Source organism: Pygocentrus nattereri, chromosome 21, assembly GCF_015220715.1.
Source record: "Pygocentrus nattereri isolate fPygNat1 chromosome 21, fPygNat1.pri, whole genome shotgun sequence".
NCBI lineage: Eukaryota > Metazoa > Chordata > Actinopteri > Characiformes > Serrasalmidae > Pygocentrus > Pygocentrus nattereri.
The window spans coordinates 26,437,790-26,726,147 of record NC_051231.1 but is presented as its reverse complement, the minus strand read 5'-3'; the positions used below and the strand labels follow the sequence as shown (position 1 = coordinate 26,726,147).

Below are 288,358 nucleotides of genomic sequence, written 5' to 3'. Positions count from 1 at the left end.
TTCAATAGAAATCACCTTTGCATGACAAGTGGACACTTGGGAATTTCAGAGGGCCTCTTTGTTGCTGTTTTATACAGCCCTGTAGCCACAGTGGAGCTGCTTTAAGAGTGATCAGTGAATGACCTCTTGGGAATTTTAAGGTGATGCTATCAGGTTGAGAACGGTCAGTGGGACACCTTGGAATGGCCCATTCCCACACTGTCAGTGTTGACTAAGGATCAGGCATTTTAACCACTTTTGCTGTTCGGCTGTAGGGCAGTGTTCATGAGGCTATGTGACACCTACAAAATTCTGACATAAACCCACATAAACATTCATAAAGACACATAAAACATTCATACATACATATATATTGCCCCTCACCTGCCATCTGCTGTTAGCTTTACATCAGATGGGCAACTTGTCTCCTGATAAGTTCCACTTTTGACTTATCAGTCCACAGAATATTATCCTAAAAGTCTTGGGGGCTATCTAGATGTTTTTTAGAAAATGCAGGATGAGCCTTTGTGTTGTTTTTGGTCAGCAGTGGTTTGCACCTTGCAACTCTCCCAAGGAAACCATTTTTGCCCTGTGTCTTTCTCATTGTGAAATCATGTACATTGACCTTAACTGAGGCAAGGGAGGCCTGCAGTTCTTTAGATAATAATAAAAATAATAATAATAATAATAATAACAACAATAATAAGTTCAATTTATATAGCAGCTTTCACAAACCCAAGGACGCTTTACATCATCATCAAAAAAAAATTAAAAAATCATACTACAGAGAAGGAAAAAGGAAGGTTTTAACAGGGATTTGAAGGAAGACAGAGAAGAGCAATTATGAAGAGTGGAAGGTAGAGAATTCCAGAGTTTGGGGGCAGCAGCACTGAAAGATCTGCCACCCATAGTAGAAAGTCTAGTTGATAGTTGAGTAGTAGTTTAGATGCTGGTCTAGGTTCTTTTGTAACCTTCTGGATGAGTTGCCGATTTGCTCTTGGTGAAATTTTGGTAACCTTGGAAGGTTCAGACTGTTCCAATTTTTTTCTGCTTGTGGATATTGGCTCTCACTGTGGTTTGCTCTCATGTGCTGCTTTTTGCTCCTTCTAGCCTGCTTCACATTGCCAGACAGGTTTTATTTAAATGATGTTTAGGTTCAGCAGGTCGGGCAGTAATAATGCCTGGGTGTGGCAAGTGAAACTGAACCAGTAGTCAATTGAATTTGGTGAACTGGTTGTTTTAGTAGCCTAGGGGGCACTTACTTTTTCACACAAGGCCAGGTAGGGCTAAGCAGCATTTTTACAGACCGACCAAAAATAACCAGCAAACAGCATCCTGCGGCAGCATTCTGTGACCGCTGATGAAGGACTAGGGGATGACCAACACAAACTGTATCAAAACAAACAGATGTATTGTCTCTGACTTTACATCTATCAACAAGATAGGTGTGTCTAGAGTGAAAGGTGAGTAGACACAGTGTTTAAAACCTCCAGCAGCAGTGCTGTGTCTTATCTACTCATACCAGCCCCAGATCATTATCCATCTTCCACCAAACTTTACTGTTGGCATGGTAGATAGCACTCTCCTGGTATCTGCCAAACTCAGATTTGTCCATGAGACTGCCAGACAGTGAAGTATGATTCTTCACTCTGGAGGATGTTTCCATTGCTCTAGTCCAGTGGTGGCATGCTTTACACCACTCCAGCCGGCACTCGCACAGCATTGCAAATAGTGATCGCAGGCTTATGTGCAGCTGCTTAGCTGCTAACCCATTTCATGAGGCTCCTGGCTCACAGTTCTGGTGCTGAAGTTGCTTCCAGAGGCAGTATGGAACTCAGTAGTGAGGGATTCAACAGTTGATTTTCACAGGATTACAAACATCAGCGCTCAGTGGCCTCACTCTGAGTTTGTTTGGTGTACCATTTCGTGGCTGAGCTGTTGTTGCTCCTAGATGCTTCTATTTCACAATAATAGCACTTTCAGTTGACCAGGGCAGATTTATCAGAACAGAAATGTCACAAACTGACTTGTGGCAAAGGTGACATCCTGTGACATTTAACATCATTGAGTTCTTAGTTTTGTGTTTTGTTTTGTTTTGTTTTGCCCCCCCCCCCCAAAAAAAAATACTTCCCATGTTTTGAACATTTCATGGTTAATGCAAAATTACTTCAAGTAAAATCTTTTACAAACATTAACGTTTCAGTTGCCAAGGTGTTACAACAGCAACAAAAATTTACTGACAGTATCTTGGTTGACCAAGAACGCCATGACCGATTAGTTGATTCGTGGACTTAACGTGGACAGGCCTAATGTGGAACATGTTACCAACATCTTGACAATCACATACAAGTACAGCACATGGGTTTGTTGCTCCTAGTTGAATGTTGGGTCAATGCAGTCTTTAATTGTTTACTGAAGACAATAATGACACATAGAAACATTTAACCGTTAAGACTTATGAAATTAGCGTTGCTTCTATTCAGAGACACACTGTGTGTCTGTGTGTGGCGCTGCTGTTTGGAGTATTTCTGTGACCCACAGGTAACCTTTCAAGTGTACGATGTATGCAAAATTTGAGCACCCCTGGTCAATTTGTTGAATTTCTATGTAAAAATAATTAACGCAGAGAACACACTTCTTTACATTTTAATGCACAGTTACTGTTATTTACTGTTATTAACAGTTTGGAAAGAAAAAATATATAAAATATGACCTGAGCAAAATTTATGGCACAAAATATTTTATGGGGTTATTGTAAAACTCAGCAAGTGAAAAGAAATTGTGCACTGAAATTTTCTGAAAATGCTGTATTTCCTGTAGCGAATATTTACTTATCTTCACTTAGAAAAGTGACAAAATGAAGCCACAGGCTCTTTTGAGACTGTTAACACAGAGCTTATACCCCATAAACACACAGACACACACACACACACACACACACACACACACACACACACACATACGTGCAGACTCAGAGACTTGCATGCTCCTTTTACCAACTTTTTTTTTTTTGCTCTGACCTATTAACCCAATACACGCAAACATACACAGTGGAACACATGTTTGTTCACACACAATTATGAGCTCTGAGCCATCCAATCTCCATCCACACACACACACACATACACATTCACACACACACACGTCCGCATGTACACACTGGTAGTGTTGGACAGACAGACTGCCTGGCTCTCAGGCTAATTGAGTTGGGTGTGTGGCCCCGTGTAGCCGCAGCGTGACCTCGCTGTAGCCAGGGACGCCACTGAGCTCCGGCTTTGATACATCTGATACGGTTTAAGTGTGGAATGAAGACCTAAGCCTGTTTACATTTGAACTGGATTAACATGGGGGGGACGAGAGAGAGAGAGAGAGAGAAAGAGAGAGAGAGAGAGAGAGAATGAATATTACAGAGTGTTAAAGAGGGAGAGGGTAAGAGAAGTGTGTAAGAGAGAGAGAGACAGAGAGAGAGAGAGAGAGAGAGAGAGAGAGAAAGAGATGAGTAAGCAGGTTGAGCAGATCTGTTTGTTTGTTGATATATGTAATTGAATTGTGTATGGTTTAATTTTGGGAGCCATTGCTGTTCTTCCATTACTGGATCTGAAGCCAGAATTAAAACTTTAAATGAATCTCAAAAAGATAACATAACCTAGCCTGGGGCAAAATGTAACAGATATTTTATGTCCTTAGATAAATTCAAGCACAATGTGCCTCGGCTGACCATCATCAGCAAATTTTGACTTTTTTGTGTTTTTCTAGGAAAAAAGTATCTTTTGTGTGAGTCACCAAATTCATATATATATCATTCATCCCGGTAACACAGCACAGTTTTAAGTAAAGCATATAAACAACTCAAAGTAAGAGCTAGGAGTGACGTACGCCAATCAAGTGCTTAAATGAAAGTAGAGATACCCTTTTTAAAATATTACTGAAAGTTGAAGTGCTCCGTTTATATTTTTACCTGAGTTAAAATACTTGCTTTAACTCCTTAAATGGCCAGGGCCCACCAGCAAACCCAAAGTTTTATTGCAAACGTCTATGTAATAAGCCTGGCATTTTAAGAGTTAAAGGTACTTAAGTATAAAATGTAGTAGAAATGTGAGGTATCCTAAATACTTCCCATCTTATACTTTCCCTTCTATCACTAGTTTAGGAGAAGGAAAAAATCAGTAACACTTTCTTTTTATAAAGCCTGTTTTCATAAGCCATTATAAATGCACTCATAACTCTTTGTAACTATGTAACAATGCTTTGTAGTCATGTTTATAAACTCAAAAAATACTTAATAAGGCTTTAATAACACAAGTGTCACTATTCAGTATAATGCCTTTTAAATGGATAATGACCAGTGCATAATTATAAAGCACCTATAATATATATTAAAACTTGTAAAAACATTATAAACGTTTAAAATCCCATCACAGAGTGCTTCAATTAGAGAAATACATTAGCACATCCTCTACAGAGATTGATATTTTATGTAATTCTTTGTTATAAATAAAGTATTAATACATAAATTGTTATTAAGAAATATGCTGTTAATAAATATGTCATGACTATCCTATACTGCACTATAAACTTTATTTTTGTAATATGAAGTGGAAATATTTCTCTCTAAAAAACACACTATTGCTATGTTCAAAATGTTTTCATAATCATTCATAAATACTACAGGTGCTTTATAATTATGTACAGGTTATAGCCATTTAAGAGGCATTGAAATGGATAGTGATACTTATGTTACAGAATGTTTATAAATCACCAAAGAATTTATTATAGTACATTATAATAGCATTATTAGAATTGAAAGTATGCCCATAAAATGCTACCAAGTTACTAAGAGTAAGCACATTTAACCGTTTGTGAAAATAGCCTTGTTTCCATCCCTTCCACACTGACGGGATACCAACTATGTGATTTAAAAAATACCAGGCAAAATTTTTAATCCTGAAAGTTTTCATTCTACAATCACGGCGATAATAAATAAAGATTGAAAAGCACAAAACAGTTGAAAATTTGCCAGTAAGAGGATGCATGAGCACACTGTCCCCATGTACACTGAGGACAATGGTAAGAGAGGCAAAGAGGAACCCAAAAGTTGTGGCTTTGGAATTGCATAGTTGAATTGAATCTTGAACTTTTTACATTTCACTGTCATATGGCGCCTGCTTGACCAGAAGCTGTTTGGAAGAGTTCCATGAAAGAACAGCAAGCAACAAAATGCAGCACCTGAACATATGCCATTGGCCAACTGCAAATGGAACTGAATGGTGTGATATGGTAAGAAGAGACACAAATTGGTCTTTTACACCATTGGTACATTTGGCAAAAAAAGAAGGAACTGCATACAATGAAAAGCACCAGATTACTGTCAGCAGTGTTGGACAGTAACCAAGTAAATGTAATTCATTACTGTACTTAAGTAGTTTTTTTGTGTATCTGTACTTTACTTACGTATTTCCATTTTGGGTGGATTTTACTTTCACTCCACTACATTTCAAAGTCAAATATCTTACTTTTCACTCCACCACATTTTGAGAAATCTGTTGTTCCTTTTGGGTTTTGTGCGTATAAAAACATAACATGTCAAAACGAAAGAAGTGCAAAACAAGAACACCAATCAGGGCACAGCGGTCACTTTGTTCTGAGCTTGCTTTAACCTGTTGGTCATACCGACCCAGTGCAGCACACGGTTCAACATCAGTGCAGCAGCATAAACATTTGGGAGCACATACGTGAAATTAACTTAACTTTGTGTAACTAGAGCACAATATAGAAATATTTACACATATGCAGTTTGACTGGCATTTTCTTTTTTTCTGAATTCATACAAACACTTTCATTTTATAGTAAATTAGTTTCAGTTAGTTTATGTTTATGAACAGAGACCTACAGATCAATACAGTAAAGGAAAACTTATTGTGATCCTGAGTTTAAAGCAAGTTTTTATTCAACTTGTAACTAATTTACAAAGTAATCTTAAACTGAAACTTTGCTTGCTTGTAAAAGTGATTTCAGAGCCACTCGGTTCTCCCTGATGGAAACTGTTTGCCTTCAGTGTTTTGTGCTTATGATCATTTTAATAGACGTCAGCGTCACTAATTAATGACGTTCTATTAAAAGACTGGTTTACCAAGAGAGACGCTGGAGTATTTTCACCCTTTACCTTGGGTAAAATATCTCTACTTTAACTCAAGTACATGACTTGTGCGCTTTGCCCACCTCTGACTGTCAGTGGCCACTGGTGGATTCCAGTGCAGGCCAGTCAAGTTCTTCCACACCAAAATCACTCATGCATGTCTTTATGGAGCTTGCTTTGTGCACTGGTGCGCAGTCATATTGGAACAGGAAGGGGCCGTCCCCAAACTGTTCCCACAAAATTGGGAGCATGAAATTGTCCAAAATGATCTTGATCTGCTGAATTCCTTTCACTGGAACTAAGGGGCCAAGCCCAATTCCTGAAAAACAACCCAACACCATAATCCCCCCTCCACCAAACTTTACACTTGGCACAATGCAGACAGACAAGTACCGTTCTCCTGGTAACCGCCAAACCCACACTCGTCCATCGGATTGCCAGACTGTGAAGTGTCACTCCAAAGAACACGTCTCCAGTGGCAGCGTTTCACACCATTGCATTCGACGCTTTGCATTGCGCCTGGTGATATAAAGCTTGAATGCAGCTACTCGGCCATGGAAACCCATTCCATGAAGCTCTCTATGCTGTTCTTGAGCTAATCTAATGGGCACATGAAGTTTGGAGGTTTGTAGCGATTGACTCTGCAGAAAGTTGCCGATCTCTTCGCACTATGCACCTCAGCATCCGCTGATCATTTTATGTAGCCTACCACTTCGTAGCTGAGTTACTGTTGTTCCCAATCGCTGCCACTTTGTTAGAATACCACTGACAGTTGACTGTGGAATATTTAGTAGCGAGGATATTTCACTGACTTGTTGCACAGGTAGCATCCTATCATGGTAACACGCTGGAATTCACTGAGCTCCTGAGAGCGACCCATTCTTTCGCTAATGTTTGTAGAAGCAGTCTGCAGGCCTAGGTGCTTGGTTTTATACACCTGTGGCCATGGAAATGATTGGAACACCTGAAGTCAATGATTTGGATGGGTGAGTGAATACTTTTGGCAATATAATGTATTTGGCCATGGGTGGACCTTTCAGCAAGATATTTAGCCTAAATACACATAAATACACACAAGTCCACACTGAAATGGCTACAGGAATACAAACTCAAATTTTGCAATGGGCCTCTAAGTCGTCAGATCTGAACTCATTTGAAAACCTGTGGTGTGTATTGGGGCAGTTGTGGGCTGGAGGTTAGGGAACTGGCCCTGTGACCAGAAGGTTGCCGGTTCAATCCCCAGGGCTGACAGCACATGACTGAGGTGTCCTTGAGCAAGACACCTAACCCCCAATTGCTCCCTGGGCGCTGTGTATAGGGCTGCTCACCGCTCTGGGCAAGTGTGCTCACTGCCCCCTAGTGTGTGTGTATTCACAAGTGTCCACAAGTGGAGACTCACTCATGATAAGGAACTGAAAATGTTCTACATGGAGGAGTCCAAGCTCCTTCAACTTTGTTATGCATTATAGAGCCAGTGGATACTTTATTAAATATCAATAATGGAGGTACTAGTATTTTTCAGATCTCTGTTTTAAAAAAAAAGTTAAACTAAAGAAAACATATTTTGTTTCAGAACAGGGAAGAAATAAAAATAAGCACCTTACCCATTTATTAAAGCCTAAAATATCACTCATTGCATGTGTGGATTATTTAAATTTTTTTTTTCTCATTTTCATTATATGCCAATAATTATGGAGTTTACTGTATTTTATCAGTTTCTCAAAAACTCTTCTACCTTGTTCCACTATTTACAGTGTAATGGAGTACAAAGTATGATATTTTACTTTGAAACATAGTAAAGTGAAAGTAAAGGGGAAAGTAAAAATAAAATACCTGAATGTACATGTACTTCATTGCTGTCCATCACTGATTATTAGTCAAGCCAAAGAATAGCCTCATGGGGTTAGTTTTAACAAGTGTTACAAGTATGCTGCCCAAAGTAGTCCATGGACTATATTTAGGCCTTAAAATAGACTTCTCTACATATTTCTAAGGCTAACTAACCTGTAAAGAAAACTTCTTTTAGATGTACAACTATTTTACTACTGTCAACTTTACATATAAAAACTCAGAAGACATGTTTAGGCTCAGTTGTCATTTTTAAAAGTAAATAAAATATTGGGTAAATTCATTACCTTTTGGACTGGAATGTACAGTTTTAGGCCTAAAACGAGGAGCAAGTTTTAGTTTGCCTCATGACAGTTTCAGGTCACACCTTATTGTTATGGTTTCTTAAAGATAATCTACAGAAACTTCAATTATTAAGTATCTGGTGATACTCAGTTGATTATCAGGTTAGGTTTAGGAGTAGGTTTAGGTTTTGAGCTGAAGTTGTGGTTGGGGTTAGGTTTATGGTTAGAGTTAGATTTAACAGAATCTTATTTACTCAGCATCTTACGTAGACCATCAGATTAAAATGTTACCCAATTTTGTGCATTGTTTTTATGATTTCATATGTAGCGTTTGTGTATATATCATTACTTGGTATTCTTTCTCTTTGTCACTTTTTCTCTTGTCTGTTGATGTGTGTGTGTGTTTGTGTGAGGTTGTATGTGTGTGTGTGTGTACGAGTACACTTCTATTTGTGCCATCCTGGGCTCTAATTCACTGTGTAATGCTGTTTATTATGGGTATCAATGTGCTTTTCTGCATTAGTTAAATGGGCCCCAGCACATTACTGTAATGGAGTGGCTGCATGAAAACACAGAGAAACCTGATCTTCCCCTCTCTCTCTCTTTCTCTCTTTCTCTCTCCCTCTCTCTCCCTCTGTCTCTCTCTCTCTCCTAGCCTAATGATTTGATGTTGCTAATGGCTTCCTAAATTTTCTAAGAAGGGCAGAACCGGTATCGTCTTTGGTTACACTGGCTGGCAGGCAGCCAGAGAAGGAGAGAGAGAAAGACAGAGAGCAGCGTTTGCTTTTTTTCTACATCTTTTTTCCGCGAAAGAGAGGAAAAGTAAAAGACAGAGTTCATTTTCCCTGACGGCGTTTCCAGAAAAAAAAAAAAACTTTTTCAAAAGTCCTATCCTTTAGTCCCTGTTTAAAAAAGGCCATTGTCCTTACTGACCTAATGCCAGTGTGGGTTGAACCATGAGTCGGGCCAAACTGAGAGGGAGCTGTGATCCAAAGGAGCTGACCGATGCTGAGGTGTGACTGCCACGCTGTGTGTTTGACAGGCCGAGACCCAAACACACACACACACACACACACACATGGGCCTGTGATGTGAGCTGCATAATGCCATGTATTGTTGTGATTAGCGTTAGCGCTCTGATTCAACCCTGATGAAAGGGGCCAGGCTGCATGCCAGTTAATACGTACATGAAATGAAAAAGAGAGATTAATCTATGTGTGTGTGTGTGTGTGTGCATGTGTATGTGTCCATGCGCGTGTGTGCGCGTGTTTTGTTCCTCCCGCTTCTGTGAGTTTGTGTGCATTTGGCAAATGGCACCCAGCTCACATGATGGCCTATGGCAACCCCTAACAAACCGTGTAGGCGCCAGCAGGGGGGGAGGAGGGGTGTACTGGGGACTCGGGTGGGGGGGGGGGTCCTACGGGGTGCTGACTGGAGTCACATGACAAGGAAAGTTTCCAGCCAAACTCCCTCCCTTTAGACAATGGAGTATTAATGCTGATGACACATGACCTGAGCCGGGGCGGTGTGTGTGTGTGTGTCCACGAGTGTGAGGCCTCGGCCCTGACGAGATGGAACGATCTGCAGTCTGGGTCAACGGTGCTGTCTGAGTCCCAACCTTTCCCTGGCCTCCCTTACACACACACACACATGTGCGCGCACAGATATGCATACATACACAGTACATGTGTGCAAGATGCCGAAAGTCTATAGTATCAGCAATATTATCGATATTTGGCAAGACTTTGTTTAAAGGCTATCTACAGCCTTTAAAAAGTTGGGATGCTGAGAATGTAAATAAAAACAGAATGCAATAATGTGCAAGTGATTTAAACCCTATATTTAATTGAAAACAGTACAAAAGACAGCATATCAAATGTTGAAAGTAAGGAATTGCATTGTTTTTTGAAAAATATTTGCCCATTTTGAGTTTGATGCCAGTAACACACTTCAAAAAAGGTGTGACGGGGGCAACAAAAGACTGATAAAGTTGTAATGATAAACACCTGGTATTTAATTGGCAACAGTTCAGTAACATGACTAGGTATAAAAAGAGCATCCCAGAGAGGCTAAGTATTTCAGAAGTAAAGATGATTCACCACACCGCTATGAAAGACTGCCTGGGCAAATAGTGCAACAATTTATGAATAAAGTAAAATATAGCAAAGAACTTGGTGATTTCATCATCTACGGTACATAATATCATTAAAAGATTCAGTGAATCCAAAGAAATCTTTGTATACACAGGTCAAGGGCGAAAACCTTGCCAATCACAATGCCAAACCACATTTTGAATGTATTACAGCATGGCTCAATAATGCAAGAGCCTGGGTGCTAAACTGGCCTGCCTGTAGTCTCGACCTGCTACCCATTAAAAACTTTGGGCATATTATGAAACAAAAATTACAACAAAAGAGACCCCAAACAGTTGAGCAGCTGAAATTCTATATCAACCAAGAAAAGGAAAATATTTCACTTTCAAAACGAGAGCGTTTGGTCTCCACAATTTCGAAACACCTAAAAGAAGAGATGATGCAGCACAATGGTGAACATGCCCCCGTCACAACTTTTTTGGAGCATGTTGCTGGCTTCAAATTCAAAATGGGTATATTATAATTTTTCAAAAAACTACACCATTTCTCAGCTTCAATATTTTATATTTTTTCTTTGTACTATTTTCAAATAAGTATAAGGTTTACAAAATTTGCATATCATTGCTTTGTATTATTATCTACGTTTTGCATAGTGTCCCAACTTCTTGGAAACAGGGTTGTACAGGGTAGCACTTCAAAAGCTTCTATTTATAAGCAGCTTGTGCCATTACTCACAAGATGGAGTAAATAAAATACTGTAAATGAAATAAAATTACAGATATTTGTTTCATTTTTAACATTTTATATATATATATATATATATATATATATATATATATATATATATATATATATATATTATGTGCTTATGCACGTTGCATATACATGTATTATGAGGTCCTTATGTAGGTAGACTTTTTAAAATAAATATGTAAAATTACATAAATAAATTACATTACTAATATTTGGTCAGTGTGCAACTGTAAACCCTCAACATTACTTCTTTCTGTTTGTGCTCGCTATCTGGACAGAGCATGCAGAAGCAATAGTAATCCTCAAAAAACAGCTCATAGCTGACTAGCAGTGCTTGTTTTCATATGGTCATGGAAATATTCTTGAATGTTGGAGAACTGGTGCATGAAATATATTGTGACATCGGCCACGCTCCACGTTTCAGACGGGGCTTTATTGGCATGGTATGCAAAGCTATACCATGTACTCCACAATCTCAGCCCCCCACCCAACCCCTCACCCCCTGGGCTGGCTGTAGGTGTCATAGCGAGGGGTTAGTGCTCTACCATTAGGTGGAAATGTATGGCTTAAAGCAGCCTGCTCCCAATGTGTGGTTTTGTGTATTTTGTGTATTGTGCCCTAAATGTTTGTGAAAATAAAAGAGTATTTCTCATGGCAGAAATTTCTCATGACAGAAATAATAGCCTCTCCCATGTCTCCTTCTATATTAACGTGACATGGTAAGGTCATGGACACTGGTAAACAGGTCCTCAAAACGTTCCCTTGATGAACTCAGGTTCGTGCACTGTCATTGGCATTGAGCAATATGCAGTGACTAAGGTCATTTAAATTTCAACAACAACTACAATTCTCAAATGGCAATTCTCTGCATTTCCCAAATTTACACATATTTGCCACATATTTGAAATCCTCTTTTTGACAATAATAAAATCACCTCAAAAAATAACCTCAAAACCTTTAAAAAGGGTTAATAAAATAACCTTGTTATTGTAGAGATTGTAGAAATTATGCACTAAAATCAAATTTACTAAAGTCAAATTTAGTAGATAACCCGTATATAATAAAGTCAGAAACCACATAAGCAAGTCTATTTTAGATTATTTAAGAACTCAGTGTGATTTAAGGGAAGTGTGTGATAATTTAGGCATGCCAAAAGTATTGGTTGGTACACAGTACTACTCCATAGCCATACATGCTATGTTACCCTCATAGCTTTGGTACAAAAGTAAAGAAATTGCACATATCTTGGTTGATCCACTGTATATGAGGTAACGGGTAAGTGCAAATGTGACTATCACTGGCTTTTAAAAGTCTGCTGAAAATTGCTAGAGTTGGGCAGCTCGAACACCACAGTATAAGCACCTTTTTTTAAAAAAAGGAAGGATGAGTAAAGAGGAAGAGAAAAGGAGTCAACATGAGAAGAGTGTGACAGAAGAGAGAGAGAGAGGGAGAAAGAGAACAGAGCGGCCTTTTTGAGCGTGTGGCTCTGGGTCTCACAGGCCTCGCTGGCCTGTCATGTCCAATACTCTCACTCCATTAATCAGAAGAAGGGTGTGAGCTCGCGTCCTAATGTTTACCCTATGCCAGAGTGATCGCTGCCCGCCGGCCACACACACAGGAGGCTGAGGACGTAGTGTGAAATGGGCCTGACACTGCCGTGTGTGTGTGTGTGTGTGTGTGAGTGTTTATGTGCGGGATAGTTGTTACAAGGCCAGGCTGTGTATGAATGAGGGCACAAGGCACAAGATAGAGAAGCAGTATACAGCAACATGCTTTCACAGGTCATCTCGAGATTTTATCTAGTTTAACTTGACGCTTTCCTCCACATTCCCAGATGGCTCTGACCGAATGTTTTGCCTGTGTGTGAACTATTTAATGAAATCTTCATCTGAAGTCTTATCGCACCATCAAAACAGCACCCAAACACCAAGCTTGAACTTTTAGATTGTTTTTTTAGCTTGTCTTGGCCAGATAGGCAGTTGGACTTCCAGGAGTCTTGCAGCCAAAACAGTGTAGCGTTTATGAAACGGTAGCTGTGAGGCCTACTGTAGGCTTACTCTGCAATTTTACCTAAAAGGACCAAGAACACCTGAGTGATGTAAAAGCATATTTGTTTAACTCTTTGAAAGGAGTCATCTAAGGAGGGGCAGCATGACCTAAGCTACCAAGTACATAGAGTACTAGTGTAAGGCGACATCTCAACACAGTTTGATTAAGGCACAAAGTTCGAATGGTGCTAATTAGGGGTATAAGCTTGCATTACTCATCTAGATTAGCCCCACAACTCCAGTGCAAAAAAAAAAAAAGATGCAAACATTGAACATCAAATTTCTCCTTAGTCCAAACATTTTATTTTATTAATTTGTGTAAATTTGACTTCACAGAAGTATCACCTTTTTGTGAAGTACTTTGCTGTGTCTCAACTCTATAAGTTCCATAATTCTATGTGGAATTGTTGAAAGAAATACATTTTACTCTAGTCTGGCTAAGTTTGGATCATTAACAAGAAACCAACCAAGAGAGACTTTCTCTTCTAGCTGTAGAGTTTTTTCTGGGCCCACTGGCCAAGAGACATAACCCAGGTCTTATGACCAAATTAATTTACACTGTGGCTTGGGGGCATTCCTAGACCTGAAGAAACTTTACACTGTGGCTAAGGAGTTTTCCTAGACCTGCCAACTGAGAGACTGTACACTGTGGCTATGTAGTTTTTCTGCACTTATTTGCCAAGAGAATTTACACCATGGCCAAGGAGTTTTTTCTGGACCTGCTGACCAAACGACTTCACATCATGGCTAAGGAGTTTTCTTGCACCAGCTGGCTGAGAGACATTACACTGTAGCTAAGACGTTTTCCTGAACCTGCTGGTGGAGAGACTTTACTGTGTGAGTAAGGAGTTTTCCTGAACCTGCTGGCGGAGAGACTTTACAGTGTGAGTAAGGAGTTTTCCTGAACCTGCTGGCGGAGAGACTTTACAGTGTGAGGAAGGAGTTTTCCTGAACCTGCTGGTGGAGAGACTTTACAGTGTGAGTAAGGAGTTTTCCTGAACCTGCTGGCGGAGAGACTTTACAGTGTGAGGAAGGAGTTTTCCTGAACCTGCTGGCGGAGAGACTTTACAGTGTGAGTAAGGAGTTTTCCTGAACCTGCTGGCGGAGAGACTTTACAGTATGAGTAAGGAGTTTTCCTGAACCTGCTGGCGGAGAGACTTTACAGTAATATTATTATTAGATACTCTGCCCACCTTTGTTAAGAGCTAACTACTGTGGCTTTGATACAGGTTTAATTATACATATTATATGTTGAATGAGCACCTTATCTGGCTTCTTTTGGAGAGGCACTTTAGTTTATTTGAAGCTACCTAAAGTTATTTAGCCATTCTGGCTGAGTAACTTCATTTACAGCATTTGACAGATGCTCTTATCCAGAGCTGCTTACAATTTGATTATTTTACACAGGTAGGCCAAGGTGGTGTTAGGAGTCTTGCCCAAGGACTCTTATTGGTATAGTGTAGGGTGCTTGCCCTGGTGGGGGACTAAACCCAAGTCTACAATGTAAAGGCAGAGGTATTAACCACTACACTATACCAATCACAACACTATACTGACCAAACATAATGACCAATCTGAGGGAACTTCCTGACCAATCTGAATGAACTTCAGTAGAGAGTGTGCAAAGTAAAGAGAATGCTAACAGCAGTTTTCTTCCTATAGTGTGGGGAATAGCCAGACTAACTGAGGAGCTGAATGAGTTTTAGAATTGGTGGAAATGTAAAGCCATAGAATCTTACTCAGCAAGTCCCCACTTTTCCTCGTTCTCCTCTTTTTCTCGCTCCATCTTTCTTGCTTCTCTTGATGACTCCTCTTTCCCCTCTTGCCTGCATTCCTTACAATCTTGTCCTCCTGCCAAGGAAACTAATCAAAAGGACCTCTACTTTTCCTTTGTCTCGCGTTCTCTTTCTCTCTCTCTCCAATCGCCCCCTGAAAGTACAGTCCAGTATGGACTCGCTGTTGTGCGAGCACACTCCTCTGTGACCTCTGTGACTGCTGATGTCATTGCGAGTTGACCCCGGGGCGGCTGTGCTCGTGGCTGCGCAGTAAACCAAGCTTGCTTCCTCTTGTTCGGGAAGCTGTGGTTGTGTAAGGATTTTTTCTCCTTTTATAGAGCATGTTCCATGGCAGATTAATGCTTGATCTGTTAGCACTACCATACAGCCTTGCCTTTTCCATTGATGGGGGGGATGAGGGTAGAATGGGGAGAAATAGTCTAATGGCACTGTGTACTATATTAATAGCCCCATTACAGTGTCCTTTTTGGCTTTAATTTTGCTGTGACATTTGGTATAGTCTGTCACAATGACTTTGCAAGAGTGTTCCAACAGACAAACATAGCCTTCCCAACTTCTGTGTAAATGTGTGAACGTGTGGCTTTCTGCGTAGTTCTCCAAAAAGACAAAGTCTTTGTTTCAGTCCAGCAGTTGAAGCAAATACACACACACTCACAGACACCTTCTAAGCCGCTTCTCCTTCTGGGTTGCTGGAGCCTATCCCAGCTGTCATTGGGCGAAAGGCAGAGTATACCCTGGACAGGTCACCAGTCCATCATACGGCAGACACATTCACTCACACCAAGGGGCAATTTAGCATGTTCAAACGCCTGACTGCAAGTCTTTGGACTGTGGGAGGAAATCCACGCAGACACAGGCAAACTCCACACAGAGAGGCCCGTGGTCGTCTGGCCAGGGATTTAAACCGAGGCCCTCCCTACTGTGAGGCGACAGCGCCACTTTGTCGTGCCCAAAGCATATACAGTGATAATAAAATAAAAATAAATACATAAATAAAAAAATAAGCCATAGTGTATATTCACATCACTTGATCATTACCTATTTCAGAGATGAACCTCTGGTAAATGTTTCTGGATAGTAAAAACAAAAAAAGTCTATTTCTATGCCCTTCAGTTGAATTCAATTTTCATACTTCATCTTGCAACTTTTGCACACATTGTATGCCATTCTTATTATGTCTCATAAGCAGTAGCAGTGTCTATTCATCTGTTCTTAAATGTATCTATTGTTTATCTATTATTTATCTATTGTTGCAAATATGTATACTAACATGACATGAATGTCCTGTATGTTGTGTTGAAGAAGAAGCAAATAAAATGTCACATCAACTGGAGATTCATATTCAGAAATTCGGGAGGATGTTCTTAATTCCAAGTTCAGCATATGAGGTCATTCCAACAAGGCTTCTTACGCCATCAACAGTAATAAAGTACCTCTTCTCTAGTTTTAAATGAGTTTATAATACAAAATTTGTGACACGGTACAAACTGTGAATAAAACAGAATGCAATGATAAGCCAATCATGTAAACTGTTTTCAATTAAAAATGTTTAATTGAAAATAGTACAAAGACAAGATATCAAATACTGAAACGTCTATTGAAAATTAAAAATTGTATTGTTTTTTTTAAATATATATGCCCATTTTGAATTTAATGCCCAGCAAAAAGTAAAAGAAATGTTTAGACAGAACAGCAAAAGACTGATTAAGTTGTGAAATGCACAAATTCAGATCCAGAAACACCGTCTCTGGGCCCAAGCTAACCATCCACATGATGTCTTTTTCAGGTAAGGAGTTGATTATTTCAGCAAGATGATTTAATGTGCCAAACCACATTAAATCACATATTACAATAGTATGGCTCCATAATAAAAGAGTCCGGGTGCTAAGTTGGCCTGCCTGCAGTCCAGATCTGTTGCCCACTGAAAACATTTGGTGGATTATGAAATAAAAATATGACAAAGGAAACCCTGAACAGTTGAGCATCTGAAATCTTATATCAAGCAATATTGCGGAAAATATTTCACTTTCACAGCAATTGGTCTCCTCAGTTCCCACACAGTGATGAACAGCAGGGGTAAACATGCTCACATCTCAACTTTTTTGAAACATGTTGCTGGCATCAATGTCTGTAATATTTTCAGTTAAATTTAATGTTTAAATGATTTGCACATCATTGCATTCTGTTATTTACAATTCGCTCAGCATTCCAACCTTTTTGAAAAAGGAGTTATAGTATTTGTTTTGCAACCCCAATTCCAATGAAGTTGGGACGTTGTGTAAAACATAAATAAAAACAGAATATGATGTTTTGCAAATCCTTTTCAGCCTATATTCAATTGAATACACTACAAAGACACGATATTTAATGTTCAAACGGATAAACTTTATTATTTTTTGCAAATATTCACTCATTTTGAATTTGATGCCTGCAACACGTTCCAAAGTGCCCTGAAACACCGCCAGCTTCTCTGGGCCCGAGCTCATCTGAGATGGACTGACGCAAAGTGGAAAAGTGTCCTGTGGTCTGACGAGTCCACATTTCAAATTGGTTTTGGAAATCATGGACGTCGTGTCCTCCGGGCCAAAGAGGAAAAGGACTGTCCGGATTGTTATCAGTGCAAAGTTCAAAAGCCAGCATCTCTGATGGTGTGGGGGTGTGTTAGTGCCCATGGCATGGGTAACTTGCACATCTGTGAAGGCACCATTAATGCTGAATGGTACATACAGGTTTTGGAGCAACATATGCTGCCATCCAAGCAACATCTTTTTCAGGGACGTCCTGCTTATTTCAGCAAGACAATGGCAAGCCACATTCTGCACGTGTTATGACAGCGTGGCTTCGTAGTAAAAGAGTGCGGGTACTAGACTGGCCTGTCTGCAGTCCAGACCTGTCTCCCATTGAAAATGTGTGGCGCATTATGAAGCACAAAATACGACAACGGAGACCCCGGACTGTTGAGCAACTGAAGATGTACATCAAGCAAGAATGGGAAAGAATTCCACCTTCAAAGCTTCAACAATTAGTGTCCCAAACGCTCATTAAGTGTTGTTAAAAGGAAAGGTGATGTAATACTGTGGTAAACACGCCCCTGTCCCAACTTCTTTGGAACATGTTGAAGGCATCAAATTCAAAATGAGTGAATATTTGCAAAAAACAATAAAGTTGATCTATTTGAACATTAAATATCTTGTTTTTGTAGTGTATTCAATTGAATATAGGTTGAAAAGGATTTGCAAATCATTGTATTCCGTTTTTATTTATGTTTTACACAACGCCCCAACTTCATTGGAATTGGGGTTGTAGACCAATAAACATACATTTTTTGAAGCCAACATTTCTGTAAACATCTGTGTTGACTCGGCAGCTAACAATAACAGCTAAGATAAAGATAACATTATCTACGAAGCTATATTCATTTGCTTATCTTTTGATGTCCCCAAGTTTTAGGCCATGCTCAGAGCACAGAGAGACATTAAATAACCTATAATCATAATGAATACTTCGACATTAATTTTTAAAGGCTACACATTTTTAAAGGCTACGCATAACAGAACCCTAGCTAGCTAGCTAGCTAGCTAGCTAGCTAGCTAGATAGATAGATAGATAGATAGATAGATAGATAGATAGATAGATAGATAGAAGACATATATGGATATAGAAATAGACATAGATGTAGATATAGATCAAAAACACAAGATGATAATTTATCTAACTAGTAATCAAATGTGCTGTATGCAACTTTGTTTCTGAATTAGTTGCAAGAAAGTTTCAGAGTGTAAAGCCAGCTTTAAAAGTAGCTGAATGTAAGTGCAGCTGTAAAAAGCAATCATACTAGCTGAGTCCATATAAGTCAACATCCATTGACATAAGGGAAAAAAGAGTACTAATGAAATGTAACTCAAAAGTGGACAACACAGCAATAGCCTGTTGGATACTCTCCACTTTGTAGCCCATAATTCATGGGTAGATTGCCAAAATATCTTTCCTGCAAACATCTGACTGAGATGAAGATTCCAAAATGTGATTCAGTTTCAAATTAGCATGAGCCTAAATGAAACATTTCAGCAAGCTGAAGGAGATGTTTATCAATCTGCGGTTGGGTTAGTGATCACTTGCAAGTACATTTAACCACCATCTCTTGAACTATAACCGCTGGTGCATGCCATGCTATCTCTTTCCCCCACCTCAGTCATTTCTATCATGTCAGATACTCTGCTGATGGAGTCCCAAACACACACCAGAGGACCCTCCCAGGCCTCGATAAAGCCCTTCTCTGAGCCTGAGCTTCAGCTAGCGTGTCGTGCTGACGAGGACAAACTTTTATCAGTGACAACGATGTTCATGCTGGAAAGAGAGATGATGACAATCTCGCTGATGACAATCTTCCCATGCTCCAGAGCGGTCGCACACACCCATATGTAACACACAAACACGCACAGGAAAACAGTCAAGTCAAGTGCAAACACGTCTGCTTGTTTACTGTTGTTGCTGAATAAATACGCATTTAAGCATGCACATAAGCACACATACTTGCGCTCACGTTCACACATCAGACCTATCTTAAATGGAGTAGATGATCATCTCTGCAAATATTTTGCCTCAGAATGAGAGATTAGAGGTTGAAGGAGATCAGCATATTGCAGGAGAGAGAGAGAGAGATGAAGAGAGAGAGAGTGAGAGAAGACGAGCAAGGAGTGATGTTGAGACACATCGTTTGACTCATCACGTAGTTTTTTGGAGACTGTCATTTCCGACCATTTCGCAGATGCATATCAAATTCTGCAATCTGCCTCAGGGAGATAAGGCCCACTAGATGCTGGAGTTGCAACATCCCACTGAGAGAGCGAAAGAGAGCGCAGACGGGGTTCTCATAGTGATCTCTGCAAGAGATACGGCTCTTCCAGCACCCTCAGCATCACTGATTACCATGCTAATCTCTCAGAGACTGGCGTCTGCCAGGCCTGGACTCAAACGCGCACATTCACATGGCCCTATCGCATGCAGGAGCCGTAACCATGCCATTGGGCTAGCAGAGGATAGGCTTGTGCTGTTTGTATTCGAGCTGAAGGCTACTCGCAGTGAAGGCACAAGCGATGAGACCTTGAGGCGTACACCATGTGCTCCCTTACAATTGCGTGGCCTGGACCAGGAACATAGCTCAGGTTCTTTCATCCTAAAGCCAGTGGGCTTAAGAAGAAATTACTCCAGCTGAGAATGTGTTAACTCATTGTAGCCTTGGGAGGACAATGTTTATGGCTCCTCAGTGTCATGTAGAAATGAGAGAAAAAAATTGGGCCACAATCTTCCCATACTCTCTGACTATTTATCCTGTGTCTACTGATCCAGTTAACAACTTTTACCCTTCATATCCTCGGATCTCCAAACACTGCCAGCTCTCAGAGAAAAATTTGATGTTTATCTTTTTCATAATAATGAAATGAGTTGAGAGCTGGGTGTTTAGATTCAGAGGACAAAATGGTGGCAGATGAGACCATGAGACACAACAAAAAGCAGAGGCATGGGTAAACAAGGCAGGGGATGCCCTCACTTGATCTGCCTCTCGATCTGCATGACTGAAGGGCCAAAGCCATGTCAAATGAGGCCTTGCAGCATGTGCATCATGGCTCCACTGCCAGGCTTTCTAATCTAACCCAGAACCTGATTCCTCAGAGGGACTCTTACACAAGCTACTACAGCCTGAAATATTTGTCCGAACCTGAAGGTTGGGTTCGGATACCACCTCTGAAATCTTTATTGGGCTCAGGTTGGATTTGTTTTTTCGTTTCTCACAGCCGAACATAATTACACAGGAATGTGGAGTTCATTAGGAATGTGGAGTTTCATACAGCTTCTGGTTGGTGGTAGTCAGCTTTGACAGAATTCTGTTGGACCCCAGTCAGGTTCAGACAGAATTTTGACAAGCTGTAGTTGGGTTTGGACAGAATTTTGTTGGGCTGCAGTTCGGTTCAAATTCAAACTTACTGCTGTGGATCATGTCAAATAGGACTTGGGCAGAATGTTTTATGTCGGTTTTCAGGTCTGGGCCAAAATTCCATGCCAGAATTTCTACAACATAACTTAGGAGCTCACTGCAACCAGAACAGAGGTACCCAGATTGAAACAGACTGCTCAAATCTGCCCTGATTTAGGACTAGTGTGTAAGAGACAGCCTATTGTTGATGCCAAGTTCTGTCTGTCTACCTCTCCCTTTATTCTCCTTGCATCACTGAATGAGTGAAACAGTGAGGCCCATCTTTCTCTCTCCAGTGTCCCAGAGGACCCCTATTGCTCTCTGTCTGTCCTGATCACTGCTACCACTGAGGCCTCCCTCACAGAGAAGATCCAGCAACAGACACTGGGTCCGCTCCCTCTCTCTATCTTTTTTTGTCCCCCACCACCCATCACCGGCTGTGGGCCAGCCCGGCCTGGCTTCAGCCTCTCTGGTTACTTGCCTGTGAAAGCCAGTGGGGTGCGGATGGGGAGAGCCCGTCCAGACTTGGGCTCCCCTGAGCCCGCTCTGGCATCCGCACTTGACCCCCTTCGCTCTGTCAATGGGAGGCCAGATGAATGCGGCTGTTTGTGCGCAGACAGCAGGGATGAATTTGTCTGCCTAAGAGAAGAACAGGAAGGCCTGAATACGTTGCCTCCCCGGAGGATGTCATGAATGGCGAGGCTGTCTCAGGTGGGATGGATGAATGGTGGAGAGGCTGCTGAATGTTACCTCTCACAGGTGAGAGTGCTCTCAGTGTTAGCCTCAATATTGGCTCTCTCAGCTGAATACATCTTCAGTGCTAGCTGTGCTGAGCTGAAGAGGCTCAATGGTCGCCAACACTAGCCCACTAGCTCAAGAATATATTAAGTGGGTATGTTTTTCAAAGGACTTGCAGTGATAATATCATCATTACATTATAGAATTTACGAGAGGGCCTGTCATTGTAGGTGTCCTCTCAAAGAAGTTATAAGTTGAAAATTTAGGCTAGACTTGCAATGCTAGCTCTCTCTGATCTCTTTAAAGCTCGCTATCTCTACTATAGCAAAAGGGAAGAGTGTAATACTATCTCCCTCAGCAGACTAGCCTCAAAGCTAAGTCGACATCATGACTCCAAGTTAACTCTCTAAGGTAGGATTAGTAGAAATGCTTTAGTAGAAATTTCTTCTATGGAAATGCCCTATTGCTAGAAAAAAGAGGAGCTAATTAGCGGTAGTAAATGATAGCTTCCTTGCTAGTTCTGAGAGAGGCCTCCCTTCTTGCTCTTAGGTCAGTTCAAGCACTCTCAGGTGAGAGAGAGCTCAATGCTGTGGTCCCAAGTGACAAAGCTGACCTATTTTCTCATGAAGTGGTTAGAGCCGCACCCCTGATACAGCCCTTATGTAGTCTGGAGTAGAGAGAACTAATATAGCAATAATACACATAATATAGCAACGTTTAGTTTGCGTTCAGCAATTCTGCTGTAAAACAACATGTTATATGCATGCAGTCTCACTAAGGGATGCACAATGGTTTTGGAATATTAATGTTAGAAATGTTAGAAAAAAGATGATATAAAATTTCAAAGATGTTTAGATATGGTCAGTATTGTAATGACATATTTAATGTATTCAAGGAAGGGTGAACATATAGGCAGCATTGGGCAACTCAGCTAAAACATATATGTTTAAGCTACTCCATTTTTAATCCAACAGAAGTTAATGCTATATTTTTCTGTAATGCTTATCCAGGTGGTTCACAATTTTTGTATTTTTGAAAATGTTTATGCAAAGTTATCGCCATTGTCCACAAAAAAACAAAACATTTATCTAATTTTTTTCAGTTTTTCATTTTTCTACAGCATTTAAACACAGCAACAGTCCTTTATATTGTCCTTTGAAAAAATACTGTGTTGAATAGATCAAGAGACATGGTCCAAAATGACTTGAAATAACATATTTTTACATTTACTTCTATTAAGAGTTTTGCTTTGTCCTGTATTTCGATGTCAGCGCATTTCTAGTCTCATTCAGCAGCACTTTTGCTATGCAGTACCCAGTCCACTATGTACCGTGGGGTGTAAAAGTCTGAAAACACACAAAAAATATTGGAGTGCTTTTTTTTCTTTTGAACCTTACAAATAATTGACAAATTTTGTGAATTTTTAAAATTTTTGAACAAAGAAGAGAAGTTATGATAAATGAAATGATGATGACATAGTCAAGATATTCAAGATTTAAGACGGTCTTGATCACTATTCAAACTGAAGTAGATTTGTGACTTGTTGAGGCCTTTGAGCCTACCTCCATATTCAGATGATTTCTACTCAAACTGCACAAACTTTTGGAGTGCATGCCTGCTGGAGTGCATGCTGTCACTAAAGCATTATATTATTATGCTAATAATATAATTTGTAATGAACAACTTCCTATAAAATTAGAAACAAATGCAAAACAGAAGCAACACAAAGTGTTTATGAATACTCTCATTAGTCACCAGATTCAAATTCTCCAAACTATTTTCACAATACTGTAGGTCTCGCCCCAATATGAAACCACAAGAAGCAATAAATGTGGCCCATAACCGCCAGTATTCAAGTGAAACCCTTTCTCTCTATTCCCTTTCTCTCTTTCACTTCTCTGCCTCACAGGGACGTTGTCTGAAACGAACAGTCCCGAGAATCATAGAACAGATGTATGATCTATGAATAGCAGAAGCATGACAATTAACTGCAAGATTCACTTGAGCACCTTCCTTTCACCAGTCTGCTCTTTACAGCATGGTTTGATTTTAGGGTCTTAGTTGGCAGCAATAATAATATAGTAGAAGTATTTCCTGCTTGTCGTTTTCACTTCCTGTTTTCTGCGTATATGAGAGTGTGTGTTGTTGGAAAAACATGTGCTCTATTAGCTTCAGGACCAGCTGTGGTGCTATGAGTGTGAAGTGGAGGGAAGAGTGTATTGTAGATATACACTCTGTGAGCCCAAGCTTATTCAGGCCATTTCGTGCAGTTTTAATTGGCTTTGCATCTTTAGTTTGGTTAGCATCAATTAGCTTCAAGTACACCTAAACAGTTCTACTTACAGTCATTTGATATAAGAGCTGTGACCAGTGTGATCCTCCACATGACTCCATGGACACGATTAGCTAAGCAGAACAGCTCCACTGATAGCAGTGTGTGGGTTGCACTGGGGTCCAACCCTGTACATTTGAATTGAGGGGTTTTTTGGTGGGGGTGGGGTGGGGTTGGGGAGCATGTCCTAGCTCACATCCAACGCTATACATCAAAATACGTTCTGTCAGCTCTAGGTTAAACACACACATTCAGAGCTTAGAAAAAAGACTCCATGGTTTATTTGAACAGTCATTAACATATTTTTAAGCTTGTATGTTGCTGGTTTGCAGTGACGTTTTCAGTAAAGAGTCTGAGATTTTGCTGTTTTCTGTTTCTAAAACAAAATTACTTTGGTTTAAGGTATAACGACCAAAAGTATTGAGATATATTTGCTATTTTATGGCTTTGCTTGTATGCTGAAGCAAATTTGGCACTTTATCTCCTTTTTGATTTATGGATAGATCCCATCATCCAAATTTTGGTGCTTAGTACTCATATCGCATATCACAACTTGGCATTAATCGTAATCGAAAGTTTCTGATTTATTAGCTGAATTAAAAATTAAATGAAAACTTTAACTTCATGCATATAGTCGTGTGCAATGGTTCTGGTGCCCCAGTCATATTAAACGTTAAATGTTAAATGTGTGAAAATGTGTGAAAACACATTCTCAGCGGAGGATACTGTACTTTCTAATACACAATTACTGTTTGTTTGCTGAATTAAGTGTATTGGGTAAAAGGTAAAACATAAAATGTGGCCTGAGCAAAAGTTATGACACATTTTATGTTTTCATAGACAATTTATATAAACTGCAGTACCAATTTTCAGAAAATGCCATGTTCCCTACCGAATGTGATCTCATTCTCATATAGAAAATAAGCAAAATATATAATTTGACCTGGGTGTTCAAATGTTTGCACTATTGCATATTGCTCATGCCTCACAAAGTCCATCATAATTACTCATAGCATTTGAGAGACATTTTCTATTTCCATCAGGACCTTTTTCTGAAAAACATTGGTGCAAAGGAAATGTTTAAAAATGCCCCACTGTCCAAATGGACATTGTACTGGTAGGCCCAACACCGGCTGCCACCTTATTCTGGCTTTTAAAACAATGGCTTAATGGAAGGGCAGGAAACTAGGAGGAATAACAGCGGGGATGAAAGTTAGGAGAAGTGTAGCTGCATGGTTTTCCCATGGCCTTGCCCTGCCCTGGTCCTTTAAATGGGGGGCGAAAAGACCGTAATTGGCTTCCTTTAGCCTGTGGTACTGAAAGCTTTTAGGGAAAGTACGTCTGAGTTGCAGATGCACTTGACTGGTTGGTTGGTTTGTGCGTCACTGCGAATGAGTCCGTGTGTTTTTGAGAAAAGTGATTGCAAGAAAATCTACTGTACCTGTAGAATCTGTGACCTCCTACCCAGTGTTCTCGAGCTATTGAGCAGCGCTGCCGTTACTCCACCCCTTGGCTGACATTTCACTACCAAGGGACTGTGCTTCTATGAATTTCTGTGGACCCTGAAAAGAGGAAGTTCAGCTAATAATACCCAGCTAATGCTTTGGGTTGTGTGTGTGTGTGTGTGCATGTATGTGTGCGTCTCAGCTGGCTTAGCTGCTAGCCTTTCAAAGAGCCAAAGAAAGAACCAAGTGAAATCTGCAGTCATTCCAGCATTTATCATCCTCTCTCTCTGATCTCCCCCCACCCCACCCCACCCCACCCCACACTCTCTCTTGCTCTCTCTGTCTCTTGCAAAGTTGGTCTTGGGATGAGTAATATGGCAAAAATACAAGTTATTTCAAAGATATTTCTGATAATCTACTTGCATAAGGAAGGGAAAGTCAAAATGGAGAAGGAGTTTCCAAAACTGAAGTTCAAAGAATTGTTTGTAAAACAGAGAAAGGGGAGTCCTAACAAACGTGCAGGACCTTTTTGACCACCATAACTGTCCCTATCAGTTAAACAGCACTTTCATCTTTGAAAAAAAATCGAGCTCCACTCTTGCTTCAGACCTGAAAAAATCCACAGGTGCTTCTGTCCATCTTTCCACTGTGAGAAGACAACTCAACACTATGAATCTGGAAGGATTTCAAAAAGTCTTCACTCAGAAAAGACAATAGTCAAAAAAGAAGAGAAAGGAGCTGCTGGTGTTGTTCGCAGAAGAATCGACTTACCACTCCGGAGTCCAGACCTCAACATCTCTGAATATGTTTGGGATTACTTGGATTGTGAGAAGCAGAAAATTCAACCAACTTTTAAGACTGAACTTAGGAAAAATATCCCTCCTTCCTGAAAAGAATGGAAGCTGTGATAAAATCAAAGAGTTGACTCTACATACTGAAAAATATGATATTGTATTTAGTTCTTGAGGTTAAGTGTAAGTATCTGTTTTGTTGTTTTTCCCTGAAAAATGATCTTGTACTTGTTTACTGTATTGTATTGTATTGCATTGTACAGCGCAGAGTTCTGTGTTCAACTCTGTTCCTTTTTCTCTGGGTATCTACAGTGACTTTTGTTTCTAGCAGTACCTGAGCTCAGGACTGGGTTTCTCTCTAACCTATTGGTAACTAGCAAAGATACTTTCTCTAGATAGACAAAGCACTTCTTGTAAGGCGCTCTGGATTAGAGCGTCTGCTAAATGCTGTAAATGTACTTAATGGCTGATTTGACTGGAAATTAAATAAATAAAGGGTGGTCACCGGCTTTCGCACAGTACTGTAATTTATTACATTGATGATAAATACCATGATACTGCCCACCTTAAGTTTTAAATGTTATCTGTTTTTATATGTCGTGCTTTGGCAGGGTACATAAACATCTCTTCACAATCAGACCACCATGTCACTAGTACATACATAAATGCTAATTACTTCATCATTTATTAGTTTTATAGTTGTTCAAGAATAATTTATAATGGCTGTCATATCAAAAGCTCATAACTCATCACATTGTTTGAACATTTTAAAGTAAGTGCACCAATGGAAATGATCCTATGTAACTACAAACAAAAAGTTACATTTTAGTACAGATGTTGTTCTTTTCTTCTTATTCCTGAGATAAGAAGCTTTTGTATTAACAGTAAGTCTTAGATTCATAACTAACTAAAAAGCCTGCAGATTACCGTTTGCCAGCAGGTTCCTTGCAAAAATGTTGTGAAAATGAATCTGACACATTGACACTGGAAAACTTGAAACTTTGTACTTTTTACAAAAACCCTGGAGAGGAAATGACCAAGAACGTGCTTTTAGATGTGAGTGAGGTGCTTTAGACTTCAATGAGGACATGCCTCCTTATTTCCTTTGTGGGGGAGCGAAGGGAGATTGAGGGAGAGAGAAAGAGAGGGAGGGCATGTTCCGTTAAAGCAGTTTTCTGGGGTCAGTCGTGTGACCCCAGACGTTGGGAGAGACCTGCGGCTGAACCGCGCTCTTTTTGCCTTTTATCTTTCATCTTGAGCTCCATAACTCCGCTCTGCGCGGAGGAAGGCCCGAGTACCTTTTGATTCTGTTAATTCAATTTAATACATAAACAAATACATGAAGAGAGCGAGAAGGGGGAGAAAGACAGAGAGAGAGAGAAAGGGAGATGAAGGGAGACAGAGGAAGAGGGAAGAGGGAAAGGCAGGGATGAGAGGATGAAAAGAAGAAGAGGAAGAAGAAAAGGAGGCTCATCTCAGTAATGGCCCAATAAAGCGAGGCCCACCATGCTACTACTAAACCTGCGCTCATAAGTCTCAATGCCTTCAGCGCACTATATTACAGAACCATTAAAAGAGCCATCCGACAACTTATTAGTCATAATTTACCCACTTTATTAGGGAGGTAAGATATTGTTATCGTTCAGGAATGTGACTGTTTCTTTTTTAACCCATGCCTCTTCACATTATGCGGCTTTCTTTGTTCCTTTATTTGTGTAAAGGAACCAAGTTTTTCGGTAAATGAGCTTGTTTTCTTTGTTGGTTTACAACAACTTAGCATGTTTTCAAGAAAGCTGATTAGATTTGACCATTTTTACTTTGCAAAATCTGCAAACGCGAACTGACACAACTGGTACCTTGGAAATAATAAGACCTCGCATTTTATCCTCTTGGTGTGATGACAGTACTTATCAGGGCTTAAACCTTTCAGCTGTTAAACCACCTTCAGTAAAGTATCAGTATGCGCTTTTAACAATTGTGTGGAAGAGGGAAAAAACTGTAATTGTGAACAGTTTCATTCCAAAATGCTGTATATCTATTGGGAAAAATTTGAATATAACAAGTTTTTAAAAGAATAATAACTTTTATACAACAGTTAGTTCTAAAGGCACGGTCTGAATGGTTGAGGCACATTCTAGTAGTGGTGTAGCAAATCTGAGACTGAGACTGAAACTACAATACAAATCTCCACAGTCTCATGTACTCTCATCCACCTCACCCCCAACCCCTACCTGCTGCTACCATTGCTGGTGCAGCCTGTTGAGCTCTTATTACATTACTAAAATAACAAAACTCATTTTCACGATTAACACTATGCCACACATAAGTTAAGGCAAACTGTACACTATGTTCTTTAGTGTTCTTCTATTGTTGTTGATTTAATAAAACCCAGAAACAAGATGGGCTGTGAAATGCTTTACAGAGTAGCTGATATTCAGGTTAATCTGGCACAAACTAAAAGTAGCTGAACCTGATATTGCAGCCATTTTATGGTTCTATCTGTAACTGCACAGTAAAGTGCACTCTTAAAAAAAGGTTCTTCAAGGGTTCTTTAGTATAGCAAATGGTTCTATTTAGAGGCATGAGTTCTAGGTAGAACTTTTTCCATATTTAATTGCTCTTTGCGTAGGGAAATGATTCTTCAGATTGAGAGAGAATGTGTTGTATATGATTCTGTGTAGAAACTTTTTGAAGATGGTCCCATATAGCACCAACAATGGTTCTGCTAGTGTTGTTCTACCAGCTTGTAATAATAGAATAGGCTTTGTTTTTTCATAAAATAAATGATCAAAACTACATTTTGTCATGTCAGTCCTGACAAGATAAACAATCAGCAAAAGTAGTTTTAAAATGTCTGTCGTTAAATTTTACTGGACATAATGGTTCTGAAACACGGATCACTGGCACTTAGTCATTAAGATGCCGTCAAAACAGTGCATAACATGGACAGCAAATAAGGCAAAATCAGAAGAGAGTGGCTTCCTTTAACTGGGGCTACTAGTAGGCTTAAAGAATATTGCTGTCTTTGCTTTAAATGATTTTGCCTTATTTTGCTGAATACATGGCAAATATGATATGAACGGTTTAGACTGTTGCACTTTTTACAGCTTGTGTGAGCAGTTCATGTTGTCTAAAAGCCAGTCATTTTTATCTAGCAAAAAAAAAGCACTGAGAGGCTGATGTAGTAAATATGGGTGGTGCCCTTTGTCCAGTCATAAAATCTGGTCATTGGAGATGCTTTGGAGACCAACAAAAAAGCTAGGACTCACTGTCCACTTATGGTCAGATGTTAAAACCAGGTATGGACAAGGCCGAAGACACTTGAACCAAAATATGCCCAAATTATTAGCAAATTTCGGCAAGCTTTTTAATGTAAAGCCCTTAACATGCAGGCTTATTGTCCAGTTATTTAATCACTGTTTAGACCCCTCCTTTAGTGTACATTGCTGTGACCATCAGACTTTTAGCTCAGACCATACAGTAGTATTTGAAAAATGACCATATGAATGTAGGCCCACTTAGAGCAAAAAAGGGTTCTAGAAGTCATGTTTGGTCTTCACACCAGGGAAATCTTTTAGTAACTGGACATTTTAAGGTTGTAAGCCTTTAAAGTTTATTAAGGAGGAGGTTTGAGCAACAGAAGCTGCACTTTCAGATGAGCTTATGCTAAAGCTAACACTGAAGCTATTTGGTTGGGCATATATGCTGAGGAGGACTTGTCTTCAAAGACAAGGACTTTAAGCATACTATAATAAAACAATTTAAATTAGGGCATGAGCATTCTCACATGTGAGCACTGTTTAATCTGACTAATTTATCAAACTAACTACAGCATCTAAGTCATGAAAACTAACTTAGCTAACTGTTTTTTACTTTGTTATATGAAATGTAACCTTAGATACCACAATCAAATCATTGTTACAGTAGCACAGTATATAATAACCCAACCCTGTGATGCCGCAGCCCCCTGTCTTCATCACTCACATTGCATCAGCAGTGGTTCGAAAATAAGCAGTGGCTGGCTTCACATGTCTTGGAGGAAGCAGGTATTAGCCTTCCCTCTCCCATCTTCGTAGCATTGTGTGATAAGAGGAAACCTTGCTATGGGTGGAATTGGCAATTACTAAATTAGATAAAAATACCCAGAAAAAAATACATTTGATGTCTTAGAATGGAAAACATGCTGTCCTACAATTTAAGTACTAAGTTAAAAGAACAAAAGTCTTGCATGAAAAAAATGTTACATATCTTTTAAAGTTAGGACACCAAATGTATGTACAGTGTTTGAGGCTGTGATTGGCTGAGAGACGCATCAGTCACTATTTTGCAGATGGACAGTTCAAAAGGCACGGCGTCCCCAAACTTTTGACACAGGCAGCACACACTACATAAACACACATGCACATTAAGTGCACACTAATAATAGGAATCTTGGGGGGAGATAAATACATGTACACGCACACACACGCGGCACCACGCGAGCACGTCACGGTGCCTTGTCCTCATCGCTGAATAAAGCCACTCTTTCTCCCTCGCCCGTCTCTCTGACGCGGGCAGATCCTTTTATTATTTTGAGGAAGACAGCTCCTTCCCTCCGGAGGGGCCTCATTCGAATCCGGTGGACGTTTCATGCTCTGGGAGCCCAGCCAAACAGAATGACACACACACACACAACTACACTCACACACACACACACACACACACACACACACACACACACACACAAACACCAAAAGAAAACCCAGTGGCGTCCATAGCTACAAAACACAGCAGAGAATCAAAAGAGCGTTACAGTAATGTAGTGTTTAACCAGTCTCCGCCACCACTAAACCTGGGTCAGTAAGGGCACACTCAGCGATGTGAGGAAGACTCTGTTCTGGATAAAGAGCTTGAAAGAGGTGACTAGTTTGATGCCAGTCAGTTGGATCGTCCTTTGTCTTTTGTCTTTACGCTGTGTAAAAATGTCATCATGAGCCATTTGAAATAGTCTGAAACAGCTTTTGGTCTCAGCTCTCGTTACATTAACTTATATTGAAAGTTAAGAATGTTTTCTCTCCTGTAAAGTTACTTTTTGGAGATCCATCAGTGATGATATTCAGCTTTCATCATGACTGGCTAATGTCACTGTAACATTGATGTACGCCACTGCTCCAACTAGATTTCAAACTATTTGTAGGAACATGAAGACATTTTCAATGACAAATGGAGTTCTATGAACTTATAAAGAAGCTGACATCTACAGTGCCTCATATTTGGAACCAGATGACCAAATCTCACTTATTCTAAAGGATTTTTGTGACGACAAATTCCAATGAAAACGAAATTATAGCTTATTATTTATTAACACTTATTATTTTGTTTACCACATCTGAACTTTATATTCCCTAAATACTGTAAACTGTGTTTTACATTTTGGTGTCTGCTGTATGGCATTTCAATCTTCACTGGATGACATATTATTGAATAACAATTATTGATATGACCCCAAACGTTTGAATAGTAGTGTATTTAATATTTGTTAGCAAATAAAAAAAAACAGGAATGCCTCAGTCTTATTAGTAAACCTTGTATTTTATATGTCATCTGAAAACTTTAACATTGTGTTAACATTGCATTAAACATTCTTAACTTTTAAGTCAATGTCAAAAGGTTTTATTCCAAGAAATTTTGGATCATTTCTTATGATCCATTCATCATCAAACGTTGACGCAATTCATAGGGCATCTGGTGATTTCAAATTATGAAGAAAAATGAAGAACAACAAGATTGATGCAAGAGATGCAAGGTTTTGTTCAGACAGCAACAGTGTGATTGGAATATTTTACCCTTCATCTAAAAATGTACTATTTCTGATCCATTTGGCATGATATCAAAGACTGTAATGAATAGAATAGAACAGAATAGAATTGAATCTGTCCATCACCAAATCTCTTAAATGGCGATTCAAATGGTGATTTTCAATGTTCTCTCTGACCATTCACATGATCATAACAGTACGATGTGCCCTGATCAGTCAGTGCCTGTGATGTGCTGCGGTAATGCTGGCAGAAGCGCCCGGGCTGGCCGTTGTTGGTGTGTGGGGTGTGAATGAGACACTGGGGATATGTGTGTAGTGAGAAAGCTGGCAGCGTTGACCCAGGCCTGGCCCCGCTCCTTCCCGCTCCTCCTGGCCTCCCTCATTAGCCGCTGTTCCTCTGGGTTAAATGCTCTCTCGCTCTAAATGAGAGCCAGTTTAAGGGCTGTTTCCTGCAGCCTCAGCTGCAAGCACATCTGGGAGAGAGCGCAGAAAAAGGGTCCAAAACTGCCCCCCACGTGTTTGCTCACGGCTGGCCTGATTGCCTTTCCTTCCTCCCTCTCACTCTGTCTCTCTCTCTCTCTCTCTCTCTCTCTCTCGCTCTCTCTGTCTCTCACTCATTGTCCTTCCTCTCACTCCTCTCTTTGGCTCCAGTAGAATGTACATGGAAGAAAGACTAGGTCAAGTGGAGAAGGGAGGACTCAGGGACAACACATTTGTGTGTGTTTGTGTAGACAAATGGCATTATGATGGCGTGTTCATAGCAGTTTGTGCACATTAGCATGTTGTTTATTTTGTTTGTCAGTTCTAGGAATGAAGCAACTACCCATTCTAATGATTTCCAAGAATGACTGATAATTACATGTTAATTGGCTGTTTCAAATTTCGATAATCATGCCTGTTATACCCTTAGGCTGGCTAAAGTACTGAAGCTATGACACAGTTTGAGCTGCTTGAAACCAACGTGAAACTAAATTGCACTTGAATTGCATAATGTATCGCATCCTCCTGCTTTTAAAAATCAGTTGCAAGCGTCTCAACTTAATGGAGCGAGTTTCATGAAACTACCAATCAAAAGGCGAGTAGCGCGTCACTGTACAAATACCGTCAGCTGGATGACAAGAAAATGAAAGAGAAAATAGTCTTTTGGACGCTTGAACAGAAGATATTCCTAATGACTGTTGTTTTATAAGAAGCACACAAAACTTTATTGAAGCTAGTGTTTCTGTAACCAGCTGGGTTGACTAGCAAACTAGTATGCAAAAGACAGTAAATATGGCATTAAATATTCACATGCGTGTCACGTGTCATGAGAATGACACAATAAAAAATACAAGCTGTTTGATTTGGCTGTATAGTAGAGTAACTGCAAGTGTTTCACGCAACTTTGCTTTGTGTACCTCAAATTGGATGAAAATTAAGTTGCATGCAGGCCTGTTCGTGGATCCACATTTCAGTTTTTCTTATAACTATAGAACTAACATGATCCTAACATGAAAACGACCAAATTGTCCATAGCAGTTAGAAGCATAATGTAACACCGCGATATGACGATGTATTATCATGATAGGTGGCCACATGATGGCAGTAGTCTTTTCTGAGCATATTGTGGATATTGTCATTTAACCCTATGAAACAAGGCACCTCCCTGGCGAGAACTTGGCAATCAAGAGCTCCTTTGTGCACCTCCACATTGGCCAAACACCTCAGCATGTAGCATCCCAGCATTCTGTATCCTGTATCTATCACTGTATAAAAGATGCACAAAGCTTCCTCTAAGGTGTTTTTTTAAGTAAGCATGCTGCGTCATTCAGAGGGCAGTTTGGGTCAGGGAGTGCTTGCTATTGATCTACTTAATTATTGCTTATTATTGATTATTGATTAACCAGAGTAATGACTTATATTTCCTTTCATGTATTTTCCTGTGCAGAATTGTAGTTTGTGAGAAGCTAATAAATATTCACCTTTGTTGAATCACAATCTTAACACATAACATAAATGCAACAGCTTCATTCAGAAAGCACTTGGTTAATGGGGAAGATCAGATAAAAGAGCTGAAAAAAGTTTTTGCGCCAGCCTTAAGGGGTGGAAGAACACTGCTTAATTAGAAAGAGGGCATAATGTCATTCGGTGTATTTACTGTATTGATACTGCTATTAATAGTAAACATTTGTCTGTTCCAAGGCGGCACGGTGGCGTGGTGGGTAGCGCTGTCGCCTCACAGCGAGGAGGGCCTGGGTTCGATTCCCCGGCCGGGCGGCCAGGGTCCTCTCTGTGTGGAGTTTGCATGTTCTCCCCGTGTCTGCGTGGGTTTCCTCCGGGTTCTCCGGTTTCCTCCCACAGTCCAAAGACATGCAGTCAGGCCAATTGGACATGCTAAATTGCCCCTAGGTGTGAGTGAGTGACTGTCTGTGTCTGTCTGTCTGCCCTGCGATGGACTGGCGACCTGTCCAGGGTGTATCCTGCCTTTCGCCCAAAGACTGCTGGGATAGGCTCCAGCATCCCCCCGCGACCCTGACGGAGAAGCGGCTTAGAAAATGGATGGATGGATGGATGGATGGATGTCTGTTCCAACTTATCAAACCTAAGAAAAACTCAGTCTTGTGATACGTATTATGTATCAAGAAAACGTCTGGAAATATCACAATATTTTTCCAAATCGCCCACCCTTAACAGAAGTTAAATGGATAATAGGTCTTAGAAGGCCCATATCTCACATATTAAATGTTTTCCCTGAAATGACCTTTGTGTGGTTTTATGTACCAAAAACAGCCATAATTTATTTTGGCCTGACCATTTTCCAACCTCTGTGTAGCGCCTAGAGCTTAACAGGCTGTTTGTGTTACTGTTCTCTTGAGCCTGATACATGGAAGTAAGTGCTGCTCTGATTGGGTGCCCTGTATCCTGTTATGTCTTTGAAAAAACAGTCAAGGCTGAAACTATCTTTATAACTTCAGTGTGAATGGGCGGGGCTAAAGTGCTGTAGACAGAATATGCTGATATATGTAAATATTCAAAATGGGCTTAGTTTTCATGTATAGACTAGGGGAGTGAATTGTACATTTGGAAGCTTTAACAGTGCTTGCACACTACAGCTTTTTCATTTAAAAAGTCAGTTTTCCATGATATGGGCCCTTAATTTCAATAAATAAATAATAAGCATGTAGTTTAAGGGGTTAAAAAGCCACGGTGGAAGTTAAAAGTAAATATCCTTCTACTACAGTCTCAATGTAAAGCAGACACCAGAGCAGCATGTTTATATAGTTCTAATCTGAAGAGTCAACATTAGTGCTGGTGATAATTTTATATTTGTTTAAATGGTAGTTGTTTGTTTTGGAGACGTTCAATAAAAAGTATGTTAGTGTAATACCTGTGGTGAAATGATTTCAACTGTATTTGTACTTATAAATCTTTTTACTATATACTCTGCAGAAATATTTTGTCGTTCAACATTCAGGTCTATGCGCTAGCCAAATATTTTTTTAATAAAATGAAGCAAAGCAAAAGAACACTTAATCAGCGCCTTTGGCCTTTTTTCTGCTTTTGTGGTATATTGTACTGTATCCATAATACGAAAAACTGTGATCATTTTTTGGTCACTGATAACAAGGTGGGATAAATCGCCCCATTCCTAGTAGATGTGCCTGCGTGTGTAAGAACTCTTAGTGTATGCTGTGTTTGGAGCCTGTTGTCTGGGTCAGAGTGAAGCACCCCAGGGCTGCTAAACTACAAAGCTTCCTTCTTCCCCGAACTCTGCCTCAGTCACAACACACAGCACAAGTAAGGTCCCAACAGCCATAATGCACAGTTCACTGGCCTTAGGACTTATCACACAGTGCTCCACACCTTCCCAGCTGCGATGGAATTCCCTCTATAGAGTTACCAGACATTTTCCAAGTCATGTGTTTCCCAGGACATTTCCATCCTTCAGCTTAATTAAAACTTTTCAGGACATTTTGCGTCTGTCCTGTATTCCAGAGCAACTCATTTGTTTGCGTATTCTATATTGTGCAGAATAATGTGAATTTCCCCGCTGTGGGACTAATAAAGGATTATCTTATCTTATCTTATCTCATCTTATATGCATTGTGCACACAAGCAGTGTACACTGTTTGATTCAGATATATAAATTTACAAATGATTGAATTCGATAACCACGATTTGGTCTTTAAGTGTTACTTTTTGTCAGTATTTTTATGTAAAAAATGATGAACACATTTGTATCATAACTTTCAATGCATGTAATTACCATTCATTTCAACTCTTTGTAATATGGGTAATTTAGGTAATTGACTTGATGAAATGTAGCTAATCCTAGGCCTATATCCTGAACAAATCACAGGCAAGTACGAGGCTGCTAAACTTACAAAGCATTTTAGGATCAAATTATAGCCCAAAAGGATCTTCAGAAAGAGTTTATGTACTTTTTTACGTTTTTAAACTCTGCTAGACATTGTTTCTGTTGTGTCAGAGCAGTAGCCTGTGGGGCCATATGACCATGGTAAAGAAAAGCTGGGCAACCGATGTGTAAAAAAAAAACCCTGTGTAAAAAAAAATGTCCCCACCATCTTCCTCATCCTTCTTTCATATGCTGGACCAAATATTGGGGCATATCTAAAGCTATTAGTTATTAATTAACATTAATGTCAGTAGTAGTGTCTGTGGTTATTGTGTAATACCATGTTTGACTAATCAACATGTAATTATGCTAAATCAGGTGATGAAGAAATCAGTGTGATGAGTGGAACCCATGTTCATGTGAAAATACCACTAACAATAACTGTCAAAGACTTTTAAAAGATATGCTTTATTGTTACTTTTTACTGTGTAACTGTTTATTTGTAAGTATGTTATGTTTACAAGCAAGATAAATAGTTTAAAACTGTTAAAACCACTTTTGCACAGTAGTATATATTGAATTGAACAACTGTGTGTGTGTGTGTGTGTGTGTGTGTGTGTGTGTGTGTGTGTGCGTGTATTCACAACCCAGTGATTAAGCTATTCATTTGCATGAATTGCATGTGCTTCACATCTTGCTATGAGTGGAAATTACTGTTAAATATAAAGCTTCATTTTACATAACATACACAAATATAACAAAGGAGGGGCAAAGATTATTACGTAATAAAACTTTATTTCCTTTATTTGTGTAATGGAAAATGATAAAAACTTACAGTTCAGCAACATCGCCTTGGCTAAGATAAGTCAGTGTTGATTTTTTTGTTTGTTTTTTTTTGTGTTTTTTGTTTGTTTTTTTGTCATTTCTTTCTTTTGATAATAACAATCAAATAATATTTATAATTATAACAATATACCCATATGGTTTTGAGGAGAGCGAAAAAAAAGAAAGTGTGAAAATAAATTATCATAACAATTATAACAATAACGATAATAACAATCAAGCTTTATAAACATCTGTTTTGCTTGCTAGTCGTGTCCATAGAGTCTGTTCAGAGGACGTCATGTCCGTGGAGTGTGTATATCCCAGCATGTAGGCATAGAACAAGCAGTCCATCTATATTCTCTACCTCTCTCTATTCTCTGGTTTAGAGTCCGAGAGCCAGGTCTTCGCAAACCGTGAGCCGTATCCGTTCAGTTTACCAGTGGCAGCGGCTGATGGCACCAGCGCACACACACACACACACACACACACACACACACGCATACACTTACACAGTGACTCGGCTATAACACACATCCTCTCTTTCGGGCAGTACCAAAGTGACTCAGTACAAAATAAAGAAAGGTTAAAAGCATCGGGCATTTCCCCTCAAAACACCACATCTTGTTAAGTCTGTGTCCGTGAGAAGGGAGGGTGGGCTTTTAAACAAGCAAAATGTCCTCTTTACACTCCAGCCCCTCAGCTTTAGGGAGAAACTGCACAAACATGGCTCTTTATGGTCATTTGTGTGGAAACATAACCACGCCTTCTTACGCAGGGGCTGACCAGGATTTTTTCTCCATGTCCTGTAGAGGTACTTGTGATGACCAGGGAGAGTAGGCCAGTGGTCACCAACCCTCCTCCTAGACATCTATTTTCATGCAGGATACACCTCCAACCCAGATCTCACACCCCTAATCCAGATAACCAGGGACTTTTGAAGATATTTGCTGTGTTTGAACGTTGGCCCATAATCATTATTCCCTATGTTGGAAAAATCAGGAAAACTTTATAAAACACTGTTGCACAGAACAGAATTCATGATTCTGATTAAAACGCACAGTTTCGTACACTAACATTATGCAGGTTAGATCATCATTCTATGAAATTGGACACATTCCGTCGCATTTGACATATCATGTTATAGGTATTCTGTGCTCCGTAGGGTACATTGTTGGTACACTACCTTTAGCGGTACATTGTGAGACTGTAAGAGTGCACTGGATGTTTCCCACTGTTTTCCACTACACGGGATATTTTGCAGTACCCTAACTATTCTGGTACACTATGGGATTGTTAGAGTGCACTGGATATTTCCCACCCTATTTTTGGACATCAGTACAAAAACTGATCCCACAGTGTATTATGTAAAGTATATTTTTTGAACAGGGCTGATCATTGGCTGGACCTGTAGCAAGTTAGATGTCCAGGAGTGGTGTTGTGACCACTTAAGTAGGTGAGGAGGGAAGGTGTAGAGGCATTTGTGATGGGACAAGTTGGGATGCACCCTCAGTGAGGCTCAGCCCAGGCAGGAGAGCGGCCGGTGTGGTGCGGGTGGCTGAAGCTGGGATGGATGGGGGTGGGCGTGGGCAGCATGTGGCCGGAGTGGCTGAAAGGCGGCAGGTGGCCCATGTGGGTCATGTGGCCTGCCATGGCCCCAGCAGCGGAGAAGGGTGAGGTTTTGTCGTGCATGCTCTTGGACAGCTCCTCAAAGCCATCGCCCACCCGCTTGCTGCGCTTGGACTTGCTGGACATCTTGCGGTTGCGCGTCTGGATGCCCTCTTTCTTCATGGTCAGCGGTCTGTTGACCTACAAAGAGGTAGTAAGAACAAGGTTAGATTGTATTTCTTTCTACGCCTGGAGGAGGATTCAACACATTGTCAACTGAAGTTTAAGAGGTGCAAAAAATAATAGGGAAAAATAGCAACATTTAATTGCTGCGTTTATTTAGGTGTTTATGTAATTTTATTTTATTTTCAATTACAAAAATAATCATTTAAATTGTACTTCGTGATGCTCATGTTTTTTAAAGGGTGCATTTCGATCATGAATTTAATTATTTAGCTGAACAACCGTCCAGCCATGACCAGGCCTGCTGGGAAAAAAACGGCCTCCCACTTTTCTTTTGGGTGGCCACTTTGTTGCGGTTCGTCTCGCTTGTCCCATCAAGGGCCAGCAATGATTTATTCTCGGGATAAAGTGGCTAATGTGAGCCAAGCCAAGGAGAGAAAGGCGCTGAGTGGCAGTTCTGTCCTTGGGGGCTCTCTTGGGGGTAACGCCCCCGACCCACCCAGACAAAGCTGGACCCGTCAAAAGGCGGAGAACGAGAAACGGTCATGCTGACAGGCGCAGGCGCCCATTTCTACACCCCCAAACCCCCCAGTGCCCCTAAGAGGGTATGAACGTGTCCGCTGGGGCTTCACTTACGTTGTGCAGTTTGTAGTAGAGGCCGCAGGCATTGCACACCGGGTCTCCGTTGCCGTTGCGCCTCCACAGTGTGGTGGTGGTCGTTTGACAGTTCGCGCAGCAGGTGCCCGCGCGCCGCGCCGCAGACTACAAGAGAAGAGACAGGTGACACGTTAATGGGACACTTTAAATACTGAGACACTTTAAATACTCAGATATGGTAGACGTTAGGGGGACAAAAAAACACATTATTCTCCATAAAACTGAGACACGCACCGGTTTTTTTCCCCTCGGGATTTTGAACCAACACGAGCAACAAGTTAATTCAGTGGTGTTTAAAAAGAGCTTGCATTTCTAAACAGTACGAGAATCATGATGGGATGTTTATGTTTTGATTATTTACGTTTAACAACGTTTCGCTTTTGAATAATAGCAATCACTTTGGCTTCAAAACGAGAAAACACGTGAATGAGAAGTTTCTAAAAATACTTAAAAGGTGAATAAAAAAATTACAATAAAAAAAAAAAAATTGTGTATATATATATATATATATATATATATATATATATATATATATACGTATGTGCTGTGTAGGCTGTTTAATAACAAATATAGCTATAGGTGCATATATATATATATATATATATATATATATATATATATATATGTATGTATATATATGTGTATATATATATATATATATATATATGTGTAAACTCGAAAAAGATATTAGGGTCATATACTATAAACAGCAGTATTGTAATGAGTGTTTCACAGACTGTGTTGTCGAGGAATACATTTTCTCCCAAAACAAAAAAGAAGGAAACTGTAACACATATGGATTTGTTTTTGCTCTAATAGGTTGCGTATGTACCATGAAACATCAGCGTGTACATTTGTAAAACATAAATTATTTATAAAAAATAATAGTCATACAAACTATTTTACTTATATATTGGCTTATATATATATAAATAAATCTAAAAATGTATCTTTTTTTTTGGTCTGGGAGAAATTGTATTCCTCGACGACGCGGTCTGTGAAACACTCATTACAATACTGCTGTTTTTAGTAGTTTCAGGCCTGTTCCGTTGATTTCAGACTCTTTTATTCTTATGTCTAACGCCATCTCCATAAGTCGCGGGCCTCCTGCACTCTGGGCTAAATGCTTCAGCCGTGATAAAGATCTGCTGGAGGAGCTGGGGGTGACGAATATTATGGCTGTGCGTGGCTGTGTGTACTCCACAGCACACAGCATTTCCAAACCATCCCACCATCCCCAGATCAGATGAAAGAGAGCGCCGGCTTTAAACACATGAAGTCGCTTCCAGGGAGTCGCCTCGATCGGCCTAACTGAATCTATTCTGTGCATTTAGACGAGCTTAATTCAATTTTCCAATTTGTGCCGTGATTAAGGCGCGGGGGGGAGGGTGCGGGGGGGGGGGGGGGGTGCGCTGCGCCTGCTCAAACGAGCTGCTTCTCTGCTTTACTAAATGCTGCAGTGCTGTTGGAGTGGAAGAGCCCTGAGTTTGTCCTGTTGGGGTGATGCTGTGAGAGAGAGTGTGTGCGTGTCTGTGTGTGTGTCTGTGTGTGTATAGGGGCGGGTGGGGGTAGCTGGGAGGCGGAGGGGGGTAAAGGAGGGGGGGGGGGGGTTCTGTGTCCATTACACATCAATTTTTCACACATAATAAGAAACATTTATAAGCGTACAATGCAATTCCCCCCGCAGCTACGAGCCTTTCGTGTGTTCTGTTCGTTTACAGTTTACATAAGCGCTCCAAATGCGGGTTGAGGGGCTTTGAACAACGGCAAAAAAGAAGAAAAGGAGGAGGAAAAAAATGACCTACGTCTAAAAAACAGGCAGAGAAGAAAAGATATCATATATAATAATATATAATAATATATAATTTAAAAAATCTAAATATAATAACAACAGCAGTAATAGTACAATAATAATAATAATAATAACAATAATAATAATATGAAGAATGTTTGTATTACATTAATGGAGACCTACAAGCCTGCTGGCCTTCGTTAAATTAATATTTTTTTAAGTGTAGACGACAACAAAAACACTCGCATTCCGACGCTGAAGCTCAGCGCCAACCGAGCCCGGACAAACAAGAGCGCGAGCGCATAAATCCATTTATTTTCCAAAATGCCCCTCACCGTCCCCGCCCCTCACACACACACACACACACTCACACACTCACACACGTACACACAACCTGGTCCTGCTGCCGCAGCCGTGTGTGTGTTGTGTGTGTGTGTTGTGCTAATCGCTTTGCAGTAAAGGCGTGTGTGTCAGACGCGCTCCTGCCGGGGCCCAGAGAGAATGCAGTGGGGTTTGTTGGAGACGGAAGCACCCGGGGAGCCTGGCTTCCTTATCGGGCGCGGGCAGATATCCGGATAGGAAACAACTGGACGGCCTTTGAACGCGGAGCTCTGAAAACACTCGAGCCCAAAGCTGCGCCCTGCGCCGCATGGAAAAGCTTATGGAGTTCTCATCTGGAGAACACCACACAAAGCTCACTCACTGGAGACAAAGCTCCCTAACTGCCTCGCTTTTAATAATAATATTAATAATAATAACAACAATAACAATATTATTATTATTATTATTAGTGATGATAATAATAATAATAATAATAATAATAATAATAATAATAATAATAATGGCCTTAGTTGTACATGCAGACACAATTACGGTTATTTTTGGTCTAAACATGGACAAGGAAACAAGGAAAGTCATTTTAAGTATAGCCTGTAATTTTGGCCTTTCACAGCTCACAGAGATTCTTCCCTTGCTGGCAATACACACTAAAATCCCTAAGATGAGAGCATATTGATTCAGAGGCAGAAGGTTCATGCTGTGAAGAGTCTCTGTCCCATAAAGAATCTCTGTCATACAGAGAATCTCTGTCTAATAGAAAATATCTGTCCTGTAAAGAATCTCCATCCTATAGAGACTGTCTGTCATATAGAGAATCTCTGTCCTATAAAGAATCTCCATCCTATAGACTGTCAGTCATATAAAGAATCTCTGTCCTATAAAGAATCTCCATCCTATAGAGACTGTCTGTCATATAGAGAATCTCTGTCCTATAAAGAATCTCCATCCTATAGACAATCTGTCATATAGAGAATCTCTGTCCTATAAAGAATCTCCATCCTATAGACAATCTGTCTTATAGAGAATCTCTGTCCTATAAATAATTTCCATCCTATAGACAATCTGTCATATAGAGATTCTCTGTCCTATAAATAATTTCCATCCTATAGACAATCTGTCTTATAGAGAATCTCTGTCCTTTAAAGAATCTCCATCCTATAGAGAATCTGTCATATAGAGAATCTGTATCCTATAAATTATTTCCGTCTTACAGAGAATCTGTCCTATAAAGAATTTCCATATTATAGAGAATCTGTCATATAGAGAATCTGTCATATAGAGAATCTCTGTCCTATAAAGAATCTCCGTCCTATAGAGAATCTCTGTCCTATAAAGAATCTCCGTCCTATAGAGAATCTCTGTCCTATAGGGAATCTGTCATACAGAGAATCTGCATCCTATAAAGAATCTCTGTTCTATAGATAATGTCATATTGAGAATCTCTATCCTATAAAGAATCTCTGTCCTATAGAGAATCTGTCATATAGAGAATCTCCATCCTATAAAGAATCTCTGTCCTATAGAGAATGTCATATTGAGAATCTCTATCCTATAAAGAATCTCTGTCCTATAGAGAATCTGTCATATAGAGAATCTCAGTCCCATAGATAATCTCAATTGTATATAAACATTATCTGCCATATAGTGAGTCTCTGTCTAATCTCTATAGAGTTACCGTCCATCCAATATAAAGTCTGTGTAAGAAAGAGTTTGTGTCCTGTAGTGAGTCTCTGCCCTACACAGTCACTAGTTAAAGAGCATCTATGTCCTGTAGAAGGTCTCCATCCCATAGTGACACTCTGTCATATAACATCACCAGATAAAGAGAGTCCCTGTCCTATAGAGAGTGTCTGTCCTATACACAGTCTCTGTGCTACAGATTTAATAAAAGAAGTGGCCCTCTGAGCCAGTAGAGGCTAATCAGATGATGGAGAATGATAGAATAATCAACCAGGGATGGACGAAAGAAGTAAAGAGAGGTGAAATGAAGACAAAAGTATGAGCAACACACCAGAGCATGTGCATGGAATGACCAAAGACCTGACAATGATGTAATTCATTTTCAGTCGCTTTATTTCTAGCACTTTAATTATAAACTGTTGCATATTGTCTTATTTATAGGCCACGGATTCCTTTATCTAAACTTAGAAAACCCTAAATCGAATCGTCCTAAAATACTGACTGAATGCGAGGAAGTTTTTGGCATGTTTCTCAAAGACAATGCCATAGTGCGTAACAGCTAACTGGAGAACTGTGGATCACCCAGAGATCAAACTAATGTAGGGAAAGGCTTGCGGACACCACTTCAACAGCTCAGTCTGGTGCGGTTGTCCAGTAAAATGTGCCGTGGTGCTAATTAAGCCAGCATGGGCATTGGTATCAGTGACAGTATCAGGACTAGCAGCAATAATGATAGCAGTAACAATAGCAATAGTAGCAGGATTGAAACAGGCAGTGTAGGGGATCACCGGGGGGTGAGGGCGACAAACAATTCCAGGAAGATCATAGGGAAAATATAACTTTCCTGGAATTGTGCTTATTCTCTCTGCTCCAAGCTTCTATTTAGCCCTCTTTCTCACGTGTGTGTATGTATGTGTGTGTGCATGACAGAGGTTAAGGGTCAAATGAGCTACTTACCAGTCTGCGTTTGGGCTTGATGAGTGGCCGGTTCTGACCATTCATCTTGTGGTACAGGCCGCAGGCGTTGCAGAGGTAGTGGCCCGTTCCATCTCTCCTCCAGAGAGGGGTGGAGGTAGCGCCGCAGTTCACACACTCACGCCCCTCTGTGTAGAATTCAGGTGGGGAAAAACCAAAGAGAAATTTTATATAATTAAGAAGTTCATCTCTCATCAATAAAATAAAATCATACAGATGATTCAATGGCAGCCTCAAGATATAGTGGACCCAGTTGATTTTTACTGTAGTGGAGCAATCTGGTCAGGCAAACTGTCCAAGCTAATTAGTAGATATGTAACCTGACTGCTCCCATTGACAACGCATTAGGATATTCCTCATGATATAAAATATCTCTCTCTAAGAATGACCAGAACAATAGACATCCGTGCTTGGCTGACCCCAGGTTTGTCACTTGCCCCCAGTCGGATCGGCATGGACACGGACACCTCCGTGTAAAATAATCCACCAAAGCATGGCAGAGAAGCAGCAAGGGTTCGTCCAAAACCCAAGAAGCCCATTTAGAAACAGCGTTGCATAATTTAACACCAACATCATAGACACAGTGTAGCTCACACTGCACGTAATGTGTAATATATTTAGACTCAGCCTGTTCAGTATATGTCTATGAGCTGCTCACATTTGGCTTATGATCTTGAATATTAAGCTCTGGCTAAGTCCCGTTTTACAGTGTGCTTCAAAGTTACTATATGCTTTTGGATTTTGTGTTTTTCGGTATTTGTGTTCTTTTATGTACCTAGATGTCAATTTTGGTTTCCATACCCTCCTCACACTCATTTGGGTTTGCCAACATTAATCAATCAAGATTAATCAATCAAGAATGAGTGAATCCTGTAGTATCTTCACTCATTCAAAAAAGCCCTGAACCTGCTGGAAAAGACATGTTTGGCTCAATGTATACCCTCAGTCTCTCCCCAGAGCATCTCCCTATTATTCCCATTCTAATGTGAGGGACTACCTGTCCCACCCAGGCCAGAGAAAGGAATCTGCCCTGGACAATGGAGGCGCTCCTTTTGAAGTGCATGATGTTTAGTAATTCGGCCACACCGCCTCCCTTTTTCTCTGTGTCACCATTCCAGCGAAGCCACAGAAAGCGATATTGGCGTGTTTCAGCTGCACTGTGGTTCCGGGAGCGGCTATGAGGTGCTAAAGCCACAGTGTCATAGGTTTGGACTGGCAGAGGAAGGTTGTCCAAAAACGTCCGAACAGAAAGCCGCATTACGCTGACCCCCTGACACAGCTTTGGTTTGGTTTCACAGAGGTGTGCAGAGTCACCGGTATTGAATTCATTGTTACAGCGTCCTTTCACACCAAGCAGCACTCAACAAGACACTGCTGAACCCAGCTGAGGTTCATTCTGCATTGGTGAATGTAATAGATCTGCAACCATCTTTTATGTTCAAAGATTTCATATCAGTGCTGTCACATATAGAACAAAACAAGACACAAGAATGTAAGAGATTTCCTCCCTTAATCTCGGAACAGTTTTTATAGGTTCCCTTTCTCTTTTTGCGTGTTTGCGAATGCTGTTTTCTGGACCTAATTCTGCCTTCAATACTAGCTGAATGCAGGGTGCTCTTGCCAAGAGGTAAAGAGATTATAGGATTGTCAGCATTTAATGATGATTACATATGTTTCTTTGTAAGGAAGACAGGCTCCTGTGCTGCTTGCGCTGGTGTGATCGCCAGCAGCAGCACAAAGCCTGAAACTGAGCTTCTCCTTCTACGCCACACATGGTCAGATTACGCCTTTCAACAGAACGTATTCAGAAGACTTTACACCGATCACCATTATGACCATCATCACGCTCTTCATAATACTGCTGCTTCCACTTCTACTACTATCCTTACTATTGGCCCACGATTAACAAGACAATGGCGACAACAATGACACCTACAAATGTAACAACATCAATAATAATAATGATAGTAATAATAATAGCGCTATCATAACTACTATTAACAAAAACAAAATAATATTAACAATACCATCCCTCTACTAATACTATAATAATGTACTAATTGTCCTATAGTATTGCTACTATTGCTAATAATCATCAGAAATAGGTATAAACTTTAGCCCTTTGAGTCAGTGTGTCCTTTCAAGCTGGTGAGCATGAGGTTGCTGTGGCCCGGGACGGCGTGTCCCTGTGGAGCTTTGTTAGTGTAGGGGGGGGCTAGTAGGGTGTGATTTGGTGTACAGGATATGGCAGGAGCCAGCTCGTCGTGACTCCTGCAGGATTTTAAACGCAATGGAGCCCCACTTCAGACGAAAACAAGCGTGCAAAACGAAACCTAGAGTGCAAAGAGCATTACGCCTATAAATCACCATCAGAAATGACAGACTTCACCACGAATCCACTGTGGATCGATTTCTGTTAAGCTTTGAATGTGCATCCCAATATTATACTAACCTAGTTTACTAATTCACGCTGTAAAATTGTATCGTTTGGCCTACTTTATATCCTATTCACGCTCAACAGTGATAGTTTGGGCCTATATATTTGACAAATGATTAGGCTGTGTAAACACAACCTGACGCATCGTTATTGACCCCGATTGCTCTTTTTATGTTTGTTAAGCCGCGCTTTAAGTGTCTCTTCTTATCTCTTAACAGCCAATGGCCTTTTTAGGAGGGACTCGTTTCAATGGGACAAGCAGAAGAACCATTCAGGCTTGGGACAGAAGAGCAGCGCCGCAGGGAGAAACTAAAAAAAAAAGTTTCTCAAGCTTATTTAACACAAAACTAACCATGGGAAGCCTACTGGCGTCATATAGAGTGGTTCCTTGAGAAAAGCCTTTCTGGACAAAAATGGAAAACGAACTGTGGTAAGTCTTTTCTCGTTTGCAAGTTGATCACGTGATGTCAGACGAGTACAAATCCTGAAAGACACTTTTTCTCCAATATATGCTCGACCAATCACCACCCTCCAGTAATCAAATCAAATTTCAATGGGTTGACATACTAAATATAGACAGAACATCCAAGCCTACTTCAGCAATTAACATGGAGGTTGGAAAAAATCTGGAAAATACTCTGCAGTTGCCTCCATGTTTTTATACTACACCAAAATCCCCCACTCTCTAGCCGTGCATATTAAATATGAAATAGAAATCATTTTATGAGTACATAGGCGGCCCCCTCCCGTGCACTAAATCATTTATTAACATAAGGCGCGTTTATCAGTAAGAGTTTGTGAGCCTCACCTGAGCTCGAGCGGGTCTTGCTTTTGCATTTGGGCGTGAAGCTGGACGTGGAGCCCCCGAGGAGGCTGCCCGGGTGGAAGAGGCTGGCGCCGTAGTCGTGCGGCGCGGGAAGGGAGTACGCGGGGTAGGTGGGGATGGGGTGGTGGGCAGAGGGCGCAGGGGCGCCCATGGCCAGGCCGCTGCGCAGGGGGCTGCAGCCCTCCATCTTCATACCGTCGGCCAGCGCCACCTGGTACTTGACGGCCTCCTTCTCGTCCATTCTTGTGGCGGAAGCCGTTGGCGACGAGGGCCCCGGGTCAGGGGACGCGTCTTTGGGCGGAGTGGGCGGGAAGTTGTAGAGCGGGTGCGGGCTCGCGTGGCTCGTGGGCGCGGGCGCAGGGACCGGGACTGGGGCAGAGCTGGAGACTGAACCCGAGCTGGAGCCTGAGCCTCCGCCGCCGCTGCACGGGTAGCCCGCGCTGGCCGCGTGCAGGCCGGCTTTGGCGAACGGGCTGACCGCCCAGGCGTTGTGGTGGTGCGCTGCAGAAAGCGCCGCCTTGCCGCTGTCCAGCCACGACAGACCGGGGCTGTGGATGAGGTGCGGCCGGCAGACCGGACTGCCCGCGAGACGAGCTGTTTGATGGGCGGGGGAGGTGGTGGGGGGAGCAGGACACGAGCGGTTAATACATAATCAACACAACTCAGTTGTTAAAACAAGCTAGAAAAAAGCAGGTTTTCACACTGTATAACGCAATGTTAATAAATGTAAATAAAGGCTAATTGATTTTTTAGACGTTGCTTAAAAGAATGGACATTCATACATTTCAGACCAGAAACACTAGAAAGCAAAGAACTTAAACATCGACCTGAAACACTAGAAAGAATAGCCTATACGTTTCAAACAGGACTACGTTGAAAACGTAGAATTAAATACATTTAACACTATAAACGAACAGATTTCAGAACAGAGAGAACTGACCTGCGATTAGATACATTTCAAATGATAAAGATTAGGCAGAGAAGACGTTACACAACAGAAAACAATCACTAGATTTCAGCTGAATAAATAGATTTGAGGTTAGAAGCGACGGACATATTGACAGGAACGTCAAACTGGACGTTCGCCGATAATCTAGAAAGATCTTCTAATCCGACTTTGCTGGCGTTCCTACCTGTTGATTCAGTCCCAGAACAAAACACGCTCGACATTGAATTCAAACCCAAGGCATGTGGTTTTTTTCCCCTTATTGAGGTTTTTTATAGGTTTCTGACAGATTAAAGCAGTTCAGCCTAAAGTCCTGCCAAACGTCCAGCCAACGCCTTCATACTCTCCTCTTTTCGACGCGGTTCTTTCCCAAAAGGTTTCAAGAGCTCCACACCGGCCTTAGCGGTACAGCCGGCCTTAGAAACGATCCATCAGGATTTAGAGACAAAGAGCCGCATATAAAGGCTGCAGGCCGCGGACTCGCGCTCTTCTTCATTTACTTGATGAACTAAGAGCGCTTATCAGTGATTTTTTCGTTTGGATTTGGTATCCGGGAAGTGCCTTGCTCTCTCTCTCTCTCTCTCTCTCTCTCTCTCTCTCTCTCTCTTTCTCCCTGCCCCAAACACAGGGGGAACAAGTGACATGAACTTCCCTTTCCTCTCCGTCCCATTTGCTGGACAGTTTTTTTTTCTTACTCTCTTTCTCTTCTTATCTTTACATTTCAACACGTTTCAAGCGGAGGTGACGGGTAACACCCCCAGCAGCATTTTATAAACACAGTTGACCATTTCACAGGGCATGTGGCAGCTGCGAGTGTGTCAGATTTCCTTCTCTGTAAAACACTTCATTAAAAAATGTTTCCCATAAAAATAAGTAATGAAATTAATAATAATAGAAACCTGAACCGAGGGCCTAAATTACTACTGACTTCACTAAATGACATCACTACAGTAATATTATGTATATCTGGACACACACTGACCAAGCTGACCAAAGAAGAGACGTTCATTACTGTTATGCTTCAAAGCTACTAATTATTTATGCTGCGGTTTTTTTTTTCGACAAATTTTCACCAAATGTTTCAATATTTGTATCAATCTGAAAAGAAGGCTAATATCCGGCAGTACGTTTGGATTTGGGACCCAAGGCATGCGCACATGTAGTGACCCGGGTTTATTTGCACACCCTCACCTTGCTTTCTGAGCAAAAACAAACTCAGTCTCAGGGAAAAATATTACTCTGCTCTGCTTGTTCTTGGAAAAATAAAACGCAACACGACTCATTTATTATTATTATTATTATTATTATTATTATTATTATATGTTGTTGTTGTTGCTGTGAAAGATGCACGTGCAGAATCGCTCTCTCACCGTGAGCTTGGCTGTAGGACACTCTGGCTCTGGAATTGGTGTAGTACGGGTTGCCTTGCGAGTCCAAGTGGTTTAAAAACACGTCCACTTCGTCCGGGGGCAAGAGGGGCGCCATAGGCTCCATGTAGTTGTGCGCGAGGCCGTGATGGTGAGAGTCCGGGTGCTGACCGTTGAGCACGGCGTGATGATGCGCCATCCAACGGGACTGGTCAGCCACCTCCATGACTTGTGAGGAATTTATAAATAAATTACAAAATTTAAACAATTAAACTTTTCAGGATTTTTGACACCCAGCGAGAACTGAGATCATTTATAGTTCCCCGAAAAAGTAGAGCAGGCCCGCTCTGGGTTAGACTAAAAAAAGGGGGAGGAAAAAAAGGATGCAGTGCTTGACAGTCTCCTTTCAGCAAAGTTTGAAGTTGAGCTGAAGTCCTTTTTGCTCTGCACTTCACCTGTAAAACAAGAACAGGTCGCGCTTGAGCTCCTGCGTACCCTTCACACAGACTGAGCAGAGAACAACAATAAATTATAAACAATAATAAACAACAGTAAACCAGGCACCGCGGAAACCGGCTCGTGTCGGCAGTGTTTCATATTAACGCTTTCCAGTTTAAAGCTTTTTAAAACCATTTCGAAGCTGGGGGTCCGCCGAGGTTTACATCGAGACCCCAAAGAAACATCGCACTTACTGCATTCCGCTCCTCCCTTCTCCCGCCTTAGTCCGATTCAGAGAAAGTTAATCCTGTAGTCATTTTTGCAGACGCAGTCGAGGAGCTTCTGCTGTGCCGCGGACTTTTTAAAACGAGCGAGTCTTGAGCGTTTTTTTTTCTGCTTGCTGTGTCGAGCGCTGCGTGTTTAATGAGCTGCGCCTCTCTGCTCCGTCTGAACTGGCGCCAGTGCATTCCATATGACGCGGACGAGTGGGCGGAGCGACAGGCTGGCAGTGACGCGGTGTGTTTTTTTTTGTATGTGTTTTTTTCCCCACCCGTTTTCCGCCCTCCGCACTCAGAACGCAGAGCCCAAAGCCACGCCCTTCGTGCACCGGGATTGGTTCGTGATCGGCCACAGCGGCCCGCGAAAACCAATACCGGCGCGGGTGGGCGGGGCTGGTATGAATACAGGTGGAGGATCAAAAAAATTGCCCCAGCGAAATAAATAACAGCGGTGCTAGTGACCTCCTCCGCGCGAGCCAATGGCAGGCCGCGCTTGTCGCCATTGGCTCGGGTCGAGAGAGAGACAGATAGAGAATGAGAGAAAGAGAGAGAGAGAGAAAGAGAGAGAGATACATCAATCAGCAGGGGCAGTTTTATTGAGATCTACCTTTCTTACAGCTCGCGCTCCGCGTTGGTAACGTCGTTTTCTTTTCTTCTCTCTCTCTCTCTCTCTCTCTCTCTCTCTCTCTCTCTCTCTCTCTCTCTTATGCGTGAGAGTTTGTAGCCTCTGCAGCCCACATTACTGGTTTCCATCGTATTTTGTGAACCTAAATTATCCAGCGCTAATGGATCAGTCTCCTTGATTTATGACACGCAGATTATTAGCCGTGAAATAAAGATTTGTATGATCTGAGTTTGAGTGCTGTGAGCCGCTGAGGAAACAGGGGACACTTTAAGAAGCCCCTGCTTAGGTTATTCCAATTGTAACTCACGCTTAGGCCTTTTTTTAAAACAAGCAAAGAATTATAAACGGATTAAATAAAAGTGTCTCAGTCATTGAAATGACTTTAGAATTTACGGCCTGTCACATGCATGCATGTATATATACACACACTTTTCTATACGAGTCCCACATATATGTAAATAACGCAGTCAGCCTCGCGATCATTATGTGTTTAAAACAACAAACTTTCAACTGTTGATTTTCACACGCGGCCGTAACACAAACAAACCCCAAACCCACAGCCTCCCCAGCTCGTGCATTAAGTGGGGAGGAGCGGCGCTTTATGGCCTTTATGGTGTGTGAAGCAGGGGGCCGGTGTGGCGCGCGCCTAATTGTTTTTAATTAGCAGTCACGACACTCCTCTTGTGAAAACATTGGGCCTTTTTTTGCGCGCGATCTCGAGCGATCAAACGGCCCTTTACATATTAATGGACGGTGTGTGTGCGTCTCTCTCACGGTGGTGCCGACAGGTCGCAGGGCTTTGGCCGAGAGGAGCCGAAGCGCGGATCATTAGCGAGGCTTTGTTACGCCCAGGTATCTCTCGCGCGCTGAAACACGCGGGGTACGAAGACAGAGCGTCGCCAATTAGGCTGATAAGTACAGAGATAAAAAGCTGAGTGCGGGCTTTAATAAGCTGTTACTTCTCTCTACCTTTATACAGCGCAGGTCATAGAGTTTAGCAGAAATGGGTCTAACAGGGAAACGTCCCCCAACTGAGTGACTGTTATCTACAATTAGGGCAGGTCCGTTCACACAGGTAGGCGAAGGTAGTGTTAAGAGTCTTGCCCAAGGACTCTTATTGTTATAGTGTAGGGTGCTTATCCAGTCACCCATCCAATTACCCAAGCACTATACGAACCACTATCTATCTATCTATCTATCTATCTATCTATCTATCTATCTATCTATCTATCTATCTATCTATCTATCTATCTATCTATCTATCTATCTATCTATCTGGCTGTCTGGCTATTTATTTATTTATATTCTTTTGTTTATTCAATTACTTTGGCGCTTTTAAAAGTATCCTACATTAAAAGTCCTGCTTGGGCCTCTAAATACTGCCAGTCATGCTTGTTTCGTGGAACATTAGAGGCCCTTTATTTAAGCAGCCCGGTGTTGTCTTTTCCTTTCTCGGTGCCCTCTGCACGTCTCATTGCTGAGATTGAGCTGCTCACCTGTCCTCAGGTGAGTCCTGCAGGCCAGCGGCGCCGCTCCTCGAGTGCAGCTTCACACCTCCCGCAGCCCCGCGGGCTCTGACACCGTGTACCAGCGATTTGTGTTGATTAATTATTCATTTCAGTCCAGCGCCGCGGCGCTGCTGAGCTCAGCTTAGAGGAGCCCTTAGCTGACTTTCCAGGCTCGAGGAACGCAATTAGCATAAACGGTCCCGCCTGAATATACGTGTTTAAAAAAGATCCAGCAGCGCTGACTCGCTCGGCTTCGGCGTTTGCGTTATGAAGAAGTCGTATCTGTGGGCTTCCGAGATATTTAACCTGCACGCGCACTCTGTCGTTTCGTGGCTCAACCTGTGGCTCTTGTCAAATTGTTTTCAGTGTGTCGTCTAAGAGGCACCGCGTCGCACCCCAAATAAAAAATAAATAAGCAAATAGATAAACTAATATATATATATATATATATATATATATATATATATATATATATATATATATATATATATATATATATATTAATACAGTGATTGACAGGCAATAAGCGGCGCGAGCTCCCAGCCCAGACCAGCCGCCTCGCTGACGCCGCCGCTTGACGTCACTGAAGGAGAGCAAAGGAAGAGAAAAAAGAAATGCAGCGGGGGGAGGGATGGAGTTTGAAAGGTATGCAAGAGTCTTTGGGTTGCTAAGGGCAGAACAGAACGCATTCACCTCCTCAGCTGATTATCTCACATGTTAACTTGTAGCTACTGTTATTTATTTATTTATTTATTTATTTATTTATTTATTTTCAAATGAGTTTGTGGGCCCAAAGAGCTTTACAGTCTATATTAAACTGTATACTGTTTCGTTTAAATGAATTAATATGCCATATGTATTGCTACCCCTGCACTTTATGTCCCTAACACTCACCAACGCTGGAAATCAGCATGCTTTACAACGAAATTTTAAATAAATGTTTTAACTAAAAAATTAAGTTTTCAGAAAAGACATGCGTTTAAATAGCACATTTCTAGCACATATTACTGAGTGGTGCACCACTCCACTTCAGAATGAACAGTTTATTTACATTAAAGTCTATTGGTAGACTTACCTTGAAATCAATTGGTTAATTTGCTTAGAAAAGTGAGGCAATGGGTTTTCTAACTTGCCTCAGTAAACCCAATGTTTACTGAAGTAGATTGTGCTGCATGGCTTTACTGGGTCATTTGTCCAGACTCATATCATTAAGACCAAACTATATGCAGCCAGAGGCCGCATAACAGAGATAACAGCATGTTATGAATCAAGTTTAGGACTAAATAAGGCCAAAGCCACTTCAGTCCGTGTTTCTGAAACAGACTCTTCACCCACTTTCTTTGAGAGTGTGTTCTTTTAACCAGGTGTTAGTTCCCAACAGTAGCAAAAGCTAATAACCATTAGTCTGCAGTAATTAACTTATCATAGCTCAGTGACAATAATAACTAACAGGTTAATGATAACTGTGTTTGGAGGCTGTTAACTTGGCAGCCCTGAATGGTGGTAGACCTGAAGGCCTGTGGGTTCTCCTCCTTAGTTGAACTGGTCAGCATGTGCACAGCCAGCATTGTTGCTAATGGCCCTCTTTAGTCTGATACAGCTTTCCCAGCAGGCCTCTTTGAAGCAGACTTGTGCTAAATGCCTGTGGTAATCAAGCAGGTTGCAATACTGGAAAGTTATTTGGGGGGAGGGGGGGCTGTTGCCAATAATAATAATAATAATAATAATACATATTTAATAATCCAGTATAAAAATACCTGCTATGAATAAAAAATGGACAGTGCAATGCAATTTCCTTCTTTACTTGTGCTTCACCTGGGTAGCTGGTCTTCTAATGTACAGTTTAAAAAATATAAAAATATAAAGACGCCATAAACAGGTCTTTGGGGCCTACTTTAGTTCCCTCAAGAACTTTTCAATTCTTTCAAAAACCATTTTTGTAAAAGAGGTGTGACCTGCTTAAAGTACCTCCACATACATGATGTAATGCAACCCCTCCATCCCCCAGAACTATACGTCTAAGCCAAGAGCTGTTTCAGGAACCTTTATTGTAAATGTCCACATAATGAAGTTCATGCTTGTATGTAATTATCATGTACGTAAAATTGTGTTAGTAGCGATATTAGGGGTCCAATCACAGGTCCAACTGCCCCGCCTACAACGCCGGTAGTAAGGCCACTGATCTCCCATGTTTGCACGGTCGCGCTTCACCAGTTTCACCATCCTCTTACTCCAGAGGAACCGGCTCAGAATAATCGTGCCTCCTTATTGCTTAAATCAGTGGAAGATGGGGGGCAATCGTTCCTATAATTAACAGGTGCCCTCAAATAGGTTTTTGCCTCCCTATGGGTCCAACTGGGGGTGGAGGTTGCCACAGACGGTTTTGTGAAGATAAGCAGACTTGAACGGGGGGTAGTGGGTGGGGGGATAAGGGGGCAATGACACAGAGCAGACTGAAGCAGCATTGTCCTTTACTCACGGGTAATTAGATCGTGACAGAGCACCGGGGGCCAGACCCAGCAAAGTCAACTAGAGCCTCTTCTCCCTCTCCTGGATAACATGCGTGTCTCTCGCTTTGTTTTTTTTTTTCACCCCATGCACGTGCGCGGGTTCAGAAATGGATACATGTGGTTAGCCTGACCGATTTCGGTTGCTGCGTGTGTCTACGGCTTGAAAGCCACTTGAAAGTTTTCTTTGGAGTCAAAAGTGTGACTTTTTTATCAGCAGCAGCGGTCATAAATCTCCATGGTGGTGACAGGACAAGCACGCACACCCCCTCTTCCTTTCTGTTTGACAGCACTTTGGGAAGCTCGTGCTGCTGCTCTAAATGAGTGCAGGTTAATGCCGGGACTGCTCTGGCATCCATACACAGCAAAAAAATCGACTCCTACAGGGCTGGTCTGTGTCCAGCTGGACTTAAATATGACCACGGTGGGTGTTAATTCAGCCCTGGGGATTTTTGCCCATTCAAGCAATTCATCCATTTCGTTTGCAGCGGGAAACATGCAAGTTAATGTGATATTAATCCTAATAGGAAGGACTACGCTGATAGGTTGTATGTTCAGACAGTGAAATGTTATGATTGAAACACTTATAATCTGAAACCTTCGTTATTTACGTTCGCTCCTGTTTTGGTATGAGAAAGCAGGAGTGCGTGTGTTTTCCCAGAATGTTTATATACTGTTGTGTGTTTATTAACAGTGTTTGCCATTGGAGAGAAAGAAGCACCATATCTCCAGACTTGCTGGTCCTAAGAAAAGCAGAGTAAAATAGTGACATTTCCAAATGATTTATCCGTTTAGAATACAACTAGTTACACTATTTGCTTTGCTTATATGTTTTTCTGACGCGTTAAATGGCATTTCCTTTTCTGTTTGACTGCCTATTTTAAGAAGGAATTAAATGTTCGAAACATCACGTCATAGATTAACAATGAATTAACAATATCTGTCATTAATCCAGCATTTCTCAGTAATTCACGCTTCACAGTCTTTTCCACTCAATCCAATTTGAAAATTCGTGCCACAGCAAATGATAATAATTAGACAAAGGAAGAGCGATGAAAATGGCATAACAGTAAATGTATTATTTAGGTATTATTATTATTATTATTATTATTATTAATAATAATAATAATACCGCTAATGATAATAATAATAATGTTATTATTAATGTAAACACGGTGTAAATGACCTCGGTAATCCTCGTAAAATTCGGTTTGCGCATGCACCGTTTAGAATGGCAGTAATATCACAACGCCTCGTTGACTGAAGCGCGCGCCTAATTAGGACAGACAGCACGAAAACATCCTCATTATCCCCAAACAGGCGCCGCTGCCAGACGCCCTGGAAAGCAGCTCGCGCTCTCACACACTCATGCGCGTACACGTTCAGAGCGCGATCCCCTTCTTCTGCCCGTAATACACACTCAGAAAGCGGCTCTTACCCGTGCGGTGCGGTGTGGTCCCGCGTGTCTTGACCGAATTTTCCCGTCGCGTCCGTGTCCGGCTGGATTGGAGCGCGCGCGCAGGTCCTGCAGCCAAGGGAAACACACAGCACACTGACCACAGACTTGGAGAGAGGGTGCTGTGGCCTCTTTAGCCCACTCCTCTCAGTCTCTCTCTCTCTCTCTCTCTCTCTCTCTCTCTCAGCCAATCCTTCTCTCCTGTCGCTCTCCAGCTCTATGGCACGTTCTTCGCAGGACCAAAGCCTTTCGCTTTTCCTGCCCGCTGTAACTGACCGCCGCTGGACACCGCCAACAATTTCGAGCGCATCCGCTGTGAGGGAGGCGTCGCTGGCACCGTCGCGTTACCTCACACCTCATCTGCGCTTTAGCTTTTCCGAATAAAATATTTCAGGGTCTCGCGCACCGCTAGTGGACTTCAGTCACGTGACCCTTCCTTGCAGATGCGTTTCGGCGTGTTTTGAATATGCATGCGCAGCTCTGCATTAGTCAGTCGCCCCTGAGCACTTAATGAATTCTGCCCCTCCTCCTGTTATTGTTATTATTATTTTTAACTCCCTCTCTCTCTTTCTCTCTCAGAAGCACGAGCGCAGGCTAACACCAACTTTTAAAACATGCAAAGCCGCTGCAAATCTCCAGCACGAGACCGTGGCCCGGCCAGGCTCGCGCTTATGCTTGTGCCGCGGCTGCAGGCGCGAGGCAGGCAGGTGCAGTTGGGGGCTAAGTGGAGGGGGGCGTTTTGGGATAAAGACAGGGAGAGAGAGGAAGAAGTGAACTCTGACAGCATTAATTCCGCTTAGAAATACGAGCAATAAAGCAGCTCGCGCTCCCGTTTTTTTGTGGTTGTCAGCGCGCGCCACAGAAACGGAGAGGTGAAGCGCTCCGGCCGCAGGATTTAACGATAAACATCAGAGCGCTTCTGCTTTCGGCCCGCGCGCAGTGCTGAGAGACGAAGAGCGCGAGGCGAGTTTTTCGGACAAACTTTTCCCTCTTTTCCTCTCTGGAGTAACCCCGTTTTAAAGTGCTGTACGTTCATGCAGTCCTTTATTTACGTTATCAGCGCGAGATCCGGGAGATTTATTGGCACTCTGGGCTGAGCATGCAGATCTAAAGAGATCTGATAAGCTGATAAAGATAGTCAGAGTGGGTTCTGATATTACAGGACATCAGGCAGTTGGACACTTTAAGAAACTTGTTTATTCCAGTGGCAGCTGGTGTTTGGCCCTTGTGTGCTCGTTCTGAGTGTGCAAAACGAAATGCTGTAAAAAAAAAAAAAGAAAAAAAAAGAAATAAAACTAACTTGGGGTATATGACTCAAGTGCTTTAAAACACACTATTACCATATACCATATGTCATAATATAACACACTGTTCCACACACTATACAACAGTAACATAAAACACTATCCCATAATGCTATATAACACACTGTCCCATAATACTGTATAACACACTGTCCAAAAATACTACATAACACACTGTCCCATAATACTACATAACACACTGTACAATACAATATACATACTGTACTATAACACATGTACCCATAATACTATATAACACACTGTCCTATAATACTATATAACATGGTCCTATAATACTATATAACACACTGCACCCAATATACTAAATAACTATATGTTTTATAATACTACATAACACACTGTCCAAAAATACTACATAACACACTGTCCAAAAATACTACATAACACACTGTCCCATAATACTGTATAACACACTGTCCAAAAATACTACATAACACACTGTCCCATAATACTATATAACACACTGTCCAAAAATACTACATAACACACTGTCCCATAATACTATATAACAGATTGTCCCATAATACTATATAACACTCTGTCCCATAATACTATATAACAGATTGTCCCATAATACTATATAACACTCTGTCCCATAATACTATATAACACTCTGTCCCATAATACTATATAACAGATTGTCCCATAATACTATATAACACTCTGTCCCATAATACAATGTAACACATTGTCCCATAATACTATATAACACACTGTCCCATTATACAATATAATATACATATTGTACTATAACACAAGGTCCCATAATACTATATAATATGGTCCTATAATACAATATAACACACTGCACCCAATATACTAAATAACACATTGTCCCATAATACTATATGTGTTATAATACTATATAACACACTGTCCAAAAATACTACATAACACACCGCCCCATTATACTATATAAGTATACAGTCCCATAGTAGAATATAGCACACTGTACCATAATACAATATATAACACTGTCCCATAATACAATGCAACACACTGTACCATAATACTATATAACATGGTCCCATAATACAATATAACACAGTTAGTACTCTGTGCAACATTACTATATAACACATTTTAATATACCATAGAAGACACTACACCGTAATACCATGTAACACATTGTCCTATAAGACAATAACACTGTAACATAATAAAATAACATATGGTCCCATAATTTATCACATAGAATGTTGTCCATAATAACATATGCAATATAACACTTCTATAATTTATCATGTAGCATAATCTCCATAATACCATATAACGCACCATACCATGATACTATATAGCACTGTCCCATAATGCCATACAGCACTGTCCTGTAATACCATGTAACATACTGTCCCAAATTGCAGTACAACACACCAGTATATCACATTACATACTTAATACCATGTAACACACTATGCTGTAATACAACAAACACATTTTTCCTGGATACCGTAAAATGCGATGTCCCATAACACTGTCCCCTACGTCATACTGTTCTGATGCATTATAAACCCACATTACAATGTTTTACACTGTTATAATAAGTTACAAAATATATAATACCAAAACACATTACCTTATGGTTCCATATGCAACTGTACTATATCATTTTACTATTACTATCCCTTAAATCACCTTATCATACTGTCCCTTAACACCACTTATAACACAGTGTACCAAACGAGCTGATTGTCCACACATTCCTGAAGCGAGGTCCTTTATACATCTGTATTGTAAATATAATTCAATGACATGTAATAAGCATCTTATTTGCTGTATAGTGTGTGGACTGAATGCCGTGTTTAGAGGGCCATAGCTGAAGCTGTCGCACGGCGGGCTGGACGCAGCAGGCTGAAGCTTTAAATCCTCAGCAGCCTGTAGTGAGTGCTGAAATGCTCTGAATGGATCTCCGTTTCACTGATAGCTGCGTGGCTGTGTGTTAAAGCTTCTTCTTATCAACGCTCCCTGAGATCTGATGACGCAGGTGAAGACGGCATCGCTCAGATCACAAAATCAGAAAAAAAAATTATAATGATCGAATGAAGGTTGGATATCGCGTGAAATAGGTTGACAGCGGAGATCAGCAATGACACCAGCATCATCATCAAAAACAATAATGAAAGTAAGCAGCAACGCCAACTGCTATTAATAATAATACTAATATTTATAATATTTATAATTTATAATAATATTAATAAAAAAGTAACATGATCAGTACAGCAACAGCAAATAATAATAATAACAATAATAATAATAATAATAATAATAATAGTAGTAATGGTGAGAGCGCTGGTGTAGGTGTTGCAGTGTGTGTATTAGTGCGCGCTGTGGTGAATGTGCTGTGATTTAAAGCTGTTATTAGCTGCCTCTTTGTAATGCTAAGCGGAGAGCAGAGCGCAGCGGCCGATCAGCGCGCGATAAGCCTTATCAGCAGAGAGCTCGCATCTCCAGCACATTAAAAACACACACACTTTAGAGTAATAAAGGCGCGCAGCCCGCTGCTCTTTCCCCCTGCCGGACACGCTGACATTTCCATTTCACCATGTCCATCACACGCAGCGCGAGCAGAGAGAGAGAGAGAGAGAGAGGGAATCTAATCTCTGTCTGTTAGCCCAGAACTTCTGACCACACCGAATATAAACACAGCGTTTCTAAAAGTGCTGATGAAAAAGGAGGGCTTATTTAAGTGTGCACGCGCTTAGAGTGCGCGTGGGAGGGTGACGCGGTGATATTACAGTGTTATTTGCTTTTGTTTGTAATCCTTTTATTATTTATTTTAAAAGTGAAACTAAAGTGTGGATCAGGTTCACTGACAGCGGTGTCGCCCCTGATTAGAGGTTTATAAACGGTAATATGAATGATGTAAATCATATAAGCCAGTATTACTGTATTATATGTAATAATATTAATATTATTATTATTATTATTATTAATAATAATAATGTATGTTATTATTATTTTTTATTATTACTATAATGTCCAGTATAAAACATTTGTTTATGAATATATATATATATATATATTTGTCTGTGTTTTATACTGGACAGTGTATATATATATATATATATATATATATATATACACACACACACACACACACACACACACACACATATATATATATATATATATATATATATATATATATATATATATATATATATATATATATATATATATATATAAGGTTAAAATGCATTAACCTAATAATAATAATAGTAATATTTATAATAATAATAATAATAATAATAATAACAATAATAATAATAATAATAATAATAATAATGATAGTGTATATTTTCCGTTTTTTCCTTCATACTTTACTCGCGCTAAAGCTTTTCTCAATAGCCATATCACATCCACTGCTTTTCTCCTTCTCCTTCTTCTTCTTCTTCCTCCTCCTCCTCTCCTCCTCCTCTGCTGCTTATTACCGGCGCTAATATTTCACGGGCGCGGGCCGATCTTTGTTCTTTGTGAAGATAATAAATGGCCTAATCGTTATCAGGCTCACCGCTGGAGGTGTGAGCGCGCGCGCGGGGCTGCAGGCTCCGCAGAGCCGCTGAATAAATTGGTGTTTCTTATCTCTCCCGCCCAGATTATCGGGGCCTTTTTGAAAAGCGCCACAACAAATACATTCAGTGCATCTAATGCATCATTTGGGGGGGAGGGGGAGGGGGGGGGTTGAATCATGAGGGGGGGTGGAGGAGGAGGAGATGGTGCAGGTTGATAGAGACAGATAGGGCCGCAAAAGGGAGAAATATTTACCCATTTAACGCGCCTGTATGAGCTTGTTTTAGAGCCGGGTTATTGCACAGGCCATACACACACTCAGACGCACACACACACACACACACACAGAGACACACATGCGCGCGCTCGCACGCGCTTACCATATGAATGCAGGCCGGTGTGGTTCATATTGATGATGGCTATCTGCGTGATTAGATTGGTAACATGTTGCTGCGCTTGTGAAATGAGTCGAGCTCCTCCAAACACTTGTTCTCTGCGTTTGGCCGCTCACTATCAGCGCAGCGCGCCTCATCTCTCTCTCTCTAACCTGCTCGAGCCAACGAGGACCGAAAAAAGAAAGAAATTAAAAGAGAGTGGTGAATAGTTATTATCGACGGGCAGAAGCGAGCACTTAACCGGTCAAGCGAAAGGCCGCAGCTGCAGAACTTGCGCTCTCGGACTGTATTTCTTAGCACGTTTCACTGTACTTTAGTTTTCTCTGCACTAACATAAACAGTAAAATAAGCAGAACATTCACGTGAATGAAATACCCAGTTGTTTACACTAGAATATCCAGTAACATTCAGCGGTGTATAACGCCAGTGGTCATGTGGTCTTTGGGGAATGAAATTGGGGTAAAAAGGTGAAAAGCATGCAGATTTCACAGTGGAGTGGAGCAGCAGCATCACATGGTTTTATCTGTGTTTTAGGCATGTATACATTCACTTTCTGTGATAAAATGAGGATAAAGCGATTACAAGCGATTGAGTATAGATAGGATATACATATAACAATATAAAACAGAAGAAGAACACCAATGTGCCTGTTGTGACTATTAGCATTAAAAATAGTATTATTAGTAGTAATAGTGTTGCTATAGTGCCTGTTATTACTGTTAGTAGAGCTTGTAGTAATATTAATAGTGTTGCTATTGTGCCTGTTATTACTGTTAGTCGAGTTTGTAGTAATAGTAATAGTGTTGCTATAGTGCCTGTTATTACTGTTAGTTGAGCTTGTAGTAATAGTAATAGTGTTGCTATAGTGTCTGTTATTACTGTTAGTAGAGCTTGTAGTAATATTAATAGTGTTGCTATAGTGCCTGTTATTACTGTTAGTAGAGCTTGTATTAATAGTAATAGTGTTGCTATTGTGCCTGTTATTACTGTTAGTCGAGCTTGTAGTAATATTAATAGTGTTGCTATAGTGCCTGTTATTACTGTTAGTAGAGCTTGTATTAATAGTAATAGTGTTGCTATAGTGCCTGTTATTACTGTTAGTCGAGCTTGTAGTAAAAGTAATAGTGTTGCTATTGTGCCTGTTATTACTGTTAGTAGAGCTTGTAGTAATAGTAATAGTGTTGCTATTGTGCCTGTTATTACTGTTAGTAGAGCTTGTATTAATAGTAATAGTGTTGCTATTGTGCCTGTTATTACTGTTAGTCGAGCTTGTAGTAATATTAATAGTGTTGCTATAGTGCCTGTTATTACTGTTAGTAGAGCTTGTAGTAATAGTAATAGTGTTGCTATAGTGCCTGTTATTACTGTTAGTAGAGCTTGTATTAATAGTAATAGTGTTGCTATTGTGCCTGTTATTACCGTTAGTCGAGCTTGTAGTAATAGTAATAGTGTTGCTATAGTGCCTGTTATTACTGTTAGTCGAGTTTGCAGTAATAGTAATAGTGTTGCTATTGTGCCTGTTATTACTGTTAGTCGAGCTTGTAGTAATAGTAATAGTGTTGCTATAGTGCCTGTTATTACTGTTAGTAGAGCTTGTAGTAATAGTAATAGTGTTGCTATAGTGCCTGTTATTACTGTTAGTAGAGCTTGTATTAATAGTAATAGTGTTGCTATAGTGCCTGTTATTACTGTTAGTCGAGCTTGTAGTAAAAGTAATAGTGTTGCTATTGTGCCTGTTATTACTATTAGTAGAGCTTGTAGTAATAGTAATAGTGTTGCTATTGTGCCTGTTATTACTGTTAGTAGAGCTTGTATTAATAGTAATAGTGTTGCTATTGTGCCTGTTATTACTGTTAGTCGAGCTTGTAGTAATATTAATAGTGTTGCTATAGTGCCTGTTATTACTGTTAGTAGAGCTTGTAGTAATAGTAATAGTGTTGCTATAGTGCCTGTTATTACTGTTAGTAGAGCTTGTATTAATAGTAATAGTGTTGCTATTGTGCCTGTTATTACCGTTAGTCGAGCTTGTAGTAATAGTAATAGTGTTGCTATAGTGCCTGTTATTACTGTTAGTCGAGTTTGCAGTAATAGTAATAGTGTTGCTATTGTGCCTGTTATTACTGTTAGTCGAGTTTGTAGTAATAGTAATAGTTTTGCTATTGTGCCTGTTATTACTGTTAGTCGAGCTTGTAGTAATAGTAATAGTGTTGCTATTGTGCCTGTTATTACTGTTAGTCGAGCTTGTAGTAATAGTAATAGTGTTGCTATAGTGCCTGTTATTACTGTTAGTCGAGTTTGTAGTAATAGTAATAGTTTTGCTATTGTGCCTGTTATTACTGTTAGTAGAGCTTGTAGTAATAGTAATAGTGTTGCTATTGTGCCTGTTATTACTGTTAGTCGAGCTTGTAGTAATAGTAATAGTGTTGTTATTGTGGCTTTTAGTACTGTTCGTGCTAGAATTGTTAGACCTATTGTTGTTGGTATTATTAGCTTTTTAAAGGCTGGTAAAACCACAGCTGCAGCACTACTAGAGCTGTTATCGGTTGTTTTTAATCTCAGTATTAAATTATAGTTGTGCCCCAGCAGTTGCAGTTATCACTGGAAGAACGTCGATGCTGTGACCACGACCTACGCCAGACTGGCTTTGCGGATCCCCGGATGTAGCTCATCAACTCTGTAACGACGCGCTTCATCTGTTGGTCGGGCGTTTTTTGTGGGCTCGTGTTGTTCCTGTATCTCCTTTAGCTGCTTTTCTGGCTGCGCATAAAGCACATCTTTCCTCTAACTGCGCTCAAACGTGTTTCTCTCTCTCTCTCGCTCTGCGTTCAGAAAGAAAGCAGGTTTCCATTAATAATGGCGCAGGTAGCAGAGCGCAGCCCTGAGTGACACTTATGACAAAAAGCGCCTGTTCCAATATACACAAACTCCCGTTTTAATAACGCGCCATCTTCAGCGCTGATCGTCTCCAAGGCGACGGCGATAACAGCGCGAGCGCTTTTCCATATCGGCCCGGACTCTATTATAGCCCGGGATTAGCTCGCTTTCCGAAAAGGTCAAACACAAAGTCATGCAAGCCGGTATTTCCACCCCTGAGTCCGCCCTGCGCATTCACTCGCGCGCACACACATCTATGCGCGCACGCTGCGTCTCCTCGTCCCCTTAATTTCCCTAATTTCTTCGGAGTAATTGCTTTTTGTGCGCACGTCAGGCCTAAAGCGTGTGCATAATCAAAGATGGATGGAGGAGCCCGGCAGTCCTGCGCTGGAGAGAAAGGAAAAAAACACGGCTCGCCTCGTGTGTTGGAGGATGTTGGACGGATGATGAGATGATCGGCTTCATGCTTTGTAATGTAGCGCCCTCTAGTGGACAGTCAGGCCAGAAAATCAATCCACGTTTTAAACAGAAGCCGTGCAATCTCAGCTGAGATAAAACCTGAGTCACACAGGCCTATCAAGTGTGAGTGGCAAAGAGAACGAGAGAGAGGGAGAGAGAGAGAGAGAGAGAGAGAGAAAGGCTGAGTGCATTACATGGATGGAATGTCCCAACTGGGATTCCCGATGGCTGCAAAGGAAGTGTGTTGAGTTCTGGCAGGAAGTGGACGCTGGGAGGGGCAGCGCAGGGTGGGGGTCAGGGATTGTTTCCTGCTGCCTGGTATTCCTCTTAACCGCCTCCAGCTCTGTGGCTCCGTTCTCTAGAAAGGCCCATCCAATCGGGCAGGTGGCATCCTTCTCAGGGATCAAGGGGGGTGGTGGTCATGTCCCTCTCACCTTTTGCAATAACATAAGATCATTTTGCTGGATGGTGGCCAAAATAAAGCACATGCGTTCAACTATAGCTGCAAGTTACATTTCAAAACTCTAATTAAAGCCAAAGTAGTTTGCTTCATGTAGTTATAGCCATTAATGACAAAAAGAAAGAAGACGCCTGACCTGAAATCATTACCAGCACTTCTTAACTGTGTTATTAGGATTGTTGATTTTTTTCTTCTTAATTCATTTTGTCCTTTTTCTTCTTATTTATCATTTTATTTATCATTATCAGGATGCTCTGCTGAGTTATTTATAACAACATGCAAATCAGACTGAGAATTACTACCAAGAAAGACTAAGAGCAACAAATGCTATTGTAATAGCAATATATATGATATTTCTTTAAAAAAAAATTTTGACACATGCAGCAGATATCAAAATGATAAGTAAGTGTAACTGTAGGTGTTTGTAGAAATGTATATTTGAATTGCTGTATGTAAGCTCTTGATGTCCCCCCGCAAAGAAAAAATGCCACTGTAACTAAATTACATTTTAAAACTGAATATATGTGATATTCCCGTTAATAATGTTGTGTTTTAACTTATAAAGCAACAAGTAGTATGTAGGCATAAGCAGTTCTATGTTTGAATTGTGGTATGTAAAGCCACAGCCATGACAAAGCATGTAGAAGGATAGCATAACGCTGCTCTTAGAAGAAAACTTTGTATCTCCATTTTTCAAGTTTTCAGTTTTCAGAGGCCCTGTTGACCTTTACATTGCATGTACATTTGATGATGGATGGACCAAAAGAAACGGCCCAAAATGACTTGGAAAAAAGTCTGGTTCTATTGACTTACATTAAAAGTATATTAGATTTTTTCCTTCTTCTGTAAAGTTATCATTTTGGAGATATAAGCTTTTCTTCTGACAACAGCGATATGTTTAGATAGTTATAATCTAAATAGTAAAGAGCTGAACTGGTAATGTGCTTTTTTGACTACTGAAAAGTCGCATGTGTCACTCATGAAAAATGAACGAATGTCCTCAAGAAAACAGGAATCCCGGAGCATCTCATTGTTATGATATGGAACCTCTACATTCATCAACAAGCCACAGAAAAAAATAGAACAGAACCTTGAACAGATCTTCAAATGTAATGAAATGTCTCTACAAATAAACATCAGAACTGTCCAGGTTGTTTATGAAATTGAAAGGTGCAAAATAACAAGGCAGGACTGGAAAAGCACTGATGTCTTTGCGTTGGTGCTGGTAAAGACTTTTGAGAGAACTTTGGACGGCAAAGAAAATAAACAAACGAATCCTTGACCAAATCAAGCCTCTTCTCTCACTTGAAGCCCAAAAGATGAAGGTAAAAGAAGAAGATGATAGGCTGAATCAAGATAGGTGGATACAATCAAAACCACGAGGAACACGGATAATATGATCCATCTCATCCCTGCTAGGAAACCTCTAACCACTTAAAATGTTTTGAAACAAGAACAAAAAGCAATGATTTTACACCAAAATCCAATTCTGCATAGCAATAGAAATACAACTCTCCCTCGCTCCTCATCCAGCTGGCTGACAAAGTGAAAACAAAATCTCAGTGTTCTATGGAGTATTGCTAGGAATGTTTCTGCACTGTAACAGTGAAGATTCCTAAATAGTACTTGACTTGGACATAAGAAGAAACTATAATTAATATAAAACCTCTACATTATGCAGAGGTTCTTTAAACTTCAAAAAGGTTCTTCACATGTGTACATCCCACTGACAAAAATCATTCACTGAAAAAGCTCTTTTGGGAACCCAAAGTGGATTTCTACTGCACTGCTCCAACAAATTTTCATTTTTACAGTGTACCTTTAAGAAAAAAAGCACTTTTGCCTGGGACGAAAAAGGTCACCAGCCCCTTTACAATCTAGACATCTCCTATAATCTAAAAGCTCTGCAGAAAAATATTCTTTCACACTTTACTGCAGCAGTGAGAAAATCACTTAAACCATCAACCTCCCGAAAAGCATCACCTCAGATCATCACTGCCAAAAACAACATGCTTCACAACCATGCTCCCCCAGAAATACCCCCTAGATCCCAGATCCTTCTCCAGAAACCATCCTTCTGAAACATCTTCCCACACCTCCCCACTTTGCTTGGCCACATCACTCAAAGTGAAGCCAAATTGTGGTCGTCTTTTGCTCCTCATAGCTTTTCAGTCCAGTGACTTTCCAGTGATGTTTGGATCTTCCTTTTGGAACTTAGGATCCGTTTCTTGTGAGATTTGATCACCAGGAAATGCCACTATAATTGGGACAGTGTGGGTGTCCCTGAGGGCCAGTTTGAGAATCACTGATCTACAGTCTACAAAGGCATTGGCAATAGAACGTCACCATGTCAAATGCTAAATGTTGGCTAGTGTATTACGTATTGAACTGCGGACGGAGGAGTAGACTTGCACTTGAGATGATTTGGAGTGACCTAGAACTAGAGTGACCTAGAAAATAGTACAAAGACAATATATGAAATGTTGAAACTGTGATTTTTTTTTGTTTCAAAAAAGTTGTGTTGCATCACCTTTTCTTTTAATAACACTCTGTACATGCTTGGGAACTGAGGAGAGCAAATGCTTTAAGTTTCTCTCATTCTTGCTGAAATACATGCAGAGAATTGTTTGACATTGCCTTGCTGAAATAGGCAAGGTCTTCTCTGAAAAAGACGTCATTTGGATGGCAGCATATGTTGCTCCAAAATCTGCATATATCATTCAGCTTTAATGGTGCCTTCACAGATGTGCAAGTCACCCATGGCATGTGCACTAATGTGTGGTACATACTATCATGGATGCTGGCTTTTGAACAGTGTGCTGATAACAAGCCAGATGTTCCCTCTTCTCTTATGCCCGGAGGATGCAGTCTTCATGATTTCCAAAAAGAATTAGAAATTTTGATTCATCAGACCACAGGAGACTTTTCTACTTCACCATAGTCCATCCTAAATGAGCTCAGGCCCACAGAAGTCAAAGGTGTTTCTGGACCCTGTTTGCATATGGTTTCTTCTTTGCATGGTAGAATTTTAACTTGAATTTGAGGATGTAGTGACAAACTGTTCACAGACAGAAGTGTTCCTGAGCCCATGCAGTGATTCCCACTACAGAGTCATGTTTGGTTTTAATGCAGTGCCACTCAGGGCCTTAAGATCATGGCCAGCCAATATGATGAAATGCCTAAGTTCTTTTGGACGTGAGAAACATTATTCTTGAGTTTGAGCCCATGCAGTCTTTCATAATGTGATGGGCTCCCTACCATCTTTACTTCTGAAAGAGTCAGCTTCTCTGGGATGCTCTTTTTATGATTTTCATGTTACTGACCCATTGCCATTTCTAATTAGTTGTGAGATGTTCCACCAGGTGTTTCTTTTAGCATTATACAGCTTCACCAGCTTTCTGTTACCCCTGTTCCAACTTATTTTTAAACATGTTGGCAAAATTCAAAATGGGCTTTAAAAAAAAAAAAAACAATACAATTTCTCAATTTCAACATGTGATATGTTGTGTTTGTACAATTTTGAATTAAATATAGGATATAACAATTTGCACATCAATGCATTCTTTTTTATTGACATTTTGCACAGCATTCCAACACTGGGCGGAAATGGGGTTGTAGCAGAATGCATTCAAATACTTACAGCAATGTTTCAACATCTAGGAAAAAAACTTCCTAGAAGAGAAGAGACTGTTACTGCAACAAAAGGGGGACAAATGTACAACTCCAATTCCAATGAAGTTGGGACGTGGTGTAAAATAAAGTAAAAATAAAAACAGAATACAATGATTTTCAAATCCTTTTCAACCTACATTCAATTGAATACACTATAAAGACAATATATTTAATGTTCAAACAGATAAACTTTATTGTTTTTTTGCAAATATTCACTCATTTTGAATTTGATGCCTGTAACACGTTCCAAAGAAGTTGGGACAGGGGCAACAGGGAAAGACTGGGAAAGTTGAGGAATGCTAAAAAAAACCCTGTTTGGAACATTCCACAGGTGAAAAGGTTAATTGGAAACAGGTGAGTGTCATGATTGGGTATAAAGGGAGCATCCCTGGAAGGCTCAGTCGTTCACAAGCAAGGATGCGTGAGCAAATAGTCCAACAGTTTAAGAACAACATTTCTCAACGTACAATTGCAGGAATTTAGGGATTTCATCATCTACAGTCCATAATATCATCAAAAGATTCAGAGAATCTGGAGATATATCTGAAAGTAAGCGGCAAGGCAGAAAACCAACATTGAATGCCCGTGACCTTCGATCCCTCAGGTGGTACTGCATTAAAACCCGACATCATTCTATAACGGATTTTACCACATGGGCTCAGGAACACTTCAGAAAACCACTGTCAGTGAACTCAGTTCGTTGCTCCATCTACAAGTGCAAGTTAAAACTCTGCCATGCAAAGCGAAAGCCATATATCAACAACACCCAGAAACGCCGCCGGCTTCTCTGGGCCGAGCTCATCTGAGATGGACTGACGCAAAGTGGAAAAGTGTCCTGTGGTCTGACGAGTTCACATTTCAAATTGGTTTTGGAAATCATGGACGCCGTGTCCCCCGGGCCAAAGAGGAAAAGGACTGTCCGGATTGTTATCAGCACAAAGTTCAAAAGCCAGCATCTCTGATGGTGTGGGGGTGTGTTAGTGCCCATGGCAGGGGTAACCTGCACATCTGTGAAGGCACCATTAATGCTGAAAGGTACATACAGGTTTTGGAGCAACATCTGCTGCCATCCAAGCAGTGTCTTTTTCAGGGACGTCCTGCTTATTTCAGCAAGACAGTGTCAAGCCACATTCTGCACGTGTTACAACAGCGTGGCTTCGTAGTAAAGAGTGCAGGTACTAGACTGGCCTGTCTGCAGTCCAGACCTGTTACCCATTGAAAATGTGTGCTGCATTATGAAGCGCAAAATACGACAACGGAGACCCCGGAATGTAGAGCAACTGAAATTGTACATCAAGCAAGAATGGGAAAGAATTCCACCTTCAAACCTTCAACAATTAGTGTCCTCAGTTGCCAAACGCTTACTGAGTGTTGTTAAAAGGAAAGGTGATGTAACACAGTGGTAAACACGCCCCTGTCCCAACTTCTTTGGAACATGTTGCAGGCATCAAATTCAAAATGAGTGATTGTTTGCAAAAAACAATAAAGTTTATCCGATTGAACATAAAATATCTTGTTTTTGTAGTGTATTCAATTGAATATAGGTTGAAAAGAACTTGCAAATCATTGTATTCTGTTTTTATTTATGTTTTACACAATGTCCCAACTTCATTGGAATTGGAGTTGTACCATTAATACCCTTGATTTCAGAAGAAATGTTGGGCAGCCAGGTGTCTACAGACATTTTGGGACGTAGTATGTATAGTGTAATCAGTATATATCAATTCATTTTCTCATTTAAACCTATTTTATAATTTTTTATTCACACATAAAATTCCACGTTTCCACATAGCCTTCAGAAATACTCACAGATAAGCCGGTTGGAATGTTTAGGAAGAAGACACAATCAGGATTTGACTGCAGGCCAAGAAGCTATTACACTTCCCTTGTGGCAGTGTGAATGGCTATTAAAGTCTACTCTTGCACTTGGCTGGCTGCAGCGAGGTCAGATATTAAAGGATAGAAGGTCAGGCCATCTGGTAGACAGGAGTGGCTATGGGGTAAACAGAAGAGTGACGCAGGAAGTGGCTGTGACAGGAGGCCACTTCCTGCCCATCAAGCAGGCCCCATCAGAGCTATCCTGATCAGAGGCTGTATCGCCTGCCAGCACACCTGGACTCACCTACATATGGCCCTCATGCAGGTGGAGGACCAAATGTTAACTCAAGGATTTTTAGTCAGGTATTAATGTGAAAGGTGAAAAGTACCACAACTTTTCTCACAACTTTCCTCAAATGTGGGTGATCAACTAAAAAGAGCTTGGTGTCCAAAGTTTGCACTGGAACTGATTAGGCTAATGTAGCTAACTGGCAACTACAAGGCTAATTTGTGGCATTAATCCATGCTGAGTTGTTGGGTAATCCCAAATAGACTTACTTTGTGGTTTCTACTCAGCCTACAGTGTAAGCAGCCATCATTACAAAGCTAAAAACAGTAGCAGTCAACTGAATTCAGTTTCTGTGTTTATCCATTTTTATTGATAACAGTTTACATGGGTGCAACTTTGTTCTGAAAAGTGCTGGGGTGGAGGCCAAGTGCCCAGCTCCTTTATCCTTCCTCTACCAAACTTTACTGTTAGCACTATGCATTCCGGTAGGTACTGTTTTTTTGGCATTCGCCAAACCCAGATTCAGGCCATCAGACTGCCAGATAGTGAAGCAACATTCACCAGTCCAGTGAACAGGCTTCCACTGCTCCATAGTGCATTGGTGGAGTGCTTTGTACCACTTCAGCCGGCACTGGGTATTGTGCATGATGAACTTAAGCTTGTTTGCAGCTGCTCTGCCATTAAGTCCCATGTCATGAAGCTTCTTCACAGTTCTTGTACGTTTTTGCTTCCAGAGGCAGTTTGGGACTGTAGCGAGTGATGCAACAGAGGGCAATGTTTACACACATGCATCAGCCCTCAGTGGCCCTGCTATGCGATGCTTTCGCTTCACAATTATGACATTTACAGTTGACCAGGGCAGATCTAGCAGAGCAGAAATTTCACAAACGGACTTGTGGCAAAAGTGGCCAGTGTTTGTCTATGAAGTTTTCTATGACTATGTGCTTGATTTTATAAACATGTTAGCAAAAGTTGTGGCAGAAACATCTGAACTCCGAACTCAACAATTTGTAGGGATGTCCATATACTTTTGGCCATAAAATGCACTTCTCTATTTGTTGCAAAATAAATGCCTATATCTGAGAGTTTGATTTGCAAACTCTTGTTTAATAATCCTGACATATTTTGGCTTCAGTGTGAAGTTTATGTTTTACAAAATTGATAATCACTTGTAGGTAGTTTGACCAGAGGAGGATGGGTCCCCCCTGGTGAGCCTGGTTCCTCCCAAGGTTTCTTCCTCAGTTCTGAGGGAGTTTTTCCTTGCCACTGTTGCCCCTGGCTTGCCCACTGGGGGGTTTCTGTACATTCTTGCAGTTCTCTTGAAACTTTTTCTTTTCTGAAATTCTGTAAAGCTGCTTTGTGACAACATCCGTTGTAAAAAGCACTATACAAATAAATTTGATTTGATTTGATTTGATAATGACCTACTTAGCTGCTAAAATGCTGGTAGCTTCACAGAAATGATGTTAGCAAACTTTACTCAAGTGTAGTTAACGTGACATGCTTCTAGTGTCCTACAGTAGCACGTCACACTAATATTTATCAGAATCATAATCAAATCAAAATTCACAGGAGGCTTTAATTAGAGTGTGTCTATTGTTACCTCAAATCATTTCGGCATCTCTGTGATTGACTGCAATTGACTTGAACACTGTGGTATCCTGTGAGTGTACGCAAATAAAAACGTATCCTGCTTACATTTGTCGCAGGTCTTGTTAGGAGAACTGCATTCAGAAACTGCATCTCAGGACAAAAATCGTAGCATTATTACTGCACACAAAATAACAGACCACAGTGGCTCAAAAAAATGCAAAAGTTTAGGCGCCCCTGGACAAGATTTTCTAAGTGAAAAAGGGAACTAATTCTCTGCAGAGAACACACTTCTGCATACTTTAAACCATAAGTACAGTTTATTTGCTGAAGTTAAGATATTGGAAGGATATTGGGGGGGGGGGTGTAAAATATGGCCAATGTTTACTTCAAAATTGAATGGAATTTGAGGCAAGTTTGTGAAGATTTCAGCATGATGATGCTAACCTAGTGGCAATAAGCTTCCATTGTGTTCTACATTAGCCTGATAGCCCCAGAACAAAACCACAGGAGCATATTATGGCTTATTATTCGGGAATTACTAAAACTAATCTGTATGGTATGAAAGACGGGGGCACAGGTAGAGCTTTTAGAGTGGTATGCCCAGGTAAAACCCAAAGATTTTATTGGGGTGTCACACTGAGAAAGGATAAATAAATAAACAAATAAATAAATAAAGCATCACTTTTTTCAGTGCATAAACTTGAAATAAAAATTTCATACAGACAGGCCATAGAAGTTACTTATTTAGGTTGCATTCACTGTTCAAAACAGCACTGGAAATGGTAACCTACAACACATACATGCGTTCAACTATAAAAAAAAAAAAGAATTAGCCTGATAAATAATAATAGCCTACAAATTTTTGATGACTCATCTTCCATCCATTAGCCTACTTCATAATGGAGTAAATTAGACTATCTCAGCAAGATATGCTAAGTGTTAAATGCACTATCATCATGCTCTCATTACTAACTGCTAACCCTGATGGCAGATTCTCACCATAAAGCGTAACTTGTGCTTTATTAATGTTGCCTTACTTATGATGGCTGACTGTGTTGCATTTCATAATCGTGGTCAGAATGGTAGTCATGCTTCATTCTAGGGTGGTACTGGCCACAACTTGGTTTCACCTCTGATGAAAGAATGGAAGTATGGACTCACCAACAGGATTTAAGAGTTTAAGGGGTTAATGGCATGAGGAAGGATGGATGGAGGGGCCGAAAGGAAAGGAAAGAAAGAGTGAAAGTATGAGTAGACGGGTGTGAGAGGTGTGTGTGTGGAGTTGTGCAGGACGTGTGAAGGAAGAATCTCTTTGTGTGTGTGTGTGTTAAAGTCAGTTACTATCTGAGTTTCCTATCAGTTCTGGAGTGGGGGAAATTGGCTGCCCTGGAAAGCTCAGGGTTAGACTTACGGCCAATGGGAAATGCCCCTGTCACTCTAATCAGTACTAGGAAACGTGTGTGTGTGTGTGTGTGTGTAGTAGTAGTAGTGTGTGTAGTAGAGAAATGAAGAAAAGGGAATATACAGTATTGTGCAAAAGTCAGAGACCGCACCCTCATTTATTTAATGTCCAGTCAAAACTGCCATTAAGTGCAAGTTACCCATTTTCCAGGAGATTTTCTGAGGAGATTAAATATAAAACAGTCCACTTGCAAAATGAAGTGGGAAAGTCAAAGCAAAACAAGTGGAGTTTCCAAAACCAGAGTTCAAAACGCTGTTTAAAGATATAGAGAAAATGCCAGCTGCTAACAACTGTGCAAGAACTGCTAGACCACCAGAACTGTAACCATCAGATAAACAATTCATAAAAGGGAATTCTACCATTTTTTAAAGGTTTCTGCATAATTAAATTGTTTTGATGTAAACAATGTAATTCAGAGTAGTTTGATGTGAAATGCTCGGCTCCAGACAAACTTAGAGTCAAAATAGGTCATTGAAAAGTTGATAGAATTGATAGAAACCAGTGATAAAAACCAGACATTTAATGCCTCTAAAGCTACATCACAAAAAAGTATTACATGATGTCTTGTTTTAAAAGTACTGAAATAAGGCCTGAGACATGCATGGTGTTGTAAGGCAAAATATTACACCACTTTTTTTAAAATCATTACTTTAACGTTATCACCATAACATATAAAACTGGTTCACTGGTCATTTCGGATAGTAAATAAAACAGCTTGTAGTCCGTTGTAGACATTGTGACACCTTTTCAGTGATGGAATGTGAATAATGCAGAAATATTCATCTTTGAGAGAGAAGAGAAAATCAAGCTCCACTCTTCCTTCAGATCTGAAAAAATCCACAAGTGTTTCTGTTCATCTTTCCACTGTGAGAAGACAACTCCACACTATGAACCTGAAAGCCTGTGTAGCTGTTAAGAAGCCCACACTGAGAAAAGGAACCAGACGAGATTGAACCTTGGAAACGAAATAAAGAAGCCAGACCTGAGCAGCACTGAATGTATTTGGCATTACTTGAAATGTGAGAAGTAGAAAATGCAACCAACTTGTAAGAGAACTTTGGAGATGTGGAAAACGATCGCTGTAGATTGGTTTGAATATATATAGAGACGTATCAATGGTCAGAACCAAGATATTATTTGGGCGGTGGATCATGTGATCAGTGGAGTTTTTAAAACCTCAGTGTCTACAGTGGACCTAGAATAGTCCACCAACCAAAATACCCAGCCAACAGCATTCTGTGAGCACTGATGAAGGATTAAATAGAGTGGACAGTGAGTGAACACTCCAGCAGCACTGCTGTGTCTGATCCACTCATACCAGCACAACACACACTAATGTGTGTGTGTGTGTGTGTGTGTGTGTGTGTGTGTGTGTGTGTGTGTGTGTGTGTGTGTGTGTGTGCGCACGCACGCTGGTGGGTTGTTCAGTGTGTGTCCAGGGTGCGGTGGAGAAATACAGGAGGGGAAGTGAGGATATATCCATATGTATGTGTGTGCGTGTGCGTGTGTGTGTGTTTGTCTTGTGTCCTCAAATGGCTAAGGCACAGTATGGTTACTCTGACAGGAAGCTGGATTTGAACTCTATTTAGAGTCATGCTGAGGCGAAGAATAACTCACAGGCATTAAAAAACATTAGGCTGAGATGTGAGCCAGGCTTTCTCCGGAGCTGAGTGCGTGGAGGGGGAGACTCCCTGTGGAAGCCCAGAGCGGAGAGCCTTTGATGGGACGCCATGTGGCACAGATCAGGGGTTTTAGCTGGAGCTCTGGACAGTAACACACTAGATGGAGAACAAGAAGATTGAAGTACATTATCAACACAAACCTTCTTCTCATACACTGAGGAAAGGAAACGCTTTGAGTCCAGTTCATTCCTATGTGAGCGTCTTTGCTCCATGAATAAACAATATTACATCAACGTGTTACACAGTTTCATATATATGTACAGTTCAGTCTATGGAATGTACATGTAATACTCTGCGAATGTCTTAGGCTAATTGGGAGAGGTATATTTAGTGCTATTTTAAGGCAGTAAGCATTTGTTAAAAAAACAAAACAAAACTGATCAATCGTTCATTAAATTGAATTGTGTGATGCTGGTGGAATTCCTGTTTTTTTAATTGTATTGTTCTTTCCAACACACAAACACACACAAACACACACATCTTATTTGTCTTGTCGAAATAAAACCTCTTAACTCCAAAAAGTTCACTTTACAGCAGAAGAGAAAAGCCGTCTTGACGACTAATGAAAGATAAGGGAGACATTATTTATTCCAAGTTATTTGTATTTCTATTGGCCCATTGATCATGAAATTTTGACACAATGTAAAATGTGGCAATTTCCAATTGTGTCAAAAAATGGAAAATGGCAAAAATGAAGATAAGTGATTTTGTCCTGACAGCAATGATATACTCTGTACTTAAGAAAAAACATATTTAAAAAGCCAATTATTTAGGAAGTATTTATTGACTTTAGAAAAAAAAATTAAAATATTAGAATAAATACAAATACGTTGTTCACCACAAGATATCTGGTACAAATGAAAATGGTTTTGACCCATCATTTGTGAGCATTTCAGCTGAAAGTGCCACGAGTGTCAGTGTCAATAGCAGAATTACAGTGGATGATGGCATGTAGCAGTGTAAACATTACTATACTGATAGTGGCGTTTTCTACCTGTGAGTCAGGTAGCCAATGATGCTAGCCACTATTTCATCTTAACACACCCTTTTATCTTAATACACCAATTTATATATCCTTTTTCCTGTGGAATGACTGGCAACACATGGTATTAGTGCTGTTTCTGGAAAGAGTTTGAACAGGTTTCTGCACAAATTCCATATATTGCATAAAAAAATGAAAAGATTATGTGTTTAAAGTGGTAGAAACAGAATGAGTCCCCAGTGTCCTCAGTGTAAATCACATCTGTGACAGTAAAGTAGAATCCAAAGCTGAAAGTCACATGTAAAAGTTTTGGGCGACAGTGGTCAAGTTGCTTGTATTATTACTTGGAATGAATGAAACCCTAACCATCCTCTACAGAGAACACACGTCTACACATTTTAATGCATCATTTCTGTTTGTTTGTTTTTGACCCACTATTTATGAACAGTGAACAAGTGGAATGGGTGGCATTGTTCATTTGTAAATGCTAAAGTTTAGGTGTTGGTATTGGAAAAAAAACATGGCTCTGCACCTCATAGCAGAACTGGAAAGGGGCTTGCATTTGTTGAAATGTTGCCATATTGATTGTGGTGTTTTCTGGCCATGAATGAGGCAGTAATGCTCACAACTGTTTTATCTTAATGTTTTGGATTCACACTGTTGTTTCGCTGATACTTCGGTTTTGTTGTATGTAAACATGTACCCCTGGATTTCAACTGTAACCGTTCAGTGCCTGTGTTCTGAACAAATCAATATCTAATTTATTCTATATCTATATCACCACTGTGTCCAGAGGAAAACAGTTGGAAAAATTGAGCTCTTGGCTGCAATTGACTTACTTTAATTGCTTGCTTTGGGCAGCTCATTTGTAACAATAGCTGTGTTTAAATGAACCCTGCCATGTGTAGGCTGTCTTTTAGCCTGACTAGCTCTCATTCTGAGATTTATATGCTTCAATTCAATTCTTCTTCTAATTCTATTCTATTCTATTCAAGAAGGTGCTATATTACAACCACCAAGATGGTCAAATAACATAGGTGTGATTTCTGTGAGTTATACACACCACTCAATAATCATGACGAAAATGTTAGAATGTTTGTGATACAAAGCAGTCTTTATAGTGAATCACAGGTAATCTCTATCTCTATCTACCTGATATCTCTCTCTCTCTCGCTCTCTCTCTCTCTCTCTCTAAGAAAGAATGTGTCTCTCTGCACTCCGGACTCAATCCTCTGTTTGAAGTTTCAGTGTCAGAGTCTTCCTTCCATCTTTCTGTCTTCCTCCACTCCTCCCTCCATTCCTCCTCCCTCCCTCTGTCTGTCTGACTGTCTGTCTGTCTGTCACTTGCTCCTCTCCGCCCCCTGCAGCTGCATGAGCGGGACACACTGGCTCTTTGTGTCCCGTTGCTGCCGTCCACTCGTCACTGCCTGTCCTGATCACACCTGCCACCTGCACTGCCCCACCCAACCCACCCCACCACCTTTCATCCCTCTCTCTCCCTCTCTATGTCTCTCTCACAGGATGGCCAGCTTTCATCTCTCCCTCTTCAGCTCTCCTTCTCTACGTTTTCAGCTCAGTAAGCTTTAGAAACACTATAACAAAATGCACGTTATTGCACTGCAATGACAGGGTCCAACTTATATAGAGATTTAAAGAGAACAATAAGCAGGTGTCTGCAGTTTTGAGCTTTGAGGCTAATAGTTAATAAATACACATTATAACGGACGGTTACGGTTCTAAAATCTGATTTGCTGAGCCGTGCTTGAAGCCATTGTGAAATCCACAATAAACAAACATCTGTGATGGTCACACAACGACTAAATTTCTTGGTGGAATACTTATTTATGTTGATTATTATTAAGAATGACTTAAATTGTTTTATAAAAATGGTGTATTTTGTCATATTTTATGTTGGCCACCATGTTATAAAATTGTTTTCGAATGTTATCAGAGGTCACTAATAGGCAGACTGCAGTCCGAGTTCAGACCTAGACACTGTCCTATGTGGAGCTGGACCTATAACTGATAAACTATGGAGAATTATTTAATTTCAACAGGGTGGTCCTATTTTAATATTTAATCTATTTCATCTATTTAATCTTTTCTAGCCTTTACGGTTTGGCTTTAGCACCCAGGAAACTCACAGATCAATCGCATGCGTTATTCATATCACACCTGAGACTACTCAGCCAATCAGATCTGTGCATTACGATGAGCACTGAGACTCGAGTGAATGATACACACAGGGGAGGGACAAGGTGAGAGACAGCAGTCAGAGGGGAAAGTGAGTCAGAGGGAAGTTATTTTACCTGCTCTGCTCTAAAAAGAGAAAACTGGCAATAAATGTTGTTGAAATGTTACGGAACTGTATGTTACTTGATTCAACATTCAGCTGTTGACTCTATAAGATGTTTATATGACTACTACGTCAGTAAACAGTATATGGCAATGAATCATGATGCAAGTTAGACATTATGATTTTCCGGACCTCTGCTTAAGGAAATGTTCTCTAACTGGACCTTATTGAATTTTAATTAAAAACCCTTGTTATATATGGTGGCTTAGAGCTACCAATTAGCCTTGTGTAAACCTCATGACTAAACCATCACACACTTGCTTCAAACCATGCTGAGCTGTTAAATAATCTCAACAATACGTGTCTATGTCCATTTTATAACTATCAAATAAATTGTACAGTGTGGTTTTCAGTAAAACGCTGCCTGAGATTGTACAGTAAATCATTCTTTGCATTCTCGCTTCACTTTTTATACTCGGCTATTTCCCTCAGTCTGTCCACCACACCAACCCAGGCCAGATAAAAATACACAAAATATACAGAATATTACAAAACACAAAATGAATGTTAATGCCAACTTTTCAGATGGAAGAAAACAAAAAAGGGAGAAAACTCCTTTGTGGATTTGGCAGATTAACCTTGTGTTGGTACTTTAAAGTCTATAAGGCTTCATGAGGCTTTCATCTCCCTGCCCACTCTCTCCTTCATTCTCTCTCTTTCATTCTCTCCCTCACTTTCTCTCTCTCTGTGCAGTCCCTCTCTCCTGTCCTTCTCTCCTTAATTCTTTTCCTCTCTCTGCCTGCTTTGCCTTTCACTCATCCTCTATCCACTGTCTCTTATTCTCTCTCGTGTATTCTAACCCCTTTCTCTCTCTATCATTCTCTCACTCGTCTTCTATCTTCCTTTCTCTCCACTCTCAGTCCTATTCTCTTACACTGATCTTTCTCTTGCTCTCTTTCTCACTCATCCCCATCCTCATTCTCTGTTTCTCTCTCTCTTACATCCACCCACTGACCTCCTTTCTCTCCCTCTCTTACTCTTTTTCTATCACTAATCCCCTATCCCCCTTTCTCTCTCTCTCTCTCTCTCTCTCATCCCATCCTCATTGTTTCTCTCTATTATTCTCTGACTCATCCCCATCCTTTTGACTCTCTTTCATTCTCTTGCCCTCTCTCTCTCTCTTTCTCTATTTTACTCTTTCTTCCTCGCACATCACATATATGCTTTTCTTTTTATCATATTCTCTCTCTCTATTATTCTCTCAGTCTCTCTCATTCTCTTTCACTCAAGACCTATCCCCCTCTCTCTCTCATTCTCTTTCTCTTATTCTCTCATTCATCACTCAACCCATCCCCCTTTTCTCTCTCTCTCTCTATCACTGTCTCACTTATTCTCTCACTCTGTCATTCTCTCATTCTCTCTTATTCTCTCTCTCATCATCTATCCCCCTTTTCTCCCCATCTCTCTTATTCTCCATCGCACATGCCCCATCCCCCTTTCTATATCTCTACCACTGTCATCCTCTTACTTGTCCCCTCCCACTCTCTCTTTATTCTCTGTCCTCAGTCTTCTCTCTCTCTCTCTCTCTCTCTCTCTCTCTCACACACTCTCTCTCTCTCTCTCTCTCCCTCTCTCTCACGCTCTCTCTCTATCACTCTGGATGTCAGTGTGGAATGGTTGGTGCATGAGGCCGCAGTCACAGAGCCCTTTGTAGTTAGTTTGGTCACTTTTCATAAGCGGAGGGCTGAATTACACCTTCTAAACCCTGCCAGCACTCAGAGGCATGCTGTACTCTGTGTGTGTGTGTGTGCTGAAAGAGAGAGAGAGAGAGAGAGAGAGAGAGAGAGAGAGAGAAAGAGAGAAAGAGAGAGAGAGAAAGAGTGAGAGAGAGAGTGCAGATGCTTGTAAGTCAACCCCAGTAGGGAAAGGAGGAAGAGAAGACAGTTGAGGAGAAAAGAAAAGAAGCGAGGAGAGGGGGGCTGACTCAGGGTGTGGATGTGCAGGGGTCATACAGTGTGTCCAGCTGCGGTCGAATGAGTGATGCGTGTAGGATGGTATGCGGGTTAAGGCCTCTGTTCAGACTGGGTGTTTTTTACTGGACTATTGTAGCGATGTTATTACATTATTAATGATGATTATGACAAATTCCATTTTCATTCAATTCACATTCTGTACTGACAGGTTTGAATCTGCACCGTCTGTTTTAGTTTATTTTACATCTGCTCGAGAAACAACTGTAAAGGCCACAATAATGACAATTAACAGTTTCATTCTCTTTGTCTAATTTGGCTAAATAGCTGCAACCCACACTAGTTGGGTTAGGATTAGGGTTAGGATTAAGGTTTTAAGGTCAGTGTTAGGATTAGGGCCAAGGTGAGAGTTAAAATTAGGTTTTGGTTTGAGGTTAAGGTAAGAGTTAAGATTAGGGCCAGGGTTAGGATTAGGTTTGGGTTGAGGTTAAGTTTAGGGTTAGGATTAGAGCCAAGGTGAGAGTTAGGATTAGGTTTTGGTTTGAGGTTAAGGTAAGAGTTAAGATTAGGGCCAGGGTTAGGATTAGGTTTGGGTTGAGGTTAAGTTTAGGGTTAGGATTAGAGCCAAGGTGAGAGTTAGGATTAGGTTTTGGGTTGAGGTTAAGGTCAGTGTTAAGATTAGGGCCAAGGTGAGAGTTAGGATTAGGTTTTGGTTTGAGGTTAAGGTAAGAGTTAAGATTAGGGCCAGGGTTAGGATTAGGTTTGGGTTGAGGTTAAGTTTAGGGTTAGGATTAGAGCCAAGGTGAGAGTTAGGATTAGGTTTTGGGTTGAGGTTAAGGTCAGTGTTAGGATTAGGGCCAAGGTGAGAGTTAGGATTAGGTTTTGGTTTGAGGTTAAGGTAAGAGTTAAGATTAGGGCCAGGGTTAGGATTAAGGTTTGGGTTGAGGTTAAGGTTAGCGTTAGGATTAGGGCCAAGGTGAGAGTTAGGATTAGGTTTTGGGTTGAGGTTAAGGTCAGTGTTAGGATTAGGGCCAGGATGAGCATTAGTATTAAGTTTTGGGTTGAGGTTAAGGTTAGGGTTAGGATTAGGGCCAAGGTGAGAGTTAGGATTAGGTTTTGGGTTAAGGTTAAGGTCAGTGTTAGGATTAGGGCCAGGATGTGCATTAGTATTAAGTTTTGGGTTGAGGTTAAGATCAGTGTTAGGATTAGGGCCAGGGTTAGGGTTTCATTTCATTACTTAATTTAATTAATGTATCAACAGAACATCTTTAAGATATTTACTTCAGTGTATTCAGATGCTTCACTATTGCTGATATGCTGTTGATGTGTTACTGATAATCTGTTAAGAGTTTATTAATCATCTACAAAGGCTCACTCTTAATAAAGTGTTACCGACCGTTCTATCTCACATTCTGATGCTGACTTTATCCTCACCTTGAACAGTAAGGAATTTATGAAATTGTTCTTGGCTTCTGATACAAGCGTTACCAAAGACAGAGCAGAACAGCCTCAGGTACCTTTAGATCCTGTTGATACCAATCTTAAGCATAAAACTGGAACCCTTAGTACTGGGCCAAAGGAAAAAGCACAGTTCCAGTTTCCTGTTGCCAAAGATTCCTGTTGTTAATATAATAATATTACCTACTCTTGAGAAATATTAGAATATTATAAATAAAGAGGTTTCATTACAAAATGTTGCATCCATTTGTAACACATTTCGAAAGGAATAACACTGAGATATAATAGAAAACATTTCTCTAATAAAGATGGTATTAACCATAATTTAGCACGGATGTTTCTTAAATGTCTCAAGCAACAACATATATCACGATGAAAAGGATGAAATTTCATTTTTTTAAAAGTGGTCTATGCTATAATAGTTTTGGAGTTAAACTCTTCAAAAATTCTATAACTAGTGTCTGGTTGTAAGTTTTCTCAAATCATTGACTTCAAATAAGAAGCTGAAGACTCATTCCTGCCCAACATCCACAAAAGCTTTTGAAAACATTCTTTCAACTACTTTTACTGTTGGAGGCTCTTTGTCTGTCTGTGTGTGTATGTGTGCGCATTTGTGTCCGTTTGTCCGTGTGCATGTGTGTGTGTGATGGAGTGTGGACAGTAAGGGCGGTGGCTCTGTCACCGTGGTGATTTATGAGCGTGCTCAGTTGCGAGGTGCACAGTGCAGGATATTGTTCCCTGACACTGACTGCTCTCTGCAGGCTGTCAGGGAGAGCGTGTGTGTGCGCGCGTGGAGGGCCTGCAGGTGAGCCTCGGGCGGCACAATCAATCAGCAGCAGGGCAGTCCGGCCCGAAAGGCCTGTGGCCGGTCTGCTTTCTTCGCTATTGTAACTTCTCTATCACTAATTAACACCAGCCAGTCTGAGCCCTTGCTTTGTGTTTCAGGCTTCTTAGGCTGCTGGAGCTCTGAGCTTGTGTTTTCATGGGCTGTCATTCAGGAGAAAGTGTGTGCGCGCGACCACATGGTTCTGTCTAACCTGTAACCCCCCCCAACCTCCTCCCCTCTAACACACACACAGACACACACACACACACACACACACACACACACACACCTCTGTCTCTGCATCTCAACTTTCACAGTATACCACGTCAGGATACAGTGCTGCTTGTGGATTCCGGTTTAAACAGAATTTTAGCTCCGGTTTGGTCAACAGCTCAACCGCAGCGCTGGCACAGCACCCTGCAGAACAGCAGGAGAGAGAGAGAGAGAGTGGGGGGGGGGCAGAGAGATGCTTATGGGGGGTTTTATTTATTTATCTCTATTATCTATTTATTTGCTTTTCTTCTTCAGTAGCATCACCACTATTAAAAATCCATTCATTGCTTTGCCAACAGTTGTCAATTCCAATTCATGCCTGTAAAGCCATTTGAAACTAAATAGGATGGAGAGCAACAGAGCGAGAGAGCGAGTGAAGAGAGAAAGAAAAACAGAGCAGAAGGAGAAACAGAGAAGTAGGGGACAGAGAGAGAGAGAGAGAGAGAAACATCCGCAATATCAGACTTCAGCCTCCTCTCTCTTATCAACTTACATGGGTAAATAGTATTAACAGACACATATTGTCACTGTGGGAACCAAACCTTGTGTCTATAAAAAGTAACTTTGCAGGAAAAGGAAAAGACATTTAAGTTAATGTAACACATTTTTATTTAGTAATTTTGAAGTCCATTTCAAACCATATAATAAAAAAATAGGGTTAGGGTTAGTAATAAATAAATCAAAAATGGAGAGCTTTTGTTCCAACAGGGACGATGCGTACAGAGGGTTAAAGCTAACTGAACAAATAAATAGGCCTACATATCTGACACACAATTACCACCAATGACTGTCAAGTATAGGGGCATTTAGCCTTCAGGGTTATTTTGTTTAAATAAACAAGTAACTTAAGAAATGAAAGACAAGCCTGAGGGATACTTCACAAAACTGGATTTCTCATTTGAGCCAGTGTGAACTGTCCAACAGCAATGCTCCAGCCTTCTATTGCCCATAAGACAAACATACACAGCATATTATACCTTTCATAGGATATAGAGGTATTTTGAGTGGTCCTTTTTATATGAAACAAACACTCAACAGACTCAGTAACATGAGGGTTAGGTTTAGGGTTTGGGTTGAGGTTAGGTTTGGGGCCAGGTTTAGGGGAAGGATTAGGTTTTAGGTTGAGGTAAGGTTAGGATTAGGGCCAGGGTTAGGTTTGGGTAAGGTCAGCTAAGGTTAGGTTTTGCGTGATGGAAGTAACATATTAACAACACATCTACTAGTAATGTAAGTAATGTACTGTATCAACAGTACATCTACAAGATGTTCACTTCACTTCATTGCATTCAGATGCTTCACTACTGCTACTTCACTGATATGTTTACATTTACATTTATGGCATTTAGCAGACGCTCTTATCCAGACCGACTTACAATTTGATCATTTTACACAGGTAGGCCAAGGTGGTGTTAGGAGTCTTGCCCAAGGACTCTTATTGGTATAGTGTAGGGTGCTTACCCAGGTGGGGATTGAACCCCAGTCTACAGCATAGAAGGCAGAGGTGTGAACCACTACACTAACCAACCACCGTATGTTGTTCATGTGTTGCTGATAATCTGTTATGGGTTCATTAATCCTCTACAAAGGACCACTCCAAATAACATCTTACTGATATAAACAGAGCAATATCAAGAGTAATATAAGAGAAACTATTTTTGAAAGTGCTAATGGTAGTGCGTCAGCTTGGTGCTAAGATAATATGACAATATGATGGACAAAGGCTACTTATATAAAGGTTTCTCTCTCCATTAAACATTTCAGTGTAATAAAATGTTGAGCTATTACATACTCAAAATGATTTCTATGACTGTATCTACCTCTGACCGTTAACTGAAATATTCTGTTTTATTTTATGTTTGCCTAATTCTCTTAAAAGCTTTCATAAATGCCTTCATAAGATCACAGAGCTCCATGACTTTTCTGCTCATTTCCAGGTGGATGTGGCCGAAGTCATCTGCTTATCTAACCGCTTTGACTGAGTGGCATTTAAACCACAAATCTTTGACAGCCCTGCTAAACCAGTGTAGACCAGAATTGCTGGTCACCAGCAAAACCACCACATGCTGTGCTTCAGTCGCTGCTGTCGGAACAAAACCTCATCTCCAAAACGGTAACTTTCCAGGAGAAGGAAAAGCCTACTTTACTTTTAATGTAAATCAACAGAGCTAGACATTTTTCCAAGTCATTTTGGAACATTTCTATTGGTCCGTTCATCTTGGAATTTACACAACAGTGACAGTGAAAACTGACAAAAATGGAGATATGAGGTTTTGGTCTGACAGCAGTGATATGTTTGCGCTTAAGCACGATTTTATGCTGTCTCTGTTCCACGACTTGGAAAAACCGTGCCATGTTAGAACATGTTTTTCCTACACTACACGTTTTGGAAACTGACAAAATGGAAGCGCGTTCGCTGATTTGAATCGATGGGCAGCTGTCAGTCATGTCATTCTTTCACTGGAGAAGTAGAAATACTCCCACTGTTTGTCCATTTGTGAATCTAAAGCCCTACATATGCCTTGTCAACAAAAGCCATTCTGACTTCATCTCACTTTCTCGGCAGATGTGTGAGAATGAAAGTTTTGCAGAGTTTCCCAGCCTAAACACCCACACTCGGCGCTATTGTGCCTTCTCGACACCCCATGCATCGGCGCTGATGGATATTGTCTCGGTTTCCCTCCAGTGTGTACTTTCAGAATGAACATTGTATGGCACGTACAATATGGCCGCCTTATCGTGGACACGAGAGCAGTGCTTGTTATTTTGGCTCAGGAAACGAGCTAGGCGTGACCCCCAGATGACCTCCAGACCTCAGCCTGGCCTCCTGTCTGCTGCAGGCCCGTCTGCTCTTCGCATTGGGCTCGAAATGTAACTTTAGAGTTGCCTCAGATTTATCTCGCTTTCTTTTAGCTCAGGACTGAAATGGCAGGAGCTGAAGGTGCTCTTTATCACCTTAACTCATTCACGTCCAACAGCTGCATTTAGCGCTTTCTGTGAACGCAGTGGGTTTTATACCTCAAAACTCTTTAAACATGTACTTTTTTCTTCAGTGTTTTAGACAAAGTGCTAATCAAATTGACGGCTTAATCTCCAGAAATTGTTATCTGACCTCAGGCTCCCAATGTGAGCTGTTTTCATCATAATGAAATCTGAATGACAGGGTTAAAGCGAGTAACACGTCATATTCATTTAGCTGAGATTAATATAGTAAAAAACATATACATTTTAAAAGTATACTTTTAATATTTATAATATATATAAAGTATATTATTAATATATAATATAAAAAGTATACAACATAGAGCAGAAGAGATACAATTTAAAAAAAATTAATGAAAATGTCATTAAAATCTCACTTTCAAGCCATTTTTATTCCATTTTCACTTAAAATAATCCTTGGTAACAGGGCTGCAAGTAACAGGTTTATGTAATAAGCTAGCATGTTGATAACAAGCACATCACTTATATAAATAAAAAAAATATAGAAATATATATTCCTTTTCTAACAATAATTGTGGTATCAGGGTTGAATGATCGAGCTTCATGCAGCCAAAGCAGGTTTTTTTTGTGTAAATTGAGAAAATAGAATGAGAATACGGACTTGTCTGAGGATGACATGAATTCCTGTATATCATAAAAAATAAAATGTTCCACATTCACAGGAAAACAGGTTTTGGTAACAAGCACAGAAAATGTAGCACAACGGGTTAAAATGGCCTTTTTTTGTTAGATCAAACAGTATTAGGGGAAAAAAAGCATTCTTTAACACTTAATTGTTTTGGAAATTAACCAACTAATATTTCAATGTGGTGTTACTGGAAGATTTTAACGAATGTTTCATAGAGGAGTTTAAGAGAAGTGAGGTGGGACAGCACCAATGACCATTTTAAAGGTGGATAAAGACATTTAAAGTGCTTTCATGATCATTTAAATGCTGATAATAGTATATTTTTTATGTTAAAGTGAAGATAAGTTCAATTCTTTACAGAAATAACAAAAACAACAGTCACTTTGTTGCTTGTAAAAAGGTAATGGGACATAAACTGAACCCTCTTCATGGAAAGTGCCATTGAGCGCCACAAAACAAGCTGACTCGTCTAACATAGTATCCAATCTATTTTTTTACATAATCCTTATTCTTTTAAACACAAATTAGGATATTCTATTGTTTTGTTAAAAGGTTTCTCATGTGAACAACAGACTGAATATAAGTCACAAGCTCACTTTTTATCTACATGGCACAAATCGATTTGGGCTCAGGCCAGAGAACACAGTAAAATTTAAATATTCATATGGCATTATTGGGTTAATCTGTTTCAACTAACGCAGACCTTGACCGAATCACGCCACAGTTATCAATGTAATCTAGTGCTGGTAAAGTTATCCTTGTACAAATATCAGGCACTCTTTCCAGACAGAACACTATCCTTCTCTTTTGCACGGTGTTTAATTTAGCCCACTCGAAATGACCAGACCCAGATATTCATAGCCATATTTAATGTTCATTTGTGGCTTATAAATTTGCTTCTTCGTACCACCTGATATAGTGAGATTATCCAAATGCATGATCAACTGCAATTGGAATAGAAGCTAGTTGAAATAAAGTGAGGCCTACAGTGGTGAAGGACAGTCTTTGCCCCTAAAAAGGGTAGGCAGCCACCTAGATCCCTCATGAAAATACTAACTATATATACTGTAAACATTTTGGCATGTTCACTCACACCAAAGTTATAAAAAAGTGTTTTAGTGTGAACTGTTTTTGAATGAGGCACAAAACAAGGCAGCCCATCAGAAGAGATTACTGTATTACATATTGTATAACATATTACTGGTAAAAGACTGCCGGTTTAATTTTAGAAGGTCATGTAAAAATAAATTCTTTACCTAAACCCACACAAATGTCAAAACTGTACCTCAAGAAGAAAAATAAAATACAAGAAAAGTACAGAATGTAGGCTGTTTAAATGTACAATAGTATATTCTTATAGCAATCTCAGAATGAGTAATTTTTTTATATATATATATATATATATATATATATATATATATATATATATATATATATATATATAAATAAATAAATATATAAAAATGTGTGTGTGTGTGTGTAACATTTCACCTGACAAGATATTTATTCAGCACAGACATTTGTGCCTCTCAGAAGCCCTTCCTTTAAAAAATGTGCATCCTATGTTTTGCCTGGCGCCCCAGAATCACTAAATTTGCCTCTCACAGTGGTAACCAAGCAATTGCATGATATGATACTCTGATGTGGTAACTGAGTTCAATGACACTTTGGCGCCTCCCTGTGGTGATGGTAAGCAGGCCAGCAGGCCAATGCCGGCCAGATAATGTCACTGAATTCAGTTTTGGCACCAGAGCATTGCGCCCTCCTAACGGTGTTTTGTTTAAGTGTAGTGTCCACAGAAGCTTATCATACAAGTCACTTTTGGCAAAAAGTGTCAGCTGCAGAAATGAGTAATTATAAAAGCAAACAATTCCTCTTACCCAAACTGTAGTCAGTTTTGCAGTGGAGGTACAATGCAAACACAAGTCCATCCATTACTTGTTACTTACATTAGCCTCACAGCCTCAAAACTAAAGAAGCAGACTTCAGACACCAAACATCTTGACTGACTACATTCAGAGGGTGGAACATTCTGTAAATCAGATTTTTCGTTGACCCACTGAAAAATGATAAATTAAGATCCTGCATTTAGAAGAACCTTTAAGACAACAGAAGAAACCACACAGTTTATAACAACACCGCGTTTAATATCAGTTTTGAACTTTTGATACTGGAGGAGGTTGTCAACATTTTTCCATTTCCCTCTGCCCCCACACACAATCTCATGGTAGTGACAGCATATCATTTACAAAAAGTGAAAATCATACAAAAATGTAAGAAAACAATCCAACCAGAAAACATGGGGGAGAAATTTTGATGGTGACGGACCATCCCGCGTCTTCAGATATTCAGTATTTTTGCATTTGTTTCAGGGCAGGGTAAAGATTTTTTTCCCCTGAATAAACTAAGTGCCAAGGAGATAGACAAAAAGGCAAAGAATGTTTGTACAGGTGACAATGTCAGTGGAACGCATTAACCTGCCCTTACCCACGCTAAACCCCACACATGAAAAAAACAGATCAAGTGCACTGGGCATGAAACACTAACAAAACCTGAAAGACTGAAGCCTGCTGCCTTAAAATCAGAAAACCAAAAATCAAAAGTAAATCTCAATGTATGACAAACTGGGTATCTCTAGCACACTTTGAGATGCCCCCCCTCACAGGATAGAAGTTGAAACGGACAGAGCGCACACACTTCAAGGTGGCTGAGTGTGCTCACTTAAATGTGCAAGAAGACTCAACACCGAGTGTGTGCGAGTGTCTGTGTGAAAGGGGTCAGGTCATAGTTGTACTTGGCCTGACTAATGATCAGCACGTAAGTGAATGAGTGGTGTTTTACAGAGCATCAAGGAGGCTGTCAATGCGTGAAATGAGCTCCTGCCTCTTGCCAGCCAGCGTTTTCTCTGATGTAATATAAGTCTCCTTCTTCACCTTCCCGGCCACCAGCCGCTCCGATTCCTGACAGGACTGGTTGACCAGCTCCTTCACCTGGCCATCCAACTTCTGGATCTCCCCCACCTGTAAGAAAAACATCCACAATGCTCAGTTAATGTATCGCTATTTTACCATTATGAGCTGTAAAGTAGGTACATTAAGTTATATGAATTCGATGTAAAACCACTCTGAATGACTTTCATTACATTTTGTAACGGTGTTGGAATTCCACTTCAAAGAAATTGTTTGGGGAAAAAAAATTTTTTATTAGTTTTCCTAATCAGCAAAGTTTTATTCTTTCGTTCTGTATTGGAGCAATGAGATGAATGTAGCCAACAAGCAGAAGACTTGTATTTAAAAATGGACAAAATATATTGCACAGCTAAAAGCAGTTGCAGCAGTCATCTTGAACCCTAGCCCTAACCCACACTTTTGTCAGATTTTATAGACAACAGTGTGCCATACAGTTTCAGAAAGTACATAAGCAAGTCTATACTGTATGAGGAAAGAGTGAGATTTAGGCATGCAGTTTGCAAGACGCTAAATGGTGGGGTATACAGTTCTATTATATGCTAGCTATATTAGTGTCTTGGCTTGAGTGCAAAACTGAAGAAGCAAACTTGAGACACCAAACATGTCTTGGCTAAGACTTTGGGGTAAAGGGAAAACTCTTTTTCGGCTGCTCCCTTTAGGGGTCGCCACAGCGGATCATCTGCCTCCATCTTGCCCTATCCCCTGCCTCCTCTACTTTTACACCAACCATCTCCATGTCCACCTTCACTACATCCATAAATCTTCTCTGAGGTCTACCTCTTCTACCCAGCAGCTCCATTTCCACCATTCTTTGCCCAATATATCCACTATTCCTCCTCAACACATGTCCAAACCATCTCAACCTGGCCTCTCTGGCTTTATCTCCAAACTGCTCCACCTTCACTGTCCCTCTGATCTGCTCATTTCTAATCTTGTCCAGCCTTGTCACTCCCAACGAAAATCTCAGCATCTTCATCTCCGCCACCTCCAGCTCAGCCTCCTGTCTTTTAGACAGAGCCACAGTCTCCAAACCATACATCATAGCAGGACGCACTACTGTCTTGTAAGCCTTCCCTTTCACTCTTGCTGCTATCCTTCTGTCACACATCAGCCCTGACACCCGTCTCCACCCACTCCATCCTGCCTGCACCCTCTTCACCTCTTTTCTACACTGTCCATTGCTCTGGATGGTTGACCCAAGATATTTGAAGTCATCCACCTTTACGACCTCTACTCCTTGCATCTTCACCTTTCCACCTGCCTCCCTCTCATTCACACACATTCTGTCTTGTCTCTACTGACCTGCATTGCTCTCCTCTCCAGTGCAGACCTCCACCTCTCCAGATTCTCTTCCACCTGCTCTCTACTCTCACCACAGATTACTATGTCATCTGCAAACATCATGGTCTATGGAGCCTCCTGCCTGACCTCATCTGTCAACCTGTCCATCACCATTGCAAACAAGGGGCTCAAAGCTGATCCCTGATGTAACCCAACCTTCACCTTGAAACCATTTGTCACTGCAACTGCACACCTCACCACTGTCTCACTATCCTCATACATGTCCTGCACCACCCTAACATACTTTTCAGCTACACCTGACTTCCTCATACAGTACCACAGTTCCTGTCTTGGCACCCCATCATATGCCTTCTCTAGATCCACAAAGACACAATATAGCTCCTTCTGACCTTCTCTGTACTTCTCTACCAACACTCCCAATGCAAAAATTGCATCTGTGGTACTCTTTCTGGGCATGAAACCAAACTGCTGCTCACTGATCTGAACCTCTCACCTTAGCCTTGCTTCAACAACTCTTTCCCATATCTTCATGGTGTGGCTCATCAACTTTATACCTCTGTAGTTACTGCAGCTCTGCACATCACCCTTGTTCTTAAAAATGGGGACCAGTACACTGCTTCTCCACACATCAGGCATCCTCTCACTCTCCAGGATTTTGTTAAACAACCTGGTTAAAAAGTCCACTGCCTTCTCTCCTAAACATCTCCATACCTCCACAGGTCTGTCATCTGGACCAACTGCCTTTCCATTCTTCATCCTTTTTAAAGCTGCCCTCACTTCCACCTTAGTAATTTTCTGCACTTCCTGATCCACTATATCTCCCCCTGTTGTCCTCCTCTCTCTCTCGTTTACCTCATTCATTAGTTCTTCAAAAGTACTCCTTCCAACTACTCAACACTCTGTTCACTCACTAGTACATTTCCCTCTCTATCCTTTATCAGCCTAACCTGCTGTACATCCTTTCCAGCTCTATCTCTCTGTTTAGCCAAACGATACAAGTCCTTTACTCCTTCTTTACTGTCCAGCCTCTCATACAGCTCATCATAGGCCTGAGCCTTTGCCACCATTCTTTTTGCTATGAGACTAGCCTCACAGTACTCCTGCCTACTTCCTTCATCTCTCTGGTTATCCCACTTTTTCTTAGCTGCCTTCTTCTGAATACTCTCCTGGACTTCCTCATTCCACCACCAACTTTTGTTGTCTTCTTTCCTCTGACCAGACGAAACACCCAACACATTTTTGCCAGTTTCTCTCACCACCTTAGCTGTAGTTTCCCAGTCCTCAGGTAGCTCCTCACTGCCCCCAAGGGCCTGTTGCAATTTTTCCCTGAACTGCCTGCAACCATCCTCCTCCTTCAGCTTCCACCATCTAATCTTTGGCTCTGTCTTCACTCTCTTCCTCTTCTTTGTTTCTAATCTCATTCTACAGACAACCACCCTATGCTGCCTTGCTACACTTCCCCCTGGCACTACTTTACAATCTCCAATCTCCTTTAGGTGGCATCTCCTGCTAAGGATATAATCCACCTGTGTGCACCTCCCTCCACTCTTGTAAGTCACCCTGTGTTCTTCCCTCTTCTGAAGATATGTGTTCACCACAGCCATTTCCATTCTCTTTGCAAAATCTACAACCATCTGACCTTCCGCATTTCTGTCTTTCACACCATACATACCCAGCACCTCTTCATCCCCTCTGTTCCCTTCACCAACATGTCCATTGAAGTCTGCACCAATCACTAATCTCTACTCTCTAGGGACACCATCTACCACTTCATCCATCTTACTCCAAAATTCCTCTTTCTCCTCTAACTGACAACCAACCTGTGGTGCACATGAACTGACCACATTCAAAATTACACCATCAACCTCCAACTTCAGGCTCATGATCCTGTCTGACACTCTATTTACATCCACAACACTTTTCACAAGCTGTTCCTTTAGGATTATCCCTACTCCAGTTCTCTTCCTCTCTACACCATGATAGAACAGTTTGAATCCACCTCCAATGTTCCTGGCCTTGCTTCCTTTCCATCTGGTCTCCTGGACAGACAGAATATCTACCTTCCTTCTCTCCATCATGTCTGCAAGCTCTCTGCCTTTACCAGTCATTGTCCCCATGTTCAGAGTCCCTACTCTAACCTCCTCACTCCTGCCTTTCCTTCTCTCTCGCTGCCTTCTAACCTGCCTTCCTCCAATCCTCTTTGATGGTCTTCGACCTACAGTAGTCCAATTTCCACCGGCACCCTGCTGGTCAACAGCACCAGAGGCGGTCGTTGTTAACACGGGCCTCGACCGATCCGGTATGGCAATCATATTTGTGATCTGCATGACAGTTTTGGCACAAGTTTTACGTCGGATGCCCTTCCTGACGCAACCCTCACCATTTATCTGGGCTTGGGACCAGCACCAGATGTACACAAAGTACACCCCTAATGGCTGTTTTTTTTTTTTCGTTATTAATTACATATAATTGTTAGTTCACTCCAACAGCTGTCCTACTCAATAAACTGGTTTCTAAACATCTCAGCTGCTTCATGTCAAAGTCCCATAAGACAATCTACACAACTATTACTAGACAGTCATTCAAAATAAGCAATGCCAGCTTTTTTTTTTTTTTTTTTTGAGTGAGGCGTTCCTTTAAAACTTAACCAAGGAGATTTAAAAATCACTTCTTGCAATTCAAAGAATTGAGCTGGCTGTACCTTCTCAGCCAGATCAGAGCCCTCAGCTTTGAGCCGGGCCTGCAGGGCTGCAATGTCATTGGTGAGAGTGCGATGTTCAGCCTCTAGAGTCTTGCGGCCACTGTTGAGGGCTCCAGTATCACGGGACTGCTTGTAGCGGTTCACCACTTCATCCATTTGCCTGTACAGTCCCAGTCTCTTGTTGACTAGGGTCAGGACCTGCTCTGTGATTGAGGCCACCTTCATCCGCACCTCTGCGGCTGGATCCTGGGAACAGAAGAGGGGAAAAAAAAAAACAAACAACAATGTGAGAGAGGACAGTGCAGATATGCTCTGTCTTTAGTCTTCATGTAGCTTCAGCAACTTTGTACCAAAGGTCAAAAATAGCATGTTTGGAAAAGCGAGTGATGTCTGCAATGTGTTAATCTACAAATGTATCTCTGGCAGATATCTGAAGTTGGCTTTTATCAGAGTAGATAAAGCCTCTACATTTCCTCTATCAGACAGAGATCTGAAGTAAGTTTATATCAGTAGGAGATATATTTGGTATGAGAGGAAACACCACCTGCAGTAGATTTGTATCAAGGAGGACATACGTAGTAGGCATTTATTATAGAAGGTACCACAGTGGTTCTCTGTTCTAGTCCTGAGACCCCATGCACTGTACACTTTGTCTCTTTTTCCAGCTATAACACATTAAGCTTGTTTAAAAAATATGATGAATTCTGTCAGGCATGTTAAGAAAACACAAATGTGTAGCTATGAGGGTCCACAACTGGGAAGGAAATAGTATACAGGGACGCATGATTGACCTACTTACTGACTCATATTTCAGCAGATAATTGTTTTTAAAAATTCTGGATTGGATAGAGGATTAAATTTCACAAAAGTTTCATACCAATTTTTAATAATGCGTTCACTGTATTTCAAAGGAACCGATTTATGCAATGATGGACTACTAGGCCGTTTTACACAAATTACAGGTTTTATGGATCTTAATAGAAGAGAAGTTAACATATTTAGATAGAGTATTTAAATATTTAAGAATATTTAAGAATAACATATTGGAATTTAATACAATAAAAAAAATCAGCAAAAAAGAAATGTGCATTAAAAAGTGTTCACTGAATTTCACTTAGAAGATCTACAAAACATTTGACCAGGGCACCCAAACCTTTGCACATGATTAGTATCTGCTAAGTTTCTACCTTGGTAATGGAGAAGTCAAGGCGCACGTAAATGATGACGGTAAAGAACAGGATGTAGAAAGCTCCAACCACCAGCAAAGGCTCTTGCAGCATCAGAATCTTGTTGAAGGTGTAGTGAACCTGGAATAATGTACAGAAATGAAATGTGGATAAATGCTTGCACATCTAAATCATTATATGATCATGGGGGTTACAACAACAACAACATGCAAAGACTATGAAAAGATAAGACAAGAGCAAAGCAGCATAAAGCTGATAACGTAGTTCCATCATTTTTGTCTAGCTTAATATTTAATACTGAACTACTGAAAAATCTTACCACCATGTCCTGAATGTGCTGCTCCACCAGGTTATTCTTGGTGGCCACCAGCACAGGCCTGCCAAATGTGTCCAGGTAGGTGTAGTGCAGTTGGTCAGGGCTACGGTCAATGACGTATGGAGTGTCCAAATGGACATTCCTGAAGAAAGATTGTGAAACACTGATGTGTAAATAAGACTAATAATGCATAAAACAAACAGATTAATATAGAGTAAATTAATATTGTCTGAGGCAATGCTTTCCCAGTCTACTAACTGGGAGATCAAGAGAGAACTCGAAATACCTGGCTCCCTCCGGAAGAATCACTTTCACAGTCATGTGGTCAATAACTTGGTCATCATAAACATGATCAATGAGTCGCATTTTCAGTGCATACTGATCACCTGTGGAACAAAACTACATTGATTCTCTTTCAAATACTGCACTAAAACTCTGTAAAATGTACAGAAACAATTCCCAAATGTGACAGTATGAACAATAACAAATACAATGATCAAGAGTTAATAGGGACCAGTTAGCACAAGCTTAACGGCATTAGAACTGTTGAATACAAAGTCATTTAAAATTAGTTTTTTGGTTTTCTTTTGTTAAAAGTAAAAGCATTTGGTGGGACGCACCCAAGGTATAGAGATACTCGTAGCTGGGCAGATTGTAGCCAATGATGTAGTGGGTCTTCCAGCCTCCAAAGAGGGGAAAGCGTGGACGGACTTCAACCTCAACGGAATCTTCCAGAACCTGCAGGTGAGAGGTGGAGATGTTGCCGATCTCATCACGATAGTAGACATCTTGGGCAGAGGCAGGGAGGATGGTCTGTGGGTAGAAGAAACATGAGACATTAGTTGTAGAGCACGAAAAGCAATATCAAATCATATCTGGTTTGTGATGGAGAGCAAGGAAAAGTATTGAACATGTATTATTATTGTATTGAAATAGTAAGAGATCAATGGCACAGTTTATGATGCAAGAGCATATCTAATACCATCTGAATTCCAGCTCAGACTAAGTTATTAAACAGAAGGCTGCTATAACCAAATTTTAAAGCGAATACTTTGACCATTTTTATAATGGAAGATCATACCCTGTTCTTATATCACACCTTGAATAAGTGCAATTGTAATTATATACTACAAAATGTGGCAGAAAACCTTGCCAGCATGTAATGATTTAGGCATGCAGTTTGCACAGTACTAATTGGTGGGCTATAAGCTTCCATTACTTTTTTTTTTTTTTTTTAATTAGCCTCATAACTACAATACAAACAAAAAAGCTATTTTTTTTGCCAAACTACTGTTTTAAAATGTTTAGACCTTTGTCTTTGTTTCAGGACTGTCAGCATACCTTGAAGGACTTGACAGATGAGATGCCACTGTCCGACTGTCTCTGGTAATCGTAGCGGGAGAAAGGCCCCTTCAGGTAAGCCCCAGTGTGTCTCAGGTCGATGGTCTCCTCCACAGCGATGTTGCCCCAGTGAGAAACCTCAATGGTGCGGGTGATGCTGCTGATGGTGAGGAAGGGGGCATTGTTCTCATAGTGGATCTTCATTGTGTCCTGCAAGAAACACGGACCACATTGCACAAGTAAGTCTAAGCTACCATAAGGTAATCTTTGAGCTCTAACATTTGGCAGGGTCTCCAGACACAGCAGTTCAAGACTTTGCTTGATCAACCAATGAAGATTTTGTGAGAAAGTGTAGGTTAATCTGCATTCAGAAAAATGGTTTGGCAATTACGGTTGGGCAGTATAACGTTAACAAGGTATGCTGCTGTATTTTTAAGTGTTGTGGCCTTTAAACTTGTGTGTCAAATTTCTATTTCTGAACAGCCAAACATCCCATCCAATTATATTTTAGAGGAGCTGTCTGACTGGCGGTTAGGGAGAATACTGTTGAGTGGCACTGATAGAAAGATGGAAAAATACACTCCTCAGAACAGGTTGCATTTTGGTTTTCACTCTAAATCCAGTCACTCGACTTTTAGCTCTCAGATACCCTGTAACTGAGTGCCATTTTAGGATCAGTTAGCTGGAGCCAAGCTTGTGCTGTATGGCCTGCTAACTAAACTCTTGACAGCTAAGCCAAAACGCTTCAGTTCAGTTCTAGACACCACTGGTTTGATTTAGAATTTCTGTGACTCCGGCACCTGTTACTGGACATTAACTCTCTCAGACATTAGTTTATCATCTACACTTGTGTCAACAGAGCATCAGTTAGCTAGAATCAATCCTATACTGTGGTCTGTAGCCTGTATTAAGTCAGCCAATCAGGCAACAGATTCAAACACCACAGGCGGCCAGAACTGAACACATTCTGTGGTGAGCAGAGCTGTTCCCATGCTAGCTAATATATATATATATATATATATATATATATATATATATATATATATATATATATATATATATATATATATATATATATATATATATATATATATTCTTAAAATGATGATTAAATAATGCTTTGGAAATCATGTACTACGTTCAGTTCTTTGGTGACCAAGCAAACGAAACTTTGCAAACTTGCTTGCAACATGCAACTGTTTTAGTCCTTTAACACCGAGTCATAATCGCAACCAGCTTATCTGTTAAATCATGTCACAGCTACTTCACATTTACCTGGCTGAAGGGAGCTACATCCTTGAACGGACCATACTCAATAACTTCATCATTTTTGCTGGGGTTGCCCAGTTTGGTGTAGCTCTCCACAGTTTTGGAGGCCAGGCGCACACGGGTGCTCTGGCTGCGGGTGGGGTAAGGAGAGTACAGGTAATGGTTCCCCTGGAAAACCACCAGCTGCCTCTCAGCTTGGGTGATGTGAGAGGGGAACGGGCGCAGCACGTGGGTCAGCACCGTCTCAACCTTAACGCGCAGCTTTCCACCTGCTGCAAGAGCAGAGGGCAGCTGCACCTGGAAGAATGTACCACTGCAAGAAGAAGAGAAGGGTGACAGGATCAAATACACTTCTCTGAATCAGTATGACAATCCTGTAATTAAACGAACTGCTCAGCAAAAAATCTAATTTATATAATTACATAAGTTCATCTGACATTAAAGAAGAAAGTAATATGAATATTAGTTAGTTTGCAGCCTCAGTACACAACAGAACAATGTACCACTGCAAGATAACGATATGAGACCTACGGTAAGAAGCACACAGTGATGTGTACATAGCCCAACATACAGAAACAGTCTTAAAATCACAGATTGAAACCTGCTTGTGAAGCAAATTTTTTTCAGGACTCACATAGACTTGTAAACTTAAAACTGGCTAAGATGCTTTCTAAGTGAACTGACAACTTTCCCCCCTTCCTCGAGACATTCCCGTCACCTGCGATGGATGCTCACCTCCGACCATGGACGGCAGTCTCCTTCAACTCCAAAGACTCATCCTCCTCTTCTTCACCTTTCACCTGTGTACGACATGGGACAGATGTTGACTGCCAATGCCATATTCCTGTTTTGCAAATGCGCAGCAGAAACAATGGCCAAACCTGTTACAATCACAATGTCAGTTATACCAGCAAGGACTAATTTGCATGGGCTTTTTTCATTCTTTGGACTAGTGCTTTCCTTCTGCCTAACATACATACACAGTATGTCAAAAGGTTTGTAGATACCTGCTCATCTAACATGAAATCAGTGGTATTAGTAGTGAGCTTGTTCCCCTGCAGTAACAGCCTCTGCTGTCCCTCAAGAGCATCAGTAAGATCAAGTACTGATGCTGGACGACTAGGGCTGGATCACTGGATTGTGGCTGGTACCAGATTTTACAAGAAAGTAGATTTCCAGGACCAGGGTTGTTGATCACTAGAGAATGCAATTCCACAGCAACTTCTACGTTGGGGGTGGGGTTTATACCCCTCTAGTCTACGCTTGACATTGGTCATAGTGACTTTAGGCTTGTGTCTTGTAACTTTTGCCCTGTTATTATTTGGCAGTGGATCATTCTCACCACTGCAGTGACACTCATGTGGTAGTGCGTTAGTGTGTGCTGTGCTGGTCTGAGTGGACCAGACAGCAGTGCTGCTGGAGTTTTTATACACCTCAGTGTCACTGCTGGACTGAGAATAGTCCACCAACCAAAAATATCCAACCAACAGCGTCCTGCGACAACTGATGAAGGACTAGAGGATGACTGCCATAAACTCTGCAGCAACAGATGAGCTACTGCCTCTGACTGTACATCTCCAAGGGGGACCAACAGTGTAGGAGTGTCTAATAGAGTGGACAGTGAGTGGACACAGCGCAACACACACCAACAGACCACCACATCAGTGTTACTGCAGTGCTGAGAACGATCCACCACCCAAATAGTACCTGCTCTGTGGTGGTCCATGGGGGTCCTGACCACTGAAGAACAGGGTAAAAGGGGGCTATAAAGTATGCAGAGAAACAGATGGACTACAGTCTGTAACTGTAGAACTACAAAGTGCAGCTATACAGTAAGTGAAGCTTTAAAAATGGACATTGAGCGTAGAAACAGGGAGGTGGTTTTACTGTTGTGACTGATTTAGTCAACACAATGATTGTCACTGAACTTTGCTTTAGTTCAATGATAACAGAGCAGGCCTGAAAAAGGGACTAAATCCATATATTTACTCAACCACGTTGGTACAGGTTTATTAAAGTGAACATGTAATAAAGAGTAATGTGTCATTTACAGATACAACTGCAGGATGTATGAGAGAACAGACGAAGGTGCCTCCTTTAAGCAGCGCTGACGTGTCCCGCAGCCGCACACAGGCCGGAAGAGCTGTAGAAATGCGCTAACTAGCTAATGCTAACACAAATACTAAAGCATTACATAATATCAATAAACTGACCATTTCCCGTTTTTCCATCCATTCAGCCACGTAAACCCCTATACACCGAATATATTACTCATTCTATGCGTCCCATGCTAAAGAATTCCGCGAGATAACTAGATAGCTAGGTTTGTACAGCATTAGCTAAAGCTAATGCCCATGAATGATGGATGCTAATGCTAACAATACTCTGCCCCAGAATCCGAGCACAGGCCGCCGTTTCGGTCATTAAACATCACACACACTTACATTAACGCTGCTGCACACAGCGCCATTATAAGCGCACTAAGAAACGAGCAAGGCAGCTTCAAGAGTACGAGCCTGAAGTTAGCTTTCTAGTCGAAATGCCCGTTCCACCTTAAACAGTGCAGCGCTTGCATTCCAGCTCCCCAGGCGCACGAACGTAGCTGCTGCACCATTTAAGGTGGGACGGAAAATTCGAGCAGGAAGCTAACTCCAGCCTCGTCCTCCTTGCATGGCCGCCCCTTTCACAAAGCTAAGCTAACTCGCCGAAGCGTTTCTGCTCAGGTGAGCGTTACTCACAGAGGCCCCGACGTAAGCCAGGTGAGGCCCAAGCTCGGGCTCCAGAGCCAGAGTGAAGCTCTGAACAGGAGAGCCGCCCTGGTTCGCCAGCAGGATCTCCGCGGAGATCTTAGCGAGGTGCGTGCTGAGATCCACGGTGCGCTTCACCTCCTCGTTCACCAAACCGTCCGCAGCAGCCGCGCGCAGCAGCCAGCTGACGGCGAGTAAAAGGCAGGGGCAGAAACGCAGAGTAGCTCGTCTTCTCTGCATTGTTCAGCGATGTTGCATTCAAATTTAAACTAAATTCCCGAGTCGTCGGGGTGAATGAATGTGTACGCAGAGGAAGCGCCGCCGCCGCCGCCGCCGCTGGAAGGATGACGCTTCATTCAGTCCCACAGGCAGTGACGCAACGGCAGCATGGCGGGCCCGTCAAATGAAAAAGAGCTGTTCTTATTCTGTTCAGATCTTTAAAGTATGGAAGGTCGTTTTTTAAAAAAAAAAATGCTAACACACACACACATATATATATACACACACACACACACACACCTCAAAAAAAATAAAGGGAACACTCAAATATCACATCCTAGATCTGAATGAATGAAATATTCTCATTGAATACTTTGTTCTGTACAAAGTTGAATGTGCTGACAACAAAAATCACACAAAAATCATCAATGGAAATCAAATTTATTAACCAATGGAGGACTGGATTTGGAGTTACACACAAAATTAAAGTGGAAAAACACACAACAGGCTGATCCAACTTTGATGTAATGTCCTTAAAACTTGTCAAAATGAGGCTCAGTATTGTGTGTGGCCTCCACGTGCCTGTATGACCTCCCTACAATGCCTGGGCATGCTCCTGATGAGGTGGCGGATGGTCTCCTGAGGGATCTCCTCCCAGACCTGGACTAAAGCATCCGCCAACTCCTGGACAGTCTGTGGTGCAACGTGACGTTGGTGGATGGAGCGAGACATGATGTCCCAGATATGCGGATTCAGGTCTGGGGAACGGGCGGGCCAGTCCATAGCTTCAATGCCTTCATCTTGCAGGAACTGCTGACACACTCCAGCCACATGAGGTCTAGCATTGTCCTACATTAGGAGGAACCCAGGGCCAAACGCACCAGCATATGGTCTCACAAGGGGTCTGAGGATCTCATCTCGGTACCTAATGGCAGTCAGGCTACCTCTGGCAAGCACATGGAGGGCTGTGTGGCCCTCCAAAGAAATGCCACCCCACATTACTGACCCACTGCCAAACTGGTCATGCTGAAGGATGTTGCAGGCAGCAGATTGCTCTCCACGGCGTCTCCAGACTCTGTCACATGTGCTCAGTGTGAACCTGCTTTCATCTGATGAGCACAGGCCGCCAGTGGTCAATTCGTCAATCCTGGTGTTCTCTGGCAAATGCCAAGCGTCCTGCACGGACATCTGTGGATGTCAGGCCCTCATACCATCCTCATGGAGTCGGTTTCTAACCGTTTGTGCAGACACATGCACATTTGTGGCCTGCTGGAGGTCATTTTGCAGGGCTCTGGCAGTGCTCCTCCTGTTCCTCCTTGCACAAAGGCGGAGGTAGCGGTCCTGCTGCTGGGTTGTTGCCCTCCTACTGCCTCCTCCACGTTTCCTGGTGTACTGGCCTGTCTCCTGGTAGTGCCTCCAGCCTCTGGACACTACGCTGACGGACACTACGCTGACAGACACAGCAAACCTTCTTGCCACAGCTCGCATTGATGTGCCATCCTGGGTGAGCTGCACTACCTGAGCCACTTGTGTGGGTTGTAGAGTCCGTCTCATGCTACCACGAGTGTGAAAGCACCACCAACATTCATAAGTGACCAAAACATCAGTCAGAAAGCAGAAAGGTACTGAGAAGTGGTCTGTGGTGCCCACCTGCAGAACCACTCCTTTATTGAGTGTGTCTTGCTAATTGCCAATAATTTCCACCTGTTGTCTTTTCCATTTGCACAACAGCTATGAAATCGATTGTCAATCAGTGTTGCTTCCTAAGTGGACAGTTTGATTTCACAGAAGTTTGATTTACTTGGAGTTATATTGTGTTGTTTAAGTGTTCCCTTTATTTTTTTGAGCAATATATATATATATATATATATATATATATATATATATATATATATGTGTGTGTGTGTGTGTGTGTGTGTGTGTGTGTGTGTGTGTGTGTGTGTGTACATACATATGTATGTAAAACATACATTTTTGGCCATTAATTTTGGTCATTTTTGGCCAAATATGTGTGTGTGTGTGTTGTACAATGGAATAATTAGTTCAAGCTGAGGTCCCACAGACAAAAGAAAAAAACCTGTTAAACATAAGTATTCAGACCTTAGATATTTACAAGAATTATGCAATAATGATCCATTTAAACCCAAGACATGAACTGTGATAGATTCAGGGTGCTTTCTGTTGGGTGGTGGCTGTCCTAAACTCTAACCCCAAATTTCAACTTCTGAAAATAATACTTACATTGTTTTTGTTTTTTTTAGATCTTATTTTTTAGCCACAGCCTGCATTTTATAGCAGGGAATAAGACTGCATCCCTGTCTCACGGCCACATGGTGAGGAATTAAATCCCATTGTTTTGAAGTAAAAATGAATTACTTAAACTGCGTTGTGCTTTAATGAACAATGCTATGATTGTATGTGTGTACAGCTGTTCAAAGCAGTGTTTTATAGTCATGTACTGGCTAGCGTTTTTTGAGTTATGATGAAAATGAGCTAAAATTGCCACAACCAAAACAGGCAGTAATTAAACCTTTGGTAAAGTTTTGCTAGTGTTATGATTGTTGTGACAAAATTGAATGTCCAATCATTTGTTTTTAATAAAATAAACATAATTAAGGCATATTTTCACTCATAACAAAAGGATTTTAGTCTAAAGTCCATGGACTGGTATGGCAAGTTTCTTAAATTTCCAAACATGTTTTAGTCTGAAGTGACTTCTTACTATGATTTTACCCCCTAACTTAAGACCAGTGTAATCGTTCACATATTAACTTTTTAGGCTGATTTTGACATTGTAACTTTGATCACATAAAAACTCGAGAATTACTTTGAACGGCAGTTTATTGAAACACTAAGCCAGCAGCAAATGCTATTCGTTCTGAAATGCTTTACAGTTAACCAAAATGAGGAGATATGAAATTCATATGAAAAAATCAAAACATTACTTCAGTGAACATTAGCTGGATTCAAATTGCCCACAGGCTACACTGAACTTTTTTTTTAACTTGCTTTCATTCACCTAACTAACTTCAAGCAACCTTAAGACTAACGGAGAACAGGTAATGAAGGCATCGACAGGTGAAGATTTACAACATTTTATGAAAATGTTTTTTTTTCTATCTTAGAGCAACAGTTAATTACAAACTAAAATGCAAATGCATTCAAAGTGCTATGAAATTCCATGAACACTAACAAAGGCAACAGACTACACTTAACATTTTACAAAATCACACTTTAAAACCCAACACGTGACACATGTATTAGAGACTGAAGAGGAATGGTTAAGATCAGCTGTGTCACACACCAGTCCTTGGAGGCACAGTTTAGTGTTGTCTTCATTTAAAACACTTGATTCAACTCCAATTCAAATCCAGCAAACTGTAAAGCTTTGTGAGTGAAATCAGGGAACTGGAGCAGGGAAAATCGTAACTGCGGGGTGCTGTGGCTCTCACATTACTCACTTTTCATATCTTTACATTAGATGTTTTGAATATTGTAAGTGTGCCGAATGTTCAGAGTGTCTTTCAGCATCAGGTCTCTCAGTCTCCACAGAGCGTCAACCATAGTGGTGTGAGCCCCCTTGCTCTTCAGCCAATGAGAGGGAAGTCTGCTTTCCTGTTCTTTTGTAAGGCGTACGTCTTTCCTACGAGCTGAGAGAAAACAGACACAGCTTTATCAGTTCAGTACCTAAAACTGGGATGCCTACTGACTCAAAACAATCCATCAAGAGCTGCAGTGTTGACAGCTATTTAATCAAACTATATATTGCAACACCTGACTGCATTGATTAAGTTCTATTCAATGTGAAGAAGGTGGCCTTATCAGCAAAATCAGCTGATGTTATGGGAGTAAAACCCCACAGAAGCTGTGCATCTACGGTGTATTCAGATAGTCCTCATAAATTCTGAAAACAGATGTCACCAGACTGTAACTACCAGTTGGTGGTCATTGGAAACTGGTTAAAGTCAACATGATTCTGAGAGCATAGTGTATTTTCTTTCCCCACCATACTCAGAGGGAAACACAATCCATCACAGGGGCAACTGTGGAATGATATCAGTTCATATTATTTATCCCCGTCCTCTGGTGCATGGTTATGTAGTCAAACATCTGAAGATGTTTTAGAAGTGAGCAGAAATCACACTTCATTGGAAGATTACAGGAAAACAAGAATTTTGTCTTTGATATTACATGATAAATATCATGCTTAATATGACCACGGACAAGAATTAACAAGGTAATATAAGGATTTTGATTTCAGATTGATTTTAATTATTACATGAACAATGCATGTAACAACATCTAGAAACATAGCCAATGTCTCTGGGCTCAAGCTCATCTGAATTGGACTGATGCACAGTGGAAAAGTTTAGTCTGGTTTAGTTTGGTCTGACGAGTCAAACCTTAGAGTGTTCATGGAAATATCTCTGGGCCAAAGAAGAAAATGAACATCCAGATTGTTGCCAGCATAAAGTTTAAAAGCCAGGTTCACATCTGTGAAGACAAATGCTGAAAGATATATACACATCTTTGGAGAGGCATATGCTGCCTTCTAGACATCTTTTTCGTCTATGTTTACTTCAATATGACGATACTAAGATATTCTGCATGTGATAAAAGAATAGCTGCATAATCAGAGAGTGTTGGTGCTAGACTGGCCTGCCTGCAGTGCACACCGTTCTCCCAATGGGTCACAAAGGCCCCTACACTACAGGAAAACAAAATTTCTGTCTTTTAAATGATATATAAATTGTGCTTAACATGACCATGGATATTATTAACAAGATGGAAAAAAAAGGTTAATTTTTATTTCAGGTTGATCTGAAGTACCCTGTGAACAGTATATATATATTTAATAATATATATATTGTGAGCACTCACCTGACAGTGTCTGGTCCCATTTGCTGACAGTAGAAGACTCTGAATTCAGTCCTTCTATGTACCTCAGGTAGGTCTCTGAGTGCAGGAGTCTTTGTGGTTTGGGTGGTGGAGCCACAAATATAGGAGTGGACGGCTGCTGGAGAGCAGGCTGCCCCACTTGCCCCTGCCCGGGGTAGGGTGGTGGTGCCTGCTGATTGGGACCCATCACACCCACCTACAGAGGCACACATGTGGCTTAACATAGCGCTGCATTCAAGTACAAGCAGAAGTGGGTGTGTCAGGAACAGAAAGATGCCAAAGTCCCTGGTTTACTGTGTCATCAGTAGCGGGTTTTCTTCTTGTATGCCAGTCCTCTTTTATGCTAATCTCATATATACAATAACTAACAGTTCATACATGACAAACGTCATTCGTATATTGTTGTTGATAACAGTCATGTCTGTCTGAGTCCTGTCTGGACCTTTTAAGTGATGTTTCAGACAAACATCAAATGTTTCAGCTTAACCCAAATGTAGTGAATCCCCTGAGATACATCTGGTGATTTTTTGCTTCTTAGTTTTGCACTGGAGCTATGAGGACAATGCAGCTACACTGATGGGACATACTGATTTCTATAAAAATGGACAAGAGTATGAACAAAATTCATGCTTCATTGTTTTTAGCTATGCAGTGTACTTTTCTCCATTGTTGTATATCACGGTATATAATAATGTGTCAGAAAGAACATAAGCAGGTCTATTTGAGATTACTTGACAATGTTACATGGTTTGAGGTATGTGTTGATTTACAGTACTGTATGTCAAACAAAACGATTTAATTCAATTATTTAAAATCAATTTACTAATTACATGGAAGCTTCAACAACTACATACAATATCAATATATCAGTATTTAGTGTGTCCACACTTTTGCCTTTATTACAGTCTTCTATTCTTTTCAGGAGACTCTCTTTAGTTTTTCAAAGAAATCGGCAAGGATATTCTTCCATGCTTTGTGTGAACAACTCCCAAGTTCAGTCTCAGAAGTTGGTTGCATTACTTCTCATGATCCAAGTAATCCCAAGCACATTTTCTGAAATTAAGGTCTGGGCTCTCTGCAGTTTCAGTGTTCTAGTAAATCTTTACTTCTTTTTGTCTATTTCCTTAGTGTTGATTTGTCTTCTCACAGTGGAAGGATGGACAGTAGCACCTGTGGATTTTGTCACATTGGTAAGCAAGAGTGGAGATTGATTTTCTCCTTTCTATCAAAGATGACAGCTTTAAATGCTGTTTATCTGATGGGACCTGTTTGGTGGTCTACAAGGTCTTGCATCTCTGTTAAGAGCCCCATTTTCTCTGTACCTTTTAATGATTTTTTGAACTTCAGTTTTGGAAACTCTTTCACTTATTTTCCTTTGACTTTCACCTTTCTTATGGACACTGATTATTTAATCTCCTCAAAGATATCCCATGAAAAATGAACAGCTCATGAAAAATTAAGTACTTAAGTATTAAGTACAGCTGGAAATAAAATAAATGTTGAGTGGTGTCTGACTTCAAAGCATTGCTGCTTTGAAGGGCATTAGCAACAGCTGCGTTTCCGTTCTACATTACCTGAGCTCCATACGGGTTTCCTGCAGTTCCAGGAGCCATTCCATTCATACCTGTGAAAGCAGTCGCAGCACACAATGAGAGTACTGACTAAGTTGTGAGTCACTGGATGACCAACGGTCAAGTGATACGCTGAGGCCTTCATATTCTAGTCTGTACTCTTATGTTTAGTGAGAAATGACCACTAGCATATGTACCATAACATGGCAGCTACAGTTAGACTACTAAATGCTTATTCTGTTACTGTTAATAAGAATAAGAATGCTTAGTCTGGCTTAGTTTACTGGATTAAACACCACGGTTTATAATTAGACTGGACTGACAATAAGACAATTAGATAGATTACATTAAAAATGGAGCATCCTCAAATGTGGTGTTACTTCTTTAAAAAAGTGTTTATGAAACAATACCACATCTCTCTTCTTCAATCCAGTTTTCACTGGCGGGTTAGTGCAAGCCCCTGAACCTATGGTACAGGTAGCCCCTCCAGTTTGAGTTAGAGAGGCAGACAGGAAGCAACTGCAGAGGTGGTGGGGGTGGGGGCGGGGGTGGGGGGTCCTTACCCGAGTAAAGCATGCCTGGCAGCCCAGGCATGCCCTGCAGGAGGTGGTGGGGTAAGACAGGCACCCCCATGTGATGTGGCGGCATGCCAGCCATACTAACAATCCCGTCAATGGGACCTGGCCATGGCAGCATGGGTGGCCGGTAGCTACCAATCATGCCTTTTGAAGAGTGAGGGGAGGAAGGATGGCAACACAAGAGATCCATGCATCAGTAAAACATGCAGCTAGCTAGGTGAAATCCATGCACTGAGCTTGAAAAAAGAGAGATAGACAGCTTATTGCGTTGGTACATGACAGAAACATTGTTTATCGAAAATAAGGGTTACATGGACTGTTACAAGTCATGCACATGCAACTGATTAACTTAAAGGAATATGTTATCCAACCTAATCTCTATCAGCCATATCTGCATCATATGGTCAATTACCATGGACAGTATAACTCAAAACAGAAGGCAGTGGGCAGATGCCCACCAGCGTCCACAGCTTCTCAATTTCAAAAACGTTGGGACAGAAAAGCTGTGATTTATAAATCAACTTTGTCTGTATTTAAATGTAAAAATCGGAATATATGCTTATTCTGAAGTCTGTTCCAAAAAAGTTGGGATGAGCAATTTAAGATCAGGCATGTTGTCAAATGCCAGAAAACATCATAAACAGGTGAGGTCATCTGGTATTAAGTAGCATCCAGGAAAGTTCTTTATGAGCAAGCATGGGTTGGGGCTCACCACTCACACAAAAGTATGTCAGCGAATAATACAACAGTTTAGGAGCAACATCCCTGAATGAGTGATTGCAAAGATTTTAGGTATTTCACCACTGCATTAAAAATTAAAAAGGCGTGTTTCCATGATAGATATCACTGCATGGGCTCAAGAATATTTTGAAAAACAGCTGTCAATAAAACCTGTTCATCACTTTATTCAGAAATGAAAGCAAAGACTGTATTATAGACAGATGAATCTTACATCAATAGTCACCAACTGTCCTCCTAGAGATGTACTTTCCTGTGCAGATATTAGTTCCAACTTGGATTAGTTTCATTTAACATGCTGCCTTACTAAACACTAACACATCTGATCCAGCCAATCAGGAACTTCTGGATTAGTTAGTTAGCTGGAGCAGATGTAGCAGATTGTGGGTGGAACTAGACATTGTAGGAAGGTCAATCTCGAGGACCAAGGTTGGTGACCACTGCCATATATCAATGACCAGAAATGCCACTAACTTCGCTGGGCTCAAGTTCATATGAAAAGGAGGTCTGTTCTGTGGTTTGACAAGTCACCATTTCAATGTTTTATGGAAATAGGGGTTGTCATGTTCTCTGGGCCAAAGAAGAAAAGGAATATCCAGACTGTTACCAGCATAAAGCTCAAAAGCCTGCATCTGTCACTGTATGGGTGTGTACTGGTTGTTGCATGGGTAACTTGCACATCCGTGAAGGCATACTGAAAGATATGTACACATTTTAGAGGCACACATGCTGCCTCCTGGACAATGGCTGTTTTGTCTATGCACATTTCAACACGATGAAGCTAAGCCACATTCTGCATGTGATAACAGCATAGCTATGTAATCTGAGAGTGTGAGTGCTAGACTAGCCTGCCTGCAGTCCAGACCTGCCTCCAAATGAAAATGTATGCCACATTATAAAGTGCAAATATCCAGATGAAGGACCTGTGGGGTTGTTCAGCCGACGATGTGTACACAGAAGGATCACAATTTCTTTTTAAAAATTGTGTCTTTAGTCTCTACGTGATTATTAAGTTTTTGTTTAAAGGAACGATGATGTTACACAGTGGTAAATATACTCCTGTCCCTGTTTTCTTTGGCATGTGCTGCAGACATCAAAGTCAGAATGAGAATATATTTTAAGTTAAAGGTAAAAAAAAAAATTAGCATTTCACTTACTGTCCCAACTTTTTTGGAATAAAGTTTGTACTGTCTGTTGTAAAAATTGTCTGTGGTAATAGTCTGTATGGTATAGATGTAGATGAATAAAGAGATTATGTTGAAAAGTACCTGATTATTCCTTTAAAGTGAAAGATTTTAATATCATGATGATAAAACTATGATGCATTCAAATTCATCCTATATTCTTAGGGTGTAAACTATTTTACTATGGATGAATTAGGAAGAATGAAGAATGGCTGGAGAAATAAAGCATATTAGCAGTTAGGCTTCTTATTGCAGCTCTACGTGGCACCGGTGAGGTGTATCCACCGCATCTGAGAGGGGTTACCTGCCATAGGTGTCATGCTGTGGTTAAGCATCCCCATAGGGGTCGGAGGGGGCACCACCCCCATGAGCGCCCCTACTGGGGTACCTGCTCTCGGGGAGTTCTGCTGCTGAGCCGCCCTCTCGCGCTCCTGCTGCTCGGCTACTTTAGCTGCCCGCTCTGGAACAGACAGGTACATACAACACTGACATTGAGTGACCACTGGAATGCTGACAAGGTGGGATTAGATCTATAAATCAAGCGTGAGTGAAGTCAAAACAATGATAAATGCATTCTAAAAGCTGAAAAACCTGAAATTATCAACCAATTGATCAATTAATCAAAAATTTAAAATATAATAAAATTTTTGATTACACCAGTGTGCACTTGTAGGCAGGTAAACATAATATTAACCATTAATATCATGTTTCACCTTTCCCTCCATCCAGCCCCACATATCATCAAGCAAAAACACTCATCTGGCTCAGAGACCCATGTTTCATTCAGAAATACATCATGGTACCAATTTATGGTGACTTTAAAGAAAAAGCATTCTGAACTGCCTGACCTTCATACTCAGCTTTCTTGGCGGACTCCAGGTTTCTCCACTCTGTGCCTACAAGGCGGCTGAGCTCCCCGAAGGAGAAATCTGGGTGCTGGGCCTTGATCACTGCGCGCATCTCACTGCTGAACAGGATGTAGCCACTCATATTGATCTTCCTCTTTGCTCCCTCCTTCTTCGACAGGCCCTTAATGGACTTGGGTGTAGACTGTCAAAGACAAAGTGAAAGATGAGGTGAGGGAAAGCTTTCGTTCAGCCCTGCAGTAACATGGCAGAAGCCTGGTGTCTGGACTGGGCTACCACACATAGCCTTCATAGCCTACCAGTCCCATAGCCTTCAATGGGCAATTTAGACACTTAAAAGCTTCTGCAAGTACTCTTCCACACACACTCCATCTGTTCATTAACCTATTCACATTCTATATACTAATGATGGCAGATTTCCTGACTCTTGCTAAGACTTTACTCACCTGTGTTTGTGGATACTGCATCATGTCCAGGTCACTGCCTAGTGGTGTCTGCATTTGAGGCATGGCTTGGGCATCTGAACCTTCACCATCATCATCACCCAGATCCTCCAGCTCTTCATCCGTCATATCTGCAAACTTGGCCTCCAGCTCTTCAATCTTCTTGTCCAGCAGAGGGGACGGCTCCTTCTGAGGCACTATCAGCTTTCTGGCACAGAAGCAGGAATGTGTAAGTGACAAATCTAACTACTGGACTATGAAGAGATTTCCATTAGCATAACAGCATTAAGATTATTCTAACCATCAGACATACGCTGTGTAAGAAATGTCCCCCTAATGTCTATACTGGCAATCAGGAGCACTATATGGAACAGTATGATAAAGAACTGAATTTGTGAATTCAAGTAAATGACTTTAATTATGGGTATTCCATGTCTGTTACACCCTACAGGGCCACACCCCTCAAGAGTATAATGATGTACCCTTGGAATACCCATAATGCTCTGCTCTATAGCGGATATTATGGTGCATTGTGGGTTTATAAGAGTGCAAAGGATATTCGTCTCATTCTTAGGGTCCAATACAAATGACAGACCACCCAAAAAAGTGCACTATATAGCAAAAGGGTCATTGTTTCTGACAAAGATAATGTGTTCAAATATTTACAGCAAACAATCTTGTTTTTCTGACCTCATAGTGACCTTACATGTTCTATACTTGTTTTAAGTATAAAAAAAATGTTTTAAACTTAGGTGTTTGATACTTATAATACAGGGACAAGACATTTACGGTCTATTTTCTTAATCACTAGTAATTTTCTGAAAAAAAAAACTTGCCTAAAATAATAGATTTCATCCTCAACTACTTTGGCAGACAAGGAAAAGCGTTTCAGGCCTTTGAACTTCTTCATCTGTTTCTCGCTTTCAATGTAGCGACTCTCACACAGCAACACGTCTTCTTCTGGCACTTCGGTTGGACGGCACGACAGGTAGTCTTTAAACGAGGACACTGCACACTTCCCTAAGAAACAGACAAGGGTGGGAAATGGTACTAGAATTAGTGATCAACAAAAAACCACTCACTTCTACTGTCTTTTTTTAAATTAAGATGCTATCTACAGAGTTTTGTATAGAAAAGCAGTACTCAGACTCTACATCTGACTTTCCACTAATATTTCTATGACCACTAAAGACCAAAGTGAGAAGAATTCTACAGATTTTTTACATTTTTCTGCATAATTCAATTGCTGAGATGTAAACAAGGTTGTCCAGAGAGGATTGATGTGAAATGGTTAATGGTAGAGAAACTTACTGATTCAGATTTTGATTACAGTGATGTTGGTAGGAACCAGTAGTCATGATGTCTTCAATGACATCAGTCCAAAGTTGCCATTACTTTTACAATCTAGTGAACCTAAACGTATCTTTTGAGTTTTTATATTTAATGCTGATGATGGAAAAATAGTGGTAAATACAAAATTAGTTATACAATAGTTGTTTTTTTAAAAAATTGTACTATATTTTGCCTCACAACATCAATAACACAATAACTTTTGAAAAGTACATTTTAAGCCCAAATTTTATATTAAAAATATTACATAAAAGGTTTCAAACATCAGGCAGCATATGTAATACCACTCTGTGAGGGAGCTCTTCAGACATCTAGTTCCTATCACCACCATTGTGAACAATTCTGACTTGGTAAATTTTTCTAGAATAATGCGTTTCACAATAAGCCACTCTGAATGACTTAATGACTTATCTATGCAGAATTTTTGAAAAATCTGAATTCCTCTTCAAAATCTCTGGACCTGAAGTGCCGCTAACCTCGACTCAGCACACCAAAACAAGCTGATGGGTCACATCAAGTAGTTTAAAGAAAAATAAATGCTGGACATTGATGTGGTCCCTCTGGACTGGCATCTGAAATGCTTTTACTCTGTTAAACTTCAAATTGGGAAATAATCTAAAGTTTAACTTTCATAAGTCTCAGATGGAGCAGTGAAGGATACCTGTAATGCAGGTCATCGGACAGGACTCCTCCAGGTTGCTGAGGAACACTTCCTTTTTGTAGAACATCTTGGTAGGTTCGTGTTCAGTCTCTTCAGGGTAGATGAAGATTGGCCCGAAAAAGTAGGCAGCCCCATCTCGCACCCACATTTTCTCTATCCTGTTACATCACAGACCAACAAGCGGATCGGCTTATAGCACTGTGTCACCACAGCATCATTACGTAACATTTAACTACTAAAAGAGTCAGAAACAAAGTCTTCTAAGGACCATGCTCTTCTCAAATGAAAGGTCATAGGAGGAGATATGTTGTCCAGAATGTAAGCTCAATAATGAGCCAAGGCAGAAGAACAGAAAGAAAACCATAAACACAGGCTTTAAATAGTGAACCGCAATTGGGTATTACAAATAATTACATAACGTCATTCAGAGTGGTTTGATGTGAAATTGCTCACGGTGGCGAAATTTACTCTCAAATTTCTTCCCAGTGGTAGTGATAGGAACCAGGGGTCACAACGTCTGCAACAAATATAGCAGACCACTTGGACTACTTATAGCAGTCCAAAACTACTTGTCTTCTGGTTTTCATATGCAATATTGAAGATGGTAAAATAGTAGTAAATTTGAAGGTTTCTTGGGAACTATTTTGCTCTTCTGCATGTACTTGTCACCTGTAAGTGAATTTAAAATACATATTTTAAGGCAAAACCTCCCAAAACAATATCTCAGGCATCAGGTGGCATACTCATTAATCATTTCATGTAATAACTCTCTGTAAAGGAGCTTTTAAAGGTGGATGTCTGGTTCCAATCGCCACCGCTGTGAGTAGTTCTGATGTGGTACGTTTCTGTGGAACAACGTATTTTGCATCAATCCACTCTGAATGACTATTTTTACATCTTAACAATTCAGTTATGCATAATCTAAAAAAAAAATCATGGGAATTTCCACAAAAGATGTGCATGATATTGCTGAATGTCATTGCTCTACCTGCCCACTCGGTGGCGCACCAGGCCGTGAGAGCGGATATAGACGCAGTCACCCACTTTCAGCCACATGTCATTGTAGCAGAACTGCTCGTAATACTGGCAGCCTGGCTCGCCATTGCTGACCTCCACAGGAACATCCTCCTTCTCCTGCAGATATGAGGTCATTACATCCCACAGCACAAAATGAGACCCACATTGGCTTCCTGCTGATTTTTTTTTCATATTAAGGCAATTCTTTTGTGTTGTCTGACATTTCTTTGAGGAAACATAACTAGTATAACTTTTATAATGTAAATTAGCTGTGAAAGGAACAGTTCAGTTTACTTAAGATTTAAGATGGTTGCAGCTATTCTTTTTAGCTATTCAACACACTTTTGTCCATTTTTAACCAAGTCTGTGATCATTTTGGCACGCACAGTTTGCGCAACGGCTTCAAGTTTCTATTGTTAGTTACATTAGCTTGGTTGGTCCACTGCAAAACTACAGAAGCAAACGTCTCACATGACATGTTCAGTACTGTGCAGAAGTCAGAGACCATGCTTCATTTACTTAATCCAGTTAAAACAACTATTAAGTAAAAGTTATAAATGTTTAATTGTCAGTTAAATAAGAAAAAACGAGTTTTTCAAAGGAACCTGCAGGGATATTTTTACACACCTCCAGAGTTCAGTTTTAGATGTTCGTGGCATTTTCTGCTTCTCACAATCCAAGTAATCCCCAAAACATTCATTGATGTTCAGGTATGGGCTCTGGGGTGGTCAGTCCTTTGTTCTGAGAACACTGACCGCTTATTTGCAAAATTTCTTCTTTTTTTGTTTATTTCCTTTCTTGAAAGCTACACATCATTTCAGACCCACAGCATTACGTTCTCAGTGGAAGGATGGACAGAAACTTGATTTTTTCAGATCTGAAGCAAGAGTAAAGCTTGATTTTCTCCTCTCTCTCAAAGATGAAAGTTAATAGGTTGTTAATAGGAGTCCCATTCCCCTTCCTTTTGCAGCTGGATGATATTATATCTAATCTCCCCAGACATAATACTTAACGGTATTTGACTAGAAATTAAACAAATAAAGGGTGGTCTTTGACTGATATATCTGTTGCCTCAGTCTCTGACCATTACCTTATCAATAACAGAGGCTACAGTTTTGCTGTCCTCTGTTGGCTCGGTAGGCTTCTCAACCTCTGGCTTAGGAGCAAACATAGAGGCCACCCGGACCACGGGCAATGGAACATCGCGAGGCACAAACTTCACAGAACTCAGAGGCATGGTCCACATCTTGATCTTCTTGAAGGACTTGGTCTTGGCAGAGTAACGTGACTCACAGACAAATACATCTTCAGGTCTGAAGCCCTCAGGGCTGAGCTTGAAATACTCCTGAAACAACAAACCACAAACCAGTAGTGAGAGTAGTGAGAATGTTCAGAGTGACACTCTACTATGGTGGACTGTTCTACAGTGCTTTCAAAGTCCAGTCCAATCAATGCAGAGCAAATACTTAACAAAATTACAGATTCATTTATTAAACTCTACCTTTACCTTAACAAACCTAACTTTACCTTAACAAACATGACAACGCATTTGCCCAGAATTTTGCTGACAGGGACTTTGTTATAGTAGTCACTTTTGAAGACTTCTTTCTCCAAGAATTTACGTGTGGCGAGATGGAAGGTTTCATTGGGTCTGTAGAACCAGCAGCCATAAAGCCATTTCTCCCCTGCAGAAAAAAACACAGACATACTCATTTTTTTCAATTTTGGATCCCAAAGAGCAACTACAGTCAAATTACAGAACAAAAAGGAAAAGAAAAAAAGAAAAAGAAATAGAAAAAAAATATCTAAAAAAAATGGTACTTTGTGTTTTCTTTTACCAGTTTATATCTGAATCAAATTTAGACTAGCACTAGATTAAAGTCACATACCGTAATATCTGCACAAATGAGGGGCGTAGTTTTATACTGATGTGTGGGGATTCAACAAAGCAACTTTGAATTTTTAATATATGTTACTTTTATAATATTCAACGCTTTAATAAAGTAAAAATAGATGTGATCTGGGTCGATGTTAAGGTCTCAAATGCAAAATTAACATTATACTACTGAAGATATGATGACAAAAGTAGATAATTGACCTGCATCCTCTAAAGATATCATTCAAAAAGTTTTGACAAAGTTCTCTCTGAATACTTTTTCAACATGAAACTGATCATTGAGAGCATCCACTCAGGGAAATGAGTCCGAAGCACAACTGACATTAAACATTGTGTTTTGCACATTACATGCAGTTACCTTACCAAATCCCAGAATCCTACATAGTGTAGCTTTAATGTAAGCTAATGTAAGCATTCTCAGGCACTCCTTATTTTTGCTGTACCAAAAAATGTATCAAACTGAGACGCAGCTGTATATCAAATGACAAATGACAAATGAATTTGTCAACGCCTACAAGAGTGCCTGTAAAACTATATTTAAGTATATTTAGGTATCTTGCTAATGCTGGTTAGGTTCTGGTGTTATTTATGATGACTGACATCTACCATGCTATTGGAAATATAGCCAACATTAGTGCTAGTCTAGCAAATCTCACAGGTGTTTAGGTTACAACCCTGACAGAGAGTGAAGAAGGAAGGCATGTCAATACGTTACTGAAATTGGGTTGTTGACATTGCTTCTTCAAAACCAGCTGTACACATGCTGTCTACATAAGCATCATTTTTGAGTTCATTGTGGTGGGTTTGTATTTGCATTTGAATTCAGTGGGTATGCAGGACCGGGATGGAGAAAAACGCCTGCTATCAGTGTAATACCTGTGTCATCCTGCCAGAGGCGCTCTATGCAGACAATGTGGGGCTGTAGGTTTGGCTCGGCGGGCTCTACGTAGACATAGTCTCCTACATGGTACATTCTGTCTTGGAAACTGCAGTCCTGACTGTACGTACGCTGAAGGCCCCCCTGCCAGGAACCCCCAGAAGATTCTTCACTCTTCTCTGCTTCTGCAGTCAGGAAATTTGTCAGGAGGTATGAAAAGATAATAAGGGAGAAATCATTCACAGACTTGGGTTTTATTAGTATATGAGTGGAATTTTATTGAAATAAAGGGAATGCATAGTAGGTCTCCTTAACACCTTAATCTGTCTCTAGTCATATTATCAGTAACTACTATAAATTGCTTACAAACTACAATGACTAACATTTATTAAGTTTGATATATCCTGATTTATTATAAAAGAGATCCTTTAAAAATATGTAACTTAAAATGTTAATTACCAGGATTAGCCCAATTTTAAATTTAACTTCAATTTTAAAGTAGGGGTGCAACGATTATTCGACTTAGTCGACTAAAATCGACGACCAAATTAGTTGGCAACTAATTTAGTAGTCGATTCGTTGGTGACATCATTATGCGTTTTTCTCGCGCTCTCTAGGAATGTTTTGACATTACCGCTCACTGGAGACTTAACAACAGCGCGATGGCAGCCTCACGAAACAAAATCTTCAAAAGTGTGGGAGAATTTCACGCTAAACTCAGAAAAAATGTGATCAGTAGTGCTATTTGTAAAGCCGACCTCCTCCATGCTGGAACATCTGAGAGGAGACATCGACTCAGTGGATGTAGAAGAGTAATCTCGGTAATGTCACGTCCCAAACCGCATACTAGCTCACTGAATAGTGTGTAAAAATATCGCATACACCATTAGTAGTGCACTCATCAGTGCAGTGTGTGAAGTACAGAAGTGTGTGGTTTGGGACATGATGATAATTGTGCTAGCTCCGCCCTATTTCATGTTATAAGATGAGCTGTAACACCTGTTCCAAAATGCAGGTTCTCTTGAATCATTAATGGAGATGGAACAGAGAAGCAGATACATTGTTTACTTTCATCATAACGTTTACACTTTTAAACACTGCATAGTTGTCTTAACGCTGAGGCCACAGGGGCATTCAAATTCAGCGGACTCAGGAGAGCGTTCCCAAACCTTTGTCTGTTCTCCTCTTTAAGGAGGTAGTTCTCCATGAACACGCAGGGTAGCTAGACAAAGGGTTAAATCATTCAAATTGAACTGTTTATAGAGAAGTTTGCCACAATTGTTCGCCGCTTTCCCCTCTGCGCCATCAGAGCGCATCCTCTCTGCTGTGGTGAGTATCTGCTCTCAGAGGACAGCGAGACTCTCACAAGAGCAGAGAGGTGCTGACTTTCCTCTTTCAGTAAAGACCTGAGATTGTAAAATTTAGTTGCAGCAAAGTGTAGACAAACAGCAGACTGCACAGTTTACACTTACATTTTAAATCTAGACAGATTTTTCTATTTACTTGATTAGGAAAGAAAACTGATTTAGTTTTATTATATTTTTTGCTGCTACTTGACACATCCTTGGTTTTAAATTTTGACAGGAAAAATATATTGGAGTTTTTTGTTTATCTTTTGTAGGGAAGTTCATTAAAACAGTGAATTCTTGAATGTTATTCATTTATATCTTTATATGTTATTCTTTGTTAGCAAATGCACAAATGCACCTCAAGCTAAATTTCAGAGCTAATAGCTAAAAAAGTTTTGATAATGCAGTGATGTATAATCCAAATAATCAACTATTCGTTTCAGTAATCGAAAGATTATTCGACTATCCAGTTAATCGTTTGTTGCAGCCCTATTTTAAAGTTAAAACAGATAATTACACAGCTTATAATTTAGTGCTTTAAGTTTTGTTTCATCTGTAAATTTGAATGTAGCTGAACAATTTTCTTTATATATTTTTATATTGTCATACGTATGAATATATATATATATATATATATATGTACTTATATGTGTATGAAATATATATATATATATATATATATATATATATGAAAGAGACCTTCATCCTGACCTGATCTACACAATCAGTGTAATGTTACAACAAAATAAGTCCTAAGATTTTTCAAAATACTGAGGCAAAACTGAAAGCAGATGGTCTACAATATACCTTTTTTCTCTTCCTCCCTCTTGAGCTTATCCTCCTCAAACTCTTTGGGCAACTTCTCTTTCTTCTCCTTCTCCACATCGCTGTGCAGGTGTTTGGAGGTGTAGCTGAGGGCTGGGGTGAGCAGGATTTCACCGTTCTTACACAACTCGTCTCTGATCCTAATGAAGAACTGCTGTAGCTCCACTGCATCCTCAAAGATCTCTGAGTCCGTCCTGCCGCAGAAACAGCAAAGAGAAACAGCCATGTGAACCTTACTTAGTGCTTAAAATGAATGAATGAGCAAATATTGTCTGACTTTTGATCTGTTAACCAAAGACGAAGTTCAAAAGAAAACTAAATTACATACAAAGAGCGCTCATGTACATTACTGTTCAAATGTTTAGAATTACTTATCATATTAATCATGTTTGTTAGTTTATGTACACTATTGCTTTATACTGTGTAGATTTACATGGCCCATTTGTGTGGTTTTATGTTCCAAAAATATTCATGACTTATATCCTACCTCTCTTTATCCATTACAATTAAACAGGCTGCTTTTATTCCTGTGCCTTTCAGACTGATTTATGTAAATTAGCTCTGTTCTGATTGGATACCTTGCACTGTGCCTCATCCAAAAAGCACTCAAGAGCTGAAATACTGGTTAGAACTTTAGCATGAATGGGTGGTACTGAACTGATGTAGGCCGTATAAGTGGAAATAAGTTAATGAGATCTCTCTTGTAACATTGCAAATACAATGAATTCAAAAGGCTGTTTTTGCAGCAAATTTTTCATGGAACGTTTTTGAAACTTGTTTACACATTACATAAAACTCCTCTATTTCAAAAAAAGCAGAGGAAATTCAGTTTTCTAAGATCACTGCCCTTTTATTACTATTACTAATTCTACATATTATTAAAATAATTTTGTTGCTATACAGCTTTCTCAGTAATTTTAGATTATCTATAGCTCTGTTTGTCATTTTGTATTTCTTTTTTTTAATTATGTAATTCCTGGCTTCCTGCTTATTTGAAAGATTTTCATACATTTATCTGTAATCAAACTGGTTCTGTATTGTTGAAAACATTGATTCCAAACTTCTAATTGATTCCAAAATGGTACATTGTCTATATGAATGCCTTTGAACAGTCCTACTCCAAAACTCTTTCAGTTCCCAGCACCTGTAAGTGAATAAATGTGGGTTCTGGTCTGGTGTTACCTATGCATTCGCCTTGCTTTCTCCAGCACTTCAAACATGTGGTCCTGGAAGACATCCAGGCGCTTGTAGCGCCCTTTATCCACGTTGGCCCGTATGATCTCAAAGTTGAGTGGAGGTCTGTCTGGATGTGCCGGGTCCTCTGCTGAAATCTCTGCCAACGAGTCACTATAGCAACGACCCTCATCATCCTGGTGACCCAATACAGACACGAAGAGACTGCGAATCAGGTCCTGGATGAGACGAGGGACGTCTGGCACGTGGGCATCGTCGCCCCCTTCCAAGTCTCTTCTAGTCTCAAGAAGGACCTTATGGAGCACCAGCGCGTCTTTGTAGATGAGCGACTCGGGCTCGTTGTAGGTGCAAGCATTGTTAAACATCATCACCAGGTCTTCCACCAGGGCATCAACATCCTGGTACTTGTTGGCCAGCATGTGGCTTTTGATCCGCTCCATGTCTATGGGCCTCTTGATGGCCACGTAGTAGTCGGGGAGTTCGGCCCGGGACGGCAGGCGGAGGAAGATGGTGCTGAGGCGCCGGCCGCGCTTGTCTGTGTAATTCTTCACCGCCTCATAGAGCTGGTTAAGCTTCTGCTGCAGTGGTGTCAGGTATTTGGACTTCTTAGGGGAGATGCCACTCTTTCCTGTCATTTTAGAGCAAGAAAGTATTAAAGGAATAGATCTGCTATGTACACATTTTTTCTTTTATCCCAAATGTAGTTGATCAGCTAAGACATGTTTGGTGTCTGAAGTTTGCCTTTTTAGTTTTGCACTGGAGCTATGACGGTAATATAGCTAGCAGGCAATAGGAGCCCCCTTTAACCCCTATAATAAGCACCGTGCAAACTGCATACCTGCATACCTAATTCTATTTTTGAATATTTGTCACACTTCACTGTTTCAGATCTTCAAACAAAATTTAATATAAGATAATGACAAAGTAAACACAAAATGCAGGTTTTAAATGATCATTTCATTTACTGAAGGAACGTTATCCAACACCAACTGGGCTTAGTAACTCGTTCAACCAATGAACAATTGTCAGCGGTAAATTGGGACCAGTTAAACTAGATACACCCACACTTGATTACTGTCGGCCCTCTCTAATCTTAAAATCACTTAAATATACCCTTTTCAGCAATGTGACGTTCTCAACAGGCAGCACATGTCTACGCCTATATTATGTGAAAAGGTTAATGAAATGTTTCACTCTGCAAAGGATTAAAAAGCTATTTCTAAGGCTCTGAGACACAGGCAAACCACAGTGAGAGCCATTGTCTCTAAATGGACCTGTCCTGGAACAGAGGTTTATCCCAGAAGTGGTCAGCCTACCGAAATTCCTCCCTGAGCACACTGATGGATTTACCAAATCAAAACAGAATCTAGATTAGCATCTAAGTGGCTATAGGCTTTGTTCACCTCAGATAAGGTCAGTCTTCATTATTCCACCATTAGAATGAGACTGCGCATAAATGGTCTCCATCCAAAAAGACCTTCATAACCCCCAAGTCTTATGCAATAATGTTCTGTAGACTGATGAGTCGAAAGTGGAACTTTCTAGAAGAAACGGGTCCCATTAAGCTGACACAGCATTCCACAATAGGAATATTATACCAATAGTCAAACATGATGGTGGTAGTGTGATGGCATGGAGATGATTTACTGCTTCAGGGCTTGGATGACTTGCCATAATTGATGGAACTATGAATTTTGCTCTCCACCAGAAAGTCCTACAGGAGAATATCCAGTCATCAGTCTGTGAACTGAAGCTTAAGCACAACTGGGTTATGTAACAAGAAAATAATCAGAGGCACAAGAGCAAGTCCACCTCCAAATGACTCAAAAGAAACAAAGCTAAAGTTCTTGAACACATGGTTCCTCACGCTCTCCTTGTCTTACATTCTATTTTGTAAAATGATCTGAAACCATTTAGTGTGGCAAAAAAAAGACATCAGGAGGGGCAAATACATTTTCATGGCACTGAATAAATGGACAGTAGTATGTTGCTAAAAATAGTAGCAGGTTTCTTGAAGCCTAAATTGAAGTTTCATGCTTTTTCATTTCATACTATTTTATATAGATGACGGTAAGTCATTCAGTGCCAAAAATCACATAAGAACATCTATTTAAGATTGCTTAACAATTCCATAAGAAACCTGAACAGCAAACGGTTGCTTGTATCTGTTGATTTGTGGTGCCGTGCAGATAGCTAATAACGTTCTACAATATATCTGGAAGGAAGGAGGTACAGAGTCTATTTTTCCAGTATGCTTGTGAAACAACATACTTATTTTGAGTTTTGGTGAGATAATGTCATCATCGTCTGGTGTAGGCCCAAGTTCTCTCTTTTTGTCCCTCATAATCTTCTCCAGAGTGTTAGCATCATTATACACCTGCAGTCAAACCATCATGTGATCTTGGTATCTTACAGTTCACACAAAGCAGCATACCGTACTGTGCAAAAGTCAGAGATCACCTTTATCACGGTCATTTTCAAGGCAAAATGGCTATTAAGTACAAGTTCATTTTCAGAAGATATTTCTGAGAGCGTTAGATAATCTACTTTCATAAAGGAGTCAAAGAAAAATAAGCTGAAAATATTTGGAGATCAAAAAAGTACTGAAAGATGTAGAGAAAATGGACTCCTAGCTGCTGTGGCAGATCTGGTAGACGAACAAAAACAGTATTTAAAGCTTTTATCTTTGAGAAAGACGAGAAAATCAAGCTCCACTCTTGCTTCAGATCTGAAATCATCCACAGGTGTTTCTGCCCATCCTGTGAGAAGACAACTCTACACTATGAAAAGGTCTGAAAGGATGTGTAGCTGTCAAGAAGCCATTACTCACAAAAGGAAACAGACAACTAAAGAAGATAATGTGCATAAGAGAAAAAATGGACTTCTAAGGCCTGGAGTAAGGTCTCATCGACTGATGGGTCCATATTTGTAAATCAGATTACTTTGACCATGAGAAGCAGAAAATGCAACCAACTTCTAATACTGAACTTTGAAGATGTGGGAAAAATATCCCTTCAGATTAGTTTGAAAAACTGAAAGCAGGTCTCCTGTAAAAAGATGTAACAAGGGCAAATGGAGGATAATTTCACATTATACTTAGTGGTTGAGTCTTCTGTGTAATCTTCTGGAAGTTACATGAATGAAAGGTACTGACTTTAGCACAGTACTGTACTGGGCAATAACAGTTCACACATGTACATCACTGGATAATCTGATGTGTCTAAAGTGATTTCTACTCACTGGCTAGGCAGTGTGCCAGTCACAATTACTACTACTATATCCATCAACTAAACTACCCTTCTCGGTAAAGTGTCCACAAAGAGTGGACACTAGTCAATTTCAGTTACTTTAGCCACCACTGCCTGGTCACTGTCATTACTAACCCACCTGTGAGCCTTCTTCATTGTAGTGTCTTGCATTTCGGAACATGAGCTTCATGTCCTCCAACATGGCATCCTCATTGTGGTATCTGTCTGCGCGGATGTTGTGGTCTATGGTGCGCAGATCCATAGGCTCCAGTATGATCTTATAGTAGTCTGGATAGTCTTTCTTAGATGGTTTAACCATGAATAAGTCACACAGTCTCCGTCCACTGCCTACTTCACGGGCCTCAGTCACAGCCAGGTACAGAGCCTTCATACGATTCTTCTTGGTATTCTTTTTATGACTGTTGGTCATTTAATTGGAAACAAAGTTCTAATAAACAAATATTCTAATAAAGATTCATTGTGAAGCCACATATATTACAGGTCAAAAGTATAGAAGAAAGCAATGATACTCTAACAATATGGTCCTTTACATTTACAAAACAACCTAATTGGTTACGTAAATGTACCAAGGATACACGTCTCAATGTAACTTTCATACTTCAACTTTTGGTGTTGGATTGCAGCGAAATCTGACACCATCTCTAAATCCGATACACTGGTACTTCTAGTAATGACTTTACATAATCACAAAATTCTACTGATTTGTCAAAGGAAATGTAAATAAAATCATTTAGAGAGAATTAAATTGTCTATTGTAGAGATACTTATTGAACGATGTCTTTAGCCATTTTCAGTATAGCCATTTTATTTACTATCCAAAGTAACCAGTAAACCTACAAGTATCTGAGATTTTATGTAATGTTTATAATAGTCGTCAATCTTAAAAATGACAAAAACATAAATAAATGACTTTCCATGAGGTCATTTTTAGAGACATGCTTCAGACATCTGGTTCCGATCACCAACACTGTGAATGATTCTGTGTAAGTTTCTTAAGAACATCACATTTCACATCAAACCACTCCGAACAACTTTGTTCGCATCTAATTGAATTCTGAATACATTTGGGAAAAATTGAGAAATTTCCCCTTCAATTAGGCTGAAAGATTCTACCTCTTGCGCTTGATGCTGCCACTGTCCGACAGAGTAGAGGACAGCATACTGTCTCCGTCCTCTTCTTCTCTCCTCAACAACTCCTTCCTCTTCAGCTGAACAAATGCACACAACCAAAACACAGTGTGCTAATGAAGTATGCTAAAATTAGATTTTAACTGATTGAAAACCAGCTCATTTTTTTCTAACTGAAAAGGTGAGAAAAAATGTGGAATGACAAAATGATGTGAAATAGACTCAAAATCGAGGGAGTTTACCTGGAGAATGTGCTGCAATTTCAGAGCCCGTTTGTAGATGTGGGAGTTGGGGACGTTGTAGCGCTTCGCATTCTCAAACATCAGGTTCAGATCAGAGTCCATCTGTTCTACACTCTCATATTCATTATTCTTCATTTTATCTCTGGAGACAGGAATACAGCAAGGTTATATAAAAAAACAACTGAAAGATTGATGGCCAAATACTGAAGATTGCGATCTGAAGTGTCATGTTTTACACATTTTTCCTATCTGTTATTAAAACATAAAAAGACATTCCAAGAATCATATTTATAATCCCCATAAACAGCAATGGGCCTCATTCACCAACCACTGTTAAGAACAATTCTGCAGTTTAAGAACACATCATGAATCTGACACAGACTTTTACTTAGAATGTTTCTCAAGAACACAATTAAGAAAAACCTTAGGAAGTAATTGGTGAATAAAGCCCAATGTTTGTCTCAGATACTTTATTGAATATGAATAGATTTAAGATTGTGTTCTATGTTATTGTCCAATTTGCTCTTAAACAACATAATGCCTAAGAATCCTTTTTATTATCTGCCTATTATCAAGCCAAGCATGCTGCGGATATAACCCTGCTGTACCGAATCTGCTGTAGAGAGATGGGTTGATTGATCTGCTGGTAGTAGTCAGGGTAGTCCTTTCTAGAGGGCAACTGAAAGAAGGGCTCAGCTATGAGCTGGCCTTGGCTGTTCCTGCCCCCTCGCACAGCCTCGTACATCTGGAAGATGGGGTTGGACATGTCCATATTGGAGTGGATGCTCTCAGCCTCTGATTCACCTTCGTCATAATGCACTGAACCTGGGACATGAAAAGAGGGGCTGTGAATTTGCTAATAATAAATGTTCCAGTGCCACAGTGCAATGGCTGGTTACTTGGTGCATGCTAAATACAGATTTAGACCAATTGTTGATAGTCTGTAACAACAACCAGTGGGGTCAAAGTGTCAATTTAAAACTGCATAGTAACAACTTGTTAGCAAAGCATTGTACCAATCCAATTTCAAAAAAGTTGGGAAAATATTTGAATTGGCAATAAAAATGGAAATCAGTGATTAATACATTTTGTTTGACCTGTACTAAATAGAAAACAAAACAGGTCCTGACAAACCAAAACAAAAAAGTACCTGGTTACACTGGATTTCAGTGAAAAGCATAAAGTGAATCCGGCCAAAGCTTATTAAGATATAATTTGGGCACAAAACAGATGTAAATGCAAGCTGTAAACAGGCTTTCTGATTACAAAGCCATGCTGTTGTAACACATGCAGAATGGTTTTGTCATATTAAAATAACCAATGTCCCTGAAAAAGACGTCATCTAGAAGGCAGCATATGTTGCTCAAAATGCTTATATATATCTCTCTGTATTAATTGGTGCCTTCATAGATGTGCAAGTTACCATGGACACTAACATGCCCCTTACCACGAAAGACCCTGGCTTTTAAATTTTACGCTGGTAGAAACCTGGTCGGTCCTGGATAGTCAATTTAATAATGACTGCTGTCTATTTCTCTTAGCATTTCATATACTATTCCACCTTTTTCAAAACTGACATTTGTATATGGTGCAATGTTTTGCAATTTTACACATGTGTGCCATATTTCCCACCCCTAGTTACAAGTTGGCTCATTTTCATGTTTTTATGCATTAGCTTAATTCTAATTTAAAACCAAAAAGGCAAGATTTCATTGGTTAGCCTTGCATCAACACAAGACCAAATATTACTACATCAGTTTTCTAGGAGTATTTACACTTAATGGATATTATCCTTGTTGTTTGCACGAAACTCACAAAAAACACACTCATTTCAGAACAAATGCAGGTTAGCAAACTTCAATATTTAAAAAAAAAATCGATATGCTATATGTTATTTTTAAAAAGTCAAACACAATCATGCAACAATAAAAGACTTACTTAGACCTAATGGCAGAATGTAGTCACAATACTGTAAATAAATAAATAGGAGATGACCTGTGAGGATGCCGTCTTCATCGCTCTCTGAGCCGTACTGTAAAGCCATGGTGATGGTGGACAGTCTGTCTCCATGAACTGACTTTCTGTTTCTAGTCACACACAGAGAAACAAATGTGATAAACGTATGATATTTATACAAAGCACTGTTTATACAATCATACATACACTGCCAGTCCACATTCAGTATCGGAATTCAGTCCACATTCCCTTTTAATGCTGTGTTATTTGGTCTCCTTTTAGTTCCATGCACTCTATACACTGGCTCCCATACTGTTTCCAACATTCCAAAATTTTTCCAGAACTTCTCAAAAATGTTTGTTCTACACTGCATTTAAATTGTATTGCTAACACAATTGCTAACAATGCAGATCATGGTGACTAGAAACTGTTGAATAATTGGAGAAAATAACAATTTGCTAAAATGATCAATTTAACAAAAAGATGCATATTTCTACAGACATAAATACGCTTAAAGGAATCATTATGAGAAACTGATGCTATGTATTAAAAAACGTGATTTTGATACCTTAATATTATGAAACAATCCTACATTAGTAATTTCTCTGAAGAGACAAAAAAACCTTATTGAATTTAGATATAAATTTATATTTACCAAAATTTTTAGCTATTTTACTGTAATTCATGGCATACACAGGCTGGAAAATTCTAAATTCACTGACTTTTCAGGTTTTCCAAAACTGTACGAAATTTGTATATATGAAGTTCTGCTTATTTGGTTATTTGAGGAACTAATAGTTGTTCTAGTATAGTAGTTCTAATAGTAGAATCACTCTAAAGAACGCTTTTTGGCCCATATACAGGAACAACTAGAGCTCACATGATAAGAGTATGTGGCTGTGGGAACTAACCTGATTCGGATGCTGGATTTAATGGGCTCTGTATGTTCAAGCTCCATCTTTCTCTGGGAAAAGATCTTTTTGATGGTGTTTGCATCCTGTAAGTACATCATGACAGATTATGCTACTTTGTCCAGGGTGTAAAATAATTTATGTACTGATAAAATGGTCATTTCATTATAAATTACCTTGAACACCTGAGAACCAGGCTCGTTGTATGTTTTTGCATTTTTGACTAAGAGGTCAATGTCCTTGGCCATATGATTCACACTTTTATAGTAGCCAATCTATGAGGGGAAAAGAATCCATGTCTCAATAAAAAATAAGGAAATATGTGATACTGAATGTTTTCCCATGTAATGCACATTATAGATACCTGTATCCTTTGAGCAATGGCCTTGAGGTCTATGGGCTCTTTGATAATATCATAATAATCTGGGTATTGCTGTAGAAAAGAGAATGTGAATGTTGAAAACGTGAATATTATGATGTACTATACAGTCTATACATGAGTATTGGAGGTTTCAAAATGTACTGATCTGATTTAACTGCATATTTTTTGGAATGTTTTAATAAAACTCAAAAATATTAAACAATGCGTGCCTAAATAACATTATTCAGCTTTTTGCAAATGTAAATACATAAAAAAAGATGTTTTTCTACTGTCTATATACTGTTGCTTTATAGTCACATCCAGTGTATTTGTACAAAAAATCCTGAATTGTGGAAAAATGAATCATTATTACATTAAATGGTTTTGAGGTCAGAGATTTACATCCCTGATTAGTACCATAACTGTCTCATACTATTTTCGAAGGAAGTCTCTGGAATAGTTCGCTGACAAGTCGTCCGTGTTCAGTGTTGGTCAACACTGTATCCAGCAGCTGCTCTAATACCTCCTTAAGGACGGACACAGACTGAGGAAGAGAACAATACAATAGCCAGCAGTATTAGATTACATTACACTGATTTCTGATGTTTCAGAAAGCTGAATCTAAAAGGTAACATATCTGAGTCTGAAGGGACAGCTTTCGAGAATAATTCTCACCTCATCCTCCATTGAACCTCCAGCATTTTCCTGTGTGTCGTCACCATCGTCGTCGTCATCTTCATAGTCTCCTCGTTGCACAAACTCATTCTTGGTACGAATGTAGAGGTCCCACAACTTACATGCAGCTCGATATTCTGGAGTTTCAGGCTAGATATGAAAGGTAGAGGTGTTTTATTGTAACTCACACCACCTAATCATATAAAGAGGGAAAACAAGTGTTCAAACACTTTTGTTTTTGTTATTTAATACACAAAATAAAACACATATGTCTTTTATCTTTGTACTTATAAATACAAGCAAAAAACATTTGCATTCACAAACAGAAAGAAAGAGCTTTGGGACGTCGAGTGCAACAAATAATAAGCTTTTTGTATCATTGTGGTCCAATTTTGTCTTGGAAAACTGTTCAATTCCTCAAAGGGTGCTTCTGATGGAATCACAATTTCTAAATTCTCCAGATGTTTTAAAATGGATTCGAGTCAGTAGTTTGGCTAGGCCATGCAAGAACATTTATTTTCTTTACTTTCTTTACTATTTATTTTCTCTTTCATTATTTCAGCTGTATGTTTGGGGTCATTGGGCCTCGTTTATCAACCGTTCTTAAGAAGAAATTTCTTCTTAAAGTTTATTTACTCAGTTTCTACAAAGATTCTGACATTCACCATGTTTTCTTATTTGGGATTGACACACACTCATGAGCACAAAGGTGTAAACAATTCTGCTTTTTAAGAACACGTCATGACTTATTTTTAGGACCTTTTTCAAGAATAAATTTAAGAAAAAAACTTACAAAGATATTAGTAAATGAGACCCATTATCTTCTCCCCACATTCAAATTCCTGGGTGATGAGATTGATGTTCCCACCTCCATACTGCACTGTATGATGTTCTTGGGATCATACATGCAACCCTTCTTTCTCCAAACATGACGATCTGAATTACTGCCAAAATGCGTGTCTAAATGCTCATGTGTAAAAGTTAGATACGCATCTCTATGTTTCTTTTTTAACAGAGGAGTTTTGCGTGGGTGTAGGAACACAGATGACAGCAGTGCAGTCTAACCACTGTTCTCAGTCATTTTATGTTGTTCTGCAAACGTTTTTCAAGCAAATGCTGCCTTCAAACAATCTTGCATGGTGCACCGGTCCAGGGACATTCAGTTGTGGTTTCATAAACTTTCCACTTGTATATTATTGAATCAATTGTACTTGCACATGGTTCCTTTAAAGTGTTGTTCATTAATGTTGTCCTTGATATTGTAAAGAGGCTCTTTCACCTTCACTATGATGCTAACTGTTCCATGAAATTTTTCCCAATCAATGGCAACATCTTTCATAATGACACCGGGTGCAACATTCATTCCTAGAATTTGTTTTGTTTATTTTTAAATATATCTTTTTTTTTTTTTTTTACTTTTTTGTCCATATTTGTTCATGTAAAGGTCAAAAGACATTGTGTATGTACATCTGCAGGGAATATATGCACTGGAACTATATTACAAAACAGAAAACAAGTGTCTGAATACTTGTTTCTCCTCATTGTATTTACCCTTGAAAACAGACATATAGAAAATACAGGTTAAATTAAATAAATCCAACAGATACTTTGTTAATAATCATGTTAATAAACATGCAACACCTAATTTATATGCCATCAATGTAACAATGAAATAAGTAAATCTAAAGCACCAACAACATTTAGGTATTCATGTTTTATAGTATTCATTGAATTAAGTAACAAATTCTACATTAAGACAGAATACCTTGTAGTAGGTCTTGGCATTGTTGAAAAGGAGCTGGAAATCAACTGTGAGCTGTTGTACATCATCATATTCCTCCATCTTCAGCTTCTGCTGAATCTTCATCATGTCAATAGGCTGTGATACCACATCATAGTAATCAGGCTGGTTCCTTTAAGGAAGAAAGGGAACACTGAGCAGCTCCTTATGCATGCGCATATATGGTTAATATGAACTGTTTTCAAAATATTCAATAAATATATTTGACTCGGTTTAGATTGCAGTTTCCTAGATTATTAAGTTTGAAACTGAGACAATGATGTAATGTTTCAGTGCAGACAAACATACAACACCTAAAATGTCAAATATGTCCCATGAACATACAACTGGCTAAACAATAAACAAGCATACTTTCCAACAAATAGTTGCAAGGGAGTTGCAGCTCACCTTCTCTTTGGTGCCCTAATGAAGAGTTCACACAGCATCCTGCCCTGGTCATCCTTATAGTCTCTGATTGTGTTGTACAATTCATGACACACTGCAATCTGAGGTGTTAAACGTAGACAAAGGTGGAGAGTCACAGACAGCCAGCAGCTATTTTTAATTAACAAATTTATCCTGAAGTAATCCATATCCTTCGTTTTTCCAGCTTAAACATATCTACGCTGACAAGTGATTCCTGGGCTGTAGGAAGGCTTGGGATAAACCCTATGGGTCAAACACAAGTCCTGTGGGTCAAGCCAGGCCTATTAGGGCTGACACAGCCTAGTGACACTGCAAAATTATTTTTATTTTCTATTCATATTACTTCGTTCCACCCTGAGATGCACTACAGTACTCAGCATGAACTGCAACATAGTGTGCATTCTGAGCCCGTTTCCCAACAACTATCTATGGGTCAGCGGTTACACAGAAAGAAATGATGCCCGACATCTGGTTCAAACAAATAGGCAGTTTAAAATAAAAATACATAAAACAACTGATATTTATTCATCATTCTTTTTGAGTAAGTATTTAAAGCCTATTTTGGTGCTGATGTTTTGGCATATTTTGAATAAACAATGGCCCGTTTGGATCATGGCAAAATGTTGAGTAACAAGTGAAAGTAAAACACAGCAGGCCCACGAATTTGCCTGAATACGGCCCTTTTAGTCATTGAGTTTGACACCCCTGAGTTAAACTGTGCACAGCAGAGGGTTTATACATGCAAGCATTTATAAACACTGGAAAGACTGGCACACACCAGTAAATAGTAAAGTAAATCATAAATAGTAAAGTAATAGTAAATGCCAGTGAATGGTAAAGAAGCTCCCTGTATATCTAAAAAACAGTTCATGCAAAGACTGGCCACTCACTGGATCAACTGTGGGAATGTTTGCAATTCTCCTTCTTTTGCGACTGGTTGAAGGCATTGAGGCTGGCTGGCTGTCCTCAAAGTCTCCACCACTTACACTGCTGGACGGGGAGGTGGCCCTCCTCCGTTTAGATCCCATTGCAGTTCCTAAGAAAAGAAAAGAAAAAAAAAAAATTTTTTAACCAAAAATTTAAATGACAACATTAATGATGGTACATACACTCACTGACCACTCTACCTTGTATCTAGAGTTATTCAGAACCAGCCCATTTTTCAGATCCACTTAACATACAGATGCACTTGGCAGTTTTACAGTTACAGACTGTAGTCCATCAGGACCATCACAGAGGAGGTATGATTTGGGCGGTGAATTACATGACATGGCGGTGGGTTGTTAGTGTGCGTGGCGCTGGTCTGAGTGGATCAGACACAGCAGTACTGCTGGAGTTTTTAAACACCTCAGTGTCACTGCTGGACCGAGAATAGTCCATCTACCAAAAATATCCAGCCAACAGTATCCTGTGACCACTGATGAAGGACTAGAGGATGACCAACACAAACTGTGCAGCAGGAGATCAGCTATCGTCTCTGACTTTACATCTACAAAGTGGACTGACGAGGTAGGAATGTCTAATAGAGCGGCGAGTGAGTGGACACAGTGTTTAAAAACTCCATCAGCACTGCTGTGTCTGATCCTCTCATACCAGCACAACATACACTTACGCGACACCAACGTGTCAGTGTCACTGCAGTGCTGGGAATTATCCACCAAACAACACCTGCTCTCTGGTGGTCCTGACCATTGATTAAAGGGGTGAAGGTGGGATAACAAATTATGCAGAGAATCAAAGCTGAAAACGAGGTAATAAATATAGATACAAGAAGTGTACCTAATAAAGTGCTCATTGAGTGTGAGCACATTAGAATCATAATATATAAATTAGTACTAATTATTAATACATGTTTCTGGGACTTAATATTATTATATTTAAGATATTAGTAGTGTGGTAAATAAACTCCTGATCTTTTTTTTTTTCAGTAATCAGCACCTTAATCCCAGCTTAGCGGCCACAGCAGACCTGATGCCAACTGAGAGGAGGCATTTACTCCCTGTGATAATGATGCTCTCACCTCAGTACTACAGCGATCGCAGTGCAATTTGATGGAAAATGACCAAAACACGTGAAAAAAATCCTGTTTCTGTGAATCATTTCTCGTCTCCACTGTACTCCTTTCACACTCTGCCCTCTATTGTCACAACACCTCTTTGTGAATCAGTGCACAGAAATCAAAGCTCAAGATTCAGTCTGCAAAAAATGCACGTCCGCAATGAGCAGCTGCAGATATATTTCTAACCAGCTCCAGCCTCCACACGTCTGCTTAACCTTTACGGATGCAGGCGAGCACAAAAGGCTGAGACACGGCGCGCTGTCGTGTTAGAGGACGTTGGTGTGATGCTGCTGAAGTGTTGGCTTTGGATGACAGACAGGAGCAGCAGCAGCAGCAGCAGCACCACAAACACAAAGGCGCGCCGGCCGGAGCCTTTAGCCGTAGCCGAGATGCTCGCCTCTTCTCCCGGAGCCTTTCTGCTCCTCAGCCGCCGAGCTAATTATAAACATTTCGGGGGGAAACGTGTGGCATACTGCGTGAGCCTTACCTCGGGTTTCTTTTCAGGCTTCTGTGTCGAGTATGAGGGGAGTAAAACACATTCGGAATAATAGCCTGTGTGAATTTATTAGATGGAGAGAAAAAATTAACCATTTCGGTTCAGTTAACGGAAACGGAAACGAGGAGCTCCTTTCGGCACCATCCACGTGTGTGAGAGCAGCGGCGAGAGAGAGACATGAAGCGCCCGAGTGAGTCCCCCGACTTTAAATATATACTTAGTAATAATAGTAGAGGGAAAGCGTATATACTTTGTCTAATGTACAGTGCATTTCATATCATTAACGTTAATGTTACTGTTAAACCTTATTTTTGGTAGCTAGCCTGGGTAGCTGCGCGTGCACAACACGGCGCAAGCTAACTAGCGTTAGCTGGCTAATGCTGCGTTAACGTGAAGTGATTTTTTCTTTCTTTTTAGAGTTAAAGAAGGCAAGCAAGCGCGTATCCTGCGCGAAACGGTATAAAATCCAGAAAAAGGTACGTACTGTGGACGTAGGACTTAAATAAAACAGGTTAAATGAGCTTTGCTGTTGCTGTTTTGGTGTGAGCTCGGGTTTCAGCGTTGCTAAGTTACGCGTAGTTATTAACTTATATAAATCAGTAATAATAGTGCGCAGCAGTGAATTACAGTGTCCACGTATAACGTGTCTGAAAAATGTCTGAACTGTCTTAGTAAACGTTTTAAAAATGAAGTTGACTGGCAAATATCGTGAACGGGCCAGGCACGTGGTCAGTGAACCAGTTGTGCGAGTGGGTCAGCTGTTTTGCTAAAAGAGCATTTTGATGAAGTTATACCTATCCTGAGTGATAATACTTCCCTTTAAGCATATCTGAAAGGAAAGTTGTGTACTTTTTACTCAGTTAACTTATATATTTTACATGCAGACACATGTTGTAGTTAGAGATGTTATAAATCGGTAATAGTGTATAATAATAAGTCAGAAACTACGTGGGCACAGTATCCTAAAAATGGCTGGATTGTCTGCATTGGAGGAGGAGAAGGCTTTGTCCTTTGTCTCGCTTCTGCGGGGGTTTCTGTGGGGGTCTCTGTGGCTTCTGGGGGGGGGGGTTTCTGCCACAACTGTCCGGAGGACCTTTTAGGCACAAGAGAGAGGTTAAGACTTACGTAATTGCATGTCTGTGTAGTAAAGCATTCAGTTTATGCTTTTGTTTTGATCATAATCTGATCACAGCGTTATCCTGGGTAGGTTTACGTATTTCTTGTTATGTGCAGTCTGTGAAATCAAAATGTGTTCCAATCACTGAAAACACGTTTGAATGCGAGGTGTAAACAAGCTCACTGTAAGTAAAAGTGTTATTCTCTTTTTCTTTTCTTTAAAAACACATTTTAGGTCAAAGAACACCACAAAAAATTGCGGAAAGAGGCAAAGAAAAGTGGAATTAAAAAAAGGACCAAAAAAGACATCGGTGTACCAAACAGTGCTCCTTTTAAAGAGGAGGTCCTAAAAGAAGCCGAGCAGAAAAAACAAGAGGTACCACTGAATGACATGCAGTCCTATTTTTTGCCTTATGAGCTGTTCAGTTACTGACGAAATCTCTTTGTATCTGTGGCGCAGCTTGAAGAGCTGAAGGAAAAAAACAAACTAGCCAAGCAGAAGGAGCGAGCTGAGAAGAGAAAGAAAGGGAAAGAAACAGCTGGTGCAGAAGAGGAGCCCAAAACAAAGAAAGCTAAGAAGGTGAATTAAGCTGAAAACTATGTTTAAGATTCTATGTATGTTTTTTATTGAGTATTTGCCTCTAATGCTGTCTTTGTCTCAGGCCGAAAAGGCAAAGGTTCAGAGGGAAGCGAGGGCAGCTGTTGCCAAGGAGAAGAGCACCAAGGCGTTCAGATGCAGTGAGCTGAAAAAGGTGAAACTCGCTCACAGAAATAAACTGTAATTTAATAGTTCAATTTAAGATTGTTTTCTATGTACGTATATATACTTTCCACCTTACACCAAATGTGCCAAAAGGATAAAAGAAAAAAAAACAACAATAAGAGCAGTTAGAACAAAAATACGGCGGTATAATTATTAGATTTAGCAGTTGTGTCCGTATTGATAAGGGTGTATCCGCACAGACATACTGCACTTGTAGGTCAGAAAGTTGTCCCAAAATGTAGTAGGTAGATTATTTCATTATTTAGCAGAAATTGGTAGTAAACAGACCTGGTTATCTGTCTATCTAATGAATGCTTTAACATAAAGAAGTTCAGATATGTTTTTTTTTTTTTTGCTTGGCTCTGGGAATACGTAGGAAACAACACCCCCTGCTCTTTTGGTTCATTGGGACTCACTTTTACAGACCTCAAAGCAAGTCTTTTGCCTTAAATGTCCTGAAGAATCTATGAGTGAGAAATGCCAGCATGCTAAGCAATGATTGGAGGGCTGTCCCTTTGGTCTCATTACAGTGACACACACACACAGTAAACAATGACATTTCTATATGTTAAAATGCAGCTTAAAATGAATTTGGTAGGCTTGTTCTGACTTAATTGACAGCATAAGCATACTGTTCCACATACATTGAAGAGAAAATTGACTTTATTATCTGGTAACAGATTCCATAATATTTTGGAACCGTTAAGTATGAGTTATGTCCTCAGTGTTGTGTTTTAGTTCCTAGCAGACTGTTTTATTAAACTGGTTTGAAGCCCTGACAGACCAATTTTATGCGATGTCGGAAACCACAGCCTGCTGCAGGTTGATGCTGGTCAAAACTACAGAAAGCAAACTGAGAACATTAGTGATCTTATGTAATATGATATTTGGAAATCCATTGCTTTTTTTGGGTCAGGAAAGTTTTGGCTATGACTGGCTTTGACATTGGAATTTGCTGTATGCGTACTTATACTCCCCAGGTTATTGAAGCTTCTGATGTCATATTGGAAGTTTTGGACGCAAGGGATCCTATGGGTTGCCGCTGTCCTCAACTGGAGGAGGCCGTGTTGAAACATGAGGGGGGGAAAAGACTGTTCTTTGTACTAACAAAGATAGGTATGTGACCCGTGTGCTGTCCTTAATCTCACTGTACTGTCAGGTTTGTTCAGATGTGCCATATGATCAAGAAAAAAGTTGATCTGTTGGCATTAAGATGATTATTTACTGGCTGCGTTTTTCCTTTATTTAGATCTTGTGCCCAGAGACAGTCTGCAGAATTGGCTTGGATATCTTCAAGCAGAATGTCCAACATTTGTCTTCAAATCATCCACACGCCTACAGGATAGAACTGTGGTATGTATAAATTATGTATAGATTATGTATAAATAAATTCTTAGTTTGAGTTTTCAGTGGCACATACATTGACATGTTAAAATTATAACTAAATAAAATGACAAATACAATGAAATTAGAAAGCCCTTCCTTGAATTCAGTCTGTCAGAGCAGGACAAGTACAAAATATGCAACATTTAACTAGGGATGGACATATAAACCAGTTTTGCTTTAGAAATAGCCACATTTTTAATGAATAGTATTTGAAAAGTCCATTGAAAAAAAAAGTCCTATGAAAGAATAATGAAAACACAGAAGGTTTAACATTTCACATGCAACTAGTGTGAGAGCTTATCTGTTCCAGATTGTTCAAATCAGCAATTTATCTTTGTGACTTGTGTGATATAAAAGTAAATAATAGCAGCCTAAAAGTAGCATTTTAAACTAGAGGTTATTTGACATGTTTTCTAATATTTTGAGCACAGCATTGCATCCCTCAACCTCACAGGTTTGACATAATTGAGCAATTGTATCAGTATTGTTTTCATCTATCAATGGGTCTCATTTACCAATATCCTCTCAAGTCTTTTCTTAAATTTGTTCTTGAAAAAGATCCCAAGAAAAATGTAGAATAATATATATTAAAATGTAGTAATCATGGGAGGGATCCACCTGAGACTGCCTTCTTTTTGTTTTGTTTTTTTTATGGCAAAATTGTACCGTATTTTTTTCATCTAAAAAAATCTTGTAATTTCCAAGTTTTTAAAAATGTTTTAAGTGAGTATTAAGTTAAATTTGGTTTTCTTAATAGAGCCATAGTCATCCCTCATTGTAAACTATATGGCTGTCCAGTCTCTGAACAGTGAAATGTTATTTTTTTTGTAAATATTCATGTAGTGGTTGTATACCCTGTTGGATTGTTATAGCTGGAGAAGAAACAGGCTGATGTGAATGGAACAGTCGACCTCAGCAGAGCAGGAGCTTCCTATGGCTGTAATTCTCTGATGCAGACACTTACTGACTTGGCCAGCAAGGGAGATGGAGAGAGTATGCTCAAAATTGGCGTTGTTGGTAAGACGGCTTAATTTAACACATTATGACCACAACCATCGTATGTTATGGATCTTTGCCGAGAGAGCCATAGTGTTGAAATTCACTTAAGTCATAACTCAGATTTTTTTTTTGGCTTTAATTTTACTATTACAAAATCTTTGTGCTTGAATTCAAGCAAATTATCTTGAATTTCTTTAAGTCAATGAAACTCAGATAATTCTGTTTTGTCTGTACAGGTTTTCCTAGTGTGGGAAAGAGCAGTATCATCAACACCCTGAAGGGTAGCAGGGCCTGTATTGCTGGAGTACCACGAGGACTGACCAAGTGAGTTTACTTTAGAACCTTGTTGTTTTTCTACTTCAGAGAAAAATGTTAAGTTTATGCCAGCAAGTCTGCAGATGTGTTCAGTACTACACTTAAGCCAGGTGATGAGTATTCTGTAGCTTTCAGTAACCTGTCATGTTGGTCATAGAACAGAGGAAATTAAGGATGGAATAAGGCAGAGTGGATAAAGACTAGGCAGGTTTAGTTCAGTTAAAATGATCCCTGAGGTGATTGCTCTGTTAGTGCGAGCGAGCAAGAGACAGTGAGAGTGCTGCCATTCAAACACCACTGCGTACCAGATAAGCAGACTGAGACCCTCTGAGCAGGTCTCTGGTCTCTAGGGATGCCCAGTGATCAGAATGATATTGGTATCGACAGATAATTAAAATAATTTTTTTTATCATTATTATACAGGTTAGACTTAGTCTACTACTCTCTGTCTTTTGCATTATTTTATTGTGGATTTTCCAGCATTATATGTGTGCTGATGGTGGAAAAGAGATGCCCCCGATATTAAATGTTTAGTCAGATATAAAGATTAGCGTATATGTAAATTGAAGTATTGAAAAAAAAAGGAACACCAAGTATTGAAAAAAAAGGAACACCAAAATATTTAAATTGCACAAAACTCATGAATTATCTTATGAAGGGGTTGGTTACTGATGTAGTTAATCAGACTGTGCTGGTGTGCATGACTGTAAATGAATGTTATCTCATTTTCTTGGTTCAGTTTTTTACTAAGTCAGGCTGTTATGTACATGCAAACATAGTGACTGGATTTACCATTTTTCTGGCTTTAACTGTGGGTATCTTTGAACAATGATGAGGTGTATTGATCTGACCAAAACCATGGAGTCTGCATTCAATCCAACCCTGAAGTTCAAAGAACCCAGTAGTTACTTGGTCTGAAAACTGTTTAGAAATATATGCCTGGTTCACACACATGATACTGCTTCCCTGTACAGATGTATGCAGGAAGTGCATCTCTCTAAGAAGGTGAAAATGATTGACAGTCCAGCAATAGTGGCAGCTCCATGTAACTCTGGTGTCAATATGGCTTTGAGAAGCCTACAAATAGAAGAAAATGAGAAGAGTCCTCTAGAAGCAGTTAAGACTCTGCTGAGAGAGTGCAACCAGCGGCAGGTGAGTAGAACGAGCAGGACTGCAGTCTTAATTTTTAATTTATTTTGTACGTTTTTATTTTCTTCTGTTTACTCATTTGAAATGTTAATAGCATTGCCCTTCTGTGTGTAGAACGCTGTATTCTTTAAGCTTCACTTTATTAACTGAAGTTTATTTACTAACTGATGTGTCAAATTGTATGCAGCAATGCAAAGCAATGCTTCACAAAAGTTCCGACCATTGCTTTTCATTTGTTTATGAAATCAGTTTTAGCTGGAATTTGACCTGGTCACAATATTCTGTTTGTTGGGATTGTAAGCTTTTGCCTGCATACAGATTCAACCCAGAAGCGCACTCTGGCCTTAACAACAGAAAAGATCTGAGGCATTTGAAAGCTACTGTTTGCATTCAAATCATTTGTATTTAAATAATGAAACAGCTTTTCTGTATATCCCCTTCAGATCATGTTGGAGTACAGTGTCCCAAATTACAGAAATTCTCTGGAGTTTTTGATCTTCTATGCCAAAAAGCGAGGTTTCCTGCAGAAGGGGGCTGTGCCAAACACGGAGCAGGCTGCAGTTACGTTTCTCAATGACTGGACAGGGTAAGTGAAAAAAACACAGAACTCATTAATTAGCTGTGCATAAATTGCACATACATTTCTAAGCATAAATGTGATTTTATCTGTTTTTTTCTTGTGCCTGACAGTTAGCTTACATAAGGACCTACTTCCTTGTGGTAGAAAAGTGTTAACAGTGGAGTGTCACAACGTCATTTTCAATTTAAGCATATTTGACTGAATCGTTGCTGACAGTGGTGCTCACATACACACTGCTGTTAAGTAGTTTGGAATCACTTATGTTAACAATTTATTGTATGTACAATGATAACATAACGACCTATCAAATGTAGATAGAAATCTTGTGAACGAGATAACAAATATAGTAGGGATGCCCTGAAATTGTAGCCACCGAAACAAACAGCCAGAGTTGATTTATTATTATTAGTTTTATTATTATTATTATTATTTTATTATTATTATAATTTTGGTCAAAATCTAACAGTTGACAAATTATTGAGTAATATTAAAAATAAGAAGCAGTGTTTGAAACTAGTATTTCCTTCCACTGGTCAGCCCAGACATGTTCAGATGGTTTGAGCAATAGCAGATAAAGTGTAAGACAAAACAAACCAAACATTGGCCATATGGAATAATTTCATATTTTCTGTGAGGAACATTAGACAAGGGATTTATAATCCGCCTTTTCCCAAGTATTAGGAGGAGATGCAATGCTCGGGAAATCCTCCAATTTGATGCCACTTCAAACACAACATCCTGCTTAATATGCAGAATACAGCAAAACAACAGAACACAGAAACAAAAGTTCCGGCTAGCACACAATGTAATCTGCAGCCAGTTTTTGAAATGCTGAAACAAAATTCATAAACTACATGGCCAGAGTGCACACATCTTTAAAAACTATGGAATTCATGCTGTTGGATGTCCAACATACTGTGTTCATTTTAGGAAGCTTATTTTATATGAAATGTTTTTATTTATTGTCAGCTCAGTTTAATGCTTCTGAGTGCAGATTTTAGGAATAATTGTGTTTTCTTTAATGTAGATTTTAAATGTACGTTTATCCAAAAACACATTTCACAATTTAATGATTAAAAAAAGGTTGCCTGTGAAATTTATCTGAAACCTAATAGGATTTATATGATCAATATAAGACAGATAAGAGCTGATTCAGGTCCCTATTAAATATAAAGTCAGATGATGTTAAAAACACCTCTAACAATTTTATTATTGTAAAGGTCATCTGTATGTTTGTCTCTGCCTCTGTATCTATAGGGCTAAACTGAACTACTATAGCAAAGTACCAGAGAGGCAAAGCCTTCCCCCATACCTCACTGAAGCCATGGTTACAGAGCTGCGGACGGGTCTGGACTTGGACAAAGTGAAGATGGCCAATGAGCATATTATCACACGTATGTTCCCTCTCTATTTTTCATGTAGACTTGTGTTTATCATATTCTCAGAAGGTGAAAAATGTAAAGGCTGCTTAACTGAATAAGTTTTATTATTTAACAACAGATGTTATAGTTTTGTTTGGTTTATCACAGACACTAAAATGAAAATTTTTTTTTGTAGGTATTCGATCCCCATATGCATCCAGCAGCATTCTGTTTAACTCAAAGGGCATGACTGATGGACTTCTGAGTTTCACTGAGGTTCCAGCTGAAACACCTGCCTCTGTAGATGAGGAACAGCAGGAGGAGGACATCATAGAGGAAACAGAGGACGCAAAGCAGATTGAGGACCCTGAGGAGGTAGAGCCCAGATTTCCCTATTACCCATGACTCAACATATGTATCAAGTATTGACTTGTATTAAGATCAAGTTCCAAAACTTTGTTTCTTAGTTTTAGTGTTCTCCTTACACCACTGCTGTATACGTGCTTTGCCGTGGGAAATTAAGACTGGCCCTACACTACACAAGTTTTTTGCCGGATTTTAAGACCAATTTGCCTCTTGCAACAAACTTTCAAAATCTGAAGCGATTTTCCAGGTCGTAAGCTCGATTGGAGGCGACTGATGGTGTGAAATCTTTAGCCCTCTCATATCATCAAACATGTTTGATATTTACAACTCAAAATGTGCGGAAGTCCTGTAGTGTGAGAAGGTCAGAGATTTACTCAATGAGTAATTCAAACAACAGCCAGTCAGAGAATTAGAAGAACAGACAAACAGGTGAAGAGACACGCATACACAACCCTGAACGGTGGAGTGCAGAGACAGCGGACCTGAGTTTAAAACACAGCAGATAAGAGCCATTGTCATATTTATAATGATTGAATGCAGATCTCAAGGCGCTCTGCTTACAATTTCAGCTCAGCTGTCAGTTTGTAGTGAAATCTTGTTCTGGCTCTCACTGTATCAGCACTTCTCAGTCTGCACATAAAAGCACAAACAGCTCCAGTCCAGTAAGTTTTGCTTTGTTTGTGTCATGTGATTTCTGAGGAGATCTGGGAATTCATAGCCCAAACTGGTTGTGTGTGTTATATTCCCTCTTTGCCTTGTCATCTGGTGTCGGCACCCGCACGACAAAAAGACCAATTCTGTGACAAACTGACATAAATTTGTGATACTCTGTTTTAGAAATCTGTTAAGATTTTAAATGTCTTGTACGCCCAGCCTAAAGTGGAATATGAAAACCTTTTTGTTTCTGCTGTTGGAGTTAAAATTTTTGTCTGAACGCTGGTATGTAAACTGTGAAGGGTCAGGCATCACACTTCAAATTTATTTCTTTCCAAAGGCAGAAATGCAACTAGAAGCATATACAAAATATAACCCCCACCAACCCTTATTTATTCTAAGTCGCTGTTAAGTTAATCATAGTTTCTTGTACAGGCGCGTACCACTTGTGGTGGAGCTATGAAATAGAACACTAGAGGTTGTATCTTATCACAAATAACAATCACAGTAATGCACTTCCTGCTGTGTTCTCTTGCTCAAGTATCTGAGATGGAAATCTGTGTGCTGCCACACTCTTAACAGTACAACTGTTGGAGAACTGATCTATTACACCAACAGAGGCTGGAAAACAGCTGATTTCGGTAGAGCAGTTTCCAGGCGACTAGTTATCTTGGCCAGTTCAAAAACCTTTTTAGTCCAAGTTGGTTATTTTATGTTTTGGAAACAGCCCTATGGCTTCAGCCTGCATCTACACCTTGATGGTTACAGCTATGATGAGTCATGATGAGTTCATTGTGTCTCATATGGATTTGATGACATAATAATCCAACTCTGATCTCATCTACTTAACTGATCATGGCCCTGTGGCCACTTCTACATGTGGAGCTTGAAAGGGTGGTCACATTTGCCTGACTTTTTATATGCATTCACTTAAGCTTTTGGTTATCGGTGAACATTAACTTTTATTTTCATTTTTATGGTTGACACTTTTTTAGGCAGAGACTCCTGACACACACACAGTACAGACTCAGAAATCTCAACAGAAAAGCTCACGTAAGTAATTTTCTTATGAACTACAGTTTTGTGACCTGAATTTGCAGCGGGGAATTTTTGCACCTTATAAACCACAAGACAGTATTTAAAAATAATTGTTTATTTTTGTTATGAACATTTCTACTTTTGTTTCTTTGTCAATCACAGGTAAGAGAACGAAAGGAAAGGCCAAGCCTGCGTTCGTCAACATTGATGTGTTGGCTTCACAGCAGAAGAGTGATGATGCTTATGATTTCAACACAGACTTTGTATAAAATGTCTCTCTATTGAGAGAATAGATTTTTGTGCCCGTTTCATTATTGACTGGAACAGGTATTGGTAAAAACATTTTTCTGTCAGTCTGATATGATGTATATATGATACAGATGATTAAAGTGGCAGCCATTTCTGTTTATAGAATGTTTAATTGGTGCCTCTTTTTATGGCTCTAAAGAACCATGAAGTGTGAAGGAACCACCAGTGTTGCAATAAATGACTAAAAAAAAAAACCTAAATATCCAAGTTATTTTTCTTCACTGTTTTTTTTTTCTTCAATATATCTGATATACTCAAATTCCAGTACAGTGAACACAATCGTACAGTTGCACAAAAGTATCTGTCTTTTCTTCTACAACAGAGCCTTACTGCCTCCCTGATTCTGACATCGCATCTTGTCCAAAATGTTGGTGGAGTTTCTAAAACATCCTTTACAGAAAACATGCTGTTTTATTTGTTGAATAATAATATTAAGATCAGCATATAAATAGAACTTGTGCACTTAAGTTTGCAGAAAAATGCCAGATCTAAGTTTGTTCCCTGTAGAAGGTGTGTCAAATTGTTTTCATTAGGAAATCAATGTGAATTTCACACAGGGTAAGATTTTTCCTCAACAACTAGCTTTGTTTTCAGTTTGAACCAATAATTTATTGGGATGTGTAATATTCAGTAAACTATTCATAGTTATGTAATACTCAAGTATAAATTTAAAAATGTTAAACTGAAAATTAATGTCATGACATGCCCATAAAAAGACAGTCCAGCCCTGCTTCCTAGAAAGTTAAAGAAAGTGTTTTTTTTTTTTTTTTTAAATGGGGGGGAAAAAAAAGAAAGTTCTACCAATTTCATTCAACTTTATTCAATGCATAAATACATAATCGCTTCTCTATATACAAATGGGCACGCTGTCCCCAACAACAGAGAAGTAAAATATGTAGTGGGGATGGCTGTTGCTCTGGCATTTAACTTGCTCGTAGGTATGAGCACAACACAAAATGCATGCTTTATACTGTTAAGTAAATCTAAATTAAAGAAAAAATAAGCAACAAATCTGATGCATAACATTGTCAGTGGTTTCATTCCAAGTTTGGAAAGCTATAGAAATAAAAGGCAAAGGTTAGTGTAACAGGTCATGGGGTGGGTGTCGTAACTGCAATCGAGCACAATGTGAGCAGCACAGTGGGTTACAGAAAAAGTGATGCAAGTAAGAAATCCTGGACCTTTTGCTTCATTACACATACTGCACACACTGAGTGCTGAGGTAGCATTTTAGTTTCCAATGAACTGTCCCTCTAAGTACATTCTGTCTTTAGAGTTAGCTGAGCTCTAGTGTAAAAAGGGGGGAAAAAAATGGACACAGTTACAAAATGATATTAAACAGCGTTTTCCAAAGGAATGCCACCCAGAAAAAAGTCATGACTAAGAGGCAGCTATGTTATCCTATTCTTATCTCTCCCTAACTGGGCTTAAAATACTCTGTAGAAATGCAAAATACTGTACAGTAGGCTAGATCTTCAGATGCAACAAAGTAGGTGGTTGTTGCGAACTGCAATAGTTGTGCAAAGTGCCCCTGTAATTTGAATCCAGATTTATTTGTCCCCTGAGTGTCTTCTAATTGGATGAAATTTCCCTGTGGGATCTGGAATGTACCACTTGTCCCAAATGTCAGAGAACGAGGAGGTTCTGCCCCATGGCTTAAAGTGTCCGTTCCAGTGGAGGAGTTTGGCAGCTTTGACGAACTGTGGAGAGTAACGATTTCCAGCTCCAGTGGTTCCTGAAGACAGATTTGAAAAATAAAAGCTTGCAAGCTGTTTGTTGTTCACTTAGAATGGTTGTCTCTACCCTGGTCCTGGAGAGCCACCTTTCCCCTTAGCCTAGCTCCAACCATAATTTGCCACTCCTGCTCCAACAAACAACGTCTTCCCAAGATCCTGATTGGTTGGATCAGATGTATTAGAATTAAGGTAAGGGGCGGAGCAGCTTATTGGATAGAGGTAGGAACTAACCTTTACAGAAAGGTAGCTGTCCAGGACCAGATTTTAGAGATCACTATATTACAATATAAAAGGCAAAACTGATGTTAGATCAGAAAAACAAAACTCAAAATGAGTAAATAGGATGGTATTATTACTCCCCAAGGCTTTGTTCAGACAACTCAAATGCCATGTTTTGGAATATCTAATTAGAGCAAAGTAGATATTCTGCACTTTGAAGTGCAACAAGCAAATATATATATATATATATTTTTTTTTTTTTAATAAAATTACCTGTGAGATTCAAGACTTATGTGAATTTAAATCAGATCTCTGGACTTGACCAGAATAGTTCATATTCACATTTGTAAAGGCCTCATATTTATTGTTAGCGTGAATGCACCTCTGCCCGAAAATGACACTCATTCACAGCTGCTGACTTTGGATGCCTATTTAAACGACAGTAGTAAATTTTCTGTGACGGCACAGATTAAGCAAGTTCCAGATTGTTGCTCAGTGGTTGCTATGAGATCCCAAGTGGGTTCTCTAGGAAGCCAGGTGGTTCATTTTGTGCAGAGGCGTTTCTATGGTATCCCAAACTGTTTCCATGTAACGTTCAACAAGACGGGAGCTAGAAACTGGTTTGCAGAGGAGACGAAGTTTCTGCTTTGAACATTGTAAGGTGACGGTGGGACGGGCGTCCAGCTTATGTGTCTCAGAACACAATGTCTTCCTATCAACCTTTTTAACAAGTACACGAGGAAGTATGTTTTCCTGAGTCTGACATCATTTTAAAGCAATTAAAAAACACAAGCAAACCAACTAAAAATTCAGGTAAGACACTGCTGCTTGTTTCACTCTGACTGGACTCATGTGATGCTCGTTGTCATGGTAACATTTACACTAAGTGGTACTCTGTGCATGTGCGCAATTTTGCATCAGATTACTTGTGAGGATGGAAACAGATTTTCCTTCAGAGTGTCTGATTGCATGCAAAGTTTTTTGCACAGCCAGTGTGGAACTTTTCAATGTTCTTTTGTTTCAGGCTACTGATTTAAATGAGAGAAAATTCTTACCGAGATGCCTGACATGCCACATGGGGTCAATGCTGGAGTGGTGCTTGTAGAATACAATAAGCAGGGGAGGTGTGGTGAAGCTGTCTGCTAGAGTTTTGCTGTAGAGATCTTCCCTAAAAGAACAGATTAGAGACAGAGAATATATAATAAATGCCATCGTTAAGGACTACAAAATTCTAGGTTTGCATGATTTCAATCAAGAAGCTAGCAGTATTACAATTCTCATTTTACAGCAATGCTGAGGTTTACAATTTTATATAGGTGTGTGTGTGTACACACCAACACAACTGGGCACAATTTGGACATGTTCACTGTGAGGTGTACTCACTTGTATTGCCAGATATTTAGACATTAATGGCTGTGTGTTGAGTTCTTTTCAGAGGACAGTAAATCTGTACTGCTATACAAGCTGTACACTGACTACAGTAAGTTCTATCCAAGTTTCATTTCTTAGTGTTGTCCCATGAAAAGACATAAAACATTTACAGAAATGTGAGGGTGTACTCACTTTTGTGAGATACTGTATATACTAAGACAGGCATTCTACATCATTTATATAATGTTCAATGCGTACATCTACGACAGCGTTTTAGGGCCAATGTTAATAAAATTAAAAATGGCAGACTTCGAGAATGAAGTCGTAACAAATAACTAAAAATGTTAGATTCAGGTTAGAATGCCCTTTTAAGTGAGAGGCATAATTTCTTCTGATTTATGCTTCTAAATTTGAATACTTTCCATTGCTGCCCACAATCTAATTCACAATAGTATTTAACTTTGAACATATTCACACTTCAGCCATGTACCGCAGTACACCTACTCACCTGACGTTACGCTCCATCCACTGTTCCAGCTGCCGGGTGATGTTTTGGTGTTTCCATTCAGTTAAGTTTGCCACGATGACTCCAGGATTGAAAGAACATGTGTTTGCTCTCATTCCCAGTTTCTTAATAGCTTCTTTTTTGAAGTCCAGAAAGCCAATATAACTGTTCTGTAATCGAAAAAAGGATATTTGTTTATTGGTTGCATGTACAGTCAAGATGCCTAAAAGCTACAGTACAAGAATGATCAACCTTTTGTACACGTACACATTTTGAAATGTTTATACAGAAAAGACCAGACATGGTTGGTTTTTCACCTTTGTACTCTGTGTTCAATATCCGTTTCCTTGGCAACTGAGTGCTGCATCATCATTAGCTTTCTGGTCAGGGGGACTGATTTGATTCCATTCAAATTCAAATTCATTTGACTGATATTTACCTGGTTTCCTGCTCCTCTAACAATGCCTTTGGAAGATGCAGAGTCGCAGTCCTCTGAAAAAGCAGCTGCATGTCCAGGCTTCAGACTTGTGTCAAAAAGTTCCTGAATGTCTCCTGAAATAGGAAAGTGCATTTCATATTACCTGACAAATGTGGCCACAGTTGGGGGGTTGGGGGGGGATACACTGCATTTTAACCCTGCTGTTCATTTCCAGAAATAGAATGTAAAGTCACAAAAACACTAGTAAAAAATAAATAAATAAAATAATAATAAATTACAGCAATTTTATGATCATCATCACTGAACCTTTACCGTTAATTAGGAGGTTTTGCCTAACGCCTCTGCTGCTGGACTTTATTTATTTATTTTATATATATATATATAAAACATTATTTTACAGTGTATTTAAGGTAAGATTAATCATTGCGGGTGTGCACATTAGGCCTGGGTGATATAAAAATAATTAGCACTATATTTTCTAGTTAAAAAATTGTGATTAATCTGCCCTGGACCAGATTACACATGGACTATAAGCTGCCACAGTGATGGTCCCAGTAAAGTGATCCACTGTTGTAAAATAAGCTTATAGTTGAGCAAGAAATCCTACTTCATTAGACCAAGTAAGCCCCAAACAACAACAGTGGCTCCTACCTTGTACTATAACATCATCGTCCAGGTAAATTGCTTTCTCAGCATCAGGTAAGAACATTGGCATGTAGAATCTAGCAAAGGATAGCTGAAAAAAATAAAACATGCCCAAGATGAAGAATTCATGTTCCCACAACATAATATGCCCAGTATTTCAGAACATTCTTGTTGTAATGTAATTACCGGTTTCACCAAATCTGCCTTTTGGGGATCTTGTGAAATCTTCCCCTCAAGGATCTTGGGCTCAAATGTGATGATTTTATGTTTGATGTCAGTCTTACTCAACCAGGTCCTGGCAAGATATGATCACACATGATACATGCATGAATACAATCTAATTAAAGCAAGTGGTTTTTTTTAATACTAATCTCCATCTGCTGCACGTGTTGCATACCATCGATTAGCACCCATGGTTATTGTATTGCTTCCCTGTACTTTGAACAGATCATAAAACCTGTTAATTCAGAACTCAGTAGAATCCAAAAGGCAGCTGCTGAATTCCATGAATAAACATTTGAACCTATTTAGCACAGAAGTACCACATCTGTGCACGTCTTATGATAAGACAAACATGAGAGAAAAGCACTTCTCACCAAAACTGTTCTTAAAAATTTATCCAACTTCTAAACACTGGAGCAACAGAGTGAAAGTATTCCAGTTACGGTTTTCTAAGATCATGCAGAAGCCTGTAAAAACTCTTTTCTAAGTACAGGAAAACAAAGGTTTTGGTCTCTGGCCAGAGAGCTGGGCAACATGACAATATTTACTGTTATCACAAATAATTACGTCACATACATACATCACATTTACATACAATGCAATGTCAATTACATTGTGGATATCAGCCGTCCCCAACCAATGCTGACCAGCTGCATGATTCGTTACAAAAAGTGCATAATTAGTTTAACTGGAATAAGTGCTGTGTGTGAAATACTGGATAAAAAAAATTGTATTCATAGTTTTTAATTGTATTTATTATTCTCAATGTGGCAATTGCTTGTTCTTATTTGTCTGTTCCAACTCATCAGAAATGTCAGAAAAAAAAATTTAAACACTGTAACATGAGAATTTCTTCAAGTATCATCTTATGTGTTTGCCATATTGCCCTAGTAGTAATCAGCCAGATGCTACATATGTAGCAGACATACAGCAGGTTGGGAACAAAGCTGAAGTGCCAACAATTTGACCATTTTTTGGAATTTCATGTACGTAAGAACACCGTTAACTTGACAATGGAGCACTGACCTTAACTAAAAGTAAACGAGAGACTTCCAGTCAAAATGTCAAATGATTCATTTTAAGAGGGGATCAGATATAAGACAGTCTACTTGTATAAGGAAGCAGAAATTCAAAAGAAAATAACTGAAAAAACAGGATTTCAAAAACTGGAGGTCAAAAAAATGATCAAAAGACACAGACGAAAATGGGACTCCTATCAACTGTACCAGACCTGGTAGACATCCAAACTATCCCCATCAGATAAACAGCATAAAGCCTTCATATTTGAGAAAGAGGAGAAAATCGAGCTCTACTCTTTCTTCAGATCTAAAAAAAAACCACAGATGTTTCTGTTCATCATCCACTGTGATAAGACAACGTTGAGTCCCAAATGATGTCAAGAAGCTGAGAAAAACTGATGTTCTCAAAACAACAAACTGACTACCCCAGAGTGCAGACCTCAGCATCATTAAATCTGTTTGGGATTATTTGGATCGTGAACTGAAAGCAAGTCTCTGAAAATGAACAGAAGCTGTAATAAAGGCAAATGGTAGAAACATTAAATAGTAAAAAAAAAAATTAAATTAAAAATTATATTTAGCTGTTGAGGCTTCTGTGTAATTTTGTGCTCAATATGTTGTTGCTGCCAAAACAAAACCTTGTATCTCCATTTTTGTTGATTTTCAATAGATTTAATAATTTGAAAATGCCTGTTGCCTTTTACACTGTGTGAATTTATGATGAATGGACCAAAAGTTGGACCAATGAAATGGCCTAAAATTACTTTGAAAAACAAAATCTGATTACACTGACTTAAAGCAGGTCTACTGCTTCTCCTGTCTCATCATTTTAGAGATACAAGGTTTTGTTTCACCAGCAGCGATATGCTTTTTTTACCCCCACATGCTGAAAAATAACATGTATTTAATGATTGTTTTGACCGGAACAAGGTGGTCTCTGACTGTTGGACAGTACTGTACATGGCATTTCTGGCCACTGTACCATGTATATGGCTCTTACCTGAGATGCTCCACAGACTCATTCAGAGTCACTATGCTGAAAACCACATTGGCCCTGCTGTTTTGGTTCACGCTGTTCATGGCAGCCACAGCGGCCCCTAGCCTCTCCTCTGCAGCCGTGATGACCACTGGGATCTCCGCTCCAGTCCTGACTTTACGATCCGAGAAGAATCCAGTTTCGAAGGGCAGTATCATACCTGGGGCTACATCTAGAAATGGTAGGCAGACATGAAGATCCATATGACGGTACAACACAAGCAAGCATTTGAGAAAAAGACAAACACACAGAAATAGCCACAGGCGTATTTAACAATAAATAAACAAATAAATAAAGTACCTGAATTGTCCTGTCTTAAGAAATCACTGAGATTCAGCAGATTTCGATGTACAATTATTAAAAAGGCTATTGACAGCAGCACAAGGATGACCACGTTTACTGAAAGAAAAAAAAATACATACCAGGATTAATTTAACAGGGAATTCCTCTCATTTTCAACATTTCTGCATAATTTCATCACTGAGATGTAAACTAATTATTTCAAAGTGATTTGATGTCAGTTGCTGGATTCTAGATTAACTTACTGTTTTCTTTATTGTGGTGGTGATGGGAACCAGGGGTCATGATGTCTACAGTGAAAGTGTTGCCATTTTATTTACTACCCATAACAACCAGTGAAGCTACATGTGTCCAAGTGTAATGGTAATGATGGCAAACAGTGTTAAATGTGGAGGAAAAAGGCCAAAATTACTGTAAAACAACATCTCAGACATCAGGCAACATAGTGGTCATCATTCTGTGTTCCAGATTCCTGTAAAGGAGCTTTTAGAGGCTCTTCAGGTGTCTGGTTCCCATCACCACCACTGGGACCAATTCTGACTCAGTACGTTTCTCTCAAGTGGAGCTTTAAATATCAAACCTCTCTGAATCACTGTGGTTACATCTTTAAGGGAAATTCCACTGATTTTATCAAATTTCCCCATTAACAAATGGTTAGGATGTAAACTGTCATTTAAAGTGGTTTGATGTGAAATTTTCCATTCTAGAGAAACTTCCTAAATCAAAATTGTTCACAGTGGTGCTGATGGGAACCAGACAAACCAGACCCTCTTAAAGCTGCCTCACATAAATCAATTATTACACATAGTGATTATGAATGTGCTGCCTGATGCACTGTTTTCTTATAGTTCTGAGAGAAAGTTTTGGTCAAAAATATTTTTTTTTTGTTTTTTTTATCCATTCATGGTGTAAGTGTACATGCATGGCACTTTGAGGCGAAAACTCTTGAAAGAAATATATATATATATATATATATATATATATATATATATATATATATATATATATATATATATATATATATATATATATATATTTATTTATTTTTTTAAATATTTTACCATCAACATTACACATAAAAATTCAGAAGACACATGAAGCTTCTCTGGTTGTTTTGGTTAGTATATAATATTTTTATACTTGCTTTGTAGATACTCCAATCCCTGGTTCCCATCACCACCCCTATGAAGAACATGCGTCTGTAACGTTTCGCTACAATGAACCACTGCACATCAAATCACTTTGAATGCCATTACAACTCATCCACTGAATTATACATGAACGGGTGGAAGTCTTCTTTAATTCCATTAAATGTGATGTCAATGAAGTGAAATTTGGCAGAGGAGAACAACTAGAAATCTATTACTCACCTCTACGAAGCGTCATTGCCCTCACTGTTTCCCTTCACTTCTCTCAAACTGAATACTTCATCACCTCTGCAGCTGGTCCTGTTCCACAAAAAGGAGAACAAGCAAAACCTGATTTAAAAAGTCAGTGACCAGTCAAACTCTGATCAAAAGTGTGCAACTGTTCACCTAACATTTCTTGGAATCAAAGGTATTCACAGGGAGTTTGGCCCCCATTTTGAGACAAGGGCTCTATGAGAATACAAATGTGAAATACTCTGTGTGTTGATGTTGAATAACAATTCGAAATATATACACGTACCTTTTTGGAAATATCTGCCATTTGTCTGCCAGTATAGTGAGATCAACTCACTTAATAACACTACTTACGGAAAACATGTCTAGAAATAAGTCATATAGGTTAATATTCTTAGAACAATCCCAAAAGAGAGAAAGATTAGCTCTCTCAACCAGATTTAAGATCACTTTACTTGACAAAATGTCATGTTTACAGTGTAGACAGTTACACCAATCAGGAGCCCAGAGCCTCAACTAATTTAAACATGTGCATCCAGTGGCCCCCATTCCTCCTGTTTGCCTAGAGGCCTAAAATCACTAAATCCACACCATGAGTAATAGTTCCTGTTCTTCTGGAAAGGCTTTGTATTGGATGTTGGAACATTGCTGTGAAGATTTGATTGCATTCCGCTACAAGACCATTAGTGAGGCCAGGCACTGATGTTCGATCACTAGCTCTGGATCAGAAACGCCACCACCTCATCCCAAAGGTCTTGGATGGAGCTCCAGAGAGGTCAGCTCCACTGCTCCACAGCTCCACTGCTCCACTGCTCCACAGCCCAGGCGTCGGGCTGACCGTGTGCGGCCGCTATATAGCATGCAGATCTATTAGCAGCGCTTTTCTATGGAGATTAGACAAACTCTGTAAGGGCTCACCAGCGGGATTCACTCATTAGCGCAGGGGTGTAGTTACCGTCGCTTTCAGGCCTGCAGTGTATCCGAAGAAAGTAACGGTTAATGTCTGAGAGGCTGGCGATAACTGACAGTGCTTGAGCAGCAATCCGTTACAACGTGCTCCCAGACCGCAAACATTCCAGAACAGAAACTCCCCCAAACCCGAATAAAACTGGAAACATGAAGAAAACGCGCTTATAAAGCTACCCAATTAACTTACCTCGCTTATCTGGACTCCTTCAGGTTCTCATCCAAAATGCCAACTCAACATCAACAAGTCGGAGAAGGAGAAAAGCGCACGGCGATATTTTTTTTCCTTCAGGAAAAATGGAATGCTGCACAGACCGCTCACAGATCCCTATACCATCTCCCCACAGAGCGGCCGCTAAGCGTAAGCTGTTCGTCGTATCCCCATGATGTTCAAATCGCGTACACTCGCCACGCACTGCTCCAACCGACCGCCCCAAATTGCCGTAAAAAGCTCAAAAACGGTGTCCAGCTTTCTGCCATATAAAAAAAAGTCTTCCCATATTTTTAGAGCGTTATCGATAAAATTGCTAACCAGTAAGTAATACACAGGTTTAAAAACGTTAAATGAAGTTAATTTCTTGAGCGACTGTGTTTGAAGAACACAACTGCTGCTCAGGCGCTGAGCACATCGAGCCGCTTGATGCCTTCTGTCGGATGTCCTCGGGTCCTTCGGAAATCTACGTGCATCTTTTTGAAACAGGAAACCCCGAATTCATCGATTCCTCTTTAAATTGGCTCAAACCCGTTGTTTCACAATGTTGTCCGTGTTTAAATCTATACCAACTCACATGGTAGGTCTTTCCCTCGTAACCTATGTCAGCTGCTTAGCTAGCCTGAATACGTTGTTTAACGCGGTCGCTTCCTGCTATTAAAACATGTCGCCGTTAGCGCGACGGCAGCTCTCAGCATTGGCACCTAATAAATCCTGCCAGCTGCTTTAAAACGCGGGTTAAAGGCATCAGTCAGTGATGTTTAGAGTTATAAACGGTATAAAGGGTAACGCCACTAGTGAATATCACTGTAATGTTGCTGTTAAACGTCGACATATGGCAGCTCGGTCTTCTGTTTCTGCTGGAGCCTTTTAGCTGAATTTAGCTTCTTATTCAAAACGGTCAGTTCCACCTTAAATGCTGCAGCGGTTATATTCTGGCACCTATACTGTAACCTACGTAATGTAGCTGCTGCACCATTTAAGGTGGAACTGAACATTTGAGTAGGATGTCAACGTTAGTCTTCCTCCACCGAGATACTAGTAAGCTGCATGATCGCAGGAAAGCTTCAGATAGTGCTGTTTATTCATATATATATATATATATATATATATATATATATATATATATATATATGTATGTGTGTGTGTGTGTGTGTGTGTGTGTGTGTGTGTGTGTGTGTGTATATATATATATATATATATATATATATATATATATATATATATATATAATATGTGTATATATAATGTGTGTGTGTTTTTTTTTATTTAGGACTACAAAGGACAGAAACTTGCAGAGCAGATTTTCCAAGGCGTCATCCTCGTCTCAGCGGTGAGAAAGTTACTGGCTCAAACTGCATCTTATGTTCGGTTGCTAGGGCTTTAAAGATGTACAGATTTGATCATGAAATCAAGATTCGATTTGTTTTTTGGTGTATTACATGATCAAAATTGTCTTGAATCTACAGAGCTGTAACTATATAACACAGAGGTTGGCATGGCTAAGAAAAATATTATTAGCTGTGAACACTATGAAGACTGATAAAATTGGAATCGTCTCAACGTTTTTAATGTAGCATGTTTTAAATCTCCCAAAATATCAGTCAGAATTAAAATGGCAATATGTCACAAAATGTGCAAAATCTATGCAGAATCTTACACTAAGCATTAATTAATGCTATATTAGAATAAGTTTTGAAATTTACTATTCACTCCAGTCCATTCAGTGCACAAGACATTTACATACCCATTTACAGTTATAAGGAGTGTAAGGAGCTCGGACTGCTTTTTGTATGAGGTGCAATACACAGCAGCCAATCAGAACAGAGCCCACTTACATATATTAGTCTTAAAATCAAAGTATGTTGTTTAATTCTTGGGGACAAAGGGAGGTTGGAAAATGGACATGTAAATATGAATTCCAACTGTTTTTGGTTACGTTGGTGACATTTCATTGCTGTAGTGAAGCTACTTGATCTGCTTTGTGCATGCGTTGCTTTCTCTTACTCTGTTTATTCTTTTTGCAGGTCATTGGATTCATTTATGGTCTTATTATTGAGCAGTTTGGATGGACTGTTTACATAATGCTAGTCGGATTTACTGTCTCCTGTCTGGTAAGCAGGCTATGTTGGTTAGTTTAGCATGTCTGCGTAAACTTATTTTATATATTTATTATATTTTGGGTCAAATTATGAAATCCTATCTTAGACCAAGCTGTGTGGAAAGACACCATGTGCCATGTTTTGCATGTTCAGTGTTTAGTCATATTGGAGTTGCAATATTTAGCAGTATAATTATAGTATATTTATCTAAATAATGCAGAACTGTTGGTTATAGCTGCAAGCATTTTGGACATTTCATGTTCTCATGCAGCTCTCTACTTGTCCGTGCAGCTTACACTGCCTCCGTGGCCCATGTATAGACGAAACCCCCTCACATGGCATCCTGCCATGCGTGAGCCGTCTACGGAAAGCCGCGAAAAGCCTCAGGAGAATTTAAAGAAGAAGAAGCATAAATAGAATACCATCTATTTCGACTTGAACATCTTTGCATCCTCTTTCCAGACTTTGTGGACTTGCCAAAAGTACGATAATGTAATGATTCAACCATTTGTCATGTTTCATGTAAAATTACAACTGTTTAATAAAGATGATAATTCTTACATTTTAATGTAGAATTTCCTGCTAAACCAAAAACTTTAATTATTAAAAACATCCTACATTTATACTCTTATAGATTATTATACACTGTGCATACAGTAGAAAAAAACAGCTTACACTTTTAACATCTCTATCATGGTTTCAAGTTTGTTGTCTAAAAGCAGACTAAGGTTTACAATAATGCTCACAAAAGAAATATAGAATAATCAGACTACAAGGCCACAGACTGTACAACCAGACAGTAATTTAGATGATCTGCATATGTAGTGTCATTGTGCATTTTTCAATGCATATTTAGAAAGGCATCAGAAAATGCAACTGCGGTTGTCCAAAGCAGATTTGAACTGGTCTTTGGCAACACTTTTCACAAGTTGTCCATCAAATGTGGTGGCATGATCAGAGCTGTAATGTAGCGCTGCTCATCATGTTCAGTCTTTAAAGGCGACGTCCTCAAAGAATTTGAGTTGTTGCACCATAACAGCGTAGTTCTTGTACTTCTCCTCCCCCATCTGCTGGCGGAGCAGCACCTGAAAGAGCCGGTAGAAACATAGATTAAAAAAACTGACAGAGAATTAGATAGGACTAAACAGTTTTACTGCATTTTCTTCCCTTTTACTGTTAAAACGATGGATTATATTATTACGGGGCAGTAATGAGCGATTAATCTACAGTAGAGCCAGTTCCTCACTTTATCTGGCACTGGTTTCTCTGGAGTTTAGCATAACGTCAGAAGTGAATTCAAAGCATTTTCCGTATAGCCTGTCTACAGATGGTTTGGATGAGTTGTAAACTTATAAAATATATTATTTAAGGGTTTCCCCACAAGTATCTATAGCTGAATTCCAGCATGCATCCACTTCTTTTTAAAATCATGTAAAGCACATGGGTGTCAATTTGGAGCTCATATGGCTGGGTCACAACTTATTTATTAAAACATGTAGAGTTACTCAATATTATATCATTTAATATGTGATTTTAATTACAGACAATCCCAATTGTTTAACAAGGAAATACATGTAATTCTCAGATATTGCTCATACCCAATTCTATCCAAACACCCCTAAACATACCATTTAACTGTATATTAAACTATCCAGCAAAGGTCAGAAGGCCAAGTTCTAAAAGTTCCTTTTTTGGGATATTTAGTATGGTATTTAGTATAGTAGTGGCTAACTTGCCTCTCTCTTCTCTTCATCCTCCACCTGCATGATGTCCAAGACTTTGTCCAGCAATTTCACTCCAAGTCCTTTAACTACGTCTGCACGCAACTGCTCGATGGCTCTCCTGATCTTTGCTGGTCCTGAAGAGTCATCTGAACACAGAAGGGAAAACATTCTAAACTATACACCACTTATGGAATTGACAGTTGGGTAACTTGGATACCAACTGTTGTAGCCAAGATGATCTGAACATGGCATTTAGAGTGTTTAGATGTGAAAGGGTGCACTGTAGAGAAAACCACAGACTCAGTTTCTTTAGGTACTATTTTACCTTAGAACACCCTGCATGGACCTCTTGGACACAAACAGATTAAAGAAGTATATGTTTTAGGCAAAAATCAATCATCTACCTTAAAATTGTTGTAGAACAAACTCTCAAGCATCAGGCAGCAATCATTTCATGTCATAGTTTTCTATCTTTTAGGTATTAAACTCTTCAGACGCCTGGTTTCTATCACAACCACTAAGTTTGACATCAAACCGCTCTGAATGACTGTTTATATCTTAACCATTTAATTAAGCAGAGATTTTGAAAAATCTGAATACTGGCTGAATTTTCTCCTTTTTTCACATAACAATATGTCATAGTATCAGGAACCTCACTGGGGAGTATTTAAAGAGGAAATCCACCTATTTTGAAAAAAATCTACCTAATTAAATAGGATGTTAAAGTTTTTCAGAGTGCTTTGACACTAGAGAAACTTACCAAGTCAGAATTATTCATAGCTGTGGTGATAGGAACCAAACGTTCAGTTTGGTTAAATGTCCTGAAAGGGACCTTCTTAGGAAAGTATATTACACAGTGGTTCCAAGTGCGATGAGATAAACTTTTATTCTAGCGCTGAGGATTATTTTTTAAAATGAATTGAAGGTAGAGAGGTAGACGCAGGGCTTTATAATAATGCAAAATAATAATGAAAAAACTTGTGTAGGTTCACTGGTGGCTTTACATAGTAAACAAAATCAGTCAGTAAGTTTCTCTATAATAAACCATTTCAAATCAGACCACTCTGATTTATTTTTTTTACATGTCAGTGAATTAATTACATGGAAATAATAAAACAAATGGTAACATTCTCCTGTAACGTGATGCACTTTGAGGAAAGTGTATGATTGAGATTCAAGTATGCTGTTTGCAAATAGCTTCCAGTATTTGTTGGTTACATTAATGTTGTAGCTCAAGTACTAAAGTAACAAAGCAACTGTCAAAACAAAATCCATGGCTTTTTTTCCCCCTTCAAGCTAATTTTGTGTGCAACTTGATCATATAAACTGGCCACAGTACAGTTCAGTGGTAAACCAGGAAAGCTTTTTAAGAAGAGCGAACTTGGTAATTGAGTTCCAAACCTGAGGGGAAGTCACTGAAGTGTAAGTCGCTGTCTCCTTCGCTGGCCTTCCCATGAAGCATCAGCGTGTCTCTGTATTTTCTGTTCAGTCTGAACTCGGGCAGTGTGGCGCAGTTGCTGTGTGAGATGTCTCTGACATCCATTCGTAACGTCTGCGTCATCATCTGCACCAGGTCCTGCATCTCGTTGGTCTCACTCTTTCTGCAGCACAATAACAAAGAACAGGTTAATTACATAATAGTAATTTCATGATGATAATAATTACAGAACAATTTCCTGTACACAGATTAAACTGACATTCATATTTACACAATTGTAAATGTAGCTGATCTGAATTTCCAGAGATTTTTCTCAGCTACGAGGCTTATGAAGACAATCAAATAGCTTATACATCAATTAGCATTGTGCAAACTGCACACCTGAAATTACTTCAAAGCATGTTGAGTTGTTAAGTAATCTCACACAAGTTTGCCAAACAACCGCTCTCCTCTATGACATGCTGTTATTTATTCAAATCTATCGAAAGTCAGAATGGACCCTTTTACATTGCTTGTTCAATGTTCCTGCTCACATTAAAAGCTGCAATTCTCATAATCTTTGATGGCAGTGTAGTAATTTCACTTTTAAACCATCTTCAAGAGTTTTGATTACATCACTGTGCACCAGATTACATCACTGTGCATCACCTTCCCTTCCCTTCACCTTCACTTCTCATCAAGTGAAACACTCTGCTAGCTCCATGGTCCTCCCTGATAGTGTGTTTCACTCAGAAAGATGTCTGTGTGGAATGAAAATGCTGGATGTCATGGGTTGTAATAGTGACATGTTACTATTACCAGTAACGGTCACAACAGATGCCATAAGGTTTGATGTCATGACTTACGCCACATACTAAATTTTGTTAAGTGTATTCTAGATGGCCATTTTTTGTCATGACGATTACTGGAAGTGGTAACATGACTGACAGCTCAGGACAGGGTATGATTTATGATTTTGCACGGTTTAAGTAAAGTGTTGCCATTCTGATTTGTGAAAAAGAAAGACATACTGTCACAGGACTTCATCCATAAGTAAATGCTTGCACCAAATGTCATGGTTTAAGGGGTTTAACTGCATAATCTTAATTTTTGACCAATTGCTTTAAGTAATTCTGAGAAAAGCTTTTCCCTGACCGGGAATCGAACCCGGGCCGCGGCGGTGAGAGCGCCGAATCCTAACCACTAGACCACCAGGGAGTTGGATGAATGGTGGAAGCAGCTGCATGTAAGCTGAGACAGGCATGTGACATATGGGTCTGGAGGATGACAGCATGAACTAGAAGTGCTTGACTGACTGGTCTAGTACAGTGTTTCTAAATTCTGCTCCTGCGCTCTCAGAAAACATGTACTTTTTCATAACCTAATGAAAAGGTAATATGTAGCTTTCCTCTCAAAAAACTTTGAAGTACCAAATTGGACCTTAAAACCACAATCGTACCTTTGGTTCAGACAGAAAAGTCTCCAAAACGTCAAGCCCAATTAAAGCACTTGCACAATAGACATAACACATTTTTAACTACACCGTGAATGTGCACATCCTCTGTTTAGCCTAGTGCGGGCAAACAAACATGTAAGCATGTTACATGCATAGTATACAACAAAGAAACTTAATTTAAACTTAAACTTAATTTAAGAAACTTAAAATAAACAATCTTTTACTTTTCCCCTGGTCAGTATATTGTATTGCTGAATGTGCGATCAGGATCAGACCCTAAGTCTGAGGGTAAAACATGTGCATGTTTGTTGGTTCTCACCCCTCTCTGTAGTCTCCCTCTGAGCGTTCTGTGGAGCTGGTGGAGGAGCTGCACTCCTCTTCGTCTGACCGCCAGGAGGACTTCCTCTCCTGTTGCACACAAAAGAGCATCCATCTTTTAGAGTCTTTTTATAGGTTTCCAAATTGATTTGAATATCAATATCAATAATTCAGCCATAGAGATGTAAACAAAGTCATTTAGAGTGGTTTGATGTCTGTCTGACCTTAATGAAAACCTGAATGTGATTGGAACAGGTTAAGAGAAGTTTTGGGGATGTATTTCTACAACAAAATGGGCTATCTTGGTGACTACTGAGTTCCAGTGTTTGTTAGCAATGTTAGCCTCAACATCTTGATGGATTTTGAGGCAAGTGTGAATTTAGCACAGTGCTAATTGGTGGGGTATAAGGTTCTGTTACTTGTTAACTACATTAGCCTCGTTGCGCCAGCATAAACTAAAAAAAGCAAACTTCAGAGATCAAACATGCCTTAGCTGACTGACCACAACTGATCAAAAGTGTAGAACTGTGTAAATCAGATTTTTTGTCAAACTGTTTCTTTAAGCCCACATCTGAACTGAATCAGGTATGTTACAGCATTGAAAATGCCAAATCGTGCAGGGCCCTGGTCCTCTCGGACTGAAATTTGATATACAGTATGTGTTCATGCAGTCAACACTGTCTTGACCATCCAATTTGCGGCCCACCAATAAGGGCCAGTCATCCTACCTTGTGTGTTACCATGGCTACGCTGGCAGGTCTCGGGCAGTCTGGCTGGTCGGCGTGCTTGGAGCCTAACGAGGAAACATCACACGATGCCCTTCTGACAGCAGGGGCCGCTTCAAAGAAGAGCAGAAGCTTTAACGAGAGGCCATACAGCAGAAAAAAAACACAATAGACCCTTTTATCCGCATTCATATATGCAGCACCTGCTCGCTTTGATCATTCTGGAACACTACGCAATGCTCTAAGCATTCTCTAAATTCATGAATTCACATCGTCACTGTCTGGAGAAAAGCTTTCATCTCCAAAAACAGCAACTTTTCAGGTAAGGGGTGAAAAAAATTATACATTTTCTGGCTTGTTCCGTCCTGGTCAGCATGACCCTGCAGAGGGAGAAAAGTCCAGATATTTGCTTCTAGAAAGGATAAATGGATAAAGCGCCAATTTTCTGTCTAAACTGAGGTATGCAAAGTTTAAAGTGCCAGAAACTCAACTTTACATAATTTCTTCATTACCCCAAATGTTTGATCAGCCAAATTGGTGTCTAAAGTTTCCTTCTTTAGTTTTGCTCAGAAGCTACGAGGCTAATTTACAACCCCAATTCCACTGAAGTTGGGACGTTGTGTAAAACATGAATAAAAACAGAATACGATGATTTGCAAATCCTTTTCAACCTATATTCAATTGAATACACTACAAAGACAAGATATTTAATGTTCAAACAGATAAACTTTGTTTTTTGCAAATATTCACTCATTTTGAATTTGATGCCTGCAACATGTTCCAAAGAAGTTGGGACAGGGGCAAGAAAAGGGAAAGAAAGAGGTGAGTGTCATGATTGGCTGTAAAGGGAGCATCCCTGAAAGGCTCAGTCGTTCATTCGTAGGGTATATGATTTCACTACTTGTTAGCTTAGTTAGCAAAACTTGTTGGCTTTGTTAGCAATACTAAACATATTTTGGACACCTAGTCATTTATGGTCGACTACGTTACGTTATGGGTAAATGGTAAAAATTGTGTACATTTATAGTACACAATTAGAACTGACCGATACTGAAATGGGCAACGTTACATGTAGCACTTTATTTGATTCATGCTATTTAAACAGGCAGCTGAATTTGGCAAGTGCACATGTAAAACGCCAGTTTGGCCTGTTAAGATTTATTTATGTATTTATAATAACATTATTCCTCTGGCTAGTAGAAAGTACTGGAAATGAGCTAGTGCTTTACGTGTGTTCAATTAGCCTAGACCATGTGAGCTCTGGGTTAAAGGGCCCACATCTCACATTTTTCTTGTATTTAAATTTTTTTGACTCCAAGAGATTCATCTATAACATTTGTGTGATTTTGTCCAAAGAAACAGGCACAACAGATTTTTATATATCCATTTTCCAATCTCTCTTTATCCTTTAGAATTAAACAGGTTGTTCTTGTGACTGTGCCTTTAAGACTGACATATGTAAATGAGCTCTGCCCTGATGGGCTTGCCTGTATTGTGCCTCATTCTTCCAAAAAACACTCTCTTATTACTTCAGCATGAATGAGTGAGGCTGAACTACTGTAAGCTGAATAGGTGGATACATGGAAATGATCTGGTTTTCATGACCCCCCCCCCCATTTTTTTATTAGGCTGTTTTTGCAGCATATTTTCCATATTTTTTTCTGTATAGACTGGGAGGTCTCTAATTGTTTTAAATGTTCATGTACTACTCGATATGGGTCACCAGCCAATCTGGCCATAAAGAAATTGGAATCTGCCACTGACATTCATGATCAGTGCACCCCTAAATTAAAAAGACAAACAGTAATAGTAATAAGTAATAACAAAGTAATAACACTGTATATTTTCTTCTGGTAATGTTACAGGATTTTTTCTTCAACTGTTCTGAAATGCTCCAGCATGTATACCTTGCTCACTCTGGTTTTCTTGCAGCTGCCTCAGTCTTCTTCTCTCTCTGGCTGACAGAAGTCGATTCTGCAAGTGAAGCAGCACAAATTAGACAAATTACATACAACACTTTTGTGTGTTGGTTTATTATTTAAATGATGAACAATATACTGTAATTATTTATAGTAAGTTCTTAATAAGATCTGAGCTTGGAATATGATACTACATGTTAAATACAAGGTATTCTGGACATTCATTTCAATACAACTTCATCTTCAATATTTTACACTTTCTTGGTCATTACCGGGAACCGTCAGCTCTGTTCATCTTCATGTACATCAAACATTTTCTACAGCTTATAACAACTCTGTGAAGTTTAGAGTACCACCATCATATTAGAATCAATTTATATATTTATCATGCAACAATGAAAAAAAACTGAAAACAGTTATTACAAACTTTTGAACGCCAGTGTTAATGTCTAGTGTTTGTCAATGAATTCAAAATTAATTTTCATATTTTTTTTCAGAGAAGTGAGGGAACTTCTTTTGCCATGTTAATGTTTTCTCACTTCTTTTGTATTTATTTTTTTAAACAAACTGACCGCTAAACAAGTGGTCAGGTTTTCATGGCTTAAGTGTTTCCTACCTGTGGGGCAGGTTCACTGCTTGGTGCAGGCCGGCTGGAGGCCGGAAAGGGTTTAGCTGTTTCTACTCCTCCTCTGTCCCTGCCCTTCATGTTTACGTCTTCAGGTAGAGGAGGCAGAGGCCTGGAGTTAGTTGCTTTCTCCTATATTCAGAATAAAAATGGGTTAAAGAAATAATTTAGATTTCTCCCAAAGAGTGATGTAACTAGAGTTGCCACAATTCCTTGATGAAAATCAATTACTCAGTTGAATGAATTACACTGTATGTTTTCAATGAATCAGCATAGCAATGAGGTCACAGTTTGAATGATAAACAGTGTGTTCGCAGGCCCTTTCAAAGCCATGTTAAGCAGTCTGAAAATTCACTCAAGTGAATCACTGAAATAGAGGAAAACCCCCAAAAGCAGAATCTTACTAATGCACATATTTGTAGTTATCAGTATGTAATCACATGTATATGTAAATGTTTTATGTATTATTTTTGCATAATTGATAATGACAGCACTTGTTGTAATCTATAATCATAAATCAAATCATTTCTCTAGCTATACTGCTCACTCTGCTGTCTTCAGCCGTCTCTCTCTTTCTCTGTCTGCGCTGACGAGACACGGACGGCTCAGAGGAAGAGGAGGAAGGATGAAGAGATGGCGAGTTGTGCTCTGCCGCTGGCTCTGGATTTTGAGGCTCCTAAATACAGAGGCAAAAATGACATCATCTAGTGTAACTGCATTATTATGTACTGCACTATGCCAATACTGAAATATACAGAGTATGAAAATTCAGTACTTCCTATTCAGTCGTGACATACCAAGGACAAAATAATTAAAGGGATAAAAGACAATTTGGACAATTTTAAACTCTGATAAAATGTAGTCAATCAACTGATTCGTTCTGTACTGGAGCTACAAGTTACTAGTTAGTAATGTTAGTAAAGTTAGTAATGGAACCTTGTGCACTTCAGATTAGCATTGTGGAAACTGCATGGCTAAATCACGATAATTTCCTCAAACTGGATTAAGTTAAATAAAAATATACTTGTTTACATGGTTTCTGACACTGTATGACATACTTTTACGCAATTAATAGGGCCCAACTTGTATGACAATGGTGTGGCCGATAGCAGAACTAATTTTAAGGAGTTAAAAATTCCAATAACATCCAATATTTTTTTTTGTGTTTTATATAACATTATAACATTATATTTCAATTATTTTTGTTAAACAGTGCTTTACTACCCAGATTTCTTTGCAGTTTTGGTTTCTGTTAATTACCTCTAGTTTTTCGCTAGTTCTTTATGTTTATTCACAGGTTAGTTTTGCATACATTTACACATTTTGGTTATTCTAACCATAAATTTGTTTTGTGTTTAAATTCACCAGTTCAGCCTAGAATTGTGATATCGGGGAACTCCATCAATTTTCAACATTTCTGCATATAAATTGCTAAGATGTAAAACATCTGTCATTCTAAAGAAACTTACCCAGTCAGAATTGTTCACAGTGGTGGCGATAGGACCAAGACGTCTGTAGAATTGAATGCCTCTAAAAGGTACGTCACAGAAAGCTGATACTAATACTAATATACTAATAACTGATAATGAACATGTTTTATGATACTCTTGCCCTAAAACATGTGTTGTTTCCACTCATAGTGAAGAGGTGCATGCAGGACTTCCCTAAAATATCTGTTATGCACATTGCACATTTTATCCCTGGTTCCCATCACCCCCACTGTGAAGAAATCAGAGTCCAAAAAAAAAAAAAACATTTTGAATTACTTTGTTTACACTTCAATAATTGAATTCTGGGGAAATAAAAAAAATGTTAGCGCTGTCTGAGGTGGGAACAAAGTCCCCAAAAAAGTTATTAAGGATTATATTTTCACTGATTTTCTGGTCTTCAATTTGGGCCTATTTTGGTGGGGCTGTAGTGATTATTTACACTTGTAGTTTGCATAATGCTAAGTGTGTAAAGATTCAGTTACTTGCTAGTCTAGCTTGTAGCTCCAGTTTCAAACTACAGAAGCAAGTCAAGACACCAAACATGCGATAACTGCATAATTTACACTTTAATGTGTACACATAACAAACATGAACTTAGTTCTTACCATCAGGACTTCTGGGACAAATGGCTCAAGCAGTTTTTCTGTGGACTCCAAGCTCGTCTGTACAAAAACATTGAAGAGCAGCAGCACTTATCTCTGACTTCATAATGAAAAAAGCACAGACCTCTATTTCACTGCAGACTGTAACTTACTCTTCTCTCTCCTGTAGAGATCTCCCTCAGTGCAGCCTCTGTTTTGTGGTCCCCTGTGGTCTCTGGACTGGCCTGGTCCTCCATCTTTATCTCAGTTCTGTGGCGTGTATGACAGGGAGCAGCTATATGTTCCCTCTCTGCCTCCTGCAGCAGTTTCATAGTGTCCTCCTCCAAAGCCATATTGGCATTAGGAGCCTTATTCTCTTTTAAAGGCCCCAGTCTGTCTGTGGGTTTTGGTGGCGCGTTTCCACTCGAGCTTTGCGATATGAATGGATGTGATAACTGTTCATCCTCTCTGTTGTGGTCACCCGATGCCTGCTTTCTTGGGTGTGTCTGAGGAGTGGACGGATCTTCTTTCTCCTTCTCCTCTCTCTCTCCTCGCCTGGTGATCAAAGGTGGCTCACCTGCATGTGTGGGGCGGGGCGGTTTTGCTTTCCTCAGTTTGTGCTGGGACTCTGGGGGTTGGATGTCAATGTTTACATTGCTGATGGTTGCTATGGACTGTGCCGTCGAGTTAAGAGCATCCTGGCTGGGGGATTTTTGCGGCAGTGGTGCGTTTGGTAAAATATTGTCTTTTGCAGCATTGCGTGGATAGCGGTTGTTTTCCTCTGACTGTGAAGAAAAAAAATTGCACATACAAAGTCGTATGCAAAAGTTAGCAAATTCTATGTTTCTATGAAAATAGGTTAACACATCATCTACTGGGAACTTCAATATTTCCACTAATTTTAGAGCATATTTTCTATTTATTTATTGAGATTACCATATCGGAGAAAAAAAAAAAATCAGCAAATAAGCAGCAATTGTGCATTCAAATGTGCAGAACTGTCTTCTCGGTAAAATCAACACACATTCAATAAGACCATGGTGCCCAAATTTTTGCATGCAACTGTAATACCACAGTTACAACATATCCTATCTGGCTCTTGATCCTAAACACCTATTCTTACAACTTACTGGATTACTTTTCACGTATTGAAAGCTCACTGAAACAAGCAGAGAAATTCTGACTAAAGTATGGAATCTAACCAGTCTATCCATACCACATTTGTGTTTGTAGGCACATGATGAGATGCTAAGTGCTTGCAGTTTTGGTTTAAGAGACATTCTGGCCAATCTGAAAAATACAGCCATTGCTATATGGGTCATTCCATGGAAATGGCACATTTTGAGTCCTCATCTCCTCTTTAGGTGTATTTTATCTACTGGGTCACAAAAATCTATATTTTAACAGCTTTACACATACATTGAAATATCTCCTTTAATACAGTGTATTTTTTTTTATTTGATCTTTTTATGAGAACTTTGTTTATTTATTTATTTTTGCTGACACCACCTATTTTGTCATGTCCCTCATGGCCTTCAACGAAAGTACACTTAGAATATACCAAATACAACTATACAAAAGTCCATATATTTTGATGTCAACCTAAACAACTGTCTGTGTTTAATTGTTTGTGATATTATTTTTCAAAATTAATTGATAATTATTTATTAAAATCACATTATTTAGTTCTGTACCTAAGTAACCCCTCAACCCCGTAACACAAATGAATCTCCCCCACAAAAACAATGGTATGATCCATATGATCCATATACATCAAGAAGTGACATCACTCAAGTCTTTTGGACAACAGGACAGCAAAGACAGGCAAGTGGCTTCCTTCTTTTATTTAATTTTGGTCATTTATCTTGTGATATTGTGGTCGCCAAACTCAGTGACTCAACACCGTCACATGAAAAAAGGAAAAAAAACTTTTTTTATAAGTAATAGTTTTCTATATTTCAAAACTATATGCTAATTCTGAATCTCATGCATGCCATGTGCTCTCTCTCTGGTATACAGTATGTAGAGCAGCGGCCATTTTGTGCAAAAATCACAACCCCGTCACACTCAACCCCGTTACATGTTTGACTGTGAGGTATACATATCAATGATACATTTAAGCAAAAAAATTGAAAATGTCAAAGTCCAATTTGAACCATTCTAGTGGAATGGCCCATATCTCTTGTAAACATGTTTACTTTCACGCTATGGGGTGCCGCAGTATAGTACGCAGTACAGAGAGAGAATTTGCAGTTTAAAGACTAAGAAAACCCCCATCTGATGATGTATTTCAAGCTCTGATAGGAAATAGACTTTGGAACCATTTCATATCTTCAAAAGTATCAGAGACGCTTATTACATTAAATGTTAATAAATGCACTGCCTGATGCCTGGAACAATAGTTTTGAGAAGGCTTTGCCCTAAAACTGTGGCGGAGAGGTACATGCAGTGTGTTGTAAAGCATAACAGTCCTCTAGAAACTAAATCAATTCAATTTAAACATAATGTTATTTTGAACTGAATATTATTGTTGTTTCATATAGCAACAATAATAGATTTCTATCAATTTAAAGAGTTAAATAGAAAGGTTTTAAAATAAAATTACACCATGCAATGCTGATGAAATAATTATTATCACATACACAAAAAACGGTTGGTCTGAACCTTCATACTGTACCTTTTTGCCTCTGCTTTTTGGCTCAGAATTAAGACGTTGAGGGGAATTCTCCTGAACTAGTGCATTAGGAGTGCTGTGACATCTGCTGTTCGTTGCCTTCTTTCGGGATTTAGCCGTTTTCCTGTCAAACAACAGCAATCATCAGGATAAATACACACTATAAAAACTAGAAACATAACGCGGTTACTAAATCACAGTATATGTCCAAAAGTACCCGGACAACCTTCTAATTAGTGAATTTTGCTACACAAGCAGCATGTATAGTCTCCCAGAAAAGTGTTACCAATAGAATGGGATGCACTGGAGCAGCTGCACATGAGCCTAAAGCCACTCAATCCCCTTTGGAGCAGTTCTCTCCAGTGAGGTGCTCTTTCCAGTTACTTTGGAATGAGTTGGAGTGATCCCGAACCAATCATCCAACATCAGAACCTAACCTGACTAATGCTCCTGAAGGCTGAATGCATCTAGCAGAGTAGATGCTGTTACTGCAGCAAAGGGAGGACAAACTATATTAATACTCTTGATCTCAGAAGAAACGCTGGATGAGCTGGTTTCTACAAACTTTAGGACATACAGTGTAATTTACTAAGGTTTATTAGGAATGGTCTCATACTCTTTGGTGGCCTCCAGAAAGATAGCAATTTGCTGTTTGATGTACGGCTGCCGCAGAATGTGTTTGACGTCTGGTCTGTCCTCCGGTCTCTTACACAGCATCCGCTTTATCAGCTCTCCCAGCTGAGGGTCATACTTACTCGGCATCTGTGGCAGCTGGGGAATATGAAGCGATACGAAGATGAACCCCCTGAGAAATCCTGAAATAACTTGCAGCCCCATCCAGTCATCCAGTAAACAGCAATGTTGCACAAGACACAGGAAGTCTCAATAGGAGAAAAGTGCAAATTACCTTCCCCTCGATGATTCTGTATGCAAGCGAGTTCATATCTTTGGCATTGAAGGCGTGCTTCAGTGTGGCCATCTCATACACACAGCAGCCCAGCGCCCACACATCTGACTGTACCGAGACAACAACACGACTGAATTAGCTAAAACAGAACCCTGAGAACAATCTGTGTTGTTCATTTACATCATTTTGCCTTACCTGAAATACAGACCTGTTTATCGATTTTGTGTCTACAGTACTGTGCAAAAGTCAAAGACCACCCGTTTATGGCCATTAAGTACAAGTAATTTATGTTTCAGTGTTACAGTGAAACTTTTTGCATTTATTATAACCTCTATTCTTTTCAGGAGACTTGCAGAAATCTGCAGATTTATTTTTTAAGTCTTTATAAGTTCAGTCTTAGAAGTTGGTTGCATTTTCTTCTTCACATGAGCCAAGTAATCCCAAACACAAGTTTGTTTTGAGAGACACCTTTTTTTGTTTAGTAATATCAAACAATTTGACTGTAGAGAGATGTTTACCATTATACCTTCATGTATCTAATAACTAGCTGGACAAGTTTATCCATCTAATTCTATTATTATTTCTAAAACTTTTCCAGAATGGTAAACAGAGATGTAGAAGATTCATGTATAAAGCCACAAACTGCCAAATACAAAATTAAAATAATAAGACCCATAGCGCTGAGTTGTTTCCTCACAGTGGAAGGATGGACAGAAACATTTGTGGACTTTTTCAAATCTCTAGCAAGAGTGGATCTTGATTTTCTCCCCTCTCTCTCAAAATACTGTTTAACTGATTAACTGTCAGTTTTGGTGGTCTGCCAGGTCTTGGTTACTTGGAGTCCTAATTGCTCTACATCTTTTAATAGTTTTTACTCCAGTTTTGGAATTCCCAGAATTTCCAGTTCCCTTTGACCTTGAAATGTCCCTTAAAAAAATACATTAAATTAAAAGATGATCTCTGACTGCACAGTACTGTAACAGTATGTCATACAGTATCAGAAGCCATGTAAGTGAGTCTATTTGAGATTACTCAACACCTCAATGCAGTTTGAGGCAAGCACTGATGTATTAGATGCTAACTGCTGGTCATCAGCCTCCACTACTTGCTTGTTACATTAGCTCCAAAAATAAAGAAGCAGACACCAAACATGTCTCGTCTATTCGACATTCGAGCTCAGGGGAAACTACTGTAAACTTGATTTTTAAACGAACTTATGCATAAAGGTATGTATAACAGGTCATTGTAATTGTGCCACCTTGTAGTTGTAAGGCTTGTTGGAGAAGAGCTCAGGACTCATGTAGTAAGGCGTTCCAATCAGGGTACTGGCCATATCGTTCTGATTCTCCAGCACACGTGCAATGCCCAGGTCACCCACTTTGATTATGTTGGTCCTAGTCAGGAAAATGTTCTGGGTTTTCAGATCTCGATGTAAGATGTGTTTCTCATGCAAATACTGCCAACAGCAACAACAAAAAAAGAAATGATCACAGTCAAATGTAAATAGCACAGAGTTGATCATATGAGATCGTCTACAATATCACAAACAATATCAAACTAAGTGTGGGCAACACTGCGAAAATATTAACACCATAAAACTTTTCATTTTTATGCTGCACAAATTTTGTTTGCAAAATATAGTTTGTCTGTGATTTGCCAACATGTTGCAATGGACTAAATGCACTAGCATTTAGTGCCACATTGAATAAAAAAAGCTATAAAAATCTGTAATTTGTATTTATTTATCGAACATTTGCAAAAATCATTTAAATGAATTAAAAAGGAACAGCAGACAAAAAAAAAAAATTAAAAACAGCTGCAAGCAGCTACTTATACTATGTAATCTATGCATAAAGTTGCATTTTAGCAAGAAGATAGTGACGTATTGTACAATATATTTTAAAATCAGCAATAATGTATATAAAAATAATAAGCCATCATTTTTAAAAACTTTAGGAGCCATTCACCAAACATTCTTAAGATGAAATATCTTCTTAAAACCCACTTATTCAGTTTTCACAAAGATTCTGACTTTCACCAATGTTTTCTTATTTGGAATTTATTCTTAGGTAAGAACGCACAAACAACTCTGCCGTTCAAGAACACGCCATGAATCTGATGCAGGCAATTTCTTAGGACCTTTCTCAAAAACAAATTTAAGAAAAAACCTAAAGATATTGGCGAATGAGGCCCATTCCACTTTAGCCTCCTGACCCTCAAAAACCTGAGTACCCCTGCTCTATATGGTGTAATGGTTTTTCTGATACATGCAGTTGTTCAGTGATTCAGAATAACATCCACAATAACAATAAACCGTTACAACCTTTGTCATCCCAGGCCAAACCAGAGCACCATACCTGGAGAGCCATTGCGATCTGGACAAACCACTCCACCACCTGCCTCTCAGGCAGCAGCTCCCCTTTCTGCAGCTTGAGGCGGTGGTAGAGATCTCCTCCTTCACAGAAACCCATCACTATATACAGCTGACAGTCCTCCCCTTCCCATGATTCCCTGTAGGTGACGATGTTCGGGTGTTTGAGCTGGGAGAGAAGCTGAGCTTCCTGCTCTGCCGCTCGCCGCTCACGTTTAGACGACGTCCTCAGGTTCAGCTTCTTAATGACATACTGAGAGGTGGAGAAGGAAATCAGGCAAGTTCATTTAGCCTGGACATCACAATGACTGAACACTGATACTATTTTAACAATTTTTATGGTTTGGATACAAATTTATCAGAATAGATAGATCGTTATAATACACACTACCAGTCAAAGGTTTAGACACACCTAGGCTTGTCACAACCATGAAATTTTTAAGTGACAATTAATTGCCATATAAATAACTGCCATTATTAATATATCCTCCATTATTCTTGTACCTGTTTTTCCTGATATAAACTTTGTGTTATCCTTTATTTATCCTTTATTTATATATATATATATATATATATATACACATACATACACACACACACACACACACACACACACTGTGCTCCAAGATGAAACACCCTTCATAACTTCAGCGTGAGTGGGAGGAGCTAAACTGCTGTCTGCTGAATAGACAGAAAGGGATCATTCAACTGTATATTAAAACATATGATTCAACATTTCATTTTTTTCATTACAAAAGCAACAATAACATTACCAAAACTTCACCAAATTTTAGCTATTATTGACTATTGCATGACTCAAAACACTACTCCCTCTAAAATGCAGGGGTGTGGACAAAATAAGGCTCTGCCGAAGTCTTGTTTTCCAGTAAAGGCATGAAAACGTGGGACAGCATTTTTAAAAAGCAAGTTTCTTCAGTTAAAATTTAAACTCATGATAAAAAAAAAAAAAAAGTACCCTACAAACAACGATACTGTATGTTTTTGCTTATCATTATTTCAATGAATGTCTTGTGATTAAACAGGTCACAACAATCCTTGCAAATATCTACAATCTGCATACTTGTTTTTTTTAATAGTTGGAGTAGTCCATATGTAAATGTGATGGCTTGTGTGACAAAAACAGTGAACAGTTTTTCAGAGACTCACCCCAAATGAAGTGTTATGAGAAAAGAAGAAAATGCCTACAAATGTGAGTGTTTTCTCTGTTACATTTCAAATTACAGAAACCGTCGTATCATCTTACTTTAATGTTGTTTCAATGCATCATGGTTCTTTACTTCATAACAAGCATAAAAATTGCTAATAGTATGCTGATGTCTCGGTACCTAGCTAGCTAAATTTTCCATTCCACCTTAAATAGTCCAGCAATGCTGACGCATGAAGTGCCAGAATGTGACTGCAGCACCATTTAAGGTGGAACGGGAAAATTCAAACGAGAAGCTGGCATACAGCTGACTTCAGCTTCATATTACTAAAGAATTAGCAATATTGAAGGCATATGATTTCCTAAATGTAACTAAACACTAGCAGTGAGGTCCTTCCTCTGCTGTCACTGCCGACTGTGAGCTTTTCTAACTTTTCTAATTTGGTTAGCTAATCTTTTATCGAAGTCTAGCGACTTTTGCCTGTCTTCTTATTTTCAATTACATCACTGTGGACCAGCAGGCAGGGAAAAAAATAATATTACCCATTCATGTCCATCATAATTTCAGGTCTACCCATCATCGTGTGACAGACAGACCCTGTTTACACCTGGTCACTTCATTGGCCAGGTATCTGGATTGTATCCTGATAAGATTTTAGCCACATGCATTTACACTTACAATTACTTTTTATGTGACTTGGCCTTATATCCAGATCCATAATCCTGACACTCAAGACGCATGAAGTGATCTGGTGTAAACTGGGTCTCAGAGATTCTCCATGATTTGTGTCTCTCTCATTTAGAAATATCTCATGTAAACAAAGGAAAATGAGTTATAAGTTGTGACTCATATTAACTTTAAGCTTCTACATATTTGGTGTGGAAAACGCAAATGATGTGTTTTGTGGATTTTCGAAGTGACAATAAGTTAAAACATCCTCTACAGAAGACATATAAATAAATGAAACAGAAAATGTGGCCTGCGCAAAAGTTATGACATTGTATACTTTAGGGCTTTTTCTCTCCAAAATATTAAAATAAAATATTTTAAAATAAATATTATGCACTAAAATTTGAAGAAAAAGCCACATCGAAGTTTTAAATTTGTTAACTTATTTGTTCATTAGTTAAAATCGACACCACATGGAATAATACCACAATCAGAAAGTTTCCAGGACATGATATTCCAGTTTCATTAGGAGAGATAAGCGGATGTGTGTCAAAGTGAACGCAGTAGTGGCAAAATATTGATACTCCACTAAATGTTCTTTCAGATTGTATTTCACACAGTTTAGGTACTGGTGGTGGGATGATACGCACATTTTCAATTCTGAGGTGAAGATTCAATTCAATTTCAGATCTTCAGATTCACATCTGAAGAGTTTTATGCTTCGAAAAGCTCCCACACAGAAAGCTAACCATTATTATAAAAGTTTACGCTGCCTGATGTCTGAGAGATTGTCTTACAGTAGTTTTGTGATAAAGTTTTGGCCTAAAGTGTATTTTAATCTATTCATAGTGGAGGGATACACGAAGGGCAAAGCAGTCCCCAAAGAAAACTTATTTTTCCCCACTATTTTACCATCATCAGCATTACACATGAAAACTCAGAACACACGTTTAGGTTCACTGGTGGTTTTAGATAGTAAATAAAATGGCTATATTTCTGTGGTAGACATTGCGACCCCTGGTTTCCCTGGTAAAGAAATCCAAGTCAGCAAGTTCTACGAACCATTTCACATCAAAGGTCTACAAAATTATAAACTTTTTCCTCTGTTTCTGAAAAGACATTTATGACACTGAATGTTTAATGATTTACCTAAAAATAATGCTTTTTTTTTATCAGACACAATATACCTTTATCTTGTAAAAAAGCTCTTTAGACCTTTATTTTGACACAATGAATGCGACCTTTTTGGATAAGCCAGAAACGTCAGATAAATGATAAAGGCAAGAACAAAATCGAGTAAATAAGTCAATATTTAGACTCAGTAAGTCGAAACCTCTAGAAAATAAGTAATTATCTTGAGATAAAATATCAAACCTTCGTAGAACATATCAGCCACCGACTAAATTATGCAGGCATTTTGGAAAATCTTAGGAGTTCCCCTTTAAGTTAATTAGCACAGCTAGTTAGGTTAGGCTAGGTTAACTTGTTTACCAGCTACCTCAGGCCATTCTTATTAGAAGCACAGTAGCTAAGAGTGTTTACAGTGAAGCCGCGAACAATACGAGCCCGTCTTACCTGTTTTCGGTCTGACTTGTGTTGTACTAGATTCACCTCTCCATAACTGCCCTTCCCAACAACTCGGACAAACACATAGTTCTCCATGGTTCTCTCTCCCCGGGCGTCTTGTCTGTCACATAGCGCGGGCTTTTCTCAGCCTCTCGGCTAACCTACGTGCGTTTAAATCAGTCCGTCTGACTCAATGCGCTGAATATTTCAGGTTTTAAGATTTTCGGATTTCAAACTTGTTTGCAGACAGCGATGCTGCAGGAAACCCTCCGTCGTGGCTTCTTCGTCACCAAGCAACTGACCACATTAAAACCATAGACGCTGCTGCTCCCTCTGATACGGAGCCTATTCCACAGCGCCACCTAGACGTCTGAAGGCACCCCAGAGACCCCCAATATAGAATAATACAGCATGCAGAAAACTACTGAAGACGTGAGGTGTTCTAGTGGTGGACGAAGTACACAAACCATGTACTCGAGTTATAGACTTACTTCACCAAGGTAAAATATTACTCCAGTGAAAGTAGAAGTTCCTCCCTTTAGACCTCCACTTGAGTATTTGCCTTCAAATGGACTTAGGTATCAAAAGTAAAAGTAGTAAAAGAGTAATTCTGGCTCTGGTGTCCTGTTACCATTTTTATAACAAGTCTCGCTTCATCAGCTCATTTTAGGTGAAAATCCTCCAGTGTCTCTCTTTAATAGAACGTCATTGATTAGTGACGCTGACGTCTATTCAAATGATCATAAGCACAAAACTCTTCTTCTTCTTTCGGCTGCTCCCTTTAGGGGTCGCCACAGCGGATCATCTGCCTCTATCTTGCCCTATCCACTGCCTCCTCTACTTTTACACCAACCCTCCATATCTCCATGTCCACCTTCACTACATCCATACACCTTCTCTGAGGTCTTCCTCTTCTCCTTCTACCCGGCAGCTCCATCTCCAACAGTATTTGACCAATATATCCACTATTCCTCCTTAAGGTAAACAGTTTCCATCAGGGAGAACCGAGTGGCTCTGAAATCACTTTTTACACACAAGGAAAATTTCAGTTTAAGATTTATTTACAACTTAGTTCCAAGTTTAAGTTGAATAAAAACTGGCTTTAAACTCAGGATCACAGATGAGCTCCTTTACTATGTTGATCTGTAGGCCTCTGTTCATAAACATAAACCAGCCCAAACTAATTTACTATAAAATGAAATGGTGTTTGTAGAAATTCAGAAAAAAGCCGCGTCAGTCTCGACTGCATATGTGGACATATTTCTATATTGTACTCTATTTACACAAAGTTAGGTTAGTTCATCATTTATGTTGAACAGACTCTCAAAAGTTTTACGCTGCTCCTCTGACGTTGAACCGTATGATTACACTGAGTCGATATGACCTACAGGTCAAAACAAGCTCTAAACAAAGTGACCGCTGTGCCCTGATTGGTGTTCTTGCTTGAGGCTTCTTTTCTTTTGACATGTTACGTTTTTATACACACAGAAACCAAAGGGAACGACAGATTTCTCAAAATGTAGTGGAGGAAAAAGTAAAATATCTGACTTTAAAATGTAGTGGAGTGAAAGTAAAAAGTCGCCCAGAATGGAAAAACATCAGTACAGATACATTAAAAAACTACTTAAGTACAGTAACAAATTACATTTACTTAAATACTGTCCACCACTGGTTTTAACCCCTTCATGACCAACGCATGACGAAAAATGGAACCAAACCTGTTCTGCTTGGTCTAAAGTTTTGCATAGTTTTACACAAGTCTTCTTTAGTAAAAGTAATTATGCTATCCAGGGCCATATGTTTTATCTTGAATCATTTCATGCTTAAATGGTTCTTTGCATGGTGAAACAGTTCAGCTTGATGGAGAATATGTTGTATATGGAACCGTTTTGAAAATGGTTCTATATAGCATCAAAACTGTTGTTGTCATGATGTCAAGCTTGTAGCAGTAGCATGCAGAGAACCGTTAAACCATTAAACGGAACTATATAGAACTCATGATTGTCTGTAATAAAGATCGTGAGGAACCTTTTTTTATGTGTGCAGCTTGGATGAGGCTTCCTAAATATGCTATTACAGATGGCTGTTCATTTATTTGAGACTTTTGTCACTAAATTAACTCCATATTGACTATGCCTGGGGTGACTTTTCAGTGTGCCGTATAATGTTTGTAAATCTGAAAACTTTCCCAAGATACTGGTGTAAACAGTGAATTGTTACTCATTTCCCAAATTGAAGACAAATGATGAAATGTGTAAGATCTCAGTTAATGTGTGGAAGCATGAGAGAACCTGTAGAGAGAATTCCCACTCTGCAATGTCTTCCGGTTTTCTCAAACACTAGAGGGCGCTCCTGAGCGAGTCCAAAATGGATGGGTTGATATGGAGCATTTGAGCAAAAACATAGTTTATAAATGCTTAAACGGTTTTAATGTAAAAGAATGCGGTCATTTCCTGAACAGTGAATATCATAAAACATTTTAACACCGTCGTTATAATTTTAAGAACTTTTAAACTCGAGTTTATAGGAGTTTAAAACGGCACCTCGTGTACGTCCATCAAGTCAGTGAGCGCGAACAGCCAATGAGCTGCTGGGCTCGCCAATCAATCGGCGCTCACTAGTAGCAATGCCCACCTCCTGCTGCCCAAATCCCGTTTGCTGTAGAAAAGAGGAAATATATAGGTAAGCTTTTTAGTGAAATACATCCTTCTAGTTTCTAAAATTAAAGAAATGTTCTGGGCAATTGATTAGAAACTGTTTTAACTTTTCATTTTTAGCCGTTGAGCTCCATTTGCTCCCATTCATTGAGGACATCCTCACAAGTGCCCCCTGCTGTTTAACAGTCCTGGTTTTGATATACCGTGGGGAGTAGGGCGTGGCCAGGCTCCTCATAAACCAGCTCTGGAAGCATTACTAAACCTGGAAAAAAGAATTGTAAACACTTTGCTGCTATTAAAATTAGCACCGCTGTGGTGAGTGGGTTAGCTGTTAGCAGCCAATCAACGCTGGAGTAGCCAGCCAATATGGGGCCCCCAAATACCCCTAAATACCATGTGAACCCGAGTATGGGTGGGGTAGGGCCGACCTAAAGGAAAGAAATTTAACGAGGTAGTTGTGAAAGGTCTGTGAGGAATGTATGTTCATTCTTTTCTCTTTCACTTCAGCTTTTCCTCTTTCACTTCATTCTGTCCTTATTTATATTATTTCCTCTCTACTGTCATTTTTTCTTTTTCCTTTCATTATTTTCTTCTTCCTTTTATTCTTCACTCGTTTCATTATTGCCACTCTTTCTTTTCTTTCCTCACTTTTTTATTGCTTTATATATATATATATATATATATATATATATATATATATATATATATATATATATATATATATCATATTGTCTAAGCAATGCAAGCACAATAGTAAAAATAAGACATACAACAAACTAACCCACACAGAAACCCAATAATAATTACAATGACAACAATAATTGGTTTAGCTTTGTTAGGCTTCTCACTGCTAACTCACATTTAGTTCAATAAACAACCAAAAGTTCTTTTATTTTTAATTTGGACTGTTATTCTTGCATTTTTTTAAGCAGACTCTAATTTGTCCAGCTGTAATACAATAATAACATAGTAATGAGTAATTAATTACTCCTGTTTGACCTCCTGAAGCTGCATTTCTAAATGAGAAATTTGTTTTATATAGAGTTTTAAAGAAGAGTTACAAATAAGAGTTCACATTTCATATTCAGGGTGTAAGGCAAACTCAGCCAATCAGACAACGGTGACGTCACAATACACCTAAGATCCTAAGATGCGCGGAGAGCCACGGCCCCGATGACATCAGAGCAGATTGTTTTATTCTTTGCCTCCGTTTACGTTTATCTTCTGCATTACATCCTTTCTAAGCTGAAACTTTATTAAGAACACACCTGTGCAGGAAAAGAGTTCTACACCGCAGGACACAACCATCTAGAACCCATCCTAGTGCATGAGACTCAACACAAAATCTTTTTTCTATAGGTGTACTCTAGTTTTATATGTGTTGTTTTAATTGATGTCTTATGCACATCTGTTTATTTATTTAAGACACCAGCGCTGGCAGCAGTAAGACCACCAACCATCTCCCAACTCCACCAAATGGTCACCTTCTGTTCTTCAGTCTGTTTCTTTGACTTTTTTCTCAGTTTATTTTGTCGTTTCTAACCTGAACCCTAAATAAAGAACACACCTGTGCAATGAAAGAGTTGCGATTACTATGGCTAACTATTCTCGTGTACTGCTTTGGCTTACTCTGTAGTATGGAAGACATTTTGGACACAGCCGTATTTATATACAGTCTATGGTTTTACTTAACTTCCCCGTCATGCCTAAGAACACCCTTCCCTGTGATACAATCTCAGTAGTGCACAGCTAACAAAGAACATCCCCACAACATTCAGCAAAATTATTCGAAGGTTCCAAGTAGATTAAACTGAAAGAGTGTTCCTGAAACATTTTGAAAACGCGTTGTAGTGATGGTTTGCGTCACAATGTTATTAGAACGTTGCTCACAAAGCCTGCACAGTTAGACGACAACTAACATTATGGAAACGTTTAGCTTAACGTTTATATAACTAAAAACATTTATAAACAATCGTGGCATGCACCAGTCCCCCGGGTCCCTCAAGATCCAGCAGGAATGCGGAGCCCGAACCTTGAGTGAGGATGAAGGCCCATGCAAAAGTAGGCGGGGACTGTGTGGTGGAGATCGGGACTTGGGTACCACCTTCATGGCCCTTGTGGCCATTGTTGTCGTCCAGTCATTGGTGGCTGCCCTTCTCCATCCACCGTCACTTGCGTCCCTTGGCATTATTCAGGGTTTGGGCCCCCTGAAGACTGCAGAGGGGACAGGTACAGGGCCCAACCATAAAAAAAAAATACAAAAATATTCTTTTAACACATACACAATACTGAATGAATACAATGTAAAATGTTTCCACAACTCACAAGTGTAAGCATTTAGCTGAACATTTACTATTGAGTATTTCTCATTTATTTACAGGGAGGAATTAAAAGCATATCTTACAAAAGATGAATTTCCATGATGGAATATGCCTACCAAATGTAAACCCACTGCTTCTCCCAAACACAGAGACAAGTTTGTAGAAAAACATGTATGACACAGGCTTTCCACAGCAGGCAGAGTAAAAGAAAATGAATGGCCAGTTTTCTTAATATTAATGGCCAGTAATTCTAAGATATTTTGGTCAAACTTCAAAGTTGTGTTTTGGATCTACGGAGTCCTGTAGTGACATCTGGTATTAACTAAAATAATGTGTTGCTTATTAATTCTTTAGTAAGACATAGGAGTGACATAATTAAGCCATGGTCAAGGCTTAATCATTTAATCCCCATGCCTTACTAGGTCGTGGCCCCATGTTAGGATCTTGTTCTGATGCCTTTCTAAGTTGTGGCCATGCATTATTCTTGCCACCCAGCAGGAATCCGTACAAAACTGTTTATAACTCTGAGGCCACCAGGTTTACGTTGCATAAACTATAGCTAGCACAGGGCCAACGCTAACTGAACAGGCTAGCTAAAGTGCAAGCTAGCTAAGCTAACAACATTTTTATTGGCCAAGATACACAGGACTTTTTGACAGTTAGTCCATTTGTGCTTAAATGAAGCCTTAAATCTAACCAGCTTAATGTTTTTGGGAAACGTGAAATCAATAAATTCACCCAAGAGTTGTGTGACACAAACTGCTATGAGGCTATTGCTAAGCTAGCTAAGCTGCAGACAATTGCCTGAGTTCCCAGAAGTTATTTACCACCTTCTACAAATGATAGGTTAGCTGTCGTGTGGAAAACTGCCACCGTGTAGCGTGGGCCACTCATGACATGCTAGACTTGGGCCAAAGGTACTGAGGTGGAAATTATAAGAGCATGAGTATGACCTCCCCCCTGGTCTAGGCCCACGGACCACAAGAGGCTGTGTTGCGGCCATACTTGTGGTCCAATTGTGGTCCACGGCGCAGCGGTTGAGAAACGCTGTTATGAGTCTAGGTTCAACTGCGGCTACAATTAGTGTTATTTCGGACTAGAATCTTCTAGTCTGCTAGTTAATACATGTTATTATGCATCATAGTTTGTAGTAGCACTGTGGTGGGATTTCATCTGCATTTAGCTCTCTTTTTCTGCAATATGTGGTTTGATGAGACAGGAGTTAACAGAGAATAAACGCTCTCACCACCAGGTGCCGTAATGCTTGAACAGATCAGACCTCAGAGAGGAGCAGCCTCCAGGCAAATGCAGGCTAGAATGAGAGCATGCTTTACAGTGTATACAGTGCTACAGATCACACTGACACAACACTGCTGTTAAATACATGCTGCATTGTTTAATAATGTCACCGCTTTGTTAGCATGTTTGAACTAGGCTTAGTGTTTTTATGAGACTGAGGCGATGCGGTAAATAGCCTAGTTAAGTAAATACAAAGCATAGTTCCTTAGTTGTAATTATATGCATACATTGTGTTTATAACATAGGGTAATGGTATGTCATATTATATCTATTATATAATAGATTATATGTGAAGTTCCACTGTAGTGTACAATAATCCAGATGTGTTTGACATCCGTGAGGATTTTGTTTCTAACTACACGGCTCTGTTTTTCATATTAGGATATTATTATGTGATATTCTTCTACACTCTTTGGTATGTACAGAGTTGGACGTATGAAGGAGCCTACAACCAGATCCTGGAATAGTTTAGTTTAGGGTAGAGCATTTTCTTTCTCTTTGTGTTTCGTTTTCCGTTTACTTGAAATATTTTAACCCACACATTATGTGGAAAAATGCCATAAAGAAAAAAAACAGTTAAAAAAATGTTTAAAAAAAAATCATTTTCATAATTTTATTCACAAACAAAAATTCCATTTTCTGTGGTTTTGTTTAAAGAAATCTCCAAAATGTGGGATTTAATATGATAAATAAAGTGATAAACAATCATTTTTTAGCAGCAGGGCTGAGTATTGAACATTTAGAGCTGTTGACATTGACGGGTTAATCTAATGGCAGCTCGCCGCCGATAAAAAGAGCCGAGAATATCAGCCAATGAAAATCGCGCACTGACTACCTGAAAACGCTCTGCGTCTGTGATTGGTTAAGAGTTACACTATTCCCGCCCCTCCGCGTTCCCCCGCCCAGTGACGTCAGGCGCGTGCCGGTTTTGGGTTGGTGAAAGGCAGCAGCGAGCAGAAAGCCATCCGCATAAAGATCCAGCGGGCGGCGGACACATCTGCTCCTCCATCAGCTTCAGGTAAGAGTGACGCTTCCAACTCTGTCTTTCTCTCCCAAAACGGGTGAAATGTAAACCGGGTAGACGTATCTGAGCTTCCTGCTGTCGCTCGTAAGTTAGTGACCCGCCTAAACAGATGGTTTCGTTTGTTTGTGCTCGACACTTTGACTGGTGATGTTTCAGTAACGGTTACTCTCATCCAAACCGCCGCTCTCGGTCCGTAGACCTTCGTTATCTCACTAGCAAAACTTCGAGAAGAGGTTGGTGTCTGGCTAAGCCGAAGGTCCAGCTCATTTTTTCGCTGTGTATGAAGTCTCATAGGATGTGAATGGCTTTAGCCTAAGCCTACTGTAAGCTGTCATGCAGGCACACAGGCTTATCTGCAGCACTATCGAGAGGAAAGCCTACTATGAATGAGGGAGTGGAAGTGGTTTACCATAGACCGCTCCGACAAGAAGACTGAAAATGCTTGAGAAAAAGACAAGAAAGGGGTCACCAGTCAGGTTTGACGCCTCAGCGTTTATGGAATCCTAAGGAGGAAGAGGAACAGGGAAACCTCCAGGGTGAAAACAGAAGCCACAGAAGCTTGTAAAAACTCCATAAAAGGTCAAATAAATGCATGTTCTTGCCTGCTGAATGAAGACTGGTAAATATTTACTCCCTTGGGTCAAGTTTCATCAGACAGTTGCATCTGTCATTCTTCTCTTCTCTTCTCTCCTAATCTCTTCTCTCTTCTCTTCTCATCTCTTCTCATCTATCCTCTTCTCATCTCTCATCTCTTCTCATCTCTCCTTATCTCTCCTCTCTTGTCTTCTCTCCTCTTCTCTCTTGTCTTCTCATCTCTCCTCATCTTTTCTCTCCTCTTCTCTCCTCATCTCTCCTCATCTCTCCTCATCTCTTCTCATCTCTTCTCATCTCTCCTTATCTCTCCTCATCTCTCCTCTTCTCATCTCTCCTCTCTTGTCTTCTCATCTCTCCTCTCCTCTTCTCATCTCTCCTCATCTCTTCTCATCTCTCCTCATCTCTTATCTCTTCTCCCTTCTCTCCTCATCTCTCCTCATCTCTTCTCTACTCTTCTCTACTCTTCTCTCCTCTCCTCATCTCTCCTCTCCTCACCTCTTCTCATCTCTCCTCATCTCTCTTCTTTTCTCATCTCTTCTCTTCTCATCTCTGTTGCTCTGGTTATCTTTTAAGCTTTTGAAAGGCAACAATCACTTCAATTAAATGGCCCATATCCTACATTTTCTTTTATTATTATTATTATTAATTTTTTTTTTTGGTCAACTCACTGCATTTGTGTGCTTTTATGTACCAAACCAGTCACAATTCCTTTTTACACAGCCATTTTCCAATCTCTCTTTATCCCTAAGAATTCAGTGTGATTGTGCAGAGCTAAATTGCTGTAGGCTGAATAGGTGAATACATGTAAATACACTGGTTTTCCTGACCTTGTGAACATGTTACCTTTTAAACGGGCTGTTTTTTTGGAGCTTAATTTCCATATATAGGCCCGAAAATCAGTGAAGTCAAAGACCGTTTGCCATGGTCTCCAGGTGAAACTGTATTGGTTACTGTGGCCTAGTTGTCCAAAATGAGTAAAATGAAAGTAGCACTGAATTTAAAAGCATTCTCACTCTTACTTGTCCTTTCTTGCTCACTCATTCCCACAACAGTACAAGTAGAGAAGAGCATAGAACAACGTCTTGCTTTGTAATTTAGAGAGCCACATCACAAAAGCTGGGCTTCCTCTTCTGCGTTGGTGGCATTTACGCCCCTCTCTGGAACCCCCCCCCCGCCGCAGCTTCATGCTAGGTTTATGTTCTAGAGCCAAATGTATTGCAAATGTCAGACAACCAGGAAGAGATTGCTATCAGATGCAGATAATCAAAGTGTCATAAAAGAGCGAGTAGCAAGTCTGCAAAGTACTGCCTCGCAGTGCCATCTCCTCATCGTTAGCGGCGCACATTTGCCTTATTTTGGTGCCCTTCGGACCGGGCAGGAGGGTGTATGGAAAATGTTTCGGGTGGCTAAATGTGTTTTGCGTGTTAATGCAGCCATTTCTTCATGTATTGAGGACGTCAGTGGTGAAAATGGTGTATCATTAATGAGTAGTTTGACTATTAAGGCTAAAAGATGGTGAAGTTGTAGTGCAGCACCCATTGCGCTCATATTGTTGCATATTGGAATTGCAGTACGTTTCTCAATATATTTAAAAGTGCACTGGTGAATCAGTTTGACACAGTGAAAGATTGGCACTGGCATTTTGACCAAAATGATTTGCTTTTGTTGGATTGCAGTCGTTAAAACTCCCACAGAGACAATGCAATTGTTCAAGCTCAGATTGCACAGTAAAAATAAATTGCGAGTGGTTAAGGACTCATTTGCATCAGTATCACAAAGACAAAATATCAAAATAATGAATAATGAACAGTTTTCAGTGTAGTAGGGAAGCATGATGACAAGTATGGGCAGATATTTACTTAAAAATATCACAATGGGACAGTTTTTCTAGATTTGATTGATGTTAAAGTCCTCATAGGGAGGTCTGTCCTTCTTGGCAATGCCACTGGGCAGTTATTTCCACTCATACAAGACCAGCCTCCTCTCTCTTTGGATGAGGACAGACCTATAAAACTGAAATAAACCCCACATTAACATTAAAAAAAGTATTAAATCTTACTGATAAAATCATAGAAAAACAACATAAATCGTTTCTAACTTTTGGCTCATACGGTATTTGTGTTTTATTTTTAGCTTGTTCTGTCTACTGCACTCCCACAAAGAGAGGGGCCCTTTTCCCGCTTGCAGCTAAAACAGCAAGCTGATTGGATTATTTTGTGGAAGGACAAGTCGTCAAACCAGTATTTGAGTGTGTTTATTGTGGAGCAGAACATTTAGATCTCAGTAGTCACTCAGATTGTTCACCTCCCCAAAACTTCTCTCTGCCTGCTCTAACCATGTCCAGGTCCTCATTGATGTTGCACAGGCTTGCCGATGTGCTTTAGAGCACCGTGAGGTATAAAAACCAGTAAAACTTCCCCGATAAGAGCAGCCATTGGTTCATCAGCTGGTATGAACAAAGCAGGGCTGATCTTGGATCAGATTCCTCCATATTTATGAGGGTGATTGCACCAAATGCTGACTCTAGATCAGCACTCCTACTCCTACTGAGGTGGTTTACGAATGCAGACCTTATGTCTAAAGTGGCTGCCCACTTTAGAGAGTTTTGTTTATTTTTTTTATACATCACTGTAAGTCATACTGTGCTCCAAACCACATTGACAAGTTTGCACGACCTTGATGAAGACCTGGATATGGTTTGAACAAGTTGAGAAATGTTTTGGTGAAGTATTTGTTCAGAAACAGTTTGGCCTATTTGGGTGACTATTGAATTGTAATGTTTGTTAGCAATGTTAGCCTCACCACTCCAGAAGTAAATTGAAAAAGCCAAAGTTTTGGCTGGTCGACTACATTTGGGGTTAAATTACTTAAGGGTTACATTTGCCTGTAATGCTAATCCGGGTCCCAGTATGTGTTTTTAATGTACGTGCCAGCATGGAAAAATTTTGGATTTTCATATTGGTGCATTCATACTGTGCAGCCCTTCTTGGTGTGTTTCTTTGTGTCTATTGCCTGTTGTATATTTAAGGGTAATAATGAATATTAGTGTGACTGCAAATGAAAGAAATAGGTGTGAAACCCTCTTACTTGCTAACTGGATGAGCCATGCATTATAATTTACAATGGATACTAATCTTAAAGGGGATTAGCTCGATGTTCAGTTGTACCTTTAAGCTTCGGGTTAGTACAGCAACAACAGTGTGCGTGTTGAGTGAACAACAGTTTGGCCTTTTTGCATAACCCTTGTGACAGTTAATACAGCTGGGGCAATGTATATGGGCTTTCTGCTTCCTGTGAGTTATTGTGGTTAGAGATTGAATTTGAACCTGAAGCTTTTTGTTTCTCACACATGCCTGTGAGTGTTCCCCCACGATGGTGTTGAGCTCCAGGTTGAGAGTGTTGCGGTGTCATTATTTTTGTGTTTCTTCTACCTTCTGAGCAGCCATGGGAAACCAGTGAGTACCTGTACCTTATATGTGATGATTTCCCAATATTATGAATGCTGCATGCGGAAATAGACGTTAACATTGTGTCCAAATCGTAGGGTAGCTAGTTTTTCTCAAGCTTGCCTGACGATCTTTCCTATGTATGCGGGTCAGTCTCTCTTATTCCTTCTGTTTCCTGGGTTTGAACCAACTGGTGATGACCTGAACCTTCTTTCTGACCATTCACCCTGCATGCATACCCATGCAAACACCCAACATTTCAGGCCCTACTCTGGATATTTCTTGAGAAAGCTCCTTACCTCACCTCTTGCCTGAGTTTCCAATGAATGTCTATATGCTTGCTGAAGGATCTTCTCAATCCCCCAATTTCAGCATAGGTTGAAATCAACCCTGGATCATTGTCATTTTTCAAAGGACAGGACCTGATGTTTTATCTTTGCCATGATCTTGCATGTTTCTATGAAAGGTATCTTCTAGCGCTGACCTTCTGAGCTGTCTTGGATATTAAAGACGGCCGACTCAAGCTTGCCAGCTGCCTGGAATGCAGATATTTCAAGGGAACATATTTTTCTGAAGCCTCGTTGTTGGGAAAGAAATCGTTTGATGACTTAGCTGAATGAAGTTTCGGAAACATATATATTTTAAAAAAAGCATGCTTGCTTATGTTTGGTCCTCATTAAAATCATGGTTTATTTTGGTTCAGAGCCCAAAAGTTGTAGTCTATTCTGTTTGATGTTTTTTCAAGCTGCCACTAATCAAATTTCCTTATTTTTCAATTATTCCCATAAAAGTCTTCCATGATAGAAGGAGCAGTCCAAATCATTTGTGACTTCAAGTGATGGTGTAATTAGGCGTATATGAACCAAGTCAAATCTAAATTACTGTGGTAGCTCAGTGCTTATTGAGCTACACTGCCTCCTCAATGACAGACAGTCTGAAACCCATCGATTTGGATTGAGATTAAACATTAATACATTAAGATTAAGCTTAATACCTTAACGTTGACTGCAGAATGGCTTAGTCGAGCAGTCCTATTTTCATGAGTGCTTCATGTTTGACAGGCCTCTTCAGATTAAACATGCTTTAATGTCATTTGCCGTTGGTTGCCCCAAACGAAGCAACTTGTGAAAGCTTTAGCCAATATGCAACGCTTTTATTTTGCGCCATCGTTGCTCTGTTAGGGAAGTGAAACCCTTCATCCTACGGTCAGCTGTGACACTCGCTGTTTTAATTTCAGTCTCTTGCGAAGCAGCACGCGCACTGTTTGCTGTAGCTGCCTAGCTCACTCCTCCTTTGTTGCAGCCAATCTATCTTTGCCAGCGTTTGACAGAGAGAGGGAGAGACGCCTCTCTTTGGTATCTATGGAGACATTCTCAGAACCGGTGCCGTGGGAAACGAATGCGGCGTCCCCGCCAGTGTATGTTCTGTCAGAGAAGGGGATCTGTGAGTGAACTGAGTTCAGCCCTGAATAGAGAAGCTAACACATCTGCAGAGAGCGTAAAATACAGTGTCTCTCAGTAAAGGGTTTAACAGCGTTTGATCCGAGCTTATTCGTTCCTCATTTCATGAGAGGTTGAATTGATCATCAGAAACATTCATTTGCAGCATCGCTGTCTAAATGGCAGCATGAACCTCACATTACAACAGCACACCCGTCAGATTACATGGAAATTCCATAAATTATTCCTAATTTCTGCATAATTAAATGGTGGGGATGTAAGTAAAGTCATTCATGGCTTGATGTGAAATGCTTCAGTGTAGAGAAACCTACTGATAGGGAACAAGGGGTCCTGATGCTTAGCGTGCCAGTATAACCATTTCATTTGTCCATCTAAAATGAACTGTGAATCTGTGTGTATTGAGGTTTTAAATGAATTATTGTTGGTGGGGAAAATAATGGCAAATCAGAAAATGTAAGTTTTCTGTGGGAGGGGGTGGGGGGGTGGGGGGGTGTCTGGTTCCATTGACTTACATTAAAAGTAAAGTAGTTTTTTTCCTTCTCCTGTAAAGTTACCATTTTGGAGATATAATGTTTTCTTCTGACTGCAGAGATAATAAACAAATAAACAAGCCTACAATGAGGGCAGACTTTCCATCTGACAATGTCTCTTGCTCTATACCTCAAGATCGAGAGCAGAGAAGAAAAGCACACAAGTGTACAAGCTCAGGGCTAATATTAGCTTGTGGCTAGCACATTATTATAAAATCTACTTTTTATAATGTTGAGTGCTGCAATAAACTGAAAATGGAAACATAGTTATATTGGGCAGATTTTCACGCACTCCTTTTTGTCCTGTATTAAAAATTGTATCAAATTGAGAGATTAATTATATCATATATAATATATCGTATTGAACCCAGTTATACATTTTTTGAATCGTTACACCCCTAAGGCTTTCTCTTTCCAATGAAATGTTTTGAAATTGCGTGGTTTGTTATTTTCCTGAATACTTATTTATTCATTACAATAATCAGTGGACTATGTGATTATTAATATAGTAGATAGGAAGTAAATAATGCCTGTTATAAAAAGGGTATTATCCAGGTAAATTTGTCACCCTAAGGAACAAGCAGTGTAAATGTACCCTTAAAGGAGTACAACTGGACCATAAGGACTATATTGTACACATTAAGTGACAGGTTCACTTTCCCAGGAGAAAGGTGCTTGGTTATACTATATCGGAACTTTTTAAGAACAAAAATTAAAAAATAAAAAGCCTGTAGTCAGTTCAGGGTAGAGGCAGTCAATGTAATTTGAATATAATTGCAGTGTAGTATATATACTAATATATACATATATATGAGTACCATCCAGTGACAACTGCACTGCAGTTTCTTTTCGTAGGTTGTAGAGAGTATTGCTAAATCTAGACTAGGTCAAGAGTATCCCAAATCCCTTTGCATCCCCAGTGCAATGGACAATTAACACATAACCAAGCTATAGATCATCATTAAGTGTAGACTAGGTCAGTCTGCCAGTGTAGGCCTGAGGCCCGAGTTTGGCACAGCACCCACAACATCCATCTCTAGAGGCCCAGAATATGGGCCGTTATTAAGTGGGTTATTTTGGTCCGTGAAGCCCTCCGATTACTGCGATGCCCTATGTGCCCTCTCTTTGTCTAGAGTGGTGCCGCCGTGGACCGTAAAAATAAACGCGTTGTGCATTCCAGGGAGGGACAGGGAGCCCCTGCTCCACCCTGTTTATTTGTTTAGTATTAATAAACATGATATGAATTGGTGTGGGGGAAAATGTGCTAGCAGGAATAGTTACATAACATTGTAGGTATGATTGGTTACTTAATTGAATGTGGGTTATACAGTACTGTGCAAAGGTCTGAAACCTTCATTTATTCCATTCCAGTGGAAATATTTCTTAGATTTAAACTTGCATGGGATATTCTACTTGCATAAGGGGTAGCCAGATGAAAACGAGAGGAAAACTGGAGTCGAAAAAGCATTTTTTAGAAAAGTAAAATTGGATTCCTGAGAACCGTGGAAGACCTGGAAGACTCTCGCCATCAGATAAACAATACTTTGAGCTTTCATCTTTGAGAGAGGATGAAATCAAGCTCTTCTCTTGCTTCAGATCAGAGAAAATCCACAGTTGTTTGTGTCTATCCATCCACTGTGAGAAGAAGGCTCAACTCTATGGGTCTGTTGTAGACAGTGGCTTGATATTAGAATCTTCAAGATCTCCATTCACTGTGCTGGACACCTTTACTGTTAAGAAATGGTAATTAGTTAGATTAAATTGTCCAGCTAATTATTAGGTACATGAAGATATAATATACAACTCTCTACAGCTACGTTGTTTTATATTACTGAAAACATTGTTTCCTGGCTTTTGAACAGTAGCATATATTGTGTTTGTGTGTGCATGTGATCTGAGAGCGACATTCCACTCGATAGGCAAGATTAGATTTCAGACGCTCATGTTAAACGACTGTTAATGACTGTGTCTCTATCAGATGCAAAGCTGCCTGACATAATGCCCATTTTCACTTTCCAAATGGGTGTTTCAGGAAGATATGGAAAGCATGCAAGTCATTGTGCCAAACCGCGGTTCAACTCTATCTGCAACATTATCTGGAGCTGATAAGAGTCTCTCTGACTCTGGAGTTAATGTATTTTCAAATGGATGATGAACTCGTGGGAAAGCTCTTACAGCGAGGCACGCGGAGGCGAGTTACCACACAGATATGGAGAGGAGACCCCGTGTGCAGTGCCAGAGTGCAGCTCTTTTTATAGCGCGGCCATTCAGCTCATTGATCAGCAGCTCATTGATCATAACAGTACAATGGAACAGTCCATAAGTTCAGAACCGTGCATTTATTTTATCCTTGAAGATACTGAGTAGCCTGACTGATTTCCTGCTTGACTAATAAAAATAATCTCATATTAAGGTTCCACAAATGAACAGATAATGTGTGGTGCTTTTATTAAGCAGACAACAAACTTTAAATGTACTTTTCAGAGTTTGTGTTTTGTGCATTAACTTATTTCCTTATTTCGAAGGTTCTTTTGTAATCACCTTGTAACATGCAGTTGTAAAAGTTTGAGTCAAACTACATGTTCTTTTGATTTTCTAAATTAAACTAAATTAATCCATTCATCCAGAGAATTAATGCACTTCTGCACATAATGCATAATTCTGCATATAATGCGTAATTATTATTATTATTTTTTTTTCTGTATTTAACATATTGGGGGAAAACACAACAAAAATTACAGCCTGTTCAAAGGTTATGGCACATTTTTATATTTTGCAGTCTATATTTTTTTCCAATGTGTTAAACTCAGCAAATAAATAGAGATTATGCACTGAAGTTGACAGCGAACATGTCATATTTAAGTTTCTGGAATGTGGTAACCTATTTTCACTTTGAAAATCAGCAAAATGTACTTTGACCAGGGCTGTTTAAACGTTTGCATGTGGGTGTGTTTGTTGTTTTAGACTTTCTAGAGTTTCACCTGTTTATTTCAATTTAAGAATGACAAATGACAACTGATAATCATATTTGACCGTATTATAAACCAGTAAAGCAAAGCTTACAACAAACTAGTGAATGTCAATTTTTTGGCTAAATAAAGTTAAGTCTAGGTATAAGTGGTCATATACAGGAAAACCAACTTTAAACCATAGAAATACACCATTAGAAACATTATTTCAAGGTCAAAACACATTTTTGACAAAACACATTCATCCAGCACATGAGCAGCAGCACAACTCTTATTCTAGCAATGCTGTCACCATGGCAACATGTACATGGCTGCATGCTGCTATCAGTCATGTACTGTTGCTGATAACACATTCTGCTTTTTTTTTTCCAATGTCAACATCCAGTGTCAACACATGCATTTTACAGGAGGTTTCCGTATAAGGTAGTATAGTGCTAGTAAACCACAACTACAAGAGTTTAGGTTCAAATGACTTTGTTTTGATTTCCACACGCATGATTTTCAGACTAATTGACTGAGCATTATAACCCTAAACAGTGGCTGTCTACTGACGCAGGTACGAATTGCTTTTCTTTTTAACAGTTGAATTGCTGAACAGTAGCTCCAGCTCCAGGTCCCTAGCTAATCATTAAATAATGACTCAAAATATAGATCCATTAAAGACAGTTGTTCCTGTCTGCTTTTGAGAGGTGTTATAATGGCACCATAAAAGAAAGCTTTATGGTATACTGTTGAGTGAATTATCAGCTTAACCCCTCTCCAGCATGCACTTCAACCCCTGTACTGCATTTGTATATAGTCACTGTCATGTGAAAATCTTGTAACTTCCGATTTTTTTTGTTTTTGACACTTGTTGAAAAGGCTGACTGCCTCTGTTTTAATGGTGACCCGTAGAAGGTCCAGAGATTAACATCGTGTTGAATTAACATAAGATAAGGATATTTTTCTATAAGAAATTACTATTTGAGATACAGCGTTTTGTTGTGACAGCGGTTTTATGCAAATTGCACATACAGCAAATGAACACCATGAATACGGACGTTAGCACAGGCTGTACCGTGATGAGTCTTAAATTATGCAATTTGGCAACTTTACCACTTGCAACTGAAACTGACCCTTGTTATCTGTCCACTTCTGTTCAGTAGGCCATTAACCGTTATATTGTATTATTTATTTATTTATTTTTGCATTTCTGTGGAATCCAATCTTCGTAAACAAGGTCATTTAGAATGGTTTAATGTGAAAATGTACATTATAGATCTTAAATTTTAGCTCAAAAGCTTGTTGCAAAACTACCTTGAAACAGTATTTTAAGCGCTCTCAGCATATTTCATGAAATAGCTTTCCCTGAGGTAGTTTTTAAATGCTTCAGACTTCTGGTTCCCATCACCACCACTGTGAATTCTGACTTTTTCTCTAGAGAAGTTTCTTTAGAACGTTGTTTTTCACGCAAACCTGCTCCCAATCATTTTGATGACTTATGTGTAAATTTTGAAAAACACTGTGGAAATCCTATTGCACAGCTCATATTTCACAACATTTGGGAATGAGACACTCACACCCGACTTTTAGTCATTGCCACTACAGGTGTAACAGCATTCATTTGGGACCTGAAATTAGTTATGGTTGACATATAAATTTCCCTGGAGCATTTTCTTTTGGCAGGTTGAGGCAGAGCAGTACAACCTAGTCAGGTCAGGTTGTTCTTGACACAAAATTGGTGCCTTTTTTTTTTCAGCAGATTTGCTCAAAAGTTCCTGAAGCTTTAATACGGCCCCATGTCCAATAGTTTCAATATTGCATTAACCTATTTAAAACGAGGCCACCATTGTGTTGGGGGGGTGATTATTCTTTTGGAGCCCATGTGACTGAACTGTGCTTTTTCTCTCCCAGCTTTACCATATTCGATCGTCACAAAATGCCCTTGGGAGAAGACGGACACTCTTGGAAGAAGAAGACGTCCGACATCAAGGAGATCTACGACTTCAAAGATGTTTTGGGAACGTAAGTGTTCTCATCATTGTAATGAGCGCTGGTGTTTTTGTTATTATGGGTGGTGTGAATTAATGATCCATGGAGGGTCTTTCTCTCCCACAGCAAACTTAGGGTGAGGGCAGCATGATTTCTGCCCGGGCCCTTTATCCTGCTTACAATGTTTCACCTTCCAGCTTTGTTTCTGATAACTAGCAATACTTTTATGGTACAGACCGAGTTACTTAAATCCCACAGAGTGGTCCAAAACTGTGTCATTGAATACTAAATTTCTATTCATAAGCAGTCAGTCTTATCAGCATCAGTGAGCCAGTGGACATTTTTCTCAAATGTAGGCTACTGATTAGCTCATAAGCATGTTATTATTAGCGATATGTTATAAAAACATTACTTTCATGATATTATTTAAGTAATTAATTTAATAGAATTTTATAAAAATTATAATTCAGTAATCAGCATCCATATCTACACTGATATCAGTATGTCCTGAACAATATTAGGCATGCACCAGCCTTTTTTTGTCCTGATACCGATTCTCATACTTGAGTACCAAATAAAACTTATTTTCTTCTGTTTAAACTTTACCTGCCATCACCATTGAAGAGTTCACTCCAGAACATTGCATATCTATTTTAAGATTTACATTTACGGCATTTGGCAGACGCTCTTATCCAGAGCGACTTACAGTTTGATCATTTTACACAGGTAGGCGAAGGTGGTGTTAGGAGTCTTGCCCAAGGACTCTTATTGGTGTAGTGTAGGGTGCTTACATAGGTGGGGATTGAACCCCAATCTACAGCGTAGAAGGCAGAGGTGTGAACCACTACACTAACCAACCACTAGAACCACAAGATAATTTGGTTATTGGATAAAAAATTTTTTTAAAATTAGGCACACTGGACAAGTATTTGAAGGATTTTGTTTTAGGGCTACAGTCTAAACACCTCAGCATACTTCTTGCGGAGACGACGTTCGCCTGGCTTCAGCGAACAATGTGATGTAACTGTGGAGAAAACGAACAACTGCAGACACTGTGCAGAACTCTGAGGACAAAGGCGCTACGCAACAAAACCTCTGGTCAGTGAAAGAGATGTGCCATGAAACAAAAACGGACAACTTTGTGGAGCTTCGGCTTTAGCAGACAAACTGATATTTCACTGTGAAATGCGCATTTGTTAAATAAACAGTGAATATCTCCTAAGTGTAAGATGTTAAGCCCATTATTCACTGGTACTAACTAGTACTAAGCGCCAAAACATACAGGTTATCTTATGTTCAGGTTCACAAGGGCTGAAGTTGGCTTTCTATTCACCAGCTTCTTGTTCGAATTTTCCCGTTCCACCGTAAATGGTGGCAGTATTCTGAACTCAATCGTTGCCGTAGTTAGAACAGTGGAAAAATTTGTTTTCCAGCAGCCATGAAACTTATAAAATGTCATAGCGTCATGAGAAGTATCCGCGACAGGCAACACAAAACCGCAAAAAGCATGCAAACTTGTAAGCTCACCAAGGAGATTTTAGCTTCGCACAACCCTTGAGAATTTAGTTTCGCAAGAAGTATGCTGAGGCCTTAACTGATCACCATAGACATTTTAAATATCGTCTTATCTCAAAATCACCCACAAATCTGTTTTTTGGACTATATTAAATTGTTAATGTAAAAGCCCTAGTTGGTAGATGGTGTGAAGTAAAACCACAGGGCTGTTTTTTATTCTCATGTGCTTCACACCAACTAAGTCATGCTTTGTTAAGACCTTTATTTTAACACGCGTCAGGGCTTTACAGAGGCATACATACCACATTTCGTGTCTGCAAAGAAACCAATATTTAATCTCCTAAACAAACAGGTTTACCTGCAATGTGATCATTCATAATTGTTAGCTGTATGTAAAACATTTAATTCCTTTAATAACAACCAAGTGAGAATTTGGGGTGTCTAAAAAACATGATCGATTAGTGGATCTGTCATCTTGCCAATACCTGAAGTGTTTAATAAGGTCAGTGCTACCGTAGGTAGGTAGGTAGGGCATCGGTGCCTCACTAAATGATGCTCAGCCCTGCTGGTGTGTTTATGAGGATGTTATTGTTGTTGCTTTTGTTATGTTTATAACCTTGAACTCCTACTAACTACAGATTAGCTAGAATTTCTGTTAATCTAATTGGCTGCTGGTGTTTTAAGAAAGAAAAACTGCTGATACAAGCTTTTGAAATGACCGAGACGATATGCAAATATAGTGCTACACGTATATGGATGCTACATGTACACAACTGTGGGTAACATCGGAAAAACTTTTTTTAAACAATGACTAAACCTTTCTTGACAACATGAAAAACGGCCCTGCACTGCTTTGTTGTTGTTGTCCATTTAACCTGAAAAAGGGTAATGAATGCTGGGAAAGATGACAGTGCTATTGTTTTGATCCTGTTTTCTGATTTAGTGTTCCTTTTTAATTGTTGTAGCTGGTTAGCTCAACACAATTAGGCCTTATTGTGTTAAAATGCTGTGGCAAATGTTGTTGTGCTTGGCTAGCGCCTATGTTTACTTCCTATTTGCATAGGTCTTAGAGAAGGATTGTGTTTGTGCGGTTTAATGATGTTCCGCTGGTTTTTCCGAGGAAGAGAGAGAGAAGAAACCCTGTTTTCGTGAAACACAAACCATTAATTTGAACTCCCTTGGGTAGAGATAGCATGATGTTTTTACTCAAGCTTGCTTAATGTCAATTTTAAATACATGTACACTTTCTTGCTCTCTCTACCTCTCTCTCTCTCTCTCTCTCTCTCTCTCTCCCACTCTCTCTCTCCCCCTCTCTCTCTCTCTCTCTCTCTCTCTCTCTCTCTCTCTCTCTCTTCCTCTCTCTCTCTCTCTCTCTCTCTTTCTCTCTCGATCTGTCTCTCAGAGGATTTCTTAACCACTTCCACTTTGATGGCAGCCATATGTGGCCAATCTGTGGTGACACTGACCTCTGGTCATCGGTAGGATGTGAAGAATTTTTAGGCCCCGTTTCCCAAGCTAGCTTTCCACAGTGGTGGCTCTTAAGGTCAGAGTGAGTTATCAGGCAGTAGTCAGAAGGTCCTGGGAGAGAGCAGGCAGGAGAAGAGAAATTGGCAGCTTTGTGTACGTGTGTGTGTGTGTGTGTGTGTGTGTGTGTGTGTGTGTGTGTGTGTGTTTCTTTTTCTCACCTATTTAATATATTTAAAAAAAAAGGCTAAATTCGATTATTAAAATATGGCCAGGTAATGGCCAAAAATCTATAACACTATATTCCTACAATGATTAATATTATTATCAAATAATAAAACTACCAAATGTGAACACAGCCTTAAAGAACCTTCCACTGAAAAGTTCTTTAGGGAACCAAAAGTGGTTCTTCTATGGCAAAGGTGGATAATTCTGGTCTTGGAGGGCCAGTTTCCCCCATGGTTTGTTGAACCCCACTGCGTCCAACCCACTTGTGTACCTCAACTTATTTCAACTTATTTCATATCGCCCGGTTTAGTTTTGTTTTGGTTTCTAGCCCTCAGTTCCCTCCTCTATTCTATGGAATCACACCAAAGAACCCAATTTGGCACCTTTATTTTTAAGACTGTGAAAAATGAGTGTAATTTTTGTCAAAGAGGCAATTTCCGTTCCTGAAACCTGGTCCATTTTTACAGTTCTCTCAATGGCAGTGTGGCAACATGGAAACTAAAATTAGACCACAGCCCTGCAAACCATCAGTCAGTTCCTCCAGAACGATGTTCTTCCCCCTGTTGAAAACCTCTCTGGTCAGTTTTTTTGTTGGGCCTCTTGTCCAGGCTCGGCTAGGGAAGGATCACGGGCTCGCTGCATCGCTTAGCTATGAGTTCACCGTGGGTTGGTTGTCTTGGCAACAGGAGCAGACACTTTCCATATGGACTATAACAGTTGCTATGGAAACAAAGTTTTTTATTTTCTATTAATAATCTGGTGAGCGAATGTGTGAGCATTTGAGAGGCTCAGTTTAATCCTTTTTTCTTAATCAAGATTTTGTGCACTCAGATGAAGGCAGTTCGCAGGGAACCCCATCTTTGACTTGCTTATTTATTTATTTAAGTGGACACGTACAGGTCACATTCATAGGAACCGACACAATCCAAGTTCCTCCTCCAGTTCCTTCTTTATAACAATGAGTCCTAAAGGCTTTATGGATATTTGCATGAGATAATGGTTAAAGAGGAGTGCAGTTCAGTGAAAGCTTGAAAGCAGTGAATGAGTCCTAGAACTGGTGAACCTTTAGATTAGGGGTTGACAGCATGACTGTTAATTGATTTTTTTTTTTTTTTTTAATTATATCACGTTATGTCACAATATGCTTCTCTGAGCATGTCCTGACTTAAATAACACAGAACTTCTGCATAATATCTTGCAAAGAAACATAATTAGGCCTGGTTAACTGAATATAGTGCAGTGTAGTGTGTGAAATGTTGAATAAAAATGATTTTATTTATAGTTTTTGATGGTATCTTGTCTAATCTGGTACTGCTGGTTGTCTTTGTCTGTTCCAATTGATCAAACTTCAGAAAAACTACATATTGGATGCATATTGAGTTTTGTGAAAATGTTTTGACGTCTCGTTTATTTTTATCATATCATCCACCTTTGGTTTAGATGCAGCTCTAGAATGCACTTCTACAGGAAATTCTAGAACTTCATCTTAGCTTACCCTACCACAGATGTAAAGTGATGAATTGTCTCTACTGATGTGTGACTCTGTTTCCTGGAGTCGATTCCGACGGTTGACTATTGAATTATGGAAATGAAACAATCATAAATATAGTTTATCCGCTTTTTTGAGCTGCTACACATCAGGACACAGTGAAAATGAATAATTATACAAATTGTCAGACAAATTCAAGTTTTTATAGTTACAGACAGTTGGTAACTCTTACATGCTAGCACGCTGGGATGCTGATGGAGTTATCTGCAGTCTTGTAATTAAAGCAACTAATGCAACTGAAACTAAACTCAGACTTTTTTTTGCATTATTCATGTGTCTGTTAAAATGTACCTTGAGCCAATCATGGTGAAAAAGCACAAGAGTCAATGGTTCCCCATTTTCTTGGATGTAGTCAGCAAGCAAAGACATGTTTGATGTCCAACGTTTGCTTCTTTTGTTTGATTCTGGAGCTATGAGGCTTAATGCTGCTAACAAGTGACAGAAACATATGACACACTTGCCACAGATGTAGCAGAGTTGTTAAGAACACAAATAGTTGCTAGAACATCCAGCATAGACCTGTGTAGCTGGTCACCAGCAAAACCACCTTATATTGTGTTTTTGAAGCTGGCATGCAGGTCAACCAGCATAGCCATGCTGGGTGACCAGCTAGATCAGCATAGACCAGCATACATCAGTTTGGACCAGCACAGAATTCATGCTGGCTTCTGCTGTATTTTTTTCAGGAGGGATCTCAAAAAGGCTACATGTCTACAAGGCTAATATAGTTAACACACAGGCTCATGGAAGCTTCTAGCCACCAGTTAGCATTGGACAAACTATATGCTTTAAATCATCATGCAGTTGCCTCAAAAGTCATCTTCAAACAGGCTTGCTGATGTGGTTTCTGACCCTACGTCACACTGTTACCTGTAAAAATGGTCAGAAGTATTTCTCCTAGCTAAAACAGTAGTAACAGCCATCTTGAAGCCTGCATTTTGAATTTCCAGGCTTATGGTTGGCTACTTGCTTGTATTATCTGTTAGTTACATTAGCCCCGTATCTCTGAGACTAAACTAAAGAGGCAGACTTTAGATACCAAACATGTCTTGGCTGATCAACTACATTGGGATTAAGGGGAAGCCTTTGAGTGCATTTTCTTTTGTCTTTAAGCAAAACTCTCTCCTCTTCTCCTCCCATTTCCATTCCTCCACTCCCCTCTCCTCTCCTCCTCTCTCCTCTTCACCACAGTCCAAAACAATAGATAACTCAATGGTCCTTAACAGTGCGCTGAAGTTCCAGCTTCTCTCTGTTTTCTAATTCATATTGATGAGCACAATCCCTCTACACATTCATCACATTCATTAAATTTCAAATGGAGCCTCTTACTCATCCCACAACTGCTTTCGTTACAGAGAGAGCAGGATTTGCTTTTTGGTGACATGTTATGACTGGCTTGAAACAGTACGTTTCACTTCTCCAGAAGAGCGTTTTGCTTCAGAGAAAGGGGGCTGCTCAGTGTGATCTTATGCATTTCTCTTAAAATGAAAGAAGTACAGCTTGAACTGTGTGATAAAAAAGCAAAATCTTGGTTTAAGTGTCTTCTAGAGCATGGTCATGCTGTATGATGTATTTAAGGCCTTTATAATGGACATTTTCCTTGCTTTTTTGGAGAGTATGATGTACTATATAAACACTGGTAAAGTTTTGAAACCAACCATTCATCTCCAGTCCCAATATGGAAAATTAGCTGCTGATGACACAAGCATGAATATATTTACATATGGTCGCCCATTCAGTGTCCATTAGTTTAGCCCATTCATTCATGTTCATTTGAGCCGGTATTGCTTTTAAGGCCCAATACATGGCACCAAGCAGCGTTTTATCACAGAATTACAGAACTGCAGGAAATCAAAAAAACAATCCCCTTACCCACCCCATTCCTCTCCGTCCCAGTGGTCCATCCACCCCATTTTTCTGTATATACTTTTATATTATTTACTACTAGTTAAGATTTAATGACAATTCAAAAATAAAATGAAATGAGAAAGAGGAAAGAATGTTGGCCTATACAGTTTACCTCACGTTTACCTCAGTTTCCACGTCACAAGAGTAGATGTTTTGAGTATTAACCTAGCTGTGGCCAATTATACATATTTTGACGGGTTAGCCAGCAGAGCTGTGTATTAAATCATGATTTTTTTTATCGTCTTCCTGATATAAGTTCCACTGTAAACACATCAATAAAATGGCGATGATGGAATAGATCAAATTACCTCATACACGCAGCTCCACAGAGACGTTGTTACATTGCCATCACAAACCGAAGTCTGTTGAGTGCTTCTCTGAGCTGGGCTTTAATCATGCTCTTCCACGCGAGGCTGAGTCACTTAACCATTAATCTATACAGCCAGTTCAAAACGCCACCATGCTAAGCTACAAGCCTGTAAAAACACATTAAATGTCAGGTTTATTCTTACACCCAGTATTGTGTTTAACATGTGCAAAGCAGTCATTTTTGTGGTCACAACAAACACGTTTAATAATTAAACAAAAATAAAATTCAACAAAAACATTTTTTCTTGTGTGCCTATATTAAAATAAATATTTCATTTTTGTAGTATTCATAGAAAAAGCTGTTGAGGTCCTGCTCACTACTCACTCAGCCTTTCAGTGAAAAAAAAATGCTTGCAGTTCTGATGTTAGTAGTTGTTAGTATTTATTTATTTATTTATTTTTTGCACAGTAGTGAATGGTGCATTTGTACTTTTGTGTTTAGCTATTAAAAGAGAGGTTAGTTGGATTTTTGTTTACTCATTCCAGAAAAAAAGGCTGTAAAAAATGTCTGTAGTTGCGGCATTCTGATAATAACATCACATTTTATATCCATATCGTACAGCCCTACTAGCCAGTCAGAACAGATGTTGTTTATGCATCAGTCTGGAAGGCACAGTGACAAAAACCAGCTTGGAATAAAGAGGCGTTGCAAAATGGCCATGCGAAAATAAAATGTTTGTTTTTGGTACATAACGCCAATACAGATATAATTAGTGTACTTTGGGGGGGAAATGCAATACAAGGAAAAAAATTTAAGTACTTGGCCTCATATATTTTGTCCCTGCATCTCTCTTTTTCTCATTACAATCTGCACTGTATACATTGTGTTCTTCTGGCTCGTATCCTGGTGCAAACATAAAAGGAGTGCGTATTTAGTTTTCGGGTGGCTCCTATGCACTCTGTCCTCCTACACACACTTTGAGACAAACTCTGACTCGCCCAGCAAATGTTAATAAACTCAAATTTGGGAACTGTCCTCCTGGCCTGTGTTCCTCTGCAGAGTTATCACGCCATTATTCAGCAAACAAAGTTTATCAGAAGCGTTATGACTCCCTAGAGTAAATGTTTGGGTTAAGTAAACTACTGTGGCTGCTCTTGCATCATTTCCGTCATCGAGAATAATTTTCTTTTTTTCCTTTTTTGCCTTTTCGGAAGGGTTAGCTCAGAGAAGAGTGTAGTAATGTTTGTGTCAATCTAAATATTTCTCAATGTCCCAAATGTGCTTTGGTGTTTTAGGGACTGCAGTGTTTGGTTTGTTTATTTATTTATTTATTTGGGGTGTGTGTGTGTGTGTGTGTGTGTGTGTGTGTGTCTCTCTCCTCATCTTACTCTCTATTTTATACTGTCTCTTTCTTGTTATAACCTCTCTGCTTCTATCTCTCTCTCTCTCTCTCTCTCTCTCTCTCTCTCTCTCTCTCTCTCTCTCTCTCTCTCTCTCCATCCCTCTATATTGCTCTTTCTTTTACTCTTTCTTTTACTTTCTTGATTTTTTTTCTGGAACATTTTATCTCACCCCCTTTAATACTCCCTGTTTATTTCTGGGTCTTTCTCCACTTCTGTTACTCTGCCTTGATTTTTATTTTCCTATTTTCTCTGTTTGTGACTACCTCTTTATCTGCTACATCTGTTTTGTACACGGTTGCTGACGAAAAGGCCTGGAAACCAGTCTTAAGAGGGATTCTGTAATAAACACTAACCCATAGTATACTTCATAATGAGATAGTAGGTGTTATATATACTATATATACTTCAAAAGGATTGATTGGTGATGAATCATTCTTTCCATGACTTGGAATGACTTGGCTGTATGCCAGGAATAACTTGCCAAACAGTAGGATGTAAAGTGGATCTCGGGAAGACAGATTTGATATGTTCATTCCAGCTGATCATAACATTCATTAGAAATTAGTGTATTTTAGTACAGCAGCAAGACGCTTTGAAAAGGCAAGTCTCCAAAAACGTTTGCTACTATTGTTATAAGCTTGGCATTGTAACAGTTGCAGAGCCCTTGTTGGTGCTGTCTAGAGCCATTTTGAAAGATCTTCTATACTGAACCATGCACAACATATTGTCCATCAATCTGCAGAACCATTTTACCCTGCAAAGCACCACATAAGCCTGATATGGTTCTATACAGAACTCATGGTTCTAAATAAACCCACTGCCTTTACCAAGGAACCCTTGAAAAACCATGCATTTTAAGTGTTTTATGGACCTGTTCCAGAGAAAGTAATGTTACCGAAATGTGAAAAGCAAGCTACATTTCAGGAGCGGCGCAGTTAGTTTTTGTAATGAATGGATAATCTGTTAACCTTTGGGAAGAAAAAAGAAAGGGGAGTTTGGCTGAAATGAGTGCAGGGCCATAGGCTTACCTTTTTAGGAGACAGCACTGGTGTTGCACAAAGAATGAGCAGCATATCGTCACTGTCCAAGGAAAAACATGCATTTCCATTTTTTTACTTTTCTGCATCATTTGAGCTCAGCAGCCATCCTTTACATTGTGTGAAAACCTCATGATGATTGGACCAATAGAAACGCTCCAAAATTGCTTAGAATAAAAACTTTTTCCATTAACTTACATTGAAAGTAAAGAACATTTTTGCCCTCTCCTGTAAAGTTACGATTTTGGAGATGCTTGTTTTTCATTGGACAGCGGCGATATATTTGTATGCATTTGTATACAAAGTAAACAATCAAAAAATGATTTTTTTTATTCAGGAATAATCAAATAAAATTGGTACATTTTTGTGCCTGATGAGTTGTGAGAGAAATATATTTACGCTGTTTCTGGACCTAGCTAACTTATTTACGTGTTAGCAGTAAAGCTGTGATATTGCTGCGTTTCTCAGTCATGTATTTAGCAATGCGACCATGGTAATACACTCACATTGAGCCACTTGTGTTTTGGACTAGCAAATTATAATATAATATAATATACATACTTATTCACAAATGCAACAAATGTAACAAACACTCCACATTTTACAGTTCTGTTTGAACATAAAATTGCAGTTCACCTGAATTGTTTGTCTGTGTATTTGCTTAGTCTTCCTGTGTTGAGACAGATCCCGTACTTGAATAGTCATTTCCATATTTAAATACTGACACCTCAAACAGTTAACCAAGCACTCAAGTACTCATGCACATCCCTGTTCTTCAAAAGCTTTTGACTACAGGGTAAAAAAGGTTAATATGTATAACTTATCATTGTTAGCAACCGGGACAATCGACTATCATTTATTTAACTGAAATTAATGTAGAGCATGTTAAGCTCGGTAACTATATTACAATTTATAGACAATATAGCGGCAATCTTAAGGGTCCAAGCACTGCATGCCATTATGGAACCTCAGACATAAATTATGGTGAATTTCTAGAATGGCTTCTGTTTATAATAGATGTGGATTCTTGCAAATAGTTCTGCTGCAGGCCATTGGTTTCTGAGCACATTTTCATTACTCAGGAGTTTGTTTGTACTTTTGTCCATTTTGTCCATATTTCTGTTTTCACAATGCGAATTATGATATAGTGGAATCTTCTATATGACTTGTTAGCTACATTAGCCTAGCCATAGCTTCACTGCAAAACTAAAGAAGCAAACTTCAGACACCAAGCATGTCTTGGCTGATTGACCACATTTGGAGCACAAGGCAAAATGTGTAAATCTTTCATCAAATTATTTCTTTCACGTATTTGAAATTAAGAGGAAGCCTTGTATGGCTGTCGTTCTACACTTGTTCACAGTCAGGGAATTGGTTTGATAGGTCTGACACGCTTTATAATCTGTGGTATTGATTTTGCTGGTTCATCCAGCAAGTTGCTTTTGTTCAGTGGGCCACACTGGTCTGAACCAGCTCAGTGTTATACAGTGACATTGTGATCCCATCATGCGTTGTGGGGACAGGAGGGTGTATGAGAGCACTGCAATCATTTTGAAATCAATACGAAGTATAGATCCGCTCCTGCACTGCCGTCATTGAATGCTGTCCTGGTGATGTTGCCTTTAGTTTCAGTGACTGCACGTGTCCATTTGTACTTTTTTTGTGACTGCTTTCCAACGCACCACCAAAAAGAAGGGGGGGGGGTGGATAGGGGGGGAACGGAACCATTTCAGACATATGGAGGAGTAACCAATCTAATACAACGTTTGCAATACAGTTTACAATTGTTTATTTCTTTCTTTTATTACTAGAACATTGAAAATATGCAGAACAGCGGTGTCCAATCTTCTCCGCAAAGGGCCGGTGCGGCTGCAGGTTTTCATTCCAATGTAGCAGGACTGCACATAATTAGTTTTTTGAAGGCGGAACAATTGACTAAACAAGTGGAATCAGGTGTGCTCCACCTTGTTTGGAATGAAAACTTGTAGCCATAGCCATAGCTTTGCAGAGAAGATTGGACCGACCTGAAGTGGAACCTTGAAACTATGAAGAACATGAGGAAAAATATTGTTTTAGCAATGGCATCAGCACCAGTTTTTGTGCTGTAGAAACCCAGTTTGAAAAAGAACAAGGCAAAGGGGAGGGCTTTTCTATGTTCACACTAACCTCCTGTCAGTCATTTTGTAAGACCCTCTCTTATACCACATGACTCCAGAATCGGGTAAGTGACTTGTGCCAGCACGTTTTACTACTGTGAATGGGGAAAAAACACTGCTGCCAAAAATATGACAGGAAACATGTTAAAACAAGAATTAACACTGGAGGCACTTTGCAAATGTGGAATTAGTACATGCATATGTAAAGACAATATAGATCAGTTGTACTGTTCGAATGGCCAACTTTACAAAATGATTCAAGCATATAAATCTGTATTACTCAGACAGTTGGGTATTGTAATGCTTTGAATGAACCATTTTCATACTAGTAATACTAGTCGGTTGCATCAAACTCAAGCCTCAAACTTTTTCATCGTAAATGTTGCTGTAGATTCAAATTTTTCAGCGCAAAAGTCTCATTATAAAGAAAATCATGACAGGAAAGACACTTTTGACTATTCATGAGCAGCATCACTGCTGTGATCACTGAAGTGTTATATAGGCTTATAACATTGCAGTTCCTCAGACGAAAGAGACATGGGAGATAGGTGCTGATTCTGGCCAAGAGGCACTGCTATACAAGATGTATTTGGAGAGTACTTTGATAGCATGAGAGCATGATCAGTGGAAATGTCTCTCTGTATAAGTGTGATGTATCATAATATACTAAGAATAAATTAATAAATTAGAATAAATCAAGGTTTTTAGCTAGGTTCCCAATGTCACACAACGGTCTGTATCACAAGACTTCATTTCTCTGAGCCCTTAGGAAGATCATGTGACGATGCAACGATGCAACCCTCAGACTCAGATAACTCAACGGACTTCATTACCCACAATACTGTGGGGAATCACATGACCTCTGAGGAGATCGCGCTCTCTTTTGCTGTTTGCACCTGTGTTTTTAGTCATATGACTTGGATAGAATAGTTTTTAAGCCCGGGCTTTAGTTTAGCTCTTTATGAGGTATTGCTTCTTCAAGAACATACTGAGCGTTCGTTTTTGACCATTGTTTCGATTTTGACTTTGCCTTTTGCCTTTGCCCTTTTGTACTGTTGCCTGTGTTTACTGATCAGTGGTTTTGGATCTTTGCCTGTTTTTGGACTTCGTTTTTGCCTTACCCCTTTTTTGGCTTTGTCTGCTCGGTGATATGATCACCGATTTGTTTTTGGTTTGTCTTTGGGATTTGACCCACGCCCCTTTTCCCATCCCTATTAAAATGCCTTTTGACCTTTTGAATCAGCGAGTGTCTGGTTCCTGACGAATCGTTACACCTAAAGCAAGCAATCCCTTTCTGGGATACATTACATGATAGCCAGGGTGAAACTGTGGTTTTAGCTATGAAGAGGACAACACTCATTGTGTTGTATTTTGATGTCCTCTCAAGCAAGTTTAGCATAATGCCATACTTTTATCTTCAATATCTAAGTAGCGAAGTAAGTACTAAAGTCTACGTCATCACTAGAAAGAGAAGTCATGACTATGCTTGGTAGTGCTGGCAAATTCTAAATGATATCTGCTGGGCACACTGAGGGGTGAAATCCTGATCCAAAGAGGAAACAAATTAGCTCCAGTGTTGTTGTAGTTCACCTCTTTTACTGCTAAAGTAACTGTGCTGCTGATCTGGTATTGCAAGAGGGAGAAAAAGTCAATATTTAGCCTGCCAGTCTAGCTCCAGAGTGGAGGCCTCTAGATGTTTTCATCTTTGATATTTCCGATCGAAAACCTGCACAAGTTTGAAAACTAATAGTGGAAATCTTACATTTCACAAAGTGTCCCTAGTCTTTTGAGCTTGAAAGAAATGAGGATTTGTGGCCTGTGTAACAGAAGTCCAGCCTTCATGTTTGGTTTGGGGGCTTTCTATGTGTCTATTTGTAGTCATACCTCTTATTTTGTTCTGAAAGGAAGTGATCTTATGCACCTATCTTGCAGGGCTCAGTAGATGGAGGTGCAATTCTGTGGGTTGTGTGGCTTGGGCAAATGGTCAGCAGCTCATACTTCTACTAAAGGATTTGCAATATGTTTATTTTTATATTGTGACTGACTGTCACACAAATGGCTAGTTAGATATTGCCAGACATGCAGCATTAAATGCTGCACAAATGTATATAAACATTAAAAAAAATGTTTAGGCATAAAAATAAAGAACAAAAATGTGTCATATTCTGAGTTTCAACATGTGAATGATTGGAAGACTGAGCACAATATAGTCCTGGCTGCAAAAGAAGAATGTAATTTGATGTTTGATGTAATTTGAGAAAACTACACATCCTTTCAGATTTATAGTGTTGAGTTGTCTTCTCACTTTGGGTTGGACAGAAACACCTGTGGATTTTCAGATTTTCAGCAACAGTGTAGCTTGATTTTTCTCCTTTAAGAACTTTAAGGTTCTGCTAGGTCTGTGAATGTGTGAGTGTAACTATAGCATTTAGTTAATATGTATCTATTTGGTGTAGCATTGTAATTTATACAGGTGCGTTTGTTGTATATTAGGGCAGAAATGACCATTCAAATGTCCTTTCTCAGCAGTCAGTAAGGAGTGATTTATATACAAGTGCATAACCAGGTAGCCCACAGAGGTAGTAGTAAAACGGTAGCGGCCTGCTTGGCTCTGAGAGTCCACTACATGGCTTTGCTGGTCACTGTGTTGTGTTAAAAGGGAAGCAGACAGCAATATTGAGTTACCACAGCAGTTTAGAAGGTCCTGTTTCACTGAACTAAGCTGTGTGGACTGGGCAGCATGAATGAAGTCTACTTTAATTCACATTGTTAACAGGTACAGTCATGGCTCATGAAGTATTGATTAAACCCAAAGTAAAAAATAAATGAGGATTCATCATTTGTACTACTTATTAAACAAACATGGGACTTTAGAGAAATACACTATCACTTTTCAATCTAATGGGTAGTATATGTAGTATATGTAGCTGCTGTCAGGACAAAACCTGCTATCATCATTTTTCAGTTTGACATAATTTGACAATGTCTGTTGCCTTTTACATTGTGTGAATGGAGCAAAATAAACGGGTCAAAATTACTAGGTTTGAGGGGGGTTGGGGGGGTGTCTGGTTACATTGAATTGCATTAAAAGTAAAGTATGTTTTTCCGTTCTGCAAAAGTTACCGTTTTGGAGATTTTGTTTCCAACGGTAGCCATATGTATGTATGTTTATGCAGTAAATGTAGTTAACTGGAAATGGAAAAGTAAAGCAGTTGTAGATCAGTGCTCAATGTTTTTCATAACTTAATTGGGTTATATAATTATTCCAGGTAATTGGAATTGTTTTTGCTACGAGGTTGCTGTGTTCCAGTTTATTGTTTAGCTGTTGCTTGGTGTTTGCTAGGTGGTTTCTAAAACATAGTGGTATAAACATAAAAGTGGTATATTTTATGTAAGAAGAGTGACTCTGCTTCAGGATGTTGAGCATTCCCCTGTTATCTTGGAAAAAACACCATGTTTGAACAAATACTGTATGACCACAAGGTGTAGGCTTTACGATTCTGCAAAGTTTAGCAGATTCTGCAGAGTGAGCAGTAAGCCACCTTAATTGCCACAGGTAAAAATGTTGACACATCATCTGCCCATGAGCTTCCCTTGCACAAATATTAGGGGAGAACGGGGCACAACCTAACACATTTTGTTTTTGAGAAATATTTTTAAAAATGTTTAAGTTGGAATAATGTTTTAATACAAGCAACATGTGCATCACTGCTACAAAAGAAAAGAGAAACGTAGTTTGTAGCGCTTGCGGTTCTTGTACAGTTCCAAAAATGATGTGAAGTGAAATGTTATAGTTTACCTCATGGGTAGATTAACTCTAACAGGCAGGGGGTTAGTTGTAACACTTGCTAGAAAGGTTTGATGAATTAGTGCAACTAAAATTAATTCAGTATAATTGTGTTATAAGAAACTAATATAGTTTCCAACCGTACTGCATTATATATAATCTATCTACAACACAGACAGACAGCTCAGTTCTCACACACACACACACACACACACACACACACACACACACACACACACACACACACACACACAAGCAAATAAACACATATGAAACATTGAAACATATGAACATATGAAAATATGAAACATTATTTCCAAATAACTACAGCTTTACCTACTGTTAATGTCAGTTTTATTTATGTACCAAAATGCCAACACTCTGAAAGATAATAAAGCAGAAGAAAATCCCTGTTTTCAGATGTTTTCTAAGTTTACTTTTTTCTTTGTTTACTAAAGGTGGCGTAGTTGTAACGCTGTGTTACAACCAACTCCACAGTACAGAGGCTATTCTTAAGCCCAGCTAGCACTTGCTGCAAACTTGTCTGATGCTTCAAAATGGTGCTGTGTTGTCAGCAACAAGATGGTAACCCAAGTTTGGATTTTGTGGTTTCCACAAACAGCTCAGTAACCAAAACAACTTGTGTTAGGGGGAAAAAAAATCACTTCTGTGGCCCAGATCTCTTTAAAATGCTGACAAATCATTGTGAATTATGGTGGGAGAATGTGGCTAGGTAATATGGTAATGTGGCCAGAAACACACACTGCTTGACATTGTATGACATATAAAGTCGGTTTCAACTTTGTGCCCTGAGTTAGGCTGTTCCTCACACTCCCTTTTCGCGCCAGCAAGTTTTCAGTTCTTTTCCAAGTACTGAGAACTGCATCAAAATCATTGTCTGTGGTAATTACCAGTATGTTACAGATGTGACGGGTTGAAAACAGTATTTCTTTAAATCCGATGGTTGTTAATGGTAACTGTTGATAAAGTGTCTGTGCGTATTGAGTTTTAAGGTTTTACTGTTATTATATGCCATTTAATGCATTGTGTATGTAAAATAGTTTTCAATTTAAATGCAGAGGTGGATGTACAGTACTGTACAAAAGTCAGAGACACCCCTCATATATTTAATTTCCTGTTAAAATGTCCATTAAGAACAAGGTTAAAAAAAAAAAGACTTTTAGGCACATGATGAAATTTATCTGGGCATAAAGCATTTATTTTCTCAGAAAAGCACTTAGAACAAATACAAATGATGTTAAATCATTTAAGTAGTAGTTTTGTGGATGTCATTGTTTCTGTTTAACTATTTACAAATCTCTTGTCATGGCTGCCCAGTATTACTTGTTTACTTAGTTATCATTCAGTACTTGATTTTGCTAATCAGACACAAAGAACTACTTAATTTCCAAAACCAAGTGAAGAAATTTTAAAATTTTCACACTTTACTGTACTTGTGTTTGTAGCATTCTTCTTCCTTATGCAAGTAGATTCTTATATATTATCTCTCAGAATTATCTCCTGAAAAATTAATAACTTGTACTTAATGGCTATTTGGACTAGGGCTGAAAGATTAATCATTTAAGAGCTGCATTTTTTTTAATTATAGCCTAAACTCTTAAAGATATACTTCTCCAAGGTTCTTAAAAATGGTTCTTTAGTAAAGACAGTCATTCTGTATAGAACCATGAACACTCAATTCCATTTGCATAAAAAAGTTCTCTGCATGGTGCAAGAACTGGTTCTTCAGATTGGAGACTGTGTTGTATGTGGTTCTGTATAGCATCAAAAAGGGTTCTGCTATTGTTACTTTGTTGCTTGTTGATGTCAAACATATAACAATAGAAGAACATTTTGGTCCTATAGAGAACTCTTTTCAAAAAGGTTCTATATAGAACCATAAACAACACATTCTTCATCTTAAGAACCATTTCACCACGCAGAGACCTTTTAATGCATGCAAGTGGGTTTCTGAGTCCTTATGGTTCTACGTAGAACCATTGTCTTTACTGAAGAACCCTTGAAGAACCATTTTTATTAAGTGTGTGCATTAGCAAATTGGAAAAAAAAACTTTTAAGAGGGGAAACGGAACCTAATAAGAGTTTGTGAAGTTAGACCAATCAGAAGCAACCAAACCTCCATGTGTTGTGACACCACAACCACAACTTACTTGCAGTTTGACACTTTTGACTTAAGTCAAAGAAGGTGGATGTTCTGGGCTTCATGGCCAAAACAAATCAGGCCTGAATCTCAATTTAATATAAAACAATCACAATTTAAATTGCAGTCGCAATATTAGTTGGAAAAATCACGATTTAGATATTTTCCACAAATCGTTCAGCCGTAGTTTGGACTATACATTAAATAAACAAAGGGTGTTTGACTTTTGCCCAGTACTGTAAATGCAAGAGGAAGGGGTGCACCTGCAAGTGTGTGTGTAAGTATGAATGGGTAAATAATACATAGAGGCACCTCCCTGTGTTTACCCGGCTGCTAGACACCTGCTCCCCCCTCACACATACGCTCACACACTGCTGTCTCTGCTCACACCTCCCCTAGCGCACAACAAATTAAAACCACTATAGGGCATCACACTGCTTTAGCTGCCCATGTGTACAAACCCACTCTACTGCAAATATACTCCAGTTGAATTCATTCCCTCTTTTCTAGATTACACATGACATTTCTAAACACACCGTCGTCTCTCCAGGCAACTGACTCCTCGATGCACCAGTTCCTGCCCCAGTCTGCACACTACTGCCATTTTAAAACTGCCCAAGATAGAGCTGGGTAATAGGGCAAGAATGTAACACTGCAACAATTGAAGACTTTGCAACAGACAGGACGTGTTGTGATCTTTAGTTTTTCTGTGGTTTGGAACTGACTCAGTGCACCAGCTGAACCACACTGCCCAGTTAAAGAGCTCATATCATGTAAAAGTTAATTAAGACTATTTTAAAATAGTCAAAGATTTGATGTAGTATGTAAGCATTGTTGAAGTTGAAAATATAATGACACATAAATGGAAACTAAGCTTCAAAAATGACTTGTTTTGAATTCATTAAATTTGTGACATCACAACAGCCAACATATTTACATCTACAAGTTTGGGTACCCCTGGTCAATTTATCACAACTTGTTGATTTTCTCAGTGGAAATAAGGTAACATCTTATTTCATTCTACCCACTCAGAGAGAACGAGGCCAATTGTGCTCTCTAGGACTCCTGGCCACAGGTGGCTGTAGAATCACCAGGGATCGAAGTCACGCTCTCCTGATGATAGGGCCAACGCCCAGACGGCTGCTCCTCTTGGGAGCCCCACTCTGCACATTTTAATGCACAATTACTGATTTATACATAGAATTTAACCTATTGAGAAAAAAATGAAACAATGTGGCCTGTATGAAAGAGATGGCACATAATGTTCTGTTTTATTTTTGTGTCAGTATGTTAAACTTGGCAAATAGAAATTTTACACAAAAATTTTGCAGAAATGTAGATGTTAACTTACTTTTACATAGAAAATCAGTAATTATGTGTTATTCGACCACCTGTGTTTAAACTTTTGCCTATTTATTGTAGTGCAGTTTAACTCTGCCCATTTACAATGAAGTGATAATGTTTCAGCCCACACTGAACCTGGAAAATGTCCATGTGAAAATGAGTAATGATTGTTTTTATCCGGGATGGATTACTGACTGGGCCAGTGATGCCAGTGTCCAGGAGCCTCTAAATGCCAGGGACTTCAGGGGTCCTCAGACCACAGGGCCGAGAGAGAGAGAGAGAGAGAGATCTGCCGTATACTATAATGCTAGCTTTACTTACTGCACACCTCTGCATTCTACTCATTTTACTTTTGCGTGTAGCTTGAGTACATGAAGCTGAACAAAGATGCGTTGTAACTTCAGTAGTTGTACTTCAGTGTTACTTAATGCAGTAAAAAAATAAATGAAGTGATTGGATTTTACCCAGGTGCAGCTAAGTTAGCTCTGGCCCTGGAACTTCGAAGCAGAGAAAGTTCTGCTGATCCTTGTCTACAACCAGGAAACATGTTCACAAAAGATAACAATTAATACGTACACAATGTTTTATTCACGATTGCTATTAAAACATTGGGTTATATAGTATATGTAGTAAATTCCCTCTCTGCTGCATCTGATTTAATGTCTCAGAACAATTTGCAGTATTTTCTGTGCTGCTCAAGTGTCCCCGTGATCAGTCGAATTATGAAAACTAAAATTCTAGTACCACATGGTTTTCCAAAGGCAATTGCTTGCAGTCTTGTCCAGCAGGGAGCACGATTAGCACGCAAGTCACAATGAAGCCACACCAGAAGGAGCTCATGAACAAACAGATCATGTTTGCAGTAGCATCTGTTTATTCCACAGGTAAAGTAGTTTTTAATAGATACTGGCTAACATACTTGTTACTGTATTGTTTGATGTAGTGTTGCTGGTGGTGATGAGTGTACATGCTCTTACCTCTCTTAGCCAGTGCTCTAGGAATACTGATGATACCTGCAAAGTGCTCAGGACTTAATTTATCACGATAATGCTAGCACATCATGTTGCCCGCCCTTATGGTATTAGCTTAGATCAGCCAGAGCCTCACTGCAGCCATTAAAGCTCAATGCACAGCACTTCTCCCAGAGGAGTAAACTGTAGCGACACCACCTCCCTGATGCTGCAGTGCTTTCATGCTGCTTGCTAAGGTCTTCCTGTCCCCCCTTCTGTCAGATCGATGTGTGATGATTTGGTGACGATGATATGACTGTTGGCGGTAATGCACTGGGCTGTGCTGTGGCCTTGTCTAGAGCCGGTTTGGCTTGTTAGACAAATGGCTTAGTGTTATTTGTAAAGTTGCTTTGCAGCTTGACCTTATTTGACTCCCCTTTTTGCAACAAATATACTAGAAGTCATGGTGAATTTGCAGATTATGATCTGAAATTTGAGTAATTAGCAAGATGGCAGTTGCAGTCATTGCTCTGGTGCACAATTCATATTTTACAAAGACCTGTTCTGCATGCCTTGTGATATTTATGCATTTCTTAGGCACTCCATCACTTTGTGTTTATATGGTAGGGCTGCATACTGTTGATGTGATGTGTCTTGACTAAAATAATTGACTTTTCCTGCATCATATGATTACCTTGCTTCGTCCACACCTATTAAAATTCATCTGGAGCATCCACAGTTGTTAAAGAAGCTCAAAACACAGTCATGTAGAGAATGAATAAAAGGATCATTTGCGTACCTTCTGCTTTATCAGTATTGCATAGGCTAAAACCATGACAATTAACAAACTGGACCTGGGTCTTCATGTTGTGCAGTAGCCTCGCAGACTTTTGGCTATGGCAAAAAGCCTGAAACAGTTTGCAAGGGTTTCTAAAGAACCGCCTACAATCCATTTGGGGATTGGGCCTTTGTGGGTGGATACATGGCAAAGCATGGAGTTTTGAGAAGTTTGTCCAGTGAAAATTTTACAGAACTATGTGAAGTTGTATAGTGGCTAATATTGTCATGGCCTTTGCAGTGTGCTATGAGGGAAGCTGTTATGGATACATGTACTGATGCCTTATTCAATTAATGCTTGATGATTGCTGCCCCTGTTGAGATGTAATGACAAGCTAGTCACCAAGCGTGGCTGTGTTTGGCTAGGTGTGTGGTCACTCTGACACGTCTCAATGTAGTCTGGGTGCTATACTGTTATATAAATGATATGCTATTGTTCCTTTTTTTTAAAGAAAGCAACATATCATAATATAAAATACTTTTACAGTTTTCTTAGAAATTCCAGAGATTTTTTTCATTTCTGTGTAATTCAATCTTTGAGACATAAACATATTCAGAGTAGTTTGATGTGGAATGTTGTAGAGAAACTTCATTTGTTTACATTGGTGGTGATGAGAACCAGGGGTCAGAGTCCCTGTACTGCGAATATAGGCATTTTATTTGCTTTCCAAAATGACCAGTGAGCCTGCACGTCTTCAGAGTTTTTATATGTAATGTTGTTAATGATAAAATGGTTGTAAATCTCCCAAAAAACACACTTTCTTTGTTGCTATTTTGCCTTGCAACAGCTTTCATTTATCATTTAGCCAAGAATGGATTTTAAAAATACAGTTGTGTGCTTTGTTGGGTGCCCCTGGACTAATTACATGTTTTTTGTTTTTTTTTTCTGAGTAACGAGAAGTTGGGTTGGTCAGGAATAAGCTTCCATGTTTGGGTGGGCGATATGGCAAAAATACCAAAAATTATGATTCCTAGACATTTTCTTGATAAACCGTACATATCATGATATTTTGAATCTCAAATACAATGAAGTGGTATTACCATATTCAATAATTTATATTTTTAACTTCCCACAGAAGTATTTCTATAAAAGTTTAGCAAGATATAGTATACATCAAATTGTATCTTTTGCATTGGTTTGACTTTATTAAGTGACTATAAAAACCAAATGGTTTGTCCATTTTAAATCCTACAGACCTGAGGTTGAGAGGCCGTGCTTCTACTTAATTTTTCCTCTTTGAAATAAAGGCATATTGTTATTGATACTATCACTGTTTTTATTGTTATTATTACTGTTATTGTTATTATTACTTACAATATGTGCAATATTTCTTGGTGAAACCATTGACAGGATTAGTAGATCAGGATTATTATGAGGATTATAAAGGTCATACGGTCATTTGGCACTTGGAAAGGAAGGACTGGCTTGTGTATAAGTGGATTAAGTGCTTGACTGTTTTCCTGTTGGCTTGGGAACGCTGTAAAACTTCATTCAGCGCTGTTTGTTTTAGTGTGTACTTTTGATAAGATAGTGTAGTAGTAAAACATACATTTTCACTGCCCTATTCACTGACTGTTATTGTATTCATATTGGGTCTGTTATATTGCAGCACGCTCTCCTTTCACTCTTGCACATCTCTTACTCAGGTGATTTCAGTTATATGATGGAGTGCTGTATGACCAGCGGTGCAGTGGTAAAAAAGAATGAGCGTTAAAAAATGAAAATTAGACTGCACATTAAACAGTATAGCATAGTATCTGGTAGATGGGAAAAATGGCTAGTCCAATTTAAATGAAGATGATTTTAATAATAGTAGAGAGCACACTTAATCCTGCAAGCATGATATGGTCACTCAGTGTCTGGTTGACAGTGGTGAGAAATCCTCCTATTCCTCTAGATGTCGTAGTTAGTATTGGGCAATACAGCCAGAAATGTAGTTATAGTTTTGGTTTTTTTTGCGTGTGTGTGTGTGTGTGTGTGTGTGTGTGTTTTTCAGCTGGTTCACACCTAGTTGCACAGAAAAGGCTGTTAGACCATAATACTGGCTTCATCATCAGGTGTCCATGTTAGGCCATAGCTAACCCCGAAAGACAGGCAATTCCTCTATGTGTGCAGTGTTTTATCCTGTACTCAGCCTTCTGGATAAAGACGATAACACAATGTGTGTGTGTGTGTGTGTGTGTGTGTGTATATATATATATATATATATATATCACAATTTATCCTGATTAATTGCATGTCCCCTTCTTAACATTTTTAATCATTTTAAAAATGGATATGTAAACTGTAAAATAAAACAATCAATGTTTGTTTAATTGTATCTTGTTAAGTTTGTACGCAGATTGTCCCTTGTGTACTATGTTTAAGTACTAGTTAAAAAAAAAGTCAGCAATATCGATGCAAAATACAAAAAAAGAACGAGGAAAGATTAAGGTTCTGATGAGTCTTATTCTTTGTGTAGTAAGGTTTCAGCTTATTCCTCCTTTACATTCAGCCATTTACTGAGACAGACCAGTTTATTTACATTATCAGGGGACAATGCAGCTCTGTTCTTTTGGATGGTGGCCTGAGAGTGAAAACAACCTCTCACAAAGCACTGTGGTTGCAGGAGTTGACAGGTTTTTGCGTGCAATTGGTGCCAGCCTCGCATGTGCTCCTTCTCTCTTTGACCACCACTGCAGTGGACACCCCTCCTTATCCAGTTTGGGCTCTGCTTTGTAGCGATCCAGACGTTGACCTGTGGACTCTTCCTCTTCGTCTGTATCAATATCAGAAGAACCCAGCAAGAAGACATACATCCTCCTCTTCTTTGGAGGCTGTGTTTCTGTTGCCTCTGCAGATGGTTGTTGTGCAGGCATCTCTGCCATCATGTTGTGTAATGAAACCCATATTTCACTCCTTTCACCTTTGGGAAAACACTTCAGATCCTTAAACCTGGGATCAAGTGCAGCAGCGATCTTCAGCCATGTGTGGTTGGTGGTGTTCTTCTGTTTAGCTAGGTCTGTGGTAAAGACTGTCTTGAACCTCACTACATAGCTGGGATCATCGACTGAGGGCTCCATAACTCTGAACAAGTGGCATAAGGTTGGCAGTACCACTGAACAAGAGAAAGATACTCACTACTTTGCTGTCTGTATGCTACACATGCCTGCATGCACATCGAGGATCCAGTGGGAGAGTAAGCAAGAAGATATTTTGGAGGTGGAGAGATGGAGCCGCCGTTACCACCCCACACAGGTGCGAGCTGCTCTTCCCCTGACTTAGCACAGCTGTGCCTAATGAGGAGAGGAGCATGAAGACCTTTAAAAACAAGCTTCCCCTGGAGAGTAGCAGAGAGGACACTGGCCTTGATATGTAAATAAAGCACGTTTGGTCACTAGCGCTGGTGTTTGTATGTGTGTCTCTGAGCTCTTGTTGGGTTTGCCTGTCAGTGTAAATATTTCAAATAATCTGAGCAATTAACATGTTAATTTTGACAGCATTTTTATGTGTATATATGTATATATATGTTATTTCACCATGACATCACGGGTTTTTCACAAACACTGTATCACTCCGCTGAGATGCCATTGCTAAGCAACGACTTTGACAGCTGTAGGAGATGCTCAAGCCATTTTTTACTTCTTACTTTGCCACAAACAGAAAATGGATACTTTTGACCGACAGCCAATTTGGTCAGACTCGGAAGATGAGACTACACAATTGCCAGTTGGTCTGTGTAAGGAGCTGGAGAATGAACTGCCAGCTGTGCAGCAACATAACTTTGCGTGCTTCCTGATTTATGAGCAGACTGCATTTCCTTGCTGGGCTGTATAGAGTAATTGTTTTTCTCATTGCTTTTGGCCACTGTTTCATTTAAGAAAGTAGTAGGAAGAGGTTTTGATGCCTCATCCATAGAGAGCATGAGTAAGAGAGAAAGAAGCTGAGGAAAATTCAGTAGTGTTAACATCTGAGTGAGGGAGGAAGTGGGAAGCAGTGAATGAGGGAATGGAATAACACACAAACGGGTACTCTGTTATCCACAGCACTGTCTTTGAATCCCTCCTGTGTTCTGGGGTGCAATATTTTTAGGCTCTAAAACGGAGTAGGAATAGCGGGCTGAATTGGGCTTTTCTCTAGACGTCTCTTTCTCTGCTTTGAAGTGTGCGGGTCGTGTCTTGGGAACAATCAGAAATGTGTGTTGTCTACTGGAATGCTGCCTGTTCCTTCCTAAACTATTCCCTGCTGATGCTCTTTAGCTGGCTGTGTGATTAAAGCAAAGCAGCAGTGGTAGTTTTAGTTCTGTGTGTGTGTGTTTCTAGCTGTAATCACCGTTGTTGCGTCTCTCTAACGACTGCCTCAATTAGGAACAATGCAGATATCAGATCTATTTAAGAACAGCGGTTCAGCCCAGAAGTTGCTGGAATGTCTGGATCATGGACAAGCATGCCCTATTAAATGAGAGAATGGCTCTGCCCGTACTAATGAAAGAAGTGCTTTTATCAGTATGGTATGTATGGTAGGCTTATAGGATGTGGTTTTGGACGTAGCTTGTGTGCTTAAACATACATTCTGAGTTATTAGTCACTGAGACGTAAAGAGTCATTCAGAGTGGCTTGATGTGCGATGGTTAACTGTAGAGAAACTTACCAACTCAGATTTCTTTACAGTGGTGGTGATGGGAAACGTGGATATGTCTACAATGTGTACAGCACGAAAATGATAATGGTATAATAGAGGCAAGTCTAAAAAATACATTTCTTTGGGGGAAATTTTGCCTTATAGCATCCTGCATGTACCCCTCTGCCATGACTAGATTAGCAAATGTTTTAGGCCAAAACCTTTTCTCAAAACTATCAAGGTATCAGGCAGCATTTCATATAATAGCTTTCTGTGATGGAGCTTTTACAGGCATTAAACACCTCAGATGTCGGGTTCCTATTACCACTGCTGTGAACAATTCTGACTCTAAGTTTCTCTAAAATGCTACTGCATATTTTAGGCGATATGGAACTGCTGAATACAAGCACAACTGTAGACAGAAAAAAAGAAAAAGGAACTAAGCTATTCTTTCCATTTTTCCCTTGTACTTTCAGTTGCGAATGACTTCCATTAAGGTTCAAATTTGAGTCCTGAGGCTGGTATGCAAGTTTAGATGTGGGGTAGTTATCACGTCGGGGTTAAGCGAGTTTAGGTTTTAATGTTGCCAAATATTTACACTTCTCCCTAAGCAGATTAACCCTGTAAAATCCTAGGCTTATTACATACTAAGGCTTATTATTCAGTAACTACAGGGACCTCATGGCAAACTGGCTGAGCCGTTCTTGAAACTTTGGGCCTGCTAAGAAATGGCTGGCTGAAGAAGGCTAATTGCTAAAGTTATTTTTGTTGGCTAAAGTCTAAAAAGTGCTCTTGCTTTACTTGCAGCTCCAAACTTGAAACTGACGTCCAGAACTCAAGTTCAGTGAGACTGTAACTAACATCCACAGATGGATGACTACACTATACATATATATATATATATATATATATATATATGAGACTACACTAAAGTCTCAAACTGTCATTACCACTGAGCGGATTACCACTGGACCGATAAAAAAAAAAAAAAAAAAAAAAAAAAAAAATATATATATATATATATATATATATATATATATATATATATTTTTTTTTTTTTTTTTTTTTTTTTTTTTTTTTTTTTTTTTTTCACATAGTACACACACACACACCCACCCACACACACACACACACACACAAAAGTTAGTTCCGGCCACACAAGCTGATTGGTTGTAACCGTGCTGATATATTCACCATGACATCACAGGTTTTTCACGAATGCTATATCACTCCACTAAGACACTGTTGAAAAGCAGCGACTTTGACAGCTGAAGGAGGCGCTCAAGCTATTTGAACATTTTTACCTCCTATTTTGCACACAAACAGAAAATGGATACTTTTAAGATCACATTTGACCGACAGATGATTTGGTCAGACTCTGAATATGAGACCACACTAAAGTCTCAAACTGTCATTACCACTGAGCGGATTACCACTGGACCGATAAAAAAAATGGTAAAAGCATGATGTATGGTTTAACGTCGTTTATCAGGATAATGAGATCATTGCACATTCCTAGCCATTTGTTTCAATAGAAGTGAAGATCCTTCATTGAGAGGGACGAGTCTGCTCCACTTCATTCAGAGAAGTATCTGCACCTGGAGCGTGTGCATGTGAGAGCACTAGTGCCATATTATATAACTGAATTAGCGAAAGCAAGGTAGTGAGTACAGTTGGTTGCCTCAGGCTACATAACCGCCTCAGGAACAGAAACATCACATGGAGTTTGTCTCAGTGGAGCATTAGTAGTCTGTGTAATTACATTCTGGGATGTGCTTTTGATGCCTTTCTTTTGTCCTGCTCAAAGTGCTCCTCGTCACCTTCTACTTTGATAAAAGATTTTCATTAAATTCTGCTTGTGATCCAAGTTCTATTTGATTGTGTGTATGCGTGTGCTGACTGCTCCCAGACTCTGCTGCTAGTTCTGCGACTGCTGAAAGAATAATGTTGATAATCATGCTAGGCCTGCTCACGGTTCAGAGGCGAGAGCAGCTGTAGAAAGGAATAGAGCAGTGGAAGTCAGTTGTAGTTCACTTCTCTCACTGGACCTGCATTCCAAATCCACAAATGCAAGGCAAGAATCCCAGATGTCCCCCCGGCAAGCCCTGAGGGGAATCCCAGCATCTTGAACGACTTTCTACCAGCAGCCCAGCGAACTCTTGATTTGGCTCAAGGGAGGGAGTCTACACAAGCTGTAAACAGGCTGTATCATATTCTTAGATCCTTTTCCATTTTTCATCTCAGTCCTATGATGGAGGTCTGCGCGATAGGTTTAAAAGGGGGATAACGATTTGCAGATTTCATGATATGATACATGTTGTCATTTTTGCATCATGATGTAAACATTTTTGATACAGAATGAAAAAAAAAACTTGACAGTTTATTTTTGTATTAATTTATTTTTTTGGAAATTCCCCAAATGCTTTTTCATTAATTTTATGTATGTTTTTATTTTTTTGTAATTTCTCTAAAAGACAACAGTGCTTATTGATGGTTCAACTGGCACAATTTTTCATAGAAGACGTAAATAAAAAAAAGAATATAATATAAACCATAGTGCAATACTGCAAAGCCCTGCTGGTGCCATCCTGTATAAATAAAATTAATGTGTGGCCACAACTTAGTAAGGCATGGGAATGAGAATTTAAGTCTTGACCACAGCTTAATAAGGCATGATCTCATTCCCACAGCTTTCTAAGTTGTGGCTATGACTTAATTATCTCATTCCCTTGTCTTACTAAGTTGTGGCCATGCATTGTTTTCATTTATACCATATGTCACCAGCAGGGCTCTGTACAATATCTGTATAAAACGGAACAAAAAATGTTAACTAATCATACGTCTATATAAAGTGAACTGAGCATTACAAGTTCATTTACAGCTTGAGATTGTGTTTGCGTATAAAGTGGGGCTCTGACTTTTTGGCTGGAATGAGTGTGAGAGGTTTTTCTAATGTGGCACAATTTCTCCCAGCAAACTGCAGAAACCACAACTGAATAAAGGTAGACTCTACAACCAAATAGAGGTGCACATTGGCCGCAAGTTATTTGTTTCTCCTGTTCTAAATCGATTCATTTGCCACTCCACTTTAACTGCTGCTTTGTTTAAGGTAGACCAGAAAATTTGAAAAAGAAGGTGGCAAACTTTCATATTTTCTTCTCACTCCATTTACTGACAGATTTGCATGTCTTCACAAATGAGTCAGTATATTTGAGGTATGAGCACAGGTGTCTGATCCTCCCGTTAACCAGTGCCAGCACTCTGTCACTGTTGAGTCTACCACTTTTTGTCCATCATTATTGTACTTGACTGCATATTATTAGTTTTGAGTTTTAATATAAGTATTTTTTTTTATGTCTTTGGTTATCAAGTTTATTTATATCATGGATTGTGTTACATAGAACTACAGAAATTGTTCCTGGTTTCTTGCATTTCTTAGAACAAAATTTAGCTATTTTATTCCCCATGCATATAATTTCAGGATACACAAAAACCTAGATCCCAATGCATATTTTATACTTTATACATATCCTGGCTTTGTTTTGTGTGTGTTGTGTGTTTCTTTCTCCCAAAAAGTGAGTTTATTATAATTGATCAAAGCTAGCAAGGACGTTCTTGGCAATCATAGCATACATTTACTGTTAGCCACATTAGCATTTTGTCACTGACTTGTATCTCCGAAATGTTGACTTTACAGGAAAGGAAAAAAGTACATTCTGAATATTTAATATAAGTTAATGAGCAAGATTTTGTGGTGAGCAATTGTTGACCATTTCTGTCCATTTAAAAGGCAGCTGTCATTTTCACATACAGTATGAGAGGAAGGTTATTTCTAGATGAGCGAGAAGAGCTTCTGGGAAATGAAGTCTCATTAGACAGCCTTGTAGGACTGACCTACTGTATGTCCAGATGTCCTAATTCTGCCAGATGGCCTGTTGCTTGTGTATCTGACCTGAGTGGAATTTGCTACTTGGCTCGTTCAGATCCCGGGAGCTATGTCCGTCTCTTTTGGGACAGTTTTTTTTTCTTTTATTCATTGCTATTGCTGTTTGACTTCCGCACTTTAAGTAGTACTATGGCTGATGCTTGGCCGTTAAAATGTCATATTATAATAAACAGTGATGGTAAGCAGCTGAGCGCCTTGACAAACCTCAGGAACTTCCGTTGAGTGTGCTAGGAGTGATCTGACCAATCACAGGAGTCCCTGTTAGAGGTCAGATGAATTGCAGGTGCTCATCGAAAGCCATATAAATTCCAGCCATTCCAGCCACTGAGACACATGTACAGTATCAAAATATTACAGCAATTGTTCCTTGCAGTTTAGAATGTGTATTGGTGTAGCAGTCTTATTGATGTGTGTGTGTGTGTGTGTGTGTGTGTGTGTGTGTGTGTGTGTGTGTATGCACAGCACTGTGTAAAAGTCAAAGACCAGTGACTTCATTTATTTAATTTCTAATCAAATCAGCCAGTAAGCCCAAGTTGCTCATTTTTCTTCAGATATTTCTGAAGAGATTAGATGTACTTGCAGGAAGGGGAAAGTCAAGAAAAAAACAGACTAGACTTAAAAAAATGAAAAGTGGTAGAGAAACTGGGTCTGCTAACAGTTATGCAAGCCCTGGTAGACCACCACAACTGTCCCCATCAGATAAACAGTTCTTAAGGCTTTCATCTTTGAGAGAGAGGAGAAGATCAAGCTCCACTCTTGCTTCAGATCTGAAATAATCTACAGCTGTTTCTGTCCATCCTTCCACTGTGAGAATACAACTCAACACTAAAAGTCTGAAAGGATGCAGAGCTATTAATAAGCCATTACTAACAAAAGGAAATAGACAAAACAAGAAGAACATGTGCAAGTCCCCCTTTTTGCAAAGCTGTTTTTGTTTTCAGAGAAAACCTTAAATGTGTTTGGGATTACTCATTTTTTGAGAAAATGATGAACTGTGGATGGAAGTGGGGAAGAATATCCCTGTAGGTTTCTTTGAGAAACGGAAAGAATGGAAGCTGTGATCAGGGAAAAAGACGCATTAATTGCCATGAAGTTGAGGCATTTGTCATTTTCTGTTATTTATACATCTGATAAATATGCATTCCTGATGCTGAAATGTACCTCACAGCCGTTTTGACAGGAATGAAACAGATAATCGTGACCTCTGATCTCTGGCAGTTTGTAGTTGTACAATTACAGATCTGTTTCCCTGCATTGACACAGGGTTTTGTAGACTTCTACTTATGTCTGCTGCGCTTAAACACAAACATTTGGATTGTTTGAAATTCATAGCAGACATTTAAATGCTATATTCTTTGTTGCAGTTGCAGAATCCTTTATTAAGTTGATAATGTTATTCGCCCGATGACTGCTGGGATGGGCTCCAGCACCCCCCCCACGACCCTGATGGAGAAGTGGCTTAGAAAATGGATGGATGGATGGATGGATGGATATTATTATTCTGTTAGCCTTTAAATACACATAGAAATACTTTATATACATGCAGTTTAAATAGAAACACACATGCTGATGAATCCAAACCCTGACTTAACCAGAGGACCAGCTGTATGTCTGGAGAAGTGAAGTGTATTCATTTGTGCGCAGGTACCAGACACCTAGCCAGCCCGTAAGACACTGGGCTGATACAGTTTTATAGCAGGGCTGATGCCAAGATTAGGCTCAGCCTATACGTGACCAGTGACATGTGTGACAGACCTGACCATGTAGGGATAAACAAGAATAGACAGAAGAATGTTCTAAACAGTCATAGTACAGTCGCAATTACATATAACACAACACTAAACACATAACAGAGCAGTATTTCTACATTCCCCCCTTAGAACGTACTCAATACACAAATTTGTGTTCTCACAGTGTAATCGATCTATCCTTTCCTCTTACGGAGAAATGTAGCCAGTATTTCCCCCTTACTATACATCCTAAAGATGGATCTCTTTCCCTTCAGTTCACGCACAGGCAAATGGGGAAAAAAGTGTTTCCATGTTCATAAGGAACATCTATGCAAGTGTAGTTTAGTCATTAAACACAAAGAAATTTGAGGCAAGAGTAAATAACAATAGCTACTCTTTTTATAGCTATGAACTATAAAGTTGTAATTAGTATTGCCATCTTGGATACTGCCCGCCAACAATCCGGGAGCTATCAACATTTGGATTATAACAGGCGGCTGTATTTGACTTCAGACATCTAACAATAGGCGGTGACCAGTTATCGTCACTTATAGCAGGACTGATGTCTATATCTAATTGTCTGTCGCAAAGCCTGTCCATGGATGCCAAGGTCTTTCAGCATCCCACATCAACCAGATAGACAATATCGACTAGCATCTTCCAGTCCCGGGCCATAGCTGTCCAGTTTCTTGTTGGGTAGGGGGATGGTTGGGCTTTTTCTGTCCCTCTCAGGTGAAGGTTGGGGCCATGAAGGACTTGGTTGCTCTCAGGGTCAAGAAGTTGGTGGTATTCCTCTTGCTCTCAAGAGCTGCTGCCAGACATTTGAGGACCTGGTTGTGCCTCCAGGTGTAGTGGCCTTGTGTGAGGCTGGTCTTACAATCGGTCAAGATGTGTTTGAGAGATGCTGGAGTTGGGTAGAGGGCACAGGTTGGGTCCTCGCCAAACCAGTGGTGGAGGTTTTTTGGAGATGGGAGCACATCATAGGTGGCTCTGATGATGAAGCTGATGTTGCTTGCCTCCATTTCCCAGAGCTCCCTCCAGCTGAGCTTTCTCCTTTCCAGGCCTTCCCACCTCATCCATTGTCTCTGCTTGGCCAGAGAGACAACCTTTGCGCTTCTATCTGCCTCCTCCTGACAGCGCACCTCCTCGACCACCATTTTCCTCCTCTTTGGTGTTGAGGCCTTACGCCAAGTTGGCTTACTTGCTGTAAGGCCAAAGCCTCCTCTTTCCAGCTGGACATGCCCCACAATGTCACTGTGCCTCAGGGCTGACGTACCATGCTGCACAGCGTCAGATGGTGTCCATTTCTGTCCAGTTAACAGGGATGGAGCAGCATTGCTGATGGTCTGGTCTCTGGAGTCCTTCAAAGTCATCTGGAGTCTTACTTTAGAGCACTTGTACTCCTCAGTGAGGCTCGTGATAGGCAATTCTAGGGCCCCTTTGCCGTAGAGGCTGATTTTAGTCAGACAGCGTGGGACGCCCAGCCATTTCTTCACATAAGATGTCATGGTTCGCTCCATCTTCTCCACAGTTGTTTCTGGGAGCTCGTAGATAGTGAGTGGCCACATTACCCGAGGGAAAAGCCCAAATTGCAGGCACCAGAGCTTGAGCTTCCCTGGAAGTAGAGTCTTGTTGATGTTTTCCAGACTTTTGCTGAAGTCCTGCCTTATTTACGATACTTAGTCTTTATCCCTGGGGCTTGCATTGTACTGTCTGCCCAGGCTTTTGACAGGTTGCTCAGACACTGTTGGTACTGGGTCGTCACCAATGCAGAATTTCACCTCTTTAAGCTCTCCCTTGACTACTGAGATGCTTCGTGACTTGTTCGGCTTGATTTTCATCCAGGCCCACTTGATGTTCTCCTGCAGTTTTCCAAGCAGCTGCCTGGTGCATGCTGCAGTAGTGGTCAGAGTGGTCATGTCATCCATGTATGCTCAGATAGGTGGAAGGCGGATCCCGTTCTTGGTTTGCTCACCCCCCCACCACCCATCTTGAGGCCCTGATGATAACCTCCATGGCCATTATGAAGGCCAAGGGTGAGATTGTACAGACTGCCATGATGCCTACTTCTACGTGCTGCCATGATGTTGTAAAGTCGGCTGTTATGAAGCACAGTTGCATGTCCTCGAAGTATGCTTTTACTAGATTAGTGACAGGCTGGAACGTGAAAAAAGTTGAAGGATTCCCAGAGGAGGTTATGGGGAGCTGATCCGAAGGCATTGGCCAGGTCAAGGAAGATAACATGGATGTCTATTTGGTCTTTCTTCGCCGCTTAGATCTGGTGCCAGATCATACTGGTGTGCTCCAAGAAACCAGAAAACCCAGATAAATAAGAATAGACAGAAGAATGTTCTAAATACAGTCACAGTGCAGGCACACACAATACAGAATACAATGATATATAGCGCAACAGTAAACACATTACAGAGCAGTACATTTCTACGTGTTCCTGAGATCCTGCTGGTATGGGTTTCCTCACCTTCTGTGACACTCAAAAGTGACTCGAATGCTAATAGCTCCCTCTTGTGGATAATTTCTCCTAAATGCAGTTTTTGACCTGTTGATACCCAGTTCAACATTGAACTTGCCATCAGATCCAATGATACAATTTGTATCTAATAAATTGGCCAGTGAGTGTGTGTATTTGTCTTTGTGTCTGCCCTATGATGGACGGGTGACCTGTCCATGGTGTTTCCTGCCCTCCACCCAGTGACCGCTGGGAGAGGCTAAATGGCTTAGATAATATGTGTGTGTATTTGTGTGTATATGTGTGTGTATTTTAAAGAGTGCAAGAGAGAGCAAGAGAGAAATGTCTGCTGATAGGGAGTAGCTCGTTTAAGAGGTAATGCGAGTGCATCTTGTTCGCTGGAGGTTGCCATTAGCAACAGGGTCTGGCCACCAACTCCCCACAAAAATAGACATTAACCTTTTAAAATGAAAGTGTTTTTCTTTAATTCTGCTCTCTACACTGCTCCATTCTTCTTCTCCTGTTGTGTTCTGAGCGCTCTTCCTGCACGTGTTTGGTTCAGCACCATTTCTGACTGCGTTTGGCTGAAAGGGCGTTCTCTGGGGATTCCACCACAGCTCCTCTGAATCAGGCTCCCTTGGCCGCGCTCTCCGAAGCTAACATCAGTGTTGATTTTGCGCACACACACACACACACACACACACATCACTAGGGGTGTAAATCTATGACATCACAAACGAATGATTTGTCTCGATTAGGATTCTTAAGGAAGGATTCAACTCATCATGAAATCTCAAATGGCACCACAATTCAGTTTGTCGTGATTGTTTTGGTGCGATTCAGAATTGGTTTTGTAAAAAATACACTGAATATGCAAATGTGACTGGGAGCACTATGTGCACAGTAGTGGAATTTGTGACGTCTAGATAATGAAAACATTTAAGCAGGATTTTTAAAATTATTATTCTGTGAAGAGCTCACAAATTTTATTTTGGCCAGAAAATAAGTACTTATTTTTTCAGTATTGTTATCACGTAGTGATGCACCATTCTTGTTTAACCTTTTTCAACTCCTTGAGTCCACCGGTGGTTCCAAAACGTACCTCGTCATATTCTTCGTAATTTTCATATTTCTACATTCAGAAGGTGAATGTCATTTGAGAGCTGTAACTGTCTTCTTTCCAGTCTATCTTTCCAGAATATGTTTACGTGTGTGGGTTGTTGCATTGGAAAATTTTCAGCCCCTGGATGGTGTTGGTGGCAAAACATTTGAATATTTATTTGTTTAATGCATCATTGATGTTTATAAAGATTAGCCCTATGTCTTGCGACCAGGCTCACTGATTTAAACTTTAGTTAGTCTGCTGCATACTCTGCATCACTAAACATAAAACAAGCAACTCAAATATGTGCATGTTTTGTACCAAAAGCCATGCAGCCTGGCAACAAAACAGTACAGAAGTGACAGATGCGAGTGGCACACAGCTCACTGTAAACGTGAAGTTCGGCAACCACGCGTTCCTTCTGTCACTGTTTTTACGACATTTGATTCGGAAAGCTTGCCAGTGCAGCGCAGAATCATTGTGGCTTCTGGTTTAGCTGTGCTCTCATGGGGGAAGAAAAGATGCCTGCTTTGCTCTGTTTTTTGTAGGCCAGTCCCAGATTGAGTTTCATCAGTGGTGTGTTATTGATCTCAGCTGCGAGTGTCTGTGTGTGTCTCAGTTTACAGTGCTACACTGTTAAAGTGATTTTCGTCTGAAATTTGTATTGTATGGTTTTGTGCAGCCAAAGTAGTCTGTCCTCTCCTTCCTTCCTCATACATTCAGATCTTAACCGCTAATCATGTTGAAAGGCGTAACTGGGATCGTTCGAGTTTTTATTTTTGTCAAGATAAACATCTGATTTCTAAACAAGTACACAGGATTACACCTTACTTGAACCTTGCATAACATTAACATAACCACACTATAAAAATGAGTTATCATGAGAGACCATTTCAAGAACTTTAGTGCAATGTTACTTTTACTATTAATTGTTAAGACTGATGTTATAACGTTTGATTCCATGACTGCTAACTAGTGTTTCAGCCAAACCCATTGCTAAAAGATGCAGGCACATCCTCTGTCACATCACTCACCACAGAGTTACATACTGACTATGGAAGCAACATCATTGCAACATCTGTAAAGCAAGACCCTAATTAAATGGGTTTCATCATATTAAACCCTATGGATTAAGATTGGGATATCACTCAAGTTCGTATCACTGTGAAGGCAGACAAGCAAACACTTTTGGCAATATAGTGTAAGTCTAAGATCACTATGCGGAATAAAGTGCAAGGCATCAGCTAGAGTGGTAAAGCACACCACCAGTAGGTTCTGGAGCAGTGAAAACGTGTTTCCTACATGGATGACTTCACTTTCAGACGATCTGATTGATGGGTTTGGCAGATGCCAGGAGAGTGCTATCTACCGACATGCACTGATCAGGCATAGCATTATGACCATCTCCTTGTTTCTATGCTCATTGTCCATTTTATCAGCACCATTTATTATATAGGTGCACTTTGTAGTTCTGCAGTTACAAACTGTAGTCCATCTGTTTCTCTGATACTTTGTTAGCACCCTTTTACCCTGTTCTTCAGTAGTCAGGACCCCCATGGAACCTCACAGAGCAGATACTATATGGCTGGTGAATTGTTCTCAGCACTACATTAACACGGATGTGGTGGTGGTGGTGTATTAGTGTGTGTTCCGTTGGGGATCAGACACAGCAGTTCTGCTGGAGTTTTTAAACACCTCAGTGTTACTGCTGGACTGAGAAGTCCACCAGCCATAAATATCCAGCCAACAGTGTCCTTTGACCACTGAAGAAGGACTAAAGGATGACCAACACAACACAGACCACACTTTGTGCGTCCCTGCTATAAGGGAATTGCTGGCAACATTTTTGTACTTTCTCATGTGTCTTTGTGGCAATGAAACATTTGCTGCCTTGAACCAAATATAAGGTTAATCCATGAATGCTTCCTGTAGCTATAAGGCAGAATGATATTGCACCACGTATTTGTGTTTACTCTCGTCAGCTGGAGTCGTGTGTGTGTGTGTGTGTGTGTGTGTGTGTGTGTGTGTGTGTGTGTGTGTGTGTGTGTGTGTATGTGTTTGTGTGCATACATGTGCGTGCGCATGCAGTCTGTCCAGCCGGATCTGAGTCTGAGAATCATAATTGTGTCCTGTTAACTCATCAGTACACAGTTCTTTCTTTCTTTCTTTCTTTCTTTCTTTCTTTCTTTCTTTCTTTCTTGGTTTAGAGGGGAATCTCACCAGTTTTTCAAAATTTCTGTGTGATCTAATCTTTAAGATGTGAAATGATTCTAGAGAACAATTGACAATTTTTCACACTAGTTCTTATAGGAACCAGACATCTGAAGAGCTTAATGCCTCTAAACGCTCCCTCGCAGATTTTAAATAAAACCGTCATGAAAAATGATGCCGGAGGCAATGTTTGATGATAGTTTTGTAAAGATTTTGGCCTTTTTTTTATTCCAGGTTCCAACACTATATCACCATTGTCAGATTGTCAGTATCATCTATAATCTCTCTCTCTCTCTCTCTCTCTCTCTCTCTCTCTCTCTCTCTCTCTCTCTCTCTCTCTCTCTCTCTCTCTCTCTCTCTTCACTGTGTCAACAGAGCTCAGGCTGGATAGTTTGCTGATGGTATCAGACTCTTCACACAGCAACTGTGTGATCGTATTTGGAGTGGCTGGCTCTTTATTCAAATGTGTGGTCAGCTGCTCTCATTCTTCTGTTTCTTTTTCTTGTTTAACTGTGAAATAGACTCATCTGTTGCCTTAGTGCCCAAAGTAGTATAATCCATCATGCATTGTAGGAAAGCCACACTTCATGCACCAATTAAGGGCATTTCTGGCCATTTTAACAAGTTCCTTTTGATTTTAAAATGACAGACTTATCGACATCATTTATTTCAGTAGTATTGGTGCAGCAAAAGCAATATCATTATGTGATGCAGTTTGTATTGCTTACCTCTATAGCCCTAGGCCTGTATCAATAAGCTAAGACTGGATGGCCTTTTTCCAGTCATATGCTGGGACACTGTATGCATATGTTTGCATTTGTGTTTGCGTCTCTGTGTGCGAGTGAGAGAGGGAGTGAGTGCACGTGACCTCTCATTACCTGTCAGCAGGTAATGAGCTTATGCCATGTACAGGCTGTGATGCTGATACACTACTGTACAGTGCACAAATAGATATTGGAATTAAAATGATCAAAATAATGCTGGTTGAAAATGTGTAGGATTTAATGTGTACAGTTGCTTGTATATGTGTATGCTGACTGATTAATAGGCCAATACATAGCAGAATAAATGCTTTGGCAATGCTAGTGTGGTAATTCCAGTAAAGCTTCTTTGAGTTTGACTATATTTGACCCTGCTATGCTCACAAATGTGTTCTTTTTTCTAGCAACTGTTGCAAAGTTGGACAAGCTTTATCGAACAGCATTGATGGCTGTAGAGACAGCTACACTGACTAGTCATAGCTGTGGAAACCAAAATCACTAAGCAATAAGTCTAACATGACAACCGAAAAGTGTTTCACTGTCTTTGTTCCCTTTTGGAACATGAATAAATTAGCTGAATTAATCAGTGGCTTGAAAAAGTAGAACTCATTGTAGGAATAGTGTTGATATCTAGCATAAGTAGTACTGTAGCTAACAGTATAAATTTAACTTGCACATTTTACTGGCTTGAGCTGACTGATTATACTATTGTGAATTGTGGGTAGTTTGGACAATGAGTTTTTCCAGTGTGTTAATGTGTATTCCCTGTCTTATTGTTCTAATTTTATTGTCTGGCATCAGAAAATTTAGTAGTAGCACAAGGCAACACTTTTTTTATACAGTGGTTGTACTTATTAAAGATATTAAGCAGTACTGCAGCCTTCCATAAACAGATTGCTATTATATTTTTTTAACCAGAAGCAGTTTATAGGCTCTAAACATGCAATTTATTAAACCTACAGCAAAAACTACCAAACTGTACCAAGAACTAGGGGTGTAACAATATGCAATTTCACAATGTGATGTTGTCATTTTTGCATCATGATACTGTAAATTTTCGATACAGAATTCGAAAAGAAATGCTAACATAATGTCAATATTAATTTTTGTGTTTACTAGTTTTTTTGGTAATGGCAAAACATTTTTTGTAACTTTTTGTAGTCTCTAAAGGACAGCAATGTTTGCTAATGGAATAACTGGCACAAGTAATTTCTTCAGAAGACAAAAATTTAAACAGTGCAACATTTTAGTATTAAATAAACTCCTTTTAAAGCAACTTACAAGTTACCTTTAGAATCTGATCTTGTATATGAGTTGGAGCTCTTCTGGCTGAAGTGACTATGAGAGGACTTTCTAGCTTGGCTCAGTCACTCCCAGCAAACTGGGGAATACACCTAATACAACTGAATAGAGGTGCACTCTACTACCGAATAGAGGTACACTCTACAACAGAAAAGAGGCGCACATCGGTAGCTGGCTAACTTTAGCTTTTATGTTTTCTCCTGGTAACTGACACATTAGGGTGATGTCTTCACAAATGGGTTAGTATTTATGAGGTATTAGCACGGGAACTTGATCCTCGCGTTAACCAGCGGCAGCACTCACTGTTTGATCTACCGCTCTTTGTCCATCATTATTGTACTCGATTGAGAAACATAGCTATTTCAACCATCCAAGGTAGGCTAACCATACCAGTGTTTTCCAGCCCTGAGAGCTGCGCAGTGGCGTTTTTACTTATAGCATGAAATCTAACTGTATTCAATTCACGGCACATATCTTTTCATGATCCCTAAAATGGATATTAATCAATCAATATTAACATATGCATTGTGACTTTCTTTACCTGATATCAACAACTCCCCCTCCGCACCCCATCACACCCCCAATCTGCAGCCTCACTACAAAATTCTTACATGCCTTTACCTGTAGATGCATACCATGAGTCTTTGCCTTTTGTGTAATAGTACAACTTTATACTCAAGTCAGCTATATCAGTGTATGACCCCCCCCCCCCCCCAATCTTAAAGTGGTGTATAATGTCGATCCAACCCCTTTGGAGAAGAGGAGGGGGGGTACTTATTATCTAAAACTCCTCTGCCATGTAAACATAATCACATTTCCTGGGAAGTGATTTGAGATTACAGGACCTGGTCCATTTAGCACATGCACTCTCTTGCAGGGCATGGTGGTTGTTTTTGTTGAGCTGCATCTGCATGAATGTTTTGGGTGTTTTTTTGCTGGTAGAAACAATAATTACAGCAACCATCATACAAATAGTTTGGTAATTAATCAATCTTCAAGATTTGATTGTAACTAAACACATTAAAATACAGAGAAAAATGGAATAACAGCCATGAAAGACCCAGTAGACCACCGGTATTGTTCAGATAAACAGTACACACCTAATAATAATGATTTTTCAGGGGTTCTTTAATAAAGATTCTATACAGAACCATTTAAAGGGTGCTTTGCATTCTGAAACATTCTTCAGATTGAGGGAGAATGTGTTGATAATGGTATTATATAGATCCTTTTTAAAAAGGGTTCTAAGTAGAACCAAAAAGAGTTCTTATATTATTACAAGCTTGACATCGTAGCAATTGATCTTTGCAGTGGTATGCAAAAGTTTGGGCGCCCCTGCTCAAATTACATGTTTTGTGAATTGAAGGGAACACATCCTCTCCAGAGAACATACTTCTGCACATTTTAAGCACAATTAATGCTTACTTGCTGAATTTAACATATCGCTGTTGTTGGAAGAAAACCTTGCATCTCCATTTTTGACATTTTTCAGCTTTTGAGATAATTTGAAACTACTTGTTACATTGTATGTAAATTTCATGATGAATGGACTAAACTTGGATTGAAAACTAAAAGAAATGACCCAAAATTACTTAAATGAAAAGTCTGGTTCTGCTGACTTACATTAAAAGCAAAGTTTTTTTTTCCTTCTGCTGTAAAGTTATCATTTTGGAGAAGGTTTTCTTCTGACAACAGCAATATATTAAAGAAAAATAAAGGTGGCCTATACCAAATTTAGCACATTTTGTTGTAGGTTTCATTTTTTCCCCAGTTCTAAATTTAGATGGAACAAAAGTGCATAAAAATGCCAAATTTAAGTTTGTTCCCTGTGGAGGATGTAATAACTTATTTTCACGTATTAAATCAATGAAACATGTCATTTGTAATTTTGCATATGATTCTGTTTTGATTGGTTGCACTCAACTGTGCCACATTCAAAAAGCAGTGACATATTGTTACAAGAAGAAGGCTAATAGACAGGGTATACGTAGCTCCAGAGCCAAATTAAAGAAGCAGACTTCAGAAAACAAACATCCCTTGTGTGATTACATTTGTAAAAATTGTATAATTGAAATATTTCACCAAAGTGTTTCTTTTTAGCCTCTGATTAAAAACAGTAGAAACAGATGTGTAGTATTTTCTGTTTGTCTTATTTAATCTTAGTTTGGTGATTTCATTTGCCTGCACTAAAACTTTTCGTGCATGTGTTGCAGTGGGGCGTTCTCCGAGGTGGTTCTAGCAGAGGAGAAGAGAACGAGGAGGTTGGTGGCGATAAAGTGTATTCCCAAAAAAGCACTGGAAGGCAAAGAAAACAGCATCGAGAACGAGATCGCCGTGCTTCATAAGTGAGTCATCACACTTTTTTTACTGTTTATCACACATACATGTACACAAACTCACACTCTCACTAGCTACACACTCACACTCCTGCAGACTTGCAACATCTCTCTCTTCCTCTCTCCCAACTCAGCTTCAAGTAGTTTTATATCATTAGCCTGACAATATTAAGTTGTACAGCACTGTGTAAACATCTGAGACCTTCATTTGTTTTAACTTGGTCATGACCATTAAGTACAATTGATTAATTTTTCCAGATATTTCTGATCAGATGCAAAATAAACCTCTTGCATAAGGAAAGGTGGAGTCAGAGGAAAATAACTGAATTGAAAACAGGAGTTTCCAAAACTGGAGTTGAAAAAAACTAAAGTAAAGCAGTAAAATTATGTAAAAAAAAAAAAAAAAATTACACTAACCATATGAGACCTGGTAGACCACCAAAACTGTCCAGGTCAAACAAACAGTACTTAAAGCTTTCATCTTTCACAGAAAATCAGCTCTACTCTTGATGCAGGTCTGATGGTGTTTCTGTCCATCCTTCCACTGTGAGCTTAACACTATGAGTGTGAAAGGATGTCAAAAAGCTGTTAGTGGAAAAAAAAGAAACTGGGGAAATTAACAAAACAAAAAGGATATTTGCTTGTCAAACAGAAGCTGCTGGTGTTCTCAGGTCAATGGACTGGCCAGCCCAGAGTCCAGAACATTTATTATTATTTTTTTATTTTTTATTTTTCTCCCCAATTTCGTTGTTTCCAATTCCACCCGCTACTTAGGACTCCCCCAATCACACAATACTACCAATGCTAGGAGGGTGAAGGCAGCACAGGCTTCCTCCAAGACCTGTGAAACCAACCACCAATTCTTTTTCGAACTGCTGCTCACGCAACATAACGGGACAGCCGAACGCGCTTGGTGGAAAGCGCCCACCACCAGATCTGCTACGTCAGCTAACAGACACCTGCACTGACTAGCATCGTGTTGAGTGATGAGAGGAGAAGGGGGGCCATCTTACCCACCCAGAGAGAGCGGGGCCAATTGTGCTTTCTTGGGCTCTCAGCTACGGACGGCTGTAGCATCACCAGGGATCGAAATCACGATCTCCTGATGACAGGGCCAGCGCTTAGATGGTTGCACAACTCGTGAGCGTCCAGAACATTATTAAATGTGTTGAGAATTACTTGGACTGTGAGAAACAGAACCGAACTTTGGAGGCATAGAAAAATATCCCCGCAGATTTCTTTGAAAAACTGAAGTCTTCTGAAAAGTATGCGAGCTGTAATAAAGACAAGTGGACACATTTTCTATGATATTTAGTTGTTGAGGCTTCTGCGCAGTTGCTAAAATGATGTTTTCTGTTTTTATCACTGACCTTGAAAAATGAACACCTGCATATTTCTTTACTTATTGTCCAGTTTATCTGCTCCATTTGGCATATATGTGCACTCTGTAGTTCTACAATTACAGACTGTAATCCATCTGTTTCTCTGCATACCTTGTTAGCCCCCTTGACCACATGAATGAATCTTGTCAGCCATATTAAAACTCCAGCACATATACAAATATTTAATGATGAATGGACGGATTGAATTGGTCCAAAATGATTTGGAATAAAATGGAGTTACATTAACAAACACAGTTTGTTTATCTTATTCCTTCCTTTTTTCCCTTTCCCTTCTATAAAAGTTGCCCTAGTGATGTGTTTGCCTTCAAACATGCACTCTTGATCTTGAATGCGCATGCCCTTTCACATGCCCACGCACGTTCCACCTGCAGACCGATGTAAACTAAGCACTTTTTACTCAGAAGGTCTGAATGAAACACTGAGTGAACTCTTAATCCTTCAGCCAGCAGCTCATGTAAACACCAAATGTAGCAGTGATGCTGCTGTTAAAGAATCTCCCAACTGAACCCCATGGAATCACCAAGTGCTCCGGAAACGACTGGCTCTGATGGAGTCAAAGCTATTTATAGCCTGTGTGTGTATGCGCACACACACACACACACACACACACACACACACACACACACACACACACACACACACACACACACACACACACAAGCGTCGCCTGGGTTACCGCCACCACACAGACCCCGAGATCACACAGAGGGAGCTCCAGGTCTGTACGTAGTGTGAATGAACATGCGGAGGAGAAAGGAAGTCTCATTCCAAATTTTTAGCATTTGGTGCCATTTGCTTTAATGGCCGAGCTGGCAGAGACTCCACGAGTTTGTGCAAAAGCATTTAATAAGCAGATCAAATCCCCCCTGAGAGTCATGAACACATTCTTCAGTGGAAAGAGTAAAACATCTGACCTCCTTGTGAAAATGTCTTAACATGGTCAGTGTCACAGCTTTGCTTAATTTGAATAGTGACCATTTCTTCTTCACTTGTCTTAACTTTTCTCTGCTTAAAATTGTTCAGAATGCTCAAATGTTGTTTTATTTCCAGGTTTAATAAAAAAAGAGATTTTCAGTGTAGTCTCAGGCTTTTTGATTGAAGTACTTTTTACTTAAGCCGGCTAATAAATTGCCATTGTAGTACTTTTTACTTAAGCTGGCTAATAAATTGCCATTGTAGTACTTTTTACTTAAGCTGGCTAATAAATTGCCATTGTAGTACTTTTTACTTAAGCTGGCTAATAAATTGCCATTGTAGTACTTTTTACTTAAGCTGGCTAATAAATTGCCATTGTAGTACTTTTTACTTAAGCCGGCTAATAAATTGCCATTGTATTCTGCCTACAGGTCAATAAATGTGTGCATGCTAATTTGATTAAAACGATCGGATATTGAATATGTTAAACACACTGGGGACGAGTTTCATTCAGCATCAAATCATAGCTGTTAGAACAAATCCATTGTATCTCCATTTTTAATCTTTTTTAATTCAGTGATTTGAAAATGTCAGCTGCCCTTTACATTTTTACATACACATGTAAACACCTTTTTTCCTTCTTCTGTAAAGTTACCAGTTTTAGATACAAGGTTTCACATGAGCTGACATTGTTCTTGGTGTGGTTTGGTAAATTGGTGTTGTTTTCTGTAGGTCTAGTAACTCAAGCATTTACAGCCTATAAAAATGTTCTTGACTAAAGAATAAAGTACCAAGTTTACTGTGCTAGGTTAAACTACGTGCTACTGTTATTGTAGCCTGTTGTGTTTATCAAGCTGGGCTGGATTAAAATGTCTTTGTTTTCAACAACTTTCATGTCAAAATGATTTATGACCATGTACATGGGGCACAAGGGAAGGCATACCATGTATGCAGTGTGGCCTTATCTGTGTAGTTACATGGCCAACAACAACAACAAAAAGGCTCCCTTATGCAACTGTAGAACGTTCTAAAGCTAGACAGCATATTAGGACTGATTATATTACATTTTTTAAAAATGCTTTAGTGCATCTTAAAGCCACATTTCACATTTAAATTGTCCAAGTCAACAGCCACCTGCCGCTGATTCACAATACTGTTGTCAGTTGGCTGAAGCCTAATCATGACTCCCCAGACTGGAAGAGGACTCGCTGGTCTTTGTCGTCTTTTTCTTTTGTCTTTTTTCTGTCACTTGCTCTTTTTCCATGTTTACAGTATTAATTCTCCAGAATGTAGCAGCACTTGAGGTGACAACATTAAGTGCTCCTCAGACAGATGCTTCCATCTGACCCACACATACCCACACGGTCCAGATACATCACACGTACACTGAGTACAATGTTCTTGGACTTGTGGCAGACTAAACAAACCCTGATTCGACTATGAGGAATGCTGTTGGATTCTGGCTTGGATATTGGATTACAGCCTGGAAACACACAATGTAATTTGCCAGATTTTAGGACATAATCCAATCCGGACACCCAGACGTAAATCAGATAGCTCTTATTAACCAGGCCTTGGAGTTCTTGTTCTGTTGCCCACGTCTAGCACCACTTGTGGTTGCTTCCTGTATATGTGGTGCAGCAATGCGTTTAATTACTGGTTTTAACATTCCTTCGTTACCTTTGCCTTAGAGCGTGAAAATACGTTACATAAGTGGTCACTTGCAAGAGGAGGGAACAGGCTGAAGAATTTACAAAAGGATCCTTTTACAAAAGGAAAACACTTGCCTTTCGACATTCTAGTGTCACACAGCTAAATAACTAGCTTAGGAAATTCAATAGTGCAGTCTGTTCCTTTTGTTTTTTGAGAAGTCTGAGCTTTGTGAATTATTGACCATTTGCAAAATTATGATTGACACGCCTCTCTAAATTACACATCTGATCTTAAATTACTAAGCTAAAAAGTGGTGGAAAAGTAGGAATGTATCCTGATCATCTGGAGGATGGATAGTGTTGTGTTTTTTTTTTTTTTGGTTTTTTTTTTTCCTGAAGCTGAAAAAATGTTAAATTGATTATTTAGACTGTTTCATTTCTGCTGTGTGGATATGGTTGGTTGCTCAATAACAGGTAGGACAGTTGATCGTCAACTTTGATCAAGAAGTTTAAGATTTCCGAACTTAAAAAAAGATATGATAAGGTTTGCTTCTGCAGTCTTAAGACCAAAAGTTTCTGTAATATGGACCCCAGTTTGAATTACAAATGTAGTGCATTGTCCTTTTCCATTGCTATTAGCTGTGTAGTCCTCAGATTTCTAACTAGCAAGATGAGTAAAATGACCAAGTTAGCTATCTGGTATAATGTGATGTGGTTTGCTACATAGAGCCCAAAATGTAGAAAATAAAGTTATAATTTTTAAGTATTTATTTGCTCTGGATTAGAAACAGCTTTGTCTACCATTTTTGCCCCTAGTTTTTAAAGGGAAGTTTCAGATTGCTGCTGAAAGCCTCAATGTTTGCTCCGTTCCATATCCCTTAAAAAGGTCATTTAATAGACTTGGTGTCAGGAACCCTACCCCAGCCCCCCTGGCCAGTGGAAAATGGCAAAGACATGTTGAAACAGAGTAAATCCATGTAAAGAACCTGTATAGAGTCATTAGTGTTGGCACCTGTTCCTGTCTCGGCACCCAAGTCTATGAATAAACATGCTTTCTCACCAGACAGGTTCTGAACCATTTCCGTCACATACTTAGTAAAGGCGTTATAGTTTCTGAAGTCCAGCCTCAGAGTTCAACATATCTCCCCAGACTCAGCTTTCAAAATCATTTCCGCCTTCTTCCAAGGAAAGATAGCTGCTAGTAGAACGCCATTCCTTACACACTACATTACCTCTGATCATTCAAAAGACTGAAAGTAGTTGCTTTTATCTGAAGTTGGATAGAATTGGTCTGAAAATTGTTTTCTGGGAAGAGACTGGTGGTTTCAATAAAGCATTTAAAAGGGCATCTAAAACAGTGTGTTCAGTAAATGCCTTTTTGTCTGTCTTTCTACCTTTTTCACTTTGGTTTTCTTTTCTTCTGTCTTTTACTTCTCTCTCTCTTCTCTATTCTCTGTTCTCTGTTCTCATGACGTTCATAGAAGTTTCTGGGTTGAGGAGTTCGAGTCAGGCAGTGACTGCCCACTAGGCCTGGGCACCACACTCAGCGGAGGTGAAGAGAGGGGGAGGTAGACAGGGGAACAAGGCCGACAGCATAATGTAGGGCTGGAAGAGAAGCTATAGAATGAAAGAGAGTGAGAATGCGTAACTGTGACAGAGTGAGTGAGTGAAAGAGAGGGGCGAGGGGCTCAGAGGGCTGGTGACTCACCTCCCCGTCTCTGTCGTGTTGCCGTGCCTCGTGGGTATGTGTGGGAATCCACCACAACCCAATTAGAGCCCACGCATGTCTCTCTCACATACTCGGGCACGCTCGCAGGTGAATAGAAGGCACAGAGGAGAGTCAGGCTATTGACTGGAGTGGAACAGGCAAAGAGGAGTGAAGAGGAGGAGGATGATGTCATACAGCAATCTAGATCACTTTAACGTTCTGTACGAGTCCCTGTTACACTTTCACTGAATGAATGAACTTGTCTGCAGTTTCAGTCACTAGTCCTTGTAGAATGGTGTCTTCTGTTAGTCACCAATTCACAGCACAGGAATTTTTTTCCTGCTCTAACACCTCAGATTCAAACACAAAGGGATTGAATGGAATAAAAGAGTCAGTTCAGGGGTTCCCAGCCTTTTGCATCTCGTGGCCCACACAAACGACCAGAAAAGCTTCTGCAGCCCACGAGAAGATTTAACTAATCCAAAAATGTTTTCTGACTCACCTAATGAGACAACTGATGTTGTTTGAAAGCTACCAAGTGATGGGTGTCCAGCTGAAGAGAGAAAAGTTGCAAATGGAGTTCTGGGCCTTTTTGATTTGGTTTAGATGCATATTTTCTATGTTTAGTCTTCAAGTGGCAGTGTAAAGTGTTTAGATTCAAAGCTTAATTTGACCATGGTTCATTTGACCATAGTTCATTTTCAGTTCCCATGCATCTGCGCTACGTACTCACCGCTGCATTTTCTTTGCTCCGGATTATGCTTGGTTTTCTTAGTGGCTGCTTTACTTAGATTGAAAAGTGAAACATTTTGCAGTGACTTGCACCAAAAATATCAACTAACTAGCATTTTGCCAGAGCAATCAATAAGCTTGATATAATGAAGATATGAAATATTTATCATTACAAATTGTTTTAGAAATATTCTTGGTTAAATGTCTATATTCTAACCACTTTTTCAGGTTAGACAAAAACAGACACTAGTATTCCCACAAATGAACATAATTTAACTTTTTCAACATGTTACATGTTGGGTGACATGATAGCTTTCATTAATGTGGCATTAATTTTTTATGAAAACGTGGCTGTTGAGCTGCACTGGTCGACCGTGCTCAGCGTTCTGCAGACAGATATCATGCCTGAATAATTAGCTACCTGTATATTTTAAGACGGCCTCAGACCACAGTTTCGGGTTTCTGACACCAGGCAAAACAGCTTCAGGTCTCAGGAAACCACAAGTAAAATATGTCTCAGCTCTCATACATCAGCCAAAGTGGAACATTTCCAACAGCCTCAGGAGAAATGGCTTTGGAGAATAAAAGTTAAGCTAAGTAGGGTCCTTCGCAATTCCAATCTTTATTTCATTCTTTATACATGGCCAAATTTAAGTAGACAATCCACACGAAAACATTTTTGAAACAAAAATTTTATGTATTTCATAAAATTTCATATTTCAACACTGTTTGAAATATGACTGACCACTAGGTTGGTTCTGTGTGCTCAGCAGTTGTTGAGGGTGATTTGGGACTCAATCAAGTTTAGAATATAATTAGTTTTACTTTTCCCTGCTCTTGGTTCTAGTAAACCGGTCATCAAGTTGACTGTAAGTATTAAAAATACCTCAGTGATGAATGAAAGATGTATGACTTGATGATCGTTAACCAAAGTCAGATTTCAATCAGTTCAAATGGGTTGAAAATCCAGAAAAACTCTACTTTTCAGAGACAGTGGTGTACCCATGGCAATGTAAACAACATAACAGATTTTCTACTAGCAAAAATCAAACTTCAATCTGTGTGAAACATTGAATTGCATTGGTCCGATGGCCTGTGAGCCAAAGCCTTCTGTATATGTAACACCAGCCGTCACTTAGTTTGAAAATTTCCAACAGAATCAAGACTGAACATTTACATCTCTCCAGGCAAAAAAAAAAATTGTTATAATTTGGGTGCTACAACATAGTTTAGAAAATTCAATGCCAACTTGTCATTAGCCATCATTCTTTATTGTTGACCTTAGAACTTTTTAGTACAGGACCGCTGCCCTTTCCTTGCTGCATGCCACCCCTAGTGCCACCTACAGTAGAGTTAGCCACACTGCTGCAGGGTCTAACAGCTGCGCTAGCTTGTCAGATCCAATAAGACTCCATGCTGCTCTAGACATCCCCACTCACAGTCGCTCATTTCAGTCACTGGTCCAAATTGCAGTTCAGAAGTAGGGCAGTTTCATTTCCGGAGAACCTCAGAACATTTGGATTTGAAAAGCAACAGTGAATGTGAGGTTGAAGTGCACAGTGTCAGCTTTCATTTGAGAGTAGTTCTTTGTCAATTGTGTGCTGCTGTAAAAAAGTTGACTCTTCAGACTGTTGCGATTCTCTTGTGCTTGTAGTTTATTGCTTAATAAATCAGTCATCAGATATATCAGTGTCAAAATTGGTGTGTTGATAGGAAGCAAAAACGCAGTTAGAAGGAGCCCACCATGTGTTCACCACCTGCCCACCATAAAACACTGTAATAGTGGATGACTGAACAGTACTTTTGATCCTGAAGGATAAACTGTTCATGTTGTTGGCTACCATAAATAGAAGAACGCACCATCATGACCCCAGAGGGTTTACCACAAGAGGCAACCCCCTAAAATGAACAGTAAGAAGTTTACCAAGAAGGTTACAGTTTACCACAAATCATTTGAAAATAAGTACAAAGTTCTTGAACAAACTTTTGTGGACAGATGAGATGAAGATGAAACTGTACCAGAAAGATGGATGAGGAGAGTGTTGATCCTAAGCAGACTTCCTGATCTACTGAAACAGTGTTATGGGGATGTTTAGTTTACATGTCTTTATTGATGGTATTTCTGATGGCAGTGGCAAGATGAATTGTGCAATTGGTGGATGGTGCTTCACCTTGCTGAAGGACAGTGACCCAAAACATAGTACTAAAGCAAGTTTTAGGACTACAGAAGTTCTCAATAAAGAAAAGTCAGTCAACCAGTCTGAACCCCATTGAGCATGATTTTACTAACTGAAGATATCACTGAAACCGCTGAAATATATGTGCACAGTCTGCGTTATTGTTTAACAAATTCTAATTAGACAGCGGTGCTATGCTTGATTTGTCGTCCTCTGTGGAGTAATTTGAATGTTAATTTTAGCAGATATTGTGGTCACATCAGTGTACTTTTTGTGCTGCACCTGTGTTCATACATACAGCTGGGCCTATGTATAAAAGGAAATTCTGGTTGATACTCCCAACAAGGTTGTATGACTTAATCAAAACTCTGCACTTTAACGTCATATTTGTTCATTGTCAATGTGTCATTTAATTCTAAAGTGCTGGAGCACGGAGCTGGAAAAGTGCTAACTTATGGTCTGTATTGTATGCTTTGACTGACTACTGTGTAGAATATTTTAATAAATATATGAACATGAATAAATGAAAACCAAAACTTTAGTGACTGATGTAGATTTACATATAGACTAGTTCAGCCAAGTTGTCATAGAGCCAGCTCGTCTGCTAATTCTCAAGCCCTCAGTTTGCTCCTTCAGGTGTTTCAGAATGTTATATACTTTATTGTTACTATAAGGGCAAATTTGTCATTTTGCTGCCTAACTGTGTACAGTTTAGGAGCAGCGCAGTGTTGTCAACAGAGCAGCGCTGCTTGGGGCAGTTACTTGCCCAACAACACAACCTGTTCTACCCAGTCTGTCATGGGATTTGAACCCATGACTTTCTGTTTATTGGCCCACCTCACTTACTACTAGGCCAGAGATGCACAACTCCGGTCCTGTAGGTCCAGCAAAGTTTGGTAGTTTCCCTTTTCAAACACACTTGTTAAACCTGGAAATTAACCAGTGAGTGTAATTGGGTGTGTTTGAGCAGTTAAACCACAAAACTCTGCTGGTCAACGTCTCATCACTTACACTGCTGCACATAAATGCATAAATAAAAGAAAAACCTCTGTGGTAAATCACAGTGATTATTGCTGTTTCGTTCTATACAGGTTTTATAGCTTTCTCTTCATCCCACTCTTTTGAGAGATTGTGTATTTTTCCGGGCTCTGTCTGCTAGAACTGTTCTGAGGTCTGTAATCACACCTGTAGAAGCTCGGAAGACAGGATGGTCCTAGTGGGTTGTGACTGTGTGAAGTGATTTGGGAATCCAGCCCCAAGAGAATTGAGTTCCAACGTACCTGGCTTTAACTGAATGCCTTCATTAACTGCCACTAATTGTATCAGTTTTGTTAAATTAGGGTTGTAGCCCAGGTTGGTAGACTACCAGAAGCAGGGTTGGGCAACCTTGCACTATAGGATCCAATTGTGTTTTTTGATAGATAGAACAAAGTATAAAGTTCAGTTTTCAGTTTTATTAACATCCGACATCTCTACTAATAATATATCTTTTGATAGTCCACAGATTTTGCAGTATTTTTAGCACTCTCTACAGTGAGTAGGGTTGCCAGATCCAGGAACAAAAACTCCAGCCCAAAGGTTCAAAGCTGCCTAACAGATGGGAAACTTTATTTTCTCCCACCACTGCATTTTCAAACTAGTCCACTATGGCAGGAGAACCGTGGCAACCCTAAAGGCAGGTGTGTGCTGTACCAAACACTCTACAGCACAGTCAGAAAAAAATAAGGGTGTGATTCTACATATCACATTAATCCAAAAGGGAATGCAGACTCTTTCTAGGTCAGTAGTTGCTATGCTTTTGTTTATGAGAGATTCTTTTTAGAACTGTGTTCTTACTATTGCTGGTTTGAGGATTTGACTTGCCATGTCCCACTTAAGCAAGCGTAGACGTTAACTGAATATTTCTGCCAAGCTATCATGGATGTTAAACCGTGTTTACCTAGACATGTTCCACTTTGGCTGTATTTCTCCTAGATAGCATTATGGTTCCTTTGTGAAGCCCAGGCAGTCCTGTGTTGTCTAAATTGTATGTGCTTTAATGTTATTTCACTCACACTTTCTCTTTCTGTCTGCTTTTCTTTTAGGATTAAACATGCCAACATCGTTTCCCTGGAGGATATCTACGAGAGTAAATCGCACCTCTACCTTGTCATGCAGCTGTAAGTGATGTCTCTCTTTGGGCTGAGTGTAGCAGGAGCACTTGCCTGACTTCTAAAGAAGCTACTCATGATCTAGTTCAGTTGCTTCTTTTAGCCCCCTATTTCAAAACACATTCGTGTTCTGAATCTCGACAGCATTTGCCACAAAAGACAGGGAATTGTGTCTGTGTGTGCGCTCATGTAGGTGTCTGATAAAAATACAATTGAAATACAGTTTCAGATTTTAGTCAAGCGCACTATATATAGGAATCTAATTCAGGGGTCTCCGCTACTGGGGCAGCAAGACTGCTTTGTATGGTCCGTCACATATTTAAGAGTTATCCTTAACTCCCGTATGAGTCCCATATAAATAACAGTCCCATTATAAGCTCTGTTTAATGTAGGTTTACGTAATGCTAAAACATTAAACACTCTGATTTTAAACTACTACTACTACTACTACTACTACAACACCTACTACTTCTTCTACTACTACTACTGCTAGTACTACTACTAAAAATAATAATATTAATAAAAAAAAAAAATAATAATAATAATAACTAGGTTTGTGAATGAACTTGTAAGATGACTTTACAAAGCATTTACTATGGTATCCCAGATGATTAGTAAACTGTTTCTAGACTGCTGTTGTGGTGGTTGTTAAGGCGTTGCTAGACTGTTGCTATGCTTTCCCAGGTGGTTGCGAAGGTGTTGCTAAGCTGTTGCAATGATATCCCAAGTGGTAGCTAAGGCATTCTTAGGCGTTTGCTGTTGTATCCCAGATGGTATCTATACAGTTGCTAGACTGTGGTATCGTAGGTGGTTGCTAGGATTCATTTCCTAAGGGGAAAAAGTATTATTATTATAATAATTATTATTAGTCATGCTTCTTCAGAGCTCCACATTATTTCAATAATAATAATAATGGTTATTATTATTATTATTATTATTATTATTATTATCGAAATAATGTGGAGCTCTGAAGAAGCATGACTCAGAAAGGAAATGTACAAAATAAATGTACAAAATTTGCACTGGAGTGGTCACTGGTTAAAATATGAATGGGAAAGTGTGTAACACTCTACATGGCATCTGCAGGTAAAGTCCCAGCTTCAAAAAAGGTGCAATAGCCAGAACAACCCAAAAGCCAAATTCTATAAACTATTTGAAGTTTTTGTCAGATTTTGTCAGTGATTTAAATACGTTATTTTTGTGTATTTTGATCTCCTCTCATTTAAAGAGTCTGATCTTGCATGGCTCTATGGACTGATGAGTCTGCATTTGTTTGGTATTACTTAGATCATGAGAATCAGAAAATGCAACCAACTTCTAAGACTGAACTTAAAGGTGTGGTAATATGGAGAAAATAATAGAAGCTGTAAGAAAGTCAAAGAGTAGACAGATTAAATACAGAAAAATTGCTATTATATTGAGTTTTAGAGGCTTTTATGCTTCTGTTAAATATTTTTTCTGCTTTTTTCCTGAGGCTGAAGAGCATTTCTGTTGTGTATATATAGGGACGCGTGATAGGGACCAAATCAGGAACCCATGCCCTCGTTAGACTATCATTACAGAATGACTGTGTGCTGACCTCTCTGGTGGACGCTTCCTGGCATGCCAGTCCTCATCCTCATGCCATACGCCACAGCGCAGTCAGAGCAGGAAATGGTTGCCAGATAGCTGGGTTCTGTCTCTGTGGAAGCAGGTGTCTCCCAGTTCATCACACTGCATTAGACGCGTGACTTGCAGCCAATACTTTCATCTCTAAAGTAAACAAATTTTGAGCTGGCATGTCACCGTTTGCCGCTTTTCCAACTCGTCGCTTTACGTCTCTCTGAGAGACAAGAGATGGAGAGCAGACTTGCTGTCTGAATATTCCTTTTCCATCCTTTTTTCCGAAGTACATATTTTTCCTCTCTCAATGCTACAATGTTCTGTCCAAATGGAGTACATAACCACATAGCACAGTCGAGCAAATCTACCATTTAATGTACACAACTGGACCTTAATACCTTTGAGGGTATATCTACATTGTTTGTCCCTTGATAAATGAAAATGTGCCCATACAGAACCTTTATTTCTAACACAATTTAATACAGTATTTGAGCATTAAGAAACATTTATTTATTGTATTTTATTTTTTCCATCTGAACTCTTGTATGATTTTAGGTGATTTTATTACGTCGTCTGGAAGGTGTGTGGGGTGTATACGTTGTTTTTGTGTGTGTCTGTCTGTCACTGTGTGCCATGCCCTCTCTCCTATGTGCAATGTCAAGCCCCTTTAATTACACATGTGCCTCAGAGACTCTCTATTGTCTCGTCCACTGAGAAATCAAGGTAAAGGCAGACAAACACACACGCAGAGCACCAACTGAGTATCACTGGGAGAATATACTCACACCAGTGTCCTCTCACCCAACAGATAAAATGTCATGAGAGGGAGGAAAGAGAATAGAAAGCGAGACAGAGAGAGAGAGAGAGTGAGAGGGAACCAGTACAGGGACGTTGTGTCCCTAATCTTGGTTTCTTCCTCCAGTTTCTGTTTATTAGCGCTGGCTGCCTGTCAGCGCTGATCTGGCCTGGTTTAGTATTTCCTCTTCTAAAGGTTTAGATTAGGATGGAGGCTAGGAGCTGCCAGCCCTAGATTTGATATAATAAGAAGCCAAAATGAGAAATAAGAAGAGTGTGAGGGAAATAAGTTGCGACTTTTAGATTTTGGTTCATGGCACAGTAGCACAACTGTCTATACATTGGCCCAATCATCAGAAAATTACATATTCACTTCTTGCTGATGCCACAGCTGTTTGTGGCCTGTAGTCCAAGAGGACGTAATTGGCCTTGCTCTCTCTGGGTGAGAAGGATGTCCTTCCCTCTCAACACCATCACTTAGCATGATGCTAAGCAGTGCAGGCGTCTGTTTTCTGAAGTAACAGAATTGGCAGTTAGTGTTCTCCTCCAAGCATGTTGTGTTGGCTTATAAAAGATGCAGTGCTGCTTCACATGACTTAAAAGCACATGCTAGCTGTCACTCTCCTGGCTTGGTACAATTTATATTTATTTGCTGAAAAACAGAACATATAAAACGTGCCAAAACGTTTGTGTAGGCCACGTTTTTCATCAGTATGTGAAATTGAGTAAATAAATAGTAATTGTGCCATAAAATGTGCAGAAGTGTGTTCTCTGTAGAGGATGAGATATCTTTCACTTGGAAAGTCATCAAATTGTCATTTGACAAGGGACACCCAAACATGTGCATGCTAGAGTGTGGGAATTGGTACTATTGAACTAAATTGGAGCGATATAATTGGGTAAAAATACAAAAAATAGATTAAAAATGTAAAGAACTCCTTTCCAGTTGGCTCCTCATGCTCATTTCAAAGCCCAAGCGTCCTCTTAACTTCTTCATACTCTATTTCATATTTCTATCTTTGTTTTTGAGGAATGCATTTGTTTTGAGTCAGTTATGTAGCTCTTCTTGCTGTTGTGGCTTATATATAGTGATGTTGGTTAGGAGAAAGGCTTGATGTCAGTTATGTGTTGTTTTTGGTTGTTGTTGTTAATTCATGCAGAATCAGAACAGGTAGGCAAAAAGAAGTGATTTCTATAGAGGGGGAATGGAAGGAGCAATGGTAGAAAGATAGACTTGACGGGGGGATAGAGGGGATTTGAGAATGGAAGGAGGGCGTAATGAGGCAGATATATATAGATAATGGATGGGTTGGGTGTTTTAAGAATGGAAAGAGAGGGAGGGAATAGAGAGAAATAATAGATGAAAAAAGGCAATGGAGGGATGGATGGAGGGAGAGTTTGAAGAATGGAAAGAGGAAGGGAATTGGGAGGGATAAGAGAGATGGATAAAGAGAATGGAGGGGGTTGAGGACTGGAAAGAGATAAGTGAGAAGGCATGAGAGGAGTAAATAGAGTCATTGGAGGGATAGATGGGTAGATTGGAAACAGAGGGAAGGATGGAGATGTTTTAAAAATCCCAATCTTGAATGCTTTTGTTCTAATTGTATCAGATTTCGGAGTGCATCCATGTTCATGGCTAAGCTGTTGTTACCCCTGTACACTTTCATTTCACAATAAAAGCACTTACAGTTTACTAGGGCAGATCTAGCAGAGCATACCACGTTTAAAGTCACGGAGCTCTTTAGTGCAACCCATTCTACTGCCAGTAATTGTCATTGGAGATTGCATTGAATTTATACACCTGTTTACAATGGATGTGGCTGAAACACCTAAACTGAATATGTAATATATGTTATATACATATGGGACATTTAGTTGAACATCATGTCCCGACATTTAAAAAAACATACATAAACATTTAAACTATCTATCTATCTATCTATCTATCTATCTATCTATCTATCTATCTATCTATCTATCTATCTATCTATCAGCTCGTAAATACATACATACATACAAACACACACACACACACACACACACACACACACACACATATATATATAAACAACAAACAAACGTGTGTGTGCACATACATTCACAGTGCTTCATGCTTTACAAAATAGAATCACCACAAGCACCAGGGTCTCCCCTAGGGTCCCCCAGTTCAATGCAATGCTAATTAAAACTTAACTTACTAAAGTATGAATGTTTGTTCTGTCACGTTATTTGAGTTTTCTCATCGTCACCATCTTTTTATATTGCAGTTACTTTAGAAACTCATTTCACACAAACAGATTGAAATGGAAAAACAGCTTGCATCGCTAATGACGTTAGACTTTCAGCAGTGAACAAAAAAATTATAAAAATATGTACAACAGAGTTATGATGATTCACACTTCAGAGTTGATTTAACCAAATATGTCTGTGTGTGTGGGTAGTGAGTGGTAAGCGTTTTGGCAGAAAATGAGTGTAAGGAGCTCCCCCTGGGGGTGAAGGAGGAGTAGAACATCACCAGCTGGCTCTGAGTGGCCATGCTGTGAGGCAGTCTGTCTACAGAAACTGTAAAAGTGTATGTATGTGTGTGAGGGAAAGAGAGAGAGAGCAGCTTTGACAGCATATTTTCCTGTTTGCAGGGTTTCTGGTGGGGAGCTCTTTGACAGGATTGTGGAAAAAGGATTTTACACAGAGAAAGACGCCAGCAAGCTCATCCAGCAGATTCTGGACGCTGTGAAGTACCTGCATGACATGGGCATTGTACACCGAGACCTGAAGGTGAGGCCACAGAGGGAAGCAGGAGTGAGTGAAGTGGCACCAGTTAAAAGAAAGTCAAAATAAGCAGAGAGAGACAGATGGCCTAGATGTAAAGCAGCAGCAACATTAAACACAGAATACACAGTTACATGTCAGTATATACATTACAGGCTAAAAGTGTGGAAGCAAGCCGTGACTGTCTTTTTCACAGTGTGTTTTATTGGCATCTACAGTGCTGTGCAAAAGTCAGAGACCACCCTCAATTTTGTACAAACAAAAACCCAAAACTTAGAACTGGTACAAAATGACTTGGGATTGTATCTCTTTACATTAACTTAAATTAAAGGTAAGAACATTTACGCTCTTACCTTATTGGGTGAAATGACCCAATAAAAAATAGTTTGTTTTCTGGAAATGAGCAAAAGGATGTGACTGACTGTGATTTGTAAGATTTACCAGTGGCGATAAATGAAACTTGAACTTCAATGATATAAGGAAACGAGTTTAAACATTTTAAGGTAGTTAAATGGTTTAAGAATAGATTTTTTTTCCTTTGCTCTTTTGCTACTGTAAAAAACAAAAAAAAATCAAAAAAAAAAAACAAGTAAAGCCTTAGTGAGTGTTCTCTTGGTAACATCGCACAAAACTCATAAGATCCCAGCAGGCTGTTTCTTGAAGACATACTTGTTATATTCTTGTCATATTCTACATGGGAGTGCTGCGGTAGTCCTGGTAATCCTCTGTTGTAATTTTCAGTTTGGCAGTACCACAGGAATACCAGACTCATACCACAGGACCTTGTGTAATGGGCCACTCTTTTGGTCTCAACTGAACTGTCTTAAGACACAACATCGTTCTTATGACAAAGTGATGTTTAAGACATGCCTCCTCTTCAGGATACACAACATAATTACTTTACGTTAACTTTCATGTGTCAAGACAGAGACAGTGTCTTCATCCATACGTATTAAAATGCTCTTGAGATGTCTGGACATAAGAAAATGCTTCAAGACATCTTGTCTAATACTGTCAAGACATCTGAAGACACAGTGACAGCTGGGCGTGATATTTTTTGACACACAGGTAGAATGCACCTACATTTTAAAATGTCCATTAAATTCTGGCTATAATAACTTATTTTTAGCGTTAAAAGGGACTATTTATGTAAAGAAGCTTGCAGTATTTCGAAATGATATCCACAGTTTGCCTAGAAAAGTGTACCAGTATTTTTTACACAAACAATAAAATATATGCCCACCGCTAAACAATCTTTGTACATTAGTAATTCAGCATCTAGCAGGACAGAGCTGAAGTTGAATACCCAGTTTTCTCTTTTTGAATCTTTCTGTTCTAAAATAAAATGCTAATCCTCAAATGTTGGAGATGGCTGGAAGCACGTTTCTGCCAATAAAACATTTATAACCATTTATAAAGTCGTAACAATGAAAAAGTTTCCCATAATTGTCATTTAGTGTCTCATAATTATGATATGTTATCTCATAATGATGAGAAAATATCTCATAATTATGACTTACTGCCTCATAATTGCCACTTAATATCTCATAATAATGACTTAGTTTCATAATGGTAGAAAAAATCTTAATTAATATGAGATAGTAAGTCATCATTACAAGAAACTTTCTCACTGTCTCATTATTATGATATAATATATGACCATCTTTTTGCAAGTGGTGAAAACATCCATAGAAATGTAAGCAGTTGCAAAGGAGTTTGGATGCTTTCTCCAATGTGAATAAAATGAAACACAAAATTAGTGTAATTAAATGTTAATAAGAAATGTAACAGTGCAAAAATGACATTGTTTTAATCACAGATAGACGTAAAGGGTCACGGGATAGTTTTCCAACTGCACAGTATATTACAACTCCTGCAACATGTGCTATAACACAGCTAGGAATTAGATGGTCATGTGTATTAAGTTGTGTTCTGAATTGCATCATTCATCACTCACAGAAACAGTAGGTCCACCTACTGCTTCATTCATGTTTTGGCCTACACGCCTGATGCAAGAACAGTCCAGTGTAACTGTGGTTTCAGCTGTCTGCCAAGTTTCTGTAAAGGCACAAGAGACTACATCATTTTTTATATTCTCCATGACTCTGATTGTTTGTCTCTTGTTTGCCCGAGACCTTACATTGTGCATGTTGCCTGAAGGCCATGAGGTGCCAGTGCCGGCAGTATCTTTGGCTTCAATTACAGGCTCAGGTCCAGCAGCTGTTGTCCCATACAGCTGAAAAGCAGTACCTTCTTATCTCTGGAAGCTGGAACAAACATTCATACAAAAATGGACAAATGTAACAGGAGCTGCTGTACCTGGCAGCCGCTCAAGGCAGCAGCAGAAGATTTTTGAAGTGGTCCACTGTGAAAGCCTCAGGTTTTGTTCCTTTCTGAGAAAGAGTTTGTTTGTCCATCCAGAATAGCGAAGAATAAACTTCCATTCTGAATTTGAAAATCCAGATGTTCATTTTCCACAGCCTACTGGTTGTAGGCCATAGTATATAGGCTAGCAGTTGCCTTTGGCAGTATTTTGATTGGCAATATTTGGCCTGGTAGAATTCCCCACATGTAGAAAACTGATAGAAGATATTTAGCACAAAATTACACAAAGTCACAAGATTAAATATAATCTACTTTATTGGAAAGCCTACACACCCTTTAAAAAGATCAACTTTACATGGCGAAACAAAGGCAGTTAAATAGGTGTGTCCATCAGGCTCTGTTTCTTACTGTACAAGAGTAGTAGGACAGTTTAAAACTTGCATTAGCATAATGCAAACTGACATCTAATCATGGACGAGTCATTGAGATGACTCAACATCCATTGCTGTATCATGGATCCATTCATTCATTCTGATTTCACCCTTTCTTCATCACACTAATCCCGAGAGCCAGAGTATATAGTAACTAATTAACTTGCCACTTGTTTTCCTCCAAGGTTTCTGAGGTCAGTGTTATTAGTCTCGTTAGTCTCTGGGCTTAACGAGCTCATTTGTTTACAGGCTGTGAAGTGAAGGATGTACAGATTAATCCTCACACATGGGTGAGCTAATTAAGCCTCTCGCAGAACATGGAGAATTAGAGTGAGAGTAAGAGCGAGAGAGAGAGAGCGACTGTGTATGTGTGCAATGTCTTACTGTTTTAAGTGTGTGTATCCACAGCCAGAGAACCTGCTGTACTACAGCATGGACGAGGATTCGAAGATCATGATCAGCGATTTCGGCCTGTCTAAGATCGAAGGCTCGGGCAGCGTGATGAGCACGGCATGTGGAACACCTGGATACGTAGGTAAGAAGCATCATCATATGCACCTGTGTGACGTAGACATGTAGGTACAACTAAGGTTGTACTGGTAGGGAACTAATAATGGTGACTGGTGACTGATAATGACCAATAATTTTACTGTCATACTAGTTCATACTATTGTCCATATGCAGTCGTATGCAACAGTTTGAGTGCCCCAGGTCAAGTAACATGTTGAATTTCTACATAAAAAGAAGTTAACACATCCTCTACAGAGAACACATTTAATGCACAAATACTGTTTATTTACTGAATTTCAACGTATTTGTGTCATATGCCACATTACACAAGCTACACTGCACATTATGCTTACTGTGTGTTTATTATTGTATGTACGCATTGCAGGAAATGACCGTGTTTATCCCCTGTAGAAGAAGTGTTAGTTTCTTTTTTTCACGCTTTTGCATACGACAGCATAAGCGCAGTGAACTGTGAAGACACTAGATGCTTCCTACATTTTAGACTATGTGGCTCATTTGAACAGTAAGTTTCCAAAGGCTGCTTGGCCACTGATGTACTGTATCATACACCCCTAATTAAAACCCACTCACAAACATTGGTGTAGGTTTGATTCATAAGTAGTCAAGATGCCCTTCCATGTTGTCAGTGTCATAACAAAACCTTGTATCTGCAAAATGGTAAGTTTACAAGAGATGAAAAATATGTTCTTAATGTTTTTCACTGGTCTTTTTTTTAATAATAATAATTTTGGAATTTTCAATTCTGTTTCAAATTATTCTAACAATTCATATTGTTCTAACAGCAACAATATGTAAGACAGGATTGGTAGACAAGTCGTCTTTATTCCTAGGTATCTAGGTAAATTATGGCAGTAAATGTAGGGAAAGGTGATTAATAGGAGTGTAATTGGGGTCTGTGAGCATTCACTGTGTTGGCTTGTGAACGCATTGGTTTGTTTGGCAGCTCCTGAGGTGTTGGCACAGAAGCCGTACAGTAAAGCAGTGGATTGCTGGTCCATTGGCGTTATTGCTTACATACTGTGAGTACCACTACTGGCTACGGCTAGATCACTGATATTAAAAGCTGTAATTCTCTTTGTACTCTCTTTGTACTTAAGTATACACTACCATATCACAATTGTGTAGGAGATACATGTATTAAAGGGACCTAATGTAATGCTACTATTAGTTTTCAACTACGATACTATTTATACAATGCTGTTTTAAAAGAATAAAGAAAATTAATCCAGACTTATCAACAGAACTGTAGATAAATCCTTAATAACTAGGAAAGCTGTATTAATGCTGAATGTACTTTCATATATATATATATATATATATATATATATATATATATATATATATATATATATATATCTTCTTTCTAAGTAGGAGAACTTGCACAATCAGTGGCTGACTAAATACTTTTTTGCCCCACTATATATATATATATATATATGTTTATCATTGCATCTCAGTACAGTACATTTCTCTATATTTTATTGTATTGTCTAAGACGATAAATCCTCAGCCCTCTATCTTTCTCATTCTCCCTCACCCTCTCTCTCTCTCCTCTGCTCAGTTTGTGTGGCTACCCGCCATTTTACGACGAGAATGATGCCAAGCTGTTTGAGCAGATTCTAAAGGCGGAATATGAATTTGACTCTCCGTACTGGGATGACATCTCAGATTCTGGTGGACTATTTTTCTTTTTACTTCACAGTATATCTGTTTTGCATCTGTACTGCACTAGCTTTGTGATTGTATTATTACTTATTGTAACTGTGATACATTCTGACTGGCTGGAGGACTGGAGGATTTGCATATTGCAACCCTTTGCAATATCTGTAAAAAGAGCTTAAGTACAAAGGTATTGAAATAATTATTAACAGATGATATATTATGAAGCCCTAATATCTACCCTGCAGTATTTTCTGGACTTTTGTCTCTGCTTGACATTGCTACTTTTGCCAGAGAACCTGACGTTCCTGGTTGGATGGCAATCTTTTATAATAATAATAATAATAATGAGCTCCTGAGCATGTGATGGAATTATCACATTATAGCAGAAGATAAACTAAACCAACTTTTTTCTCTTTTCCATGTTTTCATATGACCTTATGGAAGAAGTTAGAATTCAACATGGCCCTGAACTTTGTTTTTGTTTTCAGCTAAGGACTTTATCATGCATTTAATGGAGAGAGACCCGAGTCTGCGCTACACGTGTGAGCAGGCACTGCAACACCCCTGGTACGACATTGTATTAAACACTAGAACTGTCAGTTATCTACAAAGTTCACAGTTTATTAGGTACATTTGCCTTGTATCTAAACTCACTGGCAGTTTTATCAGAAGCCATTCTATTTTTGCACTTCGTAGGTTTACAGTTTACAATTTATCAGCACTCCTCTGCCTTCAGGTTCCCAAGCTTGGTCCCAAAGCACCCCTGCACAGCATGTTTTAGTGTTTTACCAGCTCTCAGCTCCCAGCAGACCAACTTCAAGTCATGAAGAGCTTGTAAATGAGCTGATTAGTTGGTTCAGGTGTGTTGGGGGCAGGGGAAACACTTATATGTGCAGACCAATGAAACAAAATTCAGAATTGGTTCTGAAATCTGATTGGCTGAGCTACATTTGAAGCCCATGTGAAATACTTGTCCATGCAAATGGATATAAGAACCATGATCGGGAGTGAGCTTTGGCCCAGTGTACCTCAGGCGCTCTCAGAAGTCATGACCTTCCACCACATCCTTGTCTATAATTGTGCACACTCCTGTGTTATATCCTCACATTGCATGTAACACACTATCTCCGAGAATATAGATGGAATAATTGCCTGTCTGTCACTTGTGGATCTTTGCTTCCAGTTTGGTACATAGTAGTTTTTAGCAGGCCTGTCTAGCATGACCAATTGCTGATTAAACTCTTATGTACAATTCGACTTGTATGATAAACCCAGTTATTCAAACTGGAGCTGTATTTTATTGAAAAAATAAATAAAACTGATAATATTGGCCAAACATTTTTATTTGTTTAACAGCTACATAGCTCGCCTAAAAAAAGCGACAGACCTTGTAGTGATATGATAGTGGGTGTTGGGCTCATACATGTGTATCAGACACTGTTCACTTGCTGGGGTGGTGCTATTGATGAAAGGGAGAGTGTGGCTGGTCAGTTGTGTCTTGCAACAAATAGGCTACAGTCAGTAATTGTGCAACAATGTGCACCTATTTTAAAATAATCAATGAGTGTAGGTACAAAGTAGGTGTACCTAATAAACAAGCAACTAGTATAAGTTGTAAACAAGTATATGTTGCTGTCACTTGCATATTGTACCATGGAACTCATAGATTGTTATTAAATGCTAAATTTGTTATATTGAGCAAATCAGCACATGATTCTTGCTACACTGGAAAAAAATGTGCTTTGCATATGTTTCATTTAAATCGGAACCTCAATTCCTCATGAATAAAACATCAGTGCAGTTTTAGCTTTCAGGTTGAATCAAGCACATTTAATGTGTCACTTTTTCCAGTGGAGGAACAGATACAGAGTCCTATGCAAGAAATGTTCTATTTCAGAGAGTGATTTATTTTGCATCGATTTTTGATTAGGGAAAAATTATCCTAAACTATCTTCTAAAGTTGGAGCTTTTTCTCAGAACATCTTTGATGGCTAAGCTACAGGACAGCCGGATGGATCTGGTTCTATTTCTCAATCCCCGCTGGCTGCTCCAAAGGGACTTTAAACATTGCTTTCATTGGCAGAAATAAGGGATGACTAACTCTGATCTCCATGGAGAGAACTGAGGGAATTAGCGTTTTTGTTTTTGTTTTTCCAGGATTGCTGGAGACACGGCTCTGGACAAGAACATACACGAGTCCGTCAGCGCTCAGATCAAGAAGAACTTTGCCAAGAGCAAGTGGAAGGTCAGTGCCTGGCTAGGTGCCGCAGCTTATCTGTACTTTCATTCAGTCCAGAGCAATTTATTTATTTCACCTGTCCATTCACTACAAGTTCAAGCAGTACTATTTAATGAGAACTATGACCAAATACATGCACATTCATTTGACCTAATGTTACTGTTTATATTCTGTTATATTTTGAATCTCTCATTCTCTGTTTACAATTCTTTTAATCTCTCTGTCTCTCATACTGTCCCTGTTTTTCCCCGTTTTCTCCCTCTTCTTCTCCCTCAAGTCAAGGCTGAGGAGCTTTACTGGAATGAGGATATTATGTTGCACTTTAAATGTGTTTTAACTGTGTACATCATGGCAGAAACAAATCAGTATCAGTGTATACAAGCTATGGCTTATATTTTGTATCTACCATACAGTTTAACAAGCATCTTCAAGCAATATGCAGGGATATCTTCTTTGAACTTATCATGGAAAGCAATATGTGCCGATTTATGGATTGAGTTTGGTGTAGTATGCTAACATTTGTAAACGTTTAAGCATACTACCATTCACTCCCCAGTTCATACAGTCCATGTGTGAATATTAAACTTCAAAGTGGCTCATTATGAATTCACTGTTTTTGTGATGTCAAGAAGTTACACGTCTGCCCTATTCAGCATAAATAAATGTAGCTTGTTCGTTCATGTTGAAGTTTTAATTTTTAGCCCAGGCAGGTTTTTCCATGAGGCACACTACAGCCAATAAGAATAGAGGTAATTTACATATTTAGGATGGAAGAAGAGAAAGCCCCTTTGAGAAAGAAATTGTCTTCAGTGTGCTTATAAAACAGATGATGGCATATCTCTCTCTCTCTCTCTCTCTCTCTCTCTCTCTCTCTGTCTCTCTCTCTCTCTCTCTCTCTCTCTCTTTCTCTCTCTCTCTCTCTCTCTCTCTCTCTCTCTCTCTCTCTCTCTCTCTCTCTCTCTCTCTCTCTCTCTCTGTCTCACAGCAAGCGTTCAACGCTACGGCTGTGATTAGGCACATGCGACGGCTGCAGCTGGGCACCAGTCAGGAGGGTCAGACTGCTGACCGCTCACCACACAGCCCCTGCCACGAACGCCTCCTGCTGCCCGAGGGAACCGAGGAAGAGGAGGAAGAGGAAGAGCAGAGCCGTCAGTGCCTACACACCACATTTCGCCGCATTTTTAAGCCCAAGTCCAGATCACGCTACACTGAAAAAAAGTGATGCTTTGAATTTATTTGATTGAAACATGTCCCTCATTTCCACATGAATACAACATATCAGCACAGTTTTAGCTTTCACTTTGAATCAAGCATATTCAGTGCATCACTTTTTCCAGTGGAGGAACTCTTTGGAGCTGCCTGCACCGATGGGATTTGGCAAGCCAAGTCCAGTTAAGAAGCAAGGATGACCAAAGTGGAGCAGATTTCTTTCCTCTGGTTGAGTTAACTGTAAATTGCCTTAGAGTCCCACTGGTCCATGGTCTTTACATCAGTATAGAACTGCTTAGATGCATTATCAAAAATGAATTGCATTAACAACAGGCTCTGTACCTCTGGGATCTAGTGATGTCTCTATAGAGCAGTTACAGTCCATTAAACTGGGTTGAATCAGTGGTGTTTATATGCTTTAAAGTGTATGCTCAAATTAGGCCGAAATTCACCTGTTGTGAGTAATGCATACAGGTCACAGAGGATTTGAAGCATAACAGTACCTACATGCTTACTTGCATCATGTTTGCATGAGACTAGCATGCTGTTTCATTAATATTGCATGGAATTGTTTTTCAGTTTACTGCATTAATCAATTTATTGCATGTGCATTTCAGTCACAGAGCATAACTGATCTCCTGAAGGTTTAGTGCTCATAGTTTTGGCAGGCAAGGCAATGCTTATTATCACACTTACATGGTCCACACCTCTGTTGTTATCTAAAGTCAACCTTAAATCAGAATAGCTATTTTCTCCCATGTTTATGGTCACATTACAGGGGCCTTTAGGCCTAAAACTAGAGCTTAATGTGTCATTTTTCATGTTGAAGCTGTATTCTGTACTGTATTCTGTATAGCATCATGAAAGCATGAAAGTATTCATGATATTGTTATTTTCATGTGTCTATTCACCAATGTCCTCTACAATACCCAGCATACAGTATGCAAATACATCATATCACTGCTGGGAATCCCTGTGGCATCAACCAGTCCTGACTACTAGGCGCTGATCTAGAGGCTAATAAATATAAACAAGACAGCATGAGTGTAACCCTAAGCTCTGCCATTCAACAAAATCAGAAACAAACAGCGATTCAATCTTTATTTGGCACAAAATTGACACCACAGTCAAGTTTTTAACCTTTCAGCCAAAGATAAGCATCTAAATAGCCTGCTAACTTTAGCTTTCAGCTTGTTTTTGTCCTCATCTCATAATTTGAGTAATTCATTTTCTCCATTGTATTGATGATTTTAAGGCCGATACTGTAGTTGTATGGTTGCAGGAACATTAGCTATCTGGCTTCCTTCAGGCTTCAGTTGAAAAAAAACACTTAAAAACTTCAAATCTGCCTCACAAGTGTTGGAGGTTTTTGGAAAATTATCTCCCACCTTCAGGATATATCATCAGAAGATGTTTTTCAGTCTTTAAATAGATACATTTTACTGTTTTGGCCAGAGTGATACATTAAGTATGATACATCTCTTGTTTTCTTGTTTTTCTTCCGTCTAAATCTGTTTCTCATAAATACATCATGGTACAGATGGAAACTGCATTGCGATTTCCCATTTCATGTTGACTTTAAGCAAAGATGGTTAACATTAGCAAACAGCAGTACTATGTGGGTGTGAGCAAAGGTTTAAGCTTTTATAAAATAGCATAATATCAATGTGTTGTGGCTGTATTTTGTAGTAAGATTCTTTTGTTTCTTGTCTTTCCCTCCTTACTTTGGTTGAGCACCAGTATTACGTGTCCTTTTTAGTGTGTGCTTGCTTTACATTGTATTTACATTACTCTCTCCCTCAATTTCTCTCTCTCTAGCCTCACAGAGGGATAATAGCGGCTGTTCTGAAAGTGCTGGCGAGGGTGCGGAGAGAGAGGGCATCCAAAACTGCACCTACCACGTCCACCCAACCAGCCGGGTCTGAGCGCCTGTCAATCATCCTGCTGCAACCAATGACTTGACTGTCCTGTTGTTTTTTTCCCACTGGAGCCCTGCCACACCCCCAGTCTGGCCAGGAATACTGAGTAACTCCAGTATTTCGCCACAAGGAGGCGCTGCAGTGTAACGAATCCAGGTGGGAAGAGGGTCACTATGCCAATGGAGGGTATTCTGTTTATGGAGAGGTGAGGCGAGTTCTAGGAAAGGAAAAGGCGAAGACGCCTGCCACAGCTGCATCATGGGTAATGTAGGCTAATAACAGGGAGCTGGACAGAGATTGGACAGTGTTTTTAAACTTCTATTTGACAACTACATCTTTCATCTCTCTATCCTTGAACGTGGAGTGCAGTGGTTTTAGGTCTGTTTTAGTTCTAACATGTTTCACCTCAAGCCTTTTAGCCTGTGCACTACATACAGTTCATTAATAGTCAGTTACATACACTTATACCAGTCGGACTTATGAAAACTGATCGCAGGTTATATGAAATCATTAGTAAGTCATAGTTATACAGGCCAGGGAGGAAGCATAATGGTATAGATACATGCACTATATTGGCATGATACTCTCATTAAGGTTATTAGGCGGCTCTCTACTTCAGTTCAAAGCATTATTTTTGTACATTCATGGTTTTTTTTCCATCTTATCTTTTGGTTTTATTCAATGAAGAGTCTTGTAACATTGTGCTGCACCAAACCAAGTCTGCATGTGTTCTCAATACATCGTTAATTTGTTGTTTTATTGGATTTTTCCACATCAGACATCCTCTGCAGTGCCTTCATGGTTGCAGTATCATAGTTTTAATATTCTTCTTATTCTTATTATTATTTCTTTTGTAAACGTCTGTTCATCACGTTGAGTGCTTCAGTTCGTTATTCATTTTCAGGTGGTACTCAATGTAAGCTCTAAATGTAGAAACGGTTCTTTATCATACATTCACCTACAGGGCGTATCCTTACACGCCAGCTATGCACTGTTGGTGGAGCTTTAAGAGAACGTCTAATGTCTATTACCTTTCTTGCAAATGCTATGGTGTTCCTGTGTTTTATAAAGCCCTTTCATTACTAAAAAAAAAAAAGATGGTTTTACTCAGGGGAGGATGATATGTATGAATTTTGGGATTTTAAATGGTAGTGTTGCAGAATATGATCTAAAATACAGATATTGAAATATATATATGGAGATGGAGATATAGGCTGTCACCAGAGAAAAGAACATTTTCCCATTGTTGGGTTCTGTTGTAATATTTCTAACATTCATACTGCTTTGCATCATTGATCCTGTACAAAAGTGACATTAAAGAATTTTATTGTACGCCATGCGTCCCATTTGATTTGTTCCCCCATACACCTTTTGTTGCAAGCTCTTTTTCTGCCTATACACAGATTTGGCACCTTTTTATTCCAACTGCCTTTTACCTGCTTTTGCTGCAAGCTCATGTTCTGTTTGGCTTTGCAAGTTCATTTGCTTCCGCTTTGATTTTCACCAGTCAGTATTTGTTCCACATAAAACGTCTTGAGTCGGACTTTAGCAGAGACGCAAAACAATGAAATAAAATGCGATATTAACTATCTTTATTTTGATATTCATCCATAGTTGAAATTTTGGTATGTTTCCTATTGAGAACCTTTTGGGTGTCTACATTGCCAGCAGGTTCTTTGCTGGTTCTTCTGAAGAGCCAGACATTCACTGAAACCCTAGTAGGTCAATGGAGCCAGGACCTAGACTCTTTATTCTGGGTCAGACTGGGTCCACTCGAAACTCGAGTTTAGGTTCTTCTGCATGTATCAATGTGCCAAATTAAATGTAAGGACAAAAAAAAAAGAAAGAAATCTATTGAATCGTGACATGCTGTTCTGATTTTGTTGTGAGTTCATTGATTTGTTTACTTTTCTTTTTTTTTCTCTGTGCTTTTCCTTGGATCTAAAAAGTCCACTTATGTACAACTTTTCTGCTTGTGTTTGCGCTGATTTGTGAGTTTGATTCCGTTTCTTTTTTCTTGAATCTACAGTTAGTCACCAGTGTAGCCTGCTGCGGTATTGCTTTCGCAAAAGATTCCATGTATTGATCTTGAACTGAACTTCCATTGCGGCTTTACAGGCCAAAAGAAGAATGACGTCTAACTGACTGACCGCTTTTGTGGTGACTGTGCTGTACTCTGGTATATATATATTTTTTCCAAAATAATGATTGTCATCTGTATCGTGAGGCATAGACGGTGAGTTATACAATGTTTGTCTGAAAGTTGTGCTGCACAAAAAGTATCCGAAAAAAATCCATATTTTTATGGTAATTAGTACAGTTTTTGTTGGTAGGCTAAGAATGGGTCAGCAGAGGGACGACATCTGACAGTGTCAGCTTTAACACAATGGAGATTCAAGAAATTTCAAGACTCTTAAATGTTCAACAGCAAGAGATTGTAGAAAGTGATGCTAATATCTACTCTTCTGTACGCTTCCTGAGTTAACACTGATGTGCTTTTTCATCATATTAGATATAAAAGTTGTTCTGCACTTTGTGTGTGTGGGTGTGGGCACAGTGATGTATGAACGGCTAAGATTTTACCTAAATGACCATCTACAGATGAAATTTCTGTGTAATCCAGTGGTCATTCAGAGTGGTTTGATGCGAAATGGTTAATTCTAAAGAAACTTATTGACTCTTTTCAGTAGTGGTGATGGGAACCAGGGGTCATAAGTATTTTACTTACTGTGCAAAATGTCCAGTTCATCTGCACATTTGCTTTGTTTGTATAACAGGAACAACTCGTTTCATAATGTAAATGTCCCAGTTTCAGCCAAATGGTTCATTTCCTTTAGCAATCCCAGGGCTGGTCAATGTTTATATAAAAACTGAAATCAAAAAGGCAAAAACAAAACTCCCAAGGCAAAGCGCTTAATTGCAAAACACATTAATATAAATTTGAGGCAGGTTTAGTGATTCTGGGGCACTAGGCAAAAGACCCTGAATGCACATTTATTATATAATTGAGAGGTGCAACCATCTACACTGCAAACAATCTTGACAAGTGAGATCATCTTAAACCTGGTTAATATATCTAGTATTTTTCATTTTGAGATTGTTGTAAGAATGTTTTAAGATGAGTTAACTTCTTTCTAGACATTTCTTTCCTGTGTAATTTTATCAAATTATTGCACATTTGCTAATTTATCTTGCTTTAAGGACTAATACTTATACAAGCCAATGATACTAATAATACTAATACAAGCAAAATGATCTGCTGCAGTAGTGAGATACTTTGGTATAGAATAACACAGACGTGAAGTAATGAGTAAAGATATTACTTTTAATGGAAGTCATCAAAAAAACAATTATAATTTACTGCTAGTATTATGCCGAGTCTGTGCTACCCAGCATAGTTAGCTCAGGGAGTAGTGACAAACCTGTTGCATTCTTTTTTGTTTGTTTTTTCTTCTCCGTAATGTAGTTCATCACTTTTTTCACCTTGGTCACATTGCCTTTATCTTTATGCACTTGAAGTTATTTTACACCAGTATGTACCATATATATTATTTTGTATTTTCATGGTGCTGATGGGGGCTGTTGGTGGCTGCCTATCTTCTTCTAGTGTAAAGACCACCTCTGACTTAACCCATAAAACACAAGCACACCCAACAAGATACAAAACAAGTAATCAACAAGTATACAAACATACAAGACGTGATATAATGAATTGTTATATTGGCAGATTTGAGTAGATTGTGATCAAGTTTCAAATTATTTTGAATATAGATCTATGGTTGTCAAACCTCTGTAGAAAATGCAGATTGACCCAAAGCACATTTTCTTAATATGCCAAATCACTGCTTGTTCATTTTTTTAGTTTAAAAACTAATGCTGTGTTTGAAAATGTTATATTTTTGATTAAAAAAACCCAACATCCTTAACTAAAATATTGATGCCAATTTGACTTTTTATCTAAGACTTTCAAAGCTTGTTTATATGCTGTTTCAATTGGCTTCAGTAGTCATAGGTGTGTGTGTCCAGCTTGTTTAGACAATAAGTAATATAAGGAAAAATCATGTCTTCTGATTGTTTTTTTTTAAATATGCAATGTTGATATTGATAAAATAGTAATAAAATTAAGTTTTTTGGAACGTTACAGGACCCTACAACCCCAATTCCAATGAAGTTGGGATGTTGTGTAAAACATAAATAAAAACAGAATACGATGAATTGCAAATCCTTTTCAACTTATATTCATTGAATACACTACAAAGACAAGATATTTAATTTTGATGCCTGCAACACGTTCTAAAGAAGTTGGGACAGGGGCAAAAAAAGACTGGGAAAGTTGAGGAATGCTCAAAAAACACCTGTTTGGAACATTCCACAGGTGAACAGGTTAATTGGAAACATGATTGGGTATAACGGGAGCATCCCTGAAAGGCTCAGACGTCCACAAGCAAGGATGGGGCGAGGTTCACCACTTTGTGAACAACTGCGTGAGCAAATCGTCCAACAGTTTAAGAACAATGTTTCTCAACATGCAATTGCAAGGAATTTAGGGATTTCATCATCTACAGTCCATAATATCATCAAAAGATTCAGAGAATCTGGAGAAATCTCTGCAAGTAGGCGGCAAGGCAGAAAACCAACACTGGATGCCCGTGACCTCGTGTCCTCCGGGCCAAAGAGGAAAAGGACCGTCCAGATTGTTACCAGCGCAAAGTTCAAAAGCCAGCATCTCTGATTGTGTGGGGGTGTGTTAGTGCCCATGGCTTGGGTAACTTGCACATCTGTGAAGGCACCATTAATGCTGAAAGGTACATACAGGTTTTGGAGCAACATCTGCTGCCATCCAAGCAACGTCTTTTTCAGGGACATCCCTGCTTATTTAAGACAGTGCCAAGCCACATTCTGCACGTGTTACAACAGCGTGGCTTCGTAGTAAAAGAGTGCGGCTACTAGACTGGCCTGCCTGCAGTCCAGACCTGTCTCCCATTGAAAATGTATGGCTCATTATGAAGCACAAAATACGACAACGGAGACCCCGGACTGTTGAGCAACTGAAGTTGTACATCAAGCAAGAATGGGAAAGAATTCCACCTACAAAGCTTCAACAAATTAGTGTCCCTAGTTCCCAAACGCTTATTGAGTGTTAAAGGAAAGGTGATGTAACACAGTGGTAAACATGCCCCTGTCCCAACTTCTTTGGAACGTGTTGCAGGCATCAAATTCCAAATGAGTGAATATTTGCAAAAAACAATAAAGTTTATCCATTTGAATATTAAATATCTTGTCTTTGTAGTGTATTCAGTTGAATATAGGTTGAAAAGGATTTTTATCGTATTCTGTTTTTATTTATGTTTTACACAACGTCCCAACTTCATTGGAATTGGGGTTGTACGTGTTTAAAACTCTTAAATTACGTCTTAGGCATCAGGCAGCATATTTGCAACAATTTTTTTGTGGGGAGCTTTTAGAAGCATTACACTCTTCAGACGTCTGGTTCCAATCGCCAGCACTGTCAACTAGTCTGACTTTAGAATAGAACTTCACTTCAAACCACTCTGAATGACTTTGTTTACATTTAAACGACTTAAAAATCGGTGCAGTTCTCCTTTAACTTACAAACATACTGTATCCTAGAATGTAAAGTGAACATGAACTTGTTCAACCTTTGACAATCGATTATTTAAAGGTTATGGTCAAAGATTCTCAGTATTTTACAACTTGAGGAAATGACAGTGGCTGCACATAAAGATCCAGGCTTGATGGCTACCTCTTGGTTTTCCGAGTCCTTAAGATGCATCACTGGCCAGTTTATACAAAGTATCTTCTAACTTTTCCCAGTTTGAAAAGAACACTGACCATTTAATAATCCGCATAGCAACTCAGGACAGCATAGAATAAAAAGGGCATGACATTCTTCAACCCACATACTAGCATTTGCACATCCAAAAATTAGCATAAGAGTTAACATCATTGGCATTTTCTTTAGTGGAGGAAGTTTTATATACAAGATGCATTCGAAGGGCTTGATTTTATTAAAAGCAACTGAGGGCTTTCCAACATTAGTGCTGCAATCGTAAAGAACTAAAGTGACCATTTATTGATTTGCCCATTTCTGCTGCGAACATTCTCTTGAGTTTGGAGGTTTGAGTGTTCTTATTGTGTTTCCATTATGTTTAAGATTGTACTGAAGTATTGGCAGCATATTGTATATTACATATTTACCCTAGCAAAGCTGGATGTTAACACCATTTTTGTTTTTTTGTTTGTTTTTGTTTTGTTTTTTAAGACTTGTAAAAGCTGTTTTGAGCTATTCACTTGTATGGATGCAATGCATCAAGGGTAATTCCTGGATATTATTACACGTCATGGAGTAACGCTCAGTATTCAAGCTAATGATTTGTACTTTTAAAAGATTTGTAAATGTAAAGCGTATTAAAACTTCCTTGTCTATGCACTGTGTGTCTGTGCCCTGTGTGATCTTGAAGCAGTTGTAGGGCAGGAAAAGAGAGAACATGAAGAGGGAGAGGGGCTGTGGTGAAGAGGATAATGGTAGGTTGGGGTAATAACGCACTGTTAGTTTGGAAGAGGAGGGTTTGGCTGGGTTTTTGAAGTATTTGCTGTGCTACTGCTTTGTGGTTTGCACTGAAATTAACAGGAATGGTCTGGTCCTGTTGGCCTACGTGAAAGTTCATGGTTTATATAGAAACGTCTCATTGCAACAGCCTTAATTATGGGCAGATGGGAATGGATCCCACCATTTGTAATCTGGAACCGCTCCCATCTGCCCATAATGTTGTAGCTATTAAGACAGTGTTGTAACTAGGATCTTACTGGCCTCATTGCAAAATAAAATGAATGGGCCTTCCATGCAAAAATAACCATCAATGAATAATATAAATCAATGGAATTCACTCACTATTGCTACCAACCAAGTTTGTGCTGTACTGCGGGCTAATGATTGAAGTCTATTATTAAGTTACTATAGGTAGCCAAAGAGTCATGTGTGTAAAAATGTATAAGTGTTCAAATAAAGACACTGCTAGGCCAAGGACTCACTATGGGCCCCAGTGGGATTATATCACCTGAACTGTCTGCAGTTACACCACTATTACAACATGAAGGCTAGTTAAAAGGCACAAAATTAGTAACTCCTCAAGAGCATAAGGAAGACCAACTAAGAAGAACCCAGATTCAAAGGGTACAACTTCTCAAGAGCATGAGAAAGAACCAAGACTCAAAACAAAGCTCATTCAGAGCATGAAGAACCAAGACTCGAAGGGAGAAACTCCTCAAAAACATGAGTAAGAACCACTGAGACAAACCAAGACTCAAAACGCAAAGCTCTCTCAGAGAATGAGGAACAACCACTGAAAGGAACCAAGGCACAAAAGGAGGAACTCCTTAAGAGCATGAGGAAGAACTGCTTAGAGGAACCAAGCTTTAAAAAGAGTAACTCTGTCATAGCTGGAGGAAGACCAGCCGAGAGGAACCAAGTCTCAAAAGTGGAATCTACTTAAGAGCATGAGGGAGAACTATTCTGAGGAACCAACACTCAAAGGGAGAAACTCCTCAAGAGCGTGAGGAAGAACCACTGAGAGGAAGCAAAATTCAAAATGCAAAGCTCCATCAGAGCATGAAGTAGAACTACTGAGAGGAACCAAGACTCAAAAAGAGAAACTCCTCGTGAGCATCAGGAAGAACCAAGACCTGAAAGGAGAAACTCCTTTAAAGTGTCAACATGAACCACTGGGAGGAACCAAGACTCAAGGGGAGGGGATCTCCTTTACTTTAACAAACATATTTTGCTGATTAATTTTGCTTGTAATTTCCATGAAACTACTGTTAATGCCTGACACCTGGGTGTCTGTGGAGGAAACTCTCAAAGCAGCTTACTTCATGGTTTTTGAAGCCAAGCAGGTTATTTGTTTCAGCAAAATCAAACAAAGCTGTGGATCTCCTTCCAACAGATTTAAAAAACCATCAATATGTCATTGGAAAAGTGGGACAGAGGAAAATCTGCTTATAATAAACCGTTAAAATGATCTGCAAAGAGTTTAGATTTTCTGCTGTGCTTTTACATCCCACTTCGATATGAGAAATATTTACAAAGTCTAAATCAAGTTTTCCAGTGTAATTGGCCTCAAACTGTTATTTCACGTCTAATTCATTTTCATGATCCTGGTTTTAAAATACAGTAAGCCACACCCTCAGAGGTGACATCACAAACATAGAATCAAAACAATTTAGACATTTAGGATAATGTGTAAGCCTTATCTTAGTAACAACAACAACAAAAAGAACCAAATAGTCACCAAATAGCATGACGTCATTTGGAGAATGCAAACTGTTCCCCTTTCAATGTGGCTCATTTGTGCAACGTCCAGCTGGTAAAACTTGTGTCTTGTGGACTATTGAGTATATTAGACATCTGAATGATATATTAGAAATAAGTTGTATGTGAGAAAACAGCTAAGAAAAGAGTTCAATATGAGTTTGTTTCTAGCAAATAAAAGTTAAAGCACACTTTAGTGCCCTCTACAGTGTCCATGATGACAATCAATCAATCACACTCACTCCATTCTGTTCCACAGTCCAACTACACCATTTCCAGATGTTCTAGTGGAACTCAATTCGTCTGGAACCAAGACTTGCTGACTTGAATTATGACTTGGAGGAACACCATGGCAACTTCACAACTTCACACTCTAGTAGTGGTAAACTTCAGATTTGAAAGCTAGTGTTTGGAATCACCAGGACGTGCTGCACCAGTAAACTGGAATCAGTACAGCTGTTTTAGGAAAGGATGAGTTTCTATGGCATGTGCCCTTCAGTTCAAAACGACAGCTCTGAATCCAGGAATCCTCCAAATAATAAACTCCCTTCATTGTATTCTCTGGATTCTATTAAATGCATGTTTCTAAAAGGTTCTTGGTTTAAACACATGATTCTAGGACCTAGAACCTTTATGATATGTGGAGGTTCTTTAGATTGAAAATGTTCTTCACACTCACACGTCATTTGTCCCTTATACAGGATTCCTTAACCGTTTTTCACAGTAGTTCCGAAAATGCAATTTTTGCTTCATATGCATTTTTTCTTCAATGACGTTACCATCTACATAGGTGAGCAAGCAATGGTGTTGTGTGTAAATGCTATTTCAGGCAGTTGTACACATTTTTGATATTAAGAAAGCTGCATTTTGTCTCTGCACAGCTGTCTACGCTGTCTTTATTGTTTTAAGGCAGGGATGTCAAACTCAACCACTAAAAGGGCCATATTCAAAATTCTCAACAAATCTGTGAGCCAGAGAATGCAGATGTTTTTATTTTATTTTTAATTAAGATTCTGCTATAACACCAAATTGTCAACAGCAAAATGTAAGCACTTGTAGTAAATCCTGAGATGTTACATGAATACTTGAAATATATTGATTTTTGGTGTCCAGGATGTCTTTTAAACCTACCTATTTGCTTGAACTAAATGCCTGGCATCTTTGTTGGGATATCACTGTTGTGAAAGTGAGTAGAATTGGGTAGAATTTTGGCATCACCGCTGTCACATAGATTGTTTTTGGGGGAGGAGAGTCAGAGCACACATTGTAGTACAGTGCTTGCTGGAATGTGAAACAGGCTAATATTAATTGAAAACTGACACATGGGTTTTAAGGGAATTTTGCCCCTCGTTACTCACTAGCAGCTTAACACAGTCACAACATTTCACACACAGAGAGCCAAAAATGTCCTAGATAATCTGATAACAGCGTCAGGCAGAACAGATTTGTGACCGGAAGGTCGCCGGTTCAATCCTCTGAGTCAACAATCTGTGACTGAGGTACCTTTGACCAAGGTACTGCTCCCCTGGTGCTGTGGATGGGGCTGCCCACCGCTCCAGGCAAGTGTGCTCTTTGCCCCCTAGTGTGTGTCTTCACTAGTGTGTATGTGGTGTTTCACTGCACGGATGAGCTGAAATTTCCCCGTTGTCGGAATAATAAGGGTCTCTTAATCAAATCAATTTCTTTTCTGCATGTTGACATAGCCACCAGGGGGCTACAGAAAGAAGTTGAAGAACCAACCTTTGCAGCTTCTTTAGACTTGATGTTCTTTACATTCATGTCATTTGTCCTTTACACATGTTTCTTTAACTCTTTTTCACAGTAGCCCCAAAATGCAATGTTCAATAATGTTGATGGAATATTTTTAGATGGAAATATAAGCACGATTTACAAAGCCAGAGGTGAAGTGGATTATCATCTGCATAGGTGAGCAAGCAAGTCAACATTTAAAAGTGTACCATTTTGTCGGTGTAAATGCTTTTTTAACGTAGTTGTACACATTTTTATAACACGCAAGCTACATTTTATCTCAGCACAGCGGTCTTTATGGAGAGGTATGAATTGTTTTAAGGGGTTTTCACCTCATTGCTCACTAACAGCTCAACACAGTCACAATATTTCACACACAGAGATCACAGAATTTATTATTTTAATCAGATCAATTTCTTTTCTGCATGGTGAAACAGAAAGAAGTTAAAGAACCAAACTTTGGGTGATATATTTCTAGAACCAAAAGTGGTTCTCAAAAACCCTTTATGGTAGCTATATTTTGTATTTCTCCAAGTGCAGCACAAGCTGTCTGGAACCAAAACTTGAGTCTTGACTTGGGGGACACCATGGCAACTTCACTACACCCTGTGGTGAACGAGTCTACTGTGTATGCAAATTACATTGTTCACCAACTCGTCTGGCTGTTGAGCTGTCTGCCCGAATGTGGCCGTGCTGGACTGAAAGTGTTCCTCTGCCTCGCTGTGTCTGTCAGTGTGCTGACACTGGAGGCTGATGAATATCTTTCTGCTTCATTTGCCTGCTCGCTCTCGCATTCCCTGGCCTCGAGGTTTCCCACTGTACAGCATAGCTCTCCATTTCCTGTGTGAAGCCAGAGGGCATCTGGTGGTCTGAGCAGAGACCACCCAGTCCTTTGACCAGCATGTTCAAGACCACTGGAGGCACCTTTCTGTCTTCCCACTTTCATGGTCCTTTTCAGACCATCCTATGTGCTTTATATTGCGGTGTTCATGCTAGATGGACATTGCAGATCCAGTCATAGCTATTCAGGGCTGTCATCATTGCTATCATCATAATCATCATCATCATCATTACCACAGCCTAAAATGTGCTACGGGAGGATTTTAGATCCAGCAAATTTCTCATTGAATATTCCATTCACGTTTGTCCCCAATATTTAATGCATTTTGGAAACAAGAATAATTTAAATGCGTTAAAACTCTGTACTCATCTACTATGTTAGTTTTCGTTCAAGACCTGCCAGCATTTGATGACCAATTTTGAAATACCTTACAAACTAGGACTGTTATTTATTAATAGTTTAAAATTTTGTATTAAAATATTAAATATTTGGTAGTGTATGACGTTTTAAATGCTGACAAATACTACCAACACCACATGGCCTCTCCTGAGACCAAAAATCGTGAAACATGTGCTTGTGATTTTATTACAAATATATTTTCTTGATAAAGGCTTTGCTTTCTCATATTTTGAGTGGGACAAGGCAGCAAACCACAAAGCTATTTTTTATTGACTTTTTTTTTTTTTTTTTTTACCCATTACCACGAGTGGTAATTATTATGGAGCTGACTCTACAATACCCTCCATCACTCTGCTAATGGATTGTGTGATTGAAGGACTGAAGGCCCTTCTGAGGCTTTTCCCACTGGAACATGGAACCCAAATTATGGATCGTGTGGGATGCCAGCTTCTGAATCATCCCTTTTCCTGTTTTCCTTTTAAAAATGTTCTCTCTCCACTCACACAGTGATTTAAAAAAAGTTCTAGACTTTGTCATAATTGTAGTTTTATTTTACTCTTTCACCCTCAAACAGCAGCTTATGGTCACCAACTGGAGTTTGCGAAGGACATTTAATGGCCAAGTGTGTAATAATATCACATCTCACCCAACTGGATCTCCTCACATAACGCAAAAATTCCTCTCTGCTCTCTGATTTACCTTCTGAGATACATGTTTCAGTGCGAAACCTCTAACTAATATATGACTAATAGCAAGGTATATGTAATGTAAAATACATTGTAAAAGGCAGTTGGAACATTTTTAGGATAGTACATTTATAATTAGTACATTATAGTTACATACTTATGGTATAATAATTCCTTAATTCCAAAAACAGATAAACTAGGGAGCACTTTTTGTCTCAATTCTAAAGAAATCACTTAAGTTTTTGTTGATATACAGATTTAGATTGACATAAAATATGACATTGCTATCAAGCTAAAAGTTGAGCATATACTCTCAGATCTGACAATAATAAAGTACATTCCAGTATAACTTCATTTGTCAACCCTCATTTAAAATTTGCTAAATTTCACATTCATTCAACACAATTTGCCACTGAGTTTATGTTTACAGCAGAAGACATGGGAGTGTGTTTGTGCTTGGCTTTGTATTTAGCTCTGTGTGGATAGTAAATGTCCCCAAAACGATGGAAATGATGCATGTGTGTGTCTGGCCTATGAGGATTTTGGAAGCCAGCCTGTCTGCTATGCTCAGACCACTCAGTGTCCAACTCTGTTTTACAGAACAGTTTTACCTATGAAATACAATTTGTGTCTTTGGCACCCTTTAATATTCAAACTTTATTGTTTACTGCACAACAGGAGATGACGTTATGTTCCACACATTAGGATTGGTAGCCCTGTTTTAAATGGATTGTATGTTGTCCAGCACCACTCAATTGTAAATTTGATTGACAAAGAGTTATGATCTTTTATTGCTGTTGCCAGAAAAAAACCTCAAACAAAATCAACAGAAATGGGAACTTTACAGGAGAAGGAAAAAACGACTTTACTTTTAATGTAAGTCAATGGAACCAGACTTTTTTGCAAGTACTTTTGGGCCATTTCTTTGTGTCCATTCCTCATGAAATTTTGAGACAATGTAAAGTGCAACAGGCAATTTTGAATTATGCCAAAAACTGAAAAACATGACAAAAATGGAGATGCGAGGTTTTGTTCCAAAAGCAGCCATATGGTTTAAGAGGGGATTCCACAGAATTTTCACAATGTCTGCATAATTAAATAGTTAAGATGTAAAGTAATTCCAAATGGTTTAATCTGAATTGAGCCATTGTAGAGAAACTTATCCAGATTGTTCACACTTGGTGATGATACCAGGCATCTAAAGAGAGAGTGGCTGTTGCATGGAACGGTTTTGAATACACTGTTGGATGACTGATACTTTGATGATGACTTTGACTATTTTTACAGTCTATCAATTATTGAGAGGTACATGTGGGGTCTAAGGCAAAATAGTCCCCAAAGAAAAGTTTTTTTCTTCAGATTTACCTTTATTTTATAGTCATTTTAGATAATAACCTGACAGGTCATTTCAGACAGTTATAAAATGTTTAGATTTGTGTTGCAGATGTGATGACCCCTGGTTCATATCACCACCGTTGTAATGAAATCTAATCTAAAAATTGGTGGAATGGAATTCTCCTTGAAAGTATAACATTGTGTTAGGTGTAGCAGAGTTGGATTTAGCTACCCTCACACAGAAGTCAATGGAAATGCCTGTAAATACCCCACAAAGATAGAAATACAAATGTAATCTGTGTTGAGAGCCAGCAGCTCCCACCTGTCTGATGCTGCATTCTTGCTGACTGGGAATGCAAATACACTTGACTAAGTGGCTTGACATTTAACGTTGACCTTTGATCTTTTCTGGACAGGCTTCTCACTGATGGTTTTCATAAACGAGGTTAACCCTTTCAAGGGACATGTGCAGATCCACACTTCAGCTCCTTACACTCAGAACTATGGCACTTGCATATTAGCTTGAGTTGTTACCAAATAGTTCTTAGTAGTGCTGAATGACTGATCTTCAAAGGGCCACAGCCTAAGCCCCTTTTCTACTGCAGGGCCAAAGGGTTACAAAGGCCATGATGTGCTGTTCTGAGATCGTTTATGTGTTCTTTTTCCATCTGCTGAGCTGCTAAATCAGAACCAGGACACACTGGAGAAAACCAATCAACCATCAATAATACTACAAAAACGTGATGACAATTCTCTTTTCCAGGATATAAACTCTTCGGTTCAGTTAATAATCAAATAATAATCCTGCAGTTTAAGACAATAATCCTGCAGTTTCAGAGAAAAAGCTAGTCTTTTCATTTGCCTGGACAGGGTTTAATCAAAGTGTCCAACGACAATAAGAAACAGTGTGCTGAGGTCATGGGTCTGCTCTGCTGTATGTAATGTTCTTTCTGCATACATGGGGGATTCATTATCATGCTGCTTGAAGACCAACGGCTGCTGAGACTGTCCAGACTGCTGCTTTTCTTCACTTGTCCCTGCTTGAGGGTGTTTACACATACATGTGTATTTAGGTATGCGTGTGTGTACTGGTGTCAGATCTTGTATTAAAAAAAAACGTTTTTTTTTGTTTATTTTTATTTAACTGAATCATCATAATTGATGTATTTAAACTCTGCACCCACTGTACACATTCAAAAAATGATGGTTCTTCAAAGGTTCTCTATTAAAGAAAATGGTTCTACATACAACTATGAACGCTCAAAGAACTCTTTGCATGATCTTTGCATCAAGAAAGTGTTCTTCAAAATTGACTGAGAAAGTGCTGTAGATGGTTCTATATAGCACCAAAAAGGATTCTTCTATTATTATGAGTTTGACATTGTAACAATAGAAGAATCCTTTTTTGTGCTATATGGAACCGTTTTCAATCATGCAAGGGTTCTTTGAGTGTCCACGGTCCTATATAATATAATAATACTCATATTTCCTTATTAGGATTTGGTTGGAAACAAAAGGGTTAAAATATATCAAAACGCCCAATTGGAAAATGATCTAATCAGGATTTTTTCCCTGTGGTATCTAAGTAGATACAGACAAACTTGCTATCCTATTCAACTGGACTTAAGGAGCTGAATCACAAGACCAAAGTCAGTTCTTGCGGACCACATGAGTCAGTGCTCCATTAACCACAGATGCCTCCCTCCCTGCTGAACTGAATAACTTTTATGCACGCTTTGAGACCACTGCTCAGTCTCAACGTGCTAACACGGCCCTGCCCCTCTCCACAGAGGAGCCCCCACCTGCACCACTCACACTGACTACTGAAGAGGTGAGGAAGGCACTGACACAGGTCTCTACTCGGAAAGCAGCAGGCCCTGATGGCATTCTGGGGCGGGTCCTGAAAACGTGTGCCAATCAGCTGGCTGCCACCTTCACGGACATTTTCAATATCTCCCTGGCACAGTCTGTTGTTCCTGCCTGCTTCAAAGCCACAACCATCACCCCCATCCCAAAGAAAACCACCATCTCAAGCATGAACGACTACCGCCCCATTGCTCTCACACCCATAGTCATGAAGTGCATAGAGAGACTGATCCTCACTCTTCCCAGCACCCTGGACTCTCACCAGTTTGCCTACCAGGCAAACAGATCTACTGAGGATGCAGTCTCTCTGGCAATGCACACTGCACTCAACCACCTGGAAGGAACAAACACCTACGTAAGAATGCTGTTCATCGACTTCAGCTCCGCCTTTAACACCATCATCCCCTCCAGACTCGTCTCCAAGCTCAACACACTTGGAATAAGTCACACCCTGTGCAGCTGGATTATGGACTTCCTCACCTTCAGACACCAGTGTGTTAGGATGGGTGAACACACCTCCCCCTCCCTCACACTCAGCACAGGTTTTCCACAAGGCTGTGTCCTCTCACCAATGCTCTACACACTGTACACCTATGACTGCACTGCAAAACACAGCTCCAATACTTTTATTAAATTTGCGGATGACCCCACAATCATAGGCAATGTCACCAACAATGATGAAGGACCGTACAGAAAGGAAGTCAAGTTCCTCACAGAGTGGTGTGCCACCAACAACCTCTCCCTCAACGTCAGCAAAACCAAAGAACTGATTGTTGACTTCAGGAGGGGAAGTAGAGAGCATGCATCACTGAGCATCAAGGGGGCGATGGTGGAAAGGGTGAACAGCTTCAAGTTTCTTGGTGTCTACGTATCTGAGGATCTCACCTGGTCGCTCAACACATCCCACATCATCAGGAAAAACCAACCACGCCTTCACTTCCTCAGAAGGTTAAAAAAAGTCAACCTGACACACCAGCTTCTCTGCAACTTCTACAGAGCCACAGTGGAGAGCATCTTGACCAGCTGCATCACCGTCTGGTATGGCAGCACAACTGCTGCTGGTCTATACGTCCAATATACCTGTTATAACCTTTGTCTTTTGTCTTTGCACTGTTTACTATGCATCTTTTATTACTGCACTGGAAAAGTAGCCCAATAGTGTCTCGTTATACTGTACTACCCTCTATTGTATAATGACAGAGTTTAATTGAATTGAATTGAATTGAACCAAAGGCCTTTACATCTACCAACAGAGGGAAACAGCTTCACAACCTTCTAGGCCTTCAGCGAAGGCCTAATGTCTTCTGTAAACTTAAAACTCTGCAAATATTATGAACTTTAGTTTTTAGTCTTACCTTTATTGGTGCAGCATTTATTTTCTGGAGCCAATGAATGACCTGTTCCACCTTGAATGGTGCAGACTTTATATTTTATAGGCTGCACCATTCAAGGTGTAATAAATTTGAATAAGCTGTTAACTTCAGCCTCGTGTTCATGCAAATCGCTGTTAGCTTAGTGCTAACAAACTGCTAGAATTCAATAGGGACACTAACCGGATTTATCGAGGTCACCAGCCTTTTTTCCTCATGCTTGGACAGAGTTTTGACCTTTTATGACCCGAATCGAAGGCCTAGCTCTAATAGTCAGTGTTCATCTCGACTCTTGAGGCTTAGCTGCGTTTTCGTAAACAAAAACAAAATACACACACACACACCTAGCTTTCAGCAGCAGTGCGCTGTGTCCATATCTGTCAGTGAACCTCCAGGGCAGCTCTGTGTGGTGCTGTGTGTGGTCTAGTCAATAATCATGCTAACATTAATGGGCAAGACTGGACACTAAAGCCCATAAAGCCTTGCAACCCAGCAGACACAAAGCATGCATGCTCAGAACAACCATGCGGGCAGAGTGACTCTAAGTGCTCTGAGTTTGATGTGTTTACAAAAAGTGCTATCAGTTAGAGTCCACTTGAAATGCTGAAGTATGAAAATGCCCACAGAAAGATAAAGTGACCACACAACAGCGAGTAAGACTGAATGAAAAGCAGGGCAGTCCAGGTTAGAGAGGTCATGCAGAGGTAGAATGTGAAGGATGAAGGCTAGATGAGTTTCCCAGCACTTTCCCACATGAGCCAGAGGTCACTCATGTGCAAGGGTCAACCCCTCTGCTCCTTGTGGCATGTCATCAAAAACCTTCTAACTTACTTTTTAAATTTCAGCATAGTTTGAAAACACCAGCTGTCCTTACACATTAAAGTTAGGGATGTCTTACCACAGTGGCAATATGCATAGTTACGTATACAATAGATTAAGATGACATCTCATTTAGTCTATTTCTTTCCTCTGATGCACAGAGCTGCCACTGCTGTTTTCTATTTTATCAACTTACTGAAATGCACTGGTTAGACTACAGCTTGTATTTGCAGGCGGCAATTTAGGACTTCCAGAAGGCCTAGAGTGATGATTTTCCTCAAAGCTTGGTCAAAACATGAGATAACAATCCACCTCTATTCTCTGTTAGCATCTCCTTAGGATTCCAGCAGTTTATTAATATTTGCATTAACATGTTTTGGCTGTTCTAAACTAAACACAGACATTTGAAGCTTCTAAAAGACACTGCACATTCTACTTGAAGTCTGTGACAGACAAATTAACATATTTGACCTTGTAGCAGTTTCATTGTGCCTCTTTCTATAGCAAGGACTGGTACATAGCTGGTGCTGCTTTTTCCATTTCTAATAGCCCTCTGAGTCGACCGATGCTTGCGTTCACATTAAGATTATCACAAAGTAAAGGTATCAGTGCTCAATATGCCTAAAAACAAAAGTAACCTGTATGGTTTATATGACATGCATTGCCATTCTGGGAGTGTGCAATACACCACAACAGGAATAGGGGGCGATATCACTTTTATTTCATACAGTCAGACACAAACAAAGCTTTGAATAATGGTGCTGTGATGGGGCAAAGTGAGAGGAAACAGAAAAAAAAAGTTATTTAAATTTGAATAATAATAATGACAGATTAATCCGTCACAGATTGACACTGTGAATGACATACGGCATGACGCCGTCCTGCTGAAACACAGAGCTGGTGGAATCCATTTGAACTCTGCGGGGGTGGAAACTCTAAGAATAAGCCTTGTTAGTCAGTCAGTCAAAGTCTACTTTATTGTCATATCCATTATGCACATGTGTACAACAGAAAAGAAAAGTGTTTTCCAGGTTCCTTTGTGGTGAGAGTGAGTTTTGGAACGATGTCTGAACAAAATTGCTGATCTCATCCCACAGCATGAACCATATATGGTTGGCCCGGTGTCAGTCGCCCTCACATCTTGTAATGAATAACGAGCAGTGTGGCATGAGATTAGCACGGCATAAAAATGTGGCAGTGTATTTTGTGGCATTAATCTGAAGGTTCTTTTTCAACTGCATTGATTTTGGAATATTAGTAATAATTGATTAAAGTAGTATTTCATGTACACTCATTTTAGGCCACAATAAAATGTTCTAGTCCCAGTTGTTTTTGTCTAAATTCTATTACTTTGTGAATACTTCCTCCAGTAACATTGTGGGTATAGTGTAGTGGGTAACATCTATGCCTTCTATGTTGTAGACTGGGGTTCAGTCCCCCACCTGGGTGTAGCACCCTACACTATTCCAACCAGAGTCCTTGGGCAAGACTCCTAACACCTACCTGTGTAAAATGGTCAAATTGACAGTTGCTCTGGATAAGAGCTTCTGTCAAATGTAACTGTATTTTTAAAACCAATCCTGGTTTGATCCCCTTGATGCCACATCCATCCGTCTGGGTGTCCAGCTGAGTAAAATTGGCCTCATGACCCTTGCATGGGCATCTGGATTAGTGTTTAAAGGCAGTTTGAAAAAAAATCTGGTTTCCCAGCTTGAAACCATTTTTATGACAAAGAGAGACCTAGGTAGCGAAATTGGACCTGACAAAATTGGAAAGAAAATTGAGTAAAAATCAAAAAAACCAAATAAACAAAATAATGAGCTATTCTGATTCATATCAAAGAATAAAGCTGGAGATTTCAGGATGCATTCATTTGTTTCTGAAAGAATCACAACTGAACAAAACATTTATACTGTTAAACTGTAAAAAAATTTGGTGTCCCAACTGAAAACAGAGTTTATTTATTGAACTTATTTAGTAATTTAGTCATTTTGAGTCATGTTTGATTTCAAGCTGAACATTTGTCAATAAAATGAATCAAGTATTATTTCAACAGTAGTTATTTCTGGTTTGGAAACTAAAAAATCATAACAAAGACAGAGAGAGAAGGAAAGGAAATATTTCTTCCCAAGAAAGGAAAAGTTTGCTCATTACTGTGCTTCTCTTCTTTTGGAAGAAGTATTTCCATCCATCTGCTGCTGAATCCAAAACAAATTCATAGTGGTTTCATGCTCCCATGCATAAGACCCTTAGGGTAAGCTTTTAGAAAAGAAAATCACTGGTCTGTCTGGGTGTGCTTAGCTATCTCCACCCCTATAGTCCATCCATCCATCCATCCTTCCATCAATTCAAAATACAATTAAATTCAGTTTAGTCCAGTTAAAATTCAATTCGATTCAGTTTATTTCACAACAAGTGCTGTGGCAAAACAACTTTACAGAAAATCTCGGTCCAAGCCCCAAGCGAGCAACGGCAACACTAGCAAGGAAACACTCCTTAACCCTCTTTTGCACAGTGTTGCCATATGTTAACTACTTTAACTCAGTTTTACTAAAAAGCAGTAATATAAAATCTGTGTTTACCTATGTAAATGTGGAAAAGGGGTCTTTAACATCGAAAGGACAAATATTGTATGATATCACATGATCAGGAATTTTTATTATGATGTTGTTATTACCATATATTTCAAATGCCAAATGACTTGGTAAATTATATATAGATTGTATATTATATTTGAGTTGTACGTTTGACTAACTGTAAGTTGGATTTGTTTGGTCTTGTTTTCAAGAAAGGATGTTTTTAGAGAAAATTGTGATTTTATGTTGATTTTTTTTAGATTTTATGGTGCTATGGTACGATTGGGCGTTGTTGCCATATGGCACCCATATACCAAATACCCTACCTTAATATATATTTATTTACTTGGATTAACCAATGACAACCAGTGACTCCTGTTAGTGGCCTATCAGAGTAACAAATGACAGACAGGTCTATGAAAACCAGTGGCTGCTGTTAGAACTGTATCACAGTGAAAATGAGATTTGAACACCAGTGATTACTGTTGAAACCAGCCATGATGTCACACCCGTATGAAACGAATACATGAAGTACTCAGCAGGGTGTGATACAGGTGGACAGTGTCTAAATATAAATAGTTTGAGTTGACTAATTGCTGTCCACTGCTAAGTCCATTGAGTGGAATGGGCCTCCACTTGCCTCAGTGCCATTACTTCTCTTTCTAAAGAGCTGTTGTCCACAGGTGAAGCCGATAAAATATGATGTCATCAGAAGTAGGTAGAGTAACCTGGTCATGTCTCTCAAGTCTGAGGTTGGATTATTTATTTTTAGGCAAAAAGAGTAGAAGAGAGCCCAGCAAACATCAGCTCCAATGCTGATAGATGCTGGATGTAATAAGAAGTTCCACTTGAGTTTTGGAAATTACCCAGGAGTATTTTTGCACTGCAATTTTTCTTGACTAATGGTTTAACTAAGCAGTCCAGATGCTGTTACCAAAGCAGTCCAGATGAATGAAATCAAAAAGAAAAAAGAAATATTAATGACTAAAATGTAACTGAGTAAAAAGCTTTCCTCACCAACTCAGATAGAAGTAAAAGTGCTATTAGTTAAGAAAAGTCAGAAAAGTGCAAATCCATTAAAATTTGACATAATATGTGTCACTGAATTAATGTAATATGGTTACTGCCCACCGTTGGACGCTGCTGTGACCGACAGACTGTGAGTCGCTTTCCAAATACTAATGCCTGTGAAATTTTAGACAGAATCCAAGGTTGCGGTCTGCTTGACAAGAATGTCATTAGTAGTATCATTAAGTGTTATTTATAAAGTCAGTAATGTTCTAATGTCCTTTTGGAACAGTGATGTTGTACAGGAGGATGTTCAAGCCGTCTGCCTGGCGAGCCACTGACCGACACAGAGAGGAACTAAGGACATTTATGATGAGAAAACAGAAAAGACCCAGCAGACCGTCTGTGTATGCATTCTTTTCTTTTTCGTTTAATAGAAAGAAACCATCTACAACAACTGACCAGCTAGCCAAATGGCCTGACAGGGCAAGAATGCTGCTTTAATCAACAAACAAGCCCTATTTACTTTGTTTTTTGAAGTTATAATATGTTTAAACTGACCTAATGGGCCTTCTAACTGTGTAATTGATTGGTATTAAAGGGCCTATAACATGGAAAACTGAATATCCTTACTTTTCTAAAGACTTTGATGTAGTCTGTCAACACTGTTAAAGTTTCTAGATATACTGTTCACTCCTAAATCCATACAGGAAACTAAGCTGCAAAAATGGCCTACTTTAAATTCATCAGTGTTGTGATGTCACAACCAAGAACCACATATGACCTATTTAGCTTATGTATTCATATTGAAGTGATATGGAGTGTTGTTTCACAGACAGCCAGTAGAGTGTAAGATGTGGGGAAAATGATTAAACATTGTGCTGTTCTTGGCTGTTGGGAAGCAAATGTATCACTGCAGCCTTCCAGATCTCTGACTTCAGTCTGAATTGAACCTTTTGTTCCATATATTTCAGCCTGGGCTACTTTAATAATGTGGTGTAAATCATGATGTTTTTGCTATATAATCCTACACAGACATTGTAGGTGGACTGGTGGACTGATGAGGTGATGGTTTCATGGGTAATGCTTGTGAACACATCAGCCAAAAGCAGCTCAGGTGGAAAACGTACCCCATCAGCAGAGTTAACTGTGATAGACTGAGGGGTTAGTTGTAACAGTTGCTAAAGGTCTGGTCAATTTTGCATGACATTATATGAATTGGTTCATTTCAAATTCCATACTATCTAATCTAATTCTAATCTAAAACTACATACAAATACTATGTAATCTAACTCTATATGCTAATTCTATTTAATCTAATTAAATACTATATTCTAATATTATGCAATCTAATTAAATACTATATACTAATACTATCTGATCTACCTCTATACTGTAACCTAATTTAATTCCATACTGTAAGCTCATAATCTAAATTAATACTATGAACTATAGACTTATACCATGTGATCTAATTTCATAGTGTAAACTAATACTATGTAATCCAATTTAGTACTAAATAGTAATATTACCCACTCTAATCCCATAATATGTACTAAATATATCTAAACTACTTAAATACTATATACCTTTCTAATTTCGTATTGTATACTAAAGCAATAAGATACGAGGGGCTAACCTTACTCAATACTGTGTACTGATGTATTTACATCATCACTAACTTTATTTTTTACTGTATGTATTTTTTTACTGTTATAACTCACTTATTTTTGCTAATTTTAAAATTAGAATCTGTATTTATAAGTATCAGATGTACAAGGAAATTCTTATAGTTTGCTTGAATTAGTACAGGTGTCAACATTGCCATTGAGGTTGCTATGGTAATATGAGAAGATGACCAAAAGCACATTGTACAGCAATCTGTTTCTTACATAAAAGACCCATGTTACATTTCACTCCTCTGTGCTCCTCTACCATCCTACTCATCACAGAACTCACATTCGGCCTGTTTAAATACACATAGTGCAGGAGAGATGGGTGGCTCAGTGGTAAAAGAGGAGATGTGCATGTGTGTTGGGAGGAGATGAGGTAACAGTGGGTGGTACACGATAAAATAAAGAGACTGAGGTTACAATACTGGTTGTTTAAGGGAGGATTTCATATGACAGGCTGTGATTTTCAGTATGGAACTACCACTAAGCAAACTATCAAATGTCTCTCTATCTCTGAAAATAGCCCTGTAAGGTAATACAGTGTAAATACAGGCAACTACAGCTAAAGCCCGTTGGTTTACATGCTTTCCTTTCTCTTTTCTGATTATTCTTAGTTTTTTCCTCCTTGCTGCCGCCTCCATCTCCCTCAGTGACTCACTAAACGCTCCTATCACCCACAGCGGGTCACATACTAACAATGGAGCGCTGTGTTGGACAACAGGTTTCATTTCCTTTTAAATGCTTGTTTCCTCTTGTTTTTCGGCCTGTCAGCTTCTAGTGAGATCAGCCCTGCGGAGAGGAGACTGCTGCCAGTGCATCAGAAAGCAAAGAGGGTTGCTGTGTTTGAAGGCGTTGTTTTCTCTCCTGTTCTGCACTGATTTCACACTCTGTGTCCCCTACAGCTGAATGAACTGCATGACCTCGAGGAGGAAAACCCCAAAGCTCTGTGGTCCAGCAGATCACACCAGCTCCCTTGTGTGTGTGTACGTGTGTGTGCTGTGTTTACTCTTTGTGGGGACCAAACGGCCCCATGATGGGAGAACATGAACATTCTGACAACATGGACTTTTTAACATGCAGTTTTTTCTGAAAAGCTATACTGGTTTTATTTATATGAAAGATTTTTATCAATCTGATTAAATTCATTCCAACTATTTATATGCACTATACTCAACAATCTGATAGGAAATCTCCATTTACATGCTCACTACCAGTAATCCAGAATTACACACATGCATAGAGTACCAATTAGTGTAGACGTTACAATGACAACAAGCATCACGTGAGTCCAGTCAGAGTGAGACAAACAGCAATGCGTTATCTGAGGTTTCAGTCAGTCCACTAGTGTTTTTAACTGCTTTAAAATGATGTCAGATACATGGACGTCTTCTATTCTGTTCGAGCTCTTAAGATTAAGTGACCCTTATTCGTCCCACAATAGGGAAATTTCACCTCCACAATCTAACCCATCCATGCAGTGAAACTCCACATACACTCTAGTGAAGACACACACTAGGGAGTAGTGAGCAGTCCTATCTGCAGTGCCCGGTTAGCAGTTGGGGGTTAGGTGTCTTGCTCAAGGGCACCTCAGTCACATCCTGTCCACTCAGGGGATCAAACCGTCAACCTTCCGATCACAAGGCTGGTTCCCTAACCTCCAGCCCACGATTAGTTGAGCTATTATCAGGCTGCATGTAAATGTGACTAATGAGCAGAGGTGGGAACAAGTCACTGAGTTGCAAGCAACAAGTAAGTCTCAAGTCGTGACACTCATGTCCAGATCCAAGTCCCAAGTCAAGATAGTCGAGTCTGGATTCAAGTCCTGAGTCAGTACAGGAGAGTCTCAAGTTGAGTCCCAAGTCAATAGTCTAATTTTCGAGTCAGTCTGCATTCTTCAGTTAATTTAAAGCCATAACACTGAATAAATGTAGCAGTACTGTAGCCTTTTAATGACAGGATGTTAGCAGTGTATGGTAACAAAATCCACAGTACACAGATAACCACACTCCTATAAACGTGGTTCTTCAAGGGATAGAAAATGGTTCTAAAACACTCAAAGAATCCTTTGCATGGTTACAGTGATCTTTGCATCATGAAAGGCTTGTTAAGAATGTGCTGTAGATGGTTCTGTATAGAACCTTTTTGAAAAGGGTTCTATATTGCACACAAAGGATTCTATTGTTATAATGTCAAGCTTGTAACAATAAGAGAACCCTTTTGGGTGCTCTACATATGTAGTAAAGTAAGGGTTAAACCAGCAGCCCCCACCTTAAGTGGCAGGGTCCTGGTTTGCTGATTATAGCTCATACACTCTAAAAAAAGATGGTTCTTTAAGGGTTCTGTAGCAAAGAAAATGGTTTCATATAGAACCATGAACAGTCAAAGAGCTCTTGGCATGGTTAAAGAGTTCTTTACATCACGAAAGGGTTCTTCAGACTCACAGAGAATATAACGTTCTATATAAAACTCAAAAGGGTTCTTCTATTGTGACAATGTCCAGCTTGTAATAGCAGGAGAACCCATTTTGGTTCTATAAAGCACCATATACAAACCAATCTGAACCATTTTACCATGAAGAGGCCTTTAAACATGCACATTCTTATTTAGTGTTCACGGTTCTATAGAACCATTTTACGAAGGAACTCTTGAAGAAACACCTTTGTAAGTGTCTAGAGATTGGACAAAGCTTCTAATTTCCTGTTCCACCTTAAATGATGTTCATTGAAATGTCTGTTCGGGTGCGACCACGTAACTGCTGCGTTATTTAAGGTGGAATGGAAATTCCAATAGGAGGCTAAAATGAGCCTCGAGAGATTATCAAATTAAGTGTGATGATGTGGTGCTGGCTAACACAACAGACAGTGCTCCACTGAGATTAGTACTGTTTACCTAATTTTCATACTTGAATCATGTAAAGATGGGATGGACAGCAACAGCAAGAACTGTAGAAAACCACGGTATGATAAAGCTAGGAGATATTCAAACAGGTGGGAAGTCAGAAACACTGATGCAACCTTAATTTAAGCTCATTTAAGCATCATCTCTAGCACATTGGCAGTCATGATTGTCACATTTAAGACAAAACCTTTCATTCAAAACCTCTCATGAATCAGTTTTCATTTGATCACTGTCTATCCACCTTGCTTTTCTCAGTACAGCGTATAAATAATACATTAGAGAAGATAAAAGTAAGAAAAGAAGATGAAAATGCTCAGATTTTAGAATGCTGTATTAATGTAACAGGAGAATTACAGTTAGACGTGGGCTGGTCTGCAATATAACTCCCGGCCTGAAAACCACTGCTGGCCTGCAACATATTTATCATTTATGACTCAAAAATAAATAGTCTATCATAATGTTTAGGTTAGATATTAGATGCTAGTTGGTGGAGAGGCAGGCCCTAAAAGCATCGTCTTGTTTGAGTCAACACAATAGTGAATAAATAGGCAAATTCACACATTTTTATTAATTGTCATTTTTTTTCCTTTTGCAGTGGAATACATAAGATCTTAATTATGGCACTGAAAAAGACCCTGCAGATGATCTGTGTGTGGGTGTGTGTGTGTGTGTGTGTGCTTGTGACAGAGAGCAAGAGAGAATGGAAAATAAGTCATGTGTGCGTCAGAAAAAGACAACATCCCTTAGCCTCGGTGGGATTTGACAAGCAATGACCTCACCAGAACACCAGCAAACACACTGGACATCCAGCAGTTTACAGCAACTCCAGATGGGCTTTAATTCTAATTT

General features: G+C 39.5%; 8 protein-coding genes and 2 non-coding genes across 18 annotated transcripts; 4 read left to right on the top strand and 6 right to left on the bottom strand.

The window, feature by feature from the left end:
• Positions 1-37,125: 37,125 nt before the first annotated feature.
• On the bottom strand, positions 37,126-57,131 carry gata2a (GATA binding protein 2a). Of its 4 annotated transcripts, none has more exons than XM_017712026.2 (6): positions 56,777-57,131; positions 49,986-50,437; positions 47,652-48,263; positions 44,389-44,546; positions 39,600-39,725; positions 37,126-38,981 (listed from the first exon to the last, which is right to left on the bottom strand). In XM_017712026.2, the coding sequence occupies exons 2-6, from the start codon at positions 50,206-50,208 to the stop codon at positions 38,682-38,684; spliced, it is 1,419 nt and encodes a 472-aa protein (XP_017567515.1). In that variant the 5' UTR covers positions 50,209-50,437; positions 56,777-57,131; the 3' UTR covers positions 37,126-38,681. The 4 variants fall into 4 exon arrangements, with proteins under 4 accessions (XP_017567515.1, XP_017567507.1, XP_017567532.1 ...); XM_017712018.2 differs by lacking the exon at positions 56,777-57,131 and adding an exon at positions 50,675-50,864; XM_017712043.2 differs by lacking the exons at positions 49,986-50,437; positions 56,777-57,131 and adding an exon at positions 48,803-49,112.
• Positions 57,132-89,892: 32,761 nt separating this feature from the next.
• rpn1 (ribophorin I) lies at positions 89,893-101,969 on the bottom strand. The gene is made up of 10 exons (XM_017712055.2): positions 101,590-101,969; positions 99,587-99,651; positions 98,858-99,164; positions 97,583-97,792; positions 96,862-97,054; positions 96,528-96,627; positions 96,245-96,383; positions 95,926-96,045; positions 94,739-94,984; positions 89,893-90,786 (listed from the first exon to the last, which is right to left on the bottom strand). Exons 1-10 carry the CDS (start codon positions 101,836-101,838, stop codon positions 90,604-90,606), a joined length of 1,812 nt encoding a protein of 603 aa, XP_017567544.1. The 5' UTR covers positions 101,839-101,969; the 3' UTR covers positions 89,893-90,603.
• A 2,671-nt stretch (positions 101,970-104,640) lies between these two features.
• Positions 104,641-134,692, bottom strand: pbrm1 (polybromo 1). 3 transcript variants are annotated; one of them, XM_017712070.2, is made up of 30 exons: positions 134,561-134,692; positions 132,905-133,050; positions 131,997-132,094; positions 131,574-131,721; positions 129,809-129,958; positions 129,567-129,677; positions 129,137-129,205; positions 128,949-129,047; positions 128,773-128,858; positions 127,901-127,992; positions 126,514-126,730; positions 125,906-126,047; positions 125,649-125,743; positions 124,654-124,933; positions 123,538-123,643; positions 121,255-121,894; positions 120,055-120,266; positions 117,898-118,083; positions 116,652-116,809; positions 116,215-116,469; positions 115,096-115,241; positions 114,108-114,265; positions 112,933-113,116; positions 112,100-112,304; positions 111,636-111,837; positions 111,092-111,247; positions 108,851-109,009; positions 108,291-108,340; positions 106,699-106,912; positions 104,641-105,467 (listed from the first exon to the last, which is right to left on the bottom strand). In XM_017712070.2, exons 2-30 carry the CDS (start codon positions 133,040-133,042, stop codon positions 105,295-105,297), a joined length of 4,929 nt encoding a protein of 1,642 aa, XP_017567559.1. In that variant the 5' UTR covers positions 133,043-133,050; positions 134,561-134,692; the 3' UTR covers positions 104,641-105,294. The 3 variants fall into 3 exon arrangements, with proteins under 3 accessions (XP_017567559.1, XP_037388257.1, XP_017567577.1); XM_037532360.1 differs by lacking the exons at positions 108,851-109,009; positions 134,561-134,692 and having other exon boundaries at positions 132,905-133,042; XM_017712088.2 differs by lacking the exons at positions 108,851-109,009; positions 134,561-134,692 and having other exon boundaries at positions 111,176-111,247; positions 132,905-133,042.
• Positions 134,303-144,707, top strand: gnl3 (guanine nucleotide binding protein-like 3 (nucleolar)). The gene is made up of 15 exons (XM_017712109.2): positions 134,303-134,759; positions 134,987-135,045; positions 135,921-136,061; positions 136,146-136,265; positions 136,348-136,437; positions 137,429-137,564; positions 137,698-137,801; positions 138,707-138,851; positions 139,070-139,157; positions 140,123-140,300; positions 140,741-140,883; positions 142,135-142,271; positions 142,435-142,613; positions 144,254-144,311; positions 144,459-144,707. Exons 1-15 carry the CDS (start codon positions 134,747-134,749, stop codon positions 144,563-144,565), a joined length of 1,698 nt encoding a protein of 565 aa, XP_017567598.1. The 5' UTR covers positions 134,303-134,746; the 3' UTR covers positions 144,566-144,707.
• LOC119261958 lies at positions 139,967-140,044 on the top strand. Its single transcript, XR_005129306.1, has one exon. It is a non-coding gene; the product is annotated as a small nucleolar RNA SNORD69 (small nucleolar RNA).
• A 696-nt stretch (positions 144,708-145,403) lies between the features above and the next one.
• Positions 145,404-154,790, bottom strand: glt8d1 (glycosyltransferase 8 domain containing 1). Of its 2 annotated transcripts, XM_017712132.2 has the most exons (11): positions 154,636-154,790; positions 154,398-154,448; positions 153,468-153,545; positions 152,098-152,196; positions 151,762-151,969; positions 149,707-149,815; positions 149,527-149,611; positions 148,876-148,988; positions 148,440-148,606; positions 147,616-147,728; positions 145,404-146,340 (listed from the first exon to the last, which is right to left on the bottom strand). In XM_017712132.2, exons 3-11 carry the CDS (start codon positions 153,481-153,483, stop codon positions 146,156-146,158), a joined length of 1,095 nt encoding a protein of 364 aa, XP_017567621.1. In that variant the 5' UTR covers positions 153,484-153,545; positions 154,398-154,448; positions 154,636-154,790; the 3' UTR covers positions 145,404-146,155. The 2 variants fall into 2 exon arrangements, with proteins under 2 accessions (XP_017567621.1, XP_017567612.1); XM_017712123.2 differs by lacking the exon at positions 154,398-154,448.
• Positions 154,791-154,948: 158 nt separating this feature from the next.
• spcs1 (signal peptidase complex subunit 1) lies at positions 154,949-157,320 on the top strand. Its single transcript, XM_017712146.2, has 4 exons — positions 154,949-155,236; positions 155,930-155,989; positions 156,684-156,770; positions 157,050-157,320. The coding sequence occupies exons 1-4, from the start codon at positions 155,201-155,203 to the stop codon at positions 157,173-157,175; spliced, it is 309 nt and encodes a 102-aa protein (XP_017567635.1). The 5' UTR covers positions 154,949-155,200; the 3' UTR covers positions 157,176-157,320.
• nek4 (NIMA-related kinase 4) lies at positions 157,275-176,666 on the bottom strand. The gene is made up of 16 exons (XM_017712101.2): positions 176,376-176,666; positions 172,952-173,218; positions 171,853-172,050; positions 170,595-170,702; positions 170,304-170,458; positions 169,691-169,811; positions 167,187-167,798; positions 167,038-167,094; positions 165,490-165,618; positions 164,934-165,074; positions 164,306-164,372; positions 162,402-162,511; positions 161,675-161,763; positions 159,884-160,083; positions 158,495-158,628; positions 157,275-157,843 (listed from the first exon to the last, which is right to left on the bottom strand). Exons 1-16 carry the CDS (start codon positions 176,460-176,462, stop codon positions 157,745-157,747), a joined length of 2,574 nt encoding a protein of 857 aa, XP_017567590.1. The 5' UTR covers positions 176,463-176,666; the 3' UTR covers positions 157,275-157,744.
• Positions 161,046-161,117, bottom strand: trnae-cuc. Its single transcript has one exon. It is a non-coding gene; the product is annotated as a tRNA-Glu (tRNA).
• Positions 176,667-183,574: 6,908 nt separating the features above from the next.
• Positions 183,575-263,292, top strand: camk1b (calcium/calmodulin-dependent protein kinase Ib). Of its 3 annotated transcripts, none has more exons than XM_017712175.2 (12): positions 183,575-183,661; positions 194,560-194,670; positions 235,619-235,750; positions 246,413-246,487; positions 251,512-251,650; positions 254,809-254,935; positions 255,875-255,950; positions 256,493-256,605; positions 257,082-257,160; positions 258,751-258,838; positions 259,818-259,980; positions 261,860-263,292. In XM_017712175.2, the coding sequence occupies exons 2-12, from the start codon at positions 194,585-194,587 to the stop codon at positions 261,964-261,966; spliced, it is 1,185 nt and encodes a 394-aa protein (XP_017567664.1). In that variant the 5' UTR covers positions 183,575-183,661; positions 194,560-194,584; the 3' UTR covers positions 261,967-263,292. The 3 variants fall into 3 exon arrangements, with proteins under 3 accessions (XP_017567664.1, XP_017567647.1, XP_017567655.1); XM_017712158.2 differs by lacking the exon at positions 183,575-183,661 and adding an exon at positions 187,704-187,716; XM_017712166.2 differs by lacking the exon at positions 183,575-183,661 and adding an exon at positions 187,704-187,716 and having other exon boundaries at positions 259,818-260,050.
• Positions 263,293-288,358: the final 25,066 nt, after the last annotated feature.

Excerpts from the sequence above, each read along its gene's own strand:
- gata2a (XM_017712026.2), bottom strand. The coding sequence starts at position 50,208 with ATGGAGGTGGCTGACCAGTCCCGTTGGATGGCGCATCATCACGCCGTG. Across the intron at positions 48,264-49,985 it reads GTCCTACAGCCAAGCTCACG|CTCGTCTCGCGGGCAGTCCG; the intron begins GTGAGAGAGCGA and ends CCCATCAAACAG. Across the intron at positions 44,547-47,651 it reads CAAGACCCGCTCGAGCTCAG|AATTCTACACAGAGGGGCGT; the intron begins GTGAGGCTCACA and ends TTTCCCCACCTG.
- rpn1 (XM_017712055.2), bottom strand. The coding sequence starts at position 101,838 with ATGCAGAGAAGACGAGCTACTCTGCGTTTCTGCCCCTGCCTTTTACTC. Across the intron at positions 99,652-101,589 it reads TGGCTTACGTCGGGGCCTCT|GTGAAAGGTGAAGAAGAGGA; the intron begins GTGAGTAACGCT and ends TGTCGTACACAG. Across the intron at positions 97,055-97,582 it reads CATCTGTCAAGTCCTTCAAG|ACCATCCTCCCTGCCTCTGC; the intron begins GTATGCTGACAG and ends TTCTACCCACAG.
- pbrm1 (XM_017712070.2), bottom strand. The coding sequence starts at position 133,042 with ATGGGATCTAAACGGAGGAGGGCCACCTCCCCGTCCAGCAGTGTAAGT. Across the intron at positions 129,206-129,566 it reads AGAGACTTCCTTCGAAAATA|CAATACCCAGATTATTATGA; the intron begins GTATGAGACAGT and ends TCTTTTCTACAG. Across the intron at positions 126,731-127,900 it reads TGAAGACGGCATCCTCACAG|GTTCAGTGCATTATGACGAA; the intron begins GTCATCTCCTAT and ends TTCATGTCCCAG.
- gnl3 (XM_017712109.2), top strand. Across the intron at positions 136,266-136,347 it reads AAACAAAGAAAGCTAAGAAG|GCCGAAAAGGCAAAGGTTCA; the intron begins GTGAATTAAGCT and ends TCTTTGTCTCAG. Across the intron at positions 140,301-140,740 it reads GAGAGTGCAACCAGCGGCAG|ATCATGTTGGAGTACAGTGT; the intron begins GTGAGTAGAACG and ends TATCCCCTTCAG.
- glt8d1 (XM_017712132.2), bottom strand. Across the intron at positions 148,989-149,526 it reads CGATGATGTTATAGTACAAG|GAGACATTCAGGAACTTTTT; the intron begins GTAGGAGCCACT and ends TTCCTATTTCAG. Across the intron at positions 146,341-147,615 it reads GTGGCATGTCAGGCATCTCG|GAACCACTGGAGCTGGAAAT; the intron begins GTAAGAATTTTC and ends ATCTGTCTTCAG.
- spcs1 (XM_017712146.2), top strand. The coding sequence starts at position 155,201 with ATGTTGTCCGTGTTTAAATCTATACCAACTCACATG. Across the intron at positions 155,237-155,929 it reads AATCTATACCAACTCACATG|GACTACAAAGGACAGAAACT; the intron begins GTAGGTCTTTCC and ends TTTTTTATTTAG. Across the intron at positions 156,771-157,049 it reads GATTTACTGTCTCCTGTCTG|CTTACACTGCCTCCGTGGCC; the intron begins GTAAGCAGGCTA and ends TTGTCCGTGCAG.
- nek4 (XM_017712101.2), bottom strand. The coding sequence starts at position 176,462 with ATGGAGAACTATGTGTTTGTCCGAGTTGTTGGGAAGGGCAGTTATGGA. Across the intron at positions 165,619-167,037 it reads TTGTCCCAGAAGTCCTGATG|GAGCCTCAAAATCCAGAGCC; the intron begins GTAAGAACTAAG and ends CTCTGTATTTAG. Across the intron at positions 160,084-161,674 it reads GAGGGAGACTACAGAGAGGG|AAAGAGTGAGACCAACGAGA; the intron begins GTGAGAACCAAC and ends ATTGTGCTGCAG.
- camk1b (XM_017712158.2), top strand. Across the intron at positions 235,751-246,412 it reads GAGATCGCCGTGCTTCATAA|GATTAAACATGCCAACATCG; the intron begins GTGAGTCATCAC and ends CTTTTCTTTTAG. Across the intron at positions 254,936-255,874 it reads TGGAACACCTGGATACGTAG|CTCCTGAGGTGTTGGCACAG; the intron begins GTAAGAAGCATC and ends TTTGTTTGGCAG.